This window comes from Ovis aries, chromosome 7 (assembly GCF_016772045.2).
Source record: "Ovis aries strain OAR_USU_Benz2616 breed Rambouillet chromosome 7, ARS-UI_Ramb_v3.0, whole genome shotgun sequence".
NCBI classification, from domain to species: domain Eukaryota; kingdom Metazoa; phylum Chordata; class Mammalia; order Artiodactyla; family Bovidae; genus Ovis; species Ovis aries.
Genome location: NC_056060.1, coordinates 23961677 through 24205469, shown reverse-complemented (window position 1 = coordinate 24205469; position 243793 = coordinate 23961677). Strand labels below are relative to the sequence as shown.

Sequence of the window (243793 nt, the reverse complement as noted above, 5' to 3'; positions counted from 1 at the left end):
CTTCCCCCAGATTTTCAGTTCGAAGGAGCCCAACTTTAGTGCCCCCTTTCAGGGACTTGTCTGTTTATCAGACCTGTTAAAGTTAACTTCTTATGCAATGGAAAGACCTGAATTCCCAATCTATATTAAATTTAAAATAGTTAAAACACTACTTCTATATTTTAACACATAGGTCCACTTAATCCATGAATTTTTAGAGGATGGAAGTATTTTTACAACATCATTTCCTATGCTCTACTGAAATGCTACTGACAGTCCTTTGAGCAGATTTCTCACCTGATTTTTGCAGTTTTCTTCTTTTTTCTCTCTTAGGCTCATGTAAGTGACACCATTATGGCTCTCACTTCACTGTGTTCTTAGAGATGAGAGAGAATTAATGCAAAACCTTGTAAAATTATTAAAAGCAACTCTAAAAAAGAAAACAATTTCTATCACAACCCAATATAATAGTGATACATTAGCTGAAAAATTATGATGTATCTGCAGATACCAGGCACTCTGTTAAGAACAAAGATATCCTCAAAAGAGCTGATAGGCTAGTAAAGAGACATGTGATGTTCAAATACCATAGAGAACTAACTTATACTAACCAACATATAAGAACATTACATATATATATATCATAATATAAATCATTAACTTATACCGATAAATACAATTAGAATTATCAATTGGCCAGAAACTAGTTCAGCAAAAACAACAAAAACAGCTAGCATTTAGCTAATATGGAGGCTATACTAAGTGCCAAGCATTATGTACACTTTTTATAAGCATTATTTCATTTGACCCTAATCATAATAATATGAGATGAGTATTTCATCCCTATTTTATAGGTAAGGAAAATAAACAGAGTGGTTAAGTAACTTGTCCCTGGTCACACAGCAAAACAAAGATGTGAATCATGTCTTTCTTATTGCTAGGCTTTAGACCACAGTCACTGTTTACGGTTCATTTTCTTCAGCTTTAATCAGGGGTGAGTATAAAATCAGATTAAGCACAGTTGGCTGTATAATTTTGATTTTTATGTCATCACACTGGTTTTATTCAGCAATCACTATGAATGAGTTATTCTTTGCCCTCACTCACCTACCCTTGCCCCAGTATACTACAATTCTGAGTATCGCTGCCACAAATTTATTTTTGTCTTTCATTCCATGGAGTGCAAAACAAGTGATAGAGTCTTCTTCTTTACATCTACTCTCCACTTTTTCTCCTGAGCCTTTAGATCTGATCACTTCTTTGCTTTTGGATGTCCCTTCCCAGTCTCTCCTGAGTTTTCCTTTCTGGCCTTCTGATAGCCTCCATTTCACTGTTAGTGCTTCTCTGACCACTTTCAGTGGTGCTTCTCAGCGGCTCCATAGTACTATACAGCTTTGGTGGTGTATTTTGGAGTGGTCATAAACCAGGACACTCTTCTCTGGGTCCAAATAGTATTAAAGAACCACAGAATCTCTTCCTCTACCACAGCTTCATTTTTGTAAATGGCTTCAGGTAAGAGGACAGGTCTCTGATATAGTCAACCCTCCTTTCCTTTTATCTTACTTTTCTACCATAGACTGGTTGAGAAAATGGGGTAATACAGCAGACATAAAAACAGCTTTCAGCGTGAGGATTGACTTTAAAACAAAATGGTTTCCTTGGTTGCTTCCATTTTGTCCTTATCTTGGGATTATTGTCAAACGTGAAACTTTTGGGTGATTGTCAGCTTCCTTAATGTAGAAATCTGTATAGATCCATTTAGAATTATGTCATTTGAAAGATATTCTCCACTTATTGTGGTTTAAAAAATGAAACATCACAGAACAGAATATGAATGATTCAATTCAAGTTAAATTGTCTGGAAAATAAATCAACAAAATGTTAATGTTTTCTCCCAGTAATAGAATTTCTCTATCATGCTTTCTACTTTCTTCTTTGTATTTCTCTGCTTGTTCACAATGAGCTTATGAACAAGCTTCTTCAGTTGACAAGTCAAGCTAGTTTCAGCAAAAAGGGGAATTTGTTTTAAGGACATAATACTCTCATGCAGAACCTAAGGGCAGGAACAGAGACAGGCGCTGGGGAAGACTAAAATCAGGGACAGGAAACTTTCAGTACCTTTTAACTCGACCACTCAGTGTTGGTCTGTCTCTTGACTTGTTTGTTCATTCACCCATTCACTTACTCAATATATATTTATTAGGTGCCTATTACATTCTAAGGACTTCCCAGGTGGTGCTAGTGGTAAAGAACTCACTGCCAGTGCAGGAGACGAAAGAGACGCAGGTTCCATCCCCAGGTCAGCAAGAGGGCATGGCAACCCACTCCGGTATTCTTGCCTAGACAGAGGAGCCGCATTTCTAGGAGTTGTCAAGTAAGAGATTTTCTCTTAAACCAATTTTCTGCTGTCAAAGCCCTTAAGTTTTAGTAAGAGGAGGCAATAAATAAGTGTAAATAAATGAGGTCGTTTCTGGATATGTAAGTGGTACTAGTGAAATAAACACGGCAACACGATAGAGGAAGTAATCACTTTAGTTGCAAAGTCAGAGAAAGTCCTCTTGGCAGATGAGAAGATGCTGAGAGACTGAAGGATAAAAAGGAACTAGCCATGCGAAGAGTAAGGGAAAGAGCATTCCAGCCAAGTACAAATGTTCTGAGGCAAATACTATATGTATTATAGTAGTTAAAGCCAGGAGATTGGATATTACAATTCAGAAAAAGAGGTTTGAAGTGACTCTGCAGATGGAATTTCCATAGTTATTTAGGCTACAAATTAGAATATAGCCATCCCAGAAATCCCAAGCTTACGTAATAGTTCTAGTCATCCACAGAGGCTAAATTTAAGTCTCTTAGTCCCATTTCCAAATGCCTGGAGGAAAGAATTTGATTGGCCCAGCTTAAGTCAGTTGTCTACCCCTGGTCTAATGAGCAATGACTGTAGGAACTGGGTCATAGACTACAAACCCAATTACTGATGTGTTGGTTCCTATCACCAATACATCCCTATAATGGAGTAGTGAGGGATTCAGAGGCTCATTTCCTAGAGAAAGGGGATGGTCATTGGCTTTCAGGCTGAGCAGATACTTTAAAAATGATCCAAAATGATATGGATCAATTCTATAATTGGAAAAATTGATTTTATTCTTAATAAATAACATCATTATTACTGAATGCTTGGTTTTATCCCTTAGTGTAGAGTGATTCACTTCACTACAGAAAAGACTATGCCATGTCTTACACCATCATGAAAGTGTTGAGAAATTTCTGCTACCGCTTAAGTCTAGCCTGCAGACGACATCCGCACATTGCAAGGAATTGACTGAAGGTTTCCTTTATTTTAGTGTCCTGTGGTATCTGTCACAGCCTGGGAGATGATATGACATCTTATCTTCTGGAGGATCATACAGCGAAGGACCTGATAGAGACATAAACTCGATACCTCTGATGATACCAGCCTCTAAAGGTAAACTCGATGTCTGAGGATGGATGCCTTCTAGAATGAAAACAACCCTCAGTCTGTTATTGTGGGGCATCTTGCTAGTCTTCACAGTGACTGCTTTGCTGTCAGCCCTTTTCTTCAATCTTCTCAACGTTTTCTTCGTATGTTCTTATAATAAACATTTTTGTTGTGTGGGTTTATGAGCACCACAAACACAAGCCAAGAACGAATGAGCGAGTCTCATTCATCTATGCGTGTGATCAGCCCTTCACTCTCACTAAGCAGAGGTAGGCAGTTTAAAAGAAGAGAGAGCACAGCCCCACTACCTCTTCTTCCCCACTCACCTGAAGATATTTTTGTAACTTTGTTCACACACTCCCACTCCTCAGTCCTATTCATAGCTACTGTTAATTCTCTTTTCACCTGATTTCACTTCTGTAAGTTTTATTTCAAAGATCGGGCATTTTATGCACTGCTCATGGGTGTATAAATGGTGTGATCATTTTGGAATGAAAGCTTGGCATTAGCTAGTAAAACTGAATATGCAGCTTTACTTCTGAGTATAAAATGGCAGAGGTTTTTGCATAGACAAGAGACATAGATCAGAATATTTATAGCAGCATTGTTCAAAAGAGTGAAAAATGTAACAACATAAATGTCTATTGACCAGAAAAATGAATATACATTGATATATAGTCCTACATTGAAGTAATAAATTTGCTTTCTCTATAATAAATAATTTTAGTTTTCCTTACAAAATTGTAAAGAAATGCAAGACAGTTATTAATACAACATTCAAGATAGTGGTCACTTCTAGAGGAAGAAGGAAACAGTATGGATGAAGAACTTATAGAGGGCACTAGTAATCTTTTGTTTCTTAACCTGGCATGTATTTTATGTGCAGAAAATTTTATTTTTTACTTTTAAAGTAAAATAATTTTACTTTATTATTATTTAAATTGTCCATATGTGTTTTATTTCACAATTTATATGTGTGAGATAGATATATATAATATGTATACTAAATGCTGTATATTATACATAATAGTTTTATTGGGATATAAATTTACATATATAAAGTTCACTCTTTTAAAATGTACAGTTCCTTAATTTTTACTACATTCACAGTTTTGCATTCATCTCTACTACCTAATTTTAGAACATATAATTACCCCCCCCAAAAAAACCCTTATAGCTGACATTCCCCATGTCCCCACTCCCTGCTCCTGATAATCACTAATCTGCTTTAAGTCTCAAATCCATTGCCTATTCTCGACATTTGCTATAAATGCTATAAATAATACAATATATGATTTTTTCTGTCTAGCTTCTTTCACTTAGCAAAATGTTTTCAAAGTTCATTCAAATTGTAACATTTATCAATGCTTCATTCCTTTTTATAACTTTTATCACATTTTGTTTATACATTCATCAGTTGATGGACATTTGAGTTGTTTTCACTTTTTGGCTTTTATAAATAATGCTGGTGTGAACATTCATGTACAAGTTTTATAGAAACATATATTTTCATTTCTCTTAGGTATATACCCAAGAGTAGGATTGCTGGGTCATATGGTAACGCTTTATTATTTCAAGGAACTGCCAGATTATTTCTGACAGCAGTTGCACATTTTTACATCCCTACTAAAATGTATGAGAGTTCCAATTTCCTCATATCATCATATATGATACTACATGGTCCAAGATCACAACAGTTTACTTCCATATTTTCTTCTAAGAATTTTGCAGTTTTAGCTCTTACACTTAGGTCTGTGATCCATTTTTAAGTTTAATGTTTAATATGTGGTGTGTGGTAAGGATGCAGCTTCATTCTTTGTGTGTGTATGTAGATTACCTTGGGTGGTATGGTCACTTTAATAATATTAATTCTTTCAGTTCATGAACACAGTATATGTTTCTGTTTGTGTTGTCTTCAGTTTCTTTCATCAGTGTCTTATACTTTTCCAAGTACTGTCTTTTACCTCCTTAGACATGTTTATCCCTAGATATTTCATTCTTCTGATACAATGGTAAATAGGATTGTTTTCTTAATTTCTCTCTCTGATAGTTTATGGTTATTGTATAGAAATTCAATAAATATCTATATATTAATTTCATATCCTACAACTTTACTGAATTCATCGATAAGCTATAGTAGTTTTCCAGTGTTTTTAGAATTTTCTATGTGGAGTGTTAAGTCATCTGCAAGCAGCAACAGTTTTACTTCTTTCCCAATTTGGGTTCCCTTTATTTCTTTTTCTTCTCTGATTGCCATGGCTAGAACTTCCAAAACTATGTTGAATGAAAGTGGCAAGAGTGGACATCTTTGTTTGGTTCCTGATCTTAGAGAAAATGTTCTCAGCTTTTTACTGTTGAGTATGATGTTAGCTGTAGGTTTGTCATATATGACCATTATATGCAGGACCCTTGGGTTGGGAATCCTAATGTGGGTCTCAGACCTCTTACTCTTTTGTGAAAACCTCTACAGTGCATTTATCCTCCAGTTTGTGGGTTTTCCACCTAGAGGTATGAGACTTGACAATTCCTTGCCCCTACCTTGCTGCTCCTGCTTTATCTCTTTGGTTGTAGATCTTTTGTTGTTCTGCAGATAGTTGTGATTTTGGTGTGACCGTAATAGGAGGTGAGCTCAGGCCCTTTCTACTCGGCCATCTTGGCCAGTCTCTGGGAGATACCTTTAAATGTCAGCATTTTGAAGAAGAATTGAGACTTCAGAACTGGAATACAAATTCAGCAAAATTTAAAAGTGTGGTAGACTTGATGTTGACTCCCTGAGGACTGGATTAGTACACACTTCCTGCTTAGCTTTCCATTGGTCCTGAGGATGAAAATACACAGAACTTCTAAACCATCAGGTTCAGAAGCAGCTGCCTGTAGGTTTGAAGAGAGGAGAAAGCTAAATCATAATATTTCAGTGAGAAATCTACTATGTTTCTGATGTCCTTTAATGGTGCATAGTTGGAGATATTGTGCCTCTTAAAGCGTTAATTGTTGCACAGATAAAGCGCATGAAACAAACTGGCTGAGATGGTTGTCAACGTTGGAAAAGACATAGAACTACTGACAGAAAACCCCTGTGCAGGAAATAATTACCTAGAGAATTCAGTCAGTTTGGAGACCATCCATACAACCAAAAATCTAAAAGAACTCAATATTTCTTCAGCACAGTAAAGGAAGTATGGAAGAAGGTGCCAAAGTAAAGGTTTTATACTTTTGATTTGTAGGAAAAGAAACTTTCCTAGGTGTCATTACAAATGGTGTCCAGTTTCCCTTCTGTTCTTTATCTAGCTAAATAGCTAAAAGTAAATCACGTAAACTGTTTGCTATAAATGCACATTTCCATAAAAGTTTCTGGTCATGCTACAGATTTTCCTCCTAGTGATCATACTTTCCTGTTAAGTGTCCCTGACAATCAGCTGCATCATTTTTAACTTCATTGGTATGGAAGTTGTATTTTTTTTTTTAATTCCAAGCAATTTTGAATTTATCTTAGAAACTTTGCTTTGGAAGAAAAAAAAGTTTGATCACATACAAATAAAACCACATTAATGGAATATTTTTATAGCATATATTTTAAAATTAATTTTTTAAAAGTTAATTTTAGGCACTTCCCTGGCAGTCCAGTGATTAAGACTTCACCTTCCAATGCAGGGGTTGCAGGTTTAATCCCTGGTTGAGGAGCTAAGTTTGTACATGACTCAGAACTGAAAAACCGAAACATAAAACAGAAATAATTTCAATAAAGACTTTAAAAAAATGGTACACATCAAAAAAATAGATGCAACATATTAAAAATTAATTTTAATATTTTTTTCTGATATCACCAATTCCAAAAGAAAATAGTAATTTATGGTACAGTTAAGCTGTATAACTAAAAATGTTGACATTATAATGTCAACCACTTCCCTGCTGGTACAGTGGATAAGAATCTGCCTGCCAGTTCAGGGGGCACAGGTTTGATCCCTAACACAGGTCTTGGAAGATTCCACATGCAACTAAGCCCATATACTACAACCACTGAAGCCGCTGCACCCGCCTGACATTGAACCTACTGGGCCTGCGTACTGCAACTACTGAAGCCTGTGTGCCTAGAGCCTGTGCTCCACAACAAGAGAAGCCATGGCAATGAGAAGCCCGTGTACCACATGAAGAGTAGCTCACCGCAACTAGAGAAAGCCTGCACACAGCAATGAAGACCCAGTGCAACCAAAAATAAATATATACATAAATAAATTCATTATAAAATTTAAAAGAAAAAGAATAGGACACAGTATAATATAAAAAAATATTATTGGCTTGTACACTACCAGGGCTGGTGGGGTCAGAAGTCTTTGCCATTGCAAACAGGTGTGAATCAGTGGGTCAGTCAGCTGGCAGAAGTGTGATTCAACAGTGCCGTGGATAAAAACATAGCCCACGTAGTGAGGAGACTTGTTTCATTCAAGGGTATTGGGGACGGTGGGAACTGATTTGTCACTGAGAAGAAAGATGCAAATATGGGAAGATATAAGACCAGAATAAACCATGTGATTTTGGATTTTATATGAAGGTATCAGAGTGCCCTCATGGTTTCTAGCATATAGAAATAGACATAGGTGTGTATGTGTGCCTGTGCACATATGTGTGTATATATGCATACACTTCCTGACTCTGTCAGCTGAGAGGACATAGCCATAAGAACACAAAATACCCAAATCTTGGTTTTTAAATACCTTCTCTGGTAACAGGTACAAGAGGTTTAGGTAGGGAAAGCACAAGGTGAGCCTAGAATATCTTATTGTGCCAGAAAATAAGAAAGTTCTCAAAAAATCATGGAGATATTTTTATCTTTATTTATTTATTTTTCAGATTTTATTTTATTATAGACAGATGGTATGGGGAGGGAGGTGGGAGGGGTGTTCAGGATTGGGAGCACGTGTACACCCGTGGCGGATTCATGTTGATGTATGGAGATATTTTTAAAGGACATCAGAATCAGCTGGAAGGGCTCACACTGGCCAAATGTGGAAAAATTTGAGCATCAAAAGGAATGATATAGATGGATTATAACCCATTGAATAAAATCTGTAAGATCATACAGATATAAATAAACAGATGAATTAATAAGCACACTGAAGGAACATCTTTTATAGTAGAATGCAATTAACGAATGTAGAAGGAATAATGTAATTAAAAACTCACCATTTGGTGACCACGATAGCAGTAATTCAGGCAGGAATCATTAAACAATGCTAAAGCTAGTCAGTAAAAATTTTATAATGTCATATAACATTAGGTCCTAATATACAGTGTCAGATTATTTCCCCAGAAAATAATTATTAATTAATGGGTTTTAAGAAGACTTCTCAATTAACTTTATGGTGGCTCAGTGGTAAAGAATCCCCGTGTCAGTGCAAGAGACACAGGTTTGATCCCTGGGTCAGAAGATGCAACCCACCCCGGTATTATGTGCCTACTGATACAATGCACGGAGAAAAGGATAGCTTCAGTTCTGTGGGATTTCTGTCCCAAATGAATAATCTGAACCCACTGTGAAGAAACATCAGTCAAACCCTGACTGAGGGGCATTCTGCAAAGGAAATGGCCTTTACTCTGTGCTCTTAAAATGTCAAAGTCATGAAAGACAAGGAAAGAATAAAGAACTGTTCTAGAGTGAAGGAGACTAAAGAGACATGCCAATCAAGTGAAACACATGATCCTGAATTTTTGAAATTTGAATGGTCTATGGGTTAGATGGTAAAATAATACTAGGGCTAATTTCCTGATTTTGATGGATATACTGTATCCATCAAATATACCATGGTTCTTTAGAAGAAAATGGACATCATGTCTGTAATTTACTTTTAAGTGATTCCAAAAAGTAATATGTAGAAAATACATGTAATTTTAAATATTATGTAATATATATATGGAGAAAGAGAGAGAAAGAATAGGATAAGACAAATGAAGTAAAATTAACAATTATGAGCTTAAATTTTAAGCTCTGGGTTTTTCTTCAAGATCAGAACTGATTCTAAACTAGTGAACACTAACACTATCTTATAGTGTACTGCAGTTTCCTCTGCTTAAATCAAGCAGAGGCTCTATTCCAAGGAAGCAGATCTGGGGACAGTTTCTCCATACCACCAAAACAAATGGTGACTCCCGTTACTCAAGAAGGGTTTCTATCCTTTTCCTTATGGGGGCTCTGAAGACAGTTATGGGTACAATCCTTGTCTAAGTCCAAATTATCTAATTATTATGAGAAGGAAAGATAAAAGAGTGGATTAAAAATAAAAATGAAGTAGACTAAAAGCTCTACTTGCTACTTTTAGAAAGAGAATATACTTTCCAGATAGGAGGTTGAATCACATGCTGGAATGAAATGTAATGATTTTCCATATACAAGAGTGACGTAGAATGATTAAGTTCATATACTTCATGAATTTCCTCTTAAACACTTGACTCAAAATAGATTCAAGCCCTCTGGACAAGATGCAGCCAGAGATATGATGAGCTAAAAACATTACGTATAAGAATAATCTCTATTTACCCTCTTCCGGGACTTTAGGTAAGAATACAAAAATTCAACCACCCTTGAACAGGATGACTCGGGATGAATTGGAGGACAGTTTGTTTCGTCTTCGTGAAGAGCACATGTTGGTGAAGGAGCTTTTTTGGAAGCAACAAGATGAGATCAAAAGGTACCCAGAGTTCTTACATCTTTAAAAGCTGTGTCTACATCAGACCTTCACTGTAATAAACAAAAAAGAATGCATCTTCCTGAGATGTCTACACCAGAAAACAGTTCAAATGGCGAGGATGGTTAACTCCAAAAATTGTTTTTGAAGCAATATTGCTTTGTTTTCTTGCCAAATGCATCAATAGTCTGTGGCCATTAGTCCATAAAGCATCATCAGAGCTATTCCAACCCAGAGAGCAAAAGACTGGGCAGGCTTCTGCCCTGGTCACAAAAGAGAGAATGGGGACAGGGGAACGGACAAAATCACAAAGGACTAAAGACTATAGGGGCAAGTAAGAAAAGGGGTTTTATTTATAAAGCAAAACTCAAAATTGCATTGATCATTCCCTATATGCAGGCATGTAATATGTGCTTTATATATGTTAACTCATTTAATATAATGAAAGAAGCCATATCAAGAAGGAAAGGGAGCACAAAGAGGTTATATAACTTGCCCAAGGACATAGCTAATGAATGGCAGAGCTGAAAGCTCTTAACTCCAAAATTAGGGTACTGGCTTTCAAAAGTGTGTCTTTTGGGTACAGACCTGGAAAGAAATCTGAGATGGACAGTGGGTAGATAACTAGATGGGGAGAATAAGAGTTCTGAAAGTCTGGGGTTAATCTCTAGGACACATTTTAAAGATATTGGTGTCAATGCCTCCCAGCCAAAGACCATTAGGAACATACCTATAGTTGGGCAAGTTTGGGTTTTTACTGTGGTAGCTAGAAAAAGTGCACACCATGGGCATCTTAGCAAGACTGTGTTAGAAAGAGTCTATCATAGGATTTGGGCTTCAGCTGGGTGGTTTAGGGGAGGCTCCAAGGTAACAGAAATTTGCTCTAGACTTGATACTGTCAGAAAGCAGGGACAATTTTGTGTTTTGATATCTCAGTAAATCTTACCTACAGGGAGGCTAGACTAGAGTGAGGCTAACGCTGTAACTGGGAAAGCAGCAGCAGTCACTCCGGTTAGCCAGGAGAGAGTATGTTTGGTATTTTGTGGATGAGACAGTGACCTTGCTTTCGTCTGAGCTGAGCCGGAAGTATGCAGCAGACTTCTTTGGTATCACTCTGTCATGGTCTCAGAGTGGCCATGTGTTATGTTGGTGTTCTGTGAGATTACATCCCAAAGCACAATAACAGGGCCTAGCTGTGAATGTAGCTGTGAATGCCAGGCCACCTTCAAACAACACTGAGGACTAGCTATGTCCCACCAATTTCCCGAAGTTAGCAGCAGCTTTTTCCTTTCTCGATGGTAACCCCCAAGAGTGGTTCAGAGTTTCATTTAGAATTTACGAGATTGCAGGTTTCTGCTGTATGCCATCACACTTCAGAGTTGGAGATTCTTTATTGTATTGTGGAGAACTTGAGAATCCAGTGAAGTCAGATGGTTACATGGGCCAAGGGATCTTGTTTCTTGGTTGATAACCAGAAAGTACTTGAGGTTATAGATAGTAAGTGACTAAACTGGATACTATCCCCTCTGACTTTGGGCAAGTTACCCCATGGACTGTAGCCCACCAGGCTCCTCTGTCCATGGGATTTCCCAGGCAAGAATACTGGAGTGGGTTGCCATTTCCTTCTCCAGAGGATCTTCCTGACCCAGGGATCAAACCCACATCTCCTGCATGTGTGTTTGATATCTCAGTAAATCTTACCTGCAGGGAGGCTAGACTAGAGTGAGGCTAAAGCTGTAATTGGGAAAGAAGCAGCTTTATTTGGACATAATGATGCATAATAATAATTGCTAACTCCTCCAGGACTTCCCCTGGAGAAGGAAATGGCAACCCACTCCAGTGTTCTTGCCTGGAGAATCCCAGGGACGGCGGAGCCTGGTGGGCTGCCTTCTATGGGGTCGCACAGAGTCGGACACGACTGAAGTAACTTAGCAGCAGCCAGGACTTCCCTGGTGACTCAATGGTAAAGAATCTGCTGGCCAATGCAGGAGATGTGGGTTTGATCCCTGGATCAGGAAGATCCCCTGGAGAAGGAAATGGCAACCCACTCCAGTATTCTTGCCTGGGAAATCCCATGGACAGAGGAGCCTGGTGGGCTACAATCCATGGGGTTGCAAAAGAATGGGACACAACTTAGCAACTAAACAACAACCTGTGCTTACAGTGCACCATCACTAAGTCCTTTATATATGTTAACTTATTTAATCCTCATAAAAATACAACACATGCGTGCGTGCTAAGTTGCTTCAATCATGTCCTACTCTTTGCAGCCCTATGGACTGTAGCCTGCCAGGCCCCTCTGTCCATGGGATTCTCCAGGCAAGAATACTAGGGTGGGTTGCCATGCCCTTTTCCAAACAATCCAATGGGCAGGTACCTGTATTTATAGATGAGGAAACTGAACCCAAATGGTTAATGACATGCCCCAGGCAGCATAGTCAATGTCAGAACTGCCAGGCAGTGGGATCATAGAATCTGATGGTAACATTTAAAAGTATAATTTCAGGTCAAGATAATAAATAGTGATTGACTGTCCATTGTAGGTAATGCTCAATGTACCCAGGGGGACTAATACAGGAATAATTTTTAGAGTGAGCACATATACAGGAATGTGTGAACAGTTGGGACTGGATAAGTAAATATTAAAATTTCTACTTATATTTAATTATCTCCTGTTAACTTAGTATTTTTGTTTATGGTTTATAATGACCATGATGTATTAATACAGAAGACATAATTTAAAAATAAATATACAGAATTATATAGAGAGCCTTCTGTATTAATACATCATGGTCATTGGGGGCAGAAAATTAATTTTATATCCGAGATCAATTCCCAATTCAGATTACTCGCCACCACATAAACTGTAGAGATAATCGCTGTCATAGAAGAAGGCACGATCGACCAGCTCTTTTGCCCACAGGATGAGAACAGCCTTGCTCCGGCTAACCGCAGCAGGCCGGGGCCTGCGGGCCGAGGCGGCCGCGGCGGAGCCTGAGCTCCGGGAACCCGCTAGACGGCGGCGGAACGCAGAGTGGCGGCAGCGCCCCCTCAAGCACCAGCGCCGCCCGCTGCCCGGGCTCCAGCTGCAGTTCCAGCGCGTGGGCCCTCCTGCTCCCCGCCGCACCCAGCCTCGCGTCCACACGGGACACAGACAGCTCCACACCGCCGGGGCACCGGAGGCCGAGAAACCCAAGAGAGGTGAGGCTCGGGGCCAAGTCCCCGACAGGGTCAAAGCGCTGGAAGGATTGATTTGCCAGCCGCATTTTCCTCCCACTGCTGTGTTCCGCCCACCACCCCCATTTTGCTCTTTTGTTCTCGTTCCTCTCTAGTCTCCAAAATCTTTTTTTTTTTTTTTTCCTGAGTAGGATGTCAGGTTCAAAATTCTCACTTCACCATGAGGTTCTATTGAGAGGAGAATCAGACAATGGAAAAGGGAAAAGTTGCTGGTCACGTTTTGTAGGGATCAGAAAACAGATCACTTTGATGACCTGCTCAGGTGTGAGTGACAGTGAGCTTAAGACCTGCCCCTCTCCTGGGTCTATGGGACTCTGGGCAGAGTGATTTGTGCCTCCACAATTGGGGTTCTTCATCTTTGGAGGGGGAAAGAGCCTCCTTTGAAACCATGAGCAAAAGCTAGGCCCCCTCCCAAGAAAACTGCCATACACATAGACAAACTTTGCATACAACTGCATGGGTTCAGAGATTCCCAAAGCCCATTCCTGAAGCCCAGGCTTAGAAGTCAGGCTGCTAATTGAGGAGCTGCAGTTTCTCCTCTTCCTGTATCCCAAGTGGCTAAGTGTCTCTGACTGCTATGGAACCCAACGCTGAATTAAATAAGTGCTGTGCGTGCCTCCTTCACCTGGCTTACTCATCCCTATTTGAGATTCATGGAAATAATGTGTCTTGGCCCTGGGGACTCAGTGTTAGGTTTTGTTCAGCACAGTTCTATATTTTAAAGCTCCCTCCTTGAGCCAACAAAATCTTTGTGTAAACAGCTAAAAGGAGAAAAACTAAAACATTTGTTTGAAGTTCAGCTCAGTTTAACTTCAGCACTATAGAATACCAATTATATACTAGGCACTAGAAACAAAGATACGTAAGAGTGGACACACAGTCCCTGCTCTTTCTTCTTCCCATTTATTCTTACTTACCTGAGAGCCTATGGTCCTGCTAATTCATTAAATCAGTAGTGCAAGAGTAAAAACTGAGAACCCCTCCTCTGGGATTATTGGTCATATAAGGACTTCCCCCAGGTCTCAAGTCTCCCTGCCTTCAGCACTTGGGGTTCCATTTCTAGCCAGAGTTCTGGAGAAATCTCTTGCCAGAGGCTGCATCTTCTGTCTATAAACTTTCAGAGTCAAGGGACAGGCTGAGCTACACAGCCCCTCCCACATTCAAGGAACATGTGAGAAATGAAGAAGCCAGAGGTGAAGGATCCAGTGAACCCAGCGAACTGTGAGTTCTCGTCTATCCTGTGCTGTTACTCTTTCACCTTTAATTGGAAAACCTTTATTTGGGGAACAAGTGAACCCTGCCACTTTTGAGTCGTTCCAGCATTGTCAGAGAAGATGAAAGTCATCCCTAGGTCAAATTCCAACTTCATTGCTTAAAAATGGAAAATAAGCACCTCTCTGTCTTCCAAGGAAAGGAAAATAAAGGCCCTTTCCTTAATTGAAGGTATTCCTTCTCCGTATATTTACCCCCTTACGTCATAATTAACTTATATTTCTGTTTGACACTGGAAAGCTACACTTCGTAAGATTATCCTCCACACATGCCAAGATTACTAACTCCTCTAATTAAAAATATATATATATATATATATATGTGAGAACCTAGTTCTAAACCCCTATAACAGGGGTTTCTATTTTTTTTGTGTGTGTGTTAAATGTTCCTAATTCTAAGAGAAAATTCTCTTTTAGCAAAGTCATATAATTATGACTAAGCTCATTGGTCTCTGCATGCCTAACAGTGCCCACCTTATGACCAGCGATACTATGCAAGTGGAAGAATCACCCAAGTCTCCTGAGAAAATGTGGTCCAAAGATGAAATTTTTGAACAGAGAAGCTCTTTGGAGAGTGCTCAGAAGGCCACAGAACTTCGGTAAGAGTGTGGAATTCCATGTCCCACATGAACTGAAAAAGATTCTACTTGGCACCTTTCACCCATCTCAGAGGAATAGAGAATTTTGGGGATTAAATTCACACTGAGAAGTAGGCCTGGAGGCACAAGTGGATTACAGAATCGATTACCTTGAAAGGGATATTTATGTATAAGAAAAGTTTTGCTTCACTTTATAGAAGGAAAAATATTTCATCCTTATCACCAGATAGGGGTTCTCAGCCCCCATTCTGCTTCAGCCCCTGGAAAGCTTAAAAAATAGACTTAATTTTTTAAGAGCAGTTTAGGTTCACAACAGGGTTGAGCATAGAGAGGTTTCCCATATACCTCCCCGTCTCACCTTCCCCTCCCTCCCCCACACACCCAAACGTCCCGCATTGTCAACATCCCACAGCAGAGGAATACATTTGTTACAATGGATCAGTCTACAGGGACACATCACAAAAATCACCCAAAGTCCATAACTTACCTTATGGTTACTCTTGGTGTTGTGCATTCTGTGGGTTTGGACAAATATTTAATCCCGTGTGCACTGTTAAAGTATCGTACAGCGTAGTTTCACTGCCCTGAAAGTCCTCTGTGCTCTGCCTATTCATCCCTTCCTCCCCCCTTCCCCCTGGCACCACTGCTCGTTTTACTGTCCTCATAGTTTTGCCTTTCCCGGAACTTCATCTCGTTGGAATCATACAATATGTTGTTTGTTTAGATGGGCTTCTTTCACTGAGCAATGTACAGTTAAGTTTCCTCCTTTTCGTGGCTTGATAGTTCATTTCTTTTTAGCACTGAATCACATTTCATTGTCTGGATGTATCACAGTTTATTTAGCCACTCACCTATTGAGGAACATCTTGGTAGCTTCCAAATTTTGACAGTTATGAGTGAAACTGTTGCAAAATCCACATTCATGTTTCTGTATGGACATAAGTTTTAAACCTGAAGACTTTTTAAAACCACAGACGCCTGTGTCCCACCCCAGAGACTCCCTTTCAATTAATTGGGGGTGGAGTTGAGGCAGTGTTAAGATTAAAGATTGCACCAGATGATTCTAATAACCATCTGGGACTGGAAATCACTGACAGAGAGTCTAGTGAACCCAAATCCTCCCCCAGTGCCTTTCAGATAATAAAGGAAACATGGTCCCTTAGGTTCAGAAGTAACGATCTTCCTTTGTGCCCCTGTCCGTATCCACAGAGGGGAAAGGTCCTTCACTCTCTCCATTCACAGATGGTATTTTAGCACTGTCTTCTTTCTCCAGAGCTTCCATTAAAGAGAATATACAGCTGATTCGACTTAAGAAGCTCTTACATGAAAGGAATACCTCTTTGGCAGTGACAAAGGCACAATTAACAGAAGTTCAGGCCGTGAGTTGCCATCTTCAGCTGTGCTTTTTGGGGGGAGGGTGTGAAATAAATTAGCTAAGAAAATTGTGTTATTTTCTCCATCTTACACATGGGAGACCAGATAGGAAAGAAGCTGAGTTGCTTGTCAAAAGTCACAAATCTACAGGTGATGTTTAAATCCAAGCCTTACAACTCAAGCCCTGCCCACGAAGGTGGAATTAAGTGGGGACAACTTGTGTCAGATTAAGTTCCAAGCCAGAGACCCCAACCAGAGTTTAACTGAACTTGGGAAGCCAAGAGCAGTCATAGGGGAGGAAGGAAACCAGTTTATTGAGCACTTTCTATGTGATAGACTCTGTCCTAGGTACATAGAGTCATCTAAGCCGGACAACAACTGTCAAGGTAAGTTTAACAGGTAATGTTGAACAGGTGAGGGAACTGAGCCACAGAAAAGTTAAATAACTTGCTCAAGTTATTAAATAAGAGGAAGAGCAGAATTTGGGTCCAGGTTCATCTGGAATCAAGGCTCTCACTCTTCTCACTACCATGCAATAGAAACTCATATCTGAATGGTAGAAATAGAGCACCAAGAGTCTAAATAATAAATTGGCACCATTATTTTACTGAATAAACATTAATTGACTACCAGGAACTGTGCAAAGCACTGGATACAAAGGTTAAAAAGATAATACAGCTCCTGCCTTCAAGGAACTTGTAAAAGTGAGAAGACAAGATATAGACAAGTACAACTATCCCCAAGCAGGGTATGAGAGGAAAACAAAAGACAGGGTCATTGGATCCACCAGAGGATGGGCTGCAGGATCTGAAGAGGATTCATAAGGGATTCTACTCCTGAGCTGGACACTGACAGTTTAGCATGTGTTAATGAGTGTGCAAGAGAAAGAGAAGGGCTTTCCAGGGGTAGGGTGGTGTAGGCCAAGGCACAGAGGTGAGAAACATCAGGGAGCAGGTCATGGAGCTCTCAGCAGGAATTTAGACTTTATCCTATAGACAGTGGAGAGCTGCAGAAAAGTTTTAAGCAAGTTGATCGTCAGTCTTTTCCCCCAAAGAGATCACTTTGCCTTTTTTTTAATGTCCAAAATACTTTGAAATACATTTTAATAAAGAAATGATACTTTCAAAAAACTATTAAAAAGTGCTAATAATGATTAATTCTGAGTAGCGGGATTATAGATGACTATTACAATAGTACTTACACTTTTCTGAAATTTTGAACTTCTCAAAAATGACAAAACTACTAGAAAGATGACCTGGCAGCAGGGTGAATGATAGGTTGGCTGATATAAGACTGAAGCCAAAGAAATCAGCAAAAAAGACGAGTGCAGTGATCCAGGGGATTCAGGATGAGGGTCCCAACCAAGGCAGTGAAAGAGGCTTACAGAGAAAGGACTGTGTTAGAGGTCCAGAACTAGAAGAATAGACTTTATCACCAAAGTAGAGTGGTGAAGGAAAAGGAGAAATAAGAGGTAACTCCTGCATCTCCAGCTTGGGTGATTAAATGATGGTGGTGCCATTCAGTGGGATTAGCTACAGTTGATTCTGCCCTTGGTATGTCTGTTTTGATGAGGACTAAAGGCATCTTTTGGAGAAGGCAATGGCACCCCACTCCAGTACTCATGCCTGGAAAATCCCATGGACAGAGGAGCCAGTCCATGGGGTTGCTAAGAATCGGACACGACTGAGCAACTTCACTTTCACTTTTCACTTTCATGCATTGGAGAAGGAAATGGCAACCCATTCCAGTGTTCTTGCCTGGAGAATCCCAGGGATGGGGGAAGCCTCGTGGGCTGCCGTCTATGGGGTCGTGCAGAGTCAGACACGACTGAAGCGACTTAGCAGCAGCAGCAGCAAAGGCATCTTTGGGGCTTTCCTGATGGCTCAGCAGTAAAGAATCTGCCTGTAATGCAGGAGGCCCAGGTTTGATTCCTGAGTCAGGAAGATTCCCTGGAGGAGGGCATGGCAACCCACGTACTCTCGCCTAGAGAATCCCATAGACAGAGGAGCCTGGCAGGCTGCAGTCCTTAGGGTCTTACAGAGTTGGACACAACTGAAGCAGCTTAGCAAAGGTATCTTTATAAGGTCAACCTCCCAAACTGTATTTTGTAAGAACTGTGCATATGCCTGTATTCTTTTGAGTTGAATAGTTTTGGTAACACTTAAAGGATGGGAAATCTGGAAAGGAAGATATTTTAAAATCATATGGATAAATAGCTGTATTTGTGGAATTATATATTTTAAAAATCCATCCATTCCTCCATTGCATTGAAGGGAAAAAGGGAGAAAGCCATTCTAAATTGAAGGTCCTTACCCATATTAGTGGTAGTATAAAGACCTAAAGTGGTGAATACTTTTTTTAAATGTAGGTTTTACAGCTTGTTTTTTAAAGCAGTTTTCATTTCTAGTCATATTTTATTACACATATACTAAGATAAGTTTTCATCCTCTTAATCTCTGTCTTAATCTCTATCAGTGATATGAGGTCAGTAGTGCAGACTCTGGAGTCAGGCTGAGGTATAGGTCTCCCTCAGCCTCTTGAAAGCTGTGTGATTCTGGGCAAGTGACTTAGCTCTCTGAACTTTGAGTTTCTCATTTTTAAAGTTCAGGTAACAGTACCTCTCAGATTTGCTGTAAATATTAAGTGATATAATATGTGTGAAAGAATTATGATGATCGTAATATAAGAGATAATGAAACACACAGTAACATGTAACACAGAGTAATTACTCAGCCAATAATAGTAGCTGTTGCTGTGAGTTTGGTTATTGTTGTTATTTCTGTTTCCAAAACTGTAAAGTGACCTTTCTGAAGCATGATGAGTAAAGAGATAGCACCTAGTTTGAAAATAAGAATACACTTTCTTGGAAAATCCACCAAGTGCAATGCAAATTTGCATAGCTGACCCTTGTAAAGAAACGCCATGATCTATTATATTCACAGACTGCCTGGCAAGCTAGATCAGGGAAAGGGAGCAGCAGTTAGTAAACCGGCACACAGATTGACTTGATTTATGGGAAATGTTCGTAACATCTTTTAAATATTTAAACATTTGTAATACAGAGATAAATATCAAAATAAATATCAACTTGGTATATCAATAGGATAACATCTATTTCTTTCTTTCAGGCATATGAAACTCTGCTCCATAAGGTACTTAATAAAGATTCCTTAAATCTCTGTTTCTGGATAATCAGAGGAATGAAACCCAAATGAATCTTCAAGTAACGTAACACCAGAATTTAGCCAACTAAATAAAACGTAATTTTATTAAGACAAATGATACTGTCACTATTATCAGGAAATACAGATTGCATTGTTTTCACAAAAATTAAAATATAAGGTCTGAAACAGTATTTTTGAGCCTATTGCTACAGAGACTTTTTCCCAGGAGTAGTCCTCTAGCATGCCTGAGGTGGTGAGATATAGCAAAATTGTTGTGAACCTTCTCTGGAGTTATTAAATATTTGTACCTCTGTGAATGGGGTACAGGTGAAGCTAGGTAAACATCCATGATTAAGAGTCACTAAGGTCGAGTTCCTTACATGATCAGCCACAGCTGTTCCTTTCAGAAGGCTCCATCAGAAAAATGCATTTAACTTCTAGAGTTAACATGTCACTTTGCTAGGTGCACAAAGGGAAATATGTCGTCGTAAAAAGCATTTAAGTGTCTTAGAAGATAAAGGCAATTGAGAAAGGTGGCACTTTACTTAGAATTAGGGTTGAGTTTTGAACTTCAGGAAAATCAAGGCTCCAGTGATGAATTAGTTTCCCAGAGTGGAAAATCCTCACCAACAGGGAAATGATACTTTCTGAGAAATGCTAGGGTAAGAAACAAGGTTATTTTACAGTGCAAAGGACCATGCTTTAAATCAAAACCCTTCTTTGAGACATCCATTAGGGAATGCTGATGCTGGGGTTGTTGGTTTCTTGAGACCCCTCCTGCTGAGTGTTATAAACATCCCCAGAGCAACTTTCCTTTTGCCCCAGAATCAGGGAATCCTGGGCGCAGCCCACGATGCCCTCCTCAACCAAGTGAATGAACTTAGGGCGGAGCTCAAGGAGGAGAGCAAGAAGGCTGTGAGCTTGAAGAGCCAAATGGAAGATGTGTCCATCCTGCAGATAACCCTGAAGGAGGTAAATAACAATAATTGAAAGATACCATCAATTGTATGTTACATCCCAATTTCAAAGATGTTAAAAAGTGTATCTGAGCAAAAATATGGGTATTTTTCTTTTTTTCAAATGAGAAAAATGAGGTTCCAAGTGATTGAATAATTTGCTCAAGATTACAGTATTGTAATGGTGTAAAACTAGAAAAATACTGGGGTTTACATTTACATCTGGCTTCCCTGGTGGCTTAGTGGTAAAGGGCTTCCCTGGTGGCTCAGAGGTTAAAGCATCTGCCTCCAATGTGGGAGACCTGGGTTCAATCCCTGGGTCGGGAAGATCCCCTGGAGAAGGAAATGGCAACCCACTCCAGTATTCTTGCCTGGAGAATCCCATGGACAGAGGAGCCTGGTAGGCTACAGTCCATGGGGTCGCAAAGAGTCGGACACGACTGAGCGACTTCACTTCACCTTTAGTGGTAAAGAATCCACCTGCCAATGCAGGAGACACAGATTTGATCCCTGGGTTGGAAAGATCCTCTGGAGAAGGAAATGGCAACCCACTCCTGTTGTTCTGCCTGGGAAATCTTATGGACAGAGGAGCCTGTCCGGCTACAGTCCGTGGAGTCATGAAAGAGACGAACACGACTTCGCAACTAAACAACTATTCTCCAAAGTCTTTTCTCTTTTATAACGTTCTGCTGTTTCCCTCCCAGTAGAAACCCAGACATCATGAAAATTTAATTCGATAGTATGCCTCCCTCCTCATTCCCTGCCACAAGCAAATATCTCTGTTTATCAGGGTTCTTATCCTGCCCTGCCCCAAGAGCTCACAGTATAGTGTTTGTTTTAGAAGCCCCATATGCACAGGTTTCCAGTGACTCCGAAGACTCTACTGCCTTTTCTCTTTAAGAAAGGATTAAAAATGCACTCCTGCTGTGCCTGTGTTTACGTGGATCCCTAATCCCCAGAACCACTGTGTTGTTTTTTTTTTCCCCACCCAACCCAGAACCACTGTTGAGATGGATAATACTGTCTTGTGAACCCCTGGGTAACTGTCAAGTCATGGTGCAGGCTCAGGTTCTGTATAAAATGCAAAAGAAATGTTTTTATTAACAATAAAAAAATTTAATTCAGGGAATCCTCATTAATTCCGATAATAATTTCTCTCCCACCTTAAATTGCTTCAGGTCTTTCTAGCTGAACGGATCTTCACAGACATGGGGATGAATATTGAAAATCTCCCCCACGAGTCCCATCCCGCAACAGAAAAGGGAGAGCTTGTGCAAGGCAATGGATTTTAAAATTTTATCTCAAGCATTCTATTATCATTCTTAGTTTCAGGAGAGAGTTGAAGATTTGGAAAAAGAACGAAAATTGCTGAATGACAATTATGACAAACTCTTAGAAAAGTAAGAACCAAGTTTAGATCTCAGAACATTGTTTGTTATAAAAGACAGTTATAGAAAAGTGCAATCTGAATTTAAACAATAAAAATAATTCTTAGTCTTGATAAGGACACGGGGAAACTGGTACTCGACACAGTGAGAATATAAATTGACAGACTCTTTTAGGAAGAGAATTTGACCTTATCTATCAAAACGTTAAAGGTACATCTCTTTTGTGCCAGATAACCCATTTTTTGGAAACAAAAACTAAAGAAATCCTCTTGTGTGTGTGCAAAGATACCTCTGCAATAAGAATGTTAAATATTCCTGCATTGTTATTTTAATCTGTAAAAGTTAAAAAAAAAAAAAATGGAAACAGTCAAAATTTCCTGAGAGGGATTGTCTACATAAATCATGTTGTACCCCACACTGAAACAGTATAAAGTTATTAGACCTATATGCCTAAGATACACTGTTAAAAGAAAATATAAATTGCAAAATAATGTGTTGTGACTTAAATTATGTCATGTGTGTGGATCCCCAAACTTTTAATGAGATGAAAGGACTGAAATAGGGCTTTTATTCTAAATATCTCTGTATCATTTTAATTTTTCACAACAAATGTATATTCATGTATTTTGAAATTAAAAATACTGTAAATTTTACAAAATTAAATGTTCCTTCTGACTAACGTAAGGACAGCAGGGTGTAGATTGGAGAGGTTGCATGAGAGCATCCTGGGAAGACCTGACACTCTTCAATGCAGTGAAGTAAGTGTCAGCCTTACCCACTTTGAAGACTCCCTGTGACAAACATTACTGTTGGCCTCTTCCCTTCCTTATTCATAACATTATCTTCTCAGATCATCATGTAATGTATGGGCAGAAAGTGCCAAGAAATCTCAGTACTAGCTTAAACAAGTTGTTTTTAGACCACATTTGTTAAAACGATAAATAGGAAAAAGACATAAGTAGAAATAATTGCTTGATTGCATAAGCAATTCACTTGTGTAAATAATTCAGTTGTGTCAGCTTCACTTATGTAAATAATCAGGAACTGTGTGTTTTACATTGAAGATGAGTCTGCCCTGTCATCTAGATATAGTGGTGTTCAGGATGCAGTCACCGAGAGATTAGTTCCTGCCCTACAGTAGTAATTTACAATCTGATTCAAAGGTGAGCGTTCTCTAAAGTAGCCACTGGTGAAGGTAGACAGAGGAGTAAGAGAAAAAGGAAATATTCTGTTTCTTATTTCTAATCTAACAGGCCTGAGAATGTCTTGGTACACAGTTCCCTGCCTAAAGCAAGCCTTCATGCTGGAGAAGTTCCCTGGGAAATAGATAAGAAAGACTTGGGTTGTTTGCTCAGGGGGTTATTTGAGACTTAAACAGAAGTGATACTAAGCAACTCAGTAGGACCCAGAAGTTCCAAGGCAGTTGGTAAATGACAGTTACAGAGAAAGCAGGAGCAGAAAAAAACATGTTGGGAAATGAATGATGAACTAGGCCCAGGAGATGCTGAAACTGTGTAATAAAGACGTCCTGTCACCCAACTTTGAGTGTCCATCTGACAACTCTCCTCTCCCTCCTTACTTGCTGCCCGTTTTCAGCATGCTGGATAGCAGCAATCAGCCTCAGTGGAGCCATGAGCTTGGAGAACAGCTACAGCAGAAAGTCTCTCAGTTGCAGGATCAGCTGGATGTTGAGATGAAGGAGAAGAGAGAAATCTTACTTCAGCTTTCACAAGAGAAAGGTAGGTCTCTCTCAAATGAGGCATTCTCTACATCTGGTAGGGGAGAAAGGAGCTCGGGCCAGCATCTCCAACCCCATCTCTTGATCTTATTTGTGTTTGGGGTGGGTTACTGGATAATTAGACTAAGAACATTGGCAGTCAGGTCAGATTCACAATCAAGGAAGCATGACACCTACCTCACACGTATACTTTTCCCTACATGATGGCTTTCCATGTGAGAGAACGCCACTTCTTAATTTGTAATGTTTTAAACTATTTATTGAAAGTATTGAAAATGAATTTTTCTGCCTTCTCATCAGTCATTTTAGGATGGTTGGAAAGTATTTTGTTTTCTTTTTTAGCATCTGATACCTGAAATTGAGAAGCAGATTATTGATCTTCATTACCACTGGCATTTCCCCCTGTCTTAATTCTTATATCACAGTAGTTACTCTAAATATTTTTAAGTACTGTCAAAGAGACCTTTGTCTCCTCTCTTTTCGCTGGTCTGGACCTTGATATTTAGTCTTATCAAATTTATATTTCATCATATTCTAGTATATTCACATGACAGAGTGGAGGAAAAGAAATATGACATCAAGAAAAACAGAGGCAGGAACCGTAAAAGAATAAAGCTTAGGAGTACTTTCTAAGAATCCTTGTAGTATGTATGAAGTATGAGTGAGGTCTTGTGGGTAATCTAATGTAACTTCCTCTCTAATGCCTGATAGTGAAATAATCAATTTAAATGGTGATCACTTTCCTTCCCTGAAACACACATAGAAATGTCCAAATGCCCAGAGTGGGTGTGGAGGTGGGTGTCACAGGGAGCCAATAGCTTAGAAGTCAGACCAAGTTGGGGAAGCATTGAGGAGATACTGTCAAAAATTTTGGACTACCTAGTCAGTCAAGTGGCTCTGATTTTTGCTGTGGTGGTGTTAGTACCCCATTCCGTACTACAGCTCTGCTGATGTTTTCTGTTGTTTTTGGACTCCAAGTGTCAACTCAGGGTCAATAAGCTGGAATCGCTTTGTAGAAATCAGAGAAAATTACTTCTCTAAGGGCAAGTTTATAAAATGAATTAAACATTAGTGGGAAAGTGTAATTCACATTTGGGCCAACTTTAGCACGGTTGTTGGTGCGTGGTTGTTGGTAACAGAGTTTCAGCTTTCTGTATTTTTTTTCCTCAGCTCAAAACAAAGATCTGGAGCTTGAGGTCACCAACTTGCTTCAGAAGCATAAACAGAAAGTAGAGGATCTCCAAAATATAAGCACATTTTCCCAATCTCCTGACAGGCAATCTGCACCAGCCACTCACCCAGCTCTATTTCAAGAGACCATTCAGATACAGGTAAGAGCATCTTTAATCAAGCAAGTCTCCTCTATAGGGGGATACCTGGCAAATATCTGCTGAAAAGATGAAAGGACTAGAAAACTCACTGAATAACATTTTGTCCTGATTGACGACACTGTTTGGAAGGGTATGAGAAGGTTGAGAGTAGAGACAGCCTCATGAACTGCGCAGACTTTCCCCACACTGTACAGCTCATAAGCTTTAGAATCTTTTCCAGATGAGGACTTGCAATGATCTACTGAAGAGCAAACATCCATTGGAGGTTGTGTAACTTACTCACTGCTTCTGCTGAACATGAGTAACTAGGGCAGAGAGCCTTGTGAAGTAACAAAGGTTCTCTTCTACATTTTGAAATAGATTCTGCTGCTGGTACTTTATGATTACCAGCAGCTACTTTAGACAATAGTTATTACTATACTACCATATTTCTACTCTGTTTTACCAATGCTTTTTCCTCTGTAGCCCTGTGAACCAAAAAACCAGGAAGAAAAAAAACTGTCCCAGATGTTAAGTGAGTTGCAAGTATCGCATGCAGAGACCACATTGGAACTAGAAAAGACCAGAGACATGCTTATTCTGCAGCGCAAAATCAACGTGTGTTATCAGGTGCAAGGAAAGATGGTACAGGAAGGGGACAGATAAATGGGCACACAGGAACCACATACAAAACTGGGAATGAAGCAAGACCCAAGTTTCCAGGGCTGTTGCAAGGTGATAGGCTGTCCTGTGAAAACACAAATGTGCTGTCTTTTGCACTTGAGGGCTCACATATGCCCATGGCACCTTGGCAATAGAAGCCAAAGGGGCCAGCTAATGAAAATGGCAAGTGGGAAGCTTCTGGGTTTAAATTTTGCCAGACCCAGGAAAAATACTACCTCTTGGCACTAACAGCACAACTGGTCCTGGAGGAGTCTGTAAGGAATCCAAGCCTTTTTCTAGTGGATGAATCTGCCCTGCTAAGGGGGTAGTGGAGTCTCCTTTACCCACGAAGTACCACCTTTTTATCTGGGCCCTTTGGTTCTGGGCCACTGAGATAGCAAAGTTCAGACATTATTTCGTTTCAGGAGGAACTGGAAGCAATGATGACAAAAGCCGATAATGAAAATAAAGATCACGAAGAAAAACTGGAGAGGTTGAACCAGCTCCTAGACCTCAAGAACAAGCGTATCAATCAGCTGGAAGGTATTTTAAGGAGCCATGGCCTTCCAGTATCTGGCAAGTCTTAGTAGTTTGTTCATTTCGTCTTAGGGTCTGTCGCACGGCTAAATGCCTTTGCTGCCCTCTGCACCTGTCGAGAGGGCCCCCTCTGTGTCTCGGTATATGACTTAGCCTTCCTGTTCTTTATCGTATCATCTTCGTTATTTTAATACATGGCCAGCAGTTTCTTTTCCTGCATCACATCAGGGTATTTTCTCTGATTTCTCTGGAGATTTTCTACAGGGCCCAGACATTGCAGAATCTACTCTGAAAATCAGTGTATCACTGTTGGTCCTAAGGTGAGTGAGGGCCTTCTCTCAAGATTGTTTCTTGAAGCCAGGCCTAGATCACAGTGTTTGTGAGATAATAGAGCTTCACCACTCCTCTCTCATCATCTCTTTCTATGATTTCTCTCGGAAAGTTCCTGAATTCTTTGTTGCAGTTTGTGGATGTCTACAAAGCAGTGTAGGTGGCTGGACACTTATGCAAATTTTATAATGTGATACTTTCTATGTTTGGTTCAGTATACTGGTGACCAGGATCTGGTCTCCAGCCTTACATGGTGAGAAAATTGGCTTTGTTATTACACTCAGTGGTGAGATACCTGACTCATATTAACCAAATGCACTAAAGACTGAGATTTATACCAGAATGTTAATTTGTTACTCTAGGATAGTGGCTCTTTCACTGCTGCCTTGAGAATATGCTCAGGGCAACTTTTTTTTTGGAAAAGCAGAATCAATAAGGATACTGAGTGAGCATGAAACTAGAGTAAAGGGAGGTGGGTCATTCAGCATGACTTATGCATACCAGGGTAAGTCTGTTAAAAGGTCCCTGCCAAGTAACAAAGGAAATCCTTTGTATTGAAATTCTCCTGTCTTTCAGATTCAGGATCTTTCTCCCGGGATAGTGCAGTGTAATACCCTTACCTACTTCTGAAGATTCATTTGCTTTAACTTATAGTTCCTTCATTACTGATAAGGCTAAAGAGTTTTTCTTTGTTTACCAGTTGTTTGTATTACTTGTTTTGAGACTTGCCTGTCTTGCCTGTCCCTGCCCTTAACCCTTTTCTTAATAGTGTATTATTAATTTTTAGAAGCTCTTTATATGCTAGAATTTATTGTCTTTGTATCATGTAATGCAAACTTTTAATGTTTTCTTTAGTTCTATTAATCTTATCAATTAAGAAACTGCTCATCAGTGCCTGTATCCCACTTCTGGGCAGGAAGACATTCTGATATACCCCAAATATCTTTATTCTACTACTTTAACTCTTAAAATAGGACCCTTGTCATCAACACACTGTGACGACTCAGATACTCCAATTTGAAGCAGACTGTATATCATCTCAGGTTGGTTGGATATGGGAGGTAACGCACAGATTTAGTGGACTGTCTCACCTATCTTTATTTTATATCCTATTGCCAATATTTTAAACCTCTTTCCAGTAAGCGCCCTCCCTAATTTTTACTCTATTACTCTTTGATTTAAAGTGGGTTTTTTGGCCTTCTTACAATAAAATCAAATTCTTAACAGAATGAAGAGTCTTGTGATTGATCTGACTGGAAAAGAGGAATCATATCTTAATGGAGCCCAGTGTAATGTAATAGACACTGACTGTAACTTGCTATTCTCTCCAGGGCCAATATCCCAAACTTTAGTAAATATCTACATTTTGTGTTTCTGTGCTTCTGTAATGAAATTATCAGTTAATTCATAGGATCCTGCTGTAAACAAAAACAGTGTCATCCATGGATGAAACTGTGCCTCTAGTGTTAGCAGTATAACCTCCTGAGGTTAGCATTTACTTTCCAATTTAGTTAAAATAGGCATTGGATTATTTGGCCATCAGAATCCAAAGCACCAGGTTGTCATTCTGTTGCTTTTCTTTTAAAATCACATGGTTTCCTGAAATAGTCACAATCTGGACTTCCACCATGGTTTTTATTCTCTTTCTACCTTCCTTTACCTTAAGGAAGAAACTTCCTACCTTTTAATGGATAGGCAGTTTTCTTTCCCCTCTAGCACAGCTTAAAGACGTGGCTTATGGCACCCGACAGTTGCCGTTATGTCTGAAACCACTGCCAGCCTATGAAGATGAGGATAAAGTGGACATTTCTCCACGGCATCAGAGTGAGAACCTTTTTGAACTGCACATCCATCAGGCCTTTCTGACCTCTGCTGCCCTGGCTCAGGCTGCAGACACTCAACCTATTACTTTCTGCACCTATTCCTTCTATGACTTTGAAACCCACTGTACCCCACTAGTTGTGGGGCCACAACCTCTCTATGACTTCACCTCCCAGTATGTGGTAGAGACAGACTCCCTCTTCTTGCACTACCTTCAAGGGGCTTCAGCCCAGGTTGATCTACACCAGGCAATAGGCAGTGAGCACCACACCCTTGCAGCTGGATGGATTTGCTTTGACAGGGTTCTAGAGACTGCAGAGAGAGTCCACGGCTCTGCCACACTTACTGGTAAGTGCTGTCAACCTCCCGCAGTTGCCAGGATTAATGTGGCATTTCCCACAGTGCTGGTGGTTTCCTATTTTCTTCTCCCTTTATTCTTGATCCTTGCCACACCATCTGTGCCTCTATGCCTTTCATACTTTCTGCTACCCAGGAACTGGTGGAGAAGTCTTTGGGGTGCTAGAGTACTGGATGAGGCTGCGCTTCCCCATAAGATCCAGTCTACAAGCATACAATAAGCGAAAGAAAGCCCAGGCATACTTGGCAGCCAATGTGCTTGGAGCCTGGGAGGCCCAGAAGGATGAGGTGAGAAAAAGGATGAACCCATGCATCTCAGAGGACACTCAGTCAAACAGGTCTTGAGAGCAGCTCAGTCTTCCACTGTCAATAAGTACTTGTTGAATGTGAGTGAAAGACAAAAACTGCCACCCCACAACTAGTCTAGATCCTTCCCTCGGCCAAGCTTGAGTTTGAAATGAAATCATGCCCTTGAAGCTAGCTACATCTCCTTTCTATAAACAAAGTGGCTTCTCTGTTCCACTGTCTAAGATGAGGCCTGAGAGCCAGCATCTCCCCAAGAGAGTTATCTGCCAGAGCCAGTGTGAAGGCAGGTGAAAGTCGTTGACTAGGCATCTCTGTTTCCCAGTCAAGATTCAGCAGTTCTTTAGGTCATAGCTTTTCCTCATCGAGGGCTCTGGGCTTCACCTGCAATGAGTCTCTCAGCCTGCCCTTTTCCTCAATCCAAGACCAACATCTTTTCAGTCCAGATTGGGGACATGGAAGAATCAGAATGAGCTGCGGGTGGAAATCATCCGATGCTGTGGCCTCCGGAGCCGATTGCTGGGAGCCCAACCCAGTCCTTACGTCATGTATCGCTTCTTTACCTTTTCTGACCACGACACCACCATCATTCCGGCCAGTAACAATCCCTACTTCAGAGACCTGGCTCGATTCCCAGTGCTTGTGACTTCTGACCTGGATCAGTATCTGAGGCGGGAGGCCCTCTCTGTGTACGTTTTTGATGACGAAGACTCAGAGCCTGGCTCGTACCTTGGCCAAGTCCAAGTGCCCTTGCTTCCTCTTGCACAAAACAAATCCATTCAAGGTAGGAGTTCAAGGTTATTACATCTTTATGCTCTGCCCAGTGTCCTCTCCCTGTCCTAATTCTACTTTTCTTGCTTGGAATAGTCTCTCTTAGAACTCGCTGAAAGGATTTGAGGATACTGTGAAGAGCAGCAGAGAAGACTTAGAGCCTCACTAATCATATGGAAACACTGGCTTCTGCTGCTGCTCTTCAGCAACAGAAGGCAATCCCCGAGTGGGTAGACCCACCACTCTGCAGTCCATACCTCTGTGTCTGAACCAACATTTTCCATCTCTGTAGTGCTTTCCAGTATTCGTTTTTACTTAAGGTCTATTATTTCTTGGCACATGGCTAGATATCAGATTTTAAGTTGTGTCTGTAACATTTCATCATAATTCTCTTGCTTCTTTTAAACATTAAATCCAAATGAGTCTTCCATGCCATGCCATGACAAATTTCTTGGATTCTCCTCCAACCCCAGTATGAAGCTGAACTTCATGCTACCTTATCCTACATTCATACCCAGGGTTGTACAGGTTGTACAAGAAGGGTCAACTCTCTAGGAAGTGTGGATGGTTATAGTCAGTATTGACCATATTAAAAAAGCTTCGTTCCAGGAAGTATGTGAGGCCTCCGTTCTCCCAATATCACGAGTGCTTAAAAAAAAATAAGAAAAGAAGCTGACTCTTCTGCTCACAACTCATCCTTTGCCAAAGAGAGGCAATGTGAGCCATCTGTTAAAATAATCAGTGTTACAAAGCAGAAGCCTGACATTCAGAAAAAAGCCATTTTGCTTAAGTCTTCTTGGTTTTTGTTATTTCAGAAATAGGGGCCACGGATGTAGATAATGGTTTTCTTAGTATGCCTAAGGTGTAGAAACTGTTTGGTAATAGTAGAAGGTGCTCTTGTTTACTGACTGGGTGACTGATGACAAGCAAGCTATATCTCTCCATGCATCTTTGACTATCCCTTCTTGAACCTGGAGATACCAGTCTTCCCCAATAAATATTTTGAGTAGCAGAAGTAAATATTCTGAATGATTATGGATATTCACTGATATTTTATTTTGCTTCTGAGTGTATTGTCATCATGGTTATTTGACTGATGTTAATTACAAACAAAATGTGAAATTTAAACTGGGGAAGTCATAGGTAAGGTTGTGATAAACGCTCATGTGCCTACTTTCTTGTGATCAGATTTTATTAATATCTGTGCGTCTCTCAGGTGATTTTAACCTCACTGACCCTGTGGGGGAACCCAATGGATCTGTTCAGGTGCAACTGGATTGGGGGTCTTGCTACCTCCCGCCGGAGAGCTTTCCAAAGCCAGAAGTTCAGAGTGAGGAGGACACCAGGGATGGTTTAGAGACGTCAGTAGAAGAGGAAGAAGCTTCCTTTCCTCCCCAGGTAGCAGATCTCCCCCAATCCTGTGGGGAAGATTTGATTTGAGGAAGACAGTATTACAACTGGGGTAGAAGAAATTCCTTCTGTGAATGCCATGCGTGCATGCTAAGTCACTTCAGTTGTATCTGACTCTGCAACCCCTGGACTGTAGCCCTCCAGGCTCCTCTGACCATGGGATTCTCCAGGCAAGCATACTGAAGTGGGTTGCTGTGCCCTCCTCCAGGGAGTCTTCCTGACCCAGGGATTGAATCGGTGGTTCTTATGGCTCCTGCATGGGCAGGCGGGTTCTTTACCACTAGCATCACCTGAGAAGCCCATGAATGTCGTCATGTTCTGCAAATTTAATCTGCAGCATTCATAATGCCATAAGGCTATGGATAGAACAAAATGCTGGGTTTTATTGTAGGGAGGGGAAGAGATGGCATATCTCCGCTCCATGGCAAGAGATAAAGGAAGTCTAATGCTGGCTCACAGATCTCTTTCTTGATTATCATGGCTGTTAAACTCACCTTGTAAATCTGTCTCTGATCCTTCTGTTTAGGACCAGATGGTATCTGTTGATATTCCCACTGAAGCTGAGCAGTATCAAGCTAAAAGAAAACCTCTTCAGGTGGGAGAAAGAAAGGAAAGGGAACACCAGGTTACAGGCTACTCAAGAAGAAAACATGGCAGAAAAACAGGTCTCCAAGGAAAGAACAGAATGGAGTATCTTAGTCAGAACCTCTTAAATGGAAGTACACTACAGGTAAGGCCTTAGAAACCCTGAAGAATGAAAGTATGGGTCGTAGTGTCCCCAAGTTTATTATTCTCAGTGGTAGAAGCAGAAGCAGGCACACAAGATAAATGATAATCACAGCTTTTTGTGGTGAGCGTGTATTTCCACAAACATAAGTAGTTTAATAAATCTCTGGAGTGTTCAGTTCTTTTCAATGTAATTTAATTTAACAGATTATACACTCTGTAATTTATGCTTAGAGATATAGTACCACAGTCCTAAGTAGGTCACTTCAACTATAATCAAAATAAATTTAAAAACAAGTATTTATTGAACACCTATGTGTTTGATACTACCTCTTCTTCATAGGAAACTGAATTAAAGTTACTATGTGGTTTGAAATATATATACGGGCACATATATGAGGTTATAAATATATATCGTGTGACTGAGTATATGTGTTTATATTGTATTATATTATGCAATATTAGACTTTAAATTACTATAATTATACAGTATACTTATTTACAATTATAATTGTATCTGAAGCAGGTGAAGTACGTTGAATGGAAATTCTCAGGGCTTAAGATCTCCACAGATCATGTTTTAAAAAATCAGCAAAAGGAAGAGGAAATGACATCATCCTATTCAGCACAGATACTAAACGAAACCCCACATCCTGTGAATGGTATTGTCTTTTTAAAATATGATTTTCCTTTGTAACAATGGATTATTTATAAAGCTGGTTATTTACTTTCTTCTTTCATCTTCATTGTTAAACTTTTCATGATCAATTGTATTAGAGACCCTAGGCTCAGTTTTATGTTACAAGTGTGCTGGTTAGGCCAACCAAGCTGTCATTCTCAAAGAAAGTAGCAGTCTATGTATTTAAAGCTAGCTAGCCAGTTTAACATGAGAAATGCTGGGCTGGAAGAAGCACAAGCTGGAATCAAGATTGCCATGAGAAATATCAATAAACTCAGATATGCAGATAACACCACCCTTATGGCAGAAAGTGAAGAGGAACTAAAAAGCCTCTTGATGAAAATGGAAGAAGAGAGTGAAAAAGTTGGCTTAAAGCTCAACATTCAGAAAACTAAGATCATGGTATCTGGTCCAATCACTTCATGGGAAATAGATGGGGAAACAGTGGAAACAGTGTCAGACTTTATTTTTTGGGCTCCAAAATCACTGCAGATGGTGATTGCAGCCATGAAATTAAAAGACGCTTACTCCTTGGAAGAAAGTTATGACCAACCTAGATAGCATATTAAAAAGCAGAGACATTACTTTGCCAACAAAGGTCTGTCTAGTCAAGGCTATGGTTTTTCCAGTGGTCATGTATGGATGTGAGAGTTGGACTGTGAAGAAAGCTGAGGGCTGAAGAATTGATGCTTTTGAACTGTGGTGTTGGAGAAGACTCTTGAGAGTCCCTTGGACTGCAAGGAGCTCCAATCAGTCCATTCTAAAGGAGATCAGTCCTGGGTGTTCTTTGGAAGGACTGATGCTAAAGCTGAAACTCCAATACTTTGGCCACCTCATGCGAAGAGCTGACTCATTGGAAAAGACTGATGCTGGAAGGGATTGGGGACTGGAGGAGAAGGGGACAGAGGATGAGATGGTTGGATGGCATCACTAACTCAATGGACATGAGTCTGAGTGAACTCTGGGAGTTGGTGATGGAAGAGAGGCCTGGCGTGCTGAAGTTCATGGGATCGCAAAGAGTCAGATATGACTGAGCAACTGAACTGAAGTGAACTGAACTGAGCCAGTTTAACTGGCTTCCCAGGTGGCTCAGCAACAAAGAATCCCCTGCCAAGTAGGAGACACGGGTTCACTCCCTGGAGAAGGAAATGGTAACCCACTCCAGTTTGCTTGCCTGGGAAATCCCATTAACTACAAAAGAGTTGGACATAACTTAGAGACTGAACAACAGCAAGCCAGTTTAGCTAACTAGCAAGTATAAAATGTTAACTCACACACACAAAAAAATGTTAACTCACTCGAGTTTTGTAAATTATGGTTACAAAGAAATAGAAGAAGGGTGGTCAGTTCATTTGTGATTTAAATCCAAATTTCTTTTAAAATAAAGCAAGGCTTTTGGGTTACATAGAAAAGGTTATGATTTCATGTTATAATCATGCAAGCTAGGTAATTCAGACCAACTTTCCCACTGATGACACCTGAAAAGTCAAAGTTAATATGTATTTTCGGACTTCCCTATTGGCCCAGTGATTAGGAATCTGTCTGCCAGTGCAAGGGACATGGGTTCAATCCCTGTTTCAGGAAAATTCTACATGCTATGGGGCAACTAAGCCCATGCATCACAACTACTGAAGCCCGAGTACTCCAGAGCCCTTGCTCTGATAAGCCACCACACTGAGAAGCCCACGCTCTCACAACTAGAAAATAGCCGCGACTCACCACAGCTAGAGAAAGTCCACATGTAGCAAGAAAGATCCAGCAGCCGCCAGAAATAATAAATATAAATTTTTAAAAAACATAAAAAGTTGAAGTTAATATATATACATATATATTTTAGTTTTAATGTTTCTTAAAAGCATTAAAAGGCCAATAATTAGGGAGGGAGGAATCACTTCGCCTTGATCAAGGAGATGATTGGAGCTCAGAGAGGTGAGCTGGAATTAATACTCCAGCCCTGGGACATTACTGGTCTGGAGGAAGCAGTGGAGAGATGGAACTGTGCTTTTGGTGGACTTTTGGGGTGGTTAAACAGGATACAGTCTGAACCTCGTTTCTGTCCAGCATAGGCAAGTGTCTCCTCAGACCAGAATTCCCCACTCTGGTCTTGCACCCTGATGGCGGCACTTTCTGAGTCTCTTATCCTCTGAGAGGCAGAACTGTGCTTTGGGCACTTTTAGGCTAGAGAGGCAAGAGCTGACCTGAAGGCCACCAGGCACTGGAGTTATCAGACACTACCTGCATAACAACTGTGCTTACTACCTTCATGAAGATGAATGCTGAACTTTAAAATTTTAGTAAGGAACTAGAACTGTGGAAATTTATATTTTAAGCTTTTTAACAGTTTTAAAATAATTTCAAACTAATATAAGAGCTACATGAATAAGACAAAAAAGTTCACATAAATCCCTTCATGCAAATTCACCAACTTTTAACCCTTCTTCACATTTTGCCTTATCAATTTTTTCTTGGAGCAGTTGAGAATAATTTGCAAACATCATGTCCCTTTACTGCTATATATTTCAGCTAGAAAAAGGATATTATATAACCACAGTACAATGATAAAGTTTGCAAGCTTGACATGGGTGCATTGTTACCCAATATCCAGTCCACTTGTCAGTTGTCTCAATAATGTCCATTATAGCAGGCTGCCTCCCGCCGCCCCTCTTTAATCTGGGATCTTACATTGCATTCAGTGATGTCTCCTTAGTCCCCTTTAATCTGGAACAACCTCTTTCCTTTGTCTTTCATGATACTGACATTTTTGAAGGATATAGGTGAGCTGTTCTGTGGAGCATGCCTTAATTTGGATTTGTCTGAAGTTCCTTTGTTAGATTCAGGTTAGGAATTTTCTTTTTCAGGAATACCACAGAAGTGATATTCTATCCTTTTCACTGCATCACGTTAGAAGGTCTGTGATGTCAGTTTGTGCCATTATTGGTGATGTTAACTTTGATCACTTGGCTAAGAAAGCATTTTGCCACATATTTTCATCATAAAATTATCATTTCCCCCTTGGTAGTTACTAAGTAATCCATGAGAAGGTATTTTGAGTCCATATAAACATTCTTCATCAGATTTCACCTAATAATTTTGGCATTCATTTATGTGGATTTTTTTGCCTGAATCAAATTACAAGATGTTTGCAAAATATATTGCAAATTTGAAAACCAATATAAATGATAGAACTGCTAAATACACAAATTTATGAGGAAAAGAGATGGGTTGAAAGCAGATTAGACAGAACTAAAATGAGAATTGGTGAAAATATCCAGAATAAAATGAAAGATGACAAGATGGAAAATACTACAGAGAAGAAGAGAGAGAAAGTGAGGTCTGAGCTGTACTTGGGTCTCCCTGGGAGCTCAGTGGCACAGAATTCGCCTACAAAGAAGGAGACGCAGATTAAATCCCTGGGTGGGGAAGATCCCCTGGAGGCGAGCACGGCAACCCACTCCAGTATTCTCGCCTGGCGAATCCCTGAAAGAAGAGCCTGGCAGGCTAAATCCATAGGGTTACAAAGAGTCAGACATGACTGAAGTGACTGAGCATGCGCGCGTTCAAGCTATCCTTAAATGGAAAAGAGAAAGAAGGGGGAACAAAGGCAATAAAGTGGTGATGACTTGGAGTTTTCCAGAATTCATAAAAGGTATTAATAATATTCAATGAAATGAAACTCAAGCAGGATAAGTAAAAATCAAAATCTAGACATATCAGAGTAAGATTGTGGAAAATAAAATCGAAGAGAAAATACCAAAAGTATCCATTTAAAAGAAAAACAGCCATGGGTGCGCTGTTGGTAAGAAGGACAATGACATCAAGAACGACAACCATAGTCCCAATTCTTATATTTCTCATAATATTTGCCTTTATATTTAGGTGCTCCTATTTGTATTTAGGTGCATACAATGAAAGGAAAGTGAGGTCTCTCAGTCGTGTCCAACTCTTTGCAACCCCATGGACTGTAGCCTACCAGGCTCCTCTGTCCATGGGATTTTCCAGGCAAGAGTACTGGAGTGGGTTGCCATTTCCTTCTCCAGGGGATCTTCCCGACCCAGGGATTGAACCCGGGTCTACCTCATTGCAGACAGACACTTTACCATCTGAGCCACATAGCATTACAATTGTTATATCTTCTTGGATTGATCACTTAATCATTATGTAGTTAGTCTTTGTCTCTTGTAACAGTCCTTATTTTAAAATTTATTTTGTCTGATGTGAGTATTGCTACTCCAGCTTTCTTTTCTTTGTTTGTTTTAATATATATTTATTTGGCTGCAGTGGATCTCAGTTGTAGCATGCAGGATCTTTAGTTGCAGCATGCGAACTCTTACTTTCAACATAGGATCTAGGTCCCTGACTAGATTGAACTCAGGCCTCTTCATTGGGAGCACAGAGTCTTAACCACTGGACAACCAGGGAAGTCCCAACTCCAGCTTTTGTTTGATTTCCATTTCCATGGAACACCTTTTTCCATTCAGATGGAAAGATATTGGAATGGAAAGACACATTCCATTCCAATCTGTATGTGTGTCTCTAGGTCTGAAGTTGGGTCTCTTGTAGGCACCATATATATGGGTCTTATTTTTGTATGCATTCAGTCTTTCGGTTGGAGCCTTTAATCTATTTACTTGTTAAGTATTTGATTTGTAGTTATTGCTATTTGTTCATTATTTGGGGATTGTTTTATAGCCTTTTTTTTCTTTTTTTGTTCTCTTCTTCTGTGATTGAATTAATATATTTAGTGTTATGTTTGGATTTCTTTTTCTTTCTTGTGCTTCTATCTATTATAGATTTTTGATTTGTGGTTACAATGAGGTTTTTGTATAGCAATGTGTGTGTGTGTGTGTGTGTGTGATTGTTTTAAGTTGCTTATCTCTTAATTTCAAATGTATTTGTTCTCTCTTCCTCTTACAATTACTGTTTATGATATCATATTTTACATCTAATTGTTTTATATATCCCTTAACTGCTTTATTGTTCAGTTGGTAAGTTGTGTCTGACTCTCTGCAACCCATGGACTGCAGCACACCAGGCTTCCCTGTCCTTCACTATCTCCTGGAGTTTGCTCAAACTCATGTACATTTAGTTGGTAATGCCATCCAACCATCTCATCCTCTGTCACCTTCTTTTCCTCCTGTCCTCAATCTTTCTCAGCATCGAGGTCTTTTCCAATGAATCTTGATTTCCTTTAGGATTGGCTGGTTTGATCTCCTTGCTGGGCAAGGGGCTCTCAGGAATCTTCTTCAGCACCGCAGTTCGAAAGCACCAATTCTTCGGTGCTCACCCTTCTTTATGGTCCAACTCTCACACCCATACCTGACTACTGGAAAAATCATAGCTTTGATTAGACAGACCTTTGTTGGCAAAGTGATATCTCTGCTTTTTAATATGCTGTCTAGGTTTGTCACAGGTTTTCTTCCAAGGAGCAAGTGTCTTTTAATTTCATGGCTGCAGTCACCATCTGCAATGATTTTGGAGCCCAAGAAAATAAAATCTGCCTTTGTTTTTATTTTTTTGCCATCTATTTGCCATGAAGTGATAGGGTTGGATATCATGATCTTCATTTTTTGAATTTTGAGTTTTAAGCCAGCCTTTTCACTCTTCTCTTTTACCTTTATCAAGAGAGTCTTTGGTTCCTTTTCACTTTCTGCCATTAGGGTGGTATCATCTGTATATCTGAGGTTGTTGATATTTCTTGTGGCAATTTTGATTCCAGCTTGTGATTCACCCAACCTGGCATTGCGCATGATGTGCTCTGAATATAAGTTAAATAAGCAGGGTGACAATATCAATCTTGACGTCTTCCTTTCCCAATTGCGGATCTGTATGATTTTACTACTTCTCTCTTTTAACCTTCCTACTAGTTTTGTGCATGGATGATTTCCTAACTTTACTGTGTATGTTTTCCTTTACTGATGGATGAGTTTTTCTTTTCATAATTTTCATGTTTCTAGTTGTGGTCTTTTCTTTTTCACTTAAATAAATTTCTTTTATCTTTCTTGTAAAGCTGGTTTGGTGGCACTGAACTCTTTTAGGTTTTGCTTATCTATAAAGCTTTTGATGTTTCCATCAAATCTGAATGAGAGCCTTGCTGGATAAAACATTCTTGGTTATATGTTTTTCTCATTTGTCACTTTAAATATATCATGTCACTCTCTTCTGGCCTGCAGAGTTTCTGTTGAAAAGTCAACTGACAGCCTTATGGAACTTTCTTTGTATGTTATTTGTTGCTTTTCCCTTGCTGTTTTTATATTCTCTCTCTATCTTAAATTTTTCTCATTTTATTTACTCTCTATCTTGATGTGTTTTCTCTTTGGGTTCATCCTATATAGAACTCTTTTATGTTTCCTGGTGTTGGGTGACTATTTGCTTTTCCAAGCTAGGGAAATTTGCAGCTATTGTTGTTTCAGATATGTTCTCTGCCCCTTTGTCAGGCTCTTCTTCTGAAAGTGAAAGTGAAAGTCCCTCAGTCGTGTCCGACTCATTGCAGTCCCATGGACTATACAGTCCATAGAATACTCCAGACCAGAATACTAGAGTGGGTAGCCTTTCCCTTCTCCAGGGGATCTTCCCAACTCAGGGATTGAACCGGGGTCTCCCGCTCTTCTGCTGGGGCCCTTGTAAGGCAAATATTAGTGTGCTTGGTGTTGTCCCAGAGGTCTCTATAAATGTCCTTATTTCTTTTCAATGTTCTTTCTTGTTTCTGTTCAGTATCAGTGATTTCCACTACTGTAGCTCACTGATCCATTCCTAGGTATCGTTTAGTTTACTGTTTATCCTTCCAGTATATTTTTCTTTTTAGTCTTTGTAGTCTTCATCTCTGAGGGGTGGTTCTTTACATAAATTCTCAGTCTACATTCATTCTCCTCCCAAGTTCTTTGATCATCTTTACAAGCGCTACCTAGAATTTCTTTTCATGTAGATTGCTGATGTCCACTTCACTAACTACTACTTCTGGGGTTTTATCTTGTTCCTTTGTCTGAAACATGTTCCGCTGTTGCCTCATTTTGCCCGTGTTGCTGTATCTTGTAGGTTGGCTATTCCCTATTTCCCTACCTTGGAGAAATGGCCTTTTACAGTAGACGTTGTATGCATCCCAGCTCACACTCCCCTCGTGTCACTCAAGTTACATGCTCTAGGGGTTCCCCCTATGAGGGCTGCATGAGTCCTTCTGTGGTGGGCTGACTATGTGGGCAGTCTGGTGAGCTTGTTTGGCTCCTGGTCTACCTGCTTGCCCAGCCCTGCCTTTTGTGGAGGCTGCTGGCACCAGTTGGCAAGACCGTCACAAGGCAGCTGATTGTGGAACCCCAGAGGTCTTCAGGGCTACTGCTGGGCATAATTAGGGTCCATAAGACTCTAGGGCTATAGCTTACTCACTGGTGGGTGAAGTCAGACTCTGGGGATAGTGCTGGCCCACGGGCAGGCAGAGCCAGGTCCTGGAGTCTTGTTGCAGGGCTTAGGTGTCCCAGAGCTGGTGTTAGATCACTGGTGGAGTGGGCCAGTTTCTGACACAGTTGTGTGTGGCATCCCGGGTGTCCCAAAGCTCGTGGGCATGGCTGGGGCCCAGTCAATCCCATGTCCCAGTTGGGCCTACTGGGTGATTGTGGTATGATGTCTGCCCCCTGCTGGGTAAGGCGGGTCCAGAAGCTAGAGCAGGCTCTCCGGAGGGGTGGGCCATGTCCAGAGTTGACTGTGGGCTCAGGGAGTCTTGAGTCAGCCTGTCTGCTAATGGGTGGGGCTGTCTCCCCACCCAGTTAGTTGCTTGGCCTGAGGCAGCCCAGCTGGCACCTACAGGCCACTGGGCCAGCGTAGCACTGGGTCCTGAGGCTACTAAGTAGAGGGAGGATTCCACAGTGGTGCTTGCCAGCAGCAGTGTCTAGGTGATAGAAGGAGCTCCCCAAAATGGCTGCTGTCAGTGTCCATGTCTCAGGGTAAGCTGCACTTGCCTACTGTCTCTCTAGGAGATTCTTCAAGATCAGCAGGTGGGATTCCTGTCAAGCTCCTCTCAATTTATTGCTTCCTCCTTGAGTCTTCCAGCATATGAGATTTTGTGTGCACACTTTAAAATAAAGTCTCTATTTCCCAGTCCCCTGGGATTCCTGAAAGTAAACTTGTCTGGCCTTCAAAGTCAGATGCTCTGGGGGTGCATCTTTCCAGTGCAGGTCCCTTAGGCTGAGGAACCCAAAGTGTGGCTCAGATGTCCCTCTCCTCTGGGAGAACCTCTGCAGTTGTAATTATTCCCCAGTTTGTGGGTCACCCACCAGAGGGTATGGGACTTGACTATATCATGAGTCCACCCCCTACACCATCTTGTTGTGGTTCCTTCTTTATAGCTTTAATTGAATTTTCTTTCTAGAATGTCCTGGTTTTTTCCCTGATAGTTGTTCTGCCAAAAGTTGTGATTTTGGTGTGTTTGTGAGAGGAGATGAGCTCAGGGTCTTTCTGTTTCACCATCTTGGTTGATCTCCCACAGTGGTTTTTTCAAAGATTCACACAGAAACTTCAGTACAGTAATCCCTATGTAATTCAGCCCCAGATTCAAGTGTTTTAGGCTTGATTTTTATTAGAAAAGCTTTGAGAAATGATTGCAAACATCCCTGGTTATATTGCAGCTCTGTACCCCCAGGATCTAGGGTTTACACTGGGGTTAACTCAAGCCCTCGCACACAGAAGGTTCATCCTGTCATCCATGAGGACTTTCTTACCAAGAGCAATGTGTCGGCCTGTGATCGATGATCAAAGCAGAAGAGAGATCCTTGCAATAGGTTTTTTTAAGGTAAAAATTTTCCAGTGTCAGCCTCTGGAGGAAGCAATTTAGGTGTCTCAGAGTTACATGCAGCAACTTGACACTTTCATCCAGAAGCTCATTTTCTGTGAGGTTCAAGAGTGCCAGTGAGTGCTTGGTTTCAAAGGGAGGAGGAAAGATGAACTCATTGATGAATGGTGACAGAACAAGATACCACCATGAGACAGTACAGATTACATTTTGGGTGTCTCAAGGCCTCACACAATGGGGAAAGAACATCATTTTGGTCATTTCCTTTGAAGGCCAGATGCGTTGGCTTCTTATGCATTGCCGCTTATAGCCACCAAAGGTGAGGCAGAAGTTTCAATAAGCATCAGCTGAGGAAATAACCTTGAGAATCACTTTCTGCACATGACAGGTAGAAGAGCCCAGTTTCTCATAAAGAATCCTCACCAATGAAGTACTAAGTAATCTCTGATGTCCAGAAATACTAGATTCTTGTTTGAGCCAAACATGGAACAAGGATCCATCCAGACAGGAAGAAATTATTGATCATTCTTGGACTCTCAATATCTGATTTTGATACATTTTCATTCTCCAGAAATATCCCCTTTTGTAACTGTAGCAAACCTTTCTGAAAGGTGCTTGAGGCAGAACAATTTGAGTTCATGATATCCATTTTATTTTCAAATATTGGGATATCTCCGTATCATAGACCATTGCAGCCTTCACAAGCTGCTCTTCCTAGATTTGTAAAGATGGTGCAAAACCACCTTTATGTTCATCACTGGGGAAAAGGGTTTATTCTTTTCAGACTATGCTTTATATTTCAGTAAGTCCCATTTGACCTCTAATTGACACTTGGCAGTCAAAAATTCTCTCTGGCCTCCTGAGTCTCTTTTCATTAAGAGAGGCTGAATAAGTATGCTACTTGGGTCAGCTGGGAATTCTTTAGTCTTTTTTCCTCGAAAAGTAGCTTCTGCACATTCTCAGTGTCCTACCTGAGTCTATCCCTGTCTTCCTCCTTCTCACTCTCCAAAATGTTGGATATAATGACAAGAAACTGCCAGCTACTGAGCTGGATGAAGAAGGAGCAGCCCTCACAGTCTGTGCCCCTCTGAAGGGTATCCCCATCCAGGAAAGGACAAAGATCAGACTCTTTTGACCAAAACCTCCTGAGGGCTTCTCCTTCAAAGATAGATGTTTGCATCCACATGACCTCAGCACTAGGGGAAACAGAGCCTTCATTAGAGCTTGGAGGTGTTGCCAGGCACCTGCATTAACTGGTTGCAAATAAAACACAAGAACAGCAATGTGGTAGTTTGGCAAGCTAGGGCTGGCTCTTTCCTCTTCCTCATCTCAGTTTCAGACAAGTGCAGACAATCTGGCACTCCTGTTTAACATTGTAGTGGAGGTTTTAATTATTGTAATAAGAAAAAAATTATTGCAAAAAGGCAAGAAGAAGAAAAGTCGTATAGATGGGAAAGGAAGAGGTAGTGTTACTTTTATTTGCAATCAACATGATCCTCTATTTAGAAAATCATAAGAAACCAATAAAAATTTTTAAACAACTGAAACTAAGAGCAAGTGAACAAGGTTGCAATATATAAACCAATATTTCAAAATTAATTGTATTTCCATATTTTATAAATGAACAATCTTAAATGAATAAAACAGTTACATTCACACTATCATCTAAACTTTAAAGAGGTTTAAGAATAAGTTTAATGAAAGAAAGGTAAGTCCTATATACTGAAATCTGCAAAAGTTTTTAAGAGAAGTTAAGGAAAATTCAAATAAATGAAGAAATGTACCATGTTTATGGATTGGACCACTAAAAACTATGAAAATGATGCAGTTCTACCCAAATTTTATATAGAAAAGCAAAGAATCTACCCGAAACAATTTAGTAAAAGAAAAAAATTGAAATTTTTGTACTAGTTGATTTCAAAGCTTACTATGAAGCTGCAGCAATTCAGTTTACACTGTCAGTGTTAGCACAAAGATAGATTTATATATCAGTGAAACAGAATTGCTAATCCAGAAATAGATTCTTACATTTATTGAAAATTGATTTTCCACAAAGGTTTCAACGTCATTCAGTAGGGAAATCGAATCTTTCCAATAAATGGCTCTGGGACAATCTTATCCACATACAGAAAAAAAGAGAGAACTTAGACAAGACACCGTAAAACTTTTGTGCTTAGCCGCTCAGTCATGTCTGACTCTGCGACCCCATGGACTGCAGTCTGCCAGGCTTCTCTGTCCATGGGGATTCTCCAGGCGAGAATACTGGAATGGGTTGCCATGCCTTCCTCCAGGGCATCTTCCCAACCCAGGGATCAAACCCAGGTCTCCCCCATTGCAGATCATAGACAAAACATTCTCTGACCTGAATTGTACCAATGTTTTCTTAGGTTAGTCTCCCATAGCAATAGAATCAAAACCAAAAATAAACAAATGGGGCCTAATCAAACTTTACAAGTTTGTGCGCAGCAAAGGAAACCATAAACAAAATGAAAACCAGAGAATGGGAGAAAATATTTGCAAACAATGTGACCGACAAGGGCTTAATTTCCAAAGATACAAACAGTTCCAACAACTCAACAAGAAAAAATAAAACACCCAATTAAAAAATGGGCAGAAGACCTAAATAGACATTGCCCCAAAGACATACAGATGGCCAATAGGCACATGGAAAGATACTCAACATCACTAATTATCAGAGAAATGCAAATCCAAACTACAATGAGGTACTACTTCACACAGGTCAGAATGGCCATTATTACAAGGTGTCCAAATAATAAATGTTGGAGGGCGTGTGGAGATACTCTTACAGTATTGATGGGAATGTAAATTGGTATAGCCATTATGGAAAACAGTATGGAGCTGCCTCAAAAAACTAAAAATAGAGCTACCATTTGATCCTGCAATCCCACTCCTAGGCACGTATCTGGAAAAATCATGCTTTGAAAAGATATGTGCACCCCAATGTTCACTGAAGCAGTATTTACAGCAGCCAAGACATGGAATCAATCTAAATATCCAATGATAGATACATAGATTAAAAAGATGAGGTAATGGAATATTACTCAGCCATAAAAAGAATGAAATAATGGCATTAGCAACAACATGGATGGATTTAGAGATTATCCTACTAAGTGAAGTAATTCAAACAGAGAAAGACATAGAATATGATATCACTTATATGTGGAACCTAAAAAATTATACAAATAAAGTCATTTAAGTTATTTATTTACAAAACAGAAACAGACTCACAGATCTAGAAAACAGATTAATGGTTACCAAAGGGGAAAGGAGGAGGGGAGGGATAAATTAGAAGTTTGGGATTAACATGTAAACACTACTGTATATAAAATAGATAATCAACAAGGGCCTATTGTATAGCACAGGAAACTCTACTCAATACTCTGTAATAACCTATATGGGAAAAGAATCTGAAAAAGAATAAATATATGTATATGTACAACTAAATCATTTTGCTGTATACCTAAAACACAGCATTGTAAGTCAACTATAATCTAATATAAAATGAAAAATTTTAAATAAGTAAATAAAAATGCCTACCTTAAAAAAAGTTTTAGGAGTATCAAGATCCCATTGTGAGAAAGCGCATCTGGGATGAGAGATGCTGCTTGATGCCAGTCTTTGTAAAATACAGTCTGCTGCGTCCTGATTATACTGTTTTTCCTTGCTTAGTAATTTTCTCCAGTCCCTGAAAGGACAAAATTTCTCTCTACCTTCTATCTACCTTCCTTCCTTTTCTGTTTTTAAGAAGTGAACCTTATGTGTTTGGTAATCTTCTGAAGAAATGAAACTTTAAAAAAGAGGGTTTGATTTCTTAGAGCCAAAATCTAGGTACTCAGAATTAGTACCTAGACAGTAAATTGAAGATGTAGGTACTAAGTCTTTTCTGGGCTAGACAGTATGCTCCAAAACAGCTCTGTAACTCTAAGTCTCTTCTCTGACAGATAAAGAATTCTGTGAACAAACTTCTGATGTCAGTGAAGCACAAACTACAGACAGCGATGAGATAGTAACACCTGTATCTCAGAAATGTCCTAAGGCAGTAAGTACACTGGGGTAACCACTGTGCATGGGCCAAGATTGTAAGTAATGACAGTGTGCTTAATGGCCGTGTGTGCAAAGTTCAAATCCCTTTGTAATGAACCAGATGGGAAACTCAAATTATTTAGTTAAATTTACATTGTGATTGAATGAAAGTCTGTTGATATAGGCAGATGAAAGGATCATTTTCTTGATTTGGCACTAATATAAATGAGGACTGACTTCAACACTTGTCTCTCCTCTTTGGATCCCTTACCTACTTCCTTCGTTGTAAATTGTGATTTACCCAGCCTGTGACACGCCTTTCTTTAAATCTACTTTAAGAGAGCAGGTTTACTTTGGGAGGTGGAGGCTGGAAGAAAGGAAAGGATTCTGGGAGGACTCAGAGAGATCATTCAGTTTTTGAAGGTATTTATTCAACCTTTAAAACCTGTAATTAGAATTATATATTAAGCATTTTGGCCTCAAATCTCTCTTGGAACTAATTGAGGCTGCATACACACACACACACACACACACAAATAAATATTCACAGGTATATTCACAGTCATTTTATTGGAATATTGTGAAGTTACAGATGAGATAGAAGACAATCACTCTAGCTGCTAGAATGCTCCCTTGTACATTTGTAGGCAGTCAATAAGTATTTGTTAGATGAGTGACTGAATGTAAGACTAAAATCTAATTGAGAATGATGAGCCTTATTAGAAACAATAAAGGAAAGCATAGGGCCATCTAGAATCAAGTGGGTAATTATGTGATATAACTCTAAGGTTTGTGAGAGTTCCAAACAGGAAAATTACTGTTGCTTTTGTAGAGATCAGCAATCTTCCTTCAAAGTCAGAAATTGTACTGAAGTTTTATAGAAAAATGAAGGATATTGGAGTGGGGAGAAACAATTCGAGTGCAGTAGACTCAGGCCGTTAATATGGCAAATAGTTTAGTTTATTTTCTGAACTTTTATCTGTCATATCTTTTTTACACACTATGTAACTAGTATCTTGAGAAATGTTTGTAAGACAGGTCAGAGCCATAGAATTAGAACTAGACCATAACACATTAGCCATCATAAGGTGATGTGTCCAGGATTGTAGAGGTAGTTAATGAAAGAGGTGGAACTTGAGTCAAGTTTTCTAAACTGTGTACCTCTCAGATCAACCCAAAAAGCAGTCTAGCTGATCAGCAAATTTGGAACCACAAGTCAGACAGATGACATTAAAAATATTACCCTAGGACTTCCCTGGTGGTCCAGTGGTTAGGAACCCACCTGCCAGGCCAGGGGAGCTGGGTTCAATCCCTGGTCCGGGAAGATTCCACATGCTGCAGAGCAGCTAAGCCCATGCGCCACAACTGTTGAAGTCCATGCACCTCGAGCCTGTGCTCCTCCACAAGAGAAACCTCTGCTCACCACAACGAAGAGAAGCCCGTGCCCTCTACAACCAGAGAAAACCCACACACAGCAATGAAGACCCGGCACAGTCAAAAATAAAATCAGTAATTAAAATAAAAACTACCCTAAATTAAATACTCCTAAATGAGGTCTGTTAGAAAACCTTTATGTACCCCAAAATGTTACTTGATAAACTAAACATGAAATCTGATTATATTTAGTAAGAATTAGTGTTGTTATCAAGTTAAACTTAAAACACAGACACACGTATACTTGATACCAGAAAAGCCTTATCCAAACTCCAGGTTTGGGAGTTCCCTGGCGGCCTCATAGTTAGGATTCCGTGCTTTTACTGCCATGGCTTGGGTTCAGTCCCTGGTGGGGAAACTGAGATTCCACAAGCTACATGGTGCAGCCGAAAGAATAAAAAGTCCAGGCTCTTGTTCAACTCATCCATAAGAATTTGGATGGGTAACACAAAACAGAAAGGGGAAAAAACAAAAAACAACACACAAAGGGTGAGGATTAAAGAGAACAAAGGAGTAGGGGAAATTTTCTTAGTTGCCCAGTGGTTAGGATTGGCATTTTCACTGCTGTGGCCCAGATTCAATCTCTGGTCAGGGAACTAAGACCTCACAAGCTGTGCAGCATGGCCTGAATAAATCAATACAATTTGTTTTAAATAAAAAAGCAGTTTATTGAGGCAGAAGCAAAAGTTACACACTCAGATGCAGGCCTCCTCACAGGTGAGGGGCATGCCACAAGGTTTTTTGATCTCCCTTTTATCCTATTTTTAGCCCTTTGAATGGATGGGAGTATTTTTGATTAGGGGTAGAATATTCATTGAGGGGAGGGTTGAAGTATGGCCTGGATTGCCCCAGGTTGCCTCTGGTCTCATGCATTTATTTCCTGAAGACTTTACACAAGTGCTCTAAGAACTGTTCTCCCTTACTAGTCAAGCACCACAGGGGAAGGTCAAACAGGGTAATCAGCAACCTGTACATTTTTACTGTGGATGTGCCATGGTTTCTGTGGTCAGAGTTTCTTGTTCAAATGCTAAAAGTTTCTGTTTTAGATGGCATTTCTCCATGTTCATCGTCTCATTAAGTGTAAAATAAAGAGAAATATAGGCTGTCTTTGGGTCCAGCCTTGTCTTTCCTGCCTCATACTCAGTCCTGTTTGTATTTCAAAATAGCTGGGCATGAAAGATGGAAGAGGTTGAAGGTCCAGAGACAGTAGTTGGCCTCTGTCCCTCTTCCGCCTGGAGTCAGCCACAGCAATGGAGGAGGCAAGAGAATGTAATGTTTAGGAACGTGGAAATGTGGTTCAGACAAAAGTGATCCAGGCTCTGCTATTAATATCGATACCATTTGGGGGGAGTTATTTAACCCCAATTCAGCCAAGTGGTCTCTTGGTGCCAGCTTTAGGTGCCTGTAAATTGATTCTCAAGGAGTAGTATGTTAGCTGGAGTGTGCCTGTGATTATAGAGAGTGATGTGTTCATTAAATGGAGTATAAACACTGGCACCACTAGCTTACCGGAAATGAATATTTTCCTTGTCAGTGTTCAGAGAAGATGTGCATTGAAATCGTCTCCCTGGCCTTCTACCCAGAGGCTGAAGTGATGTGTGATGAGAACGTGGAACAGGTGTACGTGGAATACAGGTTCTACGATCTGCCCTTGTCAGAGACGGAGACTCCGATATCCCTGAGGAAACCCAGAGCAGGAGAAGAGATCTACTTCCACTTCAGCAAGGGTGAGGTGTCCCTCGTGATCAGCGGGAGGGGAAGCTGACAGTTGTTCAGCCTGAGGGCTTCTGCTGCGGTGGATCTAACCATTTTCTTTTCTTTATCAAAGTAATATATGCATATGGTTTTAAAATATCAAATAGGCCTAAACAGATTTTTGATTAAAATAAAGCAGTCCTTTGTTCCACTCATTCTCTACACATCACTCCCCCTCGCCCCTCTCTGACCCCTTCCTTAGTCCACCACTCCACTTTTCACTTTTTCTGCTAGTTCTTCTTTCCTCTGTTATTTAACCCCATGTTTCTGAGGAAATGTTTCTTTTGCAGTTTCCCGATTCAGTAATTGTAGACCTTATCTGCTGACTTCCTATCTTGGCACATAAAATTTGTCTCTCTTACATCACATCCGCATTCTCTTTCTCCCGTACAGTTGGATCATAATTTTATTTAATTTTTAAATAATTGTAATTGTTTCTATTATTGTGACTATGCAAGTATTCTTATAGAGCCAAGTTGTACACCATAATATAATTTCTTTCTTGTATTATTGTGGTCTCAATTTTTCATTTTCTTTTTTTTTCTTATACCTGTTGTGATTCTTTCTGCATCCTCCAGCAGATTTTTAAATTTTCAAATAAACAACCTATCATATAATTTATCTTTTTTTTTTTCCTGAAGATATCTCTTTATCTTCTTGTTCTTCTCCTCTGTTATCCCACTGCTGCCTCATTTGGAGAGTTTAATTCTCTTTTATTACTGCATTTCTTATCTCCTGGGTCCTATGTCACCCTCTATCTGATTTATTATATTCTAATGGATCATGTTTTTGAGTAGCTTTTAAAGAAAGAGTACATTGGAAGTAAATACTTTGAGACAGTCTTGCATGAAATCTCTATTCATACAAATAAATCTATTCTCAAATAAACCCATATATTTATTTAATTGATGATTAGACCAAGTATAAAAATCTATGTTGAAAACATTTTTCATTCAGAATTTCAAAGCTGTTGGTCCATGATCTTCTAGGTCCAGACCTGGAGTCCAGCTCTTATATGAAAACTACCTCCTACCTCCCCAGAAGACGTTAATATTTTCTCTTTATTTTTAGTGTTCTTAAATTTCAGAATCATGTGCATGTATGTTCTTTAATTGTTCTGGCCATTCAGTGGGCTCTTTAAATCTGGAAGCTCATGGCTTTTAGTTCTAAGAAACTTGTTTTCCTTTCTCTGATAACTTTGTCCCCCTACATTTTCTCATTTTCTTAGTAGAATTTTGGATCTTCCACATTGATGCTCTAATTCATTTGCCTCACAGTCCTTAATAGCAGCTGCAGAAAGGAAGAATACCTCCAAGATCTCACACAGCCCAGTGGGCAGAACTCCATCATGTGGCCAAACCTAGCTAAACTAGAGACTAGAAAACTCAGGCAAATTTATTTGAGGCTGCAACAGTCATGTGTAAAAATGAGGAGGAAGAGGGGAATGCATGTTGCATCAGGCACCTCAAACCCAAATTTCTAGGCAGCCCTGAAAAAAACATCAGTCTCCTAGAATTCTTCCAGTTGAGGAGTGGGGGGAGCACATTTTTCTTGGCCTTTGGCAGAATAGCTTACAACGTGGATTGTAAGGCTTATCAGTACTCAAAGCATTTTCTTAAAGGGCCACATAGTAAATGTTTTAGGCTTTGTCGGCCAGTCTCTGGCACAACTTTTCAACTCTATCATTATAGTTGGAAAGCCACCACACAGGAAAGAGATGGCTGTGTCCAATAAAACCTTATTTATGAAAACAAGTAGCTGGCTCCTGGGTACCCATGCTTGTCAGGTGTCTGGTTTAAATCACTGTTTTGCATATGCCATTTATGAAAATCTTAGTGCCCAAATAGCAACAGTATATGATTCTTTTCTTTTCTCCCACTTACCCTTAATACAGTGATAGATCTGGACCCAGTGGAGCAAAAAGAACGGAGGCAGTTTCTGTTCACCATGCTGATTGGAGAAGATCCTGAGCAAGGACAGTAAGCATCTGCTTCCTATTTCTAAAGACAGGAGACATCACACAAGAATTCAGGAGTTTAAGTCTAGTTTTGTGCTGATGTGGAGTATTTTAATAACTTCTTTCATATTAATATTCTCCTAATGAATTTCCCATCAACTTGAGTAATTTATGCTTGTGACTGACTACCTGATAAATTATGTAGTCGCATAGGATTAGTTCATTTCTCACCCATGGCAGCCTCTGATAAGCGCTTTTTTTTGAGGCAGCAATTGACATCAACACTCAGTGCCCCCTAGAGAAAGGACAAACTGCCTTGACGATCTAGAATAATTTGATTCATTTCTTGCAAAACAGTACCATTGTTAGCTTACCAAATATTATGCCTTTATGATATCAATTTTATATTTTGAGTTAAAAATGATTTCTCTACAGGAATACTTTGAAGTAAAATCTGAGTCTATTCTTAAGTTTTAGGAAAGCCGACTGTCATATTCCTATAATCTGAGGAGCCCTCCTTTTAGAGGTTCCAGATGAAATGCATTGGATATACATAGACTGAAAAATTTCTCGTTGTCTAGCAGAATTTTGAAAATCAAATTTATATGGACACCTATTTTTTATTTTTGTCAGAGTCTGGCAACCTTACCTCCTTTCCGTGTGTGTAAGAACTAGTATGGGACTGGTGTTCTAATCCATTACTTTTCTAAAAACCCAGTGAAAGTGAAAGTCACTCAGTCATGTCCAACCCTTTGTGACCTCATGGGCTATACAGTTCATGGAATCCTCCAGGCTAGAATGCTGGAGTGGGTAGCCTTTCTCTTCTCCAGGGGATCTTCCAAACCCAGGGATCAAACGCAGTTCTCCTGCATTGCAGGCTGATTCTTTACCAGCTAAGCCACAGGGAAAGTCCAAGAATACTGGAGTGGGTAGCCTGTCCTTCTCCAGGGGATCTTCCTGACCCAGGAATCGAACTGGGGTCTCCTGCACTGCAGGCGGATGCTTTACCAGCTGAGCCACCAGGGAAGCCTCGAAAAGCCCATAGTGGGTAGAATGTTGCCTGTGTGATCACCCAGACTTGGTTTTGAATCTTGACTCTTCTAGTTACTAGCTCTGTGATGTTTGAGATAGTACTTGAAGGTTCGAGAGAGGATGCTGCAGAAACAACGTAGTTTCCCTAAGGCACTCGGTATTGCATGCAGCAAGTGGTGATGCGAGTTATCATCTGTTTCCTGGGATAGCTGAGGTGGAAGAGTCAGCATTGTTCCTTTGCATTGTTGAAGTTCTCAGTACTGATACAGAAACATAATTACAAATACATATTGCTTAGCAGCTGTAAATGCATCACTTTTGGAATTTCTTTTCAGCTTCTCATATTTAACTATGATTTGAAATGCTTGAATTTTTGGTCCTATTCTTGCTCCTGTAGAACTATGGGCCGCCAATATTTGCTTTTAAAAAATGAATAGGAATATAAAATATCCAGAAAAGGCAAATCCAGAGACAGAAAGATTAGTGGTCACCAGAACTGAGGGAGAGAATGGGGAGTGACTGGTTAAGGGTGTAGGTTTTGTGGTGGTGAACATGATCTGGAATTAGATAGTGGTGATGTTTGTACAACATTATGATTATACTAAAAAAAAACCCCACTTTTGTACACTTTACAATGGCTAAAATAGTGAATTTGTGTCATGTAAATTTTATCTAAAAATTTTAATAGGTCTCAGTTTCTGGAATTCAGTATCATTCTTTGCTAGACTAATACTGTCAGCCTCCTGTATCTGCAGGTTCCACATCCATGGGGTCAACTAACAATGGATGAAAAATATTTGAAAATACAATTCTAGATTCTAGGATGTTCCAAAAAGCAAAGTTTAACTTTGCCGTGTACTGGCAACTATTTACTTAACACTTATGTTGTATTTACAGCTATTTATAATAGCATTTATACTGTATTAGCTATTTATAAGTAATCGAGATGATTTATTCTATATGCAAATCCAATAGCATTTTATATAAAGGACTTGAGCATCTATGGATTTTAGTATCTGAGGTGGGTTCTATAATTGTTAATTGCTCACTGCTTGGGAGGAACTGTGATCTGTATGATCTTTACCACATCAATCTTCCAAGATTTACAACTCTTACTTTTTTATATTCATTTTGTAATTCTGTAGTTTCCTTTACTCTGCTCAGGCTTGGTATAAAACTGTTATTTACAAATATAAAAACCTCTTATAATTTCCATAATCTTGTTTTTTGTGTAACACCTCCACTGCCCATTTCTAATCTTTCAGCAAAGCTATAAACCATTTTACAAGGAAATGTATCTCTCAATAGTTTTAAGACAATTTAACCAACTACTTTGTCTTAGTTCCCTCCAAGCCTGTTGTTACTTTTTTAAGTCATACCAATTTCTCAGTCTTTTGCCTTGCATTCTTATAAGATGAAGTGATTCAAAGAAATACAATGTGTAATTTGATTACTTTTATCCCTTTTTTTAAAGCCTCAGTGTATCAGTAGTACTGAGTTAAATGGATATTTTCTCCTTTAGTTTAAAGTTTACAGTAGTAAGTGATCCTATTGAGGAGGAAAAGAAAGAATGTCAAGAAGTAGGCTACGCCTATCTGGAGCTGTGGCCGATCCTGGCATCAGGAAGAGACATCCTCGAGCAAGACCTAGACAGTGAGTCATCCATTTTGGTGCTCCTCAGTTCTACTTATGTCTAAGAGAATAATCCTAATAACGAATATTTTTGACCTTTAATACATAATTACTACGTAGTTGATGAGACAATTGGGACTGAAATCCCTTCTGCTGTTTTTCTAAATCATTCGTCAGTTGTATAATCTTCTCCCATACATCTCCTGGCAACTAACATCTATTAGGAATCTCCAGTATTTGAGACAGGGAGGTTTTGAAGAGTTTTAATTTCAAGCAAATTTAAACATCAGTCTTTCTGACCTCCCGTATCCAATCTGTTCTGAAACTGTCTACTGTTCATTTCCCCTAACCCATCCAAAATGGTCCTCTTTGATTCTAATGTCTTCAGTCCCAACATTAAGTGTTCTGAATCTGTCCCTACCTCCACTGTTGGAACTTCAGAACCCTTTTCTCTACTGAATTACTGCATTAACCTCATTAACTGCCTTGCATGATTTGCTCATGCCCCCTTAGAATATATTCCCCAGAGTGGAGTCACTTTTTTGGAACCCAAATAAAAAACTGTCATTTCTAATACCTTCAATTAAAACATTTTTTACAAGACAAATGGCCTGTTACAATCTAGATCCTGCTTATCAATATAGCTTCATTTCTGCCATCTCTTATAGTTTTTCAAACTTGTTTTCAAATCTTGGCACATGCTATACATGCTTAGAGTATCTTTTACTTTTTGAAGACAAAGGATTGTCTCCAGAAGGCCTTTTCTGATTCTTCCATTCTGGATGAGGTGCCATGTCTGTGTTCCCAAAGCACTCGAGTTTTCAGCTACGTCAGATTGAGTCCCACTAAAATAGGAGGTCGTAACCTTGTGTAGTATCCCCAGCACCTAATGTGGAAAATATTTTAGTATTTAATATAAAACATTAAGTATTTAAATGTTTTTCAGTTGAATGATACAGATGTCTGGTGTTTCTTTTTTCTTTCCCAACAGTTGTTAGCCCTGAAGATCAGGCTACCCCCATAGGAAAGCTCAAGGTGTCCCTTCAAGCTGCTGCTGCCCTCCATGCTATTTACAAGGAGATGACTGAGGATTTGTGTTCATGATGGAACAAGTGCTAGTCCATTCTAAACTCTGAGGGAACCATAGTAAAAAGTCTCTTATAAAGTAACTTGCTCTACTATGAATCTGGTTTACTGTGATGTCTCAACCTAATCATGAAAGTTTAGAGTGAAAAGTTTCTTTTTGTGATGCTAGCTGGATAGAAAGAATTATTCTGTATGCCTCAGCACTTCTCTAGGAGAGACGCAGGCTTGTTTCTAGGAAGTGAACCGCAAAAGAACTGTCACAGAAGGTGAATTTATAAAAACAAAACCACCAAAAAAAAAAAAAAACCAGTTTATTTATCTTTTAGTTTTTCCAAAATTGAAAATATCAAGTCCTACTGCTAAGGAGAAAATAAACAAACAAATGAACAAAAATCCGAGATCCCTCCCCCCTCTTCTCTTAAAGTCACAGAACACAGAAGGAACTGCAGTGGGACAGGTGGGTGCAGAGAACCAGGAGGGAGAGGATGGCAAGATAAACTCCCCAAATACTGAAAAAGCTGTTCAACAGAAACTGTGATAAATACAGGACAATGCAAGACAAGTAAAAACAAGGAGCAGCAGTGATGAGAGGCTGTGTTGCAGATGTGGCCTCCCTTCCTCTTCTCTTTTCTCATCAGGGTGTTCTAGGCCCAAGGCATGACTTGCCCCTTCCAGATCTAAATGTTGACTCCTTTGAGCCTCCTCCTAGATTGCACTAGAAGCAGTACATGAGGCACAGCCATTCTTTCCTCATACATCAGAAAAGAAACAATGGTAATTTTGCTCCCACCACTGTACCATGTATAAATTTGTAAGGAAGATGAAACAGCCAGGGAGTATCACTGCTTCTTACGTCTTCCAAGGCAGTAGCAATACCTCAGAATCTGCCTGAGGCAAGAAAGCAGGAAAAGATACCAGCCTGATCAGCCTATCTCAAGCTGTATTGCTTACACCATTAGCAAATTCCAAGAACCTTTTCTTGAGTACTGCAAAGATGTGTCTTAAAGAGATGTGAGGAAGGTCATGGTAGGAGGGTAAGATGGAGGATCGAATCTGCTGGTCAAGAGCCATGGTACAGGCAGGCAAAGGTCACCTTGTACCAATGTCTTAGAAACATAGCTTTAAGACATCAAAGAATAAGATGTCAGAAGCCAACAATGTCCTGGCAGAAGGTGACAGGAAGAGAGAGGAATGAAATGGTATTTATTAACAGCGGAAGCCTCTGCCCTTCTTCAAGAACACCTCCTCCCTTGCCATCTGGATGGGGCCATTGGCACGTGTCCTGGTGGGCCTGGAATTCCCCGAGTAGCTTGGTCCACACAAATGGCCCCCTAAACCCATACACAAATGGCAAAACTTCAAAAGAAAAAAAAAAAAAAAAAAAAAGGAAAAAATACAGTTTCTATGTCATGTAAAATTTTCAGGGATTGGCTGTAGGAAGAATGGAGCTGAGGGCCAAAGTTCTGAAGTTACTTCCTCTTTTTTTTGGGAGGCGCAGAGCTGTGTCTGGAACCTCGGTTAGAGCCTCGGCCTGAACTGTGCACAGATGCCTTCCTCTTCCGGCTCATACTTCGACTCTGTTCTTCTTCTTCCTCGTAGCGGCTTTCACGGTCGGCTAAACAGAAGAACGAGGCACTAGTTAGCTAGATGTTAGCTTTAGGTATCTAATGCTATTGTACACAGCATGAAGTAATGCAGAGAACGTACTTTGGAGTCAGACTTAACTTTTAATCTTTTCTCAGTTGCTTATTAGTTGTATGATCTTGGGCAAGTACTTAACCTTTCTGAGCCTTGATTTACTTATAAAATGGAAAACTGTTTTAGGCTTAAAGGTAATCTATGCAAAGGACCTATCACTATGCTTGGGCTATACAGTACAGTAGTATGTAACTTACATTTGGTATTTGGTTTCAGAGTAGTTAAAACTAGTACTACAAAAACATTCTTAACCTGGAAGAGGGCCATAAAGCTAGACTACTATCTGACTTAGATTTGGAAACCAAACAGCCTAATTTTGGAGTGTGGTAAGATTATCCTGGCTAAGGACCCACTGGGGGAGCTGAGCAGATGAAAAACTCCTCCAAGTTGGCAGAGTTGTGCCCCCTGGAGAGTACAGATGCACTCAAGACCTCATTTGCGCTTCTGGTCAATGACGCTGTAGCTGTGACTCCACGTCAGTTTTACACTGTTCTTATGTTACTTTTATCAGCTAAATATCTCAAAATACTGAAATTTGTGTCTTAAAAAAATAAAACAAAATATTTACCTTTTCGGGCTTCTTCCTCCAGTTCGTCCCAATCCTTTCCACTCTCTTCTTCACTGCCCAATGATTCCTTGGAATAATCTGGAATAATATTAAGCATGATTTACTTCATGTTTGGATGTGAGAGTTGGACTGTGAAGAAAGCTGAGCACCGAAGAATTGATGCTTTTGAACTGTGGTGTTGGAGAAGATTCTTGAGAGTCCCTTGGACTGCAAGGAGATCCAACCAGTCATTCTAAAGGAGATCAGTCCTGGTGTGCTTTGGAAGGACTGATGCTAAAGCTGAAACTCCAGTACTTTGGCCACCTCATGTGAAGAGTTGACTCACTGGAAAAGACTCTGATGCTGGAAGGGGTTGAGGGCAGGAGGAGAAGGGGACAACAGGGGATGAGATGGCTGGATGGCATCACCGACTCAATGGATATGAGTTTGATAAACTCCAGGAGTTGGTGATGGACAGGGAGGCCTGGCGTGCTGCAATTCACGGGGTCGCAAAGAGTCGGACACAACTGAGAGACTGAACTGAATTGAACTAGACCGGAAACGGAATGGAATAATAAAATTATTCCCTTAAAAAGTCTGTAGAAATTGCCTAAGGTCAGACACGACTGAAGTGACTTAGCAGGAGCAGCAGTAGCAGGAAGTCATGAACACTTGTCCCTATGAAGACTCACCTGATTCTTCAGCTTCTGATGAATAATCTTCATCACTGTCCTCCTCCTCTTCTTCATAGTCTTCCTCTGAAGGATTAAAAGTCTCATCTTCGATTTCAGACTCGGAATCCCCTTCCTCAGCATCACTCCCCTGGTAAATTGGAGCATAATACTAAATACTGGGTGGGTTTTTTTTTTAAATTTACTTCATTAATAACTTAATTAATTCAATCCACTGAGTGTACCAGCATTATTTCTATTTTATATGAAAAATGAAATAAAAAAGACATAAACCAGAATAAGAGATAAAAATAGTTAATTAAAATTACTAGTAAGATATAGTAATTAGACAACTTTTGCAAGACGATTTGAAGTATTTTCTCTGAAAAGTAAGAAATTCATTCAAACAGTAGTTTTTGTAATTTCAAAGAAACCTTGTGAGTGGCTACCAATGCCCAATTAATTTATCATTTACCTGTAAAACTAACTTGAAGAGACAATACCAAGCTACGCTCAGAACTTCTCCCATGTGATTGGTCCCTTATGTACTATTCATACGGCATTCTCCTAACTGCCCAAATGACAATGGGAAACACTATGCACCAGAAAAGAAACCCCACACTCACGCACCTCACCCTCAGGTTCCAGGAAAGACCAGCCACCTTGTTCAAAGAAGCCCTCAGGGTCATCAACAATGGTCTTCATAATTTTAGTCCAGTTGAGGGACTGTACTCCTTCTGTGTATTTTAGGTCACAGGAACTAAAGAAAAATAACATCATAAAGTAAAAAAAAAAATCCTCCATACTCAGCTTTTGGGTTTTGTTTTTTCTTGGTTTTGGCCATGCCAAAAGAGCAGAGTCTTAACCACTGGACCACCAGGGAAATCCCACCTCTATACTTCTTGAGAATATCCAGTGACATGCTGGTCATTAGCATCGTGGAAGAGCAGTACCCTTTTCATATCTGAGAGCAGGTACTCTTTGCACTATCCCACCAGAACATACCCCAAAAGAGCTGATATCTGGTTTCCCAGAGCACTAGACCTCACAACAGGGGCCCATTTTAAAAAAAAACTACTTAACGTGCCCTGTGTTAAGAAATTATTCAAATAACATTTATCCACTTCTGTTGAAGTGAGCAACCAATATGGGTGGGGGAAAAAAAGAAAAGCAGAACACAGTAATGGTAAGGGCTATAAAAAGAAACCATTAGCATAAAACCTGAGTGTGTGCTTAGTCACTCAGTTGTGTTAGACTCTTTGCAACCCCATGGACTGTAGCCTGCCAGGCTCCCCTGTCTATGAGGATCCTCCAGGCAGAAATACTGGAGTGGGTTGCCATGCCCTCCTCCAGGGGATTTTCCCAACCCAGGGATCAAACCCAGCTCTCCCACGTAGCAGGCAGATTCTTTACCATCTGCGCCACCAGGGAAGCCATAAAACCCGAGATGCCAGCATAAATCCATTATGGCACAGTCACACACACTGAAGCTTTTGCTTCTAGTTGTGCTGCAAGGTGACAAGAGTTAGATTTACCTTTTCACCCAAACAACCAGAAAACTGAACACAGTGTGGAACAACAGTTTTCAAACACTGGATACTTAGCAGCCCTAGACTAAAATCCCTATGGAACTTCACAATGGAATGAACAGCAATGGGAATGGTTAAATATGTAAGTAAGACTTTCTCCTTCTCGTTTTGTAAATTAAGGAATAGCTGTTTTGAAGCTAAAATAATGACAACTGTGGAATTCATAGCATATTAAAAGCAAAATGTAATAATAGCAGAAAGGATAGAAGAGAAATGGAAGCATAAGAACCTTCTAACAGACATGGTATATTATCTGAATGCAGACTCTGACAAGTTAGAGGTGTAGCTCATCAGCAAACTAGGAAGATGATCGTAAAGAATCATAAAATTAAAAGCAGGCATAAAAAGGAGAAAAGCTTATCTTTGACAAAGGAGGCAGAAATATACAATGGAGAAAAGACAATCTCTAACAAGTGGTGCTGGGAAAACTGGTCAACCACCTGTAAAAGAATGAAACTAGAACACTTTCTAACACCATACACAAAAGTAAACTCAAAATGGATTAAAGATCTAAATGTAAGACCAGAAACTATAAAACTCCTAGAGGAAAACACAGGCAGAACACTCTCCAACATAAATCACAGTAAGATCCTCTATGAACCTCTTCCCAGAGTAATGGAAATAAAAGTAAAAATAAACAAATGGGACCTAATTAAACTTAAAAGCTTTTGCACATGAAGGAAAGTATAAGCAAGGTGAAAAGACAGCCTTCAGAATGGGAGAAAATAATAGCAAATGAAGCAACTGACAAAAGAATTAATCTCCAAAATATACAAGCAGCTCATGCAGCTCAATACCAGAAAAATAAGTGACCCAATCAAAAAATGGACCAAAGAATTGAACAGACATTTCTCCAAAGAAGATATACAGATGGGTAACGCATGAAAAGACACCCAACATCAGTCATTATCAGAGAAATGCAAATCAAAACCACAATGAGGTACCATCTCATGCTGGTAAGAATAGCTGCCATCAAAAAGTCTACAAACGATAAAGGCTGGAGAGGGTGTGGAGGAAAGGGAACGCTCTTACACTGTTGGTGGGAATGCAAACTAGTACAGCCACTATGGAGAACAGTGTGGAGATTCCTTAAAAAAAAAAAACAAAAAACTGGAAACAGAACTGCCATATGACCCAGTAATCCCACTGCTGGGCATACACACTGAGGAAACCAGAACTGAAAGAGACACATGTACCCCAATGTTCATCGCAGCACTGTTTATTAAAAAGAACACATCTATTATACAGAGTGAAGTAAGCCAGAAAGAAAAACACCAATACAGTATACTAACACATATATATGGAATTTAGGAAGATGGCAATGACGACCCTGTATGCAAGACAGGGAAAGAGACACAGATGTGTATAACGGACTTTTGGACTCAGAGGGAGAGGGAGAGGGTGGGATGATTTGGGAGAATGACATTCTAACATGTATACTATCATGTGAATTGAATCGCCAGTCTGTGTCTGACGCAGGATGCAGCATGCTTGGGGCTGGTGCATGGGGATGACCCAGAAAGATGTTATGGGGAGGGAGGTGGGAGGGGGGTTCGTGTTTGGGAATGCATGTAAGAATTAAAGATTGTAAAATTTAAAAATAAAAAAAAAAATAAATAATGAAAAAAAAAAAAAAAAAAAAGAACACATCTGAGTCAGTTCTAATGAGTTGCATGGAACTGGAGCCTATTATACAGAGTGAAGTAAGTCAGAAAGAAAAACACCAATACAGTATGCTGCTGCTGCTGCTGCTAAGTGGCTTCAGTCGTGTCCGACTCTGTGCGACCCTATAGATGGCAGCCCACCAGGCTCCCCCATCCCTGGGATTCTCCAGGCAAGAACACTGGAGTGGGTTGCCATTTCCTTCTCCAATGCAGGAAAGTGAAAACGCTTAGTCCTATCTGACTCTTAGCAACCCCATGGACCGCAGCCTACCAGGCTCCTCCATCCATGGGGTTTTCCAGGCTAGAGTACTGGAGTGGGGTGCCATTGCCTTCTCCAATACAGTATATTAACATATATATATGGAATTTAGAAAGATAGTAATGACGACCCTATATGCAAGACAGCAAAAGAGACACAGATTAAAAGGTAGATATTCTCAGAATGGATTAAAAAAAAGCCAAGGCATGAAAGCAACCTCAATGTCCACTGACAGAGGATTAGATAAAAGAAAATGTGGTACATATATACAATGGAATATCACTCAGCCATTAAAAAGAATGAAATAATGCTATTTGCAGCAACATGGATGCAACCAGAGATTGTCATACTGAGTGAAGCAAGTCAGAGAAAGAAATATCATATGACATCCCTTTATATGTGGAATCTAAAAAGACGTGATACAGATGAACTTACAAAACAGACTCACAGACTTTAGAGAACAAGCTTATTATGGCTGCCGGGGAAGGGATAGTTAGGGAGTTTGGGATACACATTGCTGTATTTAAAACAGATAACCAACAAGGACCTACTATATAGCACAGGGAACTCTGCCCCATATTATATGGCAGCCTGCAGGGGAGGGGAGTTTGAGGTAGAATGGATACGTGTATATACATGGCTGAATCCCTTTGCTGCTCACCTGAAACTACTACAACACTGTAGATTGGCTACACCCCAATACAGAATAAAAAATTAATAAAGCTCGAAGTCTACAGTAATACCATACTATGTAGATTTCAAAACAAGGACTATTACTAGAAAAAGAAAGGACATTTCATGATGGAGAATAAAATTCAATAAAAATTGATAAACCTCTAGACTGATCAACAAAAAGAGGAAACTATTAATATTAGGAATGAAAGGGGTAAAAGTATTGCACAAATACTAGAGTTGACAAAATAAACCAGTTCGTTGAAAGATACAAGTTGAATTTATGTAGAATAGTCAATAATAGCCAACTTTGAAAAGGAACAAAATGGGAGGACTTACACTACCTGACTTCAAGATTCATTATAAAGCCACAATATTCACTACAGGATCAGTGTAAGAACACACACAAACCAATGGAGCAGAAAACACTATCCAGAAATAGAGTCTCTCCTACACATTCTTTTTTTAAACAAACATGCCAAGTAATTCAATGGGTAAGGGATAATCTTTTCAAAAAATGATAGCTAGAGTAACTGGCTACATATACACAAAGTTCAAACCTTCATCCTTACACCACAGTAAAAAAAATTAACTCAAAATGGACCACAGATATAAGACCTAAACCTACGGAACTCTAGAAAAGTTTTATGACTTTGGCTTAGGCAAAATTTATTACATAAAGCCATAAAGAGCAGAAATTACAGAAGAAAAAGTTGATTAAACATCTTTCATGGAAAATTTAACTTTTGATCTTCAAATGATATTTTAAGAAAATGAAAAACCATAGAAACTACTGGAAGAAAATATATGTAAAATGTATTTGATGAGGGACTTTATTTAGCCTAAACAATTCTTAAAATTCAGTAGTAAAGAAATCTGATTCTTAACATGGGCAAAAAACATGAATATACTTCATCAAAGTATAGAATGACAGACAGCATATGAAAAAATGCTCAAAATCACCGGTAATCTTGGAAATGCAAACTGAAACCACAATGAGAAAGCCGCCCACCACAACGGCCAATAATGAAAAGACCGATAAACCCCAGTGTTGTTGAGGATGTGGAGCAACTACAGTTCTCCCACACTACACGTTTTCCAGCCACTCTGGCAACGGATTTGGTAGTTTCTTATAAAGCTAAACATATACTTAACCATAAACCATATGACACAGCAATCCCACTCTTAGGTCATTTATCCAAGAGAAATGAAAATGTATGTCCATACAAAAACCTGTACATAGTGTTTATAGCAGTTATTCCTAAGAGTCCCCAAAGGGAAACAATCCTAATGTCTATTATCTGGTAGATAGGTAAATAAAGCAAAGCCTGTCCATACAATGGGGAACTCCTCTGTAATAAAAAGGAGTATGCCAGTGATGTGTACAACACCTTGAGTAAATTTCAAAAGCATTATGTCAAGTGAAAGATAAAAAAGATACAAAACACTGCATACTTGTATAATTCCATTTATGTGAAATTCTAGATGAAGCAAACTGCACAGTCACAGAAACCACTGACAAGGCTAAAGGGAGAGGATCGACTCCAACAGGGCAGGAGGACTCTGGGGAGTGAAGGGAACGTTCCATGTCTCCATCATGATGGTAGATACAAGACTATATACAGTTGTTATAATTCATCAAATCATATACTTAAATTGATGAATTTTTATTACATGTAAATTGTACCTCAATAAAGAGGATTTAAAAAAATCATACAGGGGATTCCCTGGTGGCTCAGTGGTAAAGAATCTGCCTGCCAATGCAGGAGACACGGGTTCAGTCCCTCATCCAGGAAGATCCCACATGCTGTGGGCAAGTAAGCCCATGCACTACAACTAGTGGGCCTGTACTCTAGAGCATGGGAGCCACAACTACTGAGCATGGGCGGGCTCTGGAGTTAAGAGAAGCCACCGCAACGAGAAGGTCGCACACCTCAACTAGAGTAGTCCCTACTCTCTGAAACTAGACAGAAACCTATGCAGTAACGAAGACCTAGCACAGCCAAAAATAGTCACACAAATCTATAAATATTTTTGATACCATGTTACTTACCTGCAAATGTTTTCAAGGAAAACCCTCACGGAAATTATAAAGTTGGATCTTTCACACAGGCTACTTTTAGCTCTTTCAACCATTTCTTAAGAGACGTTTTATATTTGCAGGGCCTCCCCCTACAGATAACTGGAAGGAGGAAGCAGGGCAGAGCAAACTATCCTCATGGACACACATGCCTCACACTTTCCCCACAAAGTGACATCTCCCTTTTTATTGGGGTTCTGGCATATCTATGAGGAATTCTTTTAGCTGAAGTGTAAGTATGTGAAAGGTAAAAGCTAAAATAAATATACATTGTATCTCATGTTTTAGTAAAAACAGAGAACTAGTAAGGAATTTTATACATCCATCAAGTAGTCAAAAAAGATCTCAGACTCTGATACTCAGTGGCAGTAGCGGTAAAGAATCCACCTGCCAATGTAGGAGACCTAAGAGACACGGGTTCGATTCCTGGGTTGGGATGATCCCCTGGAGGAGGGCATGGCAACCCACTCCAGTATTCTTGCCTGGACAGTCCCATGAACAGAGGGGTGTGGTAGGCTATAGTCCATAGGGTTGCAGAGTCAGACATGACTGAAGCGACTTAGCATGAACACATAGCCAGTGAAGATAATGCAGGGGCTAAAGCCACCCTTTCGTAGCCAATGACTTAAGCAGAGAGTGGTTGTTCAGTTAATACTAGTTCATTTGAAACTTGGTTGAGCAACAACAGACTTAAGCATATGCAAGGTCACATGCAGCCTCTTCTGTATCATATTAACTTTCTGAGTACTCTCCATTTAAAGAAGGCAGTCTTAGGCAGAGACTTAGACTCTTAGTCCAGAGCAGAGCTAGGAGGAGCCCAGAGATCTTGCCCTTAATTCAGTGATTCTAACCCAGTGCAGAAACTGAGGAAGAACTAAAGAGCCTCTTGATGAAAGTGAAAGAGGAGAGTGAAAAAGTTGGCTTAAAGCTCAACATTTGGAAAACTAAGATGATGGCATCTAGTCCCATCACTTCATGGCAAATAGATGAGGAAACAGTGTAAATAGTGTTAGACTTTGTTTCCTTGGGCACCAAAATCACTGCAGATGGTGACAGCAGCCATGAAATTAAAAGATGCTTGTTCCCTGGGTGAAAAGCTATGACCAACCTAGAAAGCATATTAAAAAGCAGAGATATTACTTTGTCAACAAAGGTCTGTATAGTCAAAGCTATGGTTTTTCCAGTAGTCATGTATGGATGTGAGAGATTGGACTATAAAGAAAGCTGAGTGCCTAAGAATTGATGCTTCTGAACTGTGGTGTTGGAGAAGACTCTTGAGACTCCCTTGGACTCCAAGTAGATCAAACCAGTCAATCCTAAAGGAAATCAGTCCTGAATATTCACTGGAATGACTGATGCAGAAGCTGAAACTCCAATACTTTGGCCACCTGATGCGAAGAACTGACTCATTGGAAAAGACTCTGATGCTGGGAAAGATCGAAGGCAAAAGGGGACAACAGAGGATGAGATGGTTGGATGGCATCACCGACTTGATGGACATAAGTTTGAGCAAGCTCCAGGAGTTGGTGATGGACATGGAAGCCTGGTGTGCTGCAGTCCATGGGGTAGCAAAGAGTTGGACACGACTGAGCGACTGAACTGACTGAACCTAGCACATTTACTCTCCTCCCCCTGCCTCTGCTCCAAAGCTTGATATGTGTTGAACACATGGGTTGCAAGGAGTCGGACAGGACTGAAGTGACTTCACTCACATGCATGCATGAACTACTGTTGGGTATTCAGGAAAAAGTAACATCCCAAATTTTCAAGTCCTGGTTGGTAACAACCCAAAGGCAGTTTCATTAAGTATACCAACAGATTTTACATATAACATACCACATTCATATTCTAGAAAACTGTGTTCATGGGACAGGAGATTGCTGGGAGGTTTACTTACTTTAACCATTCCTTGATGGGGTCAAGAGAGGCAACAGGAATCGCATTGATCATTGTCACTTTCTTGCTGTAGTCCTTATAGACGATCACCATGTCAAAGTTCTTCAGGTGAAACTGGACTCGCTCAAAGTGAATCAGCTCCACTTCATCCAACGTTACCACAAAAGGTGGCTGTCAGGGAAGAAAGGAACTATTTTCATAAAAATACTTCCCACAAAACACTAGCATTTTCAAATGCTTTCAGGATCTAAAAACTACCACACAAAGGATAACTAAACTGTCTTTTGTTTGTTTTTGGGGGGCAAATACTAAAAGCGATAAAACATACCGAGAAGCCTGGCTTAAAGGGTCTGCAAGATCGAAAGCCTCCCTCAGGGAGAAGTCATTTAAGGAAACTATGCAAAGAAACTGTCTCTAAAAACTAAAGAGACTTCTACAGAATCTTTGTTCAATTTTTATACCTAAGGTAAATAAATATAAAAAGTTAAAATACTAAGATATAATAAGGACCTAGCTTTCAAAACATCTACTCTCTTGGTTTCTTTTCTCTAACAATTTTCTTCCTAAAAAGAGGTCAGGAACACTCACCCATTCTGTAGCATTTACCAGTGCACTACTAGTAGGCTGAAGGAGGCAGGTACTCCTATAGGGAGCACCATTAAATCTGAAAGACAGTAAGAGACTCACATAAGATGGGGTTCACTGCAAGAGAAACTGCTGCCGTCCCAACAGGCTTCTCTCCTTTCCCATTCCAAACAAAACTCCAGAACACTCGCTAGAGACTCACTTCCAGAGAGAGGGAGCCTCTCAGTCTTAGCTATTCACCCAGCCCTTGAACATTTCCAAGAGATAATGGATGTCCACAGGAAAAAGAACATGATATGTTATGCTAAGTTATTATTAAAGGAAGAATAACTAATTTTTCTGAAGGCCAAAAAGAAGATGACACATTACCCCAAGTCCCTAAAAGGCACTTCAAATTCCAGTTCCTCCTTGGTTAGAGCCTCTACTTTTTCAATGAAATTTTTAAAGGCTGTTTTCAGTTTGTGCCTCATTTCTCTTTCCATCTGTAGAAGAAATACGAATTAACTATAGTTATCACTTTACTTATTAACAGTAATCCCTTCAAAAACCATGAAGTGCTTTTGTAGTCCTTAATTCTGTTAACTATGATACTAACATGGATACTTTATTACAGGCTGCTAAAATTAATTATAGTTATGCCTACGAATAAAGTCTATTTCATAGCCAACATACTACACCATCCCAGCAGATACTTGAGAAGTTCTGCATAGTTTCTGGAGTGGTTTATAAAATATATAACAATTACTGAGCTCAGATCTGGGCTGAATCCTAGCTCATGCTCAGTCGCTTTGTGTTCAACTCTGCTTCTAAGCTTCTCTGTCCATGGGATTCTCCAGGTAAGAATACTGGAGTGGGTTGCCATGCGTTTCTCCAGGGGATCTTCCTCACCCAGGGATCGAACTCACATCTCCTGTGTCTCCTGCATTGCAGGAGGATTCCTTTACTGCTGAGACACTAGGGAAGCCTGAATCCTACCTCCCTACCCTGCAAATAAAATACCAAATTTCACCTGCTCAGCATAGAGGTCATCTCGGTCATGCATATGCTGATGTTTCCCCAAGTCTGTGGTGATCTCCCCGACTTCTGTGTAGAACTGCACATCTGTATGCCGCTTCTTCCCAAACATGATGGCATTCTGAAGACCGAAAGTAGAAAGAAGAAGAAATTTTAAGACTTATTTCGCAAAGAAGTCTACACAGGCAAAATAACAAAACAGGAGAATATTAAAATATCTACACTAGAAACCATAGCATTTATGTAAGAATAGTTAAACCACTCCACGTGTCATCATAAATAATGACATTTGGGAATATAAAAGAGTATAAATTTTTTAAAGTATTCCTACTTATTAGAATGGACTTTGGAGATTATGTTGATAATTGTCAAAGCAAAAACTTTCTATTTCAGAAACAGGAATGTGGAACAGACCTATATGTTTTGGAGATCATTATGTATCACACCAAGGAACAAACATGATTAGCACCTTTGAGATGTCAGGCGCTGGGGGCTTTACAGGCATTATTTTATTCAGTGCCCTTAATGATCTTATGTGACAGGTGATATTTTTCATCACTATTTTAAAAGAAACACTGTGATAGTAAGATCTTGCCCAAGAGCTCATAGCTAGCTGACAGAAAGATATACCTTGAGGTGAAAGTGCAAGACAATAATCATTTCCCCATCACATGGCTGGAATAAAGCATGCTTGATGTTATTGTACAAAATATCCACTTTGTCTCCTCGGACAGACGTGAAGCGAAAACCTAGGTGGGGGGAATGGAGGAAGCTGCTAAGTATCAAGGTACATCATCAGATTAGCCCAAAAGGTACTGCATCTTTTCTGGCTGATGTGAACAGGGTCAGAGGGAATGCCAACAAGGTACAGAGCTTTCCTTTCGTTCTGGCCACAGAGCATGTCAAAGTAGATTCCTCCCAGCACTTCCTACTATGTTATCTGGTCTGTCATTACTACAGATGTGCCTCCAAAGACAAAGCCCAGGCACAAGAGAGATCATCCATACCATTGACATGGGCCTCCAGTGAGCCTTGCATCCTCTTTTGGGCAATGTTTGGGCGAATGTACAGATCTTTTAGTTTGGGATTACTCCGGTTTAGATTGATCACCAGTGAATCTTGTTTCACAATGCCCTAAGCAGAATGAAAATCAACATGAATTCTCACATATCTTCCTATGTCCCCAAACCTTCATGTGTCCTTTTGCACAAAGGCACTTTGCTGTTGTTCCGGCTCACCTCCTTCTCTTTCTCTTCCGCTTCCCGAGTCTTATAACGCTTCTGCACTTCTTTTATAATTCGGAAGGCATTCTGAAGGTTCAAGGCTGGAACTGTCTGTTCTCCAGGTGCCTTCATATTTGAAGCTCGGTATGTACTACAGAAAAGGGGGAGCACTTATGTAATTTCTTCATCATGCCATCTAACCCACACCCATTACTGTGTTTTACAACTGGCTTAATACCTTTTAGGAGAAAAAGGTACCACTGAGTGCTAAAATAATGTCTGGAAAGATGAAAAAATCCTTCCTCTCTCTTAAACAGATGATGTTATAAACAGCTAATCCACTGAGTGGGGGAGTCACAGCTTTATTTCAAATCCTGCATAAACGTCCCCAAATGATCCTATTTCACTTTAAGAATAAACAGACTCCAGTGCAGCACACATCTGATATTTTATCAACAAATATGTCAAGTGAGGATAAAATATCTTTACGAGGATTTAAATTAGGTTCCAACCTCAAAACAGTACAAGGTTAGTACAGCAATCCTCCTTATCAAGGACCACTGAGGAAGGTGCCACCATTCACTAGGATGTGGGAGAACACAGCACTCTCTGGGTTTCTGAGGGTACTGCTCTGGCCAGTAGGGACTTGAGGGTGGTTGTTTCCCTGGGAACTCACATTTCCTTGACAAAAGTGGCTTCTGGGTTGGGAAAGATGTTGCCCTCATTTCTGCCCAGAGCACTGCCTGGGCAATAGAAGTTGATTCGCAAGTAAGTATAATCTCCTTCCACAGACATACTTATATTCTGTTCAAAGAAAGGAAAAGCATTAGCAAAGAAACCAAACAAATAAGATTTCTTTCCTCGATGAAGGTAAGTAGCTATAGACATGCTAAAATTAAGTTAGTAGTTACAAACTGACAGCTAAACCTAGCCTGTAATCCTTACTCTAAAACTAATAAGCTACATATTTAGCTTATTTTTTTATATGATCAAATGCTGTTTCTGAAAGAATCACTGAGTTCCTGAAGTTCTTTTCCTGTGCCATGTTTATGACAACAGGTTAAAAAGTTCTTCAAGTTCAAAGACAAACAAGCAAAGTATGGTTATAGACTAGGTCATTTAACTTTCTCCAAAGCGCAAACAGGGAAGGAAGGAAAATGACCGCAGGAGACTAGGGAGTGGGGTTGGGGAGTCAGTAACATGGGAAAGGTAGAGTCAGTAGGAGCACAGAACAGGAGAGACACGCAGTCAGGACAGCCATCTATGGTAAGCACAATTATTTGAAGGAATTATCGAATGAAGCCTGATTCAACATCAGTACCTTGATTGTGGCAATGTGAAAAGGTGTCGCAATGCCAAACACAGGCATTATTACAGTCTCGTATTTTTTATCAATATAGATCTTCATTTCCCGAATGTGTGGTTCCTTAGGCATCAAAGATGGGTTTTTATAGGACACATTAGATTTACGAGCTCTGGAGTGGGAATAAAAAAACGTTCTTGAGAAATTTCTGCAAATCACATATAACCCTAAGACAATCTCACTACTCCATGCAAAGTCTTACTTCTGAATCTGCTGTTCCCCTTTCTGTTCAGTTAATCGCCTCTTTGCTTCCTCGTTGAGCTGAGCTGCCAGTTCCTTTTGATGGGCTCTTCGCTTCTCTTCTGCAGTCATCTCATTCTAAAGAAGGGAAAACCGAAGTTATCAGGACCTGTGAACCATGACAAACAGGAAATCGAAGTAGTTTTCAAACAGTAAACTTACTCGTGTTCTTTCTGTAAGTAAAGCTGCTCTGGAACCTCTTCCCAACAGGTCCTCAGCTTCATCTTTCTCCTCTTCCTCTTCTTCCTCATCTTCATTCTATGGAGGGAAAAAAAATCATCATCAGAAACTCAAATCTTAATTATGTTAGCCATTATTATTTACTTCTTCATTGTAGCAAACTTTTCACCACTCATTTTTATCTTCTTCTTACCTTTAGAAAAATCCCTACGTTCTTCACTTTCTTCTTCACAGAAGTGAGAACAGTAGCTGGACCATCCTGGAATACAAAGAGGAAGTGAGACATCTCTAAGAGCATTTAAATGACATACTTTCACTTTGGAACCCAGTAACTAGCTGGGCCATGCTTTGAATCTTCTGGCCCTAAAAAAGTCTCTGACAACACATAAAACCAGTTATCTTCCCCAATGCACATTAGGAACTGCAATTTGGGAGGCAATAATGGGATAATGAGTAAGAATACTGGCTTGATTTGAAACCTGGCTCACTCACTTTTGAGCTCTGTGACATCTGGCAAGGTACATATACTTTTCTGTGCCTCAGTTGCTTTATCTACATATTCGGATAAGAGTATCTATTTCATAGAATTATTATAAGGATTCAATGAATTAATGTATAAATGTGTTCATATAAGAACACTGAAATATTTACTACCATTAAGAATCAACAGGGACTCTGTGACGATATAGAAGGGTGGGATGGGGAAACAGATGGGAGGGAGGTTCGGGAGGAAGGGGACAGGATGTACCTATGGCTGATTCTTGTTGATGTTTGACAGAAAACAACAAAGTTCTGTAAAGCAATTATTCTTCTATTTAAAAATAAAGTGGCAAAATAAAAATATATCAGTTCCTGCTAAGTTAGAGAAACCAGTCACAAAAAAACCCCTAAATGCTCAGAAAAGGCAAATCCTTAGAAAAAGATTCCCTCCCACTGTCTAGGCCTGGGAGGGAAATGAGGAGTGACTGCTAATGGGCACAGGGTTTCTTTCTGAGGTGATGAAAATGTTCTAAAACTAGACTATGGCGACAGTTGCATTAACTGTAAACATAATAAAAGTCACAATTGTACACGTTAATTGCATGGTATGTAAACTGTTAAAGCTATTACAAAAGAAAAAAAAAAATCAGCTCTGTCATAGAATCAGTTCCTGACAGTATCATAATCAAGGTTCAAGCCACAGTGTGATAGAGTTTGTTTAAACAATCTGTTTTCCTGGCTGTACTAGGTCAGGCTTTCATAGGCATCTCTAATTCCCCTTAGCTAGCATTTAACAAATGATAAAAAGAAAAAACACCACGTAACATAGACAAGCAATAAATAGTAAATAAGGATTTACTATGTAGCACATGGAAATATACTCAGTATCTTCTAATAACTTAAAATGGAAAATAATATGAATATATATATATATATATATATATATACATAAACTGAATCTTTCTACTGTACACCTGAAACTAACATGATATTGTAAATCAACTATTTGTTGTTGTTCAGTTCCTCAGTCACGTCCGACTCTTTGCGACCCCATGGGCTGCAGCACGCCAGGTTTCCCTGTCTTTCACCATCTCCCGGAGCTTGCTCAAACTCATGTCCATTAAGTCGGTGATGCCATCCAACCATCTCGTCCTCTGTCGTCTCCTTCTCCTCCTGCCTTCAATCTTTCCCAGCATCAGGATCTTTTCCAGTAAGTCGGATCTTTGCATCAGGTGGCCAAAGTATTGGAGCTGCAGCATCAGTCCTTCTAATGAATGTTCAGGATTGATTTCCTTTAGAATTGACTGGTTTGACCTACTTGCAGTCCAAGGGATTCTCAAGAATCTTCAACACCACAGTTTGAAAGCATCAATACTTCAGCGCTCAGCTTTTGTTATGGCCCAACTCTCACATCCATACATGACTACTGGAAAAATCAACTATACTTTCATTTAAAAAAAGGGAAGGGGAACCATAGGGTTAAAAATGCACTTCAATATTCAATTCATGAAAGAAGCAATATATACCTCATCCACAAGCACTGTGTCTCCAATGAACAGGGCATAGGTTTTCTCTTCTGGTTTCTTCCCTTCCTTGTTAGTCAAATCTGAAAATCCCAAATTGATGCTGAAAACCATCCCTAAACCAGCAAAACAGGAATCAGTGAATGACTGTGAAAGTTTGAAGTGTGATTTTATACAGAATAGAGGGAGATGAAACTAAGGTAAAGTATTTTAAAAGGCATACATTTTTCTAATGTATGCCTGTAAAACTCACCTTTCTTTAGTTTGTACTGATTTTTACTATTAATTACTAAAGAACCTTCACGGAATTCAATGCCCATTCCAAACCTAAAAAAGAAATAAGGAAACTTCAACAATAAGCTAAGAGGCCTCTAACCTGAGTCAGGTACACTATATCCTATTTTAATTTTCAAGGTAAGGCAGGCAAACAAGCTGAGTAATTTGCCACTACTGATGAGCTGTTAAAGGGCACACTATCAAGAACGTATAACAACTGGAATAAGAGATAATTTCTAATAGAATACTGATAACTGGATTTACTAAGTCTCCTAGGCCAAAACTCGGTATAGGTCAATGTATTTCCTCTTGTCCATCACAGAAATCCAGAAATAATATATCCCAACTAGCTTCATCTAAGGAGCCTGCCTAGAACTTTTGTTTCTCAAATGTCTTTGGTTCTATAGTATATTAGTAGTATATCTAGGTGTTCAATGATCAAATACACTTGAGAAACACTGGAGAAAAAAAACTTTAAGAGTTTAAATAGCGGGATATCTCAGAGTGCTTATTTTGCAAATATGAATTGAGGTGTTCTAAGAGAGGAAATATTGTATGTAATGCCTCTTCACATTTATAATTTAAGCCTGAAACATCTACAACATTGGTCTGAAAAGATCTCCATGAACTTACATACATTCTCTGATAACATAATGGGTCTGGCACACAGTTAAGTTGAATAGTCCACAAACACTGGTTGGATCATCATGACTGCCACTCATGAAAACTGACACAGTGACAATGTATATCACAGCATCTTACCCTAGGTTTTTGGTAATCTTGTTCAGCAGCTCTGGCTTCTGCTTTTTAACCACATCCATGACAGCATTATATACATCACATATCTTCACACCTAATGACAAGACGGATGGGACATTAAAGTATCTTTCAGGAAAAAACCACAAATCACATTTTAAAAATCAACATTATTTTTACTCGTTAAGTCACCTAAAGCAGGGTTTCTCAAAACACACAATAAGGAATACAGTTGCAGGGCTGGCAGGGCTTAGAAATGTGCATTTTAAGAAACAATCCACCTAGTCATTCTTTAATTACACTGAGAATCACTCCAGGGGGACTGTGGAACCCTAGTTGGTCTCAGTGAAATAATTTAAGAGTTGATAAATGGCATTACATTAAATGTACTATACATTTTGAAGAACAAGACTACTGAACAGGTAAATTGGAAGAATGCTGGACTTAATTTTTCAAGGTTTAGGATATGAATATGTATTTCAAGCCAGAGTAGTTCAAATACTATAGCCTCAGAGGAGTTTTTATTCTCACTGAACAAGGACTATGGATTGCCAGTTGGATTTCTCAAGATTGACCTGAGGTATCAGGAGGGAATGGTGTTGGGAAGCTCTGGGAAACTTTAAGTGGACTTACAAAGTTGTTTAAAGGTAGCAAACATGAAGTCCCATTTAGCCAACTGGGAGTGAGGAGTCTCAAGGCAAAAGAGGTGCCAAATGCTCTCCTTTTAAGTAGACAGTAGCTTGCTTAGCAGGGTTGCCAAGTTAGTTCTGCTCTCAAACTAAGATTCCTGGTATTCATTCAATATAGGATTAACATTACATAGTCTGTCAGGAGAGATACTACTTCTCAGAACTTTCTAAAGAAAAGTAGTAAGAGCATGGTATTTTATGAAGATCTGAACACAGAGCCCTAACCAGTCAGAGAGGTTTCTGTAAACATCAATATAGAACCACAGTAACCGTTCCTGCATAAAAGAAAAGTACATTGAAGAACTAAATGGTAGGATGATTGGAGGTTAGTAAAATCTAATTCTATTTACAGTACAAGAGCCTCAGGGATAAACAGTCCCACAAATGCTACATTTTTGTTACACAATTTCTAAACCTTATCTAAGGCACACATTACCATGTCTTAGTTCCTTTAACAGCTCCTCTTGCAGCTGAAGCAAAAAGTTGTAATTTTCTTGAACCTCCTGAGAAGGATCAACCATCAAAGTGCGAACAAGGTTGGAGCAGTAAGACTTGAAGCGAATACCCATGGCACAGGTAATGGCCCCAAAATGCATATGGTTCTTGTCACTAGAGACCACAGGGAGAAAGCATCTCATTACACAAACTTGTGAAGTCCTTACCATACCTGGCATACACATCTGTAATCACAATTTTGACCTGCTATATCCCAAAGCTGAAGTAGAAAAAAATGACCTAAACATTTTTTTTTTTAAAACCACGTCAGTTTATAAAGGCTTTGGAAAGTTGTATCCCAAATATGCAAAAATCATACTGAATTTTATGCATTATAATCTAACAGTATATTGGTAAGCCATCACCTTTCCACCAGCCCCGATGAATAGCATTCTTTACAGTATTTTTAAAAATTGGAAGGGGAATAATTATGATATATCTAGCAAGATTTTTATTTTTTAAACATGTTTTGCATTTTTTCCTGTCATTTTTAGTCATCTGGAAAATGCTTACAATCAAATACTCAAGTAAGAAATGAATAACTATGTGAAATAAATTAAACTATACACAGAATAAGACAAGAAGATAATGCAGGAGGCAGGCTAATGGTTATTCTTTTTCTTCCTATTTTTTTGAATCCCAGAATGAGTCTAAGAAAAAACAGGCCAAAGGCTGAAGTGCTCCGGTTGTTTTATATTTTGAAATTCTCATACTCACCTCACCACACTGAACTTGAGGTTATAGTTGCCACCACTCTGAATGATAGGAGGGTAACACATTTCCACAGTAGAAGGGTCTGCCCCAGCAAGGTATTTTTTCTCTTCTATGGCCTTTTCCACTGACTCAGCCAGTTTGCTGTGTCGAACTTTCTATAAAAATACCCAGAAATAAAACAATACTTACCATAGGGTGGCAGAACGGTGCTGGGTTTTTGGACATGACCATTTGAAAACAACATATATCTTGATATCATATAGGATGCCAAAGTAGTCTTATGAAGTGGTTTATGTACCAGATAACACACTGGTGTACACGCAAAAGCAAATTTAGAGAATATGTGGAATTTGCAGCTATTCAAAGAATTCTCAAGTGACATACTGGGTAGGCTCCAGAAACTACAGTGGACGTTTATAGTTATTCTCAAAGAGAGCTGGCACAATTACACACCACCAACTTTAATCTACCAAAGGAAGCTGAACACAACCTAAAAAACACTGCATAGGAGGGACTTACTTCATTATAACAGTGAAAAGACACTCCCACCCCCAATTTACCTCATCTGCATCAACTATTTCCATGACTCTTTCCTTGAAGAATTTGTTGAAGACCTCAGAGGTGATGCTAGCTGCTTTCTTCATTAGATTGAGTTCTCCATCCTCCTTTACAGCAATGGTATAGGCCACAACTGCACTGATGTCTATCTGCAGTCAAAGGGATAAACAGTTCCTAACATGCAGACACAGAACTGCTAAAGAAATCTCTCTCCCCCAGTTCAAATATTATCAGTGACTATGTCTGGTTATTTAGCAAACTATCAGCGGTTTGCAGAATATCTAAATATTCTCTTCTTGGATTGAATAAACATCTGAAAGAACGCTTTACCAGGTCATTGGTGTATTCTAAGAGGCAATGAACCAGCACATCATTTAAAGTGTAAATGTAAATGCTTCTCTTGAGATTTCTGTAAAGGCTAGAGAAGGAAGACAGAAAAGAAAAAAAGTTTTTCGGACAAGAGATTTTCCTCAATTTCCCTCCGGAGTAGCTGAACTGTCTCCTGAATGCCTCACTCCTAACTGAAAAGTGAATTGGTTAACCACTCAGCAACAGGAACTGAAAATGGAAATGTGAATGAATATGCAGCTTTCTCAAAACAAAGTCTCTGCAATATCAGCTGTGAAAGCCCCTCACAATTTTGTCTTCTCAACTCTCAATGTGCTTATTTCCAGAATATTCTTACTTTGTCAAAACCCTCTTTGTTGAGGCAGTCGTTCCAGCTCTTCATGAACTCTCCTGGAAATTTGTCTTTGCTGAACACTCCAATCTTCTTGCCATTCTTGCTTTCTTTAATGGCTTCAATCATTTTGTCAAAGCTGCTCTTGTTACTTTCATTCTGTCAGTGCCACAGGGAGAAAAAGGGGGTTTAGTTTAAGAATTAGACATCTATGTTCTACTAGTACTAGGTAGAGAATATTCTAAACTATGGAAAGAAATAAATTCTATCTCCCCTTTTCCTACCTATTTATTTAGGGAAGACTGTAGTATACCAAAAGTTTACACAAAATTTCTTTGGATATATTTATATGTTTAAGTGAAGTGCCACATAAGCTGGGAAGACTATTCTTTACTTCAGGAAGAGCTAAGAAACTGAAATACAAAGGTGAACAACATTCTGAAAAGAAATCTTTGTCAGGTGGGCAAGAAAAAAAGATTACATTTGATAAAAATTGGAAATGAGATATACCTTTCCTTAAGGATATTTAAAGATTTTTGTCCTAATTAAGATACTAAGAGAAGTATCCTCAAGCATGGATAAAGTTAGTTTTCACCATAATTTCATTACCCATTTGTGTTACTGCAAACTGATAGGATTATTGAACTCTTTTCTATCTTTCTAACAAATGACAGTTAGCTAAAATCTTCCCCTTGTATTTCTGAATTCCTAGAAGGCTTTTCTGTTTACCACTTTTAAACATTCTTTCTTATTTATGACGAATTCTTTGTCCGTTCTGACCTTTTCTCGTACGAGTAGTGTGATGGCAGGGGCTCCGTTAGCATTCTCATTGCCCTTAGTGTTGGCAATCTGTTTCAAGAACTCCACTTTTTTCTTGCTGGCCATAAAGATGATTTTGTCATCACAGAATACCATGATAGTATCAGTTAGTTCATAACCAAAGAGCCATGTCTACGGGAAAAGACAACAGTGTGAACAGATTAAAAAAAAAAAATCAATATATTTATATGTCTGAAATAAAGTATCTGGAATTAACTTCAAAATAATCTTGTAGTGTGAGAACCTGGATATAGCTTCCAATGAAATGAGATTAGTCAGTACTGTTCACTGAACTTTTTGTGAAAGAACTATTCTACACATCCTCTGTTTATCACGATAGCCACTACAGAGTACTTGAGACTGAGGACTGAGGAGCTGAAATTTTAATGCGGCTAGTGGCTACCATACTGAACAGTAGCTGATTCAATGACTCTCAGGGCTAAACACTGCTGTAAACTTCTCACCTGTAAGGCAGTTGATTTAGCATAAACAATTTCTTCATCAACACCCACTGATACAACAATGGCATCAACGTTGGCATACTCATCTTCTCCTTTCTGAAAGGCAGAGTAGATAATTTGGTTATTTTCTTTTCATATGAGCACAACAGGAATATATCCAAGATAACACATAATTTTTTCCTAATGGAAATTCAAAGTTTAAGGTACATATATACTTGGCAACCTTACTGTAATTACTTACTCTATTTTTAAAATAGCTTTCTGAGACAAAATTCATATACAATTCACCAACTTTAAGTGTAAAATTCAGTGGTTTTCAGTGTATTCAGTTACACAACCATTACAATCTAATTTTAGAAATTTTTCTCTCTCCCCCCCAAAACCCATTAGCAATAATTATCCACCTCCTCTCAGTCCTAGCAACCACTAATCTCATTTGTCCCTAAGGATTTGTCTATCATGGACATAATATTCTTTCATGGTTCGTATGTTTTAGCAAGTGTCAATACCACATCCCATTTTATTGCTAAGTAATATTCCATTATGTGAACATACTATATTATATCCATTCAACTGTTGGATATTTGAATTGTTTCCATTTTTTGGCTATTATGAATAATGCTGCTATAAACATTAGTAAGTTCTTCTGTGCACATATTTCTCTTGAGTATATATCTAGGTGAGAAATTGCTACTTATATAGTAACTCTATATTTAACTTTCTGAGGAAACACAAGACTGTTTTCTAAAGTGCCTGCACTGTTTCACAAATTTCTTTCCCAAAAGTAATGTGTGAGGGTTCCAATTTCTCCACATGCTGACCAACACTTAACTTTATTATAGCCATCCAATGGGTATGAAGTATCTCACTGCAGTTTTGATTTGTATTTCCACAATGGTCAATGATCTTAACTGAGCTCCCAGTCACGTGATTCTGATGATTTGTATACCTATTTGGAGAAGTGTGTGTTCAGATCCTTTTCCCACTCTGGGTTATTGCTTTATTACTAAGTCGTAAGAGTTCTTTTTTATACGTAAAAGTCTCTTATCAGATACGATTTGCATTTTTTTCTCCTGTTCAATGGATTTTCCTTTTACTTTTGTATGGATGTCCTTTGAAGCACAAAAGTTTTTTATTCTGAAGAAGTCCAAATTCTTTTCTTGTGCTTTTGATGTCACATGTAAGGTGGCTTTGCCTAACCCAAGGACACGAAGATATACTTTCTTCTATAGAAGTTTTACAGTTTTAGCTCTTATATTTACATTTATGCTTCATTTTGAGTAAAGTTTGTGTTCAGTGTAAGGAAGGGGCCCAACCTCTTTTCCCGTCCCCAAATTGTCTTGGCACCACATCAAAAAAGAAATGATGTAAATGTGAAGGTTTATATCTGGATTCTCAATTTTATTCCACTGAGTTACATGACTGCCCTTACACTAGTATATTGCTTTGATTACTGCAGCTTTGTATTAAGTCCTGAAATTGAGATCTGTGAGTCCTCCAACCATTAGCTACTCCTGAACTGTTCTATAAAACCAAAGCACTGATAACTGTGAACTATAAGGTCAAATCTCTGATTTCCCTATAAAGTCAAGAAAAATATCTACAGGGAATGCCCTGGTGGTACACTGGTTAGGACTTTGAGCTTCCACTGTAGGGGGCCTTGGTTCGATCCCTGGTTGGGGAACCAAGATCATACAAGACATGTGGCATGGCCAAAACAAAACAAAACCTACATACATAATGCTATAAATCAATAATATCTCAATTTTAAAAAATTTCTTTAAGATTCTTCCATATTTTGGCATCCTGGATGCCAATCTGGATCCAAATAAAATAGCAATTGAGGGTTCTGCTGCATTTCTCTAGCAAAACAAAATATATAACCCAAAGGAGTTACTATATAGTAACCTTATACATTCCCTCACTGATTTTCACTGAGAAAATGTTTACCTTCAGGTTAGTAAGATTTTATCATTAGTTCCCACTGATGATGCAAAAACAATGGTAATTAAAACTGCTAGTGCCTTAGCATAAATCAAGGTAGTGGCACCAAGCTATGTTCATCACTACTACACACTCAATAGAAAGGAAAAAAAAAGCCAGTTTCACTTAGAAAATGTCCTTGATACAGTAAAAATGACTAATATTATAAAATCCTAATCTTTGAATATATGTCTTTTTAATAGTCTGTGTGAAGAAATGGAAAGCACATCCAAAGCACTTCTGTGTGTACACTGAAGTATGACAGCTGTCTCAAGGAAAAGCACTTGTATCAATTCAATTACTTCAGTAATAAACTAGTCACAGACTTGGATATCTAGCATACATTTTCTCAAAAATGAATGAAGTGAGTCTATCACTTCAAGGAAAATGAAAGAAATGTGTTGTTAATGATGAAATTTGAGCCTTCAAACAGAAATCAAAATTGGAAAACCTTGTACTCACCATTGTGAACTTGACAACTTCTCAACTTATTCAAGAACTTTTCTGATGATAGCAGCAGAATATTAACATACACAATTCTCCAACATTATATAATGAAGCATGTACATTTACCAGATGTATACAACTGAGGGAACAATATTTTCCAAATAACCAGCGAATGATGTTACAAAATTGTAACTTGAGTATGAAAGGTCACTGTTGTGGTTTTAAATTCCACATTACAACTAACTTTCAAGAGATAACCACTTCCAGGGAATTCCCTGGCAGTCCAGTGGTTAGGACTCAGCATTTTGACTGCCAAGGGCCCAGGTTCAAACCCTGGTCAGACAACTAAGATCCCATAAGCCGAGAGGCCAAAAAAAAAAAAAAAAAGAGAGAGCGATTAACTACTTCGAGTTTTAGTGTAGTAACAAAGACTATCCAGTTATCTGAAGAGTTTATTAAAATTTCTCCCTTTTCCAACTTTATGTATGTACGAAGCCAAATTTCTTTCTATATTTGATCAAGCCTATATAAAGAAAGGTTGTGGGGAGCGGAATAATTTAAGACTGTAAAAGGGTCCTGTTATCAGGGTTGGGGACCACTGTCCTGCGATCCCTGATGTGGCGTAACAACAACTCTGGCATCAGGTCGTCTCTCCTCCCCGCTCTGCCACGTACATTCCAGTTCTTCAGTGAACAGGGGATTCTGTGGCAACAGCATTACTAGTACCTTGATAACCCCCCAAAATTAGCAACAGTTACTCCCCTATATTTATGCGTTTTGGCTACCAATACATAAATTTTTTCCCTAAACATGTCTTCAAAAATACCACTGAAACTAACCAAAAAGTCTCTTTTAGTATTTTTTGATACTTAAAATCTTAGTCAAAATTTTTCCACAAAGAAAAGGGTATCAACATGCACAAAAATTCAAAACACACAGTAATAAATTTTTAAAAAGTTGTTGTTCAGCCACTAAGCTGTGTCTGACTCTTTACAATTCCATGGACTGCAGCATACCAGGCTCCTCTGTCTTCCACTATCTCCCAGACCTTGCTCAAGTTCATGTCCATTGAGTTAGTGATATACAAAGAATATAATTACATAATTAATCATTAATAACATAGGAAAACCATACAAAGTTATCTCAACATAACTGAAAATAGGAAGTGAGAAAAAAAGACCTATGTACTCAGATTTTTTATGAGGATATGGGAAACCAATCCACCAAATCTCAAGGATTTCCATTAATATAAAATGTCTGGTTTTCTACTGTCCATCAAAAATGTGAGAGGATGAATCCTAATCTCTCTTGGAACCCAGCTGCTCTGACCATTTCATAGAATATTTCTGACTGATTCTTTATAAACACCAGGAGAAATAAATGCAGAATATCTAAAGATAATAAATTTCAATACAGTTTTTTCTAAAAATGTGATTCAATGAAAAGGATTACAATAAAGTCAACAATTTTGACAGCAAAGCCCTGGACACTGTTTTGTATTTTCAAATCTTATAAGGCATATAAATGCAGATTAAATCTGAAAATAGTCTTCTGAAACTATGGGAGATTAATAATCCACTTGTAAAACTTCCATGATGGGAGTAGGGTGGGGGGGAGGCTCAAGGAGGGGTTATATGTATACTTGTAGCTGACTCATTCGTTGTACAGCTAAAACCAATGCAACGTTACAAAGCAATTATCCTCCAATTAAACACAAATTAAACAAAAATAATGTTACCCACAGTAACATTTTAATAAATCATATACAATACTAAAATATTTTCAGATTAATTTATGCCTGGAATTTGTTTTAAAGTACTGGAGTGGGGGACTTTCCTGGTGGTCCAGTGGGTAAGACTCCATGCTGCCACTGCAAGGAGCATGGGTTTGATTCCTGGTCATGGTACTAAGATCCCAGATGCTGCACACTGTGGCCAAAAAAATAAATGAATAAACAAACAAAAAAATGAATAACAAAAAATATTGGGGGTGTGGGGCAAAAAAAAAGCCACAAGGCTAGCTGCTGCTGCCCCAGGACCAGTTGTACAGTCAGTTCCAAGCACTGGCTATTTGAGATAGCTGGGGCTCAACTCTGCTGCTTAAACAGCCTCAGATTCCCACCTAACCTCTTCTGCTTGGGAGATCTTTAGGACTCAGGCTTGGCCCCTTGTCAAATCTGGACAAATTCCTGTGCTCCCTTTTTGAGATGAACCATTTTACAGCAGTGACTCCTGGTGTGCAGACTCTCAACATTCACCCAATCCGCTCTGTCACCAAATTCTCCCACTTTCCAGTCTGTCTGGTCCACTTAACACGCAAGTGTTGCTGAAACAGGTGTTTCAGATGGGAACAGTATTTACTGAGCAGGCACTTTCTGTACGTAACCTGTAAGCCTCATGATACAACTTCAGCTGCAGTAGGCATCATCATATTCAGAACCCCCAATCAAGACCTAGCACAATCAAAACTCCCACACAAACACATAGGCAGTTCTCACACTAATGATTTAGCTTTTAAAAAAAGAGGTGCTGAAATTCTAATTAAAATACACATATTAAGATGGATATTTTTCATTAGGATACAGGTATTATAACAGTATAAAGATATACTTTTCTACCACCTCTGTCTCTTTCAGCTAAAAGAACAGAATACTTTCACTGGGTCCTAAAGATAAAAATGAATTTCTTTGGGAAGTTCCTGATTTTTATCTACAAGGAGACCTAGAATCATTTGACTAACTTTTCTGCCTTTTATGTAGAGAGAGACAGTAAGCCTACTGGGTGAGGGCTCACTCTGAAGACAGCCTGCCTGGGCTCAAAGCCATGACCTCACCCCTTATTGTCACCCAATCTTTCTGTGTTCCAATATCCTACATCTTCACATCTCTAAGTGTTGCTGTGAGAATTAAACTAGCAAATGTATATGAAATACTTAGAATAGGGCCTAGCTCATAGTAACTACTATGTGTTTGCCATCATTATTATTAAAGACCAAAATGTAGAAGAAACACAGGCAAAATACTCTCACATAAATTATAGCAATATATTTTTTGGATCTCTCTCCTAAAGCAAAGGAAACAAAAGCAAAAACAAACAAATGAGACCTAATTAAACTAAAAGCTTTTGTACAGCAAACCACTGACAAAATGAAAAGAAAACCCTTTAAATGGGAGAAAACATTTACAAATGATATGAACTAATATATATATCCAAAATAGATAAACAGTTCACACAACTCAATATATATTTTAAAAAAAAAAGCCCTATTAGAAAATGGGCAGAAGACCATTTTTCCAAAATAGACACACATGGCCAACATGAAAAAGTTTTAACATCATTAATCACTAGAGAATTGCAAATCAAAACCACAACGAGGTATTCTCACACCAGCTAGAATGGCTATCATCAAAAAGAACACAAACAACAAATGCTGGCAAGGATGTAGAAAAAAAGGAACCCTTGTGTAATCCATTGGTGGGAATGTAAATTTGTGCAGCCACTGTACAGTATGGAGGTTCCCCAAAAACCGAAAATTAGAACTATCATATGATCAACAATTCTACTCCTGGGTATATATCTGAAGAAAATGAAAATATTTCTTTGAAAAGATATATGTGCCGCAATGTTCACTGCAGAATTATTTACAACAGCCAAGATATGGAAGCAACCTAAGTGTCCGTCAACAGATGAACAGATAAAGATGTGGGGTGTATATACACACCCCCATATACAATGAAATACTATACTCAGTCATTAAAAACAAATGAAATTTTTCCATCTCCAACAACACAGACAGACTTGGAAAGCATTATGTACTAAGGTTAGAGTTTTTTGGAAGATGCGAGAGTGGTAAATGACTAAGTGCCTGATAAGCATTCTTAGCCAGAAGATATCAATGTTAAGTGTGTGTATCTCATTAAAGCCTTTATAGGCTCAGGACTCAGGAGGCACCAAGTATTAGAGAAGAGAAAAGGGATATATCATACATGGTAAGTTCAGGGCTAACAACAGAAGTCTGGTCAGCAAGCTTAAGTCCCTAGTTCGTGAAAGTCCTGAGAAAACTCCTAACCCTCCCACAAAAACAATGCATTCTCTGAAGAAAGGGGCTCAAAAAGCTCTAGATATTAGGTCCAGCAGAAGGCAATTAATAAATGCTGAGGAATTCAATGAAAGTCTGTTCTTTTTAAAGTCAATGATTTAATTGATTTTAACATAAATTCTGTATTATCAAAATACAAATGGAGGTGGCTTCTGGTATTAAAACAGAGATAACAGCAAAATTCAAAATTATTAGGCTAGAACCTAAAATTATGTAGATATTGAGAATCATAGCAGAAATTAAGCATTATTTTAGTTCGGAGACTCCTAGGAGACAAGACCAAAATGGAACTAGTAGGTTAAATTGTTCTCTTAGTTTAATAGAAAGAATGCAATTTTATTAGCAGAAATTTTTCTTGCATTGAATCCTAAGTGGACTTTTTAAAAGTAGTTACTTTTAGAAATAAGAAGACAGAGCTTAGTTCAAACACTGTTTGGTAGAAAATAGTCAATTGTCTTTCAATTGACCATTTCTTTCCCTCACCTTAATAAATGCCAAGAGCACATTTCCTGTGTATGCATGCACAGTCGCTAAGTCCTGTCTGCTTCTCTGAGATCCCTCCAGGCTCCTCTGTTCATGGGATTTTCCAGGCAAGAAAACTGGAGTGGGTTGCCATTTCCTCCTCCAGAAAGTCTGTTTTTTTGAATGACAACTGCTCCAAAGACAAGAATTAGTGAGTTTTTCTTTGGTCACCACCAAATTCCCAGAAAATACTCGAGGATACTGCCAGTATCTGAGGGGTTCTCCAGGGAATAAGCTAATCTATTTACTCTACCATAACCTCTCTACTAGTTGAGAGACCCAATTCATGCAGAGCTTCCCACCAGTTTCTTATTACCGTAGTCTTAACACAAACGAGTAGCCAAGGCTCAATTTGATTTTTGTGAAGTGTTCAACACATAAGAGAGAAAGCAAAGAAATCCAGGGGAAACAGACATGGCAGAGGACAGAAGATAAAAATAAAACACCCCCCAAACAAGAAATAAATATAGTATATCTATGAAGCAAGAAAAAATAGGGGATAAGAAAGAACTTAGGAAAAAAAATGTGATGAAGTCAAGAAACAGCATCTGGAAGTAGACAATAAAGAGATAGAAAATGAAATGGAAAAGATAACAAATTTAAGCCAAAAGTTCTAAACTCCACTAAGCAGGAATTTCTGGGGGAGCAGGGGAGGAACAGATCACTGAGGAAATGGAGGGGAGAAAATGATCAAAGAATGCAAAATTCCAGCACTGACAGATGTGAGTCTTCAGACTAAAATGGCCCCCCACTTCCCAACTCAATGCAAAGGGTTAAAAAAAAAAAAAATTCATACCAAGGCAGTGAAATATCAAAACATGAGGAATAAAGAGATGTTTTACAGAGAACAATAGGCCATATATATTGGAACAGGAAGTAGAATCACATCACCCTTCTCAAAAGAAATACTGAATGCTTGAAGGCTGATAAATAGTTGACAAATTCTGAGCAGAATTCTCAGAGATTTTCAACCTTGAATTTTATACTAACTGAACTATTATTATTAACGAAAAGTAGAGACAAAACTTTTTAAGACACATAATGGCTCAAGAAACATCTATTCTCCGTATCCTTTCCTAAGAACCTCTTAGAGAAACGCTCTAACAAAACAAAGGAAAAAAAAAATCACAACATGGACTGCTGGATATAGGGGACACTGGAAGTTCCAAGGTTCAACAGACTGGAACGCAACCTGCACAGACAGAGCAGAATAATGTAAGGTTGAGTGGGTGGTGGTGGTTAAAAAACAAAAACAGAATAAAATATCTGTTGAGCACGAAAATTTTAGAATAAAAGACTGATGAGATTACGACAGATCTACAGGAAAAAATTAAGGCTAAGGACATTTAAAAGAGGAGAAAAACTGAAGCAATCAATGCCAGGAAAAATGAAAAAACTTAATAGTAACTTAATTATACTTTATTACCTCACCCAGCAGTGAAAATAGTTACATGAGTATAACAATGTAAACTGATTTTACTAAAAACTGGGGAAAAAAAAAAAATCACAGAGGGATGGATATGTGATAAAGGAAGTATGATAAAAATATTAACTGTATAAACTAGGTGGGGGGGGCACATGAGTTCTCACTGGAAATTTCTTTTACCTTTCTGTAGGCTTAAATATTTCATAACTATGTCAAGAAATTTACAGGAAGTATCAGGAGGAAGGGAAATTGAAATGTTATGGTGTAAGTTAAATTTAAATCCTAATTCTACCAAAACAAGGGTTAATATCTAAAACTGATAAACCAAGAAATATTGATAGCAGTATATAGATATTACTTTAAAATATAAAAGGAAGTGAAGAACTGGAAAGTGGGTGCTTCTGTGGCAGGTGACAGTTTCTTATGCTAAGGCTTTTCAAACAATTTGTTATTTTAAAACGTATGTATGTATTACATGACTAAAACGGATTTTTTTTAAATGCAAGGTAGATATCAATAATACAAGCGGTAAGGAATCAGCAAAAACTGTGACAATGGCGCCTGAATGATAAAAGTTGGGAGAATATGCAGCAGAGGAACAACTATTTTCCTTTGAAGCTAAAAGGGTATCGCATTACAAGAGGAAACAAAAATTTTTTAAGTCTCTAGTTATACCAAGGATACGAATCTAACTCATCACCCAAACAGATACAACTCTGAGAATAAAAAGGTATGCCATTAATTACACAGGGATAACAGGTAGACAGTTTCAGAAAAGGCAAGACTTATGATCACACTAAGTACAGCCTCCATAAAAATCTCTTCAAACCAAGATGGGGATGTATAAAAGCTCAAAAATCAAATTACCAGCATTTAATGAGGGCCTACTACATGCCAGGCACTGCACTTGTAATAGTGGCAAAAAAATAAACAAAAATGAGTAAGACAGAATAAACGAATCTCAACCTGCCCAGGTATTTACTTCTATCTAGCCTTCCTCTTTACTCAAGAAACCAAAGCACTATTTAAACCTTTCTCTAGTTCACTCCAGAGATAAGTGAGCAACCAAGATAGGTAGAAGCAAACTGTCATCTTGTTAAAAGCAGTATGAAAATTGCCCATATTTCAAAGAACCTTCCTAAGCCACAAAAGTCACTGCCTAGTCTTACAGAGCAATCCAGAACAAGAACTTGTCCACAACAAAAACCAGCAAAGAGCCAGAAATCACCACTCAAGAGAAACACTGACGCTATAGGTTATTAGTTTTCTCCATAGGCACAAACTTCCTCTTCAAGGCTGGGGCCACTCAGCTCCCCAGTCCTGATGGGTAGTGTAGTGCCACATGAATGAATGCAATGGATCAGCATTCCATTGGAAAACAGCTACCATTCTGATTTTTTAAATGGAATTCTTCTGGGTTAAAAGGCAGATGACTGAAGTCAAGGTTCACACACAGCCAGCATGTCCCAACAGTTAGGTCCCAAATGAGTTACAGGTATGCATGGGTACAATCTCCCCTCAGTTCTCAAAGCAGCTGGGATCCCAGGATAGTGGGTAACCTCCCCACTTGTACCCCCATGAAGTACTAATCCTATCACTTGGTTAAAAACAATCACAGTCATGAAAAGACTGGGAAGCTCTGAATAAGGACCCAGTAAGTATAAGAAGACAGGGGAGAAGCTCATGCTCACCACCCAGGGTCACTACCTAGGGGTCTCTACTGCAGAGACAGAAAGGTGCTGCAAACTCTTCCTGCTGTAGCAGTTCTCATTAAAAAAAAAAAAAAAGCCCATTATCTTATCCCTAAAATAACACTATTCACTCAGGTATAAGGTTTAAGGTTTGAAAAATTTCTACTCAAAAAAGGAAGTGTGTGATAATCCAACTCTTTTCGGGACATAATTAAACTGTAATTAAGAGATATATCTTATTTACAATAGCCTCACAAAATGTACCTTAAAATCAACTTGCAGATAAAGGAGATGAGGAAACACATTAGTTCCTACTCTTATTTTAAAAAAGAAAAAAAAATAGCCTTTACATGCTCTACAACTCTAGGTAGTTGTGTGAACAGCACTGGAGTTACAAGAAGCAACCACACCATTCTGTAAGGCTAATGCTTTAAGGGTATTTAAAACTTACAAGTGGGAACGGAGTCTAAACTAGTTTTTTAGTTAATTTTTGTCTTTGAAGATGGGAGTGGACAACACAAGTTTTGGGATTTCTATAATTAACTACAAGTTATTATTATTTCAAGGCCAATTTTCTTACTCAAAAAAGGAATAAGTGTAGAAAAGCAAATATAGCTTGCCCCTGTGTATTTCACTATTTTCCTGCTGCACCTAAGAGGATAAGCAACCAGAACTTATTCCGGAAACCACGATCTTTAGTTAAGCAGGTCGGGATAAAGTGCTGTAACCTGGAAGACTGCATAAAGCAATTCGACAGGTGGGGTCTAAGCACAGTTATTAAAACTCACAGTTATAACAAGGCAGGAAGTCTATTCAAATAAGATTTTTCATAACGACATGACAAATTTTGCCAAGTACATTTTTATACTGGCTTGTAACTTTGTAAGATCAGGATCTTATCATTTAACATGCTCCTTTCAAATGATAGAAGGGCCAAGATAAATTTTAGCATTTGAGAAACAAACAAAAAAATAGGGCCAATAACTTAACTTTCATGGATTTAAAGACTGTCATCGACATTGAGTTTACCAACGGGTCTTTAGGCCTCAAGTATTTCCCTAGTACATGCTTTGCATTTATCTACCATGTATGGGAACTTTGAGCTCTAAATTAATTTTAGCTTCAGTGAATGGTCTAGATAGGGTTATCTGATCAACTTCTGAATCACTGGGACTAGAAACAACCACTATAGCAAAGGTGTGTGAGGGGTCTATGAGTGGAAGAGCAGGCATTTGATTATTACTCACATCATAGTACTTATTAATCTTCAGGAAATATCTGGGCATTTAGAAAAGTATTTTTAATATGGATTACGTTCAAACTTTAAAAACATGACAGTGAGAGAACTTATAAAAACATCTGGTAGAAATTAACCAATAAAATTTTTAAAAGTAAATTTATTTCAGCTTTTGTCTAGCATAGTCCTTAGTTGTGCTTATAAAATGCATAAAACCCATTTTATTTTCAATCATCTAATCCATTTATGCCCAAAAGATAAAACGTGCACAGGAACCTTTAGTATGAACGGTAGGCAAATGATCAATTTTAATAGCTTAGTTTTTAGTAGATCAGTTTCAAAGGCAATTTACAATGCTGAAGTCAGAACTGATCATTTTTGTCAGGATGCTCTTCAGGTTTTAAAAAGCCCTCTTTAGCTTTATCTTCCCTGAATGACAACAGTTCAGAGGTCATACTTCAGCTGGATAGCTCAGAAGACACCACAGGATGCAATCAAATGTTTGAACTGATAAATTACCATCACAAAAATAAAATTTTAATTGCGGACTTTTCCAAGTAATCAATAATACCCAATCCTTAGACTAGAAACGGTAACAGCTCTTTTTCTAAACACGTGCCCTGGATCCTCAACCACGGAGAAAACGAATAAGGTTTTAAGCATCACATCGTTTTTCTGCATTACCAAAACCTGCAGGTTTTCAGCGTTAGATTTCTGTGTTACCCACGGCAGGGCCTAGAACAGGAGGCGGTTGCGCGTGAGCAGTATGTCTTTTTTTAACTCCAGCAAGAGCAACGCAAATGGTAAACGCCAAGAGCCCGATTCTCATCCTTCTGGCCCCTCCATCCATCCTTGACGAAATGGTTGTAATTCTGGCGGGACCTGGGGCACAACACTCTGGTTCTGGAAGGACAGAGCGAGTGCGTGGGTGTGTATGAACACTGGAGGAGGGGGCAGCAAGACGTGATCACGGAGTGGGAGGGAAGAATGATGATGCCTCTTCTAGGGCGGGAAGAAACTACGAGAGGTGGCTGTTATGCATGACGGGGGCAGGCACGCGGGGAAGATGGTGGTGGCCGCAGGGTAAGGTGATTACGGGGGGGATTCCCTGCTACAGGGTGGCGCTTGGGGTCGTCTACGGTGAATGATCCTGGAGCAACTAAATGGGCACGACCCTGAACCCGGGAATTCCTGACGGAAAGGGGAAAAAAGGCGCCGAGAAACGGGGTTATTATGGGATGGCAAAGGGGGGCTCCCTGGGGAAATTACGGGATCTATCTCACCCTCCAATTGCTGTACAGTCTCTTCACTCGTCGATAATAAGCGTCTTTGTCGAGAGTTACAGCCATAGCCACAGACGCCGCTTCTCCTCGGGTTCCGAGAATCACGCGAGGTCCCGGCTCCGCCACCCTCTCTCGGCCCCGGAATCCCGCACTCTCCCAGTGACCCGGAAGTATCGACCTCAGAGATGCCCTTTCCGCTTCCGGGTCCCGGCAGCGGTCGGAATTCTTTTTTAAAAAAATCCTTCCTCCGGAGGTTAGGGGGAGGAGAGGAAGGAAGAGTGGGAAAGCAACAAAACATGCAACGCAAAAAAAGCCCAGATTTTCGCGGGGTTTTCTTGTCAACTTAGCAACAGCCGCACGCGAGTCGACGTCATCACGTGATGCTCTGCCCCCGCCCTTACTCTGCCCGGGGCCGAAGTCTCCAGGAGCGCCGATTCCGTGTCGAGGAGGCGGCGGCGGCGGCGGCTGGACACTGAGGAGGCGGGAGTCTTGACGTGCCGGCCCCGCCCCATACAAACTGCCGCGCGCGGGTGCAATGGCCCCACCCATAGTCAAAGGAAGGGGAAACGGAGAGCGGGATCTGGGGTGGGAGTGGGAAGCCTACAGCATAACTGGATTTCTCTCGCTCCTAGAAAATGTGGGGAAGCAAAAGCCTCTGCCCCTCCAGGCCTGGTGATAGGACGCTGGGTTAGGGGCTCCAGGCAGACAGGGAGCTCAAGCCGGTAAGAGGGAGCACATCCTGCGGATAAACTGAACTTAGGCCCGCGCCACGGGGGAAGGACTTCACCTTTGAAAGGGAAATTAAATGCCCAGGCTTCATTTGAGCGCTAGGACGATTAGGGGAGGAGTCATAGGAAACAAATGCGAGCTCAAGCCGTGACAGCATCCTTCCAGCCAGCCAGTCCCCTGCCACAGTTCATGAAGTGACACCATTTTTACGCCTTCCCCGAAACAATTTCAGTTAATTCAAAACAAAATGTACGTGGGTCTTGATGGAAATTCTTCTTTCTCATCTCTTGGAGAACTTGGGGATTTTGAATCTGGGAACATTTTGCCTACTATTTTAGCTTAGATAATTTGGCAAGGTCAAAAGCCTATGCTTATGTACAAGCTTTTCACTGAGTAAGGATGACTTGTCTGCCCTATCCAAGGTAACTTCACACATTAACAGTAAGGAACTTTAAGAAAGTGGTGTTGAAATTACCCATCATGAACATCAACTGGTAATATTTATATTGGGTTTGAGCAAATATAGAACGAGGGAAGAGTGGGAAAGGATTAACTTAAATTTATTAATGCCAAGGGGAAGGAAGGTAACAGTTCCTGACCCTCCAGCTGTATCCACAGTTCGGTCAGGAACAGGCTCTGCCAGAGGCTAGTGCCAGCGCTACATAGTCTGTGGTTAATGGAGGTGTCTAGGGAGGGGTGAGCACGTTGGCTGCTCTAGTCTCCTTTCCTTCCCCAGAACCGAGGAAGTAATCATGTATTATTTTAGGAGTTCCCCTACCCACCCAATCCTCTCAAATTTGGAAGCAATCAGGTACAAGTGTTCTTTTTCCTTTTCACCTCCTGGAGTCCTGGGTCTCCCCACATCTCCCCTGCCCCTCCCACTTTTCCATAGTCCAAGGGCCAGAGTAAATGAAATACAGCAGCCACCCAAGCAATGGGGACCATGCTGGGTCTTCAGTCATCAGCATCTTCGCTGGAGTCTGAGTTGGCTGGCATCATAGGATCATCAATGAGTGAGAAGTCCCTTTCTGAGCTATCATAGCCCTGAGATAAATCATCATCATCATCTTCATCCTCATCGTCCTCATCCTCCTCAGGTTGCAGTGGTGGCAACCTCAAGGCAGTAGCAGAGGTCGTAGTGGCTGGTGAAGAAGGGTAGCCAGTGGCTCTCAGGCCTGGATGGTGATGGTGGTGATGGTGGGGGTGGGGGTGGTGGTGGTGGTGATGAAGCATGGTGCTGGAGTCTACATGAGGGGATGATGCTGCACCACCCATCACAAACGGCATAAAAGGCAAAGATGCAGAAGTGGCACTGCTGTGACCCAGAGATGACACAGATTGCAGGCCACTACTGCTGTGTTGGAAGGTATTATGCAGAGACAGGGACCCAGTGCCTCCACCCTGCATCAGGGCCATCATTTTAGAAAGGTCTGGTCGCGTCCTACGGGCCCGCTTCTTGCTGCTGTCTGGTGCAATAGGCCCTGGCAAAACCCGGTTCAACACAGTTTCAGCATGATGACCCTGGGAAGAAGGAACAGAAGATAGTAAAAGGAAGAAAAAACAAAACAGAAGTCAACAGAGTCCTAGCTTGCAAATGCTTTTTCATTGAACTACCTTTAGGAGGGGCAAAGTATAGTCCAATCAGACTTACTGGTAATGGAGACGAGGTAAAGCTGGATGTAGCAGGTTGAAACATTATGATGCTGAAGCTAAACGCAAAGATTTGACACTAACACTCATCTGAACCAGAGCTTTGATTTTTTTCCCACGACTACACTATACCTTTACTCTAGCCAACCATTTCAAAATTGCTTATTTTTGTTAATAAGAAGCCTGAGTAAGACAATGAATGAATCAGTACTTATACAGTATGCTCTCCTGATGGCAGATTGTTCACCTGATCTTACCATGTGAAAGACAGTACAACCATACTGACATAATCAATATTATCCTTCATTATGGCATCAGAATGGGGTAAACTCAAGAGAGACCAGATTAAGAGTCTAGATGTACAGAACACCAAAAAGACTACAGGATAGCTCCTTAGAAAATTTACTAAAATAATTTTTTTCCTCAATAAACTTACATATCTGCTGAATTTTGAATTGCTTCATGTAAATGAGCTCACAATAAATTCTGGTTAAATTCACGGAAGCTGGAACATTATTAGACCTAAGTACAATACTGAGTAAACTGGCATTAAACTCAGTTACAAACATCTCAATACTTAATTTTTTAGGCTTTTAAAATGTAACTATAATAACTACCAGCGTTTCCCTGGTAGCTCAAATGGTAAATAATCTGCCTGCAATGCACCCAGGTTCGATCCCCTGGGTCAGGAAAACCCCCCGGAGAAGAGAATGGCAACCCACTCCAGTATTTTTGCCTGGAAAAACCCCATGGACAGAGGAGCTTAGTGGGCTAGTCCATGGGGTCAAAGAGAGTTGGATACGACTGAACAACTAATATACTTTCACATAATAGCACCAAATCACATTAGGATGCAATAATAATACAATGCTAGATACATGATCAATTCTCCAATAAGAATATTGTACTAATCACATTATAATTTTCTGTGATTTGCTATGATCTTTTTCTTTCTTAGGGTTAACAACTGATTACAAAGAAGAGCAAAAGTACTTGAGGCAAAAATAGGTAATCCTGGAGAAAAAGCCTTCTTTACCGGCTGCTCTATAATGTTAAATTCAACACAGAGATGGTATCAGCCTTCTTGCCATCAGCCTCCCATATCAACCACTCTGCTTATCACACCCTTGGGCCCATGGAGGATAAGAGAGAAAAATAAAACATTCTTCCATGGCAACAATATTTGTATGAAACAACTTTCACCCAGTATAAAAGCAATACATCTTATAAATTCACCTCATAAATAAATATTATCTTATGGGCAAAATAACGTTTCAGAATTTGTTAAATGCAAATGATATTTTTCATTTGGAAATTTTGTTAAAAGATAAACCATGTGGTTTTATATATATATATATACACACACATACACATGTATATAGAAGATCAAAAGGGGAATGATTAGATAAAGTGAATATACAAAGTATTAATCCATTTAAATGTTTACCAAACCCTGATTTATATGTTTATATTTACACAACTATTGTCCAAAGTAAGGGAAACATAGCCAAGGGAAACTTTCGCAGTTATATTTTGATGGAAAGGATTATGGGTTCTTAATCCACCAAATCTATAACCATATAAAAGTATAAGTACACTTGCAAATCATGGAATAACATAATTACCAAAATTGTTGTTATAAACTATAGAAAATGATTTCCTGTCTTTTTCCATTACTGGCATATTATTAATGATTCTCAACATCTTCTGTGTTGAGAAGCCTATTAAAACATGGCTGTTTTAATAGGTTCCAAATCACTTCTTGAGGGAGGCTGTGCTGTGCAGCCTTGCAGGTTCCCTCATCAGGGACTGAACCCCAGGCCCTCAGCAGTGAAAGCACAGAGTCCTACCCACTGGACTGCTAGAGAATTTCCCAAATCACTTCTAAAATATAAAACTTTTAAGAGATGATCTGCTCCCAAACCTTCAATTTTTCAGGATATACAAATTTAAAAAGTTAAAAGGATTTGCCCAAAATCCCTTAGTCATAGAAAAGCAGGATAAAGCACTGAATTTTCTAACATGTCTTACTAATTCTTACATTTTAATATGCTTGAAGTGCTAAAGTTAGCTTTTAGAATTTCATGCTCTTCTAGAGATGAGGATACTACAGGACTATAAAAATATCAATAAAAACATTATGGCTTCTTTGTGAACTGAGGATAAATTTTCTCAAACATACAGGGGAAAAAAAGATAAACAACATTAAATAATTTCTCTAGTCATATCTAGCCTGGGAACAGAGTGGTAATATCTCAGTTTCACTCACCTTTTTTCCATTTCTAGAGTTAGCTGTCTGTACTGGTTCTATTCCCAAACAGTTCAATTCTGCCTTATTATTTTTTTTATACCTCTGCCATTTCTGTTTTCTGCGATCCTCCATATACTATAAGAGAAAAGTTGCAGTTATCCTAAAAGAATAAAACTTCTCTGGAGTAATTATTAAGGTACTAGTGTCTATTCTGACCATAATGCTTATTGTGTGAATAAAGGATTAATCCTAGTGGAAAACTGCCATTAAGCAGACTTCTCCAAAAAAATTAGGTGTGATTATATACTAGCTCAGTGCCTAGCATTTAGTTTAACAAGTACTGGAACATTATTTTGATCCTCATAACGACTCTGTGAAATAGGAAGACTGAATATAATTACTCTTATTTTGCCGATGCAGAAACAATGACATAATATGGCATGCTTCTTCCCTCTCACACAGCTTAAATATCAAGGGAATGACTTTAAATCTAGCTGGATGGAACTGCCACTCACCGCTAGAAATCGGGGATCGACAGCGAACTCTGGATGACCCTGTAACCACATCTCCAGTTCAGCCCGGCGAGGGGCATCCTCACCCACGAGCAAAGTACCATCCACCTTATTGATGACAGGGATCCGGGTCTCCAGGTCCACATCAAGGTGATTAGGCTCTTCCATGCACTCCACCTCCAGCTGCAAACCCAGAATCCACCCCCATGAGCACATACTCTTATGAGTAGGGAGGGAGGGGGAGCAGAGCCAATGGTAGCCAGAAATAGTATCTTCTACTCCCTCAATCCCAACTGCCTTCATCAGTTACTGGGAACAGAAAGATTTTATCTAATCATCATGTTAAAGACTTTCTCTACCGCTTACCTCAACTAGCTTCTTTCTGTTCCCTTTCTTCTTATGAAAAAGAGGATGTCCATCTCCCATTACTCCATTAGCCATCAACTTGTGCTTTTGGAATGTTAACTTCAATCCTTCCTCCTAGAAAGACACCCGACCCATCCAAGATGTCACACAGCATGTTTTTAAAACAAAGATTAACTTTAGAGGGAATTAAGTAAAGGTCATCCTCTGGTTCAATGATGGTGAGAAAAAAGGCCATCTAACTAATGGGTGCAAACTAGAAATACAATAAGACTTATATATTTTTCCTTAGAAAGACTTCATTTCTTGACTCAGTGCCCCTCAGGTTGATTTAAGAGAAGTAGAATTTATCTCAGTAACACCCAATGCAGGGAAAATTCCCCTACCTGGTGTCTCAGAATTAGCATGGCAACTCATCACAGGGGCAAAATCCTGATATTCCTGTCATGTAACTAAAACATTTTTCTTGTTGAATACTTAATAACCATCTACTAGGGTTCATTAGGGAAGAGCATCAGGAAAAATAAAATTTCCATCCATTTCCCAAACAATACTGATTTAATTTCAGTAGGAATAATTTCTTTTTATTTTTAATAAGACCCATAACACTTTAGTATCATTTTAATAGCTTTTCCATAATTTGATTTCAATTTTTAAAAACTAGGTTTCTAGGGTCTACAAGCAAGCCACTCAAAAGAACCCTTTTAATCTAGCCACTAGGAGATACAAGGGCTTCCCTGGTAGCTCAGCTGGTAAAGAATCTGCCTACAATGCAGGAGACCCTGGTTCGATTCCTGGGTTGGAAAGATCCGCTGTAGAAGGAATAGGCTACCCACTCCAGTATTCTTGGGACTTCCCTGGTGGCTCAGATGGTAAAGAATCCACCTGCAATGTGGGAGACCTGGGTTCGATCCCTGGGTTGGGAAGATCCCCTGGAGGAGGGCATGGCAACCCACTCCAGTACTCTTGCCTGGAGAATCCCCATGGACAGAGGAGCCTGGTGGGCTACAGTCTATGGGGTCACAAAGAGTCGGAGACAACTGAGTGACTAAGCATTCACAGGAGTCAACTCAAGTCAATATAAGATCCCTTCCTTTACTTTAGTGACTTTTCCTCAACGGATCTTTGTGAGCTCTAATTTCTTTTTTCTCTTCTGATTTTTAAGGTTAGCTGACCAAATGAGCTTAATATTAATGTTATGTTCATAAAACTAGTTAAGAAGAATTACAGCCTCCTTCCTCACTTCCCAGTGCCTAAATGCTCAGCTTACATCTTTGATCTGAACCGTAAACTCCTTCTCATCCATGCCTCGGCGAAGTTTGGTGAACTGAGCTGCTGCTGTGGTGACTGCAGACACTTCCTCCTCTGCCATGGAAGCTGCACTGCTACTTCGTGGTGTGGGGACTGGAGAGTCACCATATTCTCCTGGAGTCAATGAGGGACTGTCCAGCAAGTGGTTGCCTGGCCCCAAAATTCCTCCTGTTACCATTTCCTGGCTCCGGCGATTAGAAGGCCACTTCCCTGAGAGTACAGCCTGGCAGACGAGGTCAATACGGTTTATCAGGACACGATCCTGAGTGGGGGAAAAAGAAATCAATTAGTCATGTGATCCTGTGACAAGTAACTGCACCATCATTAAGATAAGTAAAAATTATATGTCGAAAATGAGGGAGGTAAGAGTAATAGAACCCAAAGTCGACAGGTAAGAGCTTCATGAAAAAACATGTACCACTAAACATAATCGAAGAGACCTAGAACCATCTACTTGTTCTCTGTATATGTCACTCTTTTTAGAATTTTATTTTTCATTGGAGGATAATTACTTTATAGTATTGTGACGGTTTCTGCCATACATCAACAAGATTAAGCCACAGGCATATGTCCCCTCCGGCTTAAACTGCCTTCCCACCTCCCTCCCCGCTCTACCCGTCTAGGTTGTCACAGAGCACTGGCTTTGTGTTTCCTGAATCATAAAGCAAATTCCCACTGGCTTTCTGTTTTACAGTAATGTACATTAACTAGTGTTTCAACACTAGTCTCTCAAGTCATCCCATTCTCTCCCTTCCTGTGACCAAAAGTCTGTTCTTCATGTCTGTGTCTTCATTGCTGCACTGCAAATTCATTAGTTCCATCTTTCTAGATTCCATATATATGTGTTAATATATGGCATTTGTCTTCCTCTCTCTGATTTAGTTCACTTTGTACAATAGGCTCTAGGTTCATCCACCTCATTAGAAATGACTGAACTCTTGTTCCTTTTTATGGATGAGTAATATTCCATTGTATATATGCAGCACAATGTCTGTATCCATTCATCTGTTGGTGGACATCTAGGTTGCTTCCATGTCCTAGCTATTGTAAATAGTGCTGCAATGAACATTAGGATACATGTGTCTTTTTTCAATTATGGTTTCCTGAGAGAATATGCCCAGTAGTGGGATTGCTGGGTCATATGGTAGTTTTAATCCTACTTTTTTAAAGAATCTCCATACTATTCTCCATAGTGGCTGTATCACACTATATTTTCAGACTCAACATGTCCAGTAATGAGGCTGTTACCTTGGGCCACTCAGAAGCTCTCTGTCTTTCTTGTAGCAGCAGAAGCTCAGGGGTCATTTGTTCTCCATCTTCATTTGGGAATCCATCTTGGGACATAGGAAGGGACAGGAGACTCTCTTCATCATAGAGCTTTGAGCGGGACTGGTCAGCAGCTAGGGATCGATCACACAGAACATGTAAGCAAAGGTGGAAGAATAAAGTTACACAGGAATGGTATTGTATAGACTTTAAATAAAGGCCCTAAGAGTAACAGATCTCTTCTGATATTCTATCAAATTAAAATCTGAATCTTAGAAAATGCATTTAGAAAAGAAGGGAAATGCAGAGAGGGGGGAATGGGGAAGACGGCCAACAGCCTGTCACATGCACTCACTCAGCTTCTCTTCCTTCTCGTCCTCACTCTCATCAGTGCTGGAGCTGGAGCTGGATGAGGATGAGGAAGAAGAGGATGATGGTGACAGCTTGCTCAAGTCCAGCTCAGAGTCTGAATCATCCTCATCCTCCAGTTTGACTGGTGGAACACTTCGGGAGACCAGAGGGGTAGTATCAGAGGGGGCTACTCGCATCTCATAGTCTTGTGGGGTTGGTCGGCTCCTGGCCACCACCTCATGCTCTAGCTTTAAAGTCAGACTCTCCAGACTGGGGACCTGGGCAGCTGTCTCCTCAGGTGGCTTTTCAACAGGAGCATCTGGGCGCAGGGGCAGTGGTGAGGCAGTGCGCGAGGTGTACTGCTGGTGGAGCAGTGGAGTAGAGCAGCGTGACAGGGATGGAGCTGGGGCTCCTGCCTGATGGTTCTGCATATAATTCATACGGGCAGCCAGGAAAGAGAAGTCTGGGTCCTGCATGATGTTGCAGTCTGTTTGGCTCACCCCGTGGCGGGCTGCCCCTCGTAGAAGCTCCCCGTCATGCCGAATGGGCTCCCACCACTTGGGCAATTCAGGACCTGGAGGCTGACATAATGCCAGCCGATCTTCCAAAAGAGGGTGGCATAAAACTTGTTCCCGTAAGCGCCGAAGCAATTCAATACGGTAGAGAGTCCGTGAGGCCCTTTCCTCAGTGATGGGCTCAATAAACAGATTAGGGTCCGGGGGTTCTGCAGGAGATAAGGGTAGAAGAAATGAACTAAGAGCTGGTTCTGTCACAATCCATGCCCACTCACTCAAGATCTTCAGTCTTGCTTACCATCTCCAGCTGCCGGGGGAAGGCGGCACACTTGGCGGCACATGGCCACAAAGCCATGGAAATATTTGGTAAGGCTTTCATCTGTTTTTTTGTCCAGTCGGGCAAAAGTACGGAAGCGATCCCAATGGAACTGCATGGTATCAGGGTCATACTCCACACCAAAGGTAGAAACCACTCGATAGAAATCAGTTTGCTCACGCCTTGTCCATCTACAAAGGGAGGACGAATAAGGCAATAGTGGTCAGAACCCAGGGACTGGTTACTTCTTAGTATGGCGTGGAATATTTGAACACACTAAAAATGAAAGTTGGCAGGGAAGGGGGGGGGGCGGGCAGGGAGTCCCCAAAGAGCAGAAGAGGTAGTTTATAACAAGGAATAATTTAAGAATTAGCAAGCTAAGGGGGAAAATGATGCAAAAAACTCAATGAGGATGACTATGTACAAGACCTTCCCAGGAGTTATGGTTAAGTATGGTTTTACAGGGGTTAAGTATGGGTTGCAGGTGTATAACAAAGGCCAAAGAAGTGGTCCCTCTGTGAAAAGTGAAAGTACTAGTTGCTCAGTCATGTCCAACTCTTTGCAACCCCATAGACTGTAGCCCTCTATGCTCCTCTGTCCATGGAATTCTCCAGACAAGAATACTGGAATGGGTAGCCATTCCCTTCTCCAGGGGATCTTCCTGACTCAGGGATCAAACCCAGGTCTCCTGCATTGTAAGCAGATTCTTTACCGTCTGAGCCAACAGGGATGCCATAATCCTTCCTAAGATGCTTTTCAATATAGGGCCCATAGTTGAAGAGAAGTTTACAGCTTAGTCCAAATTCCCAGCCACATTTTACCGTTGCTGTTTCTCCCGCCGTGCAATTTCTTTCAGCTTGAAGGCTGCCTCACAACGTCGCCTTCTCCGATCCCCACGTTCTGCAGCCTCTATCTTCATCTGTTCTCTCTTATAGCTGCGCTGATAGGCTGTTACTAGGCGCCGAAGCCTAGCTGTCAAAGCAGAGCCTGGAGGCCAGAATAGATGGCCTGGCTGTTGGGTCACCTGGGCTGTGGGAAGCAAAGTAGAATAAACAACAAGTACAGGAAAGATAGTAGAGATAATACAGGTATTTCAACCCACCCAAAGGCAAAGCTCTCAGAAATCCCAGTAAAGGAGCGAATTCGGTCAATTTCCCAATTCCACCAACCCATACAAGTTGACTTAGAAATTTACCTTCATCTCCATCTATCACTGAGATCTCCTCATCCATCATCATCAAGGGATCACCCTAGAGAAGGAGATCCACCCCGCAGGATGGAGAGGGGAGGAAAAGGGGGTAAAATTGGCACTCTCAAATCACTTGTGTGTGTGTCCTTTTATGGCATCAAGGTATCAAGATATTTTTTAATGAAAGGAACCCTCACAGAAAACTGAAAGCAATCAACTAAAAGAATAAGGAAGTATAACCTGCAAAGTTAGTTCTTATCAATGTCTTGAAGACAGTGAGACTCAGGAATTAAATAGTCCAATAATATAGTTCATTGTCCAGCTTAGGTCCCACCTCCTCCAAAAAATCATCCCTGACCTCCCCTAGCTGGTGTTACAATCCTTTCCATTAATACTTTATATTCTTGAATGGTACTTTTCATTTTTTATTATAAATTAATCAGTATACTTCATGATTCAGGGAATTGGAAAATACTGTTTAGTAATACAGAAAAGCTAGACTCAAATGAAAATTCCTCACCTCATCATCTTGGTCCTTTGGGGGTCCCTGGAGTGGTTTGTATTCTGGATCTTCACAATCTTTATCAAAGTCAACCCTAAAATTATCCAGAGGTATGAGAAAATGACAAAATTGAGTTCTAAACTGCTTGATTTTAAAATGAAACAGCACATTTCCTTTTTCTTAATAGCTTTTTATTATTTAACCCATTTTCCCCCTCTGTCCCAACTAGTATCTACTTTTATTATTTCATTGGAATGAATGATCTATGCCTGCTTATTTTTACTACTTTACTCTACTGAGCAAAAGGATATTACATGATTTGCAATAAATAAATCTAATTTCCTCTGTGGGTCCTACACTAGGCAAACTGAGGCTGTGATCACTGAAGAAAAATCTTTCAATAATAAGGGACTAGGAAGGTATTCATGAACTAAGTCAAATATTTCACATGCCCCTCAGATCTCCACATGAGAAGTTTTGTTAAACTCACTGGCACCCAAACCAGGGCAATACTGCCCTAGCTGATGGCTCAGTATTAGCATGGCAACTCATCACTGAGGCATGGACTCAGGCAAAGTAAACACCTTTATGTGTCAGCGGACACTGGAAAATGATAGACCAAGGCTAAAGTTTCCTGAGGGTCTATCACACTGGTGGTAGGAGACTGTTGCATGGCTACCATCTTTCAAGAGAAGCAGTTACCCTCTCCGCTACTGTAGCTAAAAGCACTGCACAGAAAACTGAAGAGAAGATCAAATAAGCCATTTGGGAGTAATTTTCCCCCTTAGTTGCGCTGTATGACAATGTATGGTTTCAGGCCAATTTATGGAGACCTTTCTGCTGGTCGCACTGTTTGTTAAGAATTTATCATTTGTGAGTATAACCACCATTAGGAATCCCAACGGATTCAGTCAAGGCTAGAGTTATGTCATCTCTTAGCACAAGCAACAAATATCCTTTGTAATGCAGATACAGCTTTAACAGAACTAAACATCAATGCTTACCCTTCCACTATGTCAGAAAAATTATCTAACACGCGATGCTCTGCTGCGATGGCTTTGTCATCTGGTCGGCCAGCCTTTTCCAGGAAGCATAAGGCTGGGTCTGCCCTCATAGTATTATATTTTTCATAGCCTTGAAGAGAAAGAGCCATAATTAAAGAAAATCAGACTCATTTTGCTTTTACGCTTACTTCATATGCTGCTGGAATAAAAATGTGGGCTACTCTGCTCATAGTGTAAAGTACTCTGAAAATGTTAATTTGGACAGCTGTTGGGTTATATTAAGATATTTAATATTTCCACTCCAATTCAGAGTCATAAAGAGTTTTATCACTAGTTACCAAAAATAGGAATTTAATCAGTGTGTACAGAGAATGGTGACAGATTTACATAGCCATTTAACGGGTAATTTTTTTTTTAAAACGGGTAATTTTTTATCATCATTCTTACTACATAGGTGAGGAAATTTTGAAAGTCCAATAATTTAGAGCTAGGTAATACACTTTCAAATAAAGGATAAGAAATTTGTACCTGCAAACAGGTACTCTGAATGGTGGATGAATGATGAACGTATTTCAGGATATTTGGACTCTTCTAAAGCCTCTGCACCTCACAAGTAAATCTAACACTACAAATGCTCACATTTTTTCTCATCCAATTAAACTTGTCAAAAATGTGAATTAAGTGCCATTACTTTTATTTTATAGAAGTAAACAGAAAAGTATATTAAAAAAGAAATAATCTTCCGATTCATTAAGTCACTAGGCTAGAAGTTAGCACTTACTGCTTTTTATGTGTGGAATTTGTGATTAGGGAAGATTGAAAAGGGAGTCTTCTCCCTTTTTCTACTCTACTTTAAGCCAGTTTTTTCTACTGACCTAAAAAAAAATTTTTTTTTTTAATTTTTCTTTCACTCAAGCATGGCTATTCACACCTACGTAAGAGTGAATGCTGAATATTTAGACAAACAAGATGCTATAGAAACAGAACATTTTCAGCAAGGCACAGGAAAGCTATGCAAAGTAAACATGTTTATTATTAACAAGAGTAGACATGCATCATCTCCCCCGATTGCAAACCTTAACTTAGATACCACTGCATACAGACTGGTAGTAACTGATTAATCACAGAACAGATGGAAGACACCCTACCTTGCGATTTAACTATCCATCTGGTCTTTCCTGACCATCTATTCATAGGAACAGCTCTGCTCTGTATTTCTGAGAACCAGTTTACCATTCAAACGTAATTATTGGTCTTAAGTACTTTGCAAAACATTTCATCTGTGGACAAAACTCTATAACAGGAAAAGAGCAGACTAAGAGCAGACACCTACCATGCTTAAAGACTCCAATGAGCAGGGACTTATCAGCCTCACTGTCCCACCATGTTGTTGGAACCTCCAGCTGATCCACTACTGGGAACCATATGTCAATCTCACTGAAGGTGTAAGAGGCAGAGTCAGCACAGTGATGCAGGAAATAAAAGCAAACAATCTTTGGAAAGATTATTACAAGTATCTTCCTTTCTCTATTAATTTAAATAGTCCTACATCTGCCTATTTCCTTCCACTGGTATCAAGAACAGCTGTCCCCTGGTATCTGTAAGGGATTCGTTCCACCCCAGACACCAAAATCCACTGATGTTCAAGCCCCTAAAATAAGATGGAATCATACAGTAAATTCAGCTGGCCCTTATGGATTTGATCAACTGTGGATCAAAAGGATGCAAAACCCAAGGATACAAAAGGCCAACTGCATAGCACTGAAGACCTGATATACAGATTTTAATTACCACGTATCCCAAGATAGTTAACAGTGAAATAAGTAAACCAATCTATTCTGGAATAAGGCACAGCATAAGGAAAAATAAAGCATAACTTTACCTGGCAATTGCACCCCCTAACACCTTCTCTGCCTGGTCTCCAATAACCTCCTGTCTCAGATAATATAGCATTCGTACCCGCAACAGCACCCTAGAAGGGAGAGAGGAAGAACTGGCTCAGTAATAGTGCAGAAAGCGTGAGGTGGAAAATCCTTTAGTCTGCTAAATTCCATCCTTACTTGTTACACTGATGTTTTAAGTGCTTCTTATAACTCTCATCTTGAAACAGAGTATCAGGGTTATATTTCCGGATCCAATCTGCCTTATGGATATCAAAAGTGCTTTGTGACTTTACTTTTTTCCCCTTGCGTCCACGAGGCACAGGGATAGACAGACCTGGGGAAGGGGATACATCGAAGACTTGGATTGAGAAAAACCCTTGGACCTGAAAAGGATTAGGTAACCTATAGAAAGACAAAAAGCAAAGACTTGATAATCACCTGAATGATTCTGCAATTCTTTTGTCTTGCCATTTTCAGCAGGGCTAATCAAGTCCCAAATGAAGCCTTTGATATTTTCATCCCCACGATAGTGTAAGAGACAGTACACGAGGATGGCCCGGCAAATTGTTTCCACATCTCTTTCAGTCATCCGTCGCTTGAAACGTCCATGAGACAGAATATCTCGCCATCGTCCCCAACTACAAAAAAATGCAATCATATGGATATTTTCCTAGGGACCCCAGTCCCTCAAATTCACACGTCCCAAATGGTGGGAGACAAAATGATCTTGGGAAAACATGGTAACAGAATAAATTTTTTCCCATTATCCCCTCTTTGATCATACCTTCCAATTTAAAAAGCGAACGAGATGTCTATCAGGAAGGAATGTACTACCTCTGAGGAAAGATGGGGTCTTACCCATATACCAGGAGATGCTTTTCCACCCGAAAACAGTCAGTGCGCCCATAGGTATGATGACGGTCATGTCGGCGAGAGCGTGGTCGCTCATCGTCTTCACTTTCCAAATCAGAGAATTCCACTAGGTCATCATCTTTCAGAGTGCTGAAGTGGCGGGTCTGTTTTCGTACTCTAGGTGTGTCAATCACCAAGTTATTCTATGCAGAGAACAGAAGGAGAAGTAACTCTTTTCACAATATAATTGTGGGAAAGGAATTAAAGATAACCAGACTGAAATAGCCTTGCATGTAATATCTGTAGATACTCAAAGATAGATTCTTTTTTGGACATGTAAGATAATCTACAGGGATTCAGGAAGCAAACTTAAGTGATAGTTATCTAAGTACTTTTTAGTGGCCCTCTATATAGAAAGCTTTTACAATGGCCTGTGATATACCATCATAAGCCAAGGTCAGCACTGAAGAATCAGAGCAAGGACTCCAGAAAGTAATGTGTTTCCTGCCATAGTTTTTCTTTGAAGGAAAAGGAAGCTCACCTTGCTATTGAGTAGATCCATGTCCAGGTCAGCCTTTTTGGCCCACTTTTGCCAAAAGTTTGGGTCATCCAGAGAAATATCAGTCCTATTTTCAGAAGCCACAAAGCTTGCCTAATGAGGAACAAAGAAATACTAAAGTTGACTACACCACTTTTTTGAGTAAAGAGAAATCAGTATATTTTAAAACTATATTAAAAAAAAACTATATTTTTTAAAAAATATTAAATTCTAGAGATTCCTGTCTCTCTGTGCTAAAAGCCTCTAGCACCAACAGAACATACCTTGGCAAAGGTAGAACCCTTTCCTTCAGATTCAATGGTGATGGTAGTGGTTCGTCTTAACAAGATCTGGTCAATGTCCTCTTCACAAAACTTGGAGCCCTCATCATCTTCCTCCATTATGGCTGCATACGCTCCTTTCCTTAAGAGATCTTCAATCTCCTTCTTAGAGAACTGTTGGATCTACAAAATCCAACAGAAAGGTGAAAAAAAATCAGAGAATATTATCTAACCACATCATGATATTTTATTATATTTTAAGGAATAATCATTGAGAATCCAAACAAGGGGTCAGGTTCCTATACAAAAAATAGCTTTTGCCTCCCTTCATCACCATGACCTACTACAAATATAGCTAAAAATTAAGAAGACTCACTCCAGTAATGTTGCCATCCCGACCACTCATGGACTGAAGCACAGCTTTATCCAATCCCAACTTGAGGCTAGCCTTATCAAACATCTCCCTCTCGTAAGAATTACGAGTGATGAGACGGTACACCTTCACAGCTTTGCTCTGCCCAATTCGATGACAACGTGCTTGGGCCTGGTTTTAACAAATGGAAGGAAGGGCAAAAATAACAACATTAGAAGGAGTGGGGAGGACAAGCATTCAAAATACTGATTTACATTTATAAAGCAGCCATGAGATCAACTCAACATCAGAAAGTCAATTTCAAGATGAAATTACTGCCTCATCATCCAGACCAGGTGTCAGCAAATCTTGGTCACCTATTTCTAAAGTTTCTGCTGAAACACAGCTCTACCCATTCATTTATATTTGCTTATAGATGTTTTTTGTAGTACAAGAGTAAAGGAGAACCGTTACAACAGAGACTGATTTGCACAGCCTAAAATATTAACTATCTGCCCTATACAGAAAAAGTTTGATGACCTAACTAACTAAACAATTCCAGATTCTTGAAAAGCTAAGACTTTCTAAGAGAACCTGATCCTGTTGCAAAACCTCTCAGGTTAGGTGATTAGTCCCTAAGACAATGATTTCCTCTACCTGCAGGTCATTTTGCGGATTCCAGTCCGAATCAAAGATGATGCAAGTATCAGCAGCTGTGAGATTAATGCCAAGTCCACCAGCCCGGGTGCATAGCAGGAAGACAAATCGGTCCGAGTCAGGCTTGCTAAAACGGTCAATAGCAGCTTGCCGAAGGTTGCCTCTAACTCGCCCATCAATACGCTCATATAAGTACCTGCAAGGGAATCACAGGAAAAAAGTTTAATCAGCTGAGCAGAAAAAGAGAAGAAAAAAGCAGGCTGGGATCATACCAGTACCCTTGTATTGCTAGTTCACCAAAAGTTTTATCAGAAAGTTGAGAGTGAGAGTCTTGAATACTTCTCTTAGCCCAGTCCTGGTCAACTTTATTTAAACCCAGGCCTCCCACTCTTTGCAGCTCTATAAGTACAAAGTAAACAGGCGAGGAATGACTTTTTTCTCACCTTCTCTGGATTAGATAATCCTCTAGGATATCTAGGCAGCGTACCATCTGGGAGAAGATCAGAACCTTATGGCCACCAGCTTTAAGTTTTGGAAGTAGCTTGTCAATAAGAACCAATTTGCCAGCTGAACGAACCATGGCCTGCAAGTGGAAGTCATGAGGTATGATATGGCAAGCTTCTCGAAACTCTGTTAGGATTTTTTCTTCTGCACCTGCCAAAAGAAAATCAGACCTAATGTTGAGATCCAGAGAAACCACTAAGGCTGCAGTTTATTTAACTGAGATAAGGAAGCAAAGAAAAGAAAATAACCTGACTTGATATCAATATGACTTGAAAACAGAATTTCAGCAACTCCCAAACCCTAAAATATCCTCAATTTTGTTAATACAAAATATTCCATATAAGTCAGGCTTAAGAATTATTCCACGTAAGTCAGAGTAAAATATGTAAATATGTGGAAAAGGACTAGAATATTACATGAAAACCACTATTACCACCATACTGCCATCCAAAACAGAAACAGCAACACAGAATATCAGTGGAGACAGAACAGAATTCTTAACAGCAAATCCTTTTTAACTTTGGAGATTATGCAGAGTCAAAGGGTCAGAAAGAACTAGAGGAAGATGTTCCACGTGAGAATGGTTTTAAAAAGAGAAAATTCCCTCTATTTCCAAACTAGGATGGATCAGCCAATCCATGTATTGTTTCTGAGGAACACCATTTAGTAATCAAGGTAACACAGAAATGTAGGTGTTTCAGGAGTTCTCTCACCATTGATGAGATATGGGTGGTTGCAGCATTTCCGCAACTCCATCATTGTGTTGAGTAGATTCGGCATGTTAGTATGACCTGCCCCTTTGGAAAGAAAGGAGAAGTTTTTCTCCAAAATAGCCCGGTAGTATTTTTTCTGAATGTTGGTTAGCTCTACTTCAATAATGGTCTCCTGTTTGGGTGCCAGGTTCTTTTCAACATCTTCTTTGAGTCTTCTCAGCATCATTGGTTTGAGAATGGCCTGTAGCTTTTGAACCTGTAACCAACAGAGGAAAAAATAATAACATGAGGACAAACCTTCTCACATTAGATGGAAACATGGATATCAATGACAGTAGATATCTTCCCTAGTACAAATTTTTTTATTCTGCATTAGTATCACATCAGACAACTTCCTACCTGTTCTTCTGTTTTGAGATCCCCAAAGTCTTTGAGGAATTCTGATTCTGATGGAAACTGTGACGGTTCCAAGAAATGAAGCAAGCTAAACAGTTCCTCCACAGTATTTTGCAATGGTGTTCCAGTGAGCAGCACTTTGTGCTCCTAGAAATGGAGAACACAGAAGAAAGATAAAACTCAGAAAGACTTCTGAAGTTTTCCATCAAGTATATAACTTTAGTTTCCATTTCTTTAACTGTAAAATTATGGAAATGGACCAGATTACTCTTACTTGCTGCCTCTTTTGATAAACACAAAATACTCAAGAATATTCTTGATATTATTTAACATATTAATTTAATATCATAAGGCAATAAAGAAATATTTAGAACATGTTTTTTCCAATTAAATATGCCTCTCCACACTCAAGTCCCCACAGATATCCATTAATATGTCTCCCTCTAAGAAATGTACCTGTGTAGGATTAAATATGGCCATTGATTTTTGGTAGTTCCTCCTATCAAGATTCACCACTTGAACATGGTCGTGCTTTATAACTTGCTCTGACAATGAGAATGTAGCAGAAGTGGGTACCATGTGCGTTTCAGAGCCTCAAAGGCCTTGCCTTCCACCTTTACCCTCTTGGAACACTGCTCTGACTCTACCAGGTACAGAAGCAAAGTCTGGCCCACAGAGGGGTGACAGACCACATGGAAGATGGCCTAGCCAACAACCAGTACCAACTGTCAGCTGCAGCTGTATCACTGACTCCTGGCAAGGCCACTGAAAGAATGAGATCACTCAGCCCAGCCCAAGTTGCTAAGCTAGAGAGTCATGAAAAACACAGTTGTTTTAAGTCACTAGGTTTTTGGATATTTTGCTATGCAGAAATAGGTAACTAATTTAACATCTCACCTCTTCACCCAGTTGAGAACCACTAACCCACAATCATCTTCTAACTCTAAAATTTATATGAATTTTATGACTTTCAGGCTACCATTCCCACAGGCCACACCCCCACTCAATACCAAGATTCTGATTCTTCTCTATAAAATTAATTCATATGGAATTAAGATTACTTAATTCTAGGTGTTTCTGGCCACAAGTCAGTGGGAGGAACTCACCAGGTCCATGTGCTTGAGACTATCAAGCAGTTTGCAATTACGGTTCTTTAGTCGATGGGCCTCATCAATGATGACACACCGCCATTCAATCTCACGAAGCTCAGGACAGTCTGACAAAATCATCTCAAAAGTGGTGATCAAGGCATCAAACTTGTATGCACCTGGGATGAGGCGCCCCTAAGCATGAAGGCAACAAAGTCAGAAAAGGCCTAAAATGTACTTAAATAAGAAGCTCTTCTGGACTACATATTCTGCATATTATATTTAGGCAGGCCTCATAGAAAACACAAATTGCACCACCACCCACCTCTGCCACTGTTCATATTCCTGATAAACAGTGTCAAATCACTGAATCACTGCCTCCTCAACACACTCAGCTTCTTGGGAAAATCACAGACCTTACTGAAAGAAGCTGGACATTCTTGACTTTGCTGCATGCCTACCTCATGTATTTCAGCCCTATATCTTCTGTTGGTAAACACTAAAATCCACAAATGTTGAGCACTGCTGAAACACACAAGATAAAACTAAAAGTGAAACAGCTAATGTAGTATGTGGTAATATTGGTTACTACCTAAAAATGGACAAAAGAATCCAATTATCTTAACAAAATTAAGAGCCACAAAATGACTTGAATAAACTTGGGTTTCGTAGAAATAAAAATGGGAAACTAATGGTAGGAAAAAAACTCAAAATTCAATGTTAAGAAACCCTTTCCAAACTTATACAGAAAAAAGAAATAATCTTGATGAAAACTTCAGTAGACTTAAAAAAAAAAAGGAAGAAATGTCTTATGTTCACCATTTTATGAATCAAGGAATTAAAAGTAGCTAAATGAATTTCATTCTGGAAAATTATTTTTTGATGAAAACTAATCAATCCTGGTAAAACTATTTAAAACGTATATATTCATAAATAAAGTCAGAATTTCCACTGGATCAAAATGTTCACTGGATCAAAATAGCAAAGTTGGAAAAGTGTCCTGCATAAAGTAGACAACAATACCTTACATCACAGAGAGTCTCAATAAAAGTCTTTGACTCATATAAAAGCTTCTAAAATACCAGGTACTTTGACCTACTCTCTAAGCCATAGTATTTGCATTATAGGAAACTCACCCGTGAGTCTTTGCAGTACATTTCATATTGCTGTATCATCTGCCGGCTGGCCAGGCTGCCATGGTACACAATAGTGTTCATCTCTGTCCATGTGTTGAATTCCCGCTCCCAGTTAGTAATTGTGGACAGTGGGGCAATGACTAGGAAAGGGCCATGGATGCCCACATTATATACTTCCTGCAAGAAGGCAATGGACTGAATGGTTTTGCCCAATCCCATCTCATCAGCCAGAATGCAGTTCTGCCTGCCAATTCATCACAAAAAAAAAAAAAAGAAAAGCATGTCAAAAGAGACCATCTTGTAAAAAGTACATAAAATGAACCTGTTTCTACAGAAAATAAATAAAAATAATCCCAGACTAAGCCTGTATCTTGTGGTCCTACTCTTCCTTACCTGTTATACCAATTAAAGAGCAGCCAGTTGACCCCTTCCAACTGATATTCCCGTAACTGGTTTCTGTTTTTATACTCATGTGACAACTCCAACTTCTTCCAGGCACTTGCCTGTGGACGATTCTAAAAAGTAAGGAATTTGAATAAATGGGGTGGAGGTACTAACGAAATTAGGTAAATTTACTGCTGCTAAGTCGCTTCAGTCGTGTCTGACTCTGTGCGACCCCACAGACAGCAGCCCACCAGGCTCCCCTATCCCTGGGATTCTCCAGGCAAGAACACTGGAGTGGGTTGCCATTTCCTTCTCCAATGCATGAAAGTGAAAAGTGAAAGTGAAGTCACTCAGTCATGTCTGACCCTAAGTGATCCCATGGACTATAGCCCACCAGGCTCCTCCATCCATGGGACTTTCCAGGCAAGAGTACTGGAGTGGTGTGCCAGGTAAACTTACTAGGTAGTTCTAATAGGTGAAGTCAATTCAAAGACATTATTGCTTGGACTAGACATGTTAAATATATTCAAATTCATGACTTCACAATGACATATTCACAACAAAAAAAAGAGAGAAAACCCACTGAGCCACCAAGGAAGTCCAAGAATACTGGAGTGGGTAGCCCATCCCTTTTCCAGTGGATCTTCCCAACCCAGGAATCAAACTCGGGTCTCCTGAATTGCAGGCTGATTCTTTACCAACTGAGCTATCAGGAAAGCCCAAACTCTATATGAGGAAAATTAAATCATTCCCTATATGGACTTTACACTCTAAATGCAGATGTACTTACCACCCTTTTGAGTTCTGGGTGCCTTGACTGGATGCGTTTAAATTCTCGAATCTTGCCCTCATCAACATCCTCTTTGAGCTCCCACGTACTATCCTCGTAGGGTAGAGAGCACCATTTCACCAGGTAGTAAATTACAGGCTAGGGGAGAAGAAGTCAGAGCTTTAGTGAAATGATGCCGTGTTCTCTGCTGTGATTTGAAGATTAAGAATTTAACTAAGTGTCAATACCTAAAAAGGTGCCCAAAATATCAGACTGAAAACACCAGCCATAGGCTCACCTGCAGATGCACTGTACTATTTGTGCCTTTGACCATGCTTCCAGACAACTTATCAGAATCTAAAAGAGAAATTTCTACCCAGCACTATCTAGAACACTAATCACTGAAACATTAGGCTCACCAACCAAGCAGATAAAAAAAAAAAAAAATTCTATATTGTGTTGAATTAGATTGAAATTAGAAGATATGGTAGCCCCATTCCATACTATCCTCCTGGCACCCAATATAGTAACAGTGAAAGCAAGGCTGCTTTTAGAAGTGAGAAACAGGTTAAATCCATAGGAACAAAGCAGGGCTGAAATTACTGGGCTTCTGAGTTCCTGGAGCTCTGAATGCAGGTGCTATTTCAAAGAGCAGTCACATGAAAAAAACAGCAGTCATATGGTGGGAAAAGGAGACCAGGCCTGGGTGTTCACTGGAAGGACTGATGCTGAGGCTGAAACTCCAATACTTTGGCCACCTCATTAGAAGAGTTGACTCATTGGAAAAGACCCTGATGCTGGGAGGGATTGGGGGCAGGAGGAGAAGGGGACGACAGAGGATGAGATGGCTGGATGGCATCACCGACCTGATGCCCATGAGTTTGGGTGAACTCCAGGAGTTGGTGATGGACAGGGAGGCCTGGCATGCTGCGATTCATGGCATCGCAAAGAGCTGGGACATGACTGAGCGACTGAACTGAACTGAGTATAATCATCAAGAAAGCTCTAATAATCTACTGATAAAATACTCCTTAAAATAGCCAGCAAGAAGTGTGAAGATCCAAGTGTTTAAGAGAGACAGATCATGGAAAAACTAGAATCTATGTAATTTCTCTTTTACTTTTTTCTTTATTGTAGTAACTCGGGTCACTTCCTATATAAAGACATTTGTCCAGGTCACACATTTCCAGCATCATATCTAATTTTCCAAGGACTTTAATTAATACTTATTATAATACTTATTTCCACTACTGTGTAATGTAATAAGGATGCCTAATTAAGCTCATTTTGGGACAGGGGAAATGGGCAAAGTTTTTATCCAATATTAGAAGTGTAAATTAGGGTACTAAAACACTTTCATCTGTCATGCCAGGTCTAATAACATTCCAGAGGGGCCTAGTCAAAATCTAATTACTTTTGGAAGATGAAAGTACAAGTATAGTGATAGAGAGCATAACATTTTTAAGGCTAGGAAGGCTGAGAACCTGAAAGTGATGAGAATAATATAACAATGGCTAACCTGTCCTGACTAATAACTGGTCCATTCCACTCTCACCTCCCACAAATAAACAATAAGCAATAATTCCTACCCCTAATCGCAAAAGAAGAAATATGTGATTTCTGAGGTATTCTTGTTAGGATTCAAAGACACTGCGTTCTAATGACTTTGGATAGCTAAGGTTCTATCTGAGTGACCTTGAAAGCTTATAAAACAAACTTGGGCTTTAACAGATGGAAGACTTTGACTCTTAGGTTCTATAAGGTTCTACAAGGATGACATATGGGAGCAAGTCACTTTGTGAGTAAACCCAGTCTGCCATCTAGCACTGATGTCTTAACAAGGCTCTGCTATTCCCTCCTAGTCACTATGTAAGCAGGAACTGTTTGAGTGATAAAATTTTGATGAAATGTGACCCTGTGATGTTAAACTAACAACTCAAGACTAGAAGTGAAAAGAGTTCTAACAAAGTGCTGCTTCATGGTCCAAGTAAATCTGAATAAAAGAGATCAATGTTGAATTCACTCGTGGCTTAGATCTACATAACTCTTGGTTGGAAAATGAAAAAAAGTGATTAATGAAAGAAAACATGTCACCAAACGTTTCAACATATGTAAAATCTGCTACCCAATCTAAGGAAGCTTTAGTTCTGGGGTCCCTAAACCAAGCTATGCATGAGAACCCCTCGAAGAACCAACTTAAAAATACAGATCTCTTGGTCCTCCCTTAGATGTACTAAATCTGCACTTGTGGGAGCAAGACCCCACAGTCTGTTTAAAAGTTCTGACTCAAATGTAGTATATGTTTTAGTGACAAATGGAAATGCATTTACCTGATGTTGTGCATGTGTGTGCAGTCGCTTCAGTCGTGTCTGACTCTTTGTGACCTTATCGACTGGAGCCCGCCAGGATCCTCTGTCCACTGGATTTCCCAGGCAAGAATACTGGAGTGGATTGCCATTTCCTCCTCCAGGGGATCTTCCAGACCCAGGGATAGAACCCGTGTCTCCTGTGGCTTCTGCACCGCAGGCAGATTCTTTACCACTGAGCCACTGGGGAAGCCCCAGTTCAGGAAATAAATAATTCTCAACAACTTAAAGAGAAAGCTATGAGTCTATGCAAGTATTTTTATATTCATGTTTGGAAATTGACAAAGTATTCCTTTCTCTATCCCCACCTCTCACCCTCAAGTGAATGTCAAGGGTCTCTTATATAAAACCTGAGAGAAAATGAGATCAAGGTGAATGAGTCCTTGCAAATACACCTTCCAGATATCTGACTTCAAGAGAATCTTTCTCTTTAGCCTCTCTCTGTACTCCTGTACCTTCCTAATATCATTCTGAAGTCCTCTCAGAAAAAATTCAAAAGTACCTTTTCATTCCAAGAATTTTTCAGCCAAATCTGAAAAATACAGGATGGGCAAGCAGACAGGCAGAAATCTTTAAGGCCTTTCATGTTCCTCCACGTCCCAACTCACCTCCCCATTGTCCTTGTCAATACTGTGAGACTCATCCAATATCCTATCCACCTCTACATAGTCTGGATTGAAGGGCTCTTCATCCTAGAGGAATTATGAAGCCAAACAATAAAACCAAAAAGATCATTGTCTAGGAAATTCACCCTTCCACCCAACCTTTAGTGGATATCCTTACTTCAAGATTTATTAAGAAAAAAGAAGGGAGTTCCCCATTTTCACCCTATCAAATCCTACACACTTACCTGTGTTTGTACCTATCTTCTCATGTTACCAGATCAAGTGTGACTACTCCTAACAGTGGCTACTCTCTCCATATATGCTTTGGATTTCATTCCTTCCTGCCTTCTTAGGAATCCCTCTCTAGTGCAACATTCCCAAAATATACACACATGTTCTACTAGTTCACATCTTAAAAAGACCTCTCTGACTCTACATCCCCCCACAACTATTCTTCCGTTCTGCTTCATACGTAAACTTTCCCAAGTTTTAAATACACAGTACCTCCATTTTATCACTTCTCTATTTGTCCACCCATTCTACTCTTCTACTTCCATCACATAATGAAACCACTCATCAAGGTCATTCATGATCTCCAAATTGCCAAATACAATGGAAACATTTCTGTACTCACCTTAATTTATAGCTACAAAGGATTCAACAATTCATCTTTCTCCCGAAAGCACTCTCTAGGCTTTTTTGAGACACCATATTCACTTTTGTAGCCTTATTTTGGATTCACTTTTTGTTTTGGTCAATTCTCAGTCACCTTCACTGGCTCTTTTTCTCCTAAGTCACTGGTATCTAACTTTGGGTGATAGGCCAAGATAAATAACCCAAGGCTCCAGAGAGAAATCTCAAAGAAACCTTAGGGGAAAAAAATTCTTCTTTCTTACAGCACTTTCCCATTGATTTTTGTGGCCTATCTTTTCTCTAATATTTTTCCTATCACTCTGGCATAGTCATTAAGGCTTTAATAACTATGTATATGCTGATACATTCCAAATTTTAATTGTAGCCTAAAAAATCCAGTTTTGTATATCTATCTCCTTGCTAGCCATGTTATGGAATTTTAAACTTAACATGGTCTAAACTAAAATCTTGATTTTCCCCAAACCAGTTGCTTCCAAGATCTTCCATTCTTTAATACCTGTCTATGTAAGCCATTATACCAATTGCCGTCAATTCTACTTTAAAGTAAACTCAAATTTATCCCTTCTCTCCAACAACTGAAAGCACTCTGCTATAAAGGCATGGTAATTTCTCATCTAGAAAACTTCAATGGCCTCCTTATGGCCCATCCTACTTTCATGCTTACTCTTCTCCCATCCATTCTCCAAAGTCTAGATGATCTTTTAAAGGTGAAAACTGGTTTATGTCTTTGGCCTGTTTTAAATAGTCCAATGGTTTCCCCTTTTGCACTTAGAATAAAAACAAAACTAAAAGGTCTGTGAGCACCTGCTTCTATCATATATAAATACCACTGTGCTTTCAGTTCCTCATCCTGTCTCGGGGTCTTCATATACTGCTACTTTCCATGCCAGGGGTACTATTTACAGGTGTTTATGGCCTTGCTAACTTCTATTCATAATTCAATTCTCAGTGACGCCTTCCCGGATTATCCAAAGCAGGCATTTTTTAATATCTTCCTATGCTTCTTCTTTGCTGGTACTTATCACAATTTGAATTATTTTAAAATCTCTCTCTCCCTCCCCATTAGACAGTGAGCTATATGAGAACACAGACCATGCGTGATCTGTTAACCCCAGTGACTAGCACATAAAATAATGAATAAATGAGTGATTGATTTGGCTAAATGACCTACCTATAAAGGCAAATCTGACTGGCACACAAGTCAGTTAGCAGAGCTTGGCTCAATGGCCACAAATTATATATATAGTATCAGCTGAAATGGGATTACAGTTTCACTGTACATTTCACAAATTAGGCTTTAAAAGAACATAGGCCAAAAACAATAACAACAACAACAACAACAACAAAAACCTCCACAACCCAATCATTATTTTATTTTCATATAAAAAGAAATTATAAAACCCACATGGTCCTACTTGCTCTCTCCAAGTGATGTGGAAAATAACTCACTTATTGATAAATCTGGTGATATAAAGTTAGCTTCATCAGATGTATTTGGCCACAACTGGCCTTTTTTTGCTGAAGCTATACATTATTCCTTCTTTCAGTCTTCTTATTAGACCTCTTCCTCTTTAGGTCTTAAGAAATTTTGAAAAAGAATTCTTTTTCTCAAGGCACTTAGTATTATATATTAAATACAGATTTTAAAAATCCCATTTTGGAAAAGATATATGTACAAAAAGTTTTCAAAGAAAAATGGAGTGTTAAAATACAGCTCAAGAGATTCTCACAGATGCTCCAGTACTTAACTAGTAGTAACACCGAATGTAATTAAAGTTCCTTTATCACTATTTCTAGTTATACTGGATTAGAAATTTGAGAAAATAAATGCTCCCTCTTAATGACATGGTTGCTTATGTCTACAGATACCATCAGTTGCTAAAGACTGACAATAGAGGGAGAAGAATCCCTGAAGTGGACCAGATAGTTAATCATCTGTTTTGAAAATACTTCATGACTATCAAACAACTCAATTTCAAAACATTCTATAACTTATAAAAAGACCATATTTAGACCTGGTAAAACAAAGCATAGGGCAATTAAGTAAGGAGAGTCCAAAGATCGAAATGAAACTTATATACCCATATATATATAAAGCAACTAAACTATAAGTCTTTTGACCAATCAGTCAGGGATAACCTCGGAAATTTATGCTTTTATGAAATAAATGATAAGCAATACCTATCCCTAATTACCTCATGGAAGAAGTGTCTCATCTGAGCCATTTTGGTTTTGAAGCGCTTTAGTTTTTGATGGATCCTCTTATCCTTCTCCAGCTGGGAGATGGTAGCCCATTCACAGTGCAGATAGGAGCTAAAGGAGATGGAAATCGTCAGCCATGGTATGAGAAAGTGGAACTGGTAAGCTAGTGTCTGAGATGAGGATATTAGCCAAAAGCAGACCTCAGAGTATGTTGCTTCAATGGGGAGACAGTCTTTAAGATCAGTGCCTCTTAAACTTGATTTTGTACACCAACCACTTAGTTTAGGGTTGGCTTGAAAGTTCACATTTCTTTTTTTTTAATATAAATTTATCTATTTTAATTGGAGGCTAATTACAATATTCTATTGGTTCTGCCATACATCAACATGAATCCGCCATGGGTGTACACGTGTTCCCCATCCTGAACCCCCCTCACACCTCCCAAAAGCTCACATTTCTAGCAGGCACCCAAATGATGCTAATTCTGCTGGTTGATGGATCACACTGAGTAGCAAGGTCTTAATGTCAGGAATTTTATCAGGAACCACCCTTACCCCACTTTTCTGTAGGCAAACATTAATCAGTCAATTTCTGAGCTTCTCTCTGAACAGACATTTTCCTCACTGGAAACAATTTGGGTGAGGAAAACTATTTTTTAAAAAAAGGGACACATTCCCAACCAGGACAGACTATACAGGAGAACTTATTACAACCCCGCGGAATTTGGGGTGAAAAGCTTTTTGCACAGATCACGTACTAGTTCTTGTACTTGACAAAGAATTCTTCTGCTTCAGTATACTGTCCAGAAGGAAGCTGGGAAGAAAAAAATTACAGTTATTAACAACTTATTTATCAAAGAGACTCCTTAATTTTAATACACGTGGCAGACTTCCATACCAAGAATAAAATATGTATCATCCAGGATATATCACTGACTAAAGGATTAAAGAACCTAATCTGGCATTTCAATGCTAGAAGCCTGATACCTGGAGAAAATAAGCCCTTTCTGGATTTAAGCAGGTAAGTGAAAGAAGGGGCAATAAGACAGTTCTTACTTTCCACCTAACTTTTCTCTGCTATCTCTTGTAACTACATTATAGTGATATAGACTGACATCCAAAGGTGCTCATTACATAAAGTCTGTAATTGTAGCATTATGGGCTAACATGGAAAATAGGCCTCACCTCCTTCTTCACAATCCGCATAGAAAGCACTTTGTCTACAATGGCAGCATCTTCTTCACTGGGATTTTCCTGCAGGAAAAGATGCAGTCAGTCAAACAAAGAGATTGTGAGCAGCAAGACACACATCTCAAATTGCTTAGTTCTCAGCTTACCACAAAGAACTGCATGGAAGGCAAAGTCTCGCCATCTGGTTCCTGCACTGGCTCAGGAAGGATAGGCTCAGTTTTGATTGGACCAGTTACATCCACTTCTTCTTCTTCTTCATCGTCTGTGATCTTTATATCCAGATCCTCTGTATATTTTTTCCGCTTAACTTGGCGGTTCGAGCGTCTCTTCTACAGGGGCAAAAACAGTCAAAATAACTGCTTAGGTCTCTCAAACAGAAAACCTTTAAAACTATTTGACTATAGTCATGTACTTAGATTTGACTCCAAATTCCCTAGGAAAAATCAAACCAAAAGATGGTAAGGAGCTTATTTATCAAATTGTATGATATTAAACCATGTAACTTATTCCATGTACTGAGTAAATATTAATTTCCTGAATTCCTTCATTATAGTATCAGAATTCATCTGAAAGTAACCTGGGTACTATTGGCAAGAGGCTCTGAAAAACTAAAATAGAACTCTTTAAACTCTCTACCTGCAGGGTGCAATGAACTTCACACCAGGAGCAACCTTGGAGTCCACTGGTACAAAAACATTGTTTCTAACTGTTTGTCTGTTTTAGTTCTAAAGTTTTGTTTGTTTAATAAATAGGATCATACAGCACATACTGTTCTGCTGCTTACTTGTTAACATTTTTCTTGGAGATGTTTTCCATATCAATGAATTTCAGATCTACCTCATTCTTTCAAGTGGTTGAGCAAAATTTAATTAAATAATCTCAGTAATAGGTACAGCTCATGATAAAAATTAGGAAGGATGGAGAGAAAAAATTATTTTTCAGTAATGATTATAACCCCTGGAAAATCCAAAATCAAATGAGTCATTAGAAGCAGAACTACTAAAATTGATTTCTAAATTCAATTTTAGTAGTTAGTAGTACAATTTAGTACAATCAATTGTACTAAAATTGATTTGATAAATTTGCTTGGCATAAAGTTAATTTTAAAAAATCAATGGCATTCTTACATAGACTAAGCCAGAAAATACAATAAAAGAAAAGTCTGTTTATGAAAAAAGATCATCTTTAGTATTAAATTTAGTAAGAAATAATGAAATATTTATAACCTCCCCAATCACAAAAGTTTGAAAAACAAATTTAACAAAACTTTTAAATTAGATAAGCTGATTCTAAAATTCAACAGAGAACTAAACATCTAAGTATAACCATAAAAATATGAAAAGGTATACTTGGCCTTATCCGATGTTAAAGCCAATATAAAGCTATAAGGATTAACACAGCTTGGTACCTCTCCAGGAGGAGATAAACAGATCAATGAAATAGTGTCCAAATATAGATTAAAATACTTAGGTGGATTTAGAACATGATAAAAATAGTATTTTTAATCAGTGAGGAAAAAGTGGATTATTCTATAAATGAGATTGAAAACAAACCACTAGCCAAACAAAACAAATTTGTTTCTTATATCCTCTAGATATAAGAAACAAATTTATAAAAAGACTGAATAATTTCAAAGTTTAAAAAAAGACAAAATTTCTGAATTTCTTTCTTTAAATAATCCTGGAGTAGGAAAGGTGTTTCTGATAAAGTGACTAATCAATTTGATCTTATAACTAAGAAAAAAAATCAATACAATAGAAATATGAGCAAATAACATCAATAGACAATTTTTGTAGGAAAAAACATGAATGGCTTTCAATGTAAAATGATGCTCACATTCACAATAAAATTGTTACAACTTTTTTTTTTTTTTTTTGCATCTAACCAAGAGGCAAAAATCTGAGAGTTTGATTGAATATTTGAAATAGGAACTCATACATTGCTGGTGAGAGTACACACTGGCATGAAGAAAATTTCCATATAACAAAATTTGACAATATCCATTGACCCAACAATCCCACTTCAAAGATATTATCCTACAGATAAATTTGTACATGTATACAAATCTCTGCGGGCTTCTCTGGTGGCTTAGTGGTTAAAGAACCTGCCTGCCAATGCAGGAGATGTGGGTTCAATCCCTGAGTTAGGAAGGTTCCCTGGAGAAGGAAACGGCAACCCACTCCCGTATTTTTGCCTGGGAAATTCATGGACAGAGGAGCCTGGCAGTCCATGGGGCCGCAAAAGTCAAACACAACTTAGCAACTAAACAACAACAACAAAGAACAGCAAATCTCTGTCAGCATTATCTGTGGTAGTAAAAGACCAGAGAAAACCTAAATGCCCACCAACAGGGGCTGGATTGGACAAATTATGCTACAGTCAAAAAATGTAACACTACAGAACTATATAAAAAGAATGGGGTAGACGGACAAGAATGAACAGTGGATGTGGAGCTGGAACTCTCACTGCTGGTCCATGTGTAAAATGACAATCACTTCAGAAGGCAGCAGATTCTTACAAGGTTAGAAAGTCAAATGTTTAACTACCCCACAGTCTATCAACTCCTGGCTATTTAGCTATGAGAAATGAAAACCTATGTCCACAAAGCATGTGTACTAAGACTGTCCACTGCATCCTTACTCAAAACAGCTCCAGACTGAAGAAACCAAATGTCTAATAGAATGAATAAACACTGTGGTATATTCCTGAAGTAAAATGTTTCTCAAGAAAAAAAAAGGAATGAACTTCTGATACATCACCATGAATAATTCTGAACACCACTATGCTGAAAAAAGTGAGACCCAAGAGTATATACTATGTGATTCCAATTACATGAAGTTTAAGAACAGGCTAAGTTTAATCTATGGTTAACAGAAATGAGCACAATTGTTTGCTTATGGGGAGATGGTGGGGAGAGGATGGTGAACTGACAGAAAAGAGGGTACCAGGGAACCTTCTGGGATGATGGAACATGGGGCTTCATTAAATAATTTCTCTACTTTGGTGTATATTTCAAATTTTTCATAATAAAAAAGAGTGTGAGGAAGAATGGGTTAGATTTATCTTTTCTAATAAAGAACTATATTCAAGATATACTGTTAGAGAAAAAAGCACAGTACAGAAGAATAGGTATGGAATATTAACATTGAGTGGAAGTGAATTATGAGGCCTCCACTGCCAAGACTGGTATTTGAGGAAACATAATTAGGTCAATTAATTGTGTTTCCTCAAGTTCTGACATGAAAATCCTAGCCCCCTAGTACCTCAGAATGTGACTGTCTGGAGACAGGGCCTTAAAGAGGTGATTAAGTTGGGGTGGGCACTACTGGATCAGGGCCCTTAAGAGGAGGGAATCTGGCCACACGCAGAGACAACAGGGACACACGCACTGAGCAAAGATCATGCGGGGGCACAGTGAGGAGGCGGCCTCTGCAAGCCACGGAGAGAGGCCTCGGAGGTAACCAGACCTCCTGATCTTGCACTTCTAGCCTTCAGACCTGTAAGAAAATAAATTTCTGTTGTTTAAACTATCTAGTCCGTGGTATTTTGTTATGGTAACCCTAGCAAATTAATATACCACTTTTTAAATTTTATTAATTCTTGCATTTCTTGTATTACAAAGATTTGCCTGTAGTTTGTGTTTTAATTTTATTTTTAATTGGAGGATAATTACTTTACAATGCTGTGATAGTTTCTGCCATACTCACTTGGTGTTTTGATTATATAACACTTTATTTAACTCTGTTTATTTAACAAACATATATAACTCTTACTGTGCTCTCTTACCTAAACACTCTTCTATGTGGTTTGCAAACATTTACATTTAATCCTAACAACTCTACTTAGTAGATATTACTATCTGTACTTTAGAGATGAAGAAATTGAGACACCACAAGGTCAAGTAAACTTGCCTTAAGTGACAATATTAGTAAATACTAGAGTTAACATGAGAACCCAAGAAATGGTCTTGGTCTTAAACACTATGCTATTTAGAGCATTTTTCGTTGTTGCTACATATACATAGTTTTTATATGGTAAATATATCAATCTCTCCCTTTATGACTTGGAAATTTTAATACCCTCCTTAACTCAGTCACGTTTGATAAAGGTCCATGATTTCAATTTTTACATTTTTACCTTTGATTAAACTAGAATTTGTTTTTCTTAAAGAGTAATGCAAGAAATCCAGTTTTATTTCTTCCTAAATGAGTAGTCATCCTAACATAATGTGTTAAATAATCTTTCTTTCCATTGATTTTATAATCTTTTTCCTTTCTTTTTTTTTTTTGGCTGCACCATCCTTGGTGGCTTGCAGTATCCTAATTCCCTGACCAGGGATTGAGCCCCGGGCCCTCAGCAATCAAAGTGCGGAGTTCTAACCACTGGACCACCACGCAATTCTCTCCACTGATTTTAAATGGCCTTTTAACTCACATCTTAATGTCTCAAAATTATCTGGATCTGTTTCTAGACTGTTATTTTTCACTCTGCTATTTCTTCTTTAAACTCTTGGTAACTATAATTTCATAATATATTTTAATGTCTGTTAAATCTAGCTTTTGCTTCACTCTCCATTTCAAAAATGTCTGTCCTATCCTCACGTTAATATCCCCCAGAAAAACCCAAGTCTCAGTTTGTCAGTGCAGTGAATATATATTAAAGAAGAGGGGAGACATTTATAAAGTATTGATAGCTAGTGAGGCACCTGAGGTTTGTTTAGTCCAAACCTCCACTTTCAGATAAGGAATTTAGATATAGCTAAGTAAACTAGCCAGACCCATTAGAGCTACTCAGAAGTACTATGGGTATCCTGAATCATTAATAGCTTCTTCTTTCCATGGTTGGAAACTAAAGGCAAAGATGGTACCATAAGGCAACAGAGACAGAGGACTAAAGTTCTTTTGATCCAGCTTTTTTTATTCTCTTCCCAATGTTTCTCATCTTTAAAAGGTAGCAAAAACACTGTGCCTTAAGCTTCCCAGTTCAGAGAGTCAAAACCCTAAAGTGTAAGTAATGCACAAGGGACAGCTGGACTGTTCTAAGAAAGACCAAAGTACTAGCATACCCAGAACAACAACTGCAGCATAATTGCATATCTGCTTAGTCTCTGAAACACTGGAATTTGAGAAAATGACTACTGTAGAGTAATATGCATTTTTAGAGTAATACACGTTTTGCCTAAAAAACATAAATAAGTAAAATTTAAGCCACGACCATGACCAGGTTTTGCCTCTTTTACTTTTTAGGCCTACCTCTGGTTTAGAAAAGCTGTTGAAATATGCATAGTCTTATGGTCTCTCACTATCTATTCCTGGTCTGCCTGTCAGAAGTAAACAGGATCTTTTCATGAAGTTTTTTAGGGATTCTTTTACCTGAATGCTGCTTTCTTCATCTTCCCGGGGTGATTGTGCGGGCATGACTTCTACATCTGAATTATCAGATGAGGTATTACGTTTTCTCTTCTTACCCACCACAGGAGTGATGGTGCTAAAAAGGAAAAACCAGATTAAGTTACAGCAAAGGCAAGGAAAATTTAGGAATAGAAAATACAATTAATCTAACCTATCACATATGAAACCTCCAGGCATGCTGCTGCTGCTGCTAAGTTGCTTCAGTCGTGTCCAACTCTGTGCGACCCCTTAGACGGCAGCCCACCAGGCTCCCCGTCCCTGGGATTCTCCAGGCAAGAACACTGGAGTGGGTTGCCATTTCCTTCTCCAATGCTCTAGATATTCAGTCTGGGGACTCATAACTATTGAGTAGGGTGTTTGAAAAAATAGAAGATATTGGGGTTTCTAAACTACCAGCTGGCTTTTACACCAGATTTGACAAATTTTTGCTACCACTGTATTCACGAATACCTGAATGAAGGCAGCATAACACAGCAGAACCAATTCCTGACTAACAGTTACAAGGCCTCATTTCAGTTCCAGTTCTCACTAGCTCGGCGTTAGTCTTCTAACTAGCAAACACTGATGATAAAACCTAGCGTGATAGCTGTTGAAGATCAAGTAAAATAACAGACATGAAACTTGCTTTTTTAAGCTAAAAAACCCTGTACAAATATAAAGTATTATTATAATTACACCACAAAGCCTGAAGCATCTCAGGGAGTAGAAACTAGCAAGAAAGGAGTGAAGCTACAAGACATGGAAGGAAGAGAGCACACTCAATTGTGGCAAGAGTTATGTGGCAAGCCGTGGTTCTGTCAAGACTGCTTAAGGCTGTCAGTGGCTGCTGAAATCTTCTCCAGTTCACATATGAAATGCAAGAACAGGGCAGCTATGTCTGCAGCAGCTCTTTTACCAGCATGGGTTGTAGGGGGCTAGGGAGAAGACTTTCACACTACAGTGATACAAAATCAAGAAGAATACAGCTTTTACACAAAACCCCTAACTCAAGACTGGCTGTCTTTCCCAGGCCTTGATGTTCACTTGGGACAGAGAAGAGAAAGGACTTATTATTTTCTATGACACATCCCCTTGAACTCTGAAGCTGCTATATACAGCATGAATTTAAAAACAGGAATTTAAACATGTATGCACTCTCCCCAAAGACCCCAACACAACAGCAAAGGGTGGCACTCACTTTAGCTTACTCTTGCCCTTGGTTTTGGAGGTACCAGATGTTTTGCTCTTCTTCGGCTTTTCTTCCTTGAGCCTCTCCCCACTGCTCTTCTTCCTGCGTTTCTTCTCCCCTTCCTCCTCAGGCCGGACGCTGGGCAGCTCATCCTCATTCAGGACTCGAGGTATGTTCTGTTCGCCCCGAGCACGGGCCCTCGCAATGGCCTCTGCTACAATCCGGTTTGCTTTCTCTTGCTTCTTTTGGTGTTCCAGCCTACGGTTTTCCTCAATTCCTGTCTTGCCCCCAGTATGGGGAGCAGAACTTGCTGGTGAGGACAGAGCTGCCACTTCACTGGCACTGAGAACTTTAACTACGGAGAGCCCAGAGGAGGCCCCTTGGGAAGAGCCGGCCTATAGAAATAAAGACACTACAATTTCAACATGCTTATGGCTAAACGACCTGAATAAACAGCCCTAAAGCACACAGGCTGGAAACGTTAGTTCTCTTAATCCCTTAAGAATAAGACTCATCAAGTCTTACTGAACCTAGAGGCATGCTTTTTTTTTTTTTAAATAATTTTTTGGTGGGATGGGGATGAGGAAAGGCAATTGTGCCAAATTAACCTTCTATACGCTTTAGCCATGCTTCTAATGTCAATACTCATCTCCACAATGCCATACAACTTCCAAACAATACAGACAACACTAGTGTCTAGGCCAGTAAGAAAATTCCAATGCCATTCTTGTCCTACCTTTATCTTCCTGGGGGTGGTGGGGGGTGGGGTGAGGGTAGGGGAAAGAATGATAGATAAGCACTTGACCTCTTCCAAGACTATTTATCTTTCAGATGAGGAGTATTTTCAGTCATTTTCATTTCACAGGGATATCAGCGAAGATTATAAATAAAACAATTTAAAGACAAATACTAAACAAATCATCTCTTATCCCAAACCCAACAATAACCCTCAAATCTTTTCATGATATAATTAAAATAAGGTTCCCGTGGGTGAAAGAAAGAAAAGCCTGCATCTCACTTCAGAGACATGAATCTAGACTGGCCCCACATTCAGCAGTGAGTGGTTGCTGAGGATAACGTCAGGGGACTAAGAGCGTGTTTGCCTTCTTAGCTCAACATGTTGAGTCTCACCTGTGGCTGAAGTACCACCTTGAGGGGTACTGAAAGTCTCTGTCCTGGGGCCTGTCCTGGTCCCATTATCTGAGCCTGCTGCACAGAGGAGAGAGTCACTGGCTGGGTGGAGGGCGGCTGTTGGGGTTGTGGCTGTGATGATGGAGGCTGTGGTACGATCTGGATTTTCTGTTGTGGTTGCTGCACCTGCAGCTGTATGGTTACTACTTTGGCAGGCTGCCCCTGGGCATTCTTGGCTTGAGTCAGGGCTGCTAGCTGGTTGCCCTGTAACACTATCTTGCCTGGTAGACTCCCTAGCACGACATGCCGGTGTCCTTGGGGACCTCCAGACTGTGGCTGCTGGAGGACCAGTGTGATGCGTTTCGATTCACCCTAGAGTGAAGAGAGGAAATTGCAAGAGAGGTAGGACATTAAAGAAGGGTAGACCCCTTAGTATTTACACCAGTTTTCCTCATCCTGGAATTATAAAAACTGAGGGTCAGAAAAGACAGTACAATCCCCTCTGTTCATCTTCCTATCTGTCCTGATAAATCTTTTCTATAACCTCTGCCCAGTGGGTACCAAGTCTATTCTTGAAAAACTGCTGAAAGGTTTGCTATTTTCTAAGGCAGTCATTCCATTTTTTGGAAACCTATTAGGATAAAAGTCTTTACAATGAACTAAAATCCACCTCCTCAGAGCTTCTCTTCACCAGCCCTACTTATCTGAACACTGTCTTCCCCTCCTCCAAATTCTTCTGGCCCTTGATTCAGAGGCTAGAGTCTTTATTTTCTTATAAAAGAAACAAGTCTTTTCACTGGGCAAAGCTGGAGGAGGACAATCTTAATAAGAAGAACAGTAAAGATACACATAGTTTCTGTAAGTCTTGCAAATATAAATACACATATTTGTCAAAAATGATTCTTTGTTCCCATTGCATCCTACAGTACTCGTATAACTTTGTATCATCCACCACTGTGAGTTCTTGCTTAAGGTCTGTATTTCCTGGCAGATGGTGAGCTCTGTAAGGACAGGGACTGTGTCTATCTTGTTCAGCGCCAGCTAGGCACAGTGTAAATATGCAGTAAGAGCTCAAAAAATGCATTAACACTAACTGCTTTCACCTTGTAAGTAACAAATAATGTGGCTATCAACACTAACTGATAAAAAGTAAAGACGGAATTTAAGCAGAATTCCTAGAGACAGCTCTCATGTGCTTGCTCTCACACAGTTGCTGGGCCCGCTACTAAACCAAAATTCACCTCCCCCTTTCACTCAAGTCACCTGGGTGGGTGTAGAGGTCAGTGTAACTGCAGGCTTCAGTGGGGGCCCTGTGGCCCCAGGGTTTCCAGCAGGAGCTGAACCCTTAACTGGCTGTAGGACCAGCTGCTTTACTGGTCGGCTGGGCTGGACAATGCGCTGAACAGTAGCCTGGTTCCCAGGGACCTTGGCGGCCAACACTGTATTACCAGAGACAATGGAAACACCAGGTCGAAGGGGAGTGCCGGTTAGCACTTTGGTAAAAGTGACTTTTCCACCATTGGCTGTGCCAGCCACAAGGGGCTGAGCTGTGCTGGTGATACCTTGGGCCTGAATTTGTGCCACATGGGCACCAGTGACTGAGGAGCTTGGTGGGGCTTTAAGGATAACAATCTTAGGGGCGGACTGAGGTGGTTGTCCTCCAGCACTACTGGAGGAGACAGCTGTGGCAGAGACACCCATGAAAGGATTCCCTTGGCTCAGGATCTCCTGGCTCTTGGAGACCTGCAAAAGTCCTGATGTTGGTGTTGATGTCTGTAAGACAGGTTGGGCTGGCTGCTCTTGGCTGACGGGCTGAGTGGTATAATCATGCAAGGTTAAAGATTCTGGAGCTGGAGCTGTTGATTCTTTGGGAAGTTCTGTGGGGGCTGTTTCCTCTGGTGGGGGGACCAAGTCATTTGCTGATGAATTCGCCACATCGCCACCTCCACCATCCTGGTTCATCTGATCCAAGGAGTCCAGAGAGCTTGGCAGTCCAAGGGCTTCTTCAATAGGGTCTTGTGTGACCGGATTGAAGCTGTCATCAGTCAGAGAGTCCAGGCCAAATAAATTCGGGTCATCAAACAGATCCATGATGGGGTCTGCCATCTTGGGAAAGCAATGGGGGTTACTTCCCCAAGGTTTAAGGAGGGAAGGGGAGGGGGGGTACTGGCTCTCCCCTCCCCTCCCCTATTAAGAAAAAAATGTACACAATAGAAGAGGACTACTCTTCAGGTAAAGAGGCAAGAAACAAGTGCATGTCAGACTGTCCTGACCTTCATGGAGCAAGATGGCTAGGTCTTCAGAGGAAGATGATGGAACTCCTGTTGTAGAAAGACAAATGACAAGTAAGCAAAGGAGGTGACCTCAGGGAAAATTTCTGCCCGTAACATCAAATAGCATCAAAATAGTAAGAGAAGAAGGAAATGTGAGGTAAGCTGAGGACAGAGACACAGCAGAAAGAACATCCACACTTCTGCTTTGAAACCAAAAGAGAAAAAAAGAAATAAGCCAACCCCTTTTTGGGGCTCTTACACCTACACACTTTGAAGCTTCTGTCTGTCAAGATAATTCCACTGTCTCTGTCCATTTCTTTTCACAATTATCATTCTTAGGTACAGAACAGGAAATGCAACATTCATTCACTTTCTATTTCAGATTCTTAAGTTGACAGCAATGAACAATATATCAGCAATACTTCAGTGAATACAGATAGAGGCTTCTGGATATACTGGATTTTGTAACTTTTCCTTGTAATTCCGATACTTCTACTTACTACTAGCAAAAATAAACACCTTTAACCAAGCTTACTGGGTAATCTCGCTAAGTTTATAGTATAATTTTACTCAGGAAGACTCACAGACTTTAGTTCACCCATCAGTGAACCTATACATTGTGCTTCTGTTATTAAGTCCCCTCCCCGCTTTCTCATATTTAAGATCAAAACCTTCTCTGGGAAAAGAGTCAAAGAATTCTACAATTTCGTTCCAGTTTATGTTTCCAACTTTCACTCTCATCATTTCCTGTATGCTCATCACTTCCTATATATACCCTAGATTTCAGTCCAAACAGATAATCCAGTTCCCTTAATGACATTCCTATCTGCATGACTTTGCCTATTTTGCTCTATTTTCTGCCTGGAACATCTTTACCACCCTCCCCACAAACATCTCTTCCAGCTAAAATCTTTAACATCCTCAAAGGTCTTCTACTCAGTAAGGCGAGCCCTGCACCTCCATAAGGTGAGCAATTTGTGATGACCCAGTCCCTTCATCTTCTTTGTTGTTGTTGTTTAATCACTAAGTCATGTCTGACCCTTTTGCAACCCCATGGACTACAGCCCACCAGGCTTCTCCATCCATGGGATTTCCCAGGCAAGAATACTGGAGTTGGTTCCCCACCCAGGAATTGAACCCACATCTCCTGCATTGATGGGCAGATTCTTTACTGATGAGCCACCAAGGAAACTCTCATCTTCTTTAAATACCCACAACATTGCCTGTACCTTATTTAAAGCACTTATATTTAACATTTTATTAAAATGATAAGTCTCTTGTCCATTTCCTCTAAAGGACCAAAAGGTTCCTTTGTGCAAATTATAAAAAGCTGCCTGCTCAAGATGCTTGTCTGCCATCTGCTGGAAAATTATCATATTAAGCATATTATCTGTGATGATGATGAACATGTGCAACGCACACCCTGCACAACCCTGCATGGTGGCCCAGCTCCTCTTTCTTCAAGACAGAAGAGCTCCTGAATGGTGGGGACCACATCTTATTCATCTGTGGATCTCTAAATTGCCAGATCAATATCACATACACAGTAGCTACTCAAAAAAATTTAAATGAATTAAGTGCCTGTGGTATCTGAAATTAACTATTCTGTTCTTAGAGAAATTAACTGGTATTCTCTGATTCTAAGATGAGACAGTAGAAAACTTCCTATCTTGAAAAACTGTCCTACAAATAACTGAAACTATGTTTTCAAAATCCACATATGGGGCTTTTAAGTACATAAAATGTTGGAAAAAGGAAAAACCAAGACAAGGAGTTTTAAGTATATCACCCTGTAACTGTTTGAAAATGTAGTATTTGCTTTCTGTATACGATTCCAATATGTGTCAATCCAGGAAAGCATCGGTAACACCATTTCTCCTACTTTTAGAAGAAACCAGAAAAGAAATTTGTCAGTGACACAGAACAGACTAGACTGAAGACTTTTTCACACAAACCCCAAGCTTTTTTCCCTCCTCCTCAACTCATTCCAGTTATCCCTGCAAAATTAATATAATGTGGGTAAGTAGCCCAGAAACTGAGACACAGATAAGAGAACAGACTCATCAGTAGTTGGCACAGCAGTTTTTCAAAATTACAAACCATACAGAGCATCTCCACCAATGTTAAACAAGATCTTTCGAGCTTCAGTAACTGTATCCCTTCACATCTCAAGCAAGGTCCGCATCATTTCCCATTCCTGGCTAAAGTATTCCACAAGCTCATCCCAGCCTCTCCTATCTAATGCCTGCCCCAAAACTACTCAAAATGGTGATCAGAAGACTTATAAATATTTCTTAATTTAATAAAAATCTACTCAATAATTTTATAAATTTTTTCAATACTTCTATCATCTTTTCCTAGTTATGCCCTACTTTGCTACATATTATCTTTTCACCTCCTATTCACTGTCAGAGAAACTACACTAAATATCTAACAGTCAGCTGTCACACAAAAAATACAGTGAAAGTTCCCACTAACTAGAAGTTTACACTGTTAATAGTTTATAACCTTCCTTTCTTCCATGGAGAATTCTGTCCTTTCCAGGACTCCTTGCTATTTATTCACCCAAATGCTCTTTCTTCCCTCCGCAAAAGCCCAGTCTCAGAGAAAGAGAGAGAGAGAGAGAGAGAGAGAGAGAGATCTCATTTTTTAATGGGAAAAACCAGGTTAACAGCTTCTCAAATATTTCCTTACTTCCATATGACTCAAGCATTAAGCTCTTAAAGGTCAATGTACTTATTTATCTCCCTTTCCAATTTTGGGACCAAATTCCTGCTTCTCCTGGTTCAGTCAAGGCCCCCCAGTTTAAAAAATCTCACCACCGACAATGCCACACATCAAATCTCACTACTTCTCAGTTCCATTCCATCAACTCACCCCTACCTGACCTAATTCATTGTATATGAATTTTTTAATCCTAGCCTACAGCTTCTTTTTTAACTCACATCTTTAAATCTGTCCTTGACTCTCAAAAGAATAAGCCTTCTCCAAATGTACCGCCAACTTTCTTACTCCCTCCTATTCTTACTTATGGGTCATCCTAGCTATACCCATATCTGGCCTATTCTACCAAGTTCATCTACCTCATGAATTCTCTTTCCATAATTCAAATCCTGGTAACAAAAATAAATAAATGTTAAGCAGTCAAATATATGAAACCCTTAAGATAACCTTAAGTAAAGCTACTCCCTAGATAAAGAAATCATAGCAGACTTTTATCATATTGAGAATGAAAAGCCAGCCTTCACCTTCCATTGACCCAAAGAGAAACATATGCATATGTTCAAAAGACAGTTTGATGGCTGTACTTAAACATTTTCCATAATTCCAAACTAACAAGTAGACTAATGACAGAAAACTTGTGGGGTGGGGGGGAGGGTGTGGGATATGAGGGAAGTAGAACCAACTAGTCAGTTGAGATTAAAATTCAAAGCTATCCATCTACAACTTCGAGATAACAAGCCGTAGAGATTCTTTATATAACAGCCCTTCATCTCACCTTCTTTTTTAAGGAGAAACTACTCCTTCCCCTCGAAATAAATAAATACTGATGTTGGCAGCTTTACCACCTTTAATATAGTTCTTCTGGGTTTTCTTAGAAATCTAGAGTCCCAGCTCTCCTGTTTTTATTTTATGTGCCTCCTGGTACCCTTGCCCATTTCAAAAACAACTTGTCTGTCCAATCATAAAGGACTAAGTTTTAATTCCATGCTATACTTTTCAATCTCAATCTCCCCAAATCTTTCAACAAAGCAGTGATTCTCAACTGGGAGATGGAAGGTATGTGAAGTTTGAAAATGTACCTTTAATGTTATAACTTTACATTTGTCAAATGGAAACAATCTCACTGTTTACATTATTTATATTCAATAAAACTGAACCATATCTCTTGGCCTGTGAGGGTATGTAAAAGACAACATGGTGGGGGTGGGGGTTGGGGGGCGGTGTAGCGCAGGCAGGTGTGGACAGAGAAAGAAGCATGCCTGGTTTGGAAAGATTATCGACATTTATGTGATGGGATAGGATTTCTTATGGCCTCTCAAAAGGAAGTTCATCATTTTGTTTATGATAGATGAGAAATACTGCAAGAAAAATTAGCCCAGTTGTCTAATACATAAACTGACCTTCAGACATCCATTCTCCATTTACAGATTTCTCTACACTGCCCATCCTCTTAGAAGATAACAGATGAATGGCATAATGACAACAAATGACCTTTTGGGGGAGGGGAAGGCTGCATCTTTACAAAGTACCAGCCATGACCACTTAACCTCTAACTGCTCAAAGAACAAACTATTTTACTTCAAAGTATTAATCTTGTTATTGGAAACTGTATCCTTTCAAGATCAGTGGCAGGCAGGCAGACATAAACATTCTATGGAAACAAAAGATAGAAGCAATCTGAAGAAATCTCTTGAAAATAAAATAAATCAGAAGGCTTAAAATGAAGATAGTCAATATAATTTTTAAAAGAGAAGGACTTAAAAACTGCACCATGGAGACATCTGTGAGACCCAAAGGGTCTTAAGTCTTATAAAGAAACAGGAAATAAACATCCTATGGGAATGGAATCACAACTTAGGGTCAGCAAAGGATCAGGATGGAAGGACACAGACCATAAGAAATGGAGCTATTTAACTTGAAGCCACTCAGGAGATTTCCTCAAGAATATCAAGATCCTAGGCCATTTTCTCTATCTTCACCATTCTCACTGCCAAATGTGTGGCTGCTCTTTTTTGTTTGTTTTCCCAGTTACTGAAGGAAAAAGCACTCACACCTCAATCAGGAGTATGGACATTTGGGGCAAACATGGCTGGTAAAGTGAGTCCTTCTGAATAAACAGGGAAAGCAAAATAGGCAAGTATGAACGCTAAAACCATGTACATACGTTCAAGGGGTAAAGGAAAAAGTACAGAAATTTTGTGCTCCTGTGGAAGAAGGGAAAGAGCAAGGTAAGGAAGTATGGGATTGATGGAGAGGAAAACGCGACTGGAGGCGGGGGTGGCGGGGACCCGGGTACATTACCTGCTCATACTGCCAGTGTTGGTGCCAGTAAGGCCCACACAGCAGAGGCGGGAGATTTCTGGCAACTGGAGCCCCCAAAATGGAGATGAAGTACATGCACTTGAGGGAGTGAGCCAGTGGGGTGCCCTCCAGGGTGCGGATGGTCAAGACGGGAAGATGCGGGGTGGGGGGGTGTGGATGCCCGGGGTGGGGGGGGGGGCGAGCAATGTTAGGGCGGAAGCTACAGGCGGGAAGGTCCGACAAGCCCTGAAGGAGAAAAGGAGCTGTGTCTCACCCCAGCAGGGTAATAGAGGTGCCTTTACCTGCAGCGGCCGTGGGGGGCCGGTTCGCCCCTCTCGCTGTCTCTCCAGCACCAGTTCCCCCTCCTCCTGCGCAACCTAACTTGATGCTCCTGCCCGCCCCACGTCCTTATTCGCTCCACTCCGCTGCCACTCACCACAGGCGCAAGGACGCAAACCAGCGCAAAGGGTGGGACTAAACAGAGCTTCCCCCTCCCCCGCCACCGCGGGGTTAGGTTGAGAGCGCACGGAGAGGCCTATCCGGTTTCCAGGGCCGAGGCGAAGCCTGCAGCTTGCTTGAAAAAAAAAAAAAAGGAGCCTGGCCAAAGGAATGGTCTCAAGCTGAGGGAAACTAGTCCTGGAGATTCAATTCCCCCACCTCCAACACTCTTTTCTGCACACCAAAGAGCGTAAACTCGGGAGAGAGGGTTCCACACTAGGCCAACTCCGCCTCCCTCTGAATCCCCTGCCTCTTAGTCCTGTCAGCGCCTCTGCTGTGGTGACTACCCCTTATCCCACGACCCATTAAAAGGGGCCACATCTTCCATCCATCAGAGGAGTGAGTCAGCCCAACTGCTGGAACACGGGGCCCTCTTCTCTTCAAAGATGAAGCGCTCTCTCTGCTGCAACCCAAATTGCATTCTTGATAGTCTAACCCTTAAGCATCAGTATCACTTTCTAGAAAGTAATCTCAGGTACTCACGACCAATTCCCAAGCACTCCACCTCCAAAATGCACACCTACTCCTAACCCTCAAACCTGGGCTCTGGCCCTCACCTCGCTGCTCTTGAAACTCAGCCCCTCTGATATATGGGTCAGGGTCCAGTTTGCAGTGCCACTTCAGACCACTCTAATTCCCAGGGTTGGCAACCCCAGAATGATGGTACAAGCTTAAATCCCTCAAAGTAAACTGTTAATAAAAACAGCTGCTTACCTCCTGACCACTAATTTCCCCTGAAATGTAAACACTCTCAACACTGAAATCCTACTTTCTGTGCTCTATGATACAAACTAGGAAGATCAACTTGGCCTTAGATCTCCTATTTTTAAAGATCTTCGCCTTACCACTAATGCTAGGGACACCCAATCCCCACTCCAGTAAACAGCAATACTGTTCTCCCATTCACTCAGGCTCCAAACTTCAAAGTCGCATCTGAAACTTCCTCTTGTATCCATTTTTCAACCATTTGCCCAGTCCCATTGGCTCTCCTGAAAATGTATCACAGATAGTGGAGCTGGCCAGCTTCCCAATCACATCAAGTCAGTTCTCTTGTTGCACAGATGAGAAAACCGAGGCTTACAGCTGAGTGATACAACCATGAAACCAAGTGGCAAAGTTAGGACTCAACTTTCTCACTTTATTTCTGCTGCCACTTCATTTATGCAGCTCCTATAACAGAAAGAAGCCTCTCCCCCTACTAATTCTGCTATCAGATTAGTTTCCTAAAACATAGGATAGCTAAATCAGTCACCTGCTTAAAAACTTATAAAGATTCCCTGTTACTTAAGATATAATCCCTAAAAGACCACACTTTGCCTTTCTAGTCTTTTTTTTTTTTAGCCATACCCCATGGACTGCAGGCTCTTAGTTCCCCAATCATGGATTGAACCCAGAGCCAAGGCAGTGGCAGAGCTGAATCCTAACCATTGGACCACCAGGAAACTCCCTGCCTTTCTAGTCTTATTTCCCACTATTCTACATATACATTTATATGCTGGCCAAAACAGACAATATTGTCAATATATTTTTTTCTCATCTGGGCCTAAGTAGTACACTTGCCTTCAAATTATGTTACTCTTATTCCATTTCTTTGTTTTCTCAAAATCTTACTTATCCTTTAGGACCCACATCAAATACCTCTTCATTATCTGAACATTTACTGAGCATACAATATACAGAGTAATATGGTAGCATTAGAGAACCAAAGATGAATCAGACAATCTCCACCCTCAAAGAGGCTTCCCTGATAGCTCAGTTGGTAAAGAATCCATCTGCAATGCAGGAGACACTGGTTTGATTCCTGGGTCGGGACTATCTGCTGGAGGATGGACAGGCTATCCACTCCAGTATTCTTGGGCTTCCCTTGTGGCTCAGCTGGTAAAGAATCCGCCTGCAATGCGGGAGACCTGGGTTCAATCCCTGGGTCGGGAAGATCCCCTGGAGAAAGGAAAGGCTACCCACTCTAGTATTCTTGGGCTTCCCTTGTGGCTCAGCTGGTAAAGAATCCACCTGCAATGCGGGAGACCTGGGTTCAGTCCCTGGGTCGGGAAGATCCCCTGGAGACGGGAAAGGCTACTCACTCCAGTAGCTGGATGAGACTTTCACTCACTTCACCCTCAAAGAACCTAAGACAGGAAGGAGTACATTTGTGTACACATGTGGGGAGACAGGAAGAGTAGGGACTATGCCAGCAGTGACAAATGTCCAATGGAATACACGCCCTTCAGGTCAAAGGGACTTAATAAATTAGGAGAAAAGGTATTAAGGAAGTAGTCTCTTAAAGGATGAGGAGTTAACTTGGGAAGGGAAGGTGAGCTACAAGAAAGGGGTGTTCAGGCAACAGGGACAGTAAGAGGAAAAGCAAAAGAAAGCAGGGCAGTGAAAAGCAGTATGAGATATATAGAGGAAGGTCCAAGTAGTTCAGAAGTTCAGTCTTGCCTAAGTGTAAATCACAAAGAAGAAATCAGAAGGAGACAAAAATTGAAGGGGGAGGTAAGGGGCAGATCTTTCAAGGAAAAAGCCTTGAATGCCACATTGAAGCATTTTCTTACAGGTGTCTAAGGAGCCACTGAAAGATGGAATCATACAATCAAATATGCATTTTAGTTAGCTAGCTCTGGCTGCTGGATAGAGAACAGATTTGGGGGATGAGGGAACAGAGGACACAGAAGCAGCTAGGAGGCTGCTATGGTAGTCCAGAAAAGAGTTGTAATGTGGATGCTTATTGATTTTTTTTTTCCTGCACCCCTGCCTTCCTATATTGGAGACTAACTCAAGGTAAAATCTTCAAGAAGAAGACTGGAAGACTGGATCTTAAGTCCCATTACAGAGCTGGAGTGGGTGGGTGGGGGGTACTGAAATGAGGGGTGAGGTTCTACTTCCCCTTCCAGTTGGGGAAGAAGTATACATACACATAACTTTGCCCAGTTTAAGTGGACACTCCTGTGGAAAACCTTGATTTTGCAGTGGCAATACAAAAAATATTGTCTAACCAGCCAGTTAGACAATATTCAGCAATGGGAGACACTCGAATTCTGCAGCATCATAAACAGACTGTCAGTGCTATGATCCTGCCCACATTCTCCATGTCTCCAACTTCCCTTGGTTCCAGATCAATTTCTAAATCAGATTCTCTAGCATTCCCATGTGAGCCACACAACATCCTTTGAATATGTCCCTTTCAGCTTAAGTTAGTCAAAAGATGATTTCTGTGGTTTGCAACCAGGAATTCTTGCAAGATGCTGCTGCTGCTGCTGCTAAGTCGCTTCAGTCGTGTCCAACTCTAATGATGAGAACCCAAATCATAGCAATGTGGTTCCAAAGGTAATGAAGGGAAGGAAGGGAGAGAGTTTAGTAAAACTTAGCAGATAAAAACTGGTAGAACCTAGAGTTTACAGGGAAAGAGGAGTTCAGCCACTGTAGTCTGAGTTGCCTATAGCATGTCAAGTACTGACATTCAATGGGAGGTTGGATGTATAAATCTAAAAGTTGCCTTGGTGACAGATTTGGAATTATCAGTATCAAAACAGTAGTTTTATGAGTGGGAAGAACTCAGAATATGAAGAGCAGAGCAAGTATATACAACACCGCACCAATGCTGTTGGGAAGACAACAGAGAATGCTGGGGGTCTGGGAAGAACTGAATGTCCACTCCAAAGAAAGCAGCTGCTGTTCAGCTCTTAGTTAAGTGTTGCCATATGGAAACACAAATCTGAGGTTGAGAGAGAACTTTAGGTTTTCCAAAAGCCAGAAATACAGGGCTTTATGTAAGTCTTCCAGGTTTTAAACAAAGATAACTAATTTTTAAAAACGTTTTAAACACTTGGCAGGCTAAACAAAACACTTAGCAGGAAACCCCCAAATTTGAGATTTTGGGTGTGGAGTGAGAAAAGCTACAGAGGAACCCAGGAGAACATCAGTATTTAAGAGTCAGAATAAGCCACACCTATTAAGCAGGTAGACAAGGCAAAGCTAGAGAAGCAGAAAGTGCAATGCAACCGAAGCAGAGAGAGGAGAGAGTTGCAGGGGGAAAGAGTGATCAGCTGCATCCAACAAAGCACAAATGTCCACTAATACAAGAACTTTAAAATGCGTCCATTGGATTTAACACATCTCTGCTTTTCTCTGTCAAGCTAAGAGTAGTCAGTTCCATATGAGTTTTCATAGCATTTTTGTTAAGTACTTTTTTGGGATAATTATCTTCTAATTCCTATTTTAGTTACATTTGTATGTGGAAGCCTCAGGGGCTTAAAGTCACAGGGATGTGGGTTCAAATTCCTGTTCACAAAGTAAATAAACCTTTCTGAGTCTAGTCCATTCCTTTGTACAAAGGCAGATCAAAGTGGTGGTGGTGTTCAGTGGCTAAGTCATGTCCAACTCTTCGTAACCCTGTGGACTGGAGCATACCAGGCTTTCCTGTCCTTCACTATCTCCTGGAGTACAAAGGGGGATCAAATTATAGGGCCATTAATGAGGATTAATGAAACATCTCACATACTTCTAATAAATATTGATATATAACCACTATTTCTAGGAGGTACTAAACCAATGTTCCTGGATAACAGTTGGGAAAAAAATTGTTTTTACCAGTGTCTCTACCTAATTTGGGAGATGCCAGTCAGCCTTAGAGGGTGTAGAGTGATTAATGGCCTTCAAAATAATTCATTAATTTCAGCAGGTTAATATCTATGAGCATGAATATGCACTGCAGCCATTGCTTCCTCTATATTAGATCTAATTTACAGCAAACAGGAATAACTACAGTTTAGATTCTAGAGTCTGGGGATCATATTTAACTAACTGGCTTCAGTCAGCCTAAACCTGCTATAGATGTTCTAAGTCACTAGCATCTGACTTTTGGGTACTTAGAGACCTAAATTAAAACTCTCAGGGATCCAAGGAAGGATGATAAAGATTTCAAAAACACCCCCTCATCCCATCCCTCCAAGCACTTTTTTCCAGAACATCACACTTCTCTGATTTACCTTCTACTTCTCTGGCCAATTCTCCTTTGCTACTCTTCTCCTCCACCAGCATTTAGTTCACCAAGCTTTGGTCCTAGGCCTTCCTTTTTTCTCATTCTGTACCTTCAAGGATGTCCAGTTCATATACAGGGTCTCAATTCATTATTTTCCTCAACAAACTACTTATATACTTGTCTCTCATTTGTATCTCTGGGCAAGATGTCTGAACTCCAGGCCTGTTTATTGACTTGCTTACTCAACAGCTCTTCCTGGTTGTCTCTACAGTCTCCCTGGCTGACCTTCCTCCCTAGAAGAGGCTTCTTACCTCAAGGAGACTTGATTTCTTGGTGGTATCCTCCATACTCACTTACATGTGCACTCACAGAAGGTAATCACCCTCTAGCATCTCCTATTCAGCTGTGGCTGAAGATACCAGAAACTCTTTTCCTTACCACTCCTATCCAATATTTCAGAATCCTACCTTCATCCCCTAAACATCCCTCAAATCCACCCACTTCTGCCTCTACTACCATTCTGGGTCAAATGACCATCCCCACTCCCCTCGACTACTGGAACTGCCTTCCAACTTGTTCCCCATCTGTTCAGCCTGTTTAATTGTTTGCTGTTGTTTAGTCTGAGTCATGCCTGACTTGTGATCCTATGGATAGCTCCTCTGTCCATGGGATTTCCCAGGCAAGAATACTAGAGTGAGTTGCCATTTCTTTCTCCAGGGGGATCTTTCCAACCCAGGGATCGAACTTGTGTCTCCTGCATTTCCAGGCCGATTCTTTACCACTGAACCAACAGGGAAGCCCATTTAATTCTTATTTATCCTTCAAATCTCAACACCATCATTTCAAACAAAAGCTTTCCCTGACTTCCCAGACAAAGAAATTGCCAAACTTTTTAATGTACATTACACACTTAGCCCTGTTTTAAACAATGAAAATGTATTAGCAGACTGAACTTGAAATAACTGCATTTTTACAGATGAGGAAACTGAGGCACAAATCATAAGCAATTAACTCAACATTCCAGGGTTAATGGAATGTGGGGCCGGATTCAAACTTAGGTAGTATAGCTTCCAAAGTCACATTCTTAACAACCCAACTATATTATGGTGTAGATTATATGCCTTTATTGTAAATTCTCTGTAACATCCATAATTTCTCTTTCGTAGTAAACTGACTATAAATTGTTTGCTATCCAGCCTTCCTCACCCCCATATTAGAATGCAAGTTACACAAGGGCAAGGTCTGTGTACAGCTTATTACAATATTTCCTTTGCTTATCAGGTGGTAATGGGCACCCTGTGTACTTTTGTTGAAGGAATGCATTTTCAACTTCTAGTCAAAGATGTGTGGGAGTGGGGATTGGGGAGGGGGTGGTGCTGCGTAATACAAAGGTATTTCACCAAAACCACACACTTCTCAGGCTGCTGAGAGCACACAGGCAGCAGCATAGTTCCAGAGACATTCAAAAGAGGAACCAAAAGACCCTAAGCATCTTTACTCTTCAGGACCTGTAGCAGACACAGCTTTCACATGGAGCAAGGGAGGCTGCATTTAACACACATAACAGACTACTTTCTGTAGTGTGGCAATCACTATTGAAAGCCGTGAAATTTTAGTTATTTCCTTTAGGCTTGGGACCCTAAAATCCTCAGTGGTGGGTAATTTAAAGCTGTGGTAAAACGTGAATGGATGAAACCATACTCACATGCCTCAAAAATGGGGCATGGATTCAGCCTCATTGCAGATTTTATTCCAGTGAAACCCTAGAGTTTTGGTCTAAGTCTGAAGAGAGAAAATAAGAGCCTAACCTTTAAGGATGCCCTGAAATCAAGTTAGACTGGACCTGGAGAAGTTCCTCTTCACTGGTGCGTGTTCAACACGATGAAAGTAATATTCTAGGTTCTAAATTAAGGAATATATAACTGGATCAATATATCACCTTGAATGACACCACTTTTGGACATCCAGCTTAAGCAATAATATATGCAATTTCTTTTTACTGAGGCAATACCAATTTATAACATTTATAAGTTTCAGGCGTACAGTTTTTTTCCTACCTCTGTATACACTACAGCATGTTCACCACCAAAAAGTTACTTTGCATTTATTACCATATAGTTGATCCCCTTTGCTCACTTCACCTTCTCCCCCATAGTATATATAATTTAGGTAACAGAGTCATGGTCCTCTTTATGCCCTCCCACACCACCCCTGCATGCCCTACTTTAACTGGCCCAGGTATATATATACTGTTTCAGCCTAACAGAGAAATATAAATATTTACTTAATTTATTTATTTATCTTTTGGCTGTACTGCACAGCTTGTGTGATGTTCCCCAACCAGGGACTGAACCCAGGCTGTGGCAGTGAAAGCCAGGAATCCTAACCAGTAGGCCAACAGGGAACTCCTACTCAATTATTTATGAGGGACTGTTTTCATTGCAACATTTATGCTAAAAAAGTATGTGTGGCAGGGGAGGAGAAACACTGCTATTACCTCACTTATGCCTCTAGGCACAAAAAATGATCCAGTGACATGGGATGATGAAGTCAGTGAGTTAGTTTCACTTGCACTGGCTAAAAAATGAAGTTGTCTGTGACTGACCAAGTGATTTTCCTCCGTAGAGCTTAAAGTATTTCACATAATCTTATCTTCAAAATAACTAAGTCAAATAAAAGAAACTATTATTCTTTTTTTTTCTTTTTGACAAAAATACAAAAAGAAATTTTACATTCTCAAGGCCCTACAACTGCTAAAGGTATAGCTTTAATAAGCTATGGAATGCCTACTTGTCTAATACTGTGGTCAAACACAGTTGTCCAGAGGTCTACAACGAATTTCTAACTGGGGGGAGATGATAACAAATGAGGCTTTGAAGTCCCATAGACCAGAGTCCTACTCCTGGTTAAGTTATCAAACCTCACTAAGTCTTATTTTTTTCTCTTCTGTAAAATGAAAGTAACATCACACACATTTTCAGGGTTATTCTGAAGATTAAAAGATTATGTACAATGTTTGGCACACAGTAGGCAAATAAAAAGGAGTTTATTATACCCTGTCTAATAATTTAAAAGACTACCACTAAAGGTTTCTCTCAAAGCAAAATTACTCCTTAGAGACTTGGCTGAGCTGATCTGCTAAGCAGAATGGTGGGATACTCAAGTAGACGCAAAAGTTTCGTAATCAGAATAGCTGGACTGCTGGGCAGGATAAAAAGACCCGCACTACTGTGCTGAGAAAGCAGGATAACACTTTAACCTCAAAACCTCGGAACAGACTTCAACCAGCATGGGTGGCTAGGGCAACATGCAGGTAATTCAGTTAATCATTTTCTGTGTTTATAGAAATGATGCTGGTATCTATCTGAGTACCTTGCTTACTTCACAATGTTGCCTGTGGGAACTTATCAGTTCTGCAACTGACTAGGCTGTTCCTCAGGAGCTCACATGCCCCTAGTCCCAGGTGCCTCAAATTTTAACTCCCATGACTTTCAGGAGAGCAGAGAGGGAAGTGAGCATTACCCACATACATACTTAAGACCTCATGGAAAAGGTGCCCCCACCAAGAGGTACACCCAAAAAATAGGCAAAAGCACTACATGTTTAGGAGATTTAATGTGTAAATAAACAAAGAATGACCTGGAGCTGAACGAAAGCAATGAAGAATAAAACACCGAAAGTTCAGTGTTTATGCAACTTGGCAGCCCCTATTCAAAAATTCTGAAAAATCGTGCCTGTCATTAAGTTTACTTGAATGGATGAGTATCTGATACACATCTGATATCTGTAATAGGACATGAAAAATCACAGAATAAGTGAAATATGAATTCACGTTCCATTACAAAACACTATTATGACTTGGTTCTAAGTCGGCTGCCAAATTACCTAAATCACTGTTTTTTTCCCTAGAACCAATCAAAAATAAATTCCTGTATCACTAATGGGACCATGTACCTCTGAATATCCATGTGACTTAAGAATAATTCCCAAAGATATGTTGTATCCCCAAATCATGTAGTGGAAGAGAAAATGGAGGTGGGATATTCCAAAGGTTTTTATAAAGACCATGAGAGACAATTTGAGAAATCTGAAAGACTTTACAGCTCTTGAATATACTTCCTCTCAGATGAAGTTAAGAATTCAACTAATATATATTCTTCTAAGGAAAGTTACTGACATAATTTAAGGAGAATTACAAAACAAAACAAAAAGGTGTTAGTACTGGAATATTGGGATATTTATTACCAAACAAATCAGAACTATCAGATTTAGGGTGCTGACATACATACGGAGAAAAAAGCAGTTCTATTACTATCTAGTAATTTGGTTATTATCTAGTAATTTTAAAAGTCTGTCATTTAATTACCTTTTTAACATTTAAAAAACATAAAAAGCCCAGAAATACCAAATAAAAATAAGCCATACACAGTAACTTTCTCTGGAAATGTACTGAGGGAATAAAATCAGGAATGTTTCACTCTTTCAATGACAAAGCCAATCTTTTAAAAATTACGCATAAAGGTGGTCTTCCCTAGTGGCTCAGACAATAAAGAATCTGACTGCAATGCAGGAGACCCGGGTTCAATCCCTGGGTTGGGAAGATTCCACTAGAGACAGAAATGGCAACCCAATCCAGTATTCTTGCCTGGAAAATCCCACGGGCAGAGGAGCCTGGCAGGCTACAGTCCACAGGATTGCAGTCAGACAGGACTGAAGCAACTTAGCACATGCATGCGTGCACACACACACAAAGACATGTAATATTTAAAATCTTTGGTTTGGTTTTGCAACTTTTTGTACTTTTACTTGACTATGTTCTGAAAACTCTTTTCAAACAAACTAGTAAGACTATGGCACCCCACTCCAGTACTGTTGCCTGGAAAATCCCATGGACGGAGGAGCCTGGTGGGCTGCAGTCCATGGAGTCGCTAAGAGTCTGACACGACTTCACTTTCACTTTTCACTTTCATGCATTGGAGAAGGAAATGGCAACCCACTCATGTTCTTGCCTGGAGAATCCTAGGGATGGGGGAGCCTGGTGGGCTGCCGTCTATGGGGTCGCACAGAGTCGGACACAACTGAAGCGACTTAGCAGCAGCAGCACGACTATACTTGAAAAGTCTGAATAGGAAGGGGCTCGAATGTCATCTATGCTCCGGAGCCTACACTGTCCCATTGCTTGGAATACATTCCTGAATTCATCCCTGCTAAAGGTGCATGAAAAGTAACTATCTATGCCAGTCTTTCTGCTAGATTTTTCATTATCATGTAACATATAGAAGAATAAATAATACATGTTACATTATGTAACATATACAGAAATGAAGTGCTTTATTTTTTAAAAAAAACTTCTGCAGGATCTGATCTCCTGCAACAATTAGATACTTTAAAGTTAACCTACAGGACTTCCCAGGCGGTGCAGTGGTAACAAATCCATCTGCAATGCAGGAGATGTGGGTTGGATCCCTGGGTTGGGAAGATCCCCTGGAGGAGGAAATGGCAACCCATTCCAGTAATCTTGCCTGGAGAATACCATGGACAGAGGAGCCTGGCGGGGGGACAGTGCACGGGGTCGCAAAGAGTTGGACACGACTGAGCACACATGCAAAGTACAGCAGAGCGGACTATTTTGCTTCATGTGAGATTCAATAGCCAAGAGTTTAGTGAAGGATAGAAAGTGATGTGTAATAAAACGGCAAAAGAAATTGTTACCGCCTGAACAGCTTAATGAGAAATCTCAGACAGTAACATACTCTGTAGTTTAAATTTAAAATATCCAATAACTACAAAGAGGTGGACTTATTTTGCAATATAGAGAAACAATGAAAAATTTAAAGGCAATATGAATTAGTCAGAAAAAGCAAAACAAAGAAAAAAAGCTAAACTACAACTTCATGTAAGAACCAACACAAAACAAAACAGAGGTTAAGGTTGGGAGAAGGGGATCCAGGATAATTCAAAATTTAATAAATGGTTAAACAAAGCTTTAGGCAATAGTAAACAGTTCACACACCAGCGATGCTACATAGCAATACAACTGTTACTTGGGTGCCATGCTGTGCTTAGTTACTCAGTCCTGTCCAACTCTTTGTGACTTTATGGACTATAGCCCACCATGCTCCTCTGTCTAGGGGTTTTCTCCAGGCAAGAATACTGGAGTGGGTTGCCATGCCCTCCTCCAGGGGATCTTCCCAACCCAGGGACTGAACCCAGGTCTCCCGCAGGTGGATTATTTACCGTCTGAGCCAGGGAAGCCCATGAATACTGGAGTGGGTAGTCTATCCCTTCCCCAGGGGATCTTCCCGACCCAGGGATCAAACCAGTGTCTTCTGTATTGCAGGGGGATTCTTTACCAGCTGAGCTACCAGGGAAGCCAAGTTATTTGGGTACCAGGCACCAAAGGAACCCCTCTTGAAAATTAGGGTCTCTTTGCATTCTTAAATGGTCTCAAGACAGATGGGAAAAGGGACAATGTCAGTGAGTCAAAATAAAAGGCAAAGTGGACAAAATTATAATGGAAGGATAAAAGGAAGACCACCTGCTCTGTGAGAAAAAGAACAATTAATTAAAAAGGAGATGAGTAGGTTCTGAAATGATAGTTTACCAATGAATCGAATGCTAAAAGTAAAATAGTAAATACTAAGTTGGTTATAGTAGGTGCAAGGGTAGGTCAAGCAAAGACCTGCGGATCAGGGACTGGTTCAAATACAACTCCAGAAGTGGAGTCACTTCTGAGGCTGAGGGTGGAGGGTCCAGAACAATATTGTCTTGTTTATCCTTCAGTTATTAGGCTAAACGTAAGCTCAAAGATAGCTTAACCCTTGCAGGACTGTAGACAAACAGTATCTTCAAAGCATTTAGCATTCATCTGAATGAGTATTAAATCTTATTCTTTCAGAAAGCAAGTACAGAGCTTGAAACCCACAAATTAATAAACTGTTAGTTTTGCCCATAAACACCTCACTCTTTTCAAAGGAGACATGTACAAGGGTTTCTTTTAAAGATCAATTCCCTTCACCATCCTACCTTACCTACCAGAAACTTGACCCTTCTAATAATAAGTGGCAAATTTTTCCTGTTACAACTAAAACTCTGCAGCGGTGGTTACCACAATGCCAAGATTCTTTCACCCCATCACCCAGCAGGTGCTGCAGAGAAGACTGTCCCGGGAAATACAAGATCTGTGTTTCCTGGTGATTCACAACCAGCTCAGCAGCTTTCTATTTCTATCATTTCTATCCATGTCTAAATGGATTTTGTCATTTTGGGAACTGACATACTCAAAAAGCCAGAGGCACAGGATAGATCAAACATGAGGAAAGCAAGAACTGTGTCACTAACGATGCACTGTGTCATCAAACCTCTTATCCTAATCCATAACTCCTTTACTACTGCAGTTTTAAACCTTCCCCGAAGCCTGTCTTTACACACAGGTACCTTCTCTTTGGCCAACGTCCTTCATTTTGCCTTGCAGACCCACTGGCATACTACTCTTATTACCTGTCTCTTTAAATGAAAAAAGTTGTTTTCCTTATCATAACTCTTCTTTTCCTTTAAGGGGTGGGATAATCCAAAATATTTGGAATGAGAAACTTCCCATGTTCTCGCCCTAAGAGGTGGACCACAGTTTGTTCTGAAACCTATTTGTTGATCAATACAAAAGAAATTCCTAAGCAGAAAACAGAGCTAATGGACTACCAAGAGAATATTATTCAAATCACAAACTCACCTTCTAGTACCTAACGTGCCCCACAGTGGATAGGACCTCACCTGATGCTAAGGATAACAGGCAGAGAATCTCCGGCTGAACTAATAGGTTCAGAACAACATGAAGAGTAAACAAGCTGTGGATGTTAGGGCGATGGTAGGGTGCAGCAGACAGAAAACGCAGCTCCTCCGGTGTTTGGGGCATTCCACTATGTCTATTCTTTAAAAGAAAAAGACATCAAGTTCTAAGTCTTCCACTTCTGGCTCACGGTTCTCAGTCACCGAAAAGAGATTGGTCCACCAAACATCTATATACCACAATTCACCTCTTCCTTGAAGACCTTAATCATTTAGGACTGCCCCTTAAAAGGTAGGAGCTGCTGCATTTGCACAGCTGCCGCAAAGGCAGGGAAATTTCCTGCGACACTGGAGACAGGTAAATAAAGAAACTGCTTTCGCTCCGAGGAAGGGGGAGGGGTCTTCTGCCACTGAAGAGTTTACATAATGCAACAGAAAACCAGCGAGCTCTGCGGACCTGTCAATGGAGATGCAAAGCTAGACCTCCTATCTTCCAACCACCTCTAAACACTGTCCAAAAGCCTGCTCCGCTCTCCCAAAGATCCACAGAAATTACACCTAATAATGTAAAACAATCGCACATGCTCACCTCATGCTCTCCTAACCACCTTTACTGCTAAAATACACACATACAAAAAAAACCCCAAACCCCAAACTCCCACTTGAGTCCAAAGTATGGAGTAACCAAACGGAGCCGCGGAGTTTTCCCTCTGAAGGGGCAAAGAGAAAACGGATCTGCCTCAAATCTACACGATGCCCAGTAATCCAATGACAAGGCCTAAAAACTTCACAGGCGCCGGGGCAGCCGCGTTCGCAGCTCAGCCCGGCTCGGGCCCCGCGCCGGCAGCCGCCCTCACCCCCGGCCTCTCACAAAGGAGAATGGTTCAGTCCGGAGCATCACCCAGCACCTGATCCCGCACAACTGGGGGAAGGACAGAGGGCGGGGGAGCGAGGAGGAGGATGAGTTAAGAAAACCAATCTAAGAGCCGCAGCTTTTGCAAAGACTCTCGGACCAGCACTGAGCAGCGGGCGTGTGCTGAAAGCCTACCTGAACAAGTCCCGGCGCTTCCTTTCCAGCTAGCGTTTCAACTCACCCTTTCGGAGAACAAGGCGCCTTCCGGCGGAGCATGGCCAGCCCTCGCCTCAATCTAGCTTGCTAGTAGTCCATGCTCCCTTGCTCCGCCCACCTACGCTCCCACCCGCCAATGGCAGGGCCGACGCCCCGCCTCTTCCAGCAGGGTAATGTGAGCTCCATCCAGGAAGTCTCTTGAGGATGGGAGGTCCTAAAAGGCTGAGGCAACCACACATATGCCTGATTGAAAATAAAATCTGGCGGTACCTTGTGTCTGACCGCTTTCGGTTCACGAGCTTTAGGATCTCTCCGTATCTTTCTTTTCTTGACCCCCGCCGTTGGGGGCGCTCTAAACTAAAACATTTAGTTACCTGTTTCTGGGAAGCCATCTTGGATCGGGCTGGTGCTTTTCTGGCCGGGAGGAGGAAGGAGTGCTTAAGGAATCTAGAGCCCTTTTCGGCGTCCTGTCCGATTGCTTAGGTACAGCCCCAACGTACCCTCCTTTACGTAATCAGACTACCCCTCAGTCACGATGGGGAGTAAACCTGGAATAATGCTGAGTGTGCCTGGAGGCAACCCCCACCCTCTCTCATACAAGTGAAGCGATCTTAACCAAATCAAAGAAACAAAAATTAATTCTTGAAGTGAGTGGATTTTCTGAGTTCCTGGGATAATCCTTTAGAGATTTCTCAATCTTCAGGATATCAGCATAACATCAGCATAGGTTATGCATCTATTCTAGATGCTTCTAATTCTTATGTTTCGCTCACAAGTTTTCCAGTGTTCTGACTTTGACAGTACAGATTACTGCTAGTAAGTTGGAAATGAACAAAATTCAGGAAAGAATTTCAACTTAAAAAAAAAAGTGTTCTTCCATGGCAAGAACACTGGAGTGGGTTGCCATTTCCTTCTCCAATGCAGGAAACTTAAAAGTGAAAGTGAAGTCACTCTTAGCGACCCCATGGACTGCAGCCCATCAGGCTCCTCTGTCCATGGGATTTTCCAGGCAAGAGTACTGGAGTGGGGTGCCATTGCCTTCTCTGCTGCCATATGCAATGACCTATAAATAGTAATGACTTATGATTTCCAACTGTCCTGGGCTTCAAAAATCAACCAACTCTCATATTATAAACAGTATTCTTCACATGGGGGTGGGAGATGCATTTTCTGTAACTCCTCATGACCATTTCATTCAGAACATCAGCAGTAATCAACAAAGGTCATGAATTTGCCCAGATACTTTCATTTCTTATGCTTAAAACTGATGAAATACCTGAGTATAGAAGGTTATGAGTGGTTTTTGGATAATATGGGATTATCAGTTCAAGAGATACCCCATTTGAGTTGTTCACCATGTTAAAAAAAAAAAACCAAAACACTCCAAAAGCAACAGCTCTAGACAGAATGCTATGTCTGATCAATGTTCTGATTCACCCTGATCACTAAAGGTTTCTTTGACTGATAGAGGAAAACTCTTGTACAGAAACCATAAAGTTTTATTTACTTATAATTCTGTCTCTGGTGTGAGCGGACTAGCCAAATTCAACAGCCTTAATCCTTTTCAGAATGAAGTAGGAGTTTTCAAAAACAAAACAAAACCAAACCTTAATCAAAGCAGTACTCCATATGCCTTCCAACTTCCTGTGATACAGTGTGAACTAATACTACTGCTACTGGGGGCAGAATCCAGTATAAAATGAATGTATCTCAAGAAGGCTTCTTCCAATACCTTTGATACAATTCCCTAGAAGAAGAGTATCTACTTATGTTTGAGATACAATCAAAAATGACACATGAAATGTGAGCAGCTTGGATACATGCATATATTTAATAATGAAACAATTTATCGACAACCAAAAAAAAAAAAAGAGAAAAAAATTCACAAGACCGCAGTGCTGTGGAAGAAAATGAGACATCAGTATAGCAACTGACCCAGAAGGCTGCATGATAAGTACAGCAAAGACAGACTTGACTAGGATAGTATTGTATGCTCTTCAAATGGAGAAGTATCCACTTATTTGACTGCTTGGAAACAGGCAGCTTTATTGTATGCTGCATGGAATGGAGGCAAAGAGCCAGGGAAAGGACAGAGAGGAGAAGAAGAGCAATAAAGAATTCAGGGTAAGCAGATGGAAGGGACTGAGATAGAATTACAAAGAGATGACTGTAAGGCTTTTGTTTCTTCTGCAGCCTAAAATAAACCTGTTCCAAGTCTTTGTCAGTCAAATTCAGTGATCACACAAGTAGCACTAGGCACTGTGAAGGAATGGTGAAGGAACTGGTTTACAAAAGTCAAAGGATACCAGGGGTTCCTGCTCTCAAAGAGCTTACAACCTATATGAGGAGACAGGTTCCACACACAAAGCTACTATAAAACATATTTACAAAGTAACATAAATACAAATAAATATACATATGAATAAACAATATATGAAAGCTAAAAGGTACTGTGTCAATAATTGTTCAGAAGACCCTAGGTCAAAGAAGGCTTTCCGAAGGAAAAAAATGTGGACTTTGAGTATAACAGTAGTGTATAGTAGGGCATGTGCAAAGGCATAGAGTGGAAGCAAATATGTCGTGTACAGTAGGCAGATTAGCTTGATAGAAAGTCTAAATAGGTCTCCTTAAGAAGTGAGTGGGATAAAACAGTAAGAGTCTATTTGGTGAAAGATACTGACTTACCAATGTTAGGTCTGGTCCCTAAAACAAAACAAACAGGGAAAGATGTTTTCTTTAGGTAATGATAGGAAGTGGCTACAAGGCCAGGACCAACTCTACTACTCTCAAAAGTTTTGTAGTTACTCTCAAACAGAGAAACTAGAAATGGGATGGTGGAGAAGTATTCATAATCCTTGAGCAGTTCAATTAGAAGAACTGCCTTCTGCAACAATTCTTATGTAGTGGCAAGTGAAAAACCTCAATGAAATCCCTAAACTGAGGACCTAAAACCCAAAGGGCAGCCAGATCCCAGTCACCTCAACGGCTCAAGCAGAACGCCCTAGACCTTGTTACTAATTCTTGGTGGGGAGTAGATTGTGTCTGCTTATAGAAGAATTTATTTTTGAACTACCATGACAATCAGCTTTGATCCTAACATTTTACAAATTAAAACAGGAGGATGAGAAGAGCCCTAATCTATAGGGAATGCTCACGTCCCTGAAGAAGGACAGGTCAATAAGGGCCCAAATTCTCCCCTGGTCTTTAAGTGGAGAGGCAAAACATCACACCTTAAAAAGAGGCTTTTCCCAGCCAAAGACCTCTTTCTTTAAGCCTACTGATCTGAAGCTGTTCCAGGAAGGAAAAAAAAAAGAGTCCAGGCCAGTTGTTCAGCAGCAGCCAGAGTCAGCCCCCATGTCATGAGAGCCCCGCTGGGAGGCACTGGGTCCCACTGGGGTTGAAATACACTGCTGGGGTCCAATCTTGATGCCATTTGCCTGTAAGAGAAAAGAGGCAATAGTTCCCACCTCAGTGTGAAAGTAAGTGGGAGAAAGGAGAGGGATAAAAGGAGAAATCATTAATTACAATTTCTAGAAGCAGGTATGGCCTTGGCAGGTAACCATGCGCCTTAGCCAGACTGCTGTGGAACAATAATCTGTGATGGTGAAGATAAAGTCACCAGCTGTGGTATTATAGATCACTGGAAGTGGCTTCTGTGCCCATTTTTAAAGTGACTGTTAAGTTACTTAAGTTTCATAGCTATGTGCAGAATCAGGATGTGATTGGTAAGAGTAGGTAAAACAGAAGTGGCAGCATATTAGCATATAATTCATTACCCCCCCCTGCCCCCCAAATGTGCTTTAAGGAAATGACAAGCTAAGCAATTAAGAACCACACCTCCCCCATGCTTTGGAATAGTAAAAACCTGAGGTTGAGAGAAAAACCTCCCATAATGTATAAACCTTTTAGACCAGTAATTAATAATCTCTTTAAGTAGTCTTGGAGAAGGAAATGGCAACCCACTCCAGTACTCTTGCCTGGAAAATCCCATGGACAGAGGAGCCCGGTAGGCTACAGTCCATGAGGTCACAAAGAGTTGGATATGCCTGAGTCACTTACTTCACTTCACTTCACTTTAAGCAGTCTGGGTCTCAGACTTGAGAAAAAAACAGACAAGCTATGCCAGTTCATATAGCTTCATATAGTATCATGTTAGACAGGAAGTGCTTATATTCTAGGAAGCATCCTGTCCTGTTTAAAACAAAGCAAATTTAACTGTCAGCCCCTTACCCTATCTTACCTCATTGTGGACATCAAATAAACCCTGCTGGATCTTCCTATATATTTCTTTGGCTGTGTTAATGAAGGCCTGAAGGAGACATAAATCATAGTATTAGGCTCAAGTTTAGGTAGAGAAATTAGGAAAAGAGAATACAAATATTATGCCGATTTGGATTTCAAAAGTGAATTGGGAACCATTAGGAGAACTGAGTAAAAATATACAAGGTCCTCCAAAGACCCTGTAAAACCCATTCCAAACAATTTCAAATAGAAAAAAGAGACTCTATGGTATTTTGGTATTGACACAAGATGTACCTAGGGTTCCCAGATTGGCACACTCTGCAAATAAAGCAAATATGCTCTCTTCTGAGTCAGTTACTTAAGACAGATTCAATACCAGACTTAGGAATGACTAAGATGGAATTCATTAGTTCCTCCAACTAAGATGATTTACAAATAACAGTAGTGTCAATCCACACTACCAATTAATGTTACTTAATATAAAAGTAAAGCCTTAGGAACAAGGAAAAACAAATGGAACAATTCCCTTAGAGGGAGAGACATGGTCACTATGACCCCTGTTACCCATGTTTTAACAGGGGAGGAGAATTCTGAAGGGAAAAAAAAGGCAGGGACAAAGATACGGTGTAATCTCTGAAAAGCTTTCCCTACTTTTTCCGAAATAGTACCTCCTCAACATTGCAGGCTGTTTTGGCTGAAGTTTCCATGAATATAAGTCCATGCTCCCGAGCAAAGGCTTCTCCTTCTTCTCTCTTCACATCCCTACGAGACTCTAAGTCACTGCAAGAGATTAATCATTAATTGGGGAGAAAACTAAAAAAAGATCCAAGTGAAAGAAGAAATTTATTCTAAAAGAATCCCACAGCTGTTTCAACTGCCAGTTAATCCATAAAGAATGCAGATCCTGAATGGTGTCCTTTTGTACAGGGTCGCTGATTTCTGTAGCCTCTGGGAAAATATTCTTCAGATCAGATTCTTGACAGCTGCTACACAGTTGAGGATAATGCCTTATCTCTTATTACAGAGAAAAGGGTTTATAAAAGGTTAGGCAAGCCCCATAGTTTCTCAAGGTCTATGCTGTAGTCTTCTTTTTTGAAGGAGATCCAGTTAAACCAAAGGAAAGAAGAGGAAAGGGAAATTCCAGTTACTGGGAAGTAGAAAAGTCATGGATGTCACATCGCATAGTGATAAGTGTCTTCCTCATTACTGGAATCAAGCCACAAGAGGAGACAGCAAGGAATAAGGAAAACCCAGTTGCCTTAACTCACTAGTATCATTATTAACATGTATAATAAACAGCAGCTTGCCACCAGGGAAATGAAGGATTCAGAGAAAATGATATGGGTAAAATTAGGTGATACTAAGAACAGAGCCGAGGATTGAGGAAGAATAAAGTGGCATGGAAAAGACTTTATGAAACACAGGATTAAAGGATGCAGAATAAGATTATGGTGAACTGTCCAATTTTCATTTTTCAAACTGGAAATTTTCATTTGGGAGGATTCCAGTTTTTCACCATGAAAAGAAAAAATCCAGGAGTAAGTCCACTAGAGAAAAAAAATCTGCAAAACGTATACTTATTTTTCATGAGCTGTGTGAAGACCAAGGAAGAACTAACCCAAAATGGCAACAGAGCTAAATCTGAGCATCTAGCCCAGACATACCTCTGAGTTCCAGATCTGTTTGTCCATTTGCCTGTTCATTTCTACTCATGTGTAAAAGGCATCTCAGATGTACATCAAAATGAAACATCATCTTTTCCCCGCAACCCAACTCTGTCCCACATTTCCACATGGCACAAGCCAAAAACCAAGGCTATTATTAACATTTTTTCCTTCTTCACACCAAATACCCAATTCACCCCAAAGCGAAGTGTTTCCAAAATGTACCCTATAATCATCCTTTTTCTCTCTCTCCAGTGTCACTGACCTAGTCCAATCCACCACTTTCTCACTTGGACTGCTGCAGCTGAGAACCACATCAACCCTTGTTCCCCTCCAGATCTTTTAAAATCTGATCAAGCTACTTCTCTGCTTAAAACTCTTAAATGCTTCCTACTGTGTTTAGAATAAAATCCAGACTCCTCACTCAGGTCTGTAAGTGCCACAAGATCTGGCTCCTGCCTTCTTTTCCAACCTCGTCTTGTACCATTCCCCTCTGATTTAGTCTAACCACACCAGGTTTCTTTCAACATTATAAACTTATCATCAAGCTTCTTCCCAGTTTAAAGCTTTCACAGAGTTTCTTACCCCTATCTGACGCCTTTTCAAAAACTCTTTGCCCAGTGAACTCTTGCCCATCCTTCAGATTTCAGTTTAAATGACAACTCTAAATCAAAAATAAGTACCCTGGGGCTTCCCTGGTGGTCCAGTGGTCCAACACAGGGGACACTGGTTTGATCCTTGGTCTGGGAAGATCACACATGCCTCAGAGCAGAGCAGCTAAGCCAGTGTGCCACCTGAGTTCATTTGCCACAACTACTGAAGCCTGCATGCCTTAGAGCCCGTGCTCCACAACAAGAGAAGCCACAAAATCAAGAAGCCTGCACACTGCAACTAGTGAGGAGCTCCCGCTTTCCAAAATTAGAGAAAGCCCACAAGCAGCAACTAAGACCCCAGACTCCTTTGTTCATGGGATTCTCTAAGCAAGAACACTGGAGTGGGTAGCCATTCCCTTCAGGGGATCTTCCTAACCCCGGGATCAAACCCTGGCCTTCTGCATCCCAGGCGGATTCTTTACCATCTGAGTCACCAGGGAAACCCAAATAAAATTATAAAAAATAAATAAGTATCCTGGTACTCTTTTTTATAGTGCCCTTTTTTTCCCCTTCACTGCATTTATCGTAATTTGTAAACAGATACAAATCATTTTATGCTTAATATCTATGTCTCCACTAGTCTGTGAGCTCCGTGGGAATGAGGGCAGGATTTTGTTTTCACCTTGCCCACTCAGGGTCTACCACAGTATCTAGGATGTAGTTAAGGTTTTTCACAAATTGGCTGAACCAATGAGTATAATCAGTCTGTGGTGGCTGAACCAATGAGTATAATCAGTCTGTGGCCACAGTTCTAGGTGCCACAGATTATTTGAAATACTCAAGGGGAACACAGTAACACTCAACATCAGAACACCACATAAATTGCTGTTGTTCAGTCGCTAAGTCATATTTGACCCTTTTGTGACCCCATGGACTGTAGCCTGCCAGGCTCCTCTATTCATGGGATTCCCCAGGCAAGAACAATGGAGGGGGTTGCCATTTCCTTCTCCGGGGGATCTTCCCAACCCAGGGATAGAACCTGTGTCTCCTGCACTGGAAGGCGGATTCTTTACCATTGAGCCACCAGAGAAGCCCCCACATAAATACAAGCTTAATATAATTGGCAGTGTCAAAATCAGATCATGATAGATTCAACATTTGCACTTCTTTTTGAGGCTGCATTCTTGGCAGCTGCTGTGACAAAAAAGCAAACACTGCACAAAAATCAATTTGCAACAGAAAAAAGTGTGGTAGTGTCCAATGTTAACTCCAAGGTTCGACAAGCTGTGCTATTCCTGATAGGCCTACACAGGTCATTAGCAAGTAATTACAGTGACTTAAGAATGAAATAAGAAATTCTTTTCCTTTTAATTCACGTTTTTTGTTTTTCAAAGTTACTCAGTTGCTATGACAAAAATACCTGCTATTTTGTTGAGACCTAACTATTTAATAACAAAACTATCAAGTATGTCTTGTGGCCTATGGGTGCCTTAGAAAATTCATTGAGAATAACAGATGTTACTAAGGATGGGGAGAACCTGGAATGCTTGTGCACTGAGAGCAGTAATGCTAAGTAGTGCAGCCACTATGGAAAACAGTACAGCAGTACCTCCAAAAATTAAACAGAATTTCCATAAGATCCAGCAGTTCCACTTCTGGGCATATATCCTAAAGAACTGAAAGCAGGGCCCCAAGCAGATCTCGGTACACCCATGCTGACCAGCAGTACTATTCACAACAGTCAAAAGTAAGAAGCAACCAAAGCGTACATCAATGGATAATAAAGAAAATGTGGTGAATACATCCAATGGATTACTATCTAACCTTAAAACAGAAGAAAATTCTGACACATGCTACAATATAGATAAACCTTGAGGATGTTATGCTAAACAAAAGCCAGGAACAAGAGGACAAATATTGTAAGTTTCCTAAAGTAGGCAGAAGAGACAGAAAGTAGAATGGTTACTGCTAGGGGCTAGTGGGATGGGATCTTCCCTGATGGCTCAGCGGTGAAGAATCCACCCGCAATGCAGGAGACGCGGTTTCAGTCCCTGGGTTGGGAAGATCCCCTGGAGAAGGGGACAGCAACCCACTCCGGTATTCTTGTCTGGGAAATCCTACAGACAGAGGAGTCTGGTGGACCACAGTCCACAGAGTCACAAAAGAGATACAACCTGGTGACTAAACAGCAATAGCGGGATGGGGAAGGTGAAATTAGTGTTTATGGGAACAGAGTTTCAGTTGAGGAAGATAAAAAAGTTCCGGAGATAAATGGTGGTGATGGTTGTATAACAATGTAAATGTACTTAATGCCACAGAACTGTACACTTAAAAATGGTTAAAATGGTAAGTTTTATGTTATATATATTTTACTGCAATAAAAAAGCTTTTTTAAATTGAGATACTAACGAACCTAAACTAAAAAAGTTTAGGTCCCAAATAATTCAATATCCAAAGAGTACCTAGACGACGTCTAGTACTTGTTATTTATACAAATAAAAATTTACCTCTTATTCCCAATCAGCATGATAACCATGTTGGAACTAGAGTGCTGCCGGGCATCCTCTAACCAGGAGGTCAGGTGGTTGAAGGTTTCACGCCTACAGCAGAAAAATTTCAAACGTGTGTCAGAGGCCCATTTCAAAATGTCAAAGCATTTCCAAATGCACAGGAAAAGGGGGAAACTTATATGTATAAAGAAAAATATAAAACAGGCAATTCCTCTTTAGCATTCTTACTAGATTCAATGGATTAAAAAGATTTTAAGAACAGAAGAAAGAGTCTCCCTCTCACTCAGCAGGTGTGACTCACCTTGTAATGTCATACACCAGCAGTGCGCCGGCTGCTCCCCTGTAGTAGGAACGGGTGATAGAACGGAAGGATTCTTGTCCAGCCTTTTCCATCAACATAGCAACAACAAAAAAAAATCCCAACAAAACCAGGTTATTTGCAGAGAAGTTACTTGATCAGATGCCACTCTAACACAAAGGAGTTAATTTTACAAAAGAACTTCTATTAAGAAAAGAGAATTGGCGAAAAGAAAACCTGAATGCCCAGGAAGAAGTCCAGGTGGGAAATCAGTATCTTTCAGTGGGAGTACAGTTGGTATTTTGGGGGTGGGTCAATTCTTCCTGTGAGACTGTCCATTTAATTGCTGAATGTTTAGCATCCCTGGCTCCCTGTCACTGAATGTATTTACCCTATAATCAGTGTGACAAAGACATTTCCACACAATATCCCCTAGGAGAGACTGGAAATACACTAGAAATTCAGAGTATTTTTCAGTCCCATATGATGTTGAACGTATCACCTTTGTTTTTTTGTTTCTATTTTTGTTTCCACTCCTTTGTCTTAGAAAATTATCTTAGAATGCCAATGCTCTATATAATAGAAATTTCATTTCAATGGATCAAAGTAGAAAATTAGATACAAAGCACTATACTAACTGACCTTTAGTGACTGATAAAGGCAGGACGGGGCTTCCCAGATGGTGCTAATGGTAAAGAACCCTTCTGCCACTGCAGGAGACTTAGAGACGCGGGTTTGATCCCTGAATGGGAAGATCCCCTGAAGGAGGACATGGCAACCCACTCCAGTATTCTTGCCTGGAGAATCCGATGGACAGAGGAGCCTGGTGGGCTACAGTCCATAGGGTCACAAAGCGCTGGACACGACTGAAGTGACTTAGCATACACATACGCAAAGGCAGGACTACCAAGATGTCCCTTACTGGGATCCTGTCACAGCAAACAGGAATAATGACTAGGGAAAGCAGTCCAGGGCCCAGGACAGCGCTGTCCTAAAACAAATTCAAGTTTATTCTCTACTTGCATTTCCAATGGGGGCCAAGATATTAAGATTTATTTATAATTGAGCAATTTACTAATGCCCCATATACAGGATACTTTTGCTTTCTTGATGGAATAGGTTTTTGGGGAGGACAAGTTTCATCAAAGGAAGCAAAATCATCTAAATATGAATTCCCTGGGCATTGACTCTATTCTATCAGAAAAGTTTTCACATTCTTGAAATTGCTTATCCTTCTGTCCCTACATAAAGGTTAGGATGGGAGACTTTAAGATTGTTCTTAAAGATAGGGAAACTAAGATCTGGACATGGGAAAATAAATAGCTTTTATACAATATACCAACAATAACATTCATGATACTAATAATTAACAAAAATGTGAAAAATTAGGCTCAAAGGTCAGTTCAGTAACTGGCCAAAAGTTAAAAATTCTAAAAACACCAAATCCATAATTTAAATGTAGGAGCTTAGTATAATACTCCATAGCAAAAAAGTCTGTTTTCTTAAACATTATGTCACATAATCTAAAGCCAGGTTTAAGGTCAGAAGACTGTTCTGGTACACTAGTTCTAGGTTACATTTCCAACAGTACAAGAATCTCTTACTACAACAATCTTATTGCATACCTGATAGAACATTAAAATCCAAAAGTAATTCTAAAGAACTTTGTTGGTAATATTAACCACACTTTAAGATCTAAAACATATTTTTTCCCTCCAAGAGCTCACTTAAATTTTATTTTTTTCCCTAATAGCTTTATGTCTTAAAGCATTTGATTCCTGGTTGGCTTCTAACTTACACTTTTTCCTCCTCTGCTATGATTGAAAGCCCTCTCCTTCTTCAAGTCCTTCCAAGAGCTAAAAGGGAAGTCTGAGGGAGGCCTGTGTGATGGTTGAATCAATAGAAGCATTTAACTTTTGCAAATGAAAATACTTTCAGTGTGCTATCACAAATGATTTTTGAAATCAAATCACTTTACTTCTTAATCTCAATCAATTTCCTGAACCAAAGTTTGCTAGGCAATAAGTTAGAAAGAGACTTCTCTGGTGGTCCAGTGGCTAAGACTCTGAGCTCCCAATGCAGGGGGCCAGAGTTTGATCCCTGACCAGGGAACTAGATCCCACATACTACAACTAAAGATCCTGCGGCTGTAACTAAGAGCCAGTGCAGTCAAATAAATGAATAAAAATAAATATTTTTTAAAAAAAGCTAGAAAGAGTGAGCCATTCAATTTGAGATGATCTGCATCAGTCTGAGGTATCTTTGTCCATCTCCTGTTTAACAGAAAAAATCCGAAGCAGCAAAGAATTAAGATGGAGATAAAGAGAATTAAGTTTTCTCATTTCCCCCAAATGGAAGCATCACATTATATATAATTTCAAGATATATAAAGTATCCATTTCTACAAAATCAGACAGGCTTATTTCTTAAGAATCAAAATGCATTCTAAAGTAAGATGCAAATGAATCTTGGACTTTTTTTTTTTTTTTGGCCGTGCTGCATGACTTGTGGGATAGTAGTTCCTTGACCAGGGATCAAACCTTTATGCTGCCCTTGCAGTAAAAGCTCCAAGTCCTAACCACTGGACTGCTAGGAAATTCCTGAATTTGGGATTATTTAATCAATATATTTACCAAAGCAAACTCATATATACTTGGATTATTTGAAACAAAAAGACATGGTATTCAGAATCTGTAACTGTAACAGATGGAAGTGAAAGCTTTCCTGTCTCTTTGATTTCACTAGACCTCCTCTGACCTCTGTATGCAGGTCAAAAAGGAACAGTTAAAACCAGACATGGAACGACGGACTGGTTCCAGTTTGGGCAAGAAGTATGTCAAGGCTGTATATTCCCATTTTATTTAACTTATATGCAGAGTACATCATGCGAAATGCCAGGCTGGATGAAGCACAAGCTAGAATCAAGATTGCCGGGAGAAATATCAATAACCTTAGATATGCAGACAACACCATTCTGATGGCAGAAGAGCGAAGAAGAACTAAAGAGTCTCTTGATGAAAGTCAAAGAGGACAGTGAAAAAGCTGGCTTAAAACTCAACATTCAAAAACTAAGATCATGGCATCCAGTCCCATCATTTCATGGCAAGTAGATGGGGATACAATGGAAACAGTGACAGACTTTATTTTCTTGGGCTTCAAAATCACTGCTTATGCAGTTTTTAATGACTGACTGCAGCCATGAAATTAAAAGACGCTTGCTCCTTGCAAGAAAAGCTATGACCAACCTAGAAAGCATGTTAAAAAGCAGAGATATTACTTTGCCAATAAAAGTCCATCTAGTCAGAGCTTTGGTTTTTCCAGTAGTCATGTATGGATGTGAGAGTTGGACTATAAAGAAAGCTAAGTGCTGAAGAATTAATACTTTTGAACTGTGGTGTTGGAGAAGACTCTTGAGAGTCCCTTGGATTGCAAGGAGATCCAACCAGTCCATCCTAAAGGAAATCAGTCCTGAATATTCATTGCAAGGACTGATGCTGAAGCTGAAGCTCCAATACTTTTGTCACCTGATGCGAAGAACTAACTCACTGGAAAAGACCCTGATGCTGGGAAAAATGCAAGAGGAGAAGGGGATGACAGAGGATGAGATAGTTGGATGGCATTACTGACTCGATGGACATGAGTTTGAGCAGGTTCCAGTTATTGGTGATGGACAGGGAAGCCTGACATGCTGCAGTCCATGGCGTCGCAAAGAGTTGGACATGACTGAGTGACTGAACTGAACTGAACTCTGACCTCCATCCTTAGCTCCTCCGTCATAGCCCTTTATCCCTGCATCAGCCTTTACTGTTATATTTGGGACTAAAGTATTTTTGTTTTCTCTTACCGTATCCCAGATTTGCAGTTTGATTTGTTTTCCATCAATGTTGACCATACGGGCCCCAAACTCCACACCTGTCAGTGAAAACCGAAAGAATGTGATTCTCACGAACAACCATGGTGACAAGAGGTTCATGCTTGTCCTCATTGTGCTAACGACTCATCCTCCGCACTTGGTGCTACTAAGCCCATTACAGTTCCCTATTTGCTCCAATTAATTTTTTGCTCCTTAAAGTTTTATCTTCTAGAATTAAAAACTGTGTTCCAGGTGACAACCACCTCAGGAATATAACTGAAAAGCACATATGGGGATAAAAATTAATTAAGAAATCAAATAGAAAAAGTGAATGAATTTTTAGAATTATTGTTTAATGCTTAAATTTGATTAAGAAATGGTTAATTTGTAACTAAAAAACTTCTAAATTTTTTGAAAATATTTCTTAATATTTTCCCAAAGTCACTCTCTAGTCCTCTATATGAAACAATAAATACTTGCTTTTTGCAATTTTAGATTTTTTTTTTAGAAAAGCACCTATCTAAGAATAGGTTCTCAAGAATGAAACATTTCAGATCTCCAATAATTCCAAGAGTTCATCAGAAAAACAGCATGCCTCACAGGGGTTTGGAAACAGATAGTCCGAATAAAGGTTTTAGTTTACCTGCATTCAACTTCTATCAAGGTAATGTCAGGTCAAAACTTAAAAATCGAAGATCACTTACATTAAAAATACTTGATTGTAAGTCAAACAATTTGCCCTATTTTCTATCTTTACACAGTACTTTACTCCAGGAATTCTGATCTGCAGGTAAGAAACAGCACTAATCTAGCTTCTGCTATTCAGGGGCCCCAGGCACAATATATCCAGAATCTCTCTCAACTCTATAAAGTTTTACAGTCAATAAGCAGATTTAAAAAATTGTTTCTTACTACTCTAGACTGCATCATCAAGAATAATGATAGTTACTAAGAAAAAAAAAGTCACTAATTTTGTTTTCTTCCTGGACAAGAGGAATGGAGTTTCAATGGTGAAGAATTAAAAAATACAACTTCTGTCCCCTTTTATGCAACTTCCTCTAATTATGAAAAAATCTTCATATTTTGTGCACATTTTATAGCCAACTGCCTTGTTTATCCTGGTATAGAAGACTGAATTCAGAAAGAAACAGGGCATATGTTGGACTCTGGGAAAACTTGATCACTTCATTTTGCTACTTTGAAACCTGTCACTTGCTCATTACCTTTAGGTGTGTCAAAACTCATCTCTCCCCTTCCCCACCCCAGATGTTCTCTACTCTTACTTCTTGTCACTCTTCTCTTTAAATTCCATGGTCAAGCCATATTAAATTACTTTCAGTTTTCCAGATTAGCCTGAACTTTGTTATTCCTGAGCCTTTGCACCTGTTTTTCCCTCTTGGCCTGATCACTTTTCTCTCACCTTCCACAACCCCTTCGCTTGGCTAGTTCCTTCTCATGCTTCCATTTTCAGCTTTTCCTGATAGATGTGGCAGCCTCTTATCCCCTTTTGCAATAGTAATTTATTCATTGGTATCTGCCCCCAGCCTCACCTCACCTCCTACACTGGAGCTTTCAATGTAGGCATGTTTGCCTTGTTAAGCACTGTATCACTTAGCACCTAGCACATTGTGGTTGTACACAATAGTCATTTACAAAAGTATTTTCCTGTTGATACTAAATCCTTTTCTAACCACATTAGTTATTTGGCTCTGAATAAGTACTGTGGGATCAGTAGTAGCTTCAGATTTCCATAATGTGGGACTTGGAAGTGGCAATATAGTAAGAATGGGAGCTAGGGATTTTACTCTGAAACTGCACCTGCATGGCAAGAAGGCTAGTTTTATGTATATAATCTTTATTTGGGTTGGGGTTATGGAGATTATGGGGAATGGGTTGTTAAAACTCAGCAGGTCGTCCCATATCACAAATTTGTGGAAGATGTTCACATTTCCCACGCTTACCAGAGAGTTCTTGAAACTCATGATTATCATATCTTTTCTTTAAAACAAAACTTACCAGTTTCATGTACCTTTTATTCTAGGTCTGGGATGGCTCTTCCATTTGCTTCCTCCTCTCCAACACACACACAAAATCTATACTGTAGTGATTACTTTGAAAAAGTAATGAGGTTCACACTACTTTACCGCAGAGTAAGGCGAGTTTTTGAATTAACAGTACGTTTTCATAGGATTTTACATAAACATACAAACTACATTTGTTAAAAAAAAAAAAAAAATCCTGAGGCAACTAATCCATACCTCATGGTCATCTCTAAATCTAGTCACCCTTCAATTACCTACTCCCCATTACACTACTGCCCATTTCTCAGCATTTAGTCATTCTTCACTTAACATAACTTTGGACTAACCCCAAAATAGGAAGACGTAACTTTTCTACTTCGAACACTAAAGCTGCTAACTTTCTATTTTAGTCAGATTTCATAATCTATTCTACGAGAGGTATATGCGCTTACCTATTGTGAGGTCGTGGACAGGTTGGAATCGCTTGTCTGTAAACTGCAGGAGGAGACATGACTTCCCCACACCTGAAAGAAGACGCGTGCGTTAGGAGTTAGGCAGCGAGAACAGACCAGTGTCGGGGCGTCCAGGACTGGGGAAGGGGAGCCCCGAGCCCCGCCCCCGGCGGCCCGCCCCGCCCCCCGCTTCACTTAATCGCCCAGCCCACTAAATGAGCCCCGCCCCCAAGCCCCGACTTGGGTGTTTCGGATCCCCGCCCCAGCTTGAGGATTGTCGCCCGCGGGTTACCTGTGTCTCCGATGATGATGTACTTGAAGAGATAAGCATAAGTCATGGTCCCTTTTCCTCTGGATTCCGGGTCCGCCCGACTTCTACAGCCACTTACCTCCGGCCTCTCTAGCCGCTCAATCTATCGACCTCCGGCCCCTCTAGCCCAGTTAACGTCTCTATTGCTCTCCCTCGAAATCCCGTTTCGGTCGGAGCGACGGTAATACCCAGATACCACCTCCGAGGACGCCTCCAACACTCCTACATGCCATTATCCCACCAAGCTCCAGGAGGCGATAGCTAGCCTGTCAGTCCGCTCGGCCTTCCCGGGCCTGACTCGCAGCAGCCCCAAGGCGCTCCTTCCAATCAGCGGAGAGCGACGCACGACGTTGGGGAAGTGACGGCAGTTCCGTGTCCTGTGTGGGGGCGGTGGGAGTGATGAGTTCACTGAGACCGTGATAGCCGTTGTGTGAAGATGGAGGTAGGCTCCTGAGCGTTGAGAAGCCTGGCGAGAGAGCGCGGCTGACGGGGTTGAAGCAGAAGCGGGAAGCGGCAGATGGGAGGGGAGAGAGAGCGGGGTTTGGGAGGTGTTGTCATAATGTCTGGGTCAGAAAACGTCGCTCCGATCTAACTCTCTGCTTCCCCTAACTTATCCCCGCGGCTTTCTTTTGGTTTCCAGTTTCCCGGAGGAAATGACAATTACCTGACGATCACAGGGCCCTCGCACCCCTTCCTGTCAGGGGCCGAGGTGAGCATGAGTTGCCGACGCTGCGCGGAGAGGGTGGGAGGCAGCGGTGGGGTAGGATGATGGGGAGGAGAGCGCGGACGCCAGGGCCCGGGTTGGGAACCGGAGGCTGAGATCGATATCTGGAGAAAAGTGGCAGCTGCCTTCAGAGCCTATGAGGACTACGCGGAAGGCCAGGAAAGCTGCTGTCATCAGAAAAGCAGGACTCTGGAAAAAGCGAACCTATTTTAGAGCGATTCTGTATTGGAGTATAGAATGAAATTGTCTCCTTTCGTGGAGGAGAAACAAGTACAATAATGGGAGATCGCAGGAGGGAGAGAATGTTTCAGCCAAAGAAATTTGGGAAGGGGCAGGAGTTTACCTAACACGTCAACTGTGGAATGTGTTCATTCTTAAACCGTACTCTATTGAAGGGGTATGTGTTTCGTTGAAACTTCCTACCTAGCAATTTTTTGAAAAGTTAATGGTTATGTTTACTTACAGAGTGTTAGCTTGTTGTGCTAGTGAGAGAATGAAAGGGAATATTTGCGAGAAAACATGGAGTTGAGTAGAGCACGCGTTTCTGTTTGCCAGTGCCTCAGAGTTTGGGTAGGTTCCTTCACCCTTATGTGTCAGTTTCCCTAGCTGTCAAAGGATTGTAATAATAGTTTATTACGATGTTGTGAAGTGGAAGTAATGATCATGGTGATGTCCTTTAGTGTTCTTGGAAAAGGTTTAATTGAAATGTTGTCATAAATATGTATGATTTGTTTAGACAAGGCAAAAGAAAAGGGTGGAACAAAAATAAATTCAGTCTTTGAGAAACGGAAATTTTGAACTTTCTGTCTTTTGAGAATTTTTAATTGTTTTCAAACTTGGCATAAACCATTTGATCACTTTTTTTGTATCAAGAATTCTCAATTGCTGTTGAATGAACTTATCCATAGGGTGGCAAAGAGTTGGACACGACTGAAGCGACTTGGCATGCATTCATGAACTTATCCTGTAACAAACCTTAATAGAGTTTCTTGCAAGGAAAAGAAATGTCCACAAAAATAACTTATCATAAAAAAGTTGAAAAAATTCGACTTCTTTGAAATATAAAGTGTTTTGGGTTTGTGTGGTTTTTTTTTGTTTTTTTTTTTTTGGCCATGCTGTGCAGCTCTCTAGGTTGTAGTTCCCCAACCAGGGACTGAGCCCAGGCCCAAACAGTTGAGAGTGCCAAGTCCTGACCACTAGAGCAACAGGGAATTTCCAAAATTTAAGAACTTTTCATCAGTAGACATCATTAAGAAATTAAATAGGCACTTCACAGACTGGGAGAAGATATTTTATTACATATATCTGGCTTAGATTCAGAGTATATTCAGGTACTTCTGCAGAGTGAAATAATCCACTTTTTAAATGGACAAAAGATTTAAACTTGCATATCAGAAGAGAGGGTATCCAAATTGTCACTAGGCATATGAAAAAGTATCATCATTACTTATCAGGGAAATGCCAATTAACAATGAGGTACCATTTTATACCCATCATAATGGTGAAAATTTAAAAAACTGATCATTCCAGGAGTTAATAAGCATGTAGATAACTCTTAATCATTGCTGGTGAGACTGTAAATCGATTCAGCCTCTTTGGAAAACTAGTAGTATCTACGACACATGAAATATAGTTATCCTGTGACCTGGTAATTCCACTCCTTGATGTATACATAAGAGAAATGAATGCATATACTAAACAAAAACATGTATGTCCACAGAAACTTGATTTATATAGCTAAACAGTGGAAACAAATGTCTATAAACTGATAGGTTTGTTAAAGGGAATACTACACAGCAATAAAAAATAATGAACTACTAATGCAACCTGAGTGATCTCAAAAATATACTATTGGATAAAAGAAGCCAAATAAAAAAGAGTAGACACTCTATGGGTTTATTTTTAAATTAAGATGAAGAATAGACAGCACTAAACTATGCTGACAGAAATCAGAATAGTGGTACCCACTGTGGAAGGGAGGGAGTACTGACTAGAGAGGAGCATGAGAAGATTTTTTAGAGTGATGGAAATGTTCTGTATCTTTATCTGGGCAGTAGATAATTGGGTGTTAAGGTATGTAAAAATTCATTGAGCTATATACTTAAAATTTGTGTGCTTTACATTACTTATACCTCAATAAAATAAGAAATAATAATTTTTAAAGATGAAGTGTCCAGAGAGGCAGGCTTAGCATTTATAATAGCATTGTTTGAGCTAGGAGAGCTCTGTAGTCTGAAGGGAGTTTAATCTTTCTGTTTATCTTGTTTAGGTTGGCACTTAAATAATGATATTGTACTTTGAGCACTCTGGGGAAATTAGTCATAAGGATGCATGCTTGCATGTTAAGTCGCTTCAGTCCTGTCCGATTTTTTGTCTCCTCTGTCCATGGGATTCTCCAGGCAAGAATACTAGAATGAGTTGCCATTCCCTTCTCTAGGAGATCTTCCTGATCCAGGGATCAAACTGACCTCTCTTGCATCTCCTACATTGACAGGCAGGTTCTTTACACTAGCGCCATCTGGGAAGCCCCAGTCATAAAGATACCTGTCCTTAATTTTCCTAATTTTCTAAGTAATCATTAGAACCAGTTAATGATTTCAGGCTGAATAGTTAAATTTTCATTACTATATCAATTTTTAAGAACAATTAAACTATTTTAATAATCCATAGGACCAATGTATTGTTGAATAAATCAGTGTTTGATTAAAAGAACTTTTCCTTAAGATGAATAATCTACACAAGAAATTACTTAAATACTGGATTGTGTGTTTTGGTATGGAGGAATGTGAAAAGGTAGTAAAAATGGTATTTAAAATTTTTTTAGTTCTCTAAATAGCTAAACCTTTATAATCCTTGCTTATAAACTATAATTCCCAAACTGCTTTCTTCTTCATAAAGCCCCAGGAATTTAACAGAAGGAAATGAAAGTTGAGTTGAAAAGGGAGAAGAATCATGTTTCTTTTTCCTCTTTCTGTGTCCACGTCATTTAGTTTTACTTTAATATTTGTTTGCTACAGTTTTATCTTTTTATATTTGGCAAGCTAGAGTTTATGATTTAGTTATATAGTGAATCCACTGAAATAAAAGATCTTTAGATGTTCATTATCTAATAATCTTACCAATAGCTTGTGGTAGTAGAAGCTTTAGAGTAGATCTCTATTCTAACACGTGGTTTCCCCTTCTGTATTCTTGATCATTGCAGTTATTTTACTCTTCCTTTTTAAAGGAAGAAACAACGTAACAAAAAACAAAACAGGAGTAAAGCCATAGATGCAGAATAACAAAGCTGTTTCCATTCCAGTAGGTGGTACATAGAAAGAATGCCTTGTTAATTCGATACAGTGAAATCTCTGCTTCCTTGGTGTTTAGTGTAGCTCATGAGAATACTCAGGATGGTTTATGAAGGCTAGTCCTTTGTAGAACACTGGTCTTTTGTATGAATTTTTATTCTTTTTTCAGTTCTCATTAACAAATAGTATCATTTTCATATCAGCAGAGTTACTTTTTTTATTTGTTGTGGTAAGCAGAAAAGGATAGTCATCTATTGCTTTACCAAAGCAACCTGTATCTTCTTAAAAAATTGTAAACTACTATTTTACAACTGTTGATCTAATACAATAAATGTTTCTCCAGATCCTTCCTGTCACTGTAACTTTTGTTTGTTTACATCAGAATTTGGTAAAAATCTTTGTACTGTTTTTCCTGAAAAAAGCTCACATGAACTTGAACTGAAATCTCAGAGTCATGGACTGAAGTTAAGAACTTCCACATAATAAGAAAAATTATGATTTGTGTACTGAGGAAAGTTCAGTTCTTAGGGAGAGTTCTAGTTTTTCCTCAATTGTATGCTCCTGTGCTCTTTATGCTCCCCTCGTGTTAATATCGCAAATGTTTACCATGCTAAATAGTAAGGCTCTTGGAAGAGGAAAATATAGAAATGAAGCAATATACATGTCTTTTTGTCTTCTAGGAAACTTTTTTTCTGTTTTCCAGTGTGATTTCAGAGAAATTTCACAGACATACTCTCTCCCTAGTTTTAATAGTTGGAAATATTCTATCAAAATTAAAAATGGTGATATTGGTGAGATCCTTTGTAGGTCTGGAAATACCTTGAGGAATTCTTACAGAATGTTGTTGTTATTATTCAGTTGCTCAGTTGTGTCCACTTTTTGTGACCCCGTGGACTGCAGCATGCCAGGTTTCCCTTTCCTTCACCATCTCCTGGAGCTTGCTCTAACTCATGTCCACTGAGTCGTTGATGCCATTCAACCATCTCATCCTCTGTCATCCCCTTCTCCTTGTGCCTTCAATCTTTCCCACCATCAGGGTTTTTTTCCAGTGAGTCGGCTTTTCGCATCAGGTGGTCAAAGTATTGAAGCTTTAGCTTCAGCATCAGTCCTTGCAATGAATATTCAGGATTGATTTCCTTTAGAATTGACTGGTTTGATCTCCTAGGAGTCCAAGAGACTCTCAAGAGTCTTCTCCAACACCACAGTTCAAAAGCATCAACTTGTTGGTGCTTAGCCTTCTTTATGGTCCAACTTTCACATCCATACATGACTACAGGAAAAACCGTAACTTTGACTAGATGGACCTTTGTCAGCAAAGTGATGTCTCTGCTTTTTAATATGCTGTCTAGGTTGGTCGTAGCTTTTCTTGCAAGGAGCAAGCTTCTTTTAATTTCATGGCTGCAGTCACCATCTGCAGTGATTCAGGAGCCCAAGAAAATAAAGTCTGTCTCTGTTCCCATTGTTTCCCCATCCATTTGCCATGAAGTGATGGGACTAGATGCCATGATCTTTGTTATTTGAATGTTGAGTTTTAAGCCAGCTTTTTCTCTCTCGTCTTTCATGTTCATTGAGAGGCTCTTTAGTTCCTCTTCACTTTCTGCCATAAGGGTAGTGTCTTCTGAATATCTGAGGTTATTGATATTTCTCTCAGCAGTCTTGTTTCCAGCTTATGCTTCATCCAGCCCGGCATTTTGCATGATATACTCTGCATATAAGTTAAATAAGCAGAGTGACAATATACAGCCTTGACGTACTCCTTTCCCAATTTGGAACCAGTCCATTGTTCCATGTCCAGTTTTAACTGTTGCTTCTTGACCTGCCTACAGGTTTCTCAGGAGGCAGGTCAGGTGGTCTGGTGGTGTCTTTTTCAGAATTTCCCACAGTTTGTTGTGATACACACAGTCAAAGGCTTTATTGTAGTCAGTGAAGCAGAAATAGATGTTTTTCTGAAATTCTCTTGCTTTTTCTGTGATCCAGTGGATGTTAGCAATTTGATCTCTGATTCATCTGCCTTTTTAAAATCCTGCTTGAGATACGTTACTTAATTATGAAAAAGAAAAAAAAATACCTGTGGGTATCTACTGAATTTCATCTGAATCAGTTAATATTTATTGTGCCATATGACAAATTGATAAAATTTAAAGTTTCTAAAATTCCAACAATCTGTGATAATTGGTTGGGGTAGGTAACAAGCTAACAATTAGGATATTAATGTTATCACTAAGTAAGTGTATATATATCAGGGCCATGTGACAAACCTTTCTGTAGTAAATCCCATTAGTTCTCCTAATGACCATATAAGGAGATTACAAGTCTGATTTTATAAATGAGGAAAACTCATTTGAGGTCATATAGTAAGTGGCAGAGAAGGGACTTGAACCCAGATCTCTGTGACACAAAAGTCTCTTGCTTTTAATGCTCTATTGCTGTTGTTACTAATGCTCTGTTGCTGCAGATGCTGCCATTTTTAGTTTTTTAGTGTCAAAAGAAACCATAGCATTTAATGTATTTTGAATGAGACATTGATCTGTTACCTCCATGAATGGTGGCCTCATTCAGAGTGCATACCTGCACGCTCACTCAGTTCTGACTACTTGTGACCCATGGACTGTAGCCCGCCAGGCTCCTCTGCCTGGGACTTCCCAGGCAAGAACACTGGAGTGAGTTGCCATTTCCTTCTCTGGGGGATCTTCCCAACCCAGAAATCGAACCTGAGTCTCCTGTGTCTCCTGCATTAGCAGGCAGGTTCTTTACTACTGAGTAGAAAGACTATATTATTATTGTAGTTGGATTCAGAGGAAGTGATTGGGTCTTCCAGCTGGAGTAATCTTTCTCTTCCTCTTTTGCAGAAAGGCTCGTTCAGAGCAAGACAGGAATGTGTTCGGGAACTCTTAGAGAACCAGTTTGCCCTCTGGCTATATCTCTTATGAAGGTTTTTCTCCTCACTGTTATCCTTATTTTGGTTGGCATTGTTGGGTTTTCTGAAAATCCTATACATATAGGAATTTTGTACAAATCATGATTTCTAAAACAGAAAAGAGGTAGGAAACTCTCAAGTGCATATATTTTAGAAGTGCATAAGGTCCCCGTGACAGTTCCTTTTAGGATTTGCTTCAGAGGACCCTAAAACAACAAAGTCTAATTGTCTGGTTGACGGTGAATTTCTGTGGTCTAACAGTTCAGGTGTAGTAATTATGAAATAATTGCTGTATCCTAGAATCTTCAGACAGATTTTAAGCATCATAACAAAATAGGTTATAAAGGTTGAGTCATTATTAATGGTGCTGAAAGAATCATTCATTAGACCAACAGGCAAAATAGTTTAGGACAACCAAGATGATAAAGGCAGAAGAGAGATACGTGAATTGAAAACTGTGATTTTGATATTGGCAGCTTTGTACATGACATACGGCCAAAGATATGAGGAAGAAGAGACTTATTTTTAAAATTAAATAAGTCCTAAGATATTGATAACAAAAATGGGATCCAGGCTGAAAAGAAGTACACTAAGAATGTCTAGTACTCAGGCACGTTCTTCTAGCAGTATGCAACTCCTCCTCTTTCCACTAAATCTTTTTCCTTTTTTCCCTCCCTACAGACGTTCCACACACCAAGCCTGGGTGATGAGGAATTTGAAATCCCACCTATCTCCTTGGATTCTGATCCCTCATTGGCTGTCTCAGATGTGGTTGGCCACTTTGATGACCTGGCAGACCCTTCCTCCTCTCAGGATGGCAGCTTTTCAGCCCAGTATGGGGTCCAGACGTTGGACATGCCTGTGGGCATGACCCATGGCTTAATGGAGCAGGGCGGGGGGCTCCTGAGTGGGGGCTTGACCATGGTAAGGGGCAAGACATTATCAGGCTTACCCAACCTCATGGGCATGGTGTTAGGGGAGATACAAGTGACTCTGTATGCCCTACCTAATTCCCTTGGGTATTATTTTTCATTCTTCTGACTAAAGGCTAATAAAGACCTCACTTCCCTTGAATAAGTGAGATTTATCATTTGAATCAATTTTTTTAAAAAACATGTTTTAAAACTGTAAAATGTCCAGTGTTAACCCTGAAATGAAAATTATTTATTGGATTTTTGAAAGAAAAGTTTTTTCCCTATTACATTATGGCTTTCACATTCTACAGTTCAAATGAGTATGATTGTTGGTATGTTGAGGGGTGTATTCAAAACCTGTCTGAACCATGAGTGGATTAAGAGGATTAATATGTGTTTCAGTGTATTGGGCTTCTAGCACATCTCATCAGCACGTCGACACACACTACACTTGATGCCAGACATCTCTTCTAACATTGGCTTTACTCTGATTTGCCTGTGCATCGAACTTTACCCAGCCATTATTTAAGAGGGTACAGGGATAAAGTTTTTCTTTCCCCTGTGTGTCATCACTATCTCCAGATTACTGAATGATTTACTTGCTCTGAACTTGCCCCAAATTAAGACTTCTTTGGCTGTTTTTAGTTATTTTGGAATAGGCCTTTAAGTACAAATAAGTGACTTAGTACACAACCTGTAATTTCTCTACTTATTAAAAAGCTTAGTATGTTTTATATGTAGATAAATTATTTGATGTTAGTTTAAATGATGATGCATTCTGGGTAAGCAGAGGGTTTATAAACTGTCCTGAATTCAGGTGCAGGGACGGGAAAGGTGGTGTTTTTTATATTTACTGTTTAATTTGTCCTTCTGCTTCTCTCAGGACTTGGATCATTCTATAGGAACTCAGTATAGTGCCAACCCACCGGTTACAATTGATGTACCAATGACAGACATGACATCTGGCTTGATGGGGCATAGCCAGTTGACCACCATTGATCAGTCAGAACTGAGTTCTCAACTTGGTCTGAGCTTAGGGGGTGGCACCATCCTGCCACCTGCCCAGTCACCTGAGGATCGTCTTTCAACCACCCCTTCACCTACAGGTTCACTTCATGAGGATGGTGTTGAGGAATTCCGGAGGGTAAGGCATTCTCTGCCAAAATCAAATCTGCCATGTTACACTGGGATAAAACCCTTGACATATAGATCCAACTAAGTTTTCTCTCCTACTGCCCTGCCATCTTCTCTGCTCTTTTCTGGTTATGGGGTCCTGCCTCTATTACAGTTTATAATGCTTTTTCCAACCCCCATACTTATCAGTCTTCACATACTTTACTAAAGCCTTAATCTTCTTGCCTCTGTTTTTATTTAGCATTTCTGAAAATTCCATTCATATGACTAGTTTACCCCATCTAAAAGTCCTTTTCTGTCAGTTCTCCAGATGTGATACTTCCCTCATAATTCTGTCTCTTTTCTCCTCACAGCAACCTCCCAGCCAGAAGACAGTTGTGGTGGAAGCAGGGAAAAAGCAGAAGGCTCCAAAGAAGAGAAAAAAGAAAGATCCTAATGAACCTCAAAAACCAGTTTCAGCATATGCTTTATTCTTTCGTGACACACAGGCTGCCATCAAGGGACAGAATCCCAATGCCACTTTTGGAGAGGTTTCAAAAATTGTTGCTTCTATGTGGGACAGTCTTGGAGAAGAGCAAAAACAGGTGAGCAAATAACGAGGAACAATGTTATAGAAGTTCTTAAGAATAAGGGGGATAGGGACTTCCATGCTGGTCCAGTGGCTAAGACTCCACGCTTCAGATGCAGTGGACCCAGGTTCAATCCCTGGTCAGGGAACTAGGCCCCACATGCCGCTACTAAGACCTGGTGCAGCAAAATAACTTTTTAAAAATTGGTTAAAAAAAAAAGGCAAGGGGATTAAACCTAAGCTTTAACTTTCTCAGATGTTATTTAATACCAACTCTTTGTTAATGGGATTCAAGATCATCTGTCTTAAAACTTCACTTTCATGCATTGGAGAAGCAAATGGCAACCCACTCCAGTGTTCTTGCCTGGAGAATCCAAGGGACGGAGGAGCCTGGTGGGCTGCTGTCTGTGGGGTTGCACAGAGTCAGACACGACTGAAGTGACTTAGCAGCAGCCTTAAAAATTGCAGCCATACCCTGAATCCAGAATACCTACATAAAAATTATTATAAAAAACACTGAATCCACAGCCAAGTTTGGAGTTTTTCATTGGCCTCATATAAACTTGAGAACTATAGTTAACCTCCCTAAATTTAACCTGAATTAAACAGATGAAAATTGTGTTACTACATAAATATACAATTGAAATGAAAGATGAATGTAATTATCATTACCCTAGCCTCAACAGGTGTTATATCAAAGTAAGTCTGCTACTTAATCATTAAAACAAAAACTGAATATATTACAGGTAATTTATATCAGTTATGTGTTGCTCAGTAAACCACCACAAATTTAGTAGCTTAAGACAGAAGTAATTTATTACTTATTATGATTCTGTAAATTGGTTAGGTGGTTTTCCTGGTGTTCTTACCTGGGTTTATTCCTGCAGTTGTACTCACAAACAACAGCCTGATATGGCTGCTCAAGATGACCTTGCTACCATCTCTGGCAGTTGGTGCTACCTGTTGGCTTAAACGCCTTGGTTCTCTTTCGCATGGTCTCTCATCCTCCAAATAGGCTAGACTGACTTCTTTACACTGGCAGGCTTAGAGCAGTGTTCCAAGAGAACAAAAACAGGTGCCCCCAAATTCTTAATTCAGCCACATTCTAATGGTTAAAGCAACTCACAGAGCTAGCCCAAATTCAAAGGAAAGGGAAATAGGTTTCATTTGTTAATGGAAGACTAGGTACACAGAACAGGAAGAATTGTGGCCATCGTTACAGTTTATCACATTCCTTAAGAGGGAGAGTATACTGACTGGGTAGACATGATCCCAGACTAAGCAGACTACTGATTTATCATGTAGTTAGGGGGTCAGGATTTGTGTTGGTTACAGAAGTGTGGGCAGTGGTTGCTATTAGCTTCAGAAGTGTAGTTATTCTGCAAGCCTACTCTTGATCGGCTGGCTTTCATATACAAGTCTGCCATGGAGGCTGTCTTGAGTACTAGTTTTCAGAAGTGTATTCACCGAAGAAGGGTTGTCAATATTTACACTAAGATGAATTGTCTTTCATTGATGAATAATACAGGATTATTAGTCTTTTCTATGAGTATGTGGACTTTTTAAGCAGCCTCTTTCATGCAGGTATATAAGAGGAAAACTGAAGCTGCCAAGAAAGAGTATCTGAAGGCTCTGGCTGCTTATAAAGACAATCAAGAGTGTCAGGTAAGAGGACTGGGATAGATGTATATTTAAACCATAAACAAATTTTTGAGCTGCTTATTAGCATTTATAAGAAGTAAATACCACCAAAAATCTGTGGAATCTATTAATACTATGTAGTATTAAAGCTTAAAAGTATATAGCAAGTTTCCCATCTGTTTCTATCATAATACTCTCCGAACAGTCTGTCTTTGAGTTTGATATTCTCATTGTTTACTTTAGCCAAGTAGCACACATGGCTGCCCATTTTTCTTTCTTTCTTTACCCACCACGTTCACCCCCTGACCCCCACCCCATCTGTATTTTTTTCTTGGAAGGTGGTTAGGGTGAACATACCCTGGGGAAGAGGATAAATCTCCTGATTTTTTTTTTCATCTTCTTTTAGGCCACTGTGGAAACTGTGGACATGGACCCAGCGCCACCATCACAGACTCCTTCTCCACCTCCTGTGGCTGCTGCTGACCCAGCGTCTCCAGCACCAGCCTCAACAGAGCCCCCTGCCCTGTCTCCTTCCATTGTTGTCAATTCCACTCTTTCATCCTATGTGGCAAACCAGGCATCTTCTGGGGCTGGAGGTCAGCCCAATATTACCAAGTTGATTATTACCAAACAGATGTTGCCCTCTTCTATTACTATGTCTCAAGGAGGGATGGTTACTGTTATCCCAGCCACAGTGGTGACCTCTCGGGGTCTCCAACTTGGCCAAACCAGTACAGCTACTATCCAGCCCAGTCAACAAGCCCAGATTGTCACTCGATCGGTGTTGCAGGCAGCAGCAGCAGCAGCAGCTTCTATGCAACTACCTCCACCACGACTACAGCCCCCTCCACTACAGCAGATGCCTCAACCCCCAACTCAGCAGCAAGTAACCATTCTCCAACAGCCTCCCCCACTCCAGGCCATGCAACAGCCTCCACCTCAGAAATTTCGAATCAACCTACAGCAACAGCCGCCTCCACTGCAAGTCAAGATTGTGCCTCCACCCACTCTGAAAATGCAGACTACCTTAGTTCCACCACCTGTAGAAAGTAGTCCAGAGCAGCCTGTGAACAACAGCCCTGAGACCCACACAGTGGAGGAGACCACTCCTGAGACAATCTGTGAAATGATCACAGATGTAGTGTCTGAGGTGAGACTGTTTTCAGGTATTTGCTCTAGACCAGTGAAAGCATTTTGGTTGATACAGTAAAAGCAGGAGTTGCTAGTAGCATTTAATGCCTGACGAGGATACAAAATATCCTATAGAGAAGGTTTGCTTACAACTGAATTATCCCACCGGAGATACTCTGTAGTGTTCTTGAGAAGAAACATGAAGAGGGCCTCCTGCCCTAGATTACTCCTTAACTCAGCAGAAGTAATACAGTAGTTCAAGTAAAGATACAGCCTAAGCATAGTTACTTTTCAAGTGTCTACCCCAGGATCCAAAGCTTGAGAGACAAATTCTTCCATTTCTCCCAAACCTTGACTGCTTGGCTTATGTTTTAAGTAAAGGGATGGGTAGGGGATATAGGTAAAAAAATTCAGTTAGTTTGTATCGATGAGTCTTTCCAAAGAGACAGATGCCAATTTACCCTGGTTTTAACTTGAAATTTAGTATATTTGTGATGTTAGCTTCGTAACTAATGAAACAATGTTTTTTTGATGTGGGCCCTATTTTTTTTAATTGGAGAACTGCTTTACAATACTGTGTTGGTTTCTGCCATACATCAACATGAGAAACAATTATTTTGGGGGGGGGGGGGGAACCCACCCTGCAAAATCAGGAACTATGGATCTTGAAAGTTTATCTTCTCTTAGTCCCTCTGATCTTAGTGACCCAACCTCTATTCACATTCTACTTTTGAATTGATATTTTCAGAGGAATATTATTTAAGTGTAGAATAAAGTTAGTGATAGGTTAAGATTAAACACTACCATTATGACCAGCATTCCCCTGATGGGAAGCATCATGTCAGTCTGGATGACAAAATTCTAAAGCTGGATTTGGAGTGAGATCAAGAATTCACGTTTCTTTGGAACTTTACCCCTACCTGTGAGGGACTGTAACATGTGTTGCTCCACTGGATCACAGAGTTAATTTGACTAGCTGGCTGGCTGGCTAGGTAGAAATCTAGTCCATCTTGATGCTCTCTTCCTCTCATAGGTTGAGTCTCCTTCTCAAATGGATGTTGAATTGGTGACTGGGTCTCCCGTGACACTTTCACCCCAGCCTCGATGTGTGAGGTCTGGCTGTGAAAACCCTCCCGTTGTGAGTAAGGACTGGGACAATGAGTACTGCAGCAATGAGTGCGTGGTGAAGCACTGCAGGTGAGCTTACAGTTCCCTTCTTATAATTAATGTATGGCTAAATTAACTCTTGGAATAACATGGTATCTGAGCATATAATCAGTATCACCTTACCTTAGGTAGAATAGGTTGCTATGTATGTCTGATTACAGAAGCTACTAGAAAAGTTTCCCTCCTTAAAAAGAGCTTACATTTGCCATATAGACAAAGATGACATAATTAGCAGTTCACACTTTTCAGTTACCATGTTAGCTCTACGTGTTCATTTTGAAACTATGACACATCAAGCTGTTGGTGTCTATGAATATCAGTATAGTTTATCTCCTTAGTGCAAACCAGACCACTTAGGTAATGAATTAGAATTTGAGGATGGATAGGTGGTTAAGTAGCACAATAAAATGCTAAGTATAGGGCAAAGGGAAGAAGTTCTGAAGATTCTGCCCATTTCCCCAGTTTTCCTGAGATTGACCTACATTCATGAAATAAGGCATTGGTATTTCCTATCTGAAATCCTTTAAATTAGGACTGCCTATACTTCTGACTTCTAGGCCTACTGCCCTTATATTCCTATTTAGGTGATATCTATCAACCTATTTGTTTAAGACTGAGTTTTAAAAAAACATACCTAGGCTGTAATTCTAAGTTTGTGTGTATCTTTTTCTTTCTTAGGGATGTCTTCTTGGCCTGGGTAGCCTCTAGAAACTCAAACACAGTGGTGTTTGTGAAATAGTACATCTGTTCTCCAAGCCAGTGAAGACTTACTGATGGGAACATGTCCACCGAGCCTATTTTAAAAAGACAAGCGAGGCTTCTGGTAGTGCCTGATCTCAACCCATGATGATCCTTTATGTCTTTCACCTTTCTCCCCTTCTGTCGCTCTTCTACAGAGCTATGGAGCAGGGCCACTGGGTTTGCTGCAATCTGGAATTGCTTTTTACTTTCAAGTACAAGCAGATATATCAGTGATAATAACAGGAAAGGGTGAAGGGAATATAAACAAGTAGAACATAGGGGTGATGGATGGGTGGGGGATTGTTTGAGGAAACTTGTTGGTATAATTGTCGTAGGATTTACCTAAAAGATTATTAAAATGATAGAGTACTCAGCTTTGAGTCTAGGAAAAAAACATCACTGTGTGCATCCCTTCTAAAGGGGCTAAAAGGTTGCATTAAAGGTTACCTCTTAGAGAACTATTACTGTCACATCTGTACATTCATTATTAGTTTGAGAACAAAGGTTTTCAACACAGTAATAATAAGCACACTGGACTGTAGAGAAAATAACATCACCTAGGAGCTTCTTATTTCTCTGCCATTATATTTCTGTACTCAACTTTCTGATTGTATCACAGTTTGAGTGTAAAAGGGAGAACTCGACATCCTTAATATAAGAGGTTTCACCTAAGAGGTTTCACCAAAGTTTAAAGAAAGTGTGTTCACTTGTGTTTGATGAAATATCTTTTAAAAAAATAGGCCGAAGTGTTCTCACTTATACAGGCTAATTCTCTGCATACCCTAGGCACTTATTTAATGTAAGATGTGCTTATTTCATTTTTCTTGGAATTAAATGAATGAAAAACTAACAAAGCCACAGTTGTAACAGAATAAGCAACTATTTAAAACGTGACAGCTCTAGTGATGATAATCTTAAGTGATACTCAGATCTTACCTTGAGAAATGTCCCAGAGAACCCTTTCTTATCATGTTTATAATACTTAACTGCTGATCAAATCAACATTTTAATGCTTTCCACACATTCATTTAGTTTGAAGCTTTATAGCAACCCAATAAGGCAGGTAACATTTCCCAGTTACCTAACATTCCCAGTTACGTTCCCAGTTTACATTTATAAGCAATCATACTAAGTTGAGTTACACAAGATCACACACTCTTAAGTGGCAGAGCCAGAACTTGACCTCGAAATCCCAACTACAATACAAACTTTTATTTAAATAAGGGGGGAAAAAAGCTATTGTACAAACATTACTCTTCAGGTACAGCCTGTAGAGCCATGGCTATGGATGCTTAGGTTCAGAAGTACTTCTATAGATTCTTAGGTTTAGAGATGATACCATCTGGATATCTTTGCTTGAACCGGGCAACCACATCTGGGTCTAGTAGGTGGATCCCATCCAATTGGTTTCCAAGGGTGATCCTGAAGCAAGGGGAAAGACGGGGCAAGCCAAAAATCCTGGAATTTAAAGGCTTAATATTGTTAAAAGATGTGTTCTTTTCATTAAGTCTGCCTATCATCTCAATAGGCATCTGAATATCTGTGCCAGTTCTTTTATAAAGATAGTACATGGTACTAAGGCTGGTAAGAAATTGGGCAGATTCCGATGTTAAAAGAGGCTGGATCTGTACTAATTAAGGGTTAATAATTTACAGCTAACCAGGCCTACATCACAAAGCTATGCTGCCAGTGACTACTCTGGATGAGTGACATGCTAGCAGCATATCTTTTAAAGTTCTACCTACAGGATGAAAGACTAAAATTGTTGACAGATTAAATAGGTTCTCAGTAACCACCAGGGGGCAGATTCAGTACATCCAGTAGAATAATGAAGAGCTTTAGGGGTGGAGACCTTAAGAGCAGTGTTTAAATCTTAAAAACCTGTTGGTTTTCCAGTGAATGTTGGTTGCTTAAGAATCCTCTGAAGCCCATTTACAGACTAGTGGAAGTGAGGTGACGCTCTACTAACTTATATATTTGACCATAAACAGTTGTGCCCTTGGGGGCTAGCATGTTCTCTGGTCTCCTTACCAGTTGGGTTGCACATTGTGTGGTCGTCCAAATAACTCAATCTTGCGAGTGCCAGGGGACAGTCTTTCAATCATGCCATAGATTTCATCTGGTTTATGACTAGTGGAACGAACCTAGGAAATAAAAGCTCTAGCTACTTTTAAGTTACCCAAGATCACAATTCTAGCCCTTTCCACTTATGTTTATGATCCCAATGAGAAAACCTGGGATAAGAATATAGAATAACTGATTTAAAATGTGGCTCTTTGGATGCCTGGGGAAAGCACATACCTCAGCTACGATCACATCACAATCCAGACCCTGGTTGAAGCCTTGGGGATTTCCTTTGACACCAACCTGCTCACCAGAGAACAGAATGATGAAAAATTTATGAAAGTTTTATGAAACCCCAGTATTTGAACTGTTTCTCAATAAGAAATCAAACAATTCCTGTTTTTGCTCCATCTAATGTATTGGGCCCCACTACTGCTCACCAAGCAGTGTTCCTTCCCATGGTTCAACCAGTGACCTGTGCGGCCTGTTCGAATGATGCGCTGCAGTTGATTTGTCTTCACCCAGATAATTTCATCTACCCGTTCATAACTGTGGGATATAAGAAAAAGAATCAGAACTTTAATCAGGCTTTCACAGTTTAAGGATGATACCATCTACTCTACAGAGGCAAGAAATCACAGTATACTCTGGAAGAAAGAAACCCTATCAACTACATATTTCCCTCAGAAGAAAACAACAGTGATGGCTACTTACCCCCAGAGGTTCAGACATTCTCTGCCCAACTCCATGGCCCTGGAAAGAAATAAGGGTTAAACAGCTACTTCCATGCCAGTATTTTTTCTCCCTTCAAGATATATGTGTTGTTTTCAATAGACATTCAGTGAACATTTACATGCAAGACACCATTGGGGCAAGAGGATGGATCTAAGAATGAAAAGGCAAAACACAGAATCTATTCTCAATGGTCTTACCTTTCACAAGAAACAAATGTAAACAGAATTCATGGTATCATTTGTGTTATAAACAGGCATCAGATCTCAGTAGGTAAGAAAGGCTGACTGAGTCATAAGTTTAATAGAGCTAGAAAAACCCAAGATTTTATCCCCACCCAGTACTCACTCTGTACTATATCTGCCCATACCTACATATCTTTGAACTGCATTACCTGCCTGTGACCCAGAGGAAGAGAAAGCCATCATCCTGCAGTACTGGTATGTTGAGCCTGCGCATCTCATCATCTGTCAGGGTCCCATAGGGCAGCTCCATGTGAATATCCCAGGGTGGGTCAGCCATCACAACTGCAAACTTGCCCAAGATACTGACGTCCAGGTAGCGGATATCACAACAGATCCACTGCATGAGGTGGTATTTGGTCATCTTCCCTTCCTTCACTCTCCGATTCATGGCCCCAGTCCCTCTTTTTCCATTGGATTTTCCTGTTCCCTCATATGCTATATATCCCGCTCCATTCCCAATCAGCAAGGGAGATTGCTGATTATGCCTTGCTTTCCTACATGTATGGCTGCTCTACTGAGATAAAGGTCCTTAAGTTGAGGTTAAGTTTTCTGAGCAGACAGGTACCTGAGGTGGGAAGAGTCGATCTGCATTGGAGTCACCTCCAACGCTCTGTGTAAGGGCAAGCTCTTGGCTTGGTGTATGGTCTTTGCTTCCAGGAGCCTCAGAATCCATGCAAGCATCAATTTCATAGTGAACATATTTGCAGGTATCCATGTGGAAACATGTGTTAAGGAAAGAGCAGTCTCCTAATGACTCATCAGTGTGTTTATTGATGATCCGTCTGGGGAAATAGTAAGGGACAGTTGGAATCAACATGGTATTCCAGTTAGATCCCCCAGTTGCAAAAAAAACTGTTGCAAAATTTGCAGATCTTTCACTATCATCAGAGCTTCCTCTAAGAGTTTTCAGATAAGGAAAGCAGGTGATATTAAAATCTGTAATTTACAATAAAGAAATGTTTTTTAATTCCTCTCTGAGCAAAAACTTAACTTCCTTATGACAGGAATAAAGCTCTGACCTAAGAGGCCAGGTTCTTGTTTCTCCGAAGACTGTCCTTCCAGAGAACTTTAACTTTCACTGGGGATCAAAGACAGAGATATCCTGCTATTGCAAGAAAAGAGCAATTTTTTTTTTTTAATCTCCTATCTTTTGGAGAATGCAGCCTGTATTCCCTCCCATAGAACACTACTTCTGAAAGTGTACCTTCAGAATCTCGAAGTCTTAGACAAACCATATTAAAAGCACTTAATAACAGCATTAAAGACAAACCCAATGAGTGGAAGGACCGTGCTTAAAAAATGACTGCTTCTAGGAGACCCAGCCAACCCTCTTCCCCTCAAAAGACCTGAAGTGCAGCTTTCGACAGGGCCGGTCAGCATCACTGGCTTTCATACACTCCTCCTTGGTTCCATAGTCACAGAACTCTTGAACTTGAGCCCGACCTCGTGAGCGAAACTTTTCAACAATGGATTGTTCCTTGGCTGTTGTAGTATTTAGTAACTCTAGGATCTCCTGACTAACCTGGGTGATAGAAGAAACCTTTGTCTGGAAAGGGTTTGTAGATAAAATTCGCCCTTAAACCACCTCTGCAAATTCTACTTGACATCAATGTCCTATGAGGGGTCAATAAACTACATTAATATGAGAAAACCCAGAAGAGATTTTTCATGGATTTAGTCCTTTCTCACAAATCTGCACTTGGGATGAAATTAAAATATATGCAGACCAGTTCCTGCTGCTAAGCATTAAGCTAAACTCCCCTCCCCAAGAAAGCATTCTTTCCAGCCAAAACCACTTATATTTAATACGTACTGAAGCCAAGACACAGTGCTGATAAGCACTTTACTGTTTGGTTCAGAGCCTAGGCAACAATTCTACATGGTGGGTGGGTGGTGGGGACAGGTGAGAGGCGGTACTCTAATTAGTCTCACAAATGAGAAGACTAAGCATCAAGAGAAGTTAACTATTCAAATTTATACAGCTAGAAATAGGAAATGGCTAATTCATGTGGGTCCAAAATATTCTTCCACACAGAACCAGTGAAAAAGGTTTTCTAAATCAGAGTTCTCAGCATTTGGTGCACTGATGTTTTTGGCCAGATAATTCTTTGTGGGTTATCCTACTAAGATTGTAGGATGCTGTGCAGCATCCCTTGCCTCTCTACCCAATAGGTGACTGTAGTACTCCTGTGTTGTGACAACCAAAAACGTCTCCAGACTTTGCAAAACATCCCCTGGGCGTTAGGAGGGAGGGTAATATCATCCTCTATTGAGAACCACTGCTCTAAACCCTCAATTCTAAGAACTGCTCTTTGCCCCTAGGGGTAAATTCTTCTCAACCAATGCTAAAATTCAAAGTGTAAGTGTGAAATCACTTCTATCTACCCCTACCTTCTTGCTCTGTTGTTCCTTAGTAGATTGTTGGTTAAGAAGGCTCTCTATCTCCAGATCAACATCTGAGGCAGCATGTTTTCTTGATTTCTTTGGCTCCTTGGCTACTTCTGATGTGGAAGAGGCCAGACCAGAGGCCAAAGAGCTAGTAAAGGCAGCTGCTGTGGTGGAGTCCTGCTCTGCACGCCGCTTCTGCCCTGCAATAGTCCCTGCTACCTCCCCAGGGCCCTTCTTTTCTGCCACAGCACCCATCATGGCGGAGAGCTTGGAATGATCAGCATAGGTCACAAGAGTGGGATGTGCATCGTCTTGTAGGAGACTTCGCTTTACTTCGATCAACTCCTGAGCGGCAAACTTCTGTAGGAGGCTTTCTACCCCATCCTGAGTGGCAGGGGCATCTGGCTAAGGAAGGAAGGCAGGAGGGAAAGTGTTAAGACCCTGACCACGAACTGATGAAAAACAGTGGCAGTTCTCAACCTTGTCTTATCATTCATTACCGTGGAGATGGCAAGACGGATAGACACAGCATCAGTGGGCAATGTTAGTGACAGATCAGAGAGGTGGTGTAGCAACTTCTTCTCTAATTCAGGGTCTGTAGCTAGTTCAGGAACTGCTGAAGCTGTACTGGGCTTGGGGCCACCAGAAGTGGGTGCAGCAGGTACTGGGCTGTCGCTACGGAAGGTTGGAGACAGTGCTGCCTCTGGATTCCGAAGATCTAGGAGTGAAGAGATGTGAAAATGAAAAAAGGCAACCACTGTCAATCTACACATTCCTCAGGAGTTAAGATTTCCAGCATTTACAACACAGTCCTTTCATTTCATGCAGAAAATTCTCTGACCAGATTTGGCACTAAATACCCTTTATTAAATCACACCCAAGCATTCACTGCTTTGCCAAGGTAAATTTTCTGGGATCTGCTTACCCCTTCTATGTTGGGTGAGAAGTATTTCCTAATTTCATTCCTTTCTCTGCTTCACAGGAAATAAATTAGCATCTTGGTAGATTTAAATGTCCATACCACCTCCCTTCAGTCACGCTAAATGACAACTGATATAATCAACTTGAATTTATAAGCCAAGAATATTTTCACCAACCTAAACTGTGATGAGATCTTTTTGAAGAACTGAGTTTGAGTTTTAATGAATTAAGGCCGCTGGACATCAGAGAGTATAAAAAATGACAGTGTTGGGGGTTATAACTCAAACACAAAAATTTTATAGAACTGCTCAAGCCCTGGTCACCAATGATAGTTCCTGACTATATTCTTATAACCTACTCTAGTACGTCACAAGCTGGGTAGCCATCATAACCTTAATAAGATTTAAGAAACTCAAATTAGGACAAAATATTACCTTTGGGAAAGCCTAATATCTGTGATTATTTATTTAAAATACAAGTGAAATATTAAACATTCAGGATCTATACTGGAATTCTGTTAAATACTATCTAAGTGGCCACTAGTTTACATTTAGAGATATTTTGGTTACTTAGAAATTTCCACTCATAGAACTGACTTCAAAAAATTTAGCTCAGAATTCCAAGGAAAATGAAGTCAAACTATACCAAACACCTTACCAAAACAGTTACATTTTAGGAAAATAAGTTATACCCTATGTGTGAGACTCCATAATTTCATACTAGCTGAAAACGTTAAATGACAGAATTTTTTTCACCTTGCTCACTGATGATTCTTTTATGTTGTGCTGAATCTCAGACTAGAACAAGTTCCTTGTTTTGGTTTTGGCAAGGAGGTATTGTACACATAGAAATCATGGAAGCACTTTGAAGGTCTGGATGGGCAAGTCTGAAAGCAAGCAATCTAAGCTAAAGATAACATAAGAAATTTAAGCAACAATTACTATTTAGCTTATCTGGAAGACTACAGGCACAATTGTTACACTGAATAGGACTGAACTGGTAACTACTCAAGTCCCTTGCAACTGAAAGATTCTAATAAATCTAAGCTAAAAATACCCCAATTATAATTTACACTAGTTTCAAACTCTGAGTATTTAAATAGATCAGTCAAATTTAAAATTTCTTTAGAAGAAACCAAAAATTTCATTAAGTAACCTAACCTAGCACAATTAATGATGAACCTATAGCAGAAAAAATACAAAGTGTTTTAAAATTAGGATTTCAGGCATTACATGCACAGTTTTATACATTATGTACTGGCCATTTTAACTCATGATATATGCTAAAGGGAGCAAATTATATAAGGTATTAAAGAGTTTGAGGGACTTCCACGGTGCTCCAGCAGCTAAGACTCCATGCTAACAATGCAGGGGGCCTCGGTTCCGTCCTTGGTCAGGAAACTATATCCCACATCCTGCAACTAAGAGTTTGCATGCCACAACTAAAGATCCCACATATTACAACACGCCGCATGGAAGAAAGAAAATACCAAGTGCCATAACTAAGACCCAGCAGCACAGCCAAATAAATAATTTGATAAAAGAAAGAGCTGTGTAGTATTAAAATTTTAATATTTCAGATAAACTATATAAATTATCTATATCCCCCCTTTATATTTAAACATTATTTGCCAGGCACCTATTAATATTCTTTTGCCATTAATATGAGTTTTATTTTGTTAATAAAGACCTAAGCACCTTATAGACAATCTCTATTATGTCTTTTTTTAACCACTTAATTATGATTAGTATGTAAAAAGTTGTATATATTTAACAGATACAACTCAGTGAGTTTGGAGACAGTATATATTCATTAAATCATCACCACCACCACCAAGGCCATAACCATATCTATCATTCCCCAAAAGTTTCTTTCTGCTGCCTTTTTTATTATTTTTGTGTATCTGATAAGACAAACTTAACACAGGATCTACCCCCTTAGAAAATGTTAAGTATACAACACAGTGCTGTTAACCATAGGCACTATACACTGTGTAAGAGATCTCCAGAACTTATTTATCTTGCATAACTGAGATTCTGTACCTGCTGTATCACCTCTCCATTTTTCCGCTTCCCTAGGCCTTGGCAGTCACCACTCTATTTCTATGACTTTGACTATTTTAGATTCCACATGTCAAATACAATCTAAGTGAGACCATACAGTATTTGCATCTGAATTAGTTCACTTATCATAATGTCCTCCAGATCCACTCATGCTGTCACAAATGGCAGGATTTCCTCCTTCTTTTGGCTATAAAATATCCCATTGCATATATATTTCATGTTTTCTTTATCCATTTATCCATCAATGGATGTTTAGGTTGCTTCCCTATCTTGGCTGTATGTGAATATAAATAATGCTACAATGAGCGTGGATGTGCAGGTATCTCCTTGAAATCCTTATTCCAAATCCTTTGAATTCCTAAAAGTGAAACTGCTGGATCATATGGTAATTCTATTTTTTTACTTACTGAGGAACGTCCATACTGTTTTCCATAGTGGCTATGCCAGGTTACATTCCCACTATCGGTGAATCAGAATTCCCTTTTCTTGCTAACACTTGTTCTCTTTTTTTTAATAACAAGTTTGAGGTGATATCTTATTATGGTTATGATTTGCATTCCCCTGATGATTAGTGATGTTGAACAAGTTTTCAAACACCTGTTGGTCATTTGCATGTCTTCTTTGGAGACCTATTAGGCTTCCCTGGTGGCTCAGAGGTTAAAGTGTCTGCCTGCAATGTGGGAGACCCGGGTTCGATCCCTGGGTTGGGAAGATCCTCTGGAGAAGGAAATGGCAGCCTACTCCAGTATTCTTGCCTGGAGAATCCCACGGATGAAGGAGCCTGGTAGGCTACAGTCCACGGGGTCGCAAAGAGTTGGACACGACTGAGCGACTTCACTTCACTTTGGAGACCTATTACCTCTTAAATTGGTGTATTTTGCCCTTCTGTTTCTTGCCCTTCTGACTTAAAAGAAGGTAAGTGTTGTCACTGATTAAAGTAAATAGTACCATTTTCGATAATTTCAACATTTCAATCAGTGTTTCATTCTTGTTAATATAATCTAACCCAAATTCTGTTCAGGAACACACTTATTCACTGTCACATTACTTTCCTTTTTGCCACAATGGTTCTTGAGATGCTTGGCTTAAATATGCAATAATACCACATTATTTCCATGATAAACATTTTGTTGATTGAATTTATTTTAAATGAAGTCCAAAATCTAACAGTTCAAAGAATCTACTTGACATTATTACATCTCCTATTATCATACTTACAATAACAATGTATAAATTTGGTTAGATGTTAATGCTGGTTAGATGTTTGGCTAGATGTTCATTTTCTACCAACTAGTTTATCAAACTTTTCATGCAAATATTACCTGCTATTTCTAAAATATACTACATGTTTTTTCATGTAAACTTTCAACACCTAGCAGACATTATCTGTGAGGAAAAGCACTGACTGTGTTCTGATGTTAATGTCATTAAGTTGAAAATGTACTTTTTATAATTCACCTACTGATACTATGAAAACTGTAATATAAACATTTCTTCTTACAATTTTTGCTTTGGTAACTAAATTTATACGTTCTTTGAATTATGTTTAATGACCTTTTCTTACAGCAAGAACTCTACGATAAAGAACCACTTTAACATATATTTTCAATCCCTAGAATTGGATACAAACTTTTTTTTCTTTTTGATAATCTGACCAATACTTAAGTTTTAATACAGTTCTGTGATTCTGGTTATGAATCCTTATGTTAGTAACAACTCGTGGGAGTATTCTTTTCATCACATTCAGGACATGGAGCTGAAAATATCTCTTTTAAGGTTACTTGGAGGAGGCGGCTCACATTTAATATTTGGAACAAAATTAACAGCTGATTAATGTAACTGTTATTTATAGATGGGCTTGAGCCATTCTGAATTCCCTTAAGTCAAACACAAATTTGTGCACAGATACACAAATCTGGGGGAAAGACTCCAACCCTTTATCATTCTTAAAATGGGTTATGGGCAGAAAACAATTAGGAATCCCTGAGTTCCAACTCCTTCAGAAAGTATTCGTTATTAATTCAGTACATTTATTGAGCACTTCCATTATGCTGGTAACTATGTTGATTCTCCGCTTCTAATCTAATGAAAAATGTAATGTGTTGGGCTCAGCAAAGGAATACTTAATACTTGAGTTTTAGGAGCTCAGTTAAAGATAAACAAAATACTAGCTTGAAGACATAAAAATGTGGCCAGACTCTGAACTTGCTGACCTCTAAAATACGTCAATATCCATATTCACATCTTCAATTCCATTGATGAAATACATTGAGCAGTTCACATATTCACTATGTGCTAAGCTACACCATGTATGGATGTGAGAGCTAGACTGTGAAGAATTGATGCTTTTGAACTGCGGTGTTGGAGAAGACTCCCTTGGACTGTAAGGAGATCCAACTAGTCCATTCTAAAGGAGATCAGTCCTGGGTGTTCTTTGGAAGGACTGATGCTAAAGCTGAAACTCCAATACTTTGGCCACCTCATGCGAAGGGTTGACTCATTGGAAAAGACTCTGATGCTGGGAGGGATTGGGGGGCAGGAGAAGGGGACGACTGAGGATGAGATGGCTGGATGGCATCACCGACTCGATGGACATGAGTTTGGGTGAACGCTGGGAGTTGGTGATGGATAGGGAGGCCTGGCGTGCTGCAATTCATGGGGTCACAAAGAGTCGGACACGACTGAGTGACTGAACTGAACTGAACTGAAGCTGCACCAAGTTTATTTTGTTTCAATTAATGAAATAAACATTTACTGAAAGTAATAATCTTCATTTCCGAAATCTACTTTATTCTATGGAAAACAGTGCGACAGTTCCTAAGCAAATTGAAAATAGAATTACCATATGCTCCAGCAATTCCACTTCTGTTATATGTCCAAAAAAGTTGAAAACATAATCTTGAAGCAATAACCTGTTACACCCGTGTTCACAGCAGCATTATTCACAATAGCCAAAATGTGGAAGCAACCCTCAAGTATCCACCAATGGATAAATGGATCAAGAAAATGTGGTATATACATACAATGGAATATTATTCAGCTTTAAAAAAGAAGGAAATTATGACACGTGCTACAACATGGATGAACCTTGAGGATGTGCTAAAGGAAATCAGTCAAATACTTCATGATTCCATTTTCACAAGGTATCTAGAGTCGTCAAACACAGAAACAAGGTAGAATGGTGGTTGCCAGGGCCTGGGATGAAGGGAGAATAGTGAGTTTTGGTTTTGCAAGACAAAAGAATTTCGGAGACTGGTTGCCCAATAATGTGAATATACATCTCACTATCAACTGTACATTTTTAAATGGTTAGATTGTATTTTATGGTATGTGTACTTTTGCCACAATTTTTTTTAAAGTTATACCTTAAAAATGCCAAGCTAAAAAAAAAAAAAATGCCAAGCTAAAAAAAAAAAAATGCCAAGCTAACAAAGGTCTCCCAGTGATTCTTTGTTCATAATATTTTGCATTTATTAATGACATGGATACATTTTAGTTTATTTAAATATCCTTGTCTTTTAATATTGAGCTCAACAGTAAATAATTAAGTATCAGATTTGGGTAACCCTATAAAAATATAGATGTGGTAAGAACATTTTTATTTCCTGTGAGAAAAGAACTAAATGATGTGAATTTTCATGTAGCCTTTGGTTATATTTTCCATGACAAATTGGTTAAGAGAGTGTTTCACAATGTTTTCCTAAGAATCCTAACCCTTAAGGAAACATATTCTTTTGAATAACCAAAATAACTGAATGGAAGAACAGTGATAGGCTGGCTGACTTAATTTGTGTGTTTCATCTCTACTTATCCCCTAAAGACCAAATAGGCCCGTCAAAGCTCTGGGCTAGAAGGTAATATATGTTTAATCACAAACTCAAAAACAATTTTACAGGAATCTTAACTATATCAACTGGCTATACTAAAAGTCTTACCCATATTTTATTAAGTGGATATACAAATCAAGAGATATTTATACCCCAAAAAGAATATTTATGTTCAAGGGAGAACAGATCTTGCTTTCAAAATTATTACACATGCTCAGCAAGGACCCTGATGAAGTATCCAGACTCTAGTGGCTGGATTTGCATACAGCACAAAGTTTGGTTAATACCAAAGTGTGGTTAATACCATGGAAAAGTGAAGTGGAATTTCTATTAATTAATACTCGATACTATGACTTGCACTTCTTCCTCTACTTGCTCTGCCCTCTTACCATCTCTTTAGTTATTTAAGTCCTATATAGCCGCTGAGACCAAATTCCAAGTGTCAACTCTTCCATGATGTCTTCACTGACTAGACTGACTCTTGTTAGTTCTACCTTCACTGTGCTCATTGTGGAATTAATTCATTTGGCATTTTACATATATTATCGTGTATTTCTGACTTTTTCTTTATTCCCAACTACATTTTAAACTCCTTGAGGGCAGGGACGTGCTCTAATTTTTGTCTAACTAGACTCATGTAGATACTAGATAGATGTGCACTTATTACGGTGCAAGAGTCCTGGCAAGACATCTTTTAGTTTCAAGGGCCAGAATACAAGTGCAGAGACCTAATATACTTCAACACAAGATTTAGAAATGGACTCGAGTATACTGATAAACAGTGCAAGCTGCCACAAGAGTGGTATGTATTCATTATCCTTGCAGATCTTTAATTGATTTGCCTTAGATAATTCAGGGCTTGTGTAGGGGATGTGGTATGAGTAGAAAATCTTTTGAGGTTCCTTCAAGTTTTAAGACTGTGACACGGGTCAATAGGAGGGGAGAAAAAGTTTCAAAACAAATGTTTTCAGATTCCTGCTCGGTGTGTAAATGGCTAAACCAACGCTACTTCCTCTACTCATTTAGCAACATTGAATGCCAACTCTGTGAGGACCACTGAACTGGGCACTGTGGAGATAAAGGCTCAGTACTTGTTCTCACGGCGCCCAGAATCGCAAAGAAATGAGCAATACAAAGCAATTGCTATAACCAAGGGAAGAACAAAGCGCTATGGGAGTTAACCATAAAAAGGGACTTGCTGCTTCAAGGGACAGCGGCTAAAAGGCCTAGCAAACGGGACGCTCCCGTAGACTTCAGAAAAGTCAACGAGATGGGGGGACGCGGAGATGCGAAGGGAGCTTCCGACCTGGGAAAGAGAACTGGAGGAATCAGAGCCCAGGCTGAGAAACCGCTACTACCTGCAGGAAGATGAAGCATCTGTGCTGCTGAGGGGGAAGAGAACCGGAACCAATGTATGAAGCGTTAAAGAAACACGTTTGAGGAAAGGCACCAACTCGGGAGCTTTTTTTCTCCAGGGTTCCCTTCAGCCCTCTCTAGCTAATCATCGGCCCCAACAACCCCGCGCCTCACCCAAGTGCCCCGAGTCCTGCTTCCGCCTCCGCTGCAGCCTCTCCCGCAGTGAGTCCAGCTGCTTTTTGTGGGCCTGGATAGAGCTCCACGTGTCCGACATTTCAGTCTCGTGGCTCGGCCACGTCTCCAACTAGGCACGGTGGACTAGCGCTTCCCAGCTCTGGTTTCAAGAAATTGCCTAACTCTCACGCGGACACCCCAAGGCTAGCCGGAAAGAGATCCCAGCAGATGCTATGGAGGGAAAGTCACTTCCGGTTTTTCTCTCCCTTTGAAGCTGAAATGAGAGCCACCATAAGTGTTGGCAGAATAGCGGATATGTTTTTTACAGGAGCTCTTTCGCGCTTCCGGGTGCGTTGAGGCTGTGGTTGCCGTGTTGGTGTCTGGCAAAGCTGCCATGTTGCTTATAGCCGCGCATGCGGCCATGTTAAGTATTAGGAAATGAGTCCGAGTGCGTTAAGGCGGCGCTGTAGGGCCGCATGTGTAATCCCGGTTTTTGAAATGAAGGATCACTAATTCCTTTGGACAGTTTGACACTAACATACTTTTGCCACTAAAGATGTAAGTTCATGTTTCCGTGCACTTGTTTACAAAAATACACCACTACGTATGCTTTTAGGGAAGAGGACTGATGGAACAGAGATACTATGAAGAGATTCAGTTCAGTCGCTCAGTCGTGTCCGGCTCTGCGACCCCATGAACGGCAGCACGCCAGGCCTCCCTGTCCATCACCAACTCCCGGAGTCCACCCAAACCCTTGTCCATAGAGTCGATGATGCCATCCAACCATCTCATCCTCTGTCGTCCCCTTCTCCTCCTGCCCTCAATCTTTCCCAGCATCAGGGTATTTTCCAGTGAGTCAGCTCTTTGCATCAGGTGGCCAAAGTATTGGAGTTTCAGCGTCAACATCAGTCCTTCCAGTGAACACCCAGGACTGATCTCCTTTAGGATGGACTGTTTGGATAAAGAGATTACATATACATATTCTCACTATTATACCAAATCTACAAGTATATGTAACACGTTAAAGTAGAGCCTTCAGGGAACTCTCAGGCTGTTCAGTGGTTAGGAGTTCACACTTTCACTGCCCAGTACCCTGTTTGATCTCTGGTGGGGTGACTTAAGATCCCACAAGTTGGGGAAGGTGGGGGCTAGGTGGGGGGAGGCTAAATTAATAAATAAAATAAGATCAACTCCTCAGAGGGGGTACTAGGGGGCTTCTGGGGTTCTGGTTGTGCTGTGTTTCTTATTGTGGGCATGAACACGTTGTTTAAGAAAATCATCGGAGCCAAACAGTTTGGTATGTGAAATTCTCTGTATAGTAAACTTAAAAACTTTTTTTTTTTAAATGGGATCCTCTGAATGGAAGTATTTGGGAACCATTGTTTTATCAACTCCACAGAATGCCAAACACTGCCAGAAAGAACATCTTCAGAAGGCATGGCCCCTGTTTTCAGAGTCTCTGGTCTGGTAAAGGAGCCAAACCCCACTCCCTTTACTGATATTGAACCATATTTGCAACATAAGGCAGCATGAACATAGGCTTAAAAAACAAACGTGACTGCAAAGAAGGGAGGACACTCCAAGCCCAGATGATCCAAGATGGCATTGGAAAGAGGGTGACATCAAGATTCAGGCTTGAAATGACAGATAGGACTTAAGTAGGTGAAGTGTAAGAAAGAATTCCAGACTAAGAACATGATAAAAGCAAAGGTCTAGACTCGATGTAGCAAAGCTTGGTGCATACCATGTTGAACCAGATTAATTTTGCTAGAACACAGAAAATTATGTTTGGGAATTTGGGAGAATATTTGTTTCCATATTTGAAGCTAGATTGCAAAAGGTACATGTTACCTTGCAATTTATTCAGAATACAACAGGGGACATTTTAAAAGTTGCATATAAAAAAAATTAAAATAAAAATAAAAGTTGCATATAGGGAATATTTTAGGGGAGCTGATATTTTGGTTGAATTGAGATGGGGAAAAAAGTTTAGAGATAGGGGAAATGATTAGTAGCCTATGGTAACAGTTTCACCATAGAATCTTTAAGTCAGAAGCCATCTATGGATAGTAATGGAAAGGAAGGGATGAAAATGAAGAGGGACTACTAACAAGAAAGATGTATATATATTGGAATGTGGTGGTTTCATTCATTTATTCAGCAAATATTTACTGAGTGACCACTATGTGCTAGGTACTGTGCAGATTTAGTAGTGATCAAAATATTCATCTCCATCTCATTTTCTGAATCTAATTTGCCTTGTGTTCCTTTAAGCATTGAAAATGCAGGACACGGAAATGAATATGGGCTCATATGAGCATCTCTGGACATTTAATTTTCAGGATTATACTTAATTAGAAGGAAAAATGGGATTTCCATGACAGCCATGGTTAAGAATTGGCCTTCCAATGCAGGGGACACAGGTTTGATCCCTGGTTAGTGAACTAAGATCCCACATACTGTGGGCAACCAAACCCACATGCGGCAACTAGAGTGCCTGCATGCTGCAACCAAGACTCAGTGCAGCCTTGAAAAAAAAAGAAGAAAAAATGCTATCTTACTCAGCAGAAATACTCTTGGTGAAGTTGGCTGATCAGTACTTCTGAGGGACTGCTTAGCAGTCCCTACTTCTAAGGGACTGCTCTACCTAAGGGGTTTTGCTTTCTTTAATAAACCTGATTCTAACAATGACCCTCAAGAAAGTTGATAAAAAATGCTTTTGCACTCTCATTTAGGATATATTCTGTGTGACCCTATGTTTAGACGCATGTATTATTACTAAAGTAAGATAATCCCATTATTGCTATATTAGAGAACTGTTAGAGTTAATTGTTCACAAATCTGAATCCCTCACTTACTGTAAGATCATTGTTTCTTTCAAGGTCCTGAACACATAGAAATTAAATATATAGTAACTTTATAGCAGTAAAATGAAATAGTCCTGGGGGAGAAAGACAGTATAGGATATAGCTTTGCAGAAGTTGAAGAGAGTTGATTCATCTCAAAGACAGATTTCCACAGGTCATCCCTTAAACTTATAAGCATTTTTGTCTAAGAAAGGAAGAATTTGTTTAGTGGAAGAGATTCAGGCTCTGGTAGAATTCAGGATACGCATGACCTGAATTGCCTCCACTCACCTACAGAGGAAGCCAAAGTGGCAGTACAGGTACTCCTGAAAGTCAGCCAAATTAAGGGGAGCTCCCAGAAGTTTTTGCTTTAACATTCACTTTTTAAACTATTACAGTAATAAACCAGGCAAATTTTAGGAGCACAAGAGGACCACTTAGCATGATCTGCTTATAGAGGGATTTTCTTCTAGAGGCCTCAGGACCAGTTTTCAGCTCAAAAGAAAACCACTGCTTTCTTATCTGGGCCCCCTTATAGCCAGTCTGCATACAACTGTGAGCAGTAAAGAGAGGAGGACTGACTCTCACCCAGACCTCTTTTAGTCCAAAGACTGAAAGCCTAGTTGTGAGCAGATGATTGCTGCGTGCACTACATCTCCTAACTTTCTGGTAATCTCCTAATCTGCGTAGAGTGTTCAGAGTGAGCCACAACAGTAATGGCTCCCATCCCACATACGCTTATGAAGTGTGACTCCACTGTCACTCTTCCCAATGAGGTAAAGCTTGTTTCCTCTCTTGAATCTGAACTGGCCTTCTGACTAGCTTTGGCCAAGAGAAAGTGGCAGAGATGGTATTCTTTGAGCTTCAGATTCTAGCCCTTAAGAAGCCTTGCAGCTTCTGCTTTTGTCATCTTAGAGACCTAGGCCTTTATGCAAGTCCATTTATCCTAATAGCTAAACCACTTGAAGAGAGAGGGAGAAGGAAAGGGAGAAGAGAGGGAAAAAAAGAGAGAGAGAAATTCTAGAGATTGAAAGATGTCAAAAAGAGATCTTGGAGAATGAGACTCTAAGGAGAGAGGTTCCAGCATTCCAGTCATTCAGCTGAGGGGCCAGAAGTGAGTGAGGCCATCTTGGATCCTCCGGCCTAAATTGAAGCTGCTGAGTGAGCTCAGCCCTCACCACCTGGAACACAAACAAGCCATCCTAGTTGAAGCCTGTTCAGACCCATGGACTCACAAGCTAATACATAATTATTTGTAAGACCCTAAGTTTTGGATGGTTTGTTACATAGCAACGGATTACTGAATCATCCACAGTACTGACCGAATAGTACACTTCTTAACTGGTTCTTTGGTCAAATGTTTTCTTTCTTCAGTTTCGTCCTTACTCAGATTTTAAAATTATATAATCAAAAGCACAATGTCCATTGGGGTTAGTAAATCTGTTGTTAAACATTAAGAAAAACAAGAAAATGTAAAAGGAAGTCAAAGTTGGGTCTGAGGGAAAGTCATGTGAGTGAGGTCTCTTCTGGGAATCAGGAGATAGATGTTTACTAAGAAGTTCCAGGGACAGTAAACCAGAATCCTAGGAGTGGAAAATGTGCCAATAGAATTGAGACCTTTTTGAGGGGTGACACAGGTTGAAATCTGGGAGAAGCTGATACTGAGACAAAGTCAGGAGTGCAAAAGTTTTATTGGGAAGTAATACTTGTTAAAAAAAAAAAAGAAGAAGAAGTGGGGAGGAGAGGTGAAGAAAGTGGAATTGGGTTGGGAGAGCTGTCCAAAGCTATCAATGCTGCAGCTGTGATAGTTGCTGACAGACCATTGGGGAGTTTCATGGGAAGAACTGTTCATTAGTCCCATGTTCCCTGGCAATGGCTAAGGCCTATACCACCCACCACCTTGCTTAGTCTTTGACCAGGGGCTGGAGAGGAGGACAACTGGAGGCTGTCCAGGCTCCTTTTTTTGGTCACTCCATGAAGCTTGTGGGATTTTAGTTCCTTCAACCAGGTATCAAACCTGGCCCTTGGCAGAGAGCACAGAGTCCTAACCAGTGGACTGCCATGGAATTCTCTAACCAGGTTTCTTGGAGCTAGGTAGCCAGTTCTTTCTTGAAGGGACATCTTGGAAGTAGCACATATCTGTTTCTGCCAAAGGGGACTTGATGTACCTTATATAGGTTTTTACATGGTAACTCCATTTGTCCTTAGGTCATCGTATAGATTCGGTTAATTTCTTTCAGCATGGTTATTACAAAAGCTCAGTTTAAGAGAACTGTATGTCCCCTCCCCTTTCTATATCTTTGTGTCATTAGTCAGTCATTTCCCTTTATGGAATCCCACAGGCCATTGTGTCTTAGCACAGTATTTGCTACCACCATATAAAAATATGCTTACATTTTTCCTCTTTGACTGAGCTCGCTTTGGGACAGAAGTATGTCTTCTTTACCTTTGTACCTACCTAGCACTTGGTCTCTGAAACAAATCCTCAAAATTGAACTGAATGAATGAGCTAAGAAACTGTCTCTTGCTTCTTATAATAGTCATCCGTTTATCCATCTAGTTCGAACTGAATCCATGATCCCTATTTCAGGTAAAGTGTTTTGCAAGCTGCATTTATTTACATATTCACTGCAGCAGGTTAGAGTTAATTCATTTTCCAAAGAAATGATCAAATGAGAAGTAATTGAGAGTAAGAAAGGATGGGGTTGAAGATGGGGATTGGAGTGGGCTTTGAGGAGGCTCTAAGAGAATAAGATAGAAAAGAAATAAAAGCTGTCAGGGGTCAATGAAAGAAGAAAAAGCCGGGGAGGGAAAGAATGAAAAGTAGATAGAAGGAAAAACAAAGTAGAGCTATGAAGGACGAGGGTAGGGAATCAGGCTCAGGGCTGACCTGCCCAAGGAAGTATCCATTAGTAGAAGCCTCACTGACAGCTGTTATTATAATGAGAACTGGCATCTAAAGAGAGGGCAAGTCTAGTTTAATTAGTTAAATGGCATTATCTATGTCCAGTGAGGGTGGGGAGGTAAGGGAATAGAAGGATTGGTGACCCACCTCCTTCCATTGGCTGAAAGGAAAAACAGATTTATAAAGCTTTGGTAGGGAATTAGGGAGACAGGAGCTGTTTCTTCCCCAAGACTGTCATGTCCTATTCACTAGTACCTTTAAAGGGGAATGGGTACGGCTCCAGGAGGCCATTGTAATTAAACCTCTGTTTAGGAACAGGTTTACTCACGTCTTCCCTTCAGTCTTCCTGCCAGCCTCACTTTAGGAGTCCCGTGATGGAACCAGAAGCAAGTACCACCCCTGAAGGTAGTAGCAGTGAAACTGAGTTTCTGCTGACCTGGGTTCTTAATCCCCTTCTGCAACTGATTGGCTACATGTCTTCAGGCAAATCATTTTACCAGTCCTATCCCTTTAGCACATGGTTTCAGTGATATCTTACAAAAGCAAAAATTAAAAAAAATTCCAGAGGATGTTTTCTTTAGGAAAGCAAGGTCTAAGAGTCTGAACCTTACCATATTGTGGGGACAAAACAAAAAAGAAAAAAAAAAAATATATATATATATATATATATATACACACACACACACAGACACAGCCACCCGCAATGTACTTCCTCTGCTAAAAATTCTCCTTTATATTACTTTGTTGGTAGAAATTATTAGGGTTGAATTATTTTTTCTAATAGTTTGTAACATTAGACCAAGGATCATAAAGATGAATTCACCTTCCTTCTGCAGGTTAACTGATGTCAGCTAGGCTGGCTTAGGTTTCAGGAAGGACTGATAGCATTCAAACTCCAAACAAAACAAAAAACAAAAAAAAAATTCAAAAGCCTGGTGGTGGAAGCATCTAGGCAAAGAGAAAACCTGGACAAACGCTGTAAACAGTGAGCAAATCCTCTACCTTTTGAGAACACAAACACCATTTCAACAAAGAAATTACATTCAGTGGAGGTTGTTTTAGGACAAGGCTGAGCAAATTAAATACTTCACCACCATATGTTCAGCTTTGGCAGGAGATGTAGGTGGTAAGGGAATCTCAATGTTAGGGAATGCCCATATCACACCCCAGCTGGCTATTTAGTCATGAAATAAGGAGAAACACACAAATATTTGGTTAAGACACCTTTAATGAAAAGGGAAAGACACTAGTATCTCCCTTGTCTGCTCTTCACATTTTACTATGTTAGGAAACTCTGGAGCCTACACCTTTGGAGGAGCCATCACGTCAGTCAATAGCAGAAGCTTCACCCCCTCCCCCTCAGAACTCCTGTTCCAGATGATCCTATGTTAAGAGTAAATACTACATCTCATTACAAGACAGAGAGGCAGGGAGGACAGCACCTGGGGCTCCTCTCCCAAAGTCTGGGACTCTATGAACCAGACAGTGACAAAGACACAAACCCAGGTCCATGGACAGGCAAAATGGGGAGGAAGTGGACCTTGAGAGAGGAAGGTGAGGAAAATACAAGGGGCTAGGGAATAAAGGAGGGAGTTATCTAAAACTAGAAGCACACTAGTGCTAGGAAACCCCCCTGACCCACGGTGCACTGTGGCACACTTAAGTCACCTTGAGTCCAAAAGAACATTCATGAGACCCATCGACCTATCCAAATAAGAATGTGAGGTCTCCTCCTTTACATCTCGCCCCTTTATTAATCACATAGGTTTGCACCAAGCCTTACGCTTTACAACACTCAACTCTCCATTAGTCCTTCAACTACCCTCAAGAACAATGCTTGCTAAAGATGTGAACTTCACATTTCCCTCCCCCAAAGAGCCATCCCATGGGAGACCTCGCAGCAAGAATTCCACTTGTTTGCTAACTGTGAGAGGCAAAGATGAAGGATATGAGAAGCTCAAAGTATCTTGGCATATTAACCGGCCAACACTTTTACCTTAATGTGACTAAGACACGAGTGCCTTACTAGCAGGAAGAGTGTCCTGTGCCTTTCATTTCTCCCTACCCCCTGGGGCTGGGCCACGAGACAGATAATTGTTGCATTTTCACTGTTGGCACGTGGAAGGAGAAGGAAGGTACAATCTGCTACTTCTCTTTATGATGGGCTTTCCAGGCACTGTCTTGGATGCAAGAGGTCAAAAGAGGAAAAGGGGAGCTCTCTTCTCCTTGGCTTCTCTGGATCCCACTGCTAGAGGCAACTTCCCGGCCTCAGTTCCTGGGCCAAACAGCACTGGTCGTGCAGGACCTGAAGTGGTAGTGGAGATGGAGATGGAACTGGAAGTTTGGGGCTTGGTGGGCAGGTCACTTGACAGGAAGGTTGTGTCCTGGTTCCAAAGAGACAGCGGGCCCACCCTCACCAGCTGGGAAGGAATGCCCTGGGACAAGAAGCCATGCAGGTTGACCTGGTCACCAGAGAGGAGTGGCCCTAGGCCCTCCAGGGACAGGTGCTGCCCCCTTCGGGGTGGCTGTAATTCCATATGTGGGTGCTCAGGTGCACCTGCCAAAGGGAAGGGAGAGGAGAGGGAAGAAGGGTCATTCTCAGAGAAGCTAGAAAGGGTTCTTCTCGGGAATGTAAAAGCTGTAGCAAGTCTATTTTCCTCAGGTACAATGGATGAAGAGGGAAGAAAAGTTTCTCAGGGGGCAATTGCCGTGAGCTCAGCCATTTTGAAGCTCAAGGATTAGAGAAAAGTCATTAGGGACATCTAAGAACTCAGAGAAACAGACAAATAAAGGCTCAGATCTGGGAGGTCCTTCTATAGAGCTCTCACTTCCTGCTCCTTGGGTCAAGGGGCAGCAGGTACAGAAAAACTGGCTCATGGAATGGTGGGGTCATCTTTTCGGGGAAAGGGAGAGAGCCCTGGGGAAGTGATAGAGGGTGAGCAGCCTGGGACCAAGGAAAGAGCAGCAATATTCTGAGGGCCATGGGGGGCAAAGGGCTGTACCTGGTGGTGGGCCAGCAGCATGTGCTTCTTGAGGGTAGCCCGCTCAAGAAAGCCCTGCCTGCAGAAAACACAAGTGAAGAGCAGCCCCTCCTTGGGGTGGGTTTTCTGATGCTCCTCCAGAGCTGCTTGGGTGGGAAAGGTCTGGCCACACACCTCACAGGCCTTTCGGCCACTGCTCTCCCCGGGCTCCTTTCTCATCACTTCCTGCAGGCTCAGCTCCTCCACCAAGGGGGTGCTGCTGCCTTCCCCTTCAAGGGCCAGCGCTGACCCTGGGCTGGAGCTCCTCTCCGGTTTTGCCCCCTCTTCCGTGCCTCCGGCAGCATCACTGCCTCCCTGCTCCTTTGGCTGTGTCTGATCCAGGGTGTCAGCTGGTGGCGGCGGCAGCAGACACGGCTGCTGAATGGTCTTCTCATTAGTGTCCATCTCCTTCCCAGCTGTGGTCACCGCTGCCACAGTCCCCACTTCCTCCTCAGTGCCAGAGGCCTCTTCTGAATCACCTCGCACGGATATGGCCTTCTCCCCTCCACTTTCAGAGCCTCTTCCGGCCAGGGAATCTTCATCAGTCACATCTTCTTCCTCTTCTTCATCCTCTTCCTCTTCTTCAGACAACTCCTCCTCTGGGGATGGCTGCTGGGATGGCTGCTGGGGGAAGCCCCCCGCTCCGGAGACTGTCGATTGCTCAGAGCCGTTCTCCTGGGCAGCTCCCCCCGCTTCCGGGAGTGCAGTGCCACCATTGGGGATCTGGCCCCCCAGGTGCATCCGAACATGCTGCTGCAGAGTAACAGCGTTGGTGAACTTCTTCTGGCAAATGGGGCAGGAGTTCTGGGCCCGGGCAGCTGGACTAGCCTTATGGCCCACGAAATGTGCACGCAGATTGCCTCGGGTAGAGAAAGCTCTGCCACACACTTTGCATTTGAAGGGCCGCTCACCTCCATGCTGACCGTAATGCAGGCGCAGTGCCCGAGGACAGCTCAGCACCCGGAGACAAATGACACACTGGTTGGGTCCAGATGAGGCTGATGATGAAGCTGCAGGGGCAGAGGTTGTGGGGGCACCCGAGGCAGTAGAGGCCACTGCCACAGCTCCTTGACGGTCAATCTTTTCTACCAGCTGCTGAAGCTTGGAGGTCTCGGAGGGTGAAGCCCCCAAGGGCTCCAGCACATAAGGGAAGGGGAAGCTACCAGTGGACTTCAAGTGGTTGGTAAGCAGGGCCCAGCTGGGTAGCGATGTCACCAGCTTACTTAGCTGCATGCGGGTTGCTGCACCACTTTCTGCCACCCCGGCGATGGCTGAGCCCTCACTCCCCGGCGGGGTGTTTTCATCCGCTTTATTCTTTGGCTCTACTGCTTTCATGAGCACAAACTTATTGAAAGCAGGAAGCGCAGGGGCCGTAGTGGTGCCTGCACCGGTGGAGAGCAGCGTGAGGCTCTCTGTGGCACTGAGGGCGGCGGTGGAGGCCACCAGAGGCTTGCGTTCCACACCTCCACCCGGCACAGCTGCCTCCTCCTCAGCCTTCTCTGGCGGCACCGACATACCATAGGGCAGGCCGCTGCTGGTGATAACATAGTCGAGATGCTCTGGAACCGGGTGAGGGTTCATCTGCACATGTGGGTACTTCTCCCGATGCCGGTGGAAATGCACTTTGAGGTTGCCTCGCGTGGTAAAGCGGTTGCCACACACATTACACTTATAGGGTCTCTCGCCTGTGTGGGAACGCAGGTGGATCTGCAGGGCACTGTCACTACCAAATACTTTGGCGCAGAAGCGGCACTTGTGCCTCCCACCGGGCTTCTCCAAGGGGCCCATCACTTCCCCATAACCCAACTCTCCACCTCCATTCTTTGGCTTCAGGAGCCCTGGGGAAGCAGCAGCCTCGAGGCCCCGGGCTGCCCCAAGACACTGCGCTGCCAGGAGTCCTGTAGTGCCTGGGAATGCCAGGTGAGGCGAGGCAATCAGCTGATCCGTGCTGCCCGACAGGGCCGGGGAGGCTGCAGGGGTGGGTTTGTGGCTTCGCCCGACCACACCAGCAGAAAAAGGGTGCTGTGACCCCAAGGGGTGGTAAAGGTGGAAGAAAGCCTGCTTGGGTGCTTCTGCCCCTGAGGAGGAGGTGGAGGAAGGTGCCAGTGTTTTGCCAGTTTGGACAGGCTTGATGGGACTGAAGAGAGGCAGCAGGGGCTTGGTGGAGGAGGCAGTCCCTGTCCCAGGTAGCTCCGAGGGACTGGAAGGGGTGCCCACTGTCTGGCCTAAGGAGCCTAGCAGCAGCACCTGCCGGCAGATTTGCTCAGTCATCTGCATCTGATGAATCTGGCGCTGCTGCAGCACCCGGAGTTCTTCCAAGATCAGAGGGATGTTCAAGTGGCCACTGCCTACCCCTGAGGGGGGAGGAGGAGGCGGAGGAGGAGGGGGTGCAGGGGTGGACTCCGGCGGTAATGGAGTCGCTCCCAGCTTGGGGCTGGCCAAGATCAGGCCCCCACCTCCCCCAGCTGCTGTACCTGTGGCAGCAATGAGGAAGTGCCCGGAAGACTCCTCTCCCCTCCGCTCGGGGCCCCAGGTGGGATCTGTGGGTACAGAGGACGCGCAGTCCGAGGGGTTGCTTTGCTCGGCCTCCATGGCCTGCGGACTACTGTGGCCCTCAGGCCGAGGCTCGCAAGAGGTCGAAGAGTTGTTGGGGTTCTCCTGGCCCCCAATTATCACCATTACAGGGGGATCAGTAGAACATGCATTCTGGTGGGCGAGGAATTCAGCTGGGTCAGTGAATTGTGCGCAGCACTTGGCACAGACTTGGGGGTGGTCGTCCTCGCTCACATCACCTGGGGAAGAACACAAGGAGAGAGCGTGGGTGGTGCGGTTGGGATGGATATACACAGGCTGTAATTAACAAGGAGCCCAGTAACCGCTAGTGGGGGTGGGGAGATGAGCTCACCATCAGGCCGTGCAGAAGGCTAGAGCTCAGGGCTGACCCGCCTGGACACGACACGCCAGCACTGGGGGCCAGGAAGGAGAGGAGCGGGCATGCACAAGCTACTGTCCCCCTTCTATCCCCTCGCACCCCGGGTCACCGGCGGGCGGAAGGACAAGCTGGGAGGACCGGGTCCTGGGCAGAGAATCGTCCGTTTTATCTCGTCCACCGAAAGTCCTTTCCCCCTCGCCCAGCGCACCCCCTCCACCCCTACCCCTGCAGGGCCCTACCGCACCTCCAAGCTCCGCCGGCTCCCCGCAGGGCCCCCCGAGACGAGCGCTCCTCCCGGCTTCGTGCGCCATGGTTGTGCGGGAGGTGCAGGGCCGGGTGGAGTGGGAGACAATGGGTATCCGGATTGGGGGAGGCGGCACTGGCCGCCCGGGCTGCAGCAGCCTCTGCACCCAGCGGCCCGGACTGCAGAGATGGAGATCGCGGCGGGGGCAGGGCGCAGCGGAGGAGGGGGAGGGGAGCGAGGAGACGCGGAGGAGGGGAGGAGCTGGAGCCAGAAAGCTGGGAGAGGGGAGATGGGGGAGGAGCTGCTGGGAAGGGGAGTCTGTGGGGAGGAGTTGCTGGGGAGGGAGGCGGGAGCTGGGGAAGAAGAGAGGGGGCGGGGGACGGGTGTACGGGGGCGGGAGCCCAGAGCACAGGAGGGTTTCCGGTAGGCTCAGTGACAGGTGCTGTGGGGCCTGGTGGGGGTCCACCTATCCTTGCCCTCTGCTAGCTCCCCCATCTCCAGATGTCTTTGCCCAGACCGGCCCGCCCACCTCCCCAGCAAGCTCAAGGGGGCGCAGTAGGAAACACAGCCTTGCTCAATAGAGCAGAGCGATAGGCTTCTCTTATTTTCCTTCGGATAAAGGATCCGCTGAGCCTGGAAAACGTGGACTCCAGAGAGGGTGGTCTGAGGGCCAGAGCGAGAGGGGGGGGGGTCCCAGAAAATCCACCCCTTATCTACACACATTCACACCGCCCCTGCAAATGCCCCAAGTTTTGTCCTGTTTTCTTCACCTCCATTCCCACCCTACCCCCACACCCCCTCTACAAAAGAAGCTTCTCAGGGTGGGAGGCTGAGAGGTAGAATTTCCAAGGAAGTCGATTCAGGACTCTTCTCTGCGGAACACTAAGCCCCTTTACTCCCCGCCCCTCCTCCCCCAGAATAATAGCTGAATGCAAGTTATTCCACGGATCACCCAGCCCACACCTCATTTACAGAGTTCATGCTTATTAAAGGAGTCATCTCCTATTTAGTTTCCTCTTCTCTACCCTTCTTCCTCCGTTGTCCTTCTCTAGCAACGCAGACACTATTACGGATGTGCTGTTTGGGGGTGATGCTAGTTTGCAGAGGCCCACCTAGCTTTAACCTGGGGGGAAGGGAACTCCTCCCGAAACAATGGGGAAAATGCAGTAGGAGGGAGCTACCAGGCAGCCTCTCGGGGCCTAAAGTCCCTCTTAGCCCCAGGCTGGGTTGAATGCCTAGAAATAACACCTGCTCACTGCACAGAGGTGGCCTCCTATTAGGAGAGAGGATTAAGGGCGTAAAATGCCTCCTGGACCAGGTACTCTGCATTCCCTTCCTATCTTGAAATGAGCCTTAATGGCTTTCCAACTTCCTTAAAAGAGCTTATCTTTCTTACAGGAGGTGATAAGTCCTTAGTTCAGTGTTTTGCCTGGGCATCAGTAAATCCACCTTGTTCTAATCCCAGTTCCGTTCTTGCCTGGCTGGTAAATTGAGGCGTGGTGGGCAGTCACACCATGACTGCACTGCCATTTCCTTTTTTGTAAAGTGGTAATATTGTAGCTATGTTGGCTTCATCAGAGAAATATAGTGGGGATAAAATAATCTATATATATAGGACTTCAAATTTTGGGAGGAGTCCTAAATATTATGAATTAAAGAACTTATATTTAAGTGGCAAAAAAAAAACCAAAATAAGCTAAAATACATATATATTCAAATTAGGTCTGTTTTCATGTTGCCTATTAATTTATTTTAATTTATTTATTTTTGGCCAAGCTGTACGGCTTACTCAGGATCTTAGTTCCCTGAACCCAGGTCCTTGGTAGCATAAGCGTGGCATCCTAACCACTGGACTGCCAGGGAATTAGCAATCTTATTCATTTCTGAGGCTAATATCATTGGCATATGTTAAGAGTAGGAAGTCTTTTGGGGTGGGAGCTGTAATAGCCATTTCCTTCTCCAAATATTAATGTTAGTATAATGTAATATTAATATTAGGCTTTCCAGGTGGCGCTAGTGGTAAAGAATCCATCTGCCAATGCAGGAGAGGCAAGAGACATGGGTTTGATTCTTGGGTTGGAACGATTCCCTGGAGTAGGAAAAGGCAATCCACTCCATTATTCTTGCCTGGAAAATTCCATGGACAGAGGAGCCTGGCAGGCTACAGTCCATGGGGTTGCAAAGAGTCAGACATGACTGAACACACACACTGAGTTGTATATAATATAGACATAGTTGAATGTTAATATTAGTATAATATTAATAATGTCCACTTTCATTGAAAACATTGTACTGAATTGTTTTGAAACTTCAGATAAACACAAGGGTCTTGATACTGTAGACAATGGCTCTGAAACAGAGGAGCTCCAGGCTTCCAGACCTGACCAGGGAGGGAGAGAGGATTCTGTGTCAATTATGGTAAGTCACAGGTTAACTGCAATGTTGTTTATTTTTATAGATAAGGAAGTTGAAGCTTGGAGAGGTTAAGTGACTTTTCCAAGTTCACACAGTAATTCAGTGCAGCAAACATTCAGAGTTTTGACTCCTGTCCAATACTTTCCCAAGCACATCAACATTGTGTAGCTTCCCTAAGCTAGAGAAAGGGCCTTGTGTGGTTCCTACCTGCCATTTGCTCTGCAGCCTCAGTGAGAGAGAAGGAATCAGATGGACTCTTTCTACTGAGCATTTGTTAATTAGCATTGAATGTTTGATATCAAGTTGCTGTTTTGTCAAGTCTTCCAACAAGAAAAGAAATCCTTTTCTTTTCATCTTCTCCTGGGAAACACTGTCCCCTTTCTAGCTCTTTAATGAAACTTGCTTTCTGATGTGTAATTTGATCTGCACTCTTCTTAAAGGTAAATTCAGTCCCTGTTGAAAGGTGATGGATCAACAGCCACCTGTAAGAGGAGCCCTCTTTTTCTTAGCACTTTGCACTCACTGCCTATCCTGAAAAGGGGGGTGGGATTCTTAGGCAGACACGAATGAAATCATAAACACAGGACTAAACAAACCTGGTAATGGTGTCCCTAGATAGCAGATAAGGTGAAGTAAGCTACCCTGGGTCACATGCAAAGTCTGGGATGGACACAGGACTGAGACCTGGATATGCTGGTTTAAATTTATAAAGAGCTGAAATACAAGGAAAAATGAAATCAGGTGACTCTCTAAATCTGGTGGCTCATCAAACTTAGGAAAGGATGGCTCGGAAAACAGAAAAATCGGTGTGTAGCAGGTAGACTTGAACACAGGTTCTCAAACTTTGCTGCCCATTAGAATTACTGGAAGAGCTTTTAAAAATTGCAGTGGCCAGGCTGTGTGTGCGTGCATGCTAAGTCTGATGCTTTGTGAAGATATGAACTGTAGCCTGCCAGGCTCCTCTGTCTGTGTGATTCTCCAAGCAACAATACAGGGTAGCCATTTCCTCCTCCAAGGAATTTTCCGGACCCAGGGATTGAATCTGCATCTCTTAGGTCTCCTACGTTGGCTGGTGGGATCTTTACCACTAGAGCCACCTGGGAAGCCTGGCCAGGGTGGGTCTAGGCATCAATGTTTGTAATGTTCCTCAAGTGATTCCAATGTACAGCCAAGGAGGAGAACCATAGTGTGTATCAGAGGAGTGCCTTTCCCAGCAAACCTTCCACCCTGCTTCTCACAAATCTTCAAAGTGGAAAAGTAGAAAGTGCTGTAATGTCTGACTCTTTTGTGACCCCATAGACTGTAGCCTGCCAGGCTCCTCTATTCATGAGATTTCACAGGCAAGAATACTGGAGTGGGTTGCCATTTCCTTCTTTAGGGGATCTTCCCGACCCAGGGATCAGATCCGTTTCTCCTGCATTGCTGGAGAATTCTTTACTGCTGAGCCACCAGGGAAGGTCACAAATCTTACCTGTGTTCAACTTTACAAAAATCAGGACATAAGTAAAATGAGTTGCTCAGTGCAAAATAAAATCTGCCTGTTGGGTTCTCTCTCTACTCTGACCACAGGTACATTTTGACTCTCTTGTGCCGTGCTTCCATGAACAGAAATTGACATGATATACACTCGACTAAGAGTTTAGGTGACTGTATGTGCATCTTGAGCCATACTTCTAATTGTAAAATGAAAGGCTTTGTTCTACACAGAGTTCAGGCACCATCCATCCAACCACTAAAGAAAGGAGCATACTATGTAAGCCCTGCCTAAACTTACTGTTAATGTTGGACCAACACCAATTGATAGTATCCCCAATTATGAGTTGATCCTATAACTGCTGCTACAGAGGACTTCTAAGGGAGAATAAATGATCTCTTCCTCACTCCTCTCTCCTAAATGCATCCACATACTCCTCTGTCGCTCACACCTAGTAAGTGTACCCTTGACCTGTGCAACACAGTGGACAAATAGGCACAGGTACATCTGGTGCAAAGTGAGAAAAATATATGTTTCCAGAATAAGAATATCTTAGATCAAACACACAAAAAAAGGTTGGTTTGTTTTTTTTTTTTTTTTTAAAAACAGGCATTTTTCTGTTATCAAAGGACTCGGCACTTAACATGGAATTCATACTGTTTTGAAGCTGGAAGTGACTTTAGAGATCTGACCTCTCACTGAGCGCAGTGATTGAGAATGTCAGCTCTGAATCAGGCCTCAGTTAAAGTGCCAGCACTTTCTAATCTTTGTGACCTTGGGAAAAGTTTCTTAATTTCCCCAAGGCTTGGATTTCTTTTTAAAATGGGGGTATAGCAACAAAAAGGCATGAAATTCTTATACAGTGCCGCAACATAGATGAGACTTGAAAACACTGCGCTGAGTGAAATAAGCCAGATGGAAATAAGCCACTCAAATGGACACATATTGTATGGTTTCATTATGGGAGATCCCTAGAATTGGTAAGTTCACAGAGACAGAAAGTCGAATGGTGATTTCCTGGGGCCGGTGGGTTGGGTGAAGCAAATGGGGAGTTATTATTTAATGGGTATACAGTTTCAGTTTTGCAAGATGAAAGAGCTCTGAGATGGCTGGTAGTGATGTCACACAGAATTGTGAATATACTTAATGCCACTGAATTGTATGCTTAAAAATGAAAAATTTTGTATCACCATAAATTAAAGTCATTTTAATGGAGGTAATAATAATAGCAGAGAAATAAACAAAAGGAAATCTATAAACGGCATAGCATAGTACCTGACAAATAGTAAATGCTGGGCAAATATTAGTAATGAGTATTATTCTGTAAAGACTAAAAGCTGAAGCCCTGGGAGAAGGCTGGACTTGTCTAAGGTCACAAAACTTCCAAGTCCAAGCTGGACTGAAAACCAGGTTTTGGGCTTCCTTATCCAGTGCTCTATTGTACCCTGCCTGAGTACTTTCTATCTACTCAGAAATGTTTTCTTTTTGACCCAGGAGTGCCTAGGGCTTAAAGGCTCAGGGATCAATACTCCAAGAGAGGATGCTGTAAAGAGAACAGGACCCTCACAACTCTATTTTTGCCTTCTTTCCCCTTTTGCTGCTCTTGATATCTGCCAACTGCCATTTCTCCCCCTAGATCTGTTTGGCTGTTGTCCTGGTTTCTGCTTCTCACTAAATATCTGGGTTTCTGATGGTTTCCTTTATTTCCCAGATGCACTAGTTTACATTCTCCCTATTCACATCCCTTATGTTCTCTATTCCAGACTTCTAGACTCTGTAGGGAAGAGAGGAATTTTTTTTCTCTCCAGAGTTTTTAAGTAAATAGACTATTTCCTTCTCATCACTTATGTGCAATTACTATTCTGTTAGGTTTTTGGTGTTCTGGTCAGGGAAGCTGAACAAAAAGAGGACTGGAAAACAGGTTTTTCAGACTGTGTCTTGGTGATATCTTAGGTCACTGCAGAGATGAGGCTTTTAAAATGTGCAACAAAGGCTCAGCATTTGCTTGTCACATAGGGCAAACATTGCTTAAAGGAAGGCAAAGACTCCTGAAAGCTTTAGTGGCATCCTAGCCTACTAAATAAATGTCTGTTGATGGTCATGATGATGCCCATAGCTCCACAGGTACACCTGTAAAATAAGAGCCCTCCCTACCTAATTTGGGGGCGTGCAGAACAAAAAAAAATGTCCCTGGGGTAGAAGGAAAACTCAGGAGCCCGAAGATCATGTGAGTGAATAGAAACCCTATCTGTATATCTTATAAAAGCACTAAGGAATTTTAGATTTGATCAAATATTAGCCACCTCATCTTACATATGAGACCCCATTACACCCCAGGTCATGGTAGTAGCGCAAGGATCTTTCACTCTCAGGAGAATTCTGAACAGAAAACCCATCGGCTTTCTTAAGATTAACTACTGCTTTCTTGCTCCTGACATTTGTGTTTTTAACTTTTATGGCTCAAAGGCAAAATTTCAACTGCAATTCTTTGCTGCCATTGAGTTCAGGCCTGTACTGTTTCCATGGGGACGGCTTTGCAGCAGCATTCCGCGCCCCCAGGTGTTCACAGCCACAAGTGGGAGCTACAGCTCAAGGGGCTGGAGAATCCTCTCAGGGCGGTAGGGAAAGAATTTGTAGCTTCCTCCCAGACTTTTCCTCAGCAGTGGTGTAGGGAATGGGTGAGCTGAGGAAGTGGGGAGAGAGGGGAGAGAGGAGGAAAGGAGGACGCCTCTGGGGGGGATTCAGTATTGTTCCGCAATCCAACCAGCAGGGGAGCAGGACTGTAAGGCAACTCCGAGGCTCTGGGGGAAGTCTCCTGTAGAGCAGCGGGAGGAAACATCCGGCCTACAGCCGCATTAAGGCGGGGGCTAATGTGTCCCAGGAGGGAAGGATGCCACCAGCATGAACCTCTTAATACTGGCACAGTGGGATCCCAGTAAAGCACTGACTTGAAGGGGATGTGTTCTCTACACAAAAGCCAATATGTCTGTAGCATGTGGCACACTGACTTGATCTCAAGTCTTTTTTTTTTTTTTTACAGCAGGTGAGAACATAAATTTAATCCATGCTTTAGTTTTAGCCACTCCAAATACATTATCCTAGAGGTTTCCATGACACATATCTCATAAAGAAATGCTGAAGTTCACCAAGAGTTCCCAGAGCTTTGGTCTTATTTCAGAATTTGCAGGAAGTGCCACTGCACTCACATATAACAATAATACTCACATATTAAGTACTTATTTATGCTAGGCACTGTACCACATGTATTAAGCACTTATTTATGCTAGTTATTTTTATAAGTGTACTAAAACATGTATTAACTCAATAACCCAATGAGATAGTAATCAGTATATTCATCCCCATTTTACAGATGAAGAAACTGAGACATAGAAAAGCAAAGTAAATCCACAAAGGCTGCACAGCTAACCAAGAGGTAGAGCCAGGATTTGAATCTTGAAATTCTGCCTTCAGAATCCTTGTGTTTATTCCTATATTACATTGTTGAGTGAATCAGCTGTTTGCTAAATAAATAGCTTATCCCTGAGTCAGTGTGAAATACATAGCCATACCAGATTATCCAAAACTTCCTCATTCCTAAGAAGTACCTGGATATTTGCAAAGATACAGATTCCCAGACTCTAGCCCACATCTACCCACAACCAAGCAAGCTTGGAAAACCCTAATTTAGGTGGAGTGTGTACTACTAGCTCTGATTATCATGAAAACAAGGTTTCTGTCCTGATTATGCCTGTTTTTGAGACTGAGCAATGTCACTGCTCAGTATCTTAGTTACTCTGTTGGCTGCCTCTTACTTACTGGAATGTTATAAGAATACATGAAAATTTCCCCCCTCATAAAGAAAATGTTACATAAATGATAATATCCTCATAAAATGATATGCATGTATTAAAATGCATGTATGTTAACGCATACAGTTTTTTTAGCTTGGCTTTACTTGAAGCATCCACCTAAGGCCCTCATCCAGACCTTTCCTCTAGCCTCTACCCTAGGTGACACAGATACACACTCCAAACTAGGCTGCATCTGACCGACATTAGCTCTCTCCCTCTGGGAGCTCTGATCTGTTCTCTGCGCAGCCCAACAATAAGAAACTTTTTTCTCCTCTCCCTCAGGGGAACCTTCACGTTCATCCAATTCATTCTCTTGCAACCCAACTCTCCAGAAAGAAAAGGGGGGCGGGAATCCCACCCCTAAGAGACGGGTCTTCAGGTCTGAGAAGGTTACTTAGCAACGGGCACAAAGACCAGTGAGCAAAGGGGGACCTGGGGAGAAAACTCTTGGGTGGGGAGACAGAGCCAGTTTGAAAACTCCATTTCATCCAAAGAAAAGCAACATGGAAAACAAACAGAATCAACCCTGAGAAAAGCCAAGCGGGGCTCCACTCCAGCGCAGGTCATCATCTCCTTACTCCCTGCGACTCAACTCTTTCAACCCCCTAGTGACCAAGTCCTCCCCCTGGTTTCGCCCATGGCCCGGGTGCCCTCCCCTTGCCCTGGCCTGACCCACACAGGCTTGGACTCGGCCCCCACCCCCACCCCTCCCCGGCACCCACCGTTCTCAGACGCGCTGGGACCTTCGCAGTCCGAGATTAACTGTTGGGGTTTCCGCTGCTTTCGCCGAGACATTCCCGGGTAGAGAGAGGTGGGACAGGGAGGGACAACGCTCACTTAGTCTGAATCGGGGTGACCTGGTCAGGTCTTCCCCCTAGGTCTGAAGCCAACTGATGCCTCTCCCCCAGTGCCAATCACTGTGAAGCAGAGATGTTCTCGCTTCCCAGGGACAGACAGACAGACACGCGCGCGCTCTGATTCTCAGTCTCTGACTCTCTCTCAATCTCTGCAAGTCTTTAAAGGGGAGACGCCCCCTTTTTTTTTCTTCAGCTTCTTCCCTACGCTTCTGCAGCTCCCATTGTAAAAGCAAAAATCCTAATCTTTCCGCACACTCTTTTCTTTTGTACTGCAGAGGAAAGGATTTAACCCTCTCCTCCCTGCCTGGGTTCCGGGCCTCTCGCTCTGCTGTCTGTTCAGAAAATGTCCCTCCGTCGTTTTTCTGACTCTTCCTCTAAGCTCTTCGCAGTGCTTTCTGGTTATTTCATGATTCTGTGCCACCTTGTTGGAAGATGTGACTGCTTCTGGGGTATAAGCGGAAATGAAAACTTTCTGGTATATCCTGATTATAAGGCCAAGAACTCAGTTACTCGCAAGTCAAAAATGAGAAAGGCTGACCAAAAAATTAAGTAAAAATGATCATTATATATATGTAGATCTCTTTAAAATTTATAAGATATTTTCATGTATGGGGCATAGTTTGAGAAATACATCTTTGAGGTTAGCACACCCAGTTTTACTACTCCTATTTATAGATGATCCTCTTTATAGCTGAACCAAAAGGCTCAGGGAGGTTAAGTAACTTGTCCAAGATTGCACAGCTGTGATGTAAGAGAAACAGCCCTGGCACCCAGGTGGATCTGACAGTAGTCTAGTTCTTTTTTTTTTTTCTTTTCCTCTATAGTGTTAAAACGTACAATATGCCACCAAACTCCTAGCATGTAAAATGAAAATGATTGATCTTAAGGAATCTCATTTAAAATACCCACAGGGTCAGGGGCTCTTCTGTGTCTCCCACTTCTTTCCAGCTCCCAGAGCGGAAGGGATGCCACCTTTGCTAAAATCATACAGAAGAGTTCCGTGGTACTCCAGAGGAGACATTGGCTTCCCTGGCGGCTCAAGTGGTAAAGAACCCGCCTGCCAATGCAGGAGACGCAGGTAGGATCCCTGTGTCAGGAGGATCCCCTGGAAGAGGAAATGGCAACCTGCTCCAATATTCTTACCAGGACAATTCCGTGGACAGAGGAGCCTGGTGGGCTTCAGTCCGTGGGGTCGCAAAGAGTCTGGCACGACTGAAATGACTGAGCATTCATGCACCACCAGAACAGAAGTTACAAGGAGGCACCTTCAGCTCAGTATAAAGGAACTTTATAAAGTGTGATGGCTTCTCCTGTAAATTTATGAGCTCTTTGCGACATGCTCTCACAGAGACAGAAAACAGTTGTCAAGGATTCTGTGGAAAGAATTTCTTTGTGGATATTAAATTTGATCTTTAAGAACATCATTTGGTGTACTTGCCCAGTGGTCCAGTGGTTTAAGACTCTGCACTTTCAATGCAGGGGATGTGGGTTTGATCCCTGGTCAAGAAACTAAGATGTGGTATGGCCAAACAACAATAACAAAAAAACCATCGTTGGCAATGAGCCAACCGAGTCTCTCCGGTTTAGATTGCACATTTAAGGGTGATTGATTTATTGTTCTTTAACTTCTGATGTTGCTGCTCCTCCCTGAATTTGAGGTGAATGTTGCTACTTTGCATAGACTATCCAGATATGCCCTATCTTCTAGCTATAATGCCTAGGTCCTCTCTTTTAAACTTATTTATCTTTTACTCTACTGGCTAAGATAAGAGAGCATCAGAAACACCATCTGTTAGGAAAGTGGGAATTATTTTCCCTTTGGAGTTGAGTGATGTAAATCTTATGGCTGTGTCTTCAGAGAAAGTGTTGGGTGCACACTTGGAGTTTCCTTCATTTCTTGCCTTACACAAGTGCAGCTTAGTTTGGCAGTAATAAGAAAGGGAGAGAGAAAGACAGATGGTAGGAGGGTTGCTGGTGATAAAAGAGGCAGTTACCCCCATCAAAAGAGATTTGGGGAGTACTCTGATCTTTGCTTTGGAGTTCATGGAGTCTCCATTATTTCCCAGATTTTTGGGGTCAGGACCTTGAGTGGCTCCCTTGTAGGCAATCCTCAGAACTCTTGCTAACATTGTGTTATTCATCCTGTTAACCTCCTTGTGGTAGACAGGTGCAGTCATCACTAGGCTATTGTGGAGGAAATGGGAACACAGAGGCCAGGAAAGTTCCAACTTCTCAGTGGAATAGACTGGGTTTGGTCACAGTATAATTCCACCGTTTCCATCAGGTAATTCCTCTTTGAGGAAAAGAAATGAGAGAAGGAACATAGCATTCTGCTTTCCTTAGGAGTCTGGAGATCTCCAAGGGCACATCTTGGGGCCCAGTATTCATCTCTTTGCTGAGTCTTGTCTGTCTGGTCTTTCCCTACTTTGGTCCACCCTCTTTCTTGCTGTCCTTATTGTGAAAGGAAGGGCTCTTTCCCCTCCTCTCCTTTCTTCCGCCCTCCCCCATTTACCATTTTTTCCTTTTACCTCTCCACAGTGGCCTCTTGACCTCCCCACAGAGTTACAAAAGTAAAATCCTTGAAGAGATGCTGCTGTGGGAATGTTAATGAGCCTTCCCCACAAAGGGGCAAAGACTTTACTTCACTGAGTTGGAAAAAAGCCCCTTTGAAAAGGGGTTTCTGTGTGTGGTGAAGTGGAGAGGGGAGGGGGAGGTGAGAGGGAGGGAGAGGGAGAAAAGAAGGGAGGGAGAGAAAGAGCAAGAGAATGAAAGGAGGGAGAAATGAGAGAGAGATTGAGAGAAACTTAGTAGAAGAATAGAATATGAAAACAGCACGTTTCCTTCTGTAATTGGTGATTTAATTGTTGGAAAATGTTCCATAGTCATTTGACCTTGTAAATGAAGCATTTAAGTTCCCAAAAAGCTCAAGAGGCACTCTCGGAATTGAAGATAATGAAGGATGAGAAAAAAGGACTTACCCTAGCACCCTACCCCCAGTTCCTTCCCCTGTGTGGAAGCCTGAGAGGCTTTGGGGGTGGGGAGGGTGGGAGGATATTTTGGGCAGGAAGTAGTTGGTGGTGAAGATGGACTCTTTATTCTGGCTTTGTGGTTCCTTTTTATGATATTTGCTAATTTTACCAATATTTTCTATTTTGGCTTCCCTATTAACTTAAAATTTTTCCTCTCTTAAGGGATAAAATACTGTTGGCTGTTTACATCATGGAGCCAAATCAGGACTTTGCTCAGGACTCCTACTTTTCAAGCAGGACACTGTATCCTTCCTTTGTGAGCACAGGTTGCCTCTGAATTAGTTTAAACAGATGTTAGGGTACTCTTATTATCAAAAAATATGTCCTTAAAAAGCAAAGATATGTTGTTGCTTTTGGAAAAAATTGAAGTATAGTTAAATGTTATTGCTCTTTAAAGAAAGCCAGTTATTATGTTTGACTCGAAGAGATTTTCCTGAACATTGTTTTGTGATATCAGCACAATAGTGCAGTCAAAGAAGCCCAGAACTGTGAGAAACAAAGAGAAGGTGATGGGAATGAGATCCTCCGAGGAAGAGAAAGAAGAGGGCCCAGTCAGGGATGCTAATTCCCAGAGCTCTGTAACTCCTCTGGATGCTCTGTAATCACAGGTAATCACATGGGGAATTTACGGAGAATTCACATTCCTAGCCTCTACCCCTGATCTCCTTAATCAGTCTCTGAGTCTGAAGCCTAAGATTTAAAAATAAACTCTTAAATGATTCTTTTGCAGTTTGAGACAATTGAGCTTGACTGTTGCTTTTGAAACCAGGTTGTAGATACCTAGAGGATTACAAGGCAATCCATGCACACATGAAGTGAGTCCAGTCTGTGGTCCCAGTAAACAATATGCCTCCCAAATGTGTGTACTACTGTTGGCCAAATGTTTTTGGTGATGTGGTTGAGAGTAATACACTTTGAAGTCTCTGAAAAGCGTTTCTAAACTCAGAGTGGCTTTTGCTCTAAAAATACAACCTCAGTCGAATGGGGGTCCAGGAAATTCTTTGGCATTTCATTCAAGGCCTCTTCTCTCTGGACAATACTCTGCTGTTAGCATTCCTCTTTTTCTAGTTTGTAGAAGAGGAGGCATTGTGGAAGCACTTTCTGTACCTTCCCAGGAGTTGGAATCCCATGAGGAATTTGATTTTAATTGCAAGAGAACAAAACTAGGAATCTAGAAACCTTTCTATGATATGACATGTAACCTTTCTATGATAGCCATAACCATAGCTAAATCATAGCTAAGGTGCATTCTGCACCTTTGATTGTATCACACTCCTTTAATCCTTTAAATAACTTTGCAAGGGAACAGTATATAATCCCCATTTTAGGCAAGCAGAACACCCTATTTTGCAGTAAAGAAACTGAGGCACAAGAGACAAAGTAGCATTCTTGTTCAAGGTCTGATAGCTGATAAGTGGCAGAGTGAAATTTGCCCAAGCAATGCCTGACTTGACAGCCCGTGTTTTTCACCACAGTGTGACCATTTATTGCCATCCCCCTGATTTCTGTCTGTTACAGGCCTCACTTTCTGGGTGCAGACCAGTAGTGTGACTTGAACTTTTAACTTGCAAGGAAAATTTGAAGACCCACAAGTAAATATCTACAAATTATGATTCCTTTAATTACATATATTACCACATGTTCCAATAGTCTTGCATTAAGGAGTAAGGCAATGAAAAGTAAGGGAAGAGTGCCCTTTGTAGAACTTTATAGAATAAGAAAGCATGGCAAGCGATCCCTGGTCTTATCAGATGATTTCTGCTTGGCCTCTTTCAGGTGACAGTTGCCATGGTGTTTTAGGGGCAGAGGGAGGGAGTGAAGATCAAGGAGGTCATTCAGATTGAGTCTTATCTGGGGTTTCTTTTGGAGTTCATTTGGCAAAAGATGGCAGGGATTTAAACATTCATAAGAGAAAGGAGAGAAATTATTCTTTTTGCTTTCCGTGGTTTCTCAATGTTACTCTTGTTAAACAAAGGGGAAATGGAGTTTGTGAAGAGGTCAAGGTTGTGGAACAGGAGCAGGAGGTTGTGGGGGAAGGGCATGAGCCTAGCAGGCAAGGGGAGAAGCCTAGGGTCCGGGTTGGGGGGTAGTATATGTGCCTGTGTTTTGAAGGAAAAAATTATAGGAACAATTTGCTAAAGTTCCATAGAGCCTAAGGTTGGTTGTTTAAAAGAAAATAAGCAAATCAACCAATGAGGTACAAACAGTAAGGGGCAAAGGTGGGGTGGGGAGAATGATGACAAAGGCAAACAAACCAAGCCATGAGAAGGAACAGTTCAGAGTGCTGGGAAAGAGTCAAGTCACAGATGAAAATCTTTGGCGGGATAGGAAAAAAGGGATTGAAATTATGTCAGAAAACGTGAATAACTGACAGCTATCATAGAAACATGGTCAGAGCCTTCAGAAGGCAACTTTAAGAACAAGTGGGTTCTCAAGGACTTTGGAGCTAGATGGGGCCCTAGATGGGGGCCATAGGGATCATTTCCAAATCTCTTGCTATTCAGATAAAGAAACTAAGACCAAGAGAGGTTAAAAGACTTTTCAAAAGGTTCTCCAAAACCAGATCTTATCTCAAGGAATTGCCCTTTGCACTATGTAAAGAATAAATGGCTAGAAGCAAGAATGAGAGAGAACCCAAGCAGAAGTAAAACTTTAAAAGATAGCTCTTAATTTCTCCATCTTCTCTAGAATTTATGAACTTTTTTTCTTGTGGGGACCAACGTATTTTAGAAGCCAATTCCATTCTGATAACTTCATACCCTAAGCTATTCAATTAAATAATAATCTATTTCCCACATTGGAGATTATTCCCAGGAATGGGATCCCCCAGTGACTAATTCTAGTATTTAAAAAAGTGTTGATTATGTCTAATTGATTCCTAATCATATTTTAATTGTAAATCCTTTATATCGTCCCTTATTCATTCACACTCATTTATTCAACAGATTTTTTTTTAAAGTATCTGTTTGCACTAAGTACCTACTATACAACAGAAAATAAAACAAATACTTTCCAGTTTATTATTATGCAGCTATTTTGTAATGGTTTGGACTTTAATCTTTTGGTGACAGGTCTTTATTTGTTTTGGACATTATTTCCAGTTCCAAACTATGCCACTGCTTTATCCCTCATCCATAATTCTATAAGTCCATAAGGCACCCAAGATTCAGAGGGGCTTCTGATGTGGTTCCTCATTTATCCTGGAACTGCTTTTATGGCCGTGAAATGAGCCGGGACACATGGTTCTCATGGAGTTGATTAGAGCCAGTTTATACAGAAGATAGTTCAAAGTGAGGAGAGCTGATGGGGCAAATCAAAGCCAGAATACTTGAGGAGAACCAGAAGAGCTGAAGATCCTGAAGGCAACCAGTTAGTCCAAAGGGACTGGGATAGGAAATGAGTTAACAGAGAGCAAAGTGAAGAACTGGAAGAGTTGCTGTAAATATTGACTTTACTGAACTTGTAGGTTTGAGGTGAATAGCGACTGGCTTAAACATGGAAGTTAAGGATACATAGTGTACCTAGAAGAGAACATAGGCGAAACATTCTGGTATGTAAATCTTAGCAATGTGTTCTTAAGTCAGTCTTCAAGGCAATAGAGATAAAAGCAAAAATAAACAAATGGGACCTAATCTGATTTATAGGCTATTGCACAGCAAAGGAAACCATAAGCAAAAATAAACAGACAACCTATGGAATGGGAGAAAATATTTGCAAATGGTAAGACTGACAAGGGCATAATTTCCAAAGCTCATATAGTGAAGTGAAGTCGTTCAGTCTTGTCTGACTCTTTGCTACCCCGGGGAGTATAGCCCACGAGGCTCTTCTGTCCATGGGATTTTCCAGGCAAGAATACTGGAGTGGGTTGCCATTTCTTTCTCTGGGGGATCTTCCCAACCCAGGGATCGAACCCAGCTCTCCCGCATTGCAGGCAGATGCTTTACCCTCTGAGCTACCAGGGAAGCCCACAGCTCATATAACTCAGTAATAAAAACCAAACAAACTAGCTGACAAATGGGATAAGACCTAGACATTTCTCCAAAGAAGTCATACAGATGGCCAGCGGGCACATGAAAAGATACCCAATACCCAACATTGCTAATTATTAGATAAATGCAAGTCAAAACTACAATGAGGAATCACCTACTCTGGTCAAAATGGCCATCACTAAAAAGTTTACAAATAATAATGCTGGAAAAGGTATGGAGAAAAGGGAACACTCCTATCCTGTTGGTGGTAATCTGAATTGGTACAGCTACTATGGAAAATGGGCTTCCCTTGTAGCTCAGTCAGTAAAGAATCTGCCTGCAGTGCAGGAAACCTGGGTTTGATCCCCAGGTCAGGAAGATCCCCTGGAGAAGGAAATGGCAACTCACTCTAGTATTCTTGCCTGGAAAATGCTATGGATAGAGGAGCCTGGTGAGCTACAGTCCATGGAGTCACAAGAGTCGGACATGACTTAGCAAGTAAACCACCACTTTGGAAAATAGTATGAAGTTAACTTGAAAAACTAGAAATAGAGTTACCGTGTGATCCAGCAATCCCACTCCAGGGTATATAACCAGAAAAGATGAAAACTCTAATTTAAAAAGACACATGCACCCCAATGTTTATAGAAACACTATGTACAGTAGCCAAGACATGGAAGTCACCTAAGTTTCCATCAACAGATGAATGGATAAAGAAGATATGGTATATATACAAAATGGAATATTATTCAGCCAAAAAAAGAGTGAAATAATGCCATTTGTAGCAAAGTGGGTGGGCTTAGAGATTATCATATTAAGATTATCATATCAGAAAGAGGATGATAAATATATGATACTGTTTATATGTGGAATCTAAAATATGATGCAACTGAACTTACTTACAAAACTGCAGTAGACTTACAGACAAGGGAACAAATTTAAGATTACCAAAGGGGGAAGGGGGTGGAGGAGGGATGCATTAGGAGTCTAGGGTTAGCAGATACAAACTACTATATATAAAATAAACAAATATGTTGTTCTCTACAGTATAGAGTACTATATTAAATATCTTTTCATAAACCATAATAGAAAAGAATATGAAGATACATACATATATATATCTGAATCATTTTGCTGTACAACAGAAACTAACACAGCATTGTAAATCAACTAGACTTTTAAAAAATAAAAATATTCATGATGTACATTTTGGACAATTCTGTGCCTCCTTGCAGTCAAGCATTTTTATGAGACTGGATGACTTATATTATAAGATAGTACTTATATTATTTAATAATTATATACTGTTTGATTCTCTGGTCTTTCTTCCTCTTAAAGTGCATTGTACATATATTGACCATTGTACATTTCTTGTATAGCTGGACTTAGAAAAGGCAGAAGAACCAGAGATCAAATTGCCAACATCCATTGGATTACAAAAAAAAGCAAGAGAACTCCATAAAACATCTACTTCTGTTTCACTGACTATGCTAAAGCCTTTTGACTGTGTGGATCACAACAAACTGTGGAAAATTCTTAAAGAGATGGGAATAACAAACTACGTTACCTGCCTCCTGAGAAATCCATATGCAGGTCAAGAAGCAACAGTTAGAACCAGACATGGAACAATGGACTGGTTCAAAATTGTGAAAGGAGTATGTCAAGGATATATATGGTGATCCTGCTTATTTAACTTATAGGCAGAGTACATCATGCAAAATACCTGGCTGAATGAAGCACAAGCTAGAATCAAGATTGCCGGGAAAAATATCAATACCCTTAGATATGCAGATGACACCATCCTTATGGGAGAAAGCAAACAGGAACTGAAGAGCCTCTTGATGAAAGTGAAAGAGGAGAGTGAAAAAGTTGACTTAAGACTCAACATTCAGAAAACTAAGATCATGGCATCCGGTCCCATCACTTCATGGCAAATAGATGGGGAGACAATGCGAATAGTGACACTTTATTTTTAGGGGCTCCAGAATTACTGTAGATGGTGACTGCAGCCATGAATTTAAAAGATACTTGCTCCTTGGAAGAAAAGTCATGACCAACCTAGACAGCATGTTAAAAAGCAGTATGTACTCCTTTGCCAACAAAGGTCCATCTAGTCAAATCTATGGTATTTCCAGTAGTCATATATGGATGGGAGAGTTGGACTATAAAGAAAGCTGAACGCCGAAGAATTGATGCTTTTGAACTATGGTGTTGGAGAAGACTCTTGAGAGTCCCTTGGACTGCAAGGAGATCCATCCAGTCCATTCTGAAGGAGATCAGCCCTGGGATTTCTTTGGAAGGAATGATGCTAAAGCTGAAACTCCAGTACTTCGGCCACCTCATGCGAAGAGTTGACTCATTGGAAAAGACCCTGATGCTGGGAAAGATTGAAGGCAGGAGGAGAAGTGGATGACAGAGGATGAGATGGTTGGATGGCATCATCAACTTGGTGGACATGAGTCTGAGTAAGCTCCGGGAGTTGGTGATGGCAGGGAAGCCTGCTGTGCTGTAGTCCATGGGGTTGCAAAGAGTCAGACATGACTGAGCGACTGAACTGAACTGAACTGATATATATACACAGAAAGAGGTATAAAGGTATATGTCTTTTAAAATGCATATATAAAGATGAGGAAAGGGGATCAGGGGGTTTGGAGCAGGAATTGGAGATGAGGGAGGATAAACTTAATGACCTAATTCTACTCAATGAGGTTTAGATCTTTCCTTGCACCATCTGGTTCACTGACCTCTGGTTCCATCCTTTGGTCAAAGGATAAATGTCACCAGGATATGTGTATGTTTCCAAAAAATGAAAGTCTGAGAGAAAAGAGAGAGTAGAAAGGGAGGATTGGGAGAAACAAGCTTGTTATTCAAGGGGAGTTGTACTTTCCATTACCTACCCCCATCCTTATACTACAAACCTCCTCATCCTTCCATGCACACCATTTCTAAGCTGTCCATCTTTATTCACGCAACTTGGAATCCAAGTATTAACTTTTTTCTTGAAATCAAAGAAGGAACACTCTCCTACCCCCACAAGATACTTGAAAATAACCTTAGAAAATAAACTCAATAAAATCACATTACATATTTTAAAATCTTAGAAAACAAATGAAAAAGTATCATACCATAAGAGTAAGATGAAATCTCTTCTAAACTTAATATCTGTTTAAAATAAGAGTATTAAAATATTTAATTTTCAAAATAAGAAGCACATTTAGGGAATCCCCTGGAGGTTCAGCGGTTAGGATTTTGCATATTCACTGCTGGGGCCCTGGTTTGATCCCTGGTCAGGGCACTAAGATCCTGCAAGCTGCAATGCAATGGCAGGAAAAAAAGGCACCTTTATGTGAAATCATAATTTGGCCATTCTTTGAAACCCATTCTATGCTAGCTGGGCATGATGTATATGACTATAACCTCATGTCCTTTCCAACTCCCAGGAGCTTATACTGACATATGACATACTGAATGGAATGCTAGAGTGGAGTGGTCTGCATGCAGACTATTATACATTCATTAAGTTGTTTCCCCTCTTCTTTCACAGAGCTTAATGTAATTAAAATGGAATTTGCATATTAAAATTTAATTTTAAATTAAGTTAAAATATTAAAATGAGTCAATAATTTTTAGGCGTGCCTATCTTTGTGACCTCCAGAAGTATGTCCAGTCAAAAACCAAAGTAGCTTACAGGTTCATGATTCTGTAGCTCCAGATGGCAGAGTCACCTCAGTATGTAAATCCCACCCAAGCCACAGAAATCTTTTCTTTCTTTTGTGACATAAGGACCAAGTGAGGCCTCCCAACTAGTTTTACTCTCAGCAAACATTTATCAAGTTCATTTAATATTTCACTTACCAGACCTGCATTTAGGGAGCAAGTAGAGTTAAAATATATATATACTTCTCAACATAGAAGAGGGGAAATGTTAAAACAAGAAAATAAAAACAGAGAATTCCCTGGTGGGTAGGACTTGGCACTTTCACTGCTGTGGCCTGGGTTCAATCCCTGATCAGGAAATTATCATCTATAAGTGTGGTATGTAAAAAAAAAAAAAAAAGAATATATATATATATATAAAATACAGTATACATATACACATATATAATACAATGTGAGGAATTTCATAGAGGATGTGTAAAGTTCTAGGGGAAGAAGAAGGGAGATTTGACTTAGATTGTCACCAGCAATAAATTATCCATTCATTCATCCATTCATTCATTCCTTCCTCTCTCCCTCGCTCTCCCATCCCAATATTAAACAGATATTCATGGTGTTTAGTTGCTATGTATAAAACACTGTGCTAGATGTCACAAAATGCAAAGAGAATAAAAGCATCTTTCTGAAAGGATTGTTAACTTGGTATGGGAGACAAAACAGGTGAACAGGTAATGCTTACTTTATGAGCATTATGAGCAGCTACTCTTTATGGGCCACTTTTTGGTGACAAGGTCATGTGATGCTTTGTCCTGCAGTGATCTTGTGAGGTAGATATGATTATCCCCATTTTACCAACCAGGAAATTGAGGTTTAGAGAGGTTAGTAAATTGCTAGGGCCATGCAGCTGTGAATTATGGAGCTGAAACTCTAACACAGTTACTTATAACACAGACTGTATTCTAAAGACTATATGGATTCCAGAGTGATTTTTTGGGTTTAAATTGTCTTTACCATTTATCAGCTGCATGATTTGGGGCATTTTACTTAACTTCTCTGAGCCTCAGTTTCCTCACACAAAAATGAGGTTAAGGGAATTCCTTGGTAGTCCAAGGAATTCTTGGTAGTCCTTGGTAGTGTTAATCTGCCTGCAATGTACAGACCTGGGTTCGATCTCTGGGTTGCGAAGCCCCCTGGAGAAGAGCGTGGCAACACACTCCAGTATTCTTGCCTGGAGAATCCCTGTGGACAGAGGAGCCTGGCGGGCTGCAGTCCATGGGGTCAAAAAGAATCAGACACGACTGAGCGACTAGGTGACTAATCACCAGCGCTTTCACTGCCAAGAGACCAGGTTCAATCCCTGGCGGGGAAACTAAGATTCTGCAAGCCATACAACACCACCAAAATAAAATAAAAATGAGGTTAATAATATCAATTTCAGAGGATTGTGGTGGAGATTTAACAAAATAAGGAATTTGGCCCAGTGCCTGGCCAATCTTTCAAGATCACTACATTTGATGACAATTATTATTATGCTGACCTGCATAGGCAGCAAGTGGTGAGTGTGCTAGGAAATGCAGATCAAATGTGTGCTCATTCAGAGGAAGGAAAGGTCACTTCCAATTGAAGGGCAAGAGGGTGAATAGATTAAAGAATTGTGAAGAATTCACTTAAAATGGAATTTTTTCAAAAAAGGTTCGACTTGAGCACTTAGACTCTAAAATTTAGACTCCAAGGCTCTGTGAGGAAAGCAGCAAGGATCTTGTCACCTGTGGGAGGTGACAAGCAATAAAAATGCAAGTAAATAAATTAGATAATTATAGAGAGTGGTAATTAAACAAGACAGTGAGAGAGAAAGCGAAATGGAAAGGTGGGGCTGGAAGGTAAGCCATTAGGAAAGAAAACTTGATTAGCAGAGAAAACCAAGTAGAGAGCTGTTCATATGTAGATCAACTGCTATCTGTGAATGGATACTGAATAATAGCCCAAACTGACGGAAATGCAAATACTCCCAGAAACAGGGGCTATTAGTAAGACACTTTCCTTATTTCTGATTAAGCAGAAAACAGCACCCCCCACCCCACAACTGGTCTTTGAATGAACATATTCACATCCTCATGATTTTGATGAAAAGACATTTTTCCTTTGTCTTTAGTTTGCCCTGAAGCTAGAGGTAAGTAAAATTAATTAAAACTAAAGCTATCACATTCAAAAAAGAATTTTTTTTTTTTTTTTGCTGTCCTGTGGCTTGGATTTTAGTTCCCCGACCAGAGATGGAACCCAGGCCCTTGATAATGAGAGCATGGAGTCCTAAACCCTGGGACCACCAGGGAATTCCCAAAGCTGCCCTGTTCTTATTGCTCACTTATTTATTCATCCATTCAGCAAATATTTTACCGAGAGCTTTCCATGTGCCAGGCACTACACTGTACCTGGGGAATACAGTGGATGGTCTTTCCTTGGAGTGCTCTTCTCTTGCTCCAGAGTGCTTTCGGAACAAGACACATAAGCACCTCAGGCAGGTTCTGACACAGGTCTGCTGATATTTTTGGATAGGGGTAGGAGAGGACTTAGTATTATAAGGGGCCCGGAGTGTGTCCTGAAATAGTCTATGGTGAGAAGACAATTGAAGAATTTTGGAAAAGATTTTAATGTCCCCAGATTTTATTTGAACTGAAACATTATTTGCCTTTTACATTCCTCTGTGCACCCCATTCCAAGTTCCACCCCGTCACTCCTTCTTCTATACCTGTCCTCATCTTTTGCTGTCCAAAGTTAGCAAATAAATCTCCTCCTTTCCACCCATTCCAGCGCCTGCTATTCTTCACAGCCAGTCTCTGGGCTCAGCCCCAAGCCTTGAGGGGCAGTAAATGGATTCAGAGTTGCTGCTTAAACACAGATCCCCATGGAAACCGAAGGACTAAGAAAACAAAAAGAGAGGAAGAGGCAGCCACTGCCTGACCTTTTACGCTCACTCTCCAAATTCTTTTCGCTCTTGGGTGTGAAGGCAAGTGCTTATTTGTGTAACTAATGGAACCAAAGAACCTGACCCCTTGTCCCCACCCCCAAATGTCTTAAGAATGTCTTTGATAATAAGTGAAGAGCAGTGTGACACCTCCACCTGGTGGTAGCAGTATGAAATTGCCGCCAAGATGAGCGAGAAATGAGTGAGAGCCTGCAAAGCAGGCTTAGTTGCAAAAGAAAGAGGATGCAAAGATGCAACATGCAGAGGCCACTCCTAGAAAAGTGTTTAGCATTTCGTATTTGCTCAGAGGTTAAAGCGTCTGCCTACGATGCGGGAGACCCGGGTTCTACCCCTGGGTCGGGAAGATCCCATGGAGAAGGAAATGGCAACATACTCCAGGATTCTTGCCTGGAGAATCCCATGGACGGAGGAGCCTGGTGGTCCACGGGGTCCCAAAGAGTTGGACACGACTGAGCGACTTCACTCACATATATTTAAAAACTACTGATATCATCTTTATGTTGATGAGTCAGGTTTTTGTGTGTTTTTTTTTTTGCATCTGATCCAAATATGGGTACACGAGGTCTAGTCTCACATCTCACAGCTCCACAGTCGGTATTTCCTACCTGAATGTTTTGTCACCACAAATGCAGCATCTTCCCAAAGCTGGATGGTGCTTTTCTCTTCCTTTCCTTTCCCTTCTACGGGGCAGCCTTTGCTAGTTTACAAAAGGAAGCCAAAAGGTGCTTCTTCCACTGTCTTTGATATATCTTCTCTGGTTGCTCATGGGATGTGATTCTTTCTGCTGCCACTAGAGACAGTCTGTGCCCCCTGTCCGCTCCCACCCACCCAAGGTTGTCTCTCTCTCTTCAGGAGCTAGGAGGGAATAGGGATGGGCAGATCCATCTCCTTCCTCTTGTTTCTTGATTCCCTAAGACTTCCCAGGACAAATACAGCAGAAGACCTGTGATGTTCTTAACTGGAAAGTTAGAGCAGTTTCAGAAGGGCATTACAACGTAAGAGAGATAGAAACTGAAGTTATAGCTAGCCTGGATTTTCCCTTTCACTATGCAAGGGAAGGTATCTCAAGACTAGGATCCCTACAGGGGTGTCCCCAAGGGTTCTCCCTTCATTCCTGACCTGCTAGTTTAGTTTTCAGTTTCTGGATTCTTCAAGTCCAATCCTGAGTTCTTTAAATCCAATCTTCCTACCAGTGAGAGCCATGAGCTTGCTGATTCCTATACAGCTTGACTTGTTAAGTCAGCCCATCTCTGTGGGTCTTTCACTATTACCATTATTAATTAGTTAAGTCAACACGCTCTGAATCTATACTAAAGATACCCTACTTTCTTTTTAGCAAAGCTGTGGTCTCTGCCTTGCATTGAGGATTATATGAGCCTTTTTTACTCTTTTGGGAGGGCCTGGTGATATTGTATAAATGCTTTATTCTTTGTTTCCTAGCCCCCCTTTTTTTTGTTTGGCTTGCATTTCCTGATGCTGGGAAAGATTGAGGGCAAGAGGAGAAGGAGGAAACAGAGGATGAGATGGTTGGATGACTTCACGGACTCAATGAACATAAGTTTGAGCAAACTCCAGGAGATGGTGAAGGACAGGGAAGCCTGGCTTGCTGCAGTCCGTGGGGTTGCAAAGAGTCAGGCATGACTTAGTAACTGAACAACAAACAACAAAACCAGGAATCAAACTTGGGCCCCCTGCAGCGGAAGTAAGGAGTTCTAATCGCTGGACTACCAGGGAATTCCTGGGTTTCAGTTTTATTTAGGGAATTAGTGAGGATACAACCTAGGAGACAGCCTTTCAGGCAGCTCTGAGGAACTGCTGCAAAGAGGTAAGGAGGGTCAGTGTGTCTGTGATCCTGGAGAACGGGGTGGGTACCTGCAATCAGGCACACATCTTGGTAGAGGGCACAGATATCTTAGTTCATGATTTCAGTGCTTTCCAAGTATGGAAAGATATAAGCAGTTGGGTTCATAAAATTTTCTCTTGAAAATATCTAATAATCTGAAGGATATACTGCCAGTTTCCCCAGAGGATAGAGTGCCTCCTTCCTGAGCTCCATCCTGAACTCCTTTTGGGCTGTGTTGAAGGTCAGCTACTGCAGTGGCTAACTCAGTCCTTGTAGAACTGGGTGGCAAGCAACCATTTTTATTTGGCACTTAAAAAAAAAAAAGGTCTTTCTTGAGTTTGTTACAATATTGCTTCTTTTCTATGTTTTGGTGTTTTGGCTGTGAGCATGTGGGATCCCAGCTCCCTGACCAGGGTTTGAACCTGCACACCCTGCACTGGAAGGCGAAATCATAACCGCTGGACTGCCAAGAAAGGTCCTTTTTGGTCCTTTTAGTATCTGATTCTCAGTCATAATAGGTGTTGCTGCTGCTGCTGCTAAGCCGCTTCAGTCGTGTCCAACTATGCACGAACCCATAGACGACAGCCCACCAGGCTCCCCGGTCCCTGGGATTCTCCAGGCAAGAACACTGGAGTGGGTTGCCATTGCCTTCTCCAATGCAGGAAAGTGAAAAGTGAAAGTGAAGTCACTCAGTTGTGTCCGACTCCTGGCGACCCCATGGACTGCAGCCTACTAGGCTCCTCCGTCCATGGGATTTTCCAGGCAAGAGTACTGGAGTGGGGTGCCATTGCCTAGGCTTGACAAAAGTCTTTTGACAACGAGTCCCTAGGATCGGAAGGGGTGAGAGATGGAAGTGGGAGAGTGAGCCGAGATTCCCTCCCACCACAACAGCATATACTTTGTTTTTGTTTTGTTTAGTTGCTAAGTTGTGTTGGTCCTCTTTGAGACCCCATGGACTGTAGCCCACCAGGCTCTTCTGTCCATGGGATTCTCCACTGAAGTGGGTTACCATTTCCTTCTCCAGGGAACCTTCCCAACTGAGGGATGAAACCTGTGTCTCCTTCTTTGCAGGTGGATTATTTACCACTGAGTCACCTGGGAAGGCACATCAGCATATCTAAACCACAAGTAAACCATATATAAACCACTGCTTCTCCCTTAAAGCAGTTTTGCCTCCCGACTTAACCTTTGTAGAAGGCATTTGTTTCAATTAATTAATCAGAATTTTTTTCCACTTTCCTTCTTCCTTAAAAACCTAAACAAAACCAGAAACCTGGAAAAAAACAAAACAACAACAACAGATCTATCCTTTTATTAATACTTCTCATAGTCGTGTCTCATAAAATACTGATGAAATAGTCTCTGTGTCCACAGGCGCTTCCTAGTCCAGATCATCAACACTTCCCCATCAAGAATCACCTCTAATCTTCCCACCCTTATTTTCTCACTTCCCGGCTACCCCATCACAACCACCTTCCTGGTTTACTCCATCCTACAAATTGTTGGTTAAATATCACATGCACAGGTCCCTTGTCTGTCCCAAATCTTTCATTGTCTCTGAGATTTGCTACTACGTGCAGTATAGTTCTCCTAGTGCCTGAGGACTCATCCTTACTGTCCTGCCTCTTCCTCTCGCTTTTGCAGTTTGGTCAGGCTAACTTTTGGCCCCTCAGTCGCTTCCACCATTGTTCTGCCTCTTGTCCCAGAGCCCTCTTGCCCTCCCTGACTGCTCCAGCTTCCATGGGTCTCCATCTCTTCTGGAAGGCTGCAGTACTTTTAGTATCCCACAGTCTAACATGGAACATTGTTTGCTGCTTTTCATAATGTATATTAGCTTTGTCACTCCAACTTAATAGTCAGTCGACATCAGAGAGGAAGTCAGGGCTTTTATGCACCTTCTATAACGCCACAGTTCTGGGCATAGCCTGAGAATACTGTAAGTTCTCATCAAAGTTTCTGCTTGTATGTGAGTCACCTGTGACCTTTCCTTTCTTCATAATAGCATAGCACATTGTTTATACCTTGATTATATCACTTACCAGAGTTTACCTTTTATCAAAGGTGGAGCCCATACTTGTTTCTTTGGCTGCTCTGGGAGTTCCTTAGGCCTAGAGACCATATTGTATTCATTCTGCCTGGTTCACAATATTTCGTAGAGTGCTAGAGTAAGAAGAAGCTCAACAATGTTTTTTTCCAGCATAAATACTTTTATATAACTGAGGGAAAAGAAGTCACATATTTGGAAGACAGATCCATTGAGAGGATAATAGTAAACTAAAAAAATAGATTTCTATAACCAATTAAGTATTCCATTTATATTAAAACACTTATAATTGTAGTTTAGAATTTTATTTTTAAATTTTATGTACAAGGAACTAATGTTTCTTCCAGTGGGTTGATGTTTTAGATAATCTATTTAAGGAAAATCATTTAGTCTAACTTGATGAATCCTCTTTCCTTCTTCTATTGTTATAAACACTGGCTGCATATATTGAGGCCGTATTTTTGGATCAGGCTATCCCAGTCTGAGCACATTTGGCAAAAGTGAGAACCATGGGTGAATTTCTAAAGGTGGTTTCCATAGAGTTGCTGGTGATCCATCTCACTGTCAGGGGTGCAGTGTGGCAAAAGGTCAATTGCTTTTTTTGAAATTTTTGTTTTATACTGGACTTTAGTTGATTCATATATATGGTTGTGTTAATTTCAGGTATAAAGCAAAGTGATTCAGTTATACATAGTGGTGGTTTAGTCACTAAGTCGTGTCTGACTCTCTCCAACCCTATGGACTGTAGCCCGCCAGGCTCCTCTGTCCATGGGATTTCCCAGGCAAGAATACTGGAGTGGACTGCTATGCCCTCCTCCAGGGGATCTTCCCAACCCAAGGATCAAACATGTGTCTCTTCTGTCTCCCGCATTGGCACGTGGGCTTTTTACCACTCGCGTCACCTGGGAAGCCCTGAGTTATACATGTATTTATTCTGTTTAAAATTGTTTTCTCATTTAGGTCATTGCAGAATATTGAGCAGAGCTCCCTGTGTTGTATAGTAAGTCCTTGTTGTTATCTGTTTTAAATGTAGTAGTGTATATATGTCAATACCAAACTCCCAGTTTATCCCTCCCTGACACCTTTCCCCTTTGATAACCATAAGTTTGATTTCTAAGTCTGTGAGTTTGTTTCTTTTTCTGTAAGTAAGTTGATCTGTATCCTTTTAAAAAATATTCCACATATAAGCAATATCATATGATATTTGTCTCTCTCTGACATTTCTTTTAGTATAATTTCCAGGTCCATCCATGTTGCTGGAAATGGTATTATTTCATTCCTTTTTATGGCTGAGTAGTATTCCATTGTGTGTATGTACCATATCTTCTTTATCTATTCATCTGTTGATGGATATTTAGGTTGCTTCCATGTCTTGGTTATCCTAAACAGTGCTACTATAAACAATCGGGGTGCACGGATCTTTTAGAATTAGAGTTTTCTTCAGTTTTATAGCTAAGAATAGGATTGTTAGATCATATGACAACTCTATGTTTTTAGTTTTTTAGGGAAACTCCATACTGTTTTCTGTAGTAAGTGCACCAATTTACATTCCTACCCACATTATAGGAAGGTTCCCTTTTCTCCACACCCTCTCCAGCATTTATTATTTACAGACTTTTAAATGATGGCCATTCTGACTGGTGTGAGGTAACACCTCATTGTAGCTTTGATTTGCATTCCCCTAAGGCTATGGTTTTTCCTGTGGTCATGTATGGATGTGAGAGTTGGACTGTGAAGAAGGCTGAGTGCTGAAGAATTGATGCTTTTGAAGTGTGGTGTTGGAAAAGACTCTTAAGAGTCCCTTGGACTGCAAGAAGATCCAACCAGTCCATTCTGAAGGAGATCAGCCCTGGGATTTCTTTGGAAGGAATGATGCTAAAGCTGAAACTCCAGTACTTTGGCCACCTCACGCGAAGAGTTGACTCATTGGAAAAGACTCTGATGCTGGGAGGGATTGGGGGCAGGAGGAGAAGAGGACGACAGAGGATGAGATAGCTGCATGGCATCACTGACTCGATGGACGTGAGTCTGAGTGAACTCTGGGAGTTGATGATGGACAGAAAGGCCTGGTGTGCTGTGATTCATGGGGTCGCAAAGAGTTGGACACGACTGAATTGAACTGAACTGAACTGAATAATTAGCAATGTTGAGCATCTTTTTATGTGCCTCTTGGCCATCTGTATGTCTTTTTTCCCCCTTGCTGCACAGCTTGCTGGATCTTAGTTCCTTGATGAAGGACTGAACCTGTGCCCTTGGCAGTGGAAGTGCGGAGTCCTAACCACTGAACCACCAGAGAATTTACTGTATGTCTTCTTAATAAGGTCTGTTTTTAAAAGAGAAAGAAATTGCACCTTTAATCTAAAAGGGATTAATTTCTACTATGACTGTTGTATGTATTCTTTTTTAAACAAATATTTTGTGTTTTTTAAAAATAATTTTGTTTATTTATTCATTTTTGGCTGCGGTAGGTCTCTGTTGCTGAATGAACTTTTCTCTAGCTGCAGTTAGCTGGGGCTACTCTCTAGTTGCGGTGTGCAGGCTTCTCATTGGGGTGACTTCTCTTGTTGCAGAGCACAGGCTCAGTAGTTGTGGTGCCTGGGCTTCACTGCTCCACGGCATGTAGGATCTTCCTGGACCAGGGACTGAACCCACGTCTCCTCTTACTGACAGGTGGGTTCTTTACTACTGAGCCACCACCAAAGCCCATATGTGTTCTTGTTAGATAAGCATTGTTGTTGTTTTGTCGATAAGTTGTGTCCTATCCTTTTGTAACTGGATGGACTGTAGCCTGTCAGGCTCCTCTGTCCATGGGATTTCCCAGGCAAGAATACGGAGTAGTCATTGTTGAAAGTAAATGTACTCTTTAGGGTGTAGATACTAATGTTTCAGTAAGCATGAAATTATATTAAGGTGGTAGTGGCAGGGAGATAATCTTGATTCCATTGGGGATCTTAGGTTTTTGAAAATTTATTGGGAAAATAGTTTTTCCTGTACTGCTGACATTTCTTTTTGGTAAACAGTATCCTTCTAAGAGAAAATCATGAAGGAGAAACTGAGGTGTGTACATTTCCTCAAATGACCAGCATTTTATTTGTGAGGACTGTGTGTCTTGCAGTGAACAATGTGGAAGTTGTTCATTTTCAACCTGAAGTAAAATACTTTCAAGAATTAAAAAAAAATGCTGGAGTGGGCTGCCATTTCCTTCTCCAGAGGAATCTTCCTTATGAGAGGGAAATAAGATGCATTAAATCAAAATGAATTAAATATGAATGTCCTTCCTGGTAGAGATCGTTTGTGAGCTAACTGATAACAAAGAACTTGCATGGACTACCCTGGAGGTACAATGGATAAAGAATCTGCCTGCCATGCAGGGGATATGGATTCAGTCCCTGGTCCAGGAAGATTCAACATGCTGTGGAGCCACTAAGTCCATGAGCCACAACTACTGAAGCCCTTGCACCTAAAGCCTATGCTCCGCAACAAGAGAGGCCATGCATTGAGAGGCCTGTGCCCTGCAACTAGAGAGCAGCCCCCACTAGCCATGAGTAGAGAAAACCCAGGCATAGCTGCAGAGACCCAGTGCAGCTAAACCTAAATAAGTAAAATAAAATCTCTCCTCCACTAAAAAGAAAAAAAAAAAAAAAAAAAAGAACTTGCATGAAAGTTTAACTGTATTCTAAATTTATGAATAGGTAAGAAAATGGCAGTTATATAAAACTGCTGGTTGTAAGCACAACTTTAACGCTGAAAATGCTTGAAGAAAACGTTGTTTAGTGAAACTCATCCCAAAGTTGTTCAAGTCAATAAGGTTATTAAATTCATTGTTGTTTCTTTTTCTTCAAAACTTGAACCTAGTGAAGGAGACAAATACATCTTCAAAATTCACTGCTTTGAACTTAATCCAGGTTGTTATTACCCCTTATGCAGGTCAAGAAGCAACAGTTAGAACTGGACATGGAACAACAGACTGGTTCCAAATTGGGAAAGGAGTACGTCAAGGCTGCTTATTTAACTTATAAGCAGAGTACATCATGAGAAATGCCAGACTGGATGAAGCACAGCTAGAATCAAGATTGCTGGGAGAAATATCAATAACCTCAGATATGTGCAGATGATACCACACTTATTGCCAAAAGCAAAGAACAAGGAGCCTCTTGATGAAAGTGAAAGAGGAGAGTGAAAAAAGTTGGCTTAAAACTCAACATTCAGAAAACTAAGATCATGGCATTCGGTCCCATCACTTCATGGCAAATAGATGGGGAAACAAAGGAAACAGTGACAGACTATTTTGGGGGGCTCCAAAATCACTACAGATGGTGATTGCAGCCATGAAATTAAAAGATGCTTACTCCTTGGAAAAGCTATGACCAACCTAGACAGCATATTAAAAAGCAGAGACATTACTTTGCCAACAACGGTCTGTTTAGCCAAAGCTATGGTTTTTCCAGTAATCACGTATGGATGTGAGAGTTAGTTAGACTATAAAAAAAGCTGAGCGCTGAAGAATTGATGCTTTTGAATTGTGGTGTTGGAGAAGACTCTTGAGAGTCCCTTGGACTGCAAGGAGATCCAACCAGTCTATCCTAAAGGAAATCAGTCCTGAATATTCACTGGAAGTACTGATGTCAAAGCTGAAACTCCAATACTTTGGCCACCTGATGCCAAGAACTAATTGGAAAAGACCCTGATGCTGGGAGAGATTGAAGGCAGGAGGAGAAGGGGACGACAGAGGATGAGATGGTTGAATGGCATCACCGACACAATGGACATGAGTTTGAGTAAGCTCTGGGAGTTGGTGATGGACAGGGAAACCTGGCGTGCTGCAGTCCCTGGGGTTGCAAAGAGTCGGACACAACTGAGCGACTGAACTGACTGATCACCCCTTAACTGGTTACTGTGTTTTGCCCTCTACAATCCATTCACTATGTAGCAGCAACAACGACAGTATTTAAATACAAGTTGGATCATGTAGGTGTAAAGCTCTGATTCAGGCTTTGGCATTTGATTAGAATGAAATCCATAGTCCTTACAAAGATCTAAATGATCTGGACTCACGCTATTTGTCCTATCTTTTCCTATATTCCTGACCATCACTCTCATTAACCGTGCTCTTCTTGCTTAATTCTTTCACTTTCTTCAAGTCTCCGATTGAAAGCCATGCTTTCACAAAAACCTGTGCATGAATGCTCATAGCTGCATTATTCACGATAGCCAAAATTTACAAACAACCCAAATAATCATCAAATGATGAATGGATAAAGAAAATGTAGTCTAGTGATACAATGGAATATTATTCAGTCTTAAAAAAAGGCATGATATTCTGAAACATGCGAGAACACAGATGGACCGAAAGACATTCTTTAAAATGGAAAGCACTTAGAACAAATATTGTAGGATTCCACTTATTTGACATACCTAGAATAGGCATACTGATTATATGGTACAATTCTACATATTTCAAATCTTCATTCTACTCTACTACCCACATACCTTTTCATTGCTAGGTAAATATCTCTTTACTGCAGTGTTCTATATCCTGTGGTCTGGGAATAATGGTTCCTGTGCATTAGCATGTGGAAGGTCAGGTGAGGCCTGAATCACACGCAAAGTTCTGGAGCACAGAGGGAGGCCTAGAAGGACTGAGTGGTCAGGCTGAAAGAATTAACAGGCAGAGAAACAAATGCAATGAGCTACCCCGGAGGGTGACAAAAGCTGCAGAGGTCAGGCAAAGGTCAGGCTGCCAAGGCATTGGAGAGCTGGTTTAGTGTGGTTCCAGGGCAAACATGTGGAGAACAGAGCCCTAGCTGTGGGTGGAGAGAAGAGAGATCCTTGGATGTCTGGATCTTAAGTCCTAGTAGCTAAGAGGGTGTTAAAGAGAGTAGTTGTCAACGTCACCAGCTTCCTGTTTCTTCTGTCGGACCTTAGGCCCCGCCATTCTCTTCCACAGTTTGTCAGCTCCTCCTCACTTCTTTTCTTACTGCCTTCTCCTCTCTGGAAAACCGTAAATGTTATTATCCCGAGAACCCTTGATTGCAGATTCTCTAGTCTGAGAGCCTCAAGGCTACTCAGGGGATTTAGGGTTTGGGGGAAAGAGAGGTGATAGAGGCTGGCTTGTTGCTTGTGCTGGGCCCAGATTGGCTAAGGAGCTCTGCTGTTGTAGTTTCTTGCCTTCAAGAGCTGCCTAGCTTCTCCACAGAGGGAACAGGGACCCATTCACTGTATAACTTGTGGCAAAGATAGGACCGGAGAGTGGAGACGAAGGCCAAGAGGCCAGGCTCCTTGCCTTTGCTTCTCTTCACACTTCAGGCTGTGTGAGGTCATCTAATCCCAGAGAAACCCTGCTCCCAATGTTTGGACTCATTAAATGGAGCGTAGAATGAGGCATGATTTGGGTATCAGGCCAGAAATTTTCAGCATCTTGTAGCGTCAGAAAGTGATGGGTCAGTACCCGGGTTACTCAGCCTCACCCCTTGCAGCCTCCAGCCCCTACAGCGGTGTGCTCTAATAACAGAAGCCAAGAGGAGAGAGGCTCAGAAACCGTTCCAGCCAAGGAATCTCCAGTACCTAACTCTCTAGGAGCATCAACCGGGATCAAGTAAAGGAGCACACACAGGATTGAGACTGGGTATGTGTAGCTGTAGTGATCCTTCTTTGGTCGCAGAGAGAGGAGTGGGAAAATAGGAATGTGTAAGGGGCCAAGTGAGGTTCTTATAAGTAGAGAGAATGAGCATGAGAGCAAGGTTGTTCAAGGTTGTTGTTTAAGGTTGTTCAGCAAGCAAAGTTGTTGAAGCTTTTCTCTTAGGTAGGTATGAAGTAGGTTTTCAATGGAAGTGCTTTGTATTTGTAGGTAATGCAGTGGTCTACTGGATTAATCCAAATTAGAACAGAACAGCGAATTTTCCTTGGCCCTAGAGGTTCTAAGATTTGTGTTCAGCTTCATGATTTTGTATGACTTTGGACAATTCATTCAACTGTTCTGAAAGTCAGTTACTAAAAATGGGTCACTATAATACCTATCTTACCTTGCAGAGAGGGTGATGACCAATGTATACGAGAGTTCTTTGTAAACTCTAAATTCTAAAGCCTTGTTATTTAAAGGGTGACCCACAGATAAAAATCATTTGGCAGCTAGTTAGAAATGAAAATCTCAGGTTCCATCCCAAATCTACTGAGTCAGAACCTATATAACAAGGTCCCCAGATAATTGCACATAAAAAATTTACACTTGTTCTTAGTCAAAAGGCCGAGAATTGACGCACATAAAAAGTTGAAGAGCATCATTGTAAAGAACTTCATAAATTAGTGTTACTGCTTGTTTCAAGATCAAGGATCACCTGAGCTTCAGTTTTGCTCTCTTAAGACCATTAAGGGGTGTAAGCTGCCCACCTCTCTGAATGATGGATCCCTCTAGCCCAATTTCTTTAATGAGTATAGTCTTCAGGAAGATGATTGAGACTATACTGGGCTGTGGCTGTGGGATGAGAGGAAATGAGGGAAGGAAGCCTTGAAAAGAAGGGAGGGAAGATGGATGTTGGAAGGAAGAAAGACTACAGAGGTTTTCTGGAAGGAGTTCAAGAAAGCAGTGTTATTAGAGACAAGTGGAGAGCACTTGTAATCCTGGGAGGTGGGGGGTGGACTTTAAGCACACAAATATCTAGTGTTCTGAGATAAGAGAAACAATTCTCCTTTTTGCTTCCTTTCTCCATTTTTCTAACAGAAAACATGCTTCTGACATGGACTCTCCTCTTGTTCTTCCTAATGGACCAGCCTTCCTTCTCTGAGGCCCAAGACCTCCTCCGTCACCAAACTGACAGGCCCAGAACGAAGATCTCTGCCAACCACAAATATTACTGTGACATGATGATGAAGGCTCGAGGGCTGGCCACTGACAAGGGCTGTAAGAAGAACAAGATCTTTGTCCACAGTGTGTCACCCAGCACTCGTGGCCTTTGCGAGAGTCCAGCTGTGACGTGTATGAAGTCGTCTGAGTTTTACAGCTGCCACCTCATCACCTTCAAAGTTACTCAGTGTAATCTCTACCCAGAGGCTGTGCCCCCGCACTGTCACTATAAAGGTGTCACTTTCCAGATGGATGTGAAAATAGTCTGTGCGGGCAAACGTCCAATTCGTTTGGAAGAATAGCCTCTGTAGTCACTCACCATGGCTGTCTGCTGCTCTGCTTCACCCCATCTCATTCCCTCTGTGGTGTCCTGCTCAACCCCAGCTGGTGTGGTTTCCTGCAGAGTCTGGGCTCCCACCGTTCCCTGAGTCCTAGCCCCAACGCCTGCTCTCTCACTGTCAGTCCTGTGGATTTGTGTTAGAGAGATGGTGGAGGCAGAGGGCAGGTGGGCTTGTCATCAGCACCCTTTGGGACTTTTGGTTCTTGTCCTGTTTAATTGCTTTGTCCTGGCTGCAGAGGGAGAGAAAGCTAACGCTAAATTCTTTCCTGGGGCTCGGTCCCTCAATCCCTAGGGTGGAAGAGAAAGTCAGAGCGAGTTGTGGGCAGTTATGCCCCAGGGATCTGCTGAGCCCATTTGCCCCTAAACCTGCTGCTTTAATAAAACTCTCAAGGGCATTGACGATGAATTGTTCTGTGTGTTTGAGTTTCCAGTCCCCTCTCATCCAAGGGGGTGGGTGATGGAAAGGGATTTGGAGGGAAAACCTCCTGTGCAGAAACAAACTCCAGAAGTGTTAAACACCAGCAGTGGGTAGGTGAAAGTGTGAAAATGGGCATGCATTTACACATATACATATTATATTATATATTATAATATATGATTATATTCAACACAATGAATTAGGAACATGACTTGGTACAAACTTTTGGGGAGGTAACATAGTAGTATCTATTAGTATTAAAACTATGTAACAATATTTTATAATTATCAAACTTGCTAAGAGACTGTATCTTAATTATTTCAATCACTAAAAAGAAAGGATAATTATGTGACATGAAAGAGGTGCAGATTATCAATACAATGAAAATCATTATAATATATAAATGTATCAAATCAACATATTGTATACCTTAAATTTACAAATGTTATATGTCAAATAACATTTTAACAAAAAACTCACAAAACCTCATATGTATGAAGGATGCTTATATGAGTGTTCTGTGCACTTACTTTAATAAGAATGTTCCTTCAGGGACTGGACATATTAATAATAGCTCTTCTCTAATGGATTTAAAGACCATTTAATAAAGATTTATAAATAAATAAAAACTATATATCCCCTTTGATATTAAAAAACAAACTTTCAAATCTATCCTTGAATTTCCCTGGTGGCACAGTGGCTAATAATCCACCTGCCAATGCAGGAGACATGGGTTGGATCCCTGGTACGGGAAGATCCCATATACCACAGAGCAACTAAGCCTGTGTACCACAAATTATCGAGCCCTCACTCTGGAGCCTGGGAACCGCAACTACTGAGCCCATGTGCCACAACTACTGAAGTCGGTGCATCCTAGAACCCATGCTCTGCACCAAGAGAAGCCACTGCAATGAGCATCCACGCACTACAACTAGAGAGTCAGTTCAGTTCAGTTGCTCAGTCGTGTCCCACTCCCTGCAACCCCATGGATTGCAGGCTTCTCTGTCCATCACCAACTCCTGGAGCTTACTCAAACTCATGTCCATCGAGTCGGTGATGCCATCCAACCATCTCATCCTCTGTCGTTCCCTTCTCCACCTGCCTTCAATCTTTCCCAGCATCAGGGTCTTTTCCAATGAGTCATTTCTTTACATCAGGTGGCCAAAGTACTGGAGTTTCACCTGCAGCATCAGTCCTTCCAGTGATTATTCAGGACTGATTTCCTTTAGGATGAACTGGTTGGATCTCCTTGCAGTCCAAGGGACTCTCAGGAATCTTCCCCAACATCACTGTTCAAAAGCATCAATTCTTCAGTGCTCAACTTTCTTTATAGTCCAACTTTCACATCCATACATGACTAACAGAAAAACCACAGCTTTGACTGGACGGACATTTGTTGGCAAAGTAATGTCTCTGCTTTTAATATGCTGCCTAGGTTGGTCATAACTTTTCTTCCAAGGAGTGAGCGTCTTTTAATTTAATGGCTGCAGTCACCATCTGCAGTGATTTTGGAGCCTCTCCAAAATAGTCTGTTACTCTTTCCATTGTTTCCCCATCTATTTGCCATGCAGTGATGGGACTGGAAGCCATGATTGTTGTTTTCTGAATGTTGAGTTTTAAGAATATGCCACAGTTTGTTGTGATCCACACAGCCAAAGGCTTTGGCATAGTTAACAAAGCAAAAGTAGATGTTTTCCTGGAACTCTCTTGCTTTTTCGATGATCCAGTGGATGTTGGTATTGGTCTCTGGTTCCTCTGTCTTTTCTAAATCCAAGTTGAACATCTGGAATTTCATGGTTCATGTCTTGTTGAAGGCTGGCTTGGAGAATTTTGAGCATTACTTTACTAGTGTGAATTTAACTCAGATGACCATTATATCTACTACTGTGGGCAAGAATCTCTTAGAAGAAATGGAGTAGACATCAGAGTCAACAAAAGAGTCCAAAATGCAGTACTTGAATGTAATCTCAAAAATGACAGAATAATCTCTGCTTGTTTCCAAGGCAAACCATTCAATATCACAGTAATCCAAGTCTATGTCCCGACCAGTAATCTGAAGAAGCTGAACGTGAACAGTTCTATGAAGACCTACAAGACCTCCTAGAACTAACACCAAAAAAGAAGTCCTCTTCATTATAGGGGACTGGAATGCAAAAGTAGGAAGTCAAGAGCTACCTGGAGTAACAGGCAAATTTGGCCTTGGAGTACAAAACAAAGCTGGTTAAAGGCTAACAGTTTTACCAAGAGAATGCACTGGACATAGCAAACACCCTCTTCCGACCACACAAGAGAAGACTCTACACATGAATATCATTAGATGGTCAACACTGAAATCAGATTGATTATATTCTTTGCAGCCAAAGATAGAGAAGTTCTATACAGTCAGCAAAAATAAGACCGAGAGCTGACTGTGGGTCAGATCATGAACTCCTTATTGCCAAATTCAAACTTAAATTGAAGAAAGTAGGGAAAACCACTAGACCATCCAAGTGAAAGTGAAAGTGAAGTCACTCAGTCATGTCTGACTCTTTGTGACCCCATGGACTGTAGCCTACCAGGCTCCTCCATCCATAGGATTTTCCAGGCAAGAGTACTGGAGTGGGTTGCGTTTTACAGTGGAAGTGACAAATAGATTGAAGGGATTAGATCTAACAGACAGAGTGCCTGAAGAACTATGGACAGAGGTTTGTGATATTGTATAGGAGGCAGGGATCAAGACCATCCCTAAGGAAAAGAAATGCAAAAAGGCAAAATGGTTGTATGACGAGGCCTTACAAATAGCCGAGAAAAGAAGAAAAGCAAAAGGCAAAGGAGAAAAGGAAAGATATACCCATTAGAATGCAGAGTTCCAAAGAATAGCAAGGAGAGATAAGAAAGACTTCCTCAGTGATCAGTGCAAAGAAATAGAGGAAAATGATAGAATGGGAAAGACTAGAGATCTCTACAAGAAAATCAGAGATACCAAGGGAACATGTCATGCAAAGATGGGCAGAAATGGTATGGACTTAACAGAAGCAGAAGATATTAAGAAAGGTGACAAGAATACACAGAAGAACTATACAAAAAAAGATCTTCACGACCCAGATAACCACGATGGTACAATCACTCACCTAGAGCCAGACATCCTGGAATGGGAAGTCAAGTGGGCCTTAAGAAGCATCACTATGAACAAAGCTAGTGGAGGTGATGGAATTCCAGTGGAGCTCTTTCAAATCCTGAAAGATGATGCTGTAAAGGTGCTGCACTTAATATGCCAGCAAATCTGGAAAACTCAGCAGTGGCCACAGGACTGGAAAAGGTCAGTTTTCTTTCCAATCCCAAAGAAAGACAATGCCAAAGAATGTTCAAACTACTGCACAATTGCACTCATCTCACAACTAGAGAGAGTTGTGCTATTACAGGAAAGCCTGCGCAGTGAGGAAGACCCAGTCTAGCCAAAAATAAATAAAACCTGTCCGTACTAAAAGTAATAATATTGTAAGTGTATTTTTAGATGTATTTAGATGTTTATTTCAGGTTTGTTCATAGTGACAAAAACTCAAAACACTCTAATATTCACAAAGATGAATGATTAAATAAATTATGAAAATCATCCTGAGTAATATTGTACAGCTATTCAGAAAGAATGAGTTAGAACCATATGTACTGACCTGAAGGAATGAACATTATATTTTATAATGTGGAGGAAAGGAAAGAGAGCTGTCATTCAACAGTTGGTTGCTCAAAGAAGTGAAGTGTTAGTTGTTCGGTCATGTCTGACTCTTCAAGACCTCATGGACTGTAGCCCGCCAGGCTCCTCTGTCCGTGGAATTCTCTGTCAAGAATACTGGAATGGGTCGCCATTTCCTTCTCCAGGAGACTTCCCAGCCCAGGGATTGAACTTGGATGTCCTGTATTACAGGCAGATTTTTTTTTTTTACCATCTGAGCTACCAGGGAAGCCTATAATGTGTGTGTGTGGGATAGCAAATTGTAGAAAAATGTATATAATAATGTATATAAAATACAAAATATTAAAGTCACTAGAGGGAATTGCCTGGTTGCCCAGTGGTTAGAACTTTCCATTTTAGGGGGCATGGGCCCAATTCCTGGCTGGGGTACTAAGGAAGGGAAAGCCGCTCAGTCGTGTCCGACTCTTTGCGACTCCATGGACTGTAGCCTATCAGGCTTCTCAGTCCATGGGATTTTCCAGGCAAGAGTGCTGGAGTGGGTTGCCATTTCCTTCTCCAGGGGATCTTCCCAAACCAGGGATCGAACCCGGGTCTCCCGCATTGTAGGCATATGCTTTACCCACTGAGCCGCACTATGATGCCAAACTGGAGGGCAGAGGTCCTCTGGGGACAAAAAGAGAATCCTTTAGATGATATAATGACTGAAAATTTGTAAAAACTCAAGGAGAGAGGCATGAGCAAGAGAATAAGGAAGATAACCAATTACGATGTGTAGTCCCAGCATTCTTAACTGACCATATGAGCAGTATTTACACAGTCATAATGTAATACCCTTTTCATACTGTTCATGGGGTCCTCAAGGCAAGAATACTGAAGTGGTTTGCCATTCCCTTCTCAGTGGACTGCATTTTGTCAGAACTCTCTACCATGACCCGTCCAACTTCGGTGGCCCTACACGGCATGGCTCATAGTTGCATTGAGTTAGACAAGGCTGTGGTCCATATGATCACATTGGTTAGTTTTCTGGGACTGTGGTTTTCAGTCTGTCTACTCTCTGATGAAGGATAAGAGGCTTATGGAAGCTTCCTGATGGGAGAGACTGACTGAGGGGGAAACTGGGTCTTATTCAGATGGGTGAGGACATGCTCAGTAAATCTTTAATCCAACTTTCTGTTGATGGGTGGGGGTGTGTTCCCTCCCTATTATTAACCTGGGGCCAAACTATGGTGGAGGTAATGAAGATAATGGCAACCTCCTTCAAAAGGTCCCAGCACACACTGCTACCACTCAGTGCCCCCAACCCTGCAGCAGGCCATCACTTCATGGCAAATAGATGGGGAAACAATGGAAACAGTGACAAACTTTA

General features: G+C 40.7%; 7 protein-coding genes, 1 long non-coding RNA gene and 2 other non-coding genes across 38 annotated transcripts; 3 read left to right on the top strand and 7 right to left on the bottom strand.

Annotated features, from left to right (window-relative positions):
- The first annotated feature begins 3283 nt into the window (after window positions 1-3283).
- On the top strand, window positions 3284-54565 carry RPGRIP1 (RPGR interacting protein 1). Its single transcript, XM_060418998.1, is given in 25 exon segments — window positions 3284-3442; window positions 9987-10119; window positions 13040-13112; window positions 13114-13317; window positions 14477-14574; window positions 15092-15223; window positions 16497-16602; window positions 19726-19749; window positions 20587-20733; window positions 22044-22117; window positions 23702-23844; window positions 25014-25174; window positions 25640-25783; window positions 26242-26359; window positions 28400-28852; window positions 28998-29149; window positions 29606-29948; window positions 31152-31333; window positions 31872-32075; window positions 32595-32733; window positions 45489-45586; window positions 48539-48731; window positions 50654-50738; window positions 53271-53401; window positions 54372-54565. Coding segments are annotated over 25 exon segments (3669 nt in total). The 5' UTR covers window positions 3284-3423; the 3' UTR covers window positions 54485-54565.
- A 195-nt stretch (window positions 54566-54760) lies between these two features.
- Window positions 54761-90442, bottom strand: SUPT16H (SPT16 homolog, facilitates chromatin remodeling subunit). The gene is made up of 26 exons (XM_004010368.6): window positions 90285-90442; window positions 77601-77693; window positions 77098-77268; window positions 76324-76476; window positions 75641-75787; window positions 75084-75235; window positions 74308-74480; window positions 73189-73279; window positions 72404-72477; window positions 72154-72266; window positions 70341-70406; window positions 70130-70225; window positions 69930-70045; window positions 69686-69839; window positions 69041-69168; window positions 68380-68515; window positions 68149-68275; window positions 67772-67890; window positions 67137-67262; window positions 66497-66609; window positions 66131-66206; window positions 65544-65713; window positions 58013-58142; window positions 57404-57533; window positions 56733-56810; window positions 54761-56081 (listed from the first exon to the last, which is right to left on the bottom strand). The coding sequence occupies exons 1-26, from the start codon at window positions 90348-90350 to the stop codon at window positions 55936-55938; spliced, it is 3144 nt and encodes a 1047-aa protein (XP_004010417.1). The 5' UTR covers window positions 90351-90442; the 3' UTR covers window positions 54761-55935.
- A 1115-nt stretch (window positions 90443-91557) lies between these two features.
- Window positions 91558-148232, bottom strand: CHD8 (chromodomain helicase DNA binding protein 8). Of its 27 annotated transcripts, none has more exons than XM_042252159.2 (39): window positions 148131-148201; window positions 147068-147224; window positions 127787-128844; window positions 126524-126895; window positions 125402-125787; window positions 124186-124300; window positions 118960-119142; window positions 118808-118876; window positions 118381-118436; window positions 117617-117734; window positions 114771-114854; window positions 111818-111955; window positions 111037-111158; window positions 110644-110887; window positions 109526-109702; window positions 108423-108566; window positions 108024-108279; window positions 107250-107460; window positions 106807-107002; window positions 106174-106341; window positions 105801-105980; window positions 105520-105630; window positions 104985-105181; window positions 104565-104764; window positions 104304-104484; window positions 104126-104215; window positions 103577-103680; window positions 102244-102373; window positions 101258-101333; window positions 100744-100798; window positions 100370-100577; window positions 99531-99739; window positions 98722-99441; window positions 98349-98500; window positions 97060-97362; window positions 95793-95906; window positions 95430-95609; window positions 94933-95049; window positions 91558-92534 (listed from the first exon to the last, which is right to left on the bottom strand). In XM_042252159.2, the coding sequence occupies exons 3-39, from the start codon at window positions 128627-128629 to the stop codon at window positions 91968-91970; spliced, it is 7776 nt and encodes a 2591-aa protein (XP_042108093.1). In that variant the 5' UTR covers window positions 128630-128844; window positions 147068-147224; window positions 148131-148201; the 3' UTR covers window positions 91558-91967. The 27 variants fall into 27 exon arrangements, with proteins under 27 accessions (XP_042108093.1, XP_060274965.1, XP_042108094.1 ...); XM_060418982.1 differs by having other exon boundaries at window positions 104304-104460; XM_042252160.2 differs by having other exon boundaries at window positions 128797-128844.
- Window positions 96106-96214, bottom strand: LOC114115083 (small nucleolar RNA U6-53/MBII-28). The gene has a single exon (XR_003589581.1). It is a non-coding gene; the product is annotated as a small nucleolar RNA U6-53/MBII-28 (small nucleolar RNA).
- LOC114115082 (small nucleolar RNA U6-53/MBII-28) lies at window positions 101690-101799 on the bottom strand. The gene has a single exon (XR_003589580.1). It is a non-coding gene; the product is annotated as a small nucleolar RNA U6-53/MBII-28 (small nucleolar RNA).
- Window positions 148233-149963: 1731 nt separating the features above from the next.
- Window positions 149964-164171, bottom strand: RAB2B (RAB2B, member RAS oncogene family). Its single transcript, XM_004010365.5, has 8 exons — window positions 164077-164171; window positions 163785-163856; window positions 161303-161370; window positions 157462-157544; window positions 157158-157250; window positions 153062-153173; window positions 152392-152460; window positions 149964-151588 (listed from the first exon to the last, which is right to left on the bottom strand). The coding sequence occupies exons 1-8, from the start codon at window positions 164120-164122 to the stop codon at window positions 151481-151483; spliced, it is 651 nt and encodes a 216-aa protein (XP_004010414.1). The 5' UTR covers window positions 164123-164171; the 3' UTR covers window positions 149964-151480.
- A 330-nt stretch (window positions 164172-164501) lies between these two features.
- On the top strand, window positions 164502-179175 carry TOX4 (TOX high mobility group box family member 4). 2 transcript variants are annotated; one of them, XM_004010363.5, is made up of 9 exons: window positions 164502-164536; window positions 164735-164803; window positions 171707-171949; window positions 172823-173083; window positions 173427-173657; window positions 175226-175306; window positions 175689-176432; window positions 177447-177610; window positions 178259-179175. In XM_004010363.5, the coding sequence occupies exons 1-9, from the start codon at window positions 164531-164533 to the stop codon at window positions 178317-178319; spliced, it is 1860 nt and encodes a 619-aa protein (XP_004010412.1). In that variant the 5' UTR covers window positions 164502-164530; the 3' UTR covers window positions 178320-179175. The 2 variants fall into 2 exon arrangements, with proteins under 2 accessions (XP_004010412.1, XP_004010413.1); XM_004010364.5 differs by lacking the exon at window positions 164735-164803.
- A 336-nt stretch (window positions 179176-179511) lies between these two features.
- On the bottom strand, window positions 179512-192314 carry METTL3 (methyltransferase 3, N6-adenosine-methyltransferase complex catalytic subunit). The gene is made up of 11 exons (XM_004010362.6): window positions 192092-192314; window positions 184251-184468; window positions 183754-184155; window positions 182709-182884; window positions 181928-182144; window positions 181512-181699; window positions 181100-181138; window positions 180826-180934; window positions 180623-180688; window positions 180353-180465; window positions 179512-179743 (listed from the first exon to the last, which is right to left on the bottom strand). The coding sequence occupies exons 1-11, from the start codon at window positions 192189-192191 to the stop codon at window positions 179632-179634; spliced, it is 1740 nt and encodes a 579-aa protein (XP_004010411.2). The 5' UTR covers window positions 192192-192314; the 3' UTR covers window positions 179512-179631.
- Window positions 192315-199052: 6738 nt separating this feature from the next.
- Window positions 199053-212768, bottom strand: SALL2 (spalt like transcription factor 2). 2 transcript variants are annotated; one of them, XM_042252157.1, is made up of 2 exons: window positions 212501-212768; window positions 199053-203654 (listed from the first exon to the last, which is right to left on the bottom strand). In XM_042252157.1, the coding sequence occupies exons 1-2, from the start codon at window positions 212571-212573 to the stop codon at window positions 200716-200718; spliced, it is 3012 nt and encodes a 1003-aa protein (XP_042108091.1). In that variant the 5' UTR covers window positions 212574-212768; the 3' UTR covers window positions 199053-200715. The 2 variants fall into 2 exon arrangements, with proteins under 2 accessions (XP_042108091.1, XP_027825915.1); XM_027970114.3 differs by lacking the exon at window positions 212501-212768 and adding an exon at window positions 204039-204227.
- Window positions 212769-236691: 23923 nt separating this feature from the next.
- Window positions 236692-238739, top strand: LOC101107525 (uncharacterized). The gene is made up of 2 exons (XR_006060326.2): window positions 236692-236784; window positions 237877-238739. It is a non-coding gene; the product is annotated as an uncharacterized LOC101107525 (long non-coding RNA).
- The last annotated feature ends 5054 nt before the right edge of the window (window positions 238740-243793 follow it).

Coding starts and splice junctions, on each gene's coding strand:
- RAB2B (XM_004010365.5), bottom strand. CDS start 164,122: ATGACTTATGCTTATCTCTTCAAGTACATCATCATCGGAGACACAG. Junction 163,857..164,076: donor CATCATCATCGGAGACACAG/GTAACCCGCGGG, acceptor GTCTTCTTTCAG/GTGTGGGGAAGTCATGTCTC. Junction 153,174..157,157: donor ATGCTGATTGGGAATAAGAG/GTAAATTTTTAT, acceptor AATCTCTTGCAG/TGACTTAGAGTCTCGTAGGG.
- CHD8 (XM_042252158.2), bottom strand. CDS start 128,629: ATGGCAGACCCCATCATGGATCTGTTTGATGACCCGAATTTATTTGGC. Junction 124,301..125,401: donor AAGGGCAAGAGTAAGCTAAA/GTGAGTGCCACC, acceptor TTTCCTTTTTAG/CACCATCACTCCTGTGGTGG. Junction 97,363..98,348: donor GAGCTTCTGAGTGGCCCAAG/GTAACAGCCTCA, acceptor TCCCCCACTCAG/GATCGTGTCCTGATAAACCG.
- METTL3 (XM_004010362.6), bottom strand. CDS start 192,191: ATGTCGGACACGTGGAGCTCTATCCAGGCCCACAAAAAGCAGCTGGAC. Junction 184,469..192,091: donor GCAGGACTCGGGGCACTTGG/GTGAGGCGCGGG, acceptor CTTCACTCCTAG/ATCTTCGGAATCCAGAGGCA. Junction 181,139..181,511: donor TTCCTCTGGGTCACAGGCAG/GTAATGCAGTTC, acceptor ATTTCTTTCCAG/GGCCATGGAGTTGGGCAGAG.
- SALL2 (XM_042252157.1), bottom strand. CDS start 212,573: ATGTCTCGGCGAAAGCAGCGGAAACCCCAACAGTTAATCTCGGACTGC. Junction 203,655..212,500: donor TCCCAGCGCGTCTGAGAACG/GTGGGTGCCGGG, acceptor GTTCTTCCCCAG/GTGATGTGAGCGAGGACGAC.
- TOX4 (XM_004010363.5), top strand. Junction 164,804..171,706: donor CCTTCCTGTCAGGGGCCGAG/GTGAGCATGAGT, acceptor CCCTCCCTACAG/ACGTTCCACACACCAAGCCT. Junction 175,307..175,688: donor AAGACAATCAAGAGTGTCAG/GTAAGAGGACTG, acceptor ATCTTCTTTTAG/GCCACTGTGGAAACTGTGGA.
- SUPT16H (XM_004010368.6), bottom strand. CDS start 90,350: ATGGCTGTAACTCTCGACAAAGACGCTTATTATCGACGAGTGAAGAGA. Junction 72,478..73,188: donor AAGATTACCAAAAACCTAGG/GTAAGATGCTGT, acceptor TTTCTTTTTTAG/GTTTGGAATGGGCATTGAAT. Junction 69,840..69,929: donor GGGGAACAGCAGATTCAGAA/GTAAGACTTTGC, acceptor TTCCCACTCCAG/AGCTCGTAAATCTAATGTGT.